General features: G+C 36.6%; 1 protein-coding gene across 3 annotated transcripts; it reads right to left on the reverse strand.

Annotated features, from left to right (window-relative positions):
* Window positions 1-7,322: 7,322 nt before the first annotated feature.
* On the reverse strand, window positions 7,323-163,461 carry GRB14 (growth factor receptor bound protein 14). Of its 3 annotated transcripts, XM_072612169.1 has the most exons (14): window positions 163,042-163,461; window positions 161,636-161,768; window positions 60,120-60,276; window positions 44,931-45,052; window positions 40,527-40,601; window positions 37,003-37,140; window positions 25,383-25,493; window positions 25,089-25,184; window positions 19,483-19,563; window positions 14,646-14,762; window positions 14,483-14,552; window positions 14,262-14,349; window positions 9,889-9,982; window positions 7,323-7,832 (listed from the first exon to the last, which is right to left on the reverse strand). In XM_072612169.1, exons 1-14 carry the CDS (start codon window positions 163,230-163,232, stop codon window positions 7,686-7,688), a joined length of 1,620 nt encoding a protein of 539 aa, XP_072468270.1. In that variant the 5' UTR covers window positions 163,233-163,461; the 3' UTR covers window positions 7,323-7,685. The 3 variants fall into 3 exon arrangements, with proteins under 3 accessions (XP_072468270.1, XP_072468272.1, XP_072468271.1); XM_072612171.1 differs by lacking the exons at window positions 161,636-161,768; window positions 163,042-163,461 and adding an exon at window positions 93,432-93,641; XM_072612170.1 differs by lacking the exons at window positions 37,003-37,140; window positions 40,527-40,601 and having other exon boundaries at window positions 163,042-163,409.
* Window positions 163,462-233,876: the final 70,415 nt, after the last annotated feature.

Raw genomic sequence — 233,876 nt, forward strand, 5'->3', positions numbered from 1 at the left:
TTTCTTCTCCAGTGGATTAAGGCAAACAGAGAGGTAAATTGCTTTGCCCAGGGTCACACAGTTAAGCATCTAAGGCCAGATTTTAACTCAATTCTTCCTGACTCCAGGCCCTGCACTCTGTCCAGTGAGTCACCTAGCTTCCTCTGCTACCATCCTAAGGAAAATTATTTCCCTCTCTGTGTCTCAGTTTCCACATCTATAAAATTGTACTATTACTCACGCTGTCTATTCCCACAGGGTTGTTGTGCCAAAAGGGACAAGGTATATAAAGTTCTTTGTAAACTTCAAGGTGCTATATAAATATGAATTACTGTCTTCTAACTCCAAACCCAGCACTCTTATCACCATGTTACACATTTTAATATACACAAAACATTTTGACTCAAAATTTCCAACAATGAAGATGGTAGCGATCCTGCTCTAATGCTATCTCACCAACGAACCTGATCCCCACAATTAAAAATAACATTTTCTTCCTCAGAACTTTATTTTAAAAAAATTATTCATATCCTTGTATTATCTCATTTAATACATTTCCCATCCTTGAAAGATGCAGACAATTCTTATTCATTTTTTTTAATCCATTAGTATCTAGTATTTAAAAATACTGGATCCTTAATAAATACTTGCCATTAAATTTATAAATAAATAAGAATTGTACCATTTTAAAATTATCAAACAAAAAAGCTCTTCTTAACATACTGCAGTAGAAATTTCTGGTAAGATCTTCAGTGACCTCCTATGAACTCCAGGATAAAATGCAAAATTTTTGGCTTGCAGTTTAGAGTCTTTCATAATCTGGCCCCTACCTACTCCTCTCCCGTTGATACATATGACTCTTCATACATTTTTCCTTCTAGTCAAATTGGCTTAGAGTTTACTCAAGACATTTCATCTTCTGTGTCTGCATCTCTGAGGAAGTGGTTCCCTTGTCTGGAAGATATTCTCTGCTCAACTGTACCTCTAAGAATTCTTAGCTTCCTTGAAAGCCCATCAGATACCACCTCCTAGAAGACGTCTTACCTGACCCTCTCTGCTATTAGTGGTCTCTCCCTCTTTAACTTATGTTGGATTACTTTCCATATATTTTGTGTTCACATAACTATGGACACATTATCTCCCCAGTCGAATGTTAAATAGCCAAGGCTATTTCATTTGTCTTTATATCCCCAAAGTGCCCTACCCTTTGTTACAGTTGTTGTTACCAAGAAAATTCCAAACAGGGACATAACTGAAATGACTGAACAACAAAATCCCCAGTGTGCCCTACACATCATAGGTACTTAATTTTGTGTTTTTTAATAACCAATTAATAACTACTTAAAAAACATTAGGTATTTTCCATTCTTATGTTATATGATACCATCCCACAGCATTGGGAACTGCCTGGTAACTGTGGTCAAAGAATAAAAATTGACCTGAAAATTTTAAGAAGCCAAAAGGGAGAGAAGCACAATCATGTTCTTGGTCAATAGTGCTAATGTGGAAAAGAAAAGTAAGAAACACATGGAATACTCCAACAGAAGCCAATTACTGACGGGTAAAAAATTCTTAAGGAAAGATTATAAACTACTCTCAGGAAAGAAAAAAACACAGGAAAATGTTCCAAATCATTCCAGAAATAACTGGGTAGATAACTACAAGACAGAATCCTATTCTAAATTTGACTTTTTAGTAGGCAAGAAGCCAAGAAAGAAATTTTAGAAAAGAAATTATATTGGATAACTTAATTGCTGTTACAACAGGTTTCATTGTGTTCTTTCTTCACTGAATAGAAAGAAGTCTCTAATTTCTCCAGCTTTATTAAGCTAGGGGCCATCCATGTTGAGCACAAATATAAATCTGAAGCTAATACTTACTGAAACAAAATCCATTAAAATCTGTTGTTATTATCATCCAGCTGTTCCTCCCAAGAAAAAGAGTTGACTTTCTGCTTCTCAATTGTGTGTACTACAAGCTCCTAGAAGACAAATTCCATCAAATACTTAGCTATATATAAACCTAAAATTGCCCCTGTTCTATTTGAATACAGAGCTGAAGATAGTTTTTTTTAATATCTACCATACCTCTTACTTCATCAGTCCTTCAGTTATGGCATGTCTCAAGAATAAAATTCTCACCAAACGGAAAAATTTTCTAACTTGTTTTCCAACTTTATGATACTCTTGTCTCTTCCATCCTGAAGAGTAATGAGGCCAACAGAAAAAGTTCTTTAAGTTTTTACAAATGACGACTACTACAAACTTCACCACATAGTAGCTTACTAGAGCTTTTAGACACAGGAAACAAGTGTACGTTAAAGCAATTGCATTCTTTCACTTATTTACTTACCATACATTTAATAAGCACCTACTACTTAGGCCAATCGAAGCTGTTGCCAAAGTGCCACTCGGATGCAACTTACACATGTTATATATTGATGAAGTCATGCTATTTAGTGACTAATATTATTGAGTTCAGCATAGAACGTTTCTCTTGCAAATCAATTTACTCCTTTTCCATCTGAGCTTCCTTCTCCAGCAACTTGTCTCTGCTTTTACACATAAGGCAATAACTTGTTAGCAAGGCCCAGCCTCTTCTACATACCCCTGCCAGTTCTTTCCCTTGTTCTATTGGTATCCCTTGCAAATATCTTTCTAAATCTCTAGGACCTCCCTTCTGTGGACTTTGTTCCCAGTTTTCACAGAGCCTGGTGCTTTTAGCCCATTCTCTCACCAAGGGGGGATTAAAGCAAATCCTCCTATCATGGGATATCCATTTCTTCTTCCAAAACCCTCCTGCCTCCAAATAGAGGTCTGATATTTCACAATCCCATCCTGGTCACCATTTATAGCGCCAATGTGATATTCACAGCACCTTATGGCAGCCATGAATATTCTGGCACAATTTTGAATTGTGAAATACAACAGACTCTCCACAAGGAAGACAGAATCAAAACATTTATTCAGATACCAGAAAGCCAAATTTCAACACCTGAAAGTCAAATCCATCACAGCAACAACAATCTATACACAATAACAATTCAGAGGACAACACCATCCCCAAGCCTTCCCTCTGTTAGGCTTCTCCCAAACCAGTTCCCTTAAACAAATTACAAGCAGGCTCTCTCACTCATGCTAGCCAGCTGCCTGGCTTGTCTGCATCCTTCCTAGCTCTGACAGCTCTCTAACTTTCTCTCAGCTTTACTCTAGCTCTACCTCTTCCTGTTCCAGCCATTCAGCAAGCTCCTCCCATCACAGGCTCCATGTGGCTCACACTTCATAAGACCCAGGCAGGCACATGGTCCTATTCATGAATGGGAAAGATCTTCCCATTTAAATTACCATTACAGGAGCCTAGGATACAGTTAATGAGAGTAAAACATGTACATCCTAAAGCATGTGACAGAGAATTGTTGACACTTTTAAGGAATTCAGAGGAGTGACGTCACAATGAGAAATGGAGTCATGACCACTGGCTCTAGGGAGAAGGAAGGAAACAAGTATTTATTAAATATCTGCTATGTTCCAGGCACTGTGCTCAGCAGTGGAGATATAAATAGGAGCAAAAAGATAGTCTTTGCCCACAAGGAGCTTTCATCATAACAGGAGAAGATAATACAATACACAAAAGGGAGCTACAAAGCTGGATAAAGGGGGAGTGTGGTAGGATGAAGATAGTATCCTCCATGGGAGCATGGTTTTGAAGTCTAGAAGCCAAGAACAAGGAGGGGAGAACGAAATCCAGTCCCTCCATACAATGGTCCAGGAGGAACTCGCCACTGGAAAGATATGAGTCTTACTGAGAGATGTTTCAGGTTAAGAAGGCCCCAGGCAGCAAAGGTTTCATGTTCCAAGTTAAGGAGGTCCCAAGCACCAAGAGAAGTTCCCAGTTTGGGACTTCATCCAGCTCCAAATTACTGGAAATTACCCCCTTTTTATACTTCTTGTGCAACAAGACCGCTATATCTGAACTGGATGTTCTTGAACAGAAGAGTGACAACACAATAGCAAGTTAAGGAAAATTAATCAAAAGAAGAAGTTTGGGATAGCCCTACAGAATAGTGTGAACACTATTCTATACTAAAGTTTAGACCTTAAAAGAATTCAAAGATTACTCAGTTCCTATGCTCTGAAAATTCATAATCTAAAAGGGGCATCGACAACTATTAATTTTTAAAATAAGAAGATAAAAGGGAATAAAAATGGGGAAATTTTGATGCATTCTTAAATACATTTTAGTTTTCTTCCCAATTCACTAGCTACTTATTTGATATAAATTAATAATTCCTTCTTCTTTACTCAGTGTTATCTTCCTGAAGAGTAAGATTACTAAAACAAAAAAACCTGATATTTAAAAAATTATTTTTAAAAATTTTCTCCTCTGAAAGGATGCAGTATCAACTATAACAAGATATATAATCAAAGAAAAGTCTAATATGAAAATCTGTTCAAATTTGGTAAATTATATAAATGGCAGAGGGAAGCAGAGAAATGGATAATAAAATATGATAAATAGTTTTAAAACATTTACATTTTTTTATCATGTTTACCCCCACCTAATCAACTCTATTTCCTAAAACTTTTCAATAGTTGCTGCCTTTGAAGGTAGGCCCAATATTCTGATCACGTGCTTCTGGGTAAATAGAACACTGTAAAGATCTAAAAAATAAAGCAGAAATGAAAAGGCTCTCTACTTTCTCTTTCTCAACTTACTCCTCAAACCTCCTTGCAAGTCACTCCATGACGAAAGTAAGCAACTATCTATAAAACTCAGTCTCCTCAATAGCAATCTCATTCCAAAGCAATGTGTAATGAAGAATAAATAAGTTATAGTCACCAAATATCAAAGACACTGACAAACTGGTCATCCAGGACCAATTTTTTAAAATTACATCTACTGATAGTGCCAATTTGTACAAGAGACAAAGTTGCTAGTTTCGTTACAGGTTGAACTGAGCCCATACAGGGCCATCTTTATAAAATGAAATACTGCCATTTTTTTTACAGGAAGTATTTGCTCATTCTCATTCTCTCTGTCTCTGTCTCTCTCTTTCTCTCCTCTCTATCTTTGTCTCTCCCCTCCCCCCTTCCTCCCTCACCATGTTTTTCCATTGTATGTTCCATATTCTGTTGAAGGGCACTCTGGGAATTTTACCACTCGGTGTTTGAAGAGAAAATGGTGGAGTTCTGGACAGAGGATTGTCTTGGGAGTCAATAAGATTTGGGTTCAAGTTCTGACTCTGATGTATAGTAGTTGTAGTTTGGACAAATCATTCCCCTCTTTCAGGTAAATCTCTAAGACAGTTCATGACAGGTGAGCTGTTGACCTGCACCTGTGTTGAGAGTTTACACAATTATGTCCAAAAGGCACCTAAGTTCATTCTTAAAGTTTGTCACTTCATGTCTATTTCAGCTGTAACTCAGCAAAGTCAAAAACTGTGCATAATTTTCTCAGAAAACCTGAAATGTAAATGTTTGCATCACTTTTAACAGGCTCAGCCTACTATTTCAGGTAGTTTGCCCCACACAAAGCTGACAAGGTCGTTCAGGAATTTTAGTCATGTTCAACTATCTGTGACCCCATTTGGGGTTTTCTTGGCAAAGATACAGGAGTGGTTTGCCATTTCCTTCTCCAACTCATTTTACAGATAAGGAAACTGAGACAAACGGAGTTAAGTGACATGCCCAGGATCACACAGCTAAGGAAGTGTCTGAGGCTAGATCTGAACTCATGAAAATTCCTCTTCCTGATTCCGAGCCCACTGCTCTATCTAGTTGCCCATGACACAAGGTAGGCATCATTAAAACTATAATGTGTGGTTGTCGTATGAGGAAACTGAGTATTGACATATAAGTGTGAATACTCTCCAGGGAGAGCAGGGAGAAAAGGGAGAGGAAGGGAGTAGAAGCAGGAGAGTGGGAGAGGAAAAGGAAGAGTGAAAGATAAGTAATGTAAGAATTTGTTCTCATATCTGTAACTAAAAGTTGTATTTTAAAAAACAAGAATGATTCTTTGCAGTACTACATAAATGTTAATAGTATTTCATTTATATCTTCAATGCTAGTTCATACAAATATTTAATCTTTTGAAAATAAAATTACATATGCTGAAAAGACAAAAGCTTTCTATTATGATTTGTCAAAAGGGTGATTTTCTTTCAGAACTTCAACATTTTGAAGATATCTCAGATGAAATGTTCATCTTGTTGGGCATGAGTCTTTGAGTGTCTCAAGGATACTTACTACCACAGTCTAAAGGACAGATAAAGTAAAGTCACCTCACCCTGCCAACAGCACCTCAGTCTATTTAGAGAGAAAATGGGTCAGGGTCTGTCAGTCAGTCAAAGAGCATTTATTACTGGGCTAAGTGCTGAAGTAGTCTCAGGTTTCTCAAGTTGTCTCATAGGCCTAACAAGGCATATGAGTTTCACAGCAGAGGAAGAGGGAAGAACAGTGGTTTACTCCTTCCTATAAATTGTTCTAGTAAGGAAGCACTTACATATGTGGCAAAAACTATAACCATGCAACTTTTATTCATAATGAGTGATTACCATAGTGAATAATGCATCCTAGGAAAATGATAAGTACAGTTTATGAGCTACTGGAAAATACGTGCATGAGAATAGATATGAGAACCACCTCAGCATCAATGCTGATTAGTTAGTTGGTTGGTTTTTTAGTAGGTTCAGTTAATCATTACAAAATCAACACCAAAATGAAATGGGCCACAGTGACTAACTTATGGGCTACCACCTCAATAACAATCAGGCCAGAGTAAGCACCAGAATACTGAATTATTGAATAGTATTTACCTGCCATAAATCAATGTACAATATAATATTCCATTTTTAAGACTTTCCTTGCAAAATATCAACAGATATGAACTACACGAAAAAGTCAAAAAAGTTAGGCTAAAATAATAATACAAAATAATTGTTGAGATTTACATATGATATGCAGTGTATCTTCAATTGATAAGTAAAGTCATACTATATGCTGATCTGAGACTAGCATCTCCCTCTCTCATGTCCAGGATGGATCCCACTACTGAATGGCATGGAAGCTCTGAACTGCTCCTTTTCTAATCTGGGCAGTCTGCCCTTCTTAAACAACTTCCCCTTCCTTCCCTTCCTACTGGGACTCACCAAACTGATGTCAGACTTAGCATGGACACTCAATTGCTTGGTCCAGTGCAGTTCAGAACCCTGGAACTCAAGAGATCTGCCAGCTTTAGCCTCCCCAGAAGCAGGGACTGAATGTGAGCATGCACCCACCATACACTGTGGGATACCCGAAAGAAAACATCACAGAAGTAAAGAACCGAGTCTACCAACAATTCACTTGGAGCTCAAGGAATTTCTTTTATTATACTCATATGTAAGAGCAGCAACATTATTAGAGTAAATAAACCCAAAAGTGTTTAAAAGATTCCTGTTTGAAGGATTACAGAACTATAACACTATACCAGAACACACAAAAATAAGTTTTTCATATTTAATTTAGACTACAATGTATTTTAAAATATCGAATCCAATGCAAATTGAAGGTGGCCTCTAATTTATGATTCACAGACTATTCTTTGTAGTCTATCGATGAACTGTCTATTCTTCTCACCAATGGCAGCTTTTCCACAACACATGGACTTTAAGAAATCATTCTGAAATTCTTTTCTCTCCTTTATTTATTGGGTAACTTCTGTTTTGGTTAAAGAGCAATCCGAGAACAGTAATGTTTTAACTTGCAAGGAAGTACACCCTTATTGAGCTGGTAGAACTCCACTAATTGTATGAGATCAGTAAATCTTGTGTGGCCATCATCCAGGGTATGAAACATTTCACCATCATCTTCTAGCTGCAAGGGGAATGATAAACTGCTTAATGGTGGCAAAAATGCAAATGACTTAGACCAACAACAGCCTACAAATATCTTCTCTTCCCCTGTGAGAGTTTAGAGACCAAAATTTATGGCCCAATAGAAACAAGGCACCTTCGGAAATAGAACTGAGGAAGAATTCACTTCCTAGCTTTAATATCATTGATATAATCAAGTTAAGTATATCTAGTGAACAATGTATCTCTATCCCCCGCCCCCTGCCACATCTGCTAATCAACCTGATAAGATATACCTAGATGTATTAATAATGGAGTAGGCCTTAACACTTTGAAAAGGAAACAAAAGTTCACAACTGACTATATCTTATAGAAAACACATCTCCAGGCTTAAGTTTTGTCTCTTAACTTCCAATCAGTGTATTCAAAATAAATATTCACACAATTTGCATCATTTAATTCATTCTGAGACAATGAAATATCAACCTAACAGAACATCTTTTTTTTTTTTTTTTTTTTGCATTAAAACTCTTCGGCATTAAATAGTTAACCTCTGCAGGAAAAATATTGATCATATAATCAAGAAAGTAGGAGAATACATTTTATAGGCTCCGGATCATTCTGAAGAGAGAAAAATCAGGAGTAATGCAAGCCTCAAGCTATAACACTTAGTGAAGGGAGAAGCATTCTTCCTGGAAGTTTTAATGCCCTTGACTGAGAGCAGAGGACATTTCTGACCCTTTCCCTGGACTTCCTCCCTACCACTCAATAGCATCCCGCCCTCAAAGATGAAGAAAAAAAGTTGTCTCCTAAGTAGTGGAAGAGGAGTAACCTGACATAGGTGATTCAAATCATACAGGAACAAGAGGTGCTTAAGTTATTATTTCATGTGCCTGTGTAATAGTTCATAGAACAGGAAATACAAAACAATGGGGCACTGACTTGTTTCTATGTGAACCATCATCACCCCAAAAAAGATGAAAATGAGATTATAACAATAATGACAAACACAAAGAAACAATAAAGACAGTGCCACATCCTTACTGTCTGTAAAAATTTAGCATCTATCAAATGTTTAGCATGACATGACCTGATATGATGGCAAGGATTATACATCATAAATGCATGATCTTCCATGAAGTCATAGAGGACAAGCCCATATTAGAAATACAAGTATCATGCAGAACGCAACCAAGAAATTGTAATGGAATTGGACCATTATTATAGACTGAACCATTTCCCACAATTCCCTGGGCAGAACACTGATTCATAAAAAGTTGGAAAAAATTATACTCATAATTCAAGTTACACAGAATGAAATGCTTTCAAAATATGGAGACTTGGCTGGGGAATTAAAGATCATGTGAGAACAGTTTGAAGTAATATGTCATTCCTAGTATTTTGTTTGCTCCTACATGGATCCTCTGAATAAGCCTACAGAGGATGAGCTTATATCTCACCTCTTTTATTCAACTATAAAAATCAGGTTATTTTTAAAATGTGTACCTGTATAAGTATAAGAACACTGATTATAAATAAATAATAAATGGCAGGATAGCAACTTGCCTTAGGACTATTTCTATCTGAACCCAATTGAAAAAAGACAAGAATGATAAAATCATCATCCCAGTAATAATACTTCATTCAAAAAAAAAATTTAATTGACCTGAGCTAAGAAAATGTGCATTAACACTTCCCCAAAGTTTCACAATATTTCCTTGCAAAGACATAAATCAGGGCATTTAGGAGAACTGAAGAGAGAGAAGCTGTAAAATGATGGTTTCACAGAGAAAGAACTAAACAAAATTCAGAAGAAGGTTTCTTTACAGGGGCTTTTAACAACAGGTGGCAGGGAATACAACATCGCTAAATCAATTTTATAGAACTGAAGGAAATTCAATTTTTCAAACATTTTCTCTACTCCTATCAATTCAGACCTAAAAGATATTTGTGCCAAGCATAGCTCCAGTCAAAACAAAATCTTCCAAATAATATTTAATAAAAGAATAAAAAATTCCCAAAATTGTATTCATGGAGATAATTCCCAATACAAGAATGTGCAATTATAAATTACTTACTGGTATAATTTGAAAATGTTTTATCTTTTGTCCATGGCTCAATGAAAGTACAAAGGTTTTGGGGTTACTTTGGCTGTCCCGTACCAAGAAAACTCTAAGGAGAAAGAAGGCAGTTCAGTATGTTTCTGAGGAATGCATGAATTTCAAAGAAACAGCCAAACACAGAAGTAAATGTGCAGTTATGTCTGAATGCAGTAAGCCCACTTTTATATATACCTTTCATGTGAATTTCAATGGTATGAAACAAACTCGGCAAGGTCAAGAAATTTTGTGTAATTTTTCTCAGAAAATCTCAGCTACAACTGTCATCTAAATTAAAGTATGTCATTTTTAACAGTCTCAGTCTTTCATTTCCTAGAGCTTTCCTCCCAAAATAAAATGCTTTGTAAGCATCAACAACTGGGAACATGTGGTTTTCATATGGGGAAATTGAGTATTGACATCTAAGTGTGAATACTATTAACTAGAAGAAATGACATCGGCATCCTATTACTTTACCTCACAAGTCACATTAAGCCCTGAAAAAGAAAAATTCCCACCTGGAAAGAAGCCTTAACTACTTTTTTTTAACTTTGGTATGTTCTCTGCAATCCCTTTTGGGTTTTTTGGGGGGTGGGGAGGGTCTGGTCTGGTTGCTAATGTTACAAACGTATTACACAATGAGAATAGTAAGAGAGGAATAGATTAAATGCCATAATCTTGAAATGATTTTCTGTTTAAATAAGAGCAGAAAATTTAACAAAATGGAAAAAGCATAAGGACCTTAAAGACAATAGAAAAGAAAATTTGTAAAACAAAACAAAACTCATTTTAACCTTGAAAGATGAGGCAAAAAAAAAAAAAAAATCTTCTGATATATCAAGCTAGAAAACAAGACGTGGCCTAATGGCCTGAGAGAAAAATGCTGCCAGACATGGATCCTTATTTACCGGCAAGACAGCATAAAACCAGTTTTGTATTAATTGCTGGCAAACAGCCTGTTTTCAACAAACCCCAATGGCAAATCCTATGCTACTTTCCCTGGTGCTTAGTTAGAAAGGCATTTAGATTTGAGCTTCAGTGCCTGTCCAGTGATAGTCCCATTTCATTTGTGTTAGTGTGAAATTCCAGACATTACATCATTGGCAGATAAGACAAAAGTGAATTTTATTGGTAAATCAAGTTGTAAATCTTTTTTCTCTCCTAAGTAGTACACTACCACCACCTAGTGGATCAATTCTTTCCAAGGTGATGTAGAAAAAAGTTAAACAAAGGTATATTCTTTGTATATTCTTATAATATCAAAATGACACAAGGCTGAAGGTAGATAAAAAATAATATAAAAGTCCTCCCCTCAGCCTTTTTAAAAATCCTTTATGCCTTCTGCTCCCATTAGATTTAAATTGAGGTAGTCTTTTAAATATAACATTAATCTCTAATAAACTGTAAAATATCTCACATTTATATAATGCAGTGAGGTTAACAAAGTAATTTCCTCATGGCAACCCTGTGAGGTTGCCTGGCACATAGCAGGTAGCCAATAAATGCATACTGATCAATTAATATTTGCAAATCTTAAATATTTCTCCATTTTCAAAAAGTGCTTGTGATAATCCCTTTCATAAAAATTTCATTTACCCTTAAATCAGTATCGAGTCCCCACAAAAATCTTCTACTGAAATTAAAATATCCTTGATGTTAAATCACCAGCATCATTTGGCTAAGATAAATGTAAAAATGTTTTCTTATTATGTATATGCAAGCTACAGTAAGTCATCATTTAAAATAACTAAAAACATGAACCAGAATTAATGAAAATTTCTAAAATACTCAATATTTTCAGAAAAATATAGTTCTCTAACCAGATTTAAGCAATTTGAGAGTAGACCAGCCATGTCAATATTTTGTATCCCCCACACTAACTAACAGCATCCAACTCTCGATCTTTTTATTCATTTGCAGAACTCTTATGAAATTCTTGTTCTTGAGACCTGGATTTCAATATTTTAAGTTTTTAAACTTTACTCTCCTGATCACTTGTTCCTAGACTTTTCCTAACAGTGAGTCTTCCACAGGGTTGTTCCCTAAGGCCTCTTCTCTTCTCCCTCTCTCTCAGTAACCTTATTAGCTTCCATGGATTTAGCTATCAATGCAGATGACTCCCAGACTTATACAACCTTCAATGCTGCATCATCAGCTGTACATTGGATATTTCAAATTGAATATTCTAGAGAAATAGTAAACTCATATCCAAAAAATAAACTTATCTTGCCCCTTAAACTTCCTCTCTTCCAATTTATCTTCTCTCAAAGGCATCACCGTCATTCCAGGCTCTCAGGCTTGTTAACTTCAGCAGCATCCTCAACTCCTCCCTCTCTCTCACATGGAATCAGTGGCCCAATCTTATTGTTTCTACTTTCACAACATTTCTTGCTTTTGATTCCTCGCCTTGGGCATAGCTGCCACTTTAGTTCAGCTCTCACCAGCCTTTGCTTAGATTATTTTAAGGGTCTCCTAATCAGTCTCTCTGCCTCAAATTTTTCCCATTCCAGTCCATCCTACATAAGGCTGACAAAATAATTTTCCTTAAGCAGAGATCTAGCCATTTGTCATCCTTATGCAACCAATTCCTTTGTTTTCCTCTTGCTTATAGAAATAAAATGTAAACTCCTAGAAATAGTTTTTAAAGAGCTACACAAACTGGACTCACCAAACCTAATTTTCCAGCCTTAAAGGACATGACTCCCCATCCTAAATACTTTGTCATCTAGCCCAACTGGACTTCTCTCTGTTCCTTATATACAACATTCAATCTCCCACTTCCATGCTTTTGCACTGGATATCCTCCATGCCTAACCTAGAATGTACTACCTCCTTATATCTGCTTCATAGTCTCTCTTATTTAAGAAACTATTCAAGTATCATCTTCTGAATGAAACCTTACCTTCTTTCCCCCATATCATACCATGACGTGCACAGCCCTCCCTCACTCAAAACAAAGTCAAGTGCAAGTCATGTCATTATTTCTCTGATGGCATGGTCTTCTTTAGCAACAAAGGATGAACATACATACACCATATTTACCTCTCTCTCTCTCTGTATATAGACACACACAAACATACCATATATATGTACATACATGTAAAAATATATGCTTTATAAATAGGCTGTATATACTTTTATATGTACTTGTCTCCCCCTATTAGAATACAAGGCAATTGCAAGTTGGAATTGTTTCATTCTTTGTGCTTGTACCTACCCTCTTGTACCACCACCACCCCGGGGGCTCCACAGCCCCAGGCCCATAATAGGTGTTAAAAATGAACGCTTGCTTTATTGATCTGAGGGTAGGAATCTTAACAATCTGCAGACAGTTTTGGTTGGCAAACCCAGTAAATTTTAAATATTCTTCAATTATGTGGCTACCTTTATTAAAATATTAAAATTAAGATAAAAGGGACGGGTAAGAAAACAATACGCACTGTGGGAATTCAGATAACACTACAATATCATCATAACAGAATAAGTTCTATGGATAAACTCCTATAAAGAAACTGCATCATACCAAGACCAACTTTGTCCACAAAGTACTTTGTGGTACTTTAGAACATAAAACTTTTTTTAAGCTTCACTAAAGAAAAAAGAAAGGTCTCGTGAGTATTACCCACATATTAAATGTTATAACTTTCTTTGCTTGCATTTATTTGGTTCATCAAAGAACCAAAGAAAATCTAGGAATATAACTCTAAACAACGGCCCCGAATCACACTTAACATTTCTCATAATCTCTACCAATTAGGAATATAAACAAGTTAGAGAGGATTAAAAGCTGACAGTGAAAATAAGCAGAAAATCTGTATCACAAATAGGAAAGAACCAGCATTTAATTAATTCAGACAAGCTCCTCCTCTTCCCTTTCCCTCTCTGGGCAGAGGCTGGAATAGTGGACAATTATTCCTCAGTCTAAAAAACTATCTTAAAAATACAATTAGTGGGAATAAATTTGAGGAAATATGTACACACTAATATAGCAAATTAGTTGTATGATTAAATCAAAACATGTTTGTTGTTGTCATTTCTTCCCCAGCCACCGCTGCCAACGTAACTGGCACCCAAAACTCAAGCTCTGTTTTTCTCCAATAATGAACATCTGTGACCAACAATAAACTTTCTCAAATTGGCACACAGTGGGAAATGTAACTGATGGCGGAGGACTCAACTGAGGAGAATCTTCCTCATTTGTTTTTGCTTTCATCTGTTTTGTGCCTTGTGACCATGAAAAGGCCAGTCATGGACTATGGGAGGAGCACAGAACAGGCACACTCCATCCAGGCATGGATGTGCTCTTGTCTCTATACCTCCTACTGAAAGCAGCTGTTAGACACTGTACTTACCCATCTACAAGTCCTTGCTGAATGATCAATCGTTGAGCCTCATCTCTGGAAATTCTGTGATGAAACCATGGCTGTGCCCTATGAATAGCTGGAGAAATTATATGAATATATTTCAAGATTTCTCTCTTAAGATTACAAGTCAAGTGAAGTTTCTACCACATCCATCCTGAAGTCAGCTACACATTTACAGGAATTCTATTTCCAGTAACAAACAAACATACCTAAGTTTGCTGAGGAACTTTGAGAAGCAGTGGGGCTACCATGTGCGTTCAGTCGTAAACATCCTTTTTTCTGAGCAGGGAAGGAAAAAAAGCACTTTTCAAATTTTCAATGGAAAAAAACAAAAATTATAAATAATCTTTTAAAAAGAAATTTTTATTATACCCTCCATGCTAATCCTTCTTCAACAGCAACTGAAAGAGCTTCAGTAGGATTTTCTATAACTCTGCTTTTATGGCCTGAGAAGTCCATTGCAACAAGGGAATTCTCTGAGATGCTTCTCTGAAAAAAAATTCACTTTTAATATTAAAATTTTTTGGTAGGTTGTCTTCCAATATTGTTCTTCATTCTAGGGCATGATGATCCACCGAGCAAGGAGGGCTGACAAACCAAACCAAAAACCTTCAGGGAAATTAAGAAGTTAAAACATCTGTGGGTTTCTTTTATTATAGAGGTCCTAAAACAGAAAAAAAAAAACATTTGTTTTGATTATTTTAAGTGGTTAGTACAATAAGATTAAGTTAACAGACTACAAAGATTAAAAACATACAGTACAGAGAGAATCCATCTGTCAAGTGAAGCAATACTATCTGCTCACATTCTCATTTAGGGTTGAAAAAATACAACTCAGAAGGGAATAATCATTTCAATGGCCTTCAATAATCTTTTTAGTTCTTGCTGGCATGAGACAATGTCTCTCTCATCCCTTTGTTCAGCATTAAGAGACCTGTCTTTAGAGCACTTATATTTATTTGTTTTATCTCACTAAGTGAAAATTGTGTTTTATAAAGTTACAGGATAATCTAGAATTTTCAGTTAAGAGAGAAATTATCTTGTAACTTTATAAAACACAATTTTCACTTTGTAAGGCAGAACAAATAAAACTGAGAGCTCTAAAAACAAATCTCTTTATGCTGAACAAAGGGATGAGAGAGACATTGTCTGATGCCAGCAAAAACTAAAAAGCCTATATGCCATCTTGATTCAATCCAACAACTTTCTCCATTTCTTTCCTCCAAAGTTGTGAACAGACACCCTGATATCTAATTATCAATTTTTGTAGTAATAGTAGTAGATGAGATTTGCTTCCCAACAACACTGAGTCAGTAGTCCTTAGACTAGCAAACTGCAAAAATAAATAAATAAATAAACCGGAGTCAGTAGAATCTCAATTCGGGCGACAATAGAGTTGAACACACCGTATTTCGTCTCTCCACCCCCACCCCCAAATAATGATAACCTTCCAAAAGGACACAGAGTCTTTAATAGTTATTTCCCATCAGATAATAAGGAAAGGGCAAAAATAAAAATGAAGATCTAATGGTAAATTAGTTTCCTACCTGCATCTGGGGGACCCCATGGCTCAGTAAGGACTTTTTAGATCTGTCTTCTTGGATCCAGCCAGTCCTTGTTTCATATAACAGATCACAGTCAAATATGTGTTTGAATAAAAACACTCCCCACAAAAAATCTTAGGACTTACTTCGTGCCACATAGCACTTCAGAGTATATTACCATATTGTGATGTTGTCTTCAAACCACACTGGAGCAGCCAACCATCTTTTTTTATGTTTCATCTCTATTTCTAGAGATCCTGCATGCAATCTTCCATTTGTTAGAGGGTCCTTTATGTTATAACTGACAGCTGCTCTTTCCAGACAGATGCTGTCTCTGTAATCTCTATTTGCTGTCACACCTTAGTTTGCCCTTTTCACCCCGTGATCTTATGGGCACGGCTGTCGACCAGCCAGATGTACTTCTGCTTTGCTGACATTAATGAAACGCCTCCACCTGCCTCAAACACATAGGTCTGCACTGAGTATCTAGCCTCCATCATAATGGTAGCTTTATCCTTAGAATATCTCTATCTTCACATGCCAAGATGGGCTATGTAATCTAAAGTTTCTGATAACATAGAAATACTGTTAGGAAAGAAAAATAAACACAATCAGGTGTTTCTTTTTTTTTCCTGGAGTACATAAGTCAGCAATGAAAAAAAAACAAGATCTTATACCCCTAATTACTTGACTGTAAGGGGGGAGAAAACCAATGCAGGAATACAGAAAGTGTCTATTTCCCCTGGCATAATGACAATTAAAAGTATGAAGAATTTATCTCTAACACAGAAATGTGAGGAATAATCTGACTTAAAGAGTTGTTTTCAGCTTGTTCATTCTACCACAGAGGAAAGCAACAGTAAAAGCATTATTAGAATCTGTGAAGTTAAGTTAAAAATCTCCTTTTTCTAGCATTTTCCTCTGAGGAATGGACAAAGTACTCCCTGTACAGAGAAGGCTCTGTGGCTTCACCAGGACCCATCAAGTTAATATCCTAAGCCATCAAGATATGATTTTTGCATTGAAATATCCCACTATCAGTAAGATTTGCATTCTCCTTATCTTTTCTGGGACTAGTAAAGGACAAAAACACTCATTATCACCTATTCCTACTTTTACTCTTATTGTGATACAGCTGGTTAGGATCAGCAGTTCAGCTGATAGCAAGAAATAGAGATTCTTGATGTACAAACAGCTGACGTTCTTACATGTGTTTATAAGCTATTGGTATGCCTCATTAGGCAGTTAGGTGGTACGATGGATAAAATGAAGGATCTAAAGTCAGAAAGAACCTAGTTCAAATCCTGCCTTAGTCACTTAGAAGTTGTGTGACTCTGGGCAAGTTAGTTAAAGTCTTTTTACTTCATTTTCCTCATCTGTAAAATGGAGATTGCAATATTATGTATGATAATTATACATATTATCACTGTACTTACCTGCCAGGATTATGAGGATAAAAATCAGACATTTGTAAAGCACCCTAAAAACTTTAAAAAGTTACATAATGCTAGTTTTCATTACTATTGAGGGTGGTATTATGAAAAAATCCCTACTTTTGAAAGGGAATGAGCAAAGCAGTCATTTAAATATGCCACTGGGATTCTGTGTGAGCAAAAGGAATCACAGACTGTACCCTTGATGTAAAAAGTTATTCTTAAGCACAATTTTAAAATAGTGGAGGATAGCAATGTTGCAACTAAAATCAGGCCTTCACAAATGTCCCTGTATGAATCAAAAACAGTTGCTCCACCGACAGCATATGCACAAATAAACGTCCTTGTCGCATTTATGATGAATCAGGGAGGCAGGACCCAATAGTTCACATACTGCTCTTACATTTCCATTCAGGTTTTGTTTTTGTTTTTTTTCTGGAAAGCAATCTGCATTTTAAAGGATCTGCATTCATTGTTTTATAAATATATTGTGGTGTTAGGTGATAAGTGAGTCATTAGTAGATGAAAGGACTCAATGCAAAAGGATTAATCCCATACCAGTCTTTTCATTCATAAATAAACTCAGAAGATGGTCAACAGTTGTACTACCTCCAAATAGGGTACATACCTGCATACTGTTACTTTCAGAACATGAGTGATGAGGACAGATGGATAGTAATATATTTTCTAAAAATTAAACAACTGCCCACCCCCCAAAAAAATTAAGTTGCTGTCTTGAACAGCAGAATTTTAGTTCTTTGAAAAAGAAAGTGCAGCTACCAAAGGAAGATGTTGGGTTTTCTGTGTGTGCGTGTTTGTGTGTGTCTGTTACACACACACACCCTTTTAGGATTAGGTCTGCAATAACTATTGCTATCCAATGCATATGGGGTCTTATTGATTTAGCATTCCTTCCCAATGATACAGATCAATTCACTAACGCCTTCCCATGCCTAAGTTTACCAAAGAAGTTTAGCCAACACAATTCTCTATATTCTCTGGATATCACAAGAATATAATAACCCTCAAACTCACAAATCTATTTTTCTTGTGCATAAGGATAAGTGATCAAATTATTTGCAAAATGCTCATTTTAAAGTGGTCACTTTTAGAAAATTCAACAAGATACGTAGCTCTTAGTTTGTGGTTTGTAGGCAGAACAATACAAAGATGGAAACTCACTCTTCTGTAACTTAAAGTAACATCACTAACTGCTTCGGAGCTCTTTTCCTGTATAGTCTATCAAGCTTTCTAATCAACATTATTTCATGCCTCATTCCTAGAACTGAGCATTTCATCTGCTACATTACACGTAGGGTAAATGTTCTTTCCTTGGGCACAGCCATGAAGAGAATATTTTAAATCCAAGAGCAAATGCAGGTTCCAAAAATACAAGTTAATCTACTTGTAACACCAGCATGGAAATCTAAATTCTAAATATATTTATCATTATGGGGTACCTCCAAGATAGCATGCTATATATTTAAAGTACAGAAATGTATTTCTTGAATTAACATACAGGAAATTAAAGTCAGATCTTGAGTAAGGGAAATAGGTATTTGTATTGTAGCACATTTTAAAGGACCCCATGCTATGATGCATGCACCAATAAATGCCCTGGTTGCGTAGATAATTAATTAGTACCATTCCATTTTTTTTCTAGAAGGTGATCTACACTTAGACAAATCTACATTCATAGTTTTATAAATACATTGTAGTGATGGGTCGTAAGCCAAGAGTTGAAAGAATATCATGCCTTAGTCTTCCCAGGTCCAAATGACTGGCTGAATTAAAAAAGCAAACCTTTCACAATCACACAAATTCACTCATGAAATTAATATGATCTACAATTTCACTATTAAGAGCTGATTCTTAAAATAACTTTTCTCAAATATTTCAAGTACAGCTCAAAAACACAGATACAATTTTCAACAAACTTGTAAGGAACAAATGACGCTTAACTGGGAAGGGGATATATCAAGAAATACCGTGAAAAAACAAAAAGCATTAATAAAACTTGAAAAATAAACTGCAAAGCATAACAAAAGTAAAATGAGACCGATAACAAAGGGACATCATCACATAAGATTTCTGTGATAAGTCTAGAGAAAAGAAAATAAAACATGCCTGTTCATTATTTCTTCCTAGTGAAGTAATATAACTTAGAACACCAAACTGAACAGTATCACATTAAAGTAAGGGACAAATTCAGTACACTGGCACAGTACTTACCATAGGCGACATGTTCTGAGAGCTGCAACCACTTCTCCCTGGACATGGATGCATATAATTCTGGTACAGCTGCATCCCATACTGCAAAAAGAAATGAATATCTTCATCACTTTCATCTCATTAATTACAGAGAAGAAATGTCTCTCTCATGCAAAAATATCATCTTCACATTTTACTTCTCACTTTAATTTATCACAATACTTTGTAATTGTACACGTTCAATTTAAAATAACTTCTGAAATATATATGTATAAAATCAGAAGCTTTGCTAAAGAAAAAATCAGAAGTGAGTTGTGGTTTAAAAAAAAAAAAACACCTTAGAACACTACCTAATGGAAGTCATCATTTCTCTCCAAAATTCAAGTTTCCAAAGATCACAGAATATCATTTCTATATTACTTATTTAAACATCAAATAGGCTGTATTTTGTGAAGCATGCTGCTTGCCAGTTGGGAAACTTAAACAAATTACTGGATAACCAAGTTAAAATTTGTTATACAATTTGGTCTTAAATCTCTTAAGATTCCATGTTTACAAAAAGCACACAGGGAGGATTCATTTTCCTAAAAATGAATGCTATGAAGTGGTTGCAGATAGTTGAATTTGCACTGAAGTTATAATTATGTAAAATATGGTAACAAGTTTCAGTCCAATGGAAATATGCAATGCTAATTCAAATAATGTGATCACTTTACAGGATTTGTTATTTGAGCTAAATGGGACCTAGCTGTACCTTTAAAAGGTTCCTTCCAATAGAGAACCATAGGATTCAGAACAGTGAATCAAGGTCTATAGATTATTTTAAAAATTCTCACATAGTTAAGACTCCTGAGGTCATGTCTTTAGGTGTCATAGGCAATGTTTTAGAAAAATCAAATACTTTGGTGATGTCAAAAGTATTGTCACTTCTTTCATTTTTTGCTCAAATTTCCAGGAATTCAAAGTAGAAGGGAACAGGGAAAAGAATTCCACATTCAAGCAGAAGAACAAATGAACACAGGTCATTTGAACACAAGCAAAAAATGCTTACTCTCAACATTAATCTTTACATTATGCATGTTGTTAGCGTTTATACAATAGACAGTCAAGCAGCAAGAAAACACCTGGAAAGCAAATCTAGAGCAGAAGTTCTTAACCTGGGGTCTGGGAACTTTATATATGCATTATATGTATACACATATGTATGCATATAAGTATATGCACATATATGTGGGCATATACCCATTTGTGTACATATGTGTATATATGTATATCCATGTGTGCATGTTTTATATATCTAAATAACTGTTTTTCAACATAATTGGTTTCCTTTTGTAACACTACACACTTTACTTTGTACATTTAAAATATTATTCTGAGAAGGGACCCACAGACTTCACCAGAACACTAAAGGGATCCATGACATACAAAAAAAAGGAGTTAAAAATTCCTGATATAATTGCTATTGCGATTTGAGATATGTGAAAAATGCAATTCCTTTCCACAAACTTGTTTTTGAGTAGTTGTCTCCTGAAACTGGGGGCTATTCCTTTAGGCTTATTCTGCTTTCTACATGAAACATCAATGCAACAGGATTTCTTTCTACTCCGTGATAAATTGTCTTCTTTGCAAAGAGCTACAATTTACTTAAAAGAGAGATTTAGGGTAAGCAGTGGAATGAAAATCTCACCCTCAGGATGTATATTGTTGGAAATACTTGAAACTATTCAGAAGAATTAGCTCCTCCTAGAGATATTTTTTAACTTCAAAAATGGGAAAAGAACTTATGTTGCATGCACCAACTTATTTTTAAGTCAAAGAAAAAGGATGATTTTTAAGGTTCTGTTTTTACCCCATACAGATAAACAGCTTTATCTATACATCTATATTAAACTCCTTTTTCAATCTTAAATTATCTGATGCTTTTCTTTAATTATTTGAAGAAAAATGATCATTGGATCTGTGGGTATTTTCTCCAAAGGTGTGGATCTTAACCTATCCATGCCTTCTCATTCATGAAGATTCTTATACATGGATGGAGAATCTACCCAGTGCCCTTGAGGGAATCCTCTAGTCAGGATCCTTAATGAAAGGATTTATTCTGTAAAAGTTGGACTCCATCTAAAAGCCACACCCAAGGATTCAGAAGGCCACATATGGCCTTGAGGCTACAGGTTCCCCACCCCTGCTATTTCTTTTACTATTTTGTGGGCTCCAATACAATACACAGGCTAATTCACTGTCCATGTTATCCCTTCCTCTCATTGCATGACTGACCCATTTACTTTTGTATTCATGAATTTCTCCTGATGATGCTTTAATTGGGGAATTAGAAGGGGCAGGGAGGGGAGAGTTAAATGGTTCCTTGTGCATAAATAAAAAAATCTTTTGCATTAGGATACAGTCTACTTATATTCATTATATATCTTTTCATTACCATTTTGGTCACTTGTAATTTGTATTCTAAGATTGTAACATTCAAGATTTGCATTCCACGTAACATTATTAGAACACTAATTTTTAAATACGTGCTTTAAGTACATTTTGAATAGGTTTTAAATATGTGTTTTCATGACATTAGAACCACTAAAACTGCAACAAAATTTCCAAAATTTATTTCAACCCACTAGCCTCTTTCTAGTCAGTTCTAGGGGTTTAGATGATTGTCCATTAGTAGTGCCTGTCTAAAATATACATACTAATGAACTAATTGGACAGGTGGACCATCAGAAAGTATGTCATGTTCTGGATAATACGTATTTGTCATTAACTTGATTTATCTTTTCCTGCATGGATTACTAGGTAATATCCTAGAAAGGTTCTCTTTATGATTATATTAAGATGGTAGAAGATTTCTTGATAGCAAACTGTTTAGTGATGCTCTGCTTATCAGTATCAAGTTAGGAATAAAACAAGGAGACATAGGTGATTTCCGGGATCACAGGATATCTGCACAAAATCTAAACGGAAGAGAAATTCCCCATAGATGATGTCTACTTGGTACAATTTAAAAATGATACCTGATTGGCCCAGAATGTCATAGGAATGTTTCAGTGAGCTTCCTAACTACTCCCACTACAATGGTTCAATTTACAGTCACCTCACCATCACGGTTGCCCTCTGCTGGACATGATACACATTGTCAATGTTCTCCCTAAATGGTGACAGCCAGTGGAGCACTGTGAAACCATCATTTATCTTTTTTAGAATAATATATTTCTATTATTATAGTCAAACATGGCCTTAGGTTTTTTGTTTGTTTGCTTTTGGTTTTTATGTCACCAGACTCATCTTGAGCTTACAGTTTATTAAGGTTCCTAGATCTTTTCCACATGAACTGTTTCTTAGCCATGCACTCTCTATCCTAAATTTCTTCCAGTTTTTTTAAACTTAAAAAGCTCTAGTGTTATCCCTATTAAATATCCTCTGAATATGAAACTCCTTTGATTGGTTGCATGTATTCAAATTTGTATTATTAGAAGTCATAATTATGTAAAATATGTAAGTTATCCCAGCCAACTGGAAATAAGCAACATGAATTCTAATAATGTGACTACTTCAGGTGGATTTACTAAATGCAATAATCAGGACTGAGATGTATAATATACACCCCCGATCAATGCAGATATGCATCTATTTTGCAATGTTTAAAATTTAGTGATGCCAGAGGCACAGAGGGGTTAAGTGACTTGTCAGGGTTATAGAGTCAAAGGTGTTAATAAGGATTGTTTTTTTAAAAATAAACTAGAAGAATGCAAAAGAAGCATAAATCCTTAACTGTCCATTCACTGGATTCTACTAAGTATTTATGTAAGTACCCCAAATAGCTTTATAAGGAAAAAATGTGTTAGATATATGTATATATGTATAGTATTTGTACCTGAAGACAATACCAAATGATCACAAAGCCCCTTCAGATTTATTAGTCCACTTTATAAATTAAATTGGTAGGCCAATTTTTATTTTAATATAAATATATTAAACAGAAATTTGTTAAACAAACACATTTATAATGTTAAGTCTTCACCAACATAGCTTGGATGAGTTCAGATTACTAGACTGGGGTTAGAACAAAGTCATATCAGCAGAAGAAGCTTAACTGCATGTATTGTGGAAATTAAGTATTTGGAAAAAACACTGAATTTTTAGAAACAAAAACTGCAACAAAATAATTCAGAGTGATAATTATGCTTTTGCTTATGTAGATGTCATATCTCAAGAGCAATAATACCGGTAGGATGGTGCCATGTTTTACTTTGTAGAAAACACGTTAAATTTTATGACAGAGAATCTGGCTTCAAGTCCTGTTCTGTCACTTACTACCTAGCTGACCTTAGGCAAGCAATTCACCCTCATTTGTGCTCAGTTTCCTCACCTGTAAAATGAAGGGGTTGGATCATATGACCTCAAAAGTCCCTTCTAGCTCTAAATAATCCATGACTCTAAGAGGGTTTTTTGTTGAACATAAATATAGTATTCCTCAGATGACCCTTTTTCAATCAATGCAAGACCATAGTTATTGAAAGAATGAGTTTTAACCCATCTATGTCATTGCCTCCAAAGTGGGGATCTTTATTAAGAAATAGCGAACAAGCTCAAAGTGGCATTAAACTGACTTGTATCCAAGTGATGGTATAACCATCATTTGAATGTTGTTTTTATTTTCTTAATTTATTTTATTTAATTTATGGAGTAAAACAAGCATTTTCACAGTATAATAAAAAAGCGTTCACACATGAAACTATAAATCTGCTATGCACAACTTGCTATTTCTTTCAAATACACAATAAAATTTCATGTAAATTTCTTTTTTTTCCTCCTCTTTGTTCTTCCTTTCTCCCTGGATGGCTACCATTAGACACAAATAGGTATAGATATATAAAATCATTCCATACATACTTCTATTTATCAGTTCTTTCCTTGGATGAAGGCAAGATGTTTCCACTCATCCCTTTTTTTCTATTCCTCTCCTCGGTGTGTACATTCAACTAAGAGAACTCTTCATAACCTCCAAAGGAGTGAATACCCAAACTAAAAAGTTTAAGAATTGTCTTCCTTGCACCAGTGATCTGTATGTATTGTAAATACAGATCTAAGAAATTATATTCAAAGCAAAATTTATAAAAGAATTAAAATTTTAGTGGTGGAAGAGAACGTGGAACCCATGCATTTAACCTAATAATTAGGAAATCTAAAATAATTGCATCATATTACTACCTGGGTACATTTTTCTAAGTAGATGACCATCAACTGTAACATGGATAACATTTTGATAAATGAAGAGGAAGCATTGTTAAAGACAGATGCTTTACAGAATTTATTTTATCTTGGAAATATTACAATGCCAAAGACTACCATTATTTGTGTTGTATTAATTTAGGGCAGAAATAAACTAAACTGTCCTTAAATGTAATAAGTCTTACTGAAAGGACAAATTTAAAGTCATCACATTGTAATTAACATGAAACTTAGAACCTCTACAATTTTTTTTTAAATGGAGAGAGAGAGAGAGAGAGAGAGAGAGAGAGAGGAAATGCTTCTAACTTTTGGTAACATTTAATGTTGCGAAATTCCTCTACTTTTCATGGTAAAAGTATTTGACAAGAATTAGCTCCACAAGAAAGTACCTTAAGCAATCTAATCGCGGTCACCCAGCACGTCCTATTCTGCTCCTCATCTGCATAGAGCAGTTTCAGGTCTCGGCTCCCTCCTGCTTTGTTAGGCTAGAAGGCCACAGCACATTGTTTAGCATTAATGCATATCTTGAAGGTAACACCTGTTGAAATAAAAGCCACTAAAATTCTCCTATTTATGAGAAAGCTGCTTCTTTTTTATCTTAAGAAAAAGTTAAAAGAAACTAAAGCTTACCTAAAAAAACTGTGGCCTGTTTTTATGCATGTAGCAAAATAGTAAGCCTGTACCTTTAAACAGAATCCATAGTTTGCTGGGGCTCCATGGGTCTTTTTGCCTGCCAATGCCATGTAAATATCACTATTGCCAAATTCACTGAAAAACTGCAAATGTCGTGGTTCCTAAAAAGAAATGAAATGGAAACATTTTAACAGCTTCAGCTTACTTGAAACTTTTTTTCCTAATATGCCTAATTTGTACTATGGAAGCAGAATTTTAAAATATCAGGAGATTAAGGATGAAATCTAACCCTAATGCCACCAAAGCAAAAAAAAAAAGCAAAACAAAAAACCAAACCCACAGACAAAACTAGGTTATTGCATTATTTATTCAAGGCTTCTTAAATAGGATACAGAGACCCTTTGCAGGGGTCTATAGGTAGATTTCAGGGGCTCCATGAATTTGAATTAGGAAAAAATGTTTTTATTTCATAGAACTGGCTTCCTCTGTAATTCTGTACATTTGTTTGATGCATTTTTTTAAAAAATTTCATCTGAGAATAGGTCCATAGGTTTTTGCCAGACTTGGCAAAGGAGTTCATGCCATAAAAAAAAGACTAAGACCTCATACATGAAATAATCCTTTCAACCTCTGCCCTATTTCAAAATCCTAAGAATACACCAGGGAAAAGATACTTTTCATCTGCAAATTGATAATCATTATTCACACTTGGAAAAAGTTTTACCATAATGCAAAATACAGCTTTGCCAATTTTGCGGTAACCATCTACCTCACACTTTCTGCAAAGAAAAAAAAGATAACCAAGTTGGAATAATTTTCTTCCTTAACCAGTTTTTCTAACATTTGAACATAAAAATGGCAACTAAGGCAAATGATGATCTCAAATAGCAGCTAAATAAACAAACAACTAAAAAATAAAACAAAAACCTTCACGACAGAAAACAGATAATGTCTCCTGCTTCTTTTAGAATTTAACACTTCTCACATTCAGCTATAAAATAACACACTGTACACAATATCAATGCAAGCTATACAACTATATATTCCTTTACATGGTGAAAGATATATTACATAGGTAAATTTAATGAAATTAGTGGATAAGGAACTATGTCTAAATTTAAAGGCAAAGCAGAATTTTGAATGATTATTTCTTCCCTAGGAAATCAGTGATATTTAGGATACGGTCATGGGAAATTACCAGGTCATTTTGCTTTTCTGATAGGTTAATAACACAGAGGAGCGCTGGAGTTTGGGCTCGAAAGTTTAATCAGGATGGTCCAAACTCACCTACTTCTCAAGAGGCTATACCCAGGGTATAAGCAAGGAAACCTGCAGAGAACAGTGGTAATAAGACTGGAATAGGAGTCAGAATATGAGTTTCAGTCTGTTTTGCCACTGAACTATGTGAGCTGTAGCATGTCATTGGTCATCTCTAGCTCCTGATTTCTTAGAAAAGTATTGTGGAATCATAAGGTTAAGAGAATGCCAAAGTCCCTCCCAGATCACTCTAAACAACCTTCTCAGTGAGTGGTTATCCAATTTTTGTTTGCCAATCCCTAAAATGAGAAGGAACCTACTCCCTTCTGAGGAAGTCCAATGTACTTTTGGACAGTTCTGATTACCAGGAAGTTTTTCTTAACGTGGAGTTTGAATTTGCCTCTGTCTCTGTAACTTCCATCCACTGCTCCGAGTTTTGCCCTTTAAGGATAAACAGAATAATACTAATCCCTATTCTTAGTTATAGTCATTTAAATCTTTGAAGGTAGTTATATTTTCTCTAAATCTTCTCTCCTCAAAATTTCTTAAACTAATTGTGGCAAGGCATGATTGCAAGGTCCTTCTCCTAGTCAGTTTTCTTCCTCCAGGCATTATCCGGCATAGAACTGAACACAGTATTCTGGCTTTGTTCTGGATGCTATACTTCTCTTGATTCAGGCTAAGATTATATTTCCTTTTTTTTTTTTTTTGACTGCCATGATATATTACTAAAATACGCTAAAGTCTACTGAAACCTACAATTCTTTTTTCAAACTAACTGCTGAGTAAGCCAGTTTCTATTTGTGCAGTTGACTTTTTTACTCCAAGAATGGGGCTTAATCTATATTCTTACTAATTTCATTTTATTAGATTTGACCCAGTCAGGTCTTTCTGGATCCTGTCAACCAACTTTACTAGCTATTCCTCTCAATTCAGAACTTTACAACTAGAAAGGATCCTAGAGGTCATTTAATTTTTCATCTATTAAAGGAATGTACTGAACTTGATTATCTTTAAGGTCTCCTCTAATTCAAACATCCTATGACTGGGAGGGCAGAAGTAAGATGGTGGATTAGAGGAATTTACGAGCTGTTCTGCCAACATTTCCCTCCAAACAACTTTAAACTAACTCCTCAAATCACATTTTGGAGCAGAAAAGACAACAAAAGTCAGAGCAAGGTCATTTTTGTAGACTGCAACAATTTCAGACATCAGCAAGAGAGGTCTGTAACACAGGGGTAGGAATCACCCCTGAGTACAGCAGCAGCAGTCATGGGTCTTGAAGGTGGCTAGGACAACAGCAGCAGCAACTTTGAGAGCTCTGAACCCAAAGAAATGGTAAGGGGATTGATGACTGGTCAACAAGAGATTATGGGAGACCCCTTGCTGGCACTGGATGCAACTGGCACTGATTAATGACTCTATTACTGACACACAGCTATTGGTTGTAGTCTAAAGGCAGAAGGGGATGCCTTTGGTCACTCACAAAGGAGGAAAGGCCCTGGTCTAAGTTCCAGGTTGAGAGCAACACTACCACTTGTGGCTACAGAAGATCAAGGACCCCAGTGACATTTCTGGGATAAGAGGAATGTTAACACTTGCAGTTGCAGGAGAACAGGGTAAAGATGAGAGTACAGACTAAGAGAGCAGACACCACACCTCTTCCCTGGATCACATCACTTTGGAAACACCAAAAATTTGAAATCTTCCAGAACTAGCTTTGAAAACAATAGAACAAAAAAGGCTGAAGTTTTGGACAATGTGTCCTCCCAGCCCCAGGGATACAGAGCCCAAATTCAACATAACATTCAAAGACAAGAAATAGACTGGAAAAATGAGCAAACAACAAAAAAAGAACTTCTCCATAAAAAGCTACTATGGTGGCATGGAAGACCAAGATATAAACTCAGAAGAAGACAATAATGTCTCACAGCTACAAGCAAAGCCTCAAAGGAAAATGCTAATTGGACACAAGCCCAATAAGATTTCCTTAGAGCATTAAATAAAGAGGTAAGAGTGGTAGAGGGAAAATTGGGAAAAGAAATGAGAGTGTCACAAGAAAATTAGGAAAAGACAATTAATGGCTTGGTAAAAGAGGCACAAAAACGCTGCAGAAAATAACACCTTAAAAAACAGAATTGGCCTAACAATAAAAGAAGCACAAAAATTCCCTAAGAAAAGAACTAATTAAAAAGCAGAATTGACCAACTGAAAGCTAATGACTCCATAAGATATCAAAAAAGAATAAAATAAAGTCAAAACAATGAAAAAATAGTAGAAAATATGAAATATCTCATTAGAAAAACAACTGATCTAGAAAACATATCAAGGAGAGATAATTTAAGAACACTGGACTACTCAAAACTGATGATTAGAAAAATAGCCTAGACATTATATTTCAAGAAATAATCAAGAAAAAAAAAGTCCCAATATTTTAGATCCAGAAAATAAAACAGAAATTGAAAGAATCTACTGATCACCTCCTGAAAGAGATCCCAAAATGAAAATTCCCAGGAATATTATAGCCAAATTTGAGAGTTCCCATATCAAGGGGAAAATACTTCAAGCAGCCAGAAAGAAATAATTCAATATCATGGAGCCATAGTCAGTATCACACAAAATTTAGCATTTTCACATTACAGGAGCAGAAGGCTTGGAATATTATATCCCAAAAGCAAAGGAACTAGGCTTATAACCAAGAATCACTCAAAAACAGAGTGCAATCTTTCAGAGGAAAAACTGGAAATTTAATGAAATAGAGGACTTTCAAGTATTCCTGATGAAAAGATCTGAGCTGAAGGGAAAATCCGACATTCGAACATAAGACTCAAGAGAAAATAAAAAAGTTAACAAGAGGGAGTAATCATAAGGGACTCAATAAGGTTAAACTGTTTACATTCCTACATAGGAAGATACATGTAACTCAATATTTTATCATTACTAGGGCAGTTGAAAAGAATTTACATAGATGGAGGTCATGGGGATGAATCGATTATGTTGGAATGATCTCCCACAAAAAAAGAAAGATTAAGAAAAAGAGATGCACTGGGAGAAAGCAGAAGTAAGAGGCACAACAGGGAAAATTTTCTCACATAAAAGAGGAGGGCAATAAAGGGGAATACAACAGAGGGGGAAATGTTGATGGGCAATGCTTCAACCTTATTCTCACTGAAACTGGTTCAAAGAGAGACAAATATACACACTCCACTGGATATACAAATATAACTTACTCAACAGGGAAATAGGAGGGGAAGGGGATAAGGAAAGTAGTGGGGATGATAAAGGGGAGACCAGATTAAGGGAGCAGGCATTAGAAGCAAAACAGACTTCTGAGGAGGAACAGGATAAAAAGAGGAAGAAAAAGAAACAGAAGATCATGGAATGGAAGGAAATACATAGTTAGTAATTGTAACTGTGAATGTGAATGGGACACACTCACCCATAAAAGAGAAGCAGATAGAATGGATTAGAAACCAGATTCCTACAATGTTGCTTACAAGAGATTTGAAATAGAAAGAAACTTACAAAGAGTTAAAATAAAGGGCTGGAGTAGAATCTAATATGCCTCAGTTGAAGTTAAAAAAGGCACGAGTAGCAATCATGATCTTAGACAAAACAAAAGCAAAAATAGCCTGAATTAAAAAGAAATAATCAGGGAAACTACGTTTTGCTAAAAGTTACCATAGACAATGAAGTATAAATACTTTATTTCACAAATATATACTATCTACATAAATGAGTCAAATTTATTAAAAATAAAAAGAGCCATTTCCCAATTAATAAATGGTCAAGGATATGATTAGGCAGTTTTCAGAAAAAGAAATCAAAGCTACCTATAATCATATAAAAAATGCTCAGAATCACTATTGTTTAGAGAAATGAAAAGCAAAGCAACTTTGAAATTCTCACACCTAACAGAAATGACAAATGATGGAGGGAACTGCTAACGGAGTAGTAGTGAAGCGGTCCAACTATTGTAGAAAAACAGTTTGGATTTATGCTCAAAGTGCTATAAAACTGCAATACTCAGCAATGTTACTCCTAGGTCTATATCCCAAAGAGATGAAAGAAAAGGTAATAGAATACATATGTACAAAAATATTTACAGCAGCTCTTTTTGTGGTGGCAAAGGACTGGAAGTCAAGGGAATGCTCATCAATTGGCAAATGATGAACAAGCTGTGGCATATGACTGTATGGAGAGCTACTGTACTAAAATGATGGCAGGAGAGGTCAGAAAAACATGGCACAACCTATACAAACTGATGCAGTGAAGTGAGAAGAACTGAGAGACCATTAAACTGTGAAAGACTTGGCTACTCTGATCAATATAATGATCCAAAACAATTCCAAACGACTCATGATGAAAAAAAGCTGTCCACTTCCAGACAGAACTGATGAATTCTAAGTGTTAACTAAAATATACCTTTCTCACTTTATTTTTCTTGCTTTTGCAATATGACTAATATGTAAATATTTTACATGATTTCACATGTATAACTGATATCATATTGCTTTGCCTTCTTAGTTGGTGAGGGAGTAAGGGATAGAATTGGGAAACCAAAATTTAAAAAGAAAAGAGCATTTAAAATAAATAAATAATTTTAAAAGGCTTTTTGTCCTCACAGATGTCCACAGTCTACAGTGACTGAGACTTGACAATGGCTAAAACTGTTTGATGTGGCCTAGCCTAGCACTTGCCAGTGAGAAAAAAATCTCTACCTGATACAAGAAGCAATAGGTCTTCTGAGAAAAACAAATAAGCATACTTACTGGGAAATAACTTGGATTTCTTTAAAGATGGAATGAAATCTTCTCTGATGATACTACAGGTCGCCATAAAACTGGATTACTAAGAGGTAAATGATAATGTCAGGCTCTTGTAGGACTTGAAAACGGAATTGCAATTCTCAGCAGTAAACTAAATTCAAATAATGGCAGTGCTTTTTGGAAGGATGGACAACAATCAGGTAACTAAAGTTGCAAACTTAAAGAAGATTCTTACAAAACTGGCAGTCACTTTAGAGAGCTGAAAAAAAAAATCTGACCACCTGACAGCCCAAGAGAAGGAAATACAATTTTCTAGACAAAAAAGACTCTGGGGACACTGGTTACACCAGAGAATTTAAATATTTTGTGCTTTTGTTTTTCAACCTATCTAGAAGAGACACGAAAAACCTCCTCATTTTTAGACTGTAGAGAATAATCCCACGATGGAGGAAAGAGGATAGAGAAGAATGAGAGGATAATCTTTGTAGTAAGGAAAGTTGTACATCACTTGGAGGAAGAGACTTAAGACGCATCTTTTGGGCACAGCATTGTCCTTCAGTATCTCAGAGAAGGAAAACTGGCAAACAGGATGTTTGTAACATCCAAATTAACTTCCCGAGGCAGAGAGGATGGGATGAATTAATAGCAATAACTCACACTGATGCAATGTTTTATAATTAACAAATTGCTTCCTCACAATAACCTTGTGATGCAACAAATTTAAGTACAATTTATAAGAAAATCAAGCTCTCCTATTCATAGTCATATGAAAAAATGCTATAAATCATTATTGATTAGAGAAATGCAAATTAAAACAACTCTGAAGAACCTGGAAAGACTTAGATAAACTGATGCCAAGTGAAGTGAGCAGAACCAGGAGAACACTGTACACAGTAAAGCAATATTCTGTGCTACGATCAGCTATGATAGATTTAACTATTATCATCGATGCAATGATCCAAGACAATTACAAAAGATCCATGATGGAAAATGTTATCCATATCCAGAGAAAAAGCAATGGAGTGTGAATGCACTTTGAAGCATGCTATTTTCACATCTTTTTTATTTTGTTTTTTCTTTTTTCTTTCTCGTTATTTTCCCCTTTTATTCTGATTCTTCTCTCACAACATGACTAATATGGAAATATGTTTAACATGCTTGTACATGTATAACCTGTATCAGATTGCTTGCTGTCTTGGGGAGGGAAGGGAGGAAAGGAGAAAAATTTGAAACTCAAAATCTTACAAAAATGTATGTTGAAAACTATCTTTACCTGTAATTGGAAAAAATAAAATATTATTAAATGTTAAAAAAAAAAAACTTTTGAGGTACCACCTGACACCTATCAGACTGGCTAATATAAAAGAAAGAAAGATAAATGTTGGGAGTGATGTAGGATAATTGGTACACTAATGCACTGTTGGGGCTGTGAACTGACCTACACCATTCTGGAGAGCAATCTGGAACTACTGATTGTTACTTCCCTATGGTAGAAAGCACATTCTCTGCATAAAAGCAAGATTACTAATACAGTTATAATTTCTATGCAGATGCAATCACTCAGTTCAATGACACTGAAAACTTCTCTCTCTGATTTTCAGACAGAAATCCAGAAAGTAAGAAATCTTAAATTCTAAGACACACAGGTCTTAAGTTTCAAATTTTCCTGGAAGCTATGTCATTTTTTCTCCCATATTGCTAATAAATGATCACAAAGAAACTGGGTGAAAACAGTCAATACATAAAGAACATTTTTAAGTTTTCAAAGTATTGTGTCCCTTGAGTCTCAAGGAAACAGCAACAACCAAAGTGTTTGCCTCTTTTGTGGAGTACGATGACAGCAGAATCCACATGAAATGGTATTTCCTAAAGATGATAAGGACATCCAGATTTTCAAGTTTGTAGATGACATAGTACTAAATAAATGAAGGCCTGAAATACTGTATAGCCCTTTGAATTTGATCCATAATCACTCAGAAGAGCATGGCCTATAACTACCTACACAAGGAAAACATGTGAAGAATACCTGTAGTTTTGACTGTGATAGCTTCATTCCTCTCCAAATGGCACTCTGGACTCCAGAAACCTTTTCATCCTGGAAGTTCACTCCAACCCCGTAAGTTATACATCAGAAGTGCCCTCCACCCTTGCAGAAGCAGCTAAGTAGTACAGTGGAGAGAGTGCTGGGCCTAAAGCCAGAAGATCTGAATTCAAATCTGGCCTCAGACAACTCCTAGCTGTGTGACCTTAGGCAAGTCATTTAATCTGTCTACCTCAGTTTACATCTGTAAATCAGTAAAATGGGGATAATAATGAAATCTGCGATGAGACCCTAATGAAATATTTGAAGCACTTAACATACTATCTGACACATAGTAAGTACTTAATAAATACTCATTTTCTCCCTTCCTTTTCTATGCCCTTTCCCTCTGGTAGGAAGGCTCCTCCAACAACATGCATCTAAGGAGGGCATCCAGCCCAGTCATGTTTTTATTCCTCTCTAAGTTGTACTCAGGACTCCACCATCCACCCCATCCACTTTCTTCCTCATTTTATGTGTTTTACTCCTCCATTTAGCATGTGACATCATTGAAGGCAGGACTATCTTTCTTTCTGCTTGTATGTGTATTCTGAACATTGTGAGTGGCACAGATCAAGCATTTAATAAATGCCTGTTGACTGACTGAGTGATACACAGTTCACCTGACCAACCATGGAGCTGATCCTTCAGTAGTACACATACATGTAAAGAGAGAGAGACATAGAGAAAGAATAAAAGTCTTATTGCATTTTAAGTGTAGAGACAGTTTTAAGCAATTAAAACTTAAAATGCACCAAGCCTCCTTTTGGCACTGTGTGTGTGTGTGTGTGTGTGTGTGTGTGTGTGTGTGTGTGAGAGAGAGAGAGAGATGGAGAGAGATAGAGAGAGAGAGAGAGACACGGAGAGAGACACGGAGAGAGATAGAGACGGAGAGAGAGAGAGAGGGAGGGAGGGAGGGAGGGAGGGAGGGAGGGAGAGAGAGAGAGAGAGAGAGAGAGAGAGAGAGAGAGAGAGAGAGAGAGAAACTGGGCCTAAAGTTGAAAACTGGAGGGTAGTAGGCAGTATTGTGTTTGGAAAATTGTGTGGCACTGTTAATGACGCCCAAGTTTCTCCCTGAAATATTCTTCTAATAATGCTTATATGTGGCTGTGGAGAGTGAAATAACTCAACCTTTAATTAATTAAAATGTCAGGTTATCCATGGATTAATTTAGTATGTGAAAAAGTTCTGTGTGCATGTGTTTATCTTTCAACATTCCTAATAAAAAGACCAAAGCTGAACAGAAACACCAAAATTCAAACACAAAAGTCAAGAAAAACATAAAGGGTAAATATATTTGAGGTATTTACCTTAGGAAAGGTAAATATCTCCTGTAATACATATATGATAATAACTAGCTAATAGTTTAATGGGGAAGCACAATCAAATATACCTTCAAAATCTCAGGGAAAAAAAAAGGGAGAAGAAATACACTAGGAAAGCAAAGAGGAGAAGAGGAAGTATTTACAATTCCTCATAACCAACTGCTTGAGAAAAGGAGTACACAGCCATGGAGAAAGGGTAGGAGTGATGACCAAATGAATCTTATACTTATCTGAACCAGGTTAAGGGTGAACACACAAGACACACTCAAAGCGTTTGATACAGAAATACATTCAACTTGGCAGAGAAACATGAGGGAACAGGGAAAGGGAGCCTTAAGAGAGAGGTTAATATCAGGGAGGGAACAGGTGCAAACAAGAAAAATTTCAACTTTTGAGAAATGATTGTGAAGAAGTATTTAAAGGGAGAAAAGAGTGGGTAAGAACCAATGATCAGGATCTGGGAGAAGAGAGAAAGAACGATCAGTGCAACAGAACAATTCACTCCAATTACAAAGCACCCATCACACTCTTTGCTCAGGTTACACCTCTACCAGGATAATACTGCCCCCCCCCCAAAAAAAAAGAATCCAAAGGAAGAAAATTATCTGTATGTACAAAAATGTTTACAGCAGTTCTCTTCTTGGGAACCCAAAATTGGAAACTATTGAGGATGGTTAAACAAATTTCAGTATATCAATGCAATAGAACATTTTTGTGCTATACGAAATAATTAAACGAACAATTTCAGGCGAAATGGTAAAGACCTTTATGCACTAACGCAGAATAAGGTTAGCAGAATCAGGAGACCAATGTGTAGAATGGTAACATTGTAGAGAAAAATAACTTTGAGACAGACTTTGGCACTCTGACCAAAGTAATGATAAACCATGACTTCAAAAGAAAAGATGAAAAACACAACTCACTTTCTGACAAAGCAATGAACTTAAAATACATAGAAATATTATGTTCAGACATGTTTAATGTGGATTTTTTAATCAGACTATATAAATATATAATGAGGCATTTGCTTAAGACAAGGGATTTTTGTGGTAAGGAGTGATAGTGGAAGTGAAGGATGAATAAAAATATATGGTATGTGAAAAAAATAAATTTTTAAAAGAAAGCTTTAAAAAAGCAATGATGAAAAGGATAGATTCAAGAAAATTTGGAAAGATGTGAATTAATAAAAAGTGAAGTGACCAAAACCAGAATATTTTGTACAACAGCTACCACACTACAAGGAAAAACAACTTTTAATACTTGAGAACTCAGTCCAATGACCAGCCACTATTTTAGGAGGTAAGGAAACAGGTGGAGAACTTGAAGGGCAGAAAGAAATGCACATTTTTGGATGTGGCCAGTAGGTGGATTTGTTTTGCTAACTATGGTTATTTCTTACAAGAGAAGATTTATATTTTTTGTAATGAGGGAGGGGAGTTTAGAAGGCGAGAATAACTATTAATAGGAACACCAAAAATAAAGAAGTAAAAGAAAAAAAAGGAAAGTAGGACAATAAATACATTTTTAAAAATCAGAGAGGACAGGAGTTTGGAAGGAAGATGCAGACAAACAGGACATCTCTGAAGCTAATATGCTGAATTAAATATATTTTAAGGTGTACATACTAAATATTTGTTGTTTCACATAAAAAATGGTTGTTTGAGTGTATGCTTCTCCATATGGACAAGAGAAAACACCAGCAAATCACCTTGCACAGATCAGACAATAAATATGAATCTAACTAATTGGGATGAATCAATCATGTCATAGAATTCTCAAAGAAATTTAAATACAAGTGATTACATGATCACTGATCCAAGCAGCAGAGAATACTGATGTGGCCTGCATACCATAGTTTGCCAATCCCACTCTAGAGCATGTAGGGTAAAAAGTAAAGTAGGGGATAACAAGTGGATAGCCAGTGCATATGATCCACTAGCGATAGCTCTGTTTTTCAAGACAGGCATTCCTCTTGTCCTTAACCTTAAAAACCATTATTTCCTTCTTACCATCAATTTCCCAAGTGCACATGGTCTAGTTTTTTTATTTCTCCTTATTGTTTACTGATGAATGAATTTCTATCTTGCCAAATTTTTCTTTCAAAACTTACAAATGGTCCTAAATTCATAAACATGAATTATTTTAAGTTCAAGTAATCAAATTAAAAGACCCAACAAAGATATACCTCACCTTACAACGAGCACATAGAGTACAAGATATCACTTCTGTTTCTACCCACCTTTGATGTCCCTTTGGTAGAATAATATAAACCTGATCTTCTTAAAAGAAAGTAAATCTTCTTCCATGATTTTTTCCCCTGCTCTTTTGCATGTAAAAAACCATGTATTTCAGGATATGTGCTAGAACTCAGAAAATTCTGGAAGAAAACATTAAAGATACTTATTCACAATGAAGGACTGGCTGAACTTCATTTTTTACAGGAAATACAAATCTGAGGTTCTGTATATAATTTCATATACTGAGCAAGATGTTGACTATCTTCATGAAGTCACAGAAATGGCAATTTAATTTAGTAAGTAAAAAATAATCTCCTCAAAAGTCTCCAAGTATATTGCCACGAAGAAGAGCTCAAGGAGAACTTTCAAATTTAAATATCTATAACCTAATCAGGATAGTTATTAGTGACAGCCATGTAACATACCTGTTGTCCCCACCGAATCCATTTGAAAAATCGGGTTTTGCTTCTGGAGGTAGATGGAAATATAATTTATTTAGATTCTGAAAAAGCCTTTGATGAGGCTGCACTGCAAAGGCTATTTTAAAAACCAGGATGGGATTAGATGAGAGACGAGAGGCAGTATGATACTGTACGAAGAAGTGAACTTGGAGCCAAAAGAATTTGGTTCAACATCTGAGTCTGCCACTGACTAGGCTAAGTGACCATGGATTAAAAAAACGACTTAACCTCTCTGATCCTCAGTCCCCTCACCAATTAAACATAGATAAGATTTATAGTGCTACAGTACAATACTGTTACAAGGAAAATAATTTCTAAATGACAAACTATTACATCAATTATATCAATTATTACATCATTATATCAATACAATATCAATAGAAATATATTGATAATACGAATATTTGCAATAAACTATGGGAAAAGGGGAGGCATGCTGCCACTTCCAAACAGTCTCCATCACTGCTACTGCATTGTAGAATTACTGATGATGGTGATACCACCAGGGTCCACAGGCCTAAGTGAGTCCTAGTTGCTACAGTGGTCCATGCCTTACCTTGTCTAGGTAGTAATGACTTCCTCTTGCCATGGTATCATAAAATATTAGATTTGAAAGGAAGCTTGGAGATGATTTGGTACAATTTCTCTCTCTCTCCCTGCATTTCCTCAACATCCTCCTCCAATCCCAAGGACTAGCAGGCATAGTTATTCTGGACAGGGTACTTTGGCTTCCTAATCTCATTTACTATTTACTTGGGTTAGGGTTAGTGTGAGTATATAGAGACAGGTGAGGGTGTGGTGGTTATCAGGTTCCCAAACCAATGAAACTTCGCTGGTTTTTCCAGGAAATGGCAAATTTCAACAACAACACTGATGGAAATCACAAATAAAAGTGTGAGAGTCCACTGCTTTTACATCTCCCCAAGGTGCTTTTAAAGCAAGGAAAATAAGAGACAGGCCAAGAATATTTGATGCCTCCCCACAGAATAAGAGGCATGTAAAAGAAGAGGTTATGACCTAGATATCTAAACCACCTGTAAAAATTTCAAATCAGTTGGAAAGTATTTCTAATTCTTCATTAAGCACTGTCATTATCTTCTGGAAGTTTCTCGGTTTGGCCAGGTATAGGGAATCAATTAAGCCAAAAGTGGCTGTGGCAGTCAATGAGCTATAAGTGTCAATCGTCTCACCCCAGATGTGATATTCTGTGCCTCTTCCTCCTCCCATGAAAAATAAGGGAGGTAAAATTTCGATATTGCTCAAAGTAGTAAGAAATTCTCCTTATATTTCTCAGTTGCCACAGATTTCCCTCAAGAGGTATCATGTGGTTTTAGTTAACCTCTTAGATTTTAGATTTGCTTGGTGATAACAGAAGTGACAACAACAAGAGTAGAAGAGGTGGTATTATCTGCCAATAATCAATAAGATCATTTAAATTGTGGCCATCAAATAAAATATTACAGCAGAATTAATTTTTAAAAATCAGTAAGAAAACAAAAATATAGCATCTAAATTTAATTATAAGGAAAGTATAATTTTGTGTTACAAACACAAACTTTAAAAAAATGAAGGCAGAAATTATGAAATATCATTCTATTGTATGGATAGCCCTACAGATAATTCAGAATAAGTAGGATGGTTTATTTTCCTATATTTATTCATTTTTTCAGAGAAAAGCACATATCTTTCTAGACTATATGCTCCTTGAGTGCAGGGTCCATGATATTTCCCTGTGTCTGCAAATGTATTTTGTCCCATACTTGCTAAATATTTGTTGATAACAAACCACATTCCTAATTTATCACAAACCAAAATACACTACTAATACCATTCCAAAAGATGGTTAAAAAATAAATGTTATACATCTGATCTTTGTTCCAGAAATAAAAAAAAAAAATCAAAAAAAGAATGCTTTCTGTTCTTAAAAGAAACTAACATTTCAAAATGAAACAAAGTAATATTACAAAGTATTTCTCAACTGTTTGTAGCTTACCCAGTGAAAACTCCAGTAGTTACAGAGAAATTGCTTGTTAGAAATAATGGCAGATCTATAGCATTTTAATTAACTAATCTATCTGAAAAAATAACTCAAATTACTTTTTATTCAAGTCAAATTTCTGGGGAATGAACATCATAAGCCACTACTACATGAAGAAGAAATGAACATTACAGATACATAAATTCATGACACATATCTCTATATTGTTCTTAGTCAAATAATCTTGTCTCTCATTCTCATTAATTATTCTCATTAATCTCCAGATTCAGTTAAGAAGAATCAACATGTAGGGAAAATATTTTACAGGATTTTCATGCTCTTTTATAATTATTTAATTTTATTTTTTAAATTTTATTAGGAAATAGGATTCATCATATTTGGACTATTTACAAAATCTACCTCTTAAGCATTTCTTTACTGAAGACTTTTCCACTTTCTTGATCTTATTTTTGATTTTCCAACAAGAAAGTGGAACAACAAACCTAGACAAATCTTCAACATATATCACATGGTAAACACTTTGCAATTTCCACTAATGGTAAAAAGTAATTGTAGTGGCAGTGGCGGTTGTTGTCAAAATCGAAGTCACAGAGATAACAGTATTACACCTTAATATCTTAGGCAACTGACAAACCAAATTACCTGGCAGCAGTAGTACTAATAGTACTACACAGAATGACCAAAGTTATCTGTTTTTTAAATGATACGTCTCTGTCTCTCATCTGTTTCTGATGCTCTGTTTCAGTCTTTCTCCCCAACCCATCTTTCTCCTCATCTTTCCTTCTCCCCATTTCTCTTAGTATCAGAATCACTTCCCAATAGGTTTACAACACCCAGGAACAAAGACTTCTTTTGTAAATAAATAAAGTCAAACAAAATAAATCAAGCCCATTAGCTTCCTATAATCTATTAATTACTGTTTTTGTTTGGATTTTTTTTTTCATTTCTTGAAAAACTGGAATTGCCTATGACAAAATTTTTAAACCTAGGTATTTTCAAGGAAAGGTCTCAAAACAACAGTTTAATCAAATTGCTGCTGATCTAGTTCAACAAAAATATGGAATACCTGTAAAATAAGAGCTTGAGAGAGTTCTCCATTGGTTTCAGTGGCAAAAGACACCATATGCTCTGGAAAAAAATTCTGTTTAAAAAAGACAAATGTCAGACTATCTTATACAGAAGTTTAAAATGATATGATATAATTAGCTTTCTATAAAAATGACCCCCAACAACCCAGAGGTAGATGGGCCCTTGAAAAGCCATCGAGTCTACATTCCAAAGAAGTTGAGTGACGAGTTGCTGATCAGAGAGAGTTGCAAACAGCAGGAAGCAATACAGTAGTAAAAAGGAAATATGATGGCGATGTTTTAGTAGAAATAACACACCAGAAATTGCAAGAAAAACCTTGCACCATACTTGATTCTAGTCTACTATTTGTTCTAAATGAGCTCTAGCTTTATAACTAATTAGAAGAAGTTGAAAAATTCCTAAGAAATCAGAGAAAAAAGGTATAAAAAGGAAGTCCCCAGAAAGGTAGGTTATGAGAAGTACGACTTTTGTTGTAAAGTCATTCAGTCATCTATGATTCTTCATGACCCCATGGATCATAGCATACCAGGCCCTTGTATGCTCCACCATCTCTTGAAGTCTAAGTTCACGTTCATTGTTTCCATGACACTATCTATCCATCTCATCCTCTGCTGTCCCCTTTTACTTCTGCCTTCAAGCTTTCTCAAAGGCTACGAACGCAAATTTAAAAAAAAAAAAATGAATTGACTTCAAGTACTTACTGAAAATACTGAGTACTTTCTACTCTTGAAAGTCATCTCTGATGTGCTGATTCCTCACCCCACATGTACAGACACATCTAATCAACCAGCTCCATCAATCCTTACTTCCATATATCTCTTACGTCCTTCCCCTCCTTTACATTCCACTTTCACCATGCAAAGTTAAGCCTTGATGGCTTCAAACTTAGACTGCTTCTTGACCTGAACTGAATCTAACTTGATGCTTTAACTTCTTCCATAAATATTATAATGCAAAATCCCTCCTACACTTGGTTAACTAACTCATAGATGGTAGGGACTATTTCTTTTCTGACTCTGTATCCACAGCATTTACAATAGCACCTTAAACGCAGCAGGTACTTCATAATGTTTACTGAACTGAATTGGCTATTCAGGATGCTCAAGCTTCTATACAAATCTGGGAGGGGGTCAATGCTAATAGTTCCAAAGAGAGACCAGGAAGAAGGCTAACCATCCAGCCCAATGGGAAATCCTATTCTAGAATAATAACCTAAATATCAACACTCTGGCATGCTATATAGAAATATGACTAAATGATATGGCTTATCTCTTCCAGTTATATAAAATCAAGTATCCCGGCTAGTTAAGGAATAAAAGACTACATTTTGCATTAAGAACATCACTGCGGCACATCTCTTTAGATGTGAGTTTTAATTTCTTGTTTTTAATAAAGATGCACACCAAGGAAATGCTTTCTACTGAAATTATGTTCCCATTTAATTTTTACTGCAACTATTATTTTCGTTATTAAGAATCATCCTATTATTTTCCAAATGCCAATTCTAGCATGCTGCTAGAATTCAAATTCCAAGGGAGTTAGGACCATATCTTAATTATCTTTATATTTTCCCCCATTGCCTAGCACAGAGTTTTACATATAGTAGGCACTTAAAATGGTTGATGGATGACTAAAATAATAAGGTAAAAGAAAATAGAATGTAAAAAAGGGTCTTTCAGGATTTGAGTAACACTCAATTATGATATATACTATGACTATTTCCTGGAGAATAATTCTAACAATGAAAAACTTACAGCAGAAATATGTACAGTTCCAGAAATAAACCAATTTAAAATACACTGAATATTCCTAATTTGCCAAATAATTTGTATGTTATATAGTATAGATTTCCTTTTCTTATAGTGAAGTTGATATCAATAAAAATAGTAAGTTTGTATCTGAGTTCCTATGTATAAGGAATGGTTTAAAAAAAAAAAAGGCAGCCTGACTGGACCATAGAGTAGCATGTATTCAAACTGTAAAGCAAGGGTCATAGGATCACTGATTTAACAGCTGTCCACTACAACGCCCTCATTTTATGGTGAAGAAAATAAGGCATAGACAGATCAAGTGACTTTGCTCAGGTCAGCTAGTGTCTGAGGCAGAATTTGAATCCAGGTCACCACAACCTGAAATCCAGTGTCCTCTCCACTATTCCAAACTATATTTAAGAGGCTGAAGCCAATTTGTAAAGAGCTTTAAATAAAAAAGAATTGATCTGTTGAGATTCCAATGGCTCCTGTTTACCTGACAAGAAAAACTCCTTCCTCTTTTTTTTTAAACAAATGTGATTCCTAGAAGTGGGATTTCTTGCTTATTTCCAATATTTCATGCATTTGTGTGTATGCACAAATGTGGCACGTTGATTTCAAATCCAGTTTCAGACACTTCTTAGTTGTGTGACCCTGGGCAAGTCACTTAATCCTGTTTCCCTCAGTTTCCTCATCTGTAAAATGAGCTGGAGAAGGAAATGGCAAACCACTCCAGTATTTTTGCCAAGAAATCCCCAAATGGGGTCACAAGGAGTCAGACATGACTGAAATGACAACAACAACAAAAAAATTTTGAGGCTGAGTCTTACTGCTGGTTCTTTTTCTAGCATTTTTTCTCCTGTGAATTTCTGAGACTCCACTGCTTTCTTCTTCATTCACTGTAGCTACTTTTTACTGTATTTAGCTAGTAGAGATATTTTTCTTCCCTTCCATTTAAAGCCCTTTTTGATTAGATTTGCAAGACTACTCAAACGTATTTTTGCTAGCCTTGTTATGTTCACTCCATCCCTATGCAGTGATGTTTTTGGCACAACTGTTCAGAAGTCCACAATCCATTTTTTGATAACATCTTATCTAGTTTTTTCCATCCCAAATCCTGATCGTGAAAGCAAGAGGGATGAAAATGTCACCAATGCTCCCTAAAAACTCAGTTTCTTGCCTAAGACTTTATGATACTTAGAAATATTTCTAGACCCTTTTTGGCAGTACTGATTGCAACTACACATTTTATCAGAAGTGAATGGCACACACACACAAAAAAAGAAATAGATGGCATTCATTTGGATTGAAAGGGTTTGGGAGGTTTTCTGTGATGTTCTGGATACATACTCGGGGAAATAATAGATTTCTATACTGTATCAGCAGGGAGACAAATAGAGACCTTAGTACTCCTCAAGAGGAAGCCACCAGCCATCGTTCCTCATTCCTTCCTCTGGCACTTACTGGATGCCCACCTGACAGCACCAACAGATTCACTTTAGAGCAGGAGCTGCTTCCTTATAGGAAGAGCTGACTATTCTCAGGATAAGACACAGCTAAACATGCTCCTTAGCTCCCAGTATTCAGTGATCTTTCTTCCCTTTCCCCTCTGTGTCACAACTCCCCATCCTCTGACCTCCTCACATAGGTCAGTAGTCCCCTAGACAAGCAACAGATAGAGAACTGGGTCTGAAATCTGAACGATATGAGTTCAAAGACAGTCTCAGAAATTTATAAGCTGTGTGACCCTGAGAAAGTCATTTAACCTCTATCTGCCTCAGTGTCCTCATCCATAAAATGTGAAAATAATAGAACTTATCTTGCAAGGTTCTTATGAGGATCAAATGAGATAACATTAGTGAAGTGCTTAGCACAGTATCTGGCACATAGTAGGCACTTAATAAATGTTTGCTGCACTTCTGACACCTTTTTATTTACTGTTTTCAAACTGAAACCATTCTTTCTATTACTTATGGAGTATCTCATTCCCCCATTAGAGATGTTCTTCAAGATCCACTGACCTTCTTTTCATGAGGGAGTTCAACATAGATAAGTCAAGTGTACTCCATGTAGGTCACTGCAAAATTCACCCCAGACTCCATACTTTCTCGAAGTGATATCCTTAGTCCTTTCTGTTCTTTTTATTTTTTCATTCTTGCTATAAACATGAGTGTTGTTTTTACCACACTGAGTTTGTATTAGCAGAATATCCAAATGGAAATGTCCAGCAAATAATTTTAAAATCAGACTATCAACACAATCCCTTTCCATTTACCAAATGAAGAAACTCAGGTTCAAAATGTTAAGTGTTTTGTCCAAAGACACAAATAATTAGTGGTAGAACTAAAGGAAAAGCACAGATTTTATGATTTTTTTTTTTTGCTCCATGCACTATTACACCAATTGCCTCTTCTCTATAATACAAGATGAATCATATACTTTTAAAACATACTAAAATCACTAGTGTGCTTTCAAAAAGCTAAGGAGTCTATAACTTAGAAATAATACAATTAATTCTGGGGACATATGTATTAAAATGTTCTCCTCCTTAAAATGACGTTAAAAGATAATTAAAATGAAGTGCTTCTTTTCCATTGCAGTATTTTGTACTACTTGTTGATATTACTTACCGCTGGGTTTTTAAAGAATTCGTATTTGGCATAATTTTTCCTAAAGTATAGCTTATTTTCTTCCTCCATTCCCCAGTTTGACTGAACTTCAATCACCAGTTCATGATCTTCTATTGCTCTCTCTGAAAAGATCAAGAATAAACATATAGCTGTACTGTAGTTTCCTTATAACAGTATTAAAATTTTAATTCAGTTCTAAAAGAGTCACATCAATCTTCATATCAATATAAAATATAACTGAGGTGGGGAGAATGAAAATTAACATGCCTTCTGTCGTCAGTTGTTTTAGCTTTATTGCGATGTCAGTTATAAAATAAACCTGATCACAAACATAACTAAATGTATAGAAAACATCAAGTAGTTCTTTTTAACTCTGTCATCTCAACTTAAATGTTGCTTATTATAAAGTAAATATGCTATACTTCTAACAATTCAAACCATGAAGAGATGATAACTTTTTACAAGGTTAATAAATGGGGGAGGGAAGAGGAAACAAGCAATTATCGGGCAGCTACTGTGAGTTATGTACTGTGCTAAATGCTTTACAAATACAAATCCATTTGATTCTCACAAAAACCCTGCAAGGTAGGTGCTATTATCATCCCCACTTTACAGCTGAAGAAATCAAGGCAACGTTTAAGTGACTTGCTTAGGGTCATACAAATAGAAAGTGTTCCAAGGTCAGATCTGAACTCAGCATTCTATCAATAGCACCAAGTCCAAGAAACATAACTTATACCGCAAGAAAAAATTAAATTAAGTACTATAAGAAACCTTCATAATTAGCATGATGCATAATTCATTAACCAATGGTTCATAAGACCCTAAGCTGTTATGGTACTCCACACTTTCACAACCAAAAAGGCTCTGAGACTCAGTGAGATGAGTCAATGAATTGTTTGAAATGAAAATTTGATCAAAATGATTTGTTGATCTGTACTCACATTGTATAGATACTTTAAATTAAGTAAAATAAACAGATTCAATCTAGTAAATATATAAAAATATATAAATATAATAACAGATATTTCTAATGTTAAAATAAATGGTAGAAGAAAAAGAAGGAAAAGGGTAAAAAAACAAACCAAAAAACAGCAATACATAAAGGGAAGCACTAGCAGGGTCAAGAAGAGGTCACTTCAGACAGATTTAAGAGGTTAAGATCCTACTTATAAAACAAACACTGGAATTGCTGGTAGAACTGCAGGAAATGGAGGGAAGAACAAATCTTGGTGCCTTAATCTACTATTGAGTTGTTCCTAAGACTTATTTGAAAAGCATCTGAGTACTAGGATTTGAGCATTCCAAAAGTAACCCCTCACCTAAAGCACTCACTTCTTTAAGACCTTATTCGTTTAAAAGGAACTTCTCAAGAGAATAAGCCATGCAGACTAATGAGTTTGGATTGAACAAATACTGAAAATAGCTTTGTTTGTTTTTTTAACTTCCAACTTCTATTCTGTCTTCATTCACTCATCTTCCTCTTCCCCCAAGTACAAATGCTTCCTCCCAAGGCTTAGTCCTTAACCCTTTGTTCTCTGTCTATAATCTCTCTTAGGCCTTTAGTCTCCTTTCTTGGCTTCAACTACAAAGCTCCCTCTAAATGGTTCGCACCTCTCCATCTACAGAAGTCATCTTTTTCTTGAGTTCTATTGCTATATCTCTAATGTCCTATTACACATGTTCAATTCCAAGTTCCAATGTCACCTCCATCTCAACATGTATAAACTCACTCTCTTTGTCTCACAAAACAGTTCCCTTTCTGGCTTGTCAATTTCTGTCAATGGCATCACCTTTTTCTCAGTAATCTAAATACTCTTGAAAGTCATCTCTGATATGCTGTTTCCTCTCCTCACATGTACAGATGCATCTAATCAACCAGCTCCATCAATCCTCACTTCCAAAACTTAAGCTCTTCCCCTCCTTTACATTGCATTTTCACCATGCTAGGTTATGCCTTGATGGCTTCAAACCTAGACTGCTATACTAGCTTTCTAGCTGATCACCCTGCCTTTGTCCACTTCACTCCCTCATCTGCTACACATCATCAGAGTAATCTTCATGAAAATCTGTTTCAGCAATCACTTATAATGTATTAGTTGCTACACTAAATACTTTGGATACCAAAAAAACCCACAAAAAAACCCTTGTCTTCAAGGAGTTTATATATTCTAGTGAGAGATAGACCACACAGCAATGAGGGGATGGAACTAGAAGCTAGGGGCAACCAAGAAAGATTCCCTGAAGGAAGCAGCACTTGAGCTGAGTCTTAAACAAGCCACAAATTTCAAGAGTTAGAGGTTGGGAGGGAGAGTGTTCAGGCAAAGCAAAGAACTGGTGTAAAGACAGAGACAACAGATGGGGTACTACGTGTAAGGAAAGGCAAATAGGTTGGACAGCAGAATGTAAGAAGGCTTGAAACAAAGGAAGGACCCCAGCTGGGATTTTATACTTGCAGTTGAAGACAAAAAGTAGTTAATGGAGTTTGTTGAGCAGGGCAAGTGACATGGTCAGACCTACACTTACGGAAAATTGCTGTGGAAGCTTAAATAGAGGATAGATTGGATAGGAAAAAATTGGAGCAGGAAGACCAGCTATTGTAATAGTCTAGGCAAGAGGTGATAAAAGACTGACCCAGTGGTGGCTGTGTGTGTGAAGAGAAAGGGACATATTGCAAGAAATATTTTTTTTTGAGGAAAAACATATAAGATTTTGCAATTTTTAGAGGAATCAAGGATAACACCAAACCTGTGAACTCAGATGACTAGAAGGATGGTAGTTTCATGGACAGTAATAGGGAAGTTTAGATGAGGAGTTGGATTTGTGGGGAAGTCAATGAGTTCTGTTTTGGGGCATGTTGAATTTGAGATGCCTAAAAAACACCTTGTTTGAAATATTTGACAGGCAGTGGGAATTGAAGAATGGAGCTCAGAAGGGAGACTTAGAGGAAAATATATAGATGTTGAAGTCATCTGTTCAGAAATGAATATTGACCACTCGGGAGCTAAGGAGATTACTATGAGAGTGCAAAAATAAAAGAAGTCAAAGGACAGAGACTTGGAATATAACCCCGGTTAGTGGATAGAACATGGCATGTGAATCAACAAAGGAGACCTAAAACAAAGTCCTACAGGTAGATAAACCAAGAGACAGAAGTCACATAAACCAGAGGAGAGAATATCCAGAAGAACACAGTCAGTCAGCTGCAAAAAAAAGGTCAACAAGGATGAGGAACACATCCAAATTCTGGCATCCAAGGTTCCCCCAAAACTAATAGAACCAACTTTTCTAGTGCAATCTCCTTCCCTTATACTTTTTGGTTCCAGCAAAGTATGCATTCATTCATTCACTCGTTTATTTTTACTCATTCGTAAAGATGCTGTATCTTTTTAACCTCTGTGCATGTGTGTGTATGGCTTTTTTTCCATCTATTACCTCAACAGAAATACAAAATTTTCCCCTTCTCTTTTCCTACCTAACCTAACCAGTCTGAAATCTAATTTCCCCCATAAAGCTATGCCTGATTATCCCAACCAGCCAAAAATGATCAATCATGTTCCTGAACTCCAATAGCACTTATATTGTTCAGTCACTTATATGCCATTACAATTACTATATTTGAATGTCTCATATCCCAGGTAAACTGTAGACTCCTTGAAAGCAAGACTATTTCATACTGACACAGAGCTTCATACTTGTTTAACAAACGTGGGGAAAACTCCACAAACTATTAGCAAGCAACTTGGCAAAGATCTGAGAGTATAGAAACAGAAAAAGGGAGGAACTTGGAATCCAACTGAAAGTAAGCAAGATGTCAAAGTATGTAAACTATAATCTTATGTAAATTTTACATAATCCATGAATTCAATCAAAGAAAAAATAAAATAAAAGTATTTTTTTTAAATGAGCTACATTTAGCAGGTGTCACCATGTCTTTCAAAGGGAGAATTGCTGTGAGCAGAAACTTTAAGGAAACACCAGAGAAACTTGCATTAATGAGTACTGGTTACTGAGCACCTAAAAAGGTTAGTGTAATGGTCCATAAAGTAGAAATCAGTGGGGGGGAAGAAAAAGAAATATTTGTAGTTTCAAAGTCATTATTGCCTGAAATGTTCAAGCAATATCACTGATAATCAGAACAACTTTCAGGTAGTTCTAAGGTTAAAAAATTACTTGCAACCAGTGTATTATGGACCAGGAAGTAAGAAAAGAAAATGGAAGAAAGACTGCTAGATCAGCAGGCATCTAACCCTTTATTGGATCGGAGATGAAAATTATACAACTAGACTTTAGGGTCTATCAAAATAATTAGTAAAGTATATGGCAATAGCAAATAAAGAGGGAACTCAGGTCAAATGGCAATGATCTGAAATTTATCCAATCTAATTCATGAACCTTTCAGAGGTCAAAAACATACAAAAGAAAACTTTATACGGACTTATAGGGAAGGTCAGAATTAATCTCTTTTTTGACAGGTGTGGTAGGGCAGGTGAAAATTTATAGGGGTCATTTTGGATCTGAAAGAAGAGAAACAGACAGATTTTTACAGTTTTATAAGCAAGAAAGATTATGCCCATCAATGCTATTGGGAAACAACTATTTAGCTGTTCATAAAGAAAAGAGTGACTTTAATGTACCACTTATAAAATCACTCATTATTTTATAGTCACAGTTTATATGTTATATTCAAGTTAATTTTAAAACTATTGACAAAAATTTCAGCCACATATTTTTAAGTTGGTTAAAAGAACATAATACCAATCTGTTGGGAAGCTTGTCTGAAAATTTCAGCTAAACAGTAAGTGGCTCCCACTATGATTCAAATAGTCTTATATGGTAGAAACAGAAGGGGTTAGATAACTGGATGGTTCCATAATAAAGCTATATATTTTCATTATATGCTAAACATGGAGGATACAAAGGTAAATGTTTAATTGTAGAGTGAACCTCAGGAAAAATAACAACCCCAGAGAGAAAGAAGGTTGAGTTTTGCAGCTTGTTTAGTTAAAAGACTTTGACATGTTAACATTCTTCACACTTACCTCTGAACCTGTAGGCCTCAAGAAAATACAACACTATGTGGGCAGAGAAAATTAATCAAGGCCATGTCTTATCATGGATAGTATGGGAAAACTAAACTGGAATATCTAAATAACAGAAGTAACAATTTATGAGAGAAAATATAGAAAAGCATCAGACATTCCAAAATGTCTTCAATCATGCTCTAAATTAATTTCTCATTTTCTAAAACCTTTTATAAAAATTACATGCTTAGTAATATTTATACTTAAAGAGCTTAAGGTAACCAGAAAAAAATGAATCCATATTTCTAGAACCATTGGCAATCAGTGGCTGGGGGGGGGGGGGACTTTTTCTCAAGAAATCCATAATAATACCTAACAAGATACATCCATAAATGACTCCTCAATTCTAGATACAGAGTCCCTGAAGTCCAAACAAGGCACTAATGCTCATACTTCACAAGCTCAACCTATATCAATGATGTCAACATCACAACATTGGATTCTGCCTAAGACACTTTCTAGCTGCAGGATTCTGGGCAAGTGACAATCTTCAATTTTGTCATCTGGAAAATGAGAATGTTAGAATCGACCTCTAAGGACCCTTTCAGGTCTAAATCTATGATCTATAATTACCCCAAAGGGCCCAAAATTCTAAGAGGCGTTCTTAGTGAACAAAAGTTAATATTTAGATTCTAAATTAAAGCTCCAAACAAATATGAATATGTATACATATATACATATTGTACTATATGTGTGTATATATATGTACATATATATATATACATATACACATACATATATGAAAGGAAATAAAAATCTCAAGAAAAAAATCTTGAATCCATAAAAATTAATGCTAGATTTGGAGTCAGAAGCCCTAACTTTAATCCCAATTCTACTACTTACTGAGTGCATGATCTCAAACAGGCTATTTCATGGGTCTCAGTTTTCCTCATCTGAAAAATGAGATGCTTCAGTTAGATGGTCTCTTTGTGGGGCAGCTAGATGGTTCAGTGGATAGAGCACCAGTGCAGGAGTCAGGAGGACCTGAACTCAAATCTCACCTCAGACACTTGACACTCACTAGCTGTGTGACTTTGGGCAAGTCACTTAACCCCAACTGCCTCATCCTGGGTCATCTCCAGTCATCCTGATGAACATCTGGTCACTGGATTCACATGGCTCTGGAGGAGAAGTGAGGCTGGTGACCTGCATAGCCCTCCCTCACTCAAAACAAAGTCAAGTGCAAGTCATGTCATCATTTTTCTGATGGCATGGGCTTCTTTGGCAACGAAGGACAAACACACACACTCTAATGTCCTTTGCCAACTCTAACTCTTAAGATCTCATGAAAGGGCTCCTAAAACAAAGCACACTGAGAATAATGATTACTCACAATTATAAAGTGCTTTGAGGTTCACAGAACATTTTCCCCACAACAACCCTATAACAGACAGCTAATATAAATATTTATATTGCCATCTTTCAGATGAGAAAAGCTTCAGCCCAGAAAGATTGGATTACTTTGTCCATAGCTTTATATGGAAGCTTTATAGGAAGCACAAAGTTAGTATTCCATCTAACTGTTCACCTTCCTAATCTAAAAAAGTGGCTAAGAGCGAGGAGCCAATGTCCATGAATTACCATGCTAGGCAACCTAATCTGGAAGCAAAAGCTTCCCAGGGTATCATTCTATCACAGCCCACATTGCTAACAACTCCCCGCGCAAAAATAAAATATTCATAATGACTGATTCACCAAGACAAATTTCTATTACATCCAGCAAACTACAAACAAAGCAGGCTGTTATAAAATACAATTTAAAAATATTTCTGTCAAACAGGGTTTGGAGACTCATGAGTAAGCTTTAGTTATCTAAAAATTTTCACTTTCTAGATTAATTTATCAATAATGCCAGATAAAAAATTGCTTTGGGTTAAAGTGAAAAACAGGATGACTTAGTCTAAACTTATTTGAAATCTTATGACACATCTTTAAACTCTGTCACTTATTAGATCTTGGGCAAACAACATAATCTTTAAAAGCCTCAGTGCCCTCATCTGGAAAACAGACCTTGAGGTCCTTATCTCCCCAGATGGTTGTAAGGATCAAATCAGACAGTGATTGTAAGGGATTCTGCAAGCCTTAAAATACTACATGAATGTCCATTAGGAGCCATTCTTGGTAATTAGCATCAATACTATATGTGACCAGGCAGCATGTCTAACAGAAAGCAAGCATTCTGCCTTCAGCATCTTTGTGTTTCATGGGAATCTGTATTTGTGAAATATACATGGGGCAGAAATGTACAGGCTGGTTTCTAGTGATGAAGGAACAACAGCAACCACAGACTGTACCGAACTTTTAACAGGCTAGGTAAACATTTCAATTTACCTTCACAATGTGCACGTGTATGTGTGTACCCATTTACTTGTATAGTCATTTACGCTTCATAGTAAATTAAATTATTATCATTATTAGTATTTATAACTGACAACTAATAGAAAACTGACTAGGGGAGGGATAGAGAGAACATGAAGACACAGGGAATCAAACAAGGTAGAAGAGTCTTGAAAAGAGAGACAGAGCAAAGTTGAGCAAAATCTATGTACTTCTCAGGTTTACCTAGCCCCAATCCTGAGGGCGGGCAAAAGAAAATAATTATGGGCTACCTAGAACACTAAATCTTTTTCCCTCTTTTTATTTTTTCTTCCTTAGTTCCCACTGAAACTTTAAGTAAATTTTAGTTAGTTAAAGAAGGTTCAAAAATACTTTTAAAATTAAAAAGTAAACAAGAAACATTTCCTATGTGGAGTCAGAAGTTTCTATTAAATTGTTTTTGTCACAAGATATATAGATCAGTCTAGAGAGCTAGGGTGTGAAACGAAGATGACATAAAGACAAAAAAATCCATAAAATATATTATTTTAGATTATGACAGTTCAAAATAAATATCTTGATCACTGAAAAGATGAACGCAAGAAAAACTCACTTAAATTTATCATTACTTTGTTATTTCTTATTAAAAAATTCTCTTACCTCAGCTTTAAATACAATACAGAAATTTAATATTTGCTACATATTGAAATGTATTCTGATAATTTCACAGATACAAAGCTACCCTAAAAATGCTAAGCACTTGAAAAAAGAAATAAAAACATCTGTAAATGTTTCTAGTATACACTGAAAACAAAACTATATTTGCTGTATATATATACATGTATTTATGTATGTATGTATAGAGAGACATTTTTGCCTTCTTTGTCATCTATAGACATCTCTAACCAATTTAACAATAGTATAAAAATTTGAAAAGTTTCTATTTCTACAACACTAACAAATTTACTTTGATGTTTCACAATCTACTGTAGTTTTGTGGCAACTATCAGATAGAAGCAACTATATATAATTCTGTTTTTTATTTAATTTCTGAACAGGGTTTTTCTCTAAAAACAAAAACCTGTTCCTTCTGAAGCTGCTGATTTAACTTCAAAGTCTTTTTTTTAAAACCTCAATCCTCCAGGAATAGAAAGTGCTCACCTGTGACCTTCTGCCTGGGTTTCTTCACTGAATCTACTGAAAGTACAGCATGAAGCTCAAATAGAAATCTGAGTCCCCACTCTTCTTCTCACTTGATAAGAGAAGAAACAAAAGTGGCTTTTTACCTCTAATTCCCCCAGAAAACAATTCTTCTTACACCTTTGTTATAGGAAACTCCAGGAGACAAATGGTCCTTGTACTCCCATATGTTAGGGGGAAACTACATAAATTTTTTTTGAGTCTTATTTTCAGATAAAAATGAACAGCCACCTACCAAACAAAACAATAACAAGGGAAGCCGTGGACAAAAGAGGGCTCTATTTCTGAAGGGATTCTTAACCCAACAGTCCTTTCTAACAGAGGCGATATCACCAGGAAAACTGCCACTGTCAAATTTAACTGAATATGTGCTTTGGTTGGGAAATCTTGATGCTGGGAACTGCTATGTATTAAAAAAATTATAGTTTATTCTTCAGCAAACTGTCTACAACCTTCTCTCAACTTAGGCATTGTAAGCAGTTTCACAACATCAGAGACTTAAAAAAGTGTTTTATATATCCTACCTCCTCCTTCAACCCTCTCTTTTGTGGCTGTTAATAGCTGACTGCTCTCTAGTCTGGACAGGCTTTACTCTTCAGCACCATCAAATACTTACTATCATTGATATAAACTTACTTATATTTGACATGACAAATATGTCCCCTCCCCTCCCTGCCATTCAAGTACTAAATTAACATTTTCTCATCTTTGGCCTGAAATTTTCTGGATTGTATGTATCTGTAATGGCATCTTTAAGAGGCTAAAAGCTAGGAGAGAGGGACCAGGTGAACATAACTGTCTTTGGATGAATAAATAGGAATTTAATTATTATTTTTGTTGTTACCAATGACCATGCAGTCAGAAACATGGGCAATATACAAGGCTATGAAACCACTGCAAGAAATACAAGATAAAATTCTACACTATTGATACATGTATGAATTTAATATAAATATATAATATAAAAATAACCCAAAAATTTCAACAGAAGAACATTTCAGGCCTCTCTTTTTATCATCTCTGTGAATTTCTTCTGTCTTAAAGAGGTGGTACACAGACAACTACGCAAACAAAAACTATTACAGGAAAAGCATCTAGTATTTCATTTTGGCTGTTAAAATCACTAAGCTAAGAAGTTCAGTGTCCCGATGTTACAATGAGTTCCTCCTGAAGTGACTCCTGAGCAGTCTGAATATATGTGCTTGATAACTCTGGCTAATTGCCTCTGTTTCACACCGTAGCTTCAATTAGGAAACAAAACTAAAGGGAGGCAAATATGGATCTCATTAAGTTCCAGATGACTTCTTCGAGATTGAAGTTCTTCCTTATGTACTGCTAAGTAAGAGCATGAATGTGCATCCAGGGAACGAGAGTGACATCCAGTGGATATGAAATAACACAGGCCTGTTTCAAACCTAGGTTATTGGAGCAGGAGTTGAATTAGACACAGTAGGAATTTGAACTTCTGAAATGTATACATATGTATACATATACACACAACATACACGGACACATACTTTAGCCTTTGAATGAAGAAACTGCATATATATTTACATACGTGTGTGTGTGTGTGTGTGTGTGTGTGTGTGTGTGTACCTTCTTCATTCTAAGGCTAAAGTACCCGACAGATTAGAACCTCATTTTCAACCTATCACAGTGAAGAATCTATCAGCTAAGTAAGAAAAGGATTATGGTAGCTCCACCTCAGGCATTGTCCAAAAGAAAAACACGCCAACCAGATCAGAGTCTCATTTACAAGATATATATGGAATTGATTCAATTTTATAATTCCAAAATTAATAAATGTTCAAAGGATATGAATAGTCAGAGCTCAAGGGAAGAAATCCAATCTATCAATAACCATATGGGAAAAAAATGCTCCAAATCTCTAATAATTAGAGATGCAAATTATCACTCCCAGCAGATTGGTGAAGTTAAGAAAAAAAGTAAAATGACAAATATTGGAGGAACTATGGGGAAACAGGCATATTAATGCTCTGCTGGTGGAGCTGGGAATTGGTCCAGCCTTTCTGGAAAGCAATTTGGAACAATGCCAGACTGGCAGAATTTTCAAATATCAGTTTATAAAAATTCTGTCTACTTTACTACCCAACCCTGCTGAAACAACTTCAATTATTTCAAGTTTCCTATACGATAAAATGAAAATTTCTCAGGTGAGCATTTAAGGTTCTCCATAATCTGGTTCCAATCCAATTTTTAAACTTTATTTCATATTGCTCTGAACTCTATATTCCAGGCTAATTGGAATACTAGCTGTTCCTCAAACTTGAGACTAATTTCTGCTTCCTTGCATTTGTACAAGTTGTCCCTCATGCCTGGAATGCAATTCTATCCTCATTTCTGCCTTTCAGAATCAGGTTCCACTGTATTTCCAGGACTTTTACATGTTGTAACCTATTGGAGCCATCTCTATCTCTTTCCCACTGGAATCTTGGACTCAGTCAATGGAACTATCCTGGGTTCAGCCAAGCCAACTTTGGCCTTATCTTGCCCAGATTCTCATGTTTTCCACACTTTTAGTCCATTTCCATACCAACCTAGCACAAACCCTATTGCCACCCCTTTCCAACTACCCCTTTATATACATATATATCATTTTCTCCCATTAGGAAGTAAGCTCCTAGAAGGTAAGGCCTGTCTTTCTTTCTTGTATTTGCATCCCTACCTGGAACACAGTAAGAGCTTAATAAATGTGTTATCTATCCATATAATGTTCATTTCAATGCTATTTCCTCCATGAAGCATTCCCTAATTCTAATTCTCTGCCATCACAACTAGCTTGCCATTTTAAGTCCTCTCTCTCCCACAATTTTTGAGTTCCATACTTGTTTGCGTACATGTTGCACCTAACATGCAAAGTGGGATCCAGTGGATATAGCAGTGGACTATCTTTGAGAGGAAACGATCCTGAGTCTTAGAAGTTTGTATTTGAATAAGCATCTTGTTGACTGAGAAATTTTAGCCAAAAATTCTTAGAACATATCGCACTTAATGAGAGTTTTGTCAAATCAGTCTTAATTTGATAGGCTGTTAGCATTATAAATTTCATTTACAGGTGAACAAATCAGGAATTCATCATCTAGTTCAAGGGCATTTTCTGATACTCATAATTACATCTATGAAAAAGGTATAATTTATCTTCATTCACTAAAAAAAGTAATAGGAAAAGAATGCCATTCAATGCTGCTATTCATCCTGGAAGATGCCTCAATTTATAAGACATGAATAAGAACTAATAGATATCAGTCTGAGATTTGGCAATAAGGTTAGTTACAAGTTAGTACAGGCTACTTGAAAGAAATACTTGTATATTTTATCACTAGTTATATTTGATTACAATAAAAAAATCTGTACTTTTATTCCCAGAGATTTTAACCTAAATCAAAAAGCATGATAAACATGGCAACACTGGCTTCCTGGATACTCCAGGAATAAGATCCTCCATCTCTTGTGTCCAGGCATTTTCTCTGGCTGTCTGTCCCCCATGCCTCAAACACTCTCACTCTATCTTCTCTCAACTGTTCTTACTGACTTCCCTGGCTTCCTTTAAGTCCCAACTAAGTATCATCTCTTATAGGAAGCTTTTCCCAACCTCTCTTAATTTTAGGGCCTTCTCTCTTTAACTGCTTCCTATTCATATTGTATGTACTGGCTTTGTATATATTTGTTCATATGCTGTCTCCCCCAGTAGAACATGAGCTCCTTCAGGGGCAGGGGCTGTCTTTTGCCCCTGTTTATAACCCTGGCACTAAGCACAGCGCCTGGCACACAGTGGATACTTGATATTTACTGATTGATCAAATGACTAAAGTAATTTACATATGGTTCCAAGGCCTGTATCAGGTGCCATTTTAGAAAAAGATTATTGGTTCATATCATTTTTAGCAGTTTCCAGAAAAGAAACAAAAATGTTTAAATATTTGTCTTCTCACTTGACGCCTACAAGAAGAATTTAATTTTCACTTTACCTCATACTAAAATCTCAAAAGCACATGAAAATGGTCTACCTAAAAGAATTATACACATATGAAACAATGTAGAATAGTGGTAGAGTGTCAACTTTTGAGTCAAGAAGACCTGGATTTAAGTCTTGTCTCTGACACATACTGCCTATGTTATCCTAGGCAAGTCCATCTCCTGATTTATTCCCCCATAACTACAAACATATCCAGGTCTCACTCCTCCTTAAAAACCCTCATCATCTCCCCAAACTATCATTCTGTATACCTGTATATCATTCTACATTCCTCTCCTTCCTTTCACAAACTCCTAAAGGAAACTGTCAACATTCACTGCTAAAACTTCTCAATCACTACTCAACCCCTTGAAATTTGACTTCCAATTCCATTACTCAACCGTGGCTGCCCTCTCCAAAGCTATCAATGACCTTTATATTATCATATTGCTTTTTCTCAATCTTCAGTCTTCTTGAGTTCTCTGTAGCCCTTGAAACTACTGACAACCTCCTATTGATGGATTCTCTCCTCTATGGGTTTTCATTACACCATTTGCTCTTGGCTCTTCTCCTACCTGTCTGACTACTTTTCAGTGTCTTGTTGGACCATAAACAACATGCCTACCTCTAAACTATGGGTATATCACAAGCTCTGTCCTTTACCGGCTTCTCTCTTTACATTCTTTTGTGAAACTCACCAACTCCCACAAGTCCAGTTTTCATCTCTATGCAGATAATTCCAAGAACAAAATATTCAACCCTAGTCTCCTGCCTTCTGAGTTTCAGGTTGCCTGCTGTCTACTGACCATTTCAAACTAAATGTTCTTTAGGCATCTCGAACACAGTAAATCCAAAACATAACTCATTTTTCCCCAAAATCAAATCCACTTCTGAACAACTCTACTACAGATGAGTATATGACTATCTTTCTAGCCATTCAAGTCTCTGAAACCTTGGTTTCATCCTTGACTTTTCACTCTCTCCCTCACCCCACAGAGCCAATCAGTTGCCAAACTTTGCCAGTTCTTACACAACAGCCCTCAATCCATCTTTCTGAGAGAGGCAACTAGTGGCACAATAGTGTACTAGATCTGGAGTCAGAAAAATATGCGTCCAAATCCGGCCTCAGATACTTACTAGCTGTAATGCTGGGCAAATCACCCAATCTCTGTTTGCTTCAGTTTTCTCATCTGTAAAATGGGGGGTAACAACCTCATAAGGTTGTTTTGAGGATCAAATGAGATAATATTTGTAAAAAAGGCTTACTTAGCAAAGTGCTTGACACATAGCAGTCATTACACAAATATCTTTTCCTTTCCCCCCACCTCTCCCACCAGCCTAGTTCAGGCCCTCATCATGTTTCCCTTGGACTACTACAAGAGTCTCCCAACTGGTCGCCCACCTCAATTTTCTCCTCTCTCCAAATGCACATTCCACACAGCTTTCAAAGTGAAAATACGAAAGCACAAATCAGATCATGTCACTCCCAACTCAACAAAGTCCAGTGGCTCTTTTAAAAAGGGCTTTTTAAACCTTTAGGATTAAATCTGTGCCCTTTTGTTTGGAATTCACAATGTGGCCCCAACCTAACTTTCCAGTATTAGTATATATTATTCTCCCCTAACCCATATCACAGATTCCATGAAACTGGTCTATCCCTCACATGTGACACAATCTCCCTGCTTCATGACTTTGCAGTCTGTTCCCTCCATACCTAGAATGGACTCCCCCAACCATCTCCATGTGTTCAAATTCCTAGTTTCTTTCCCGCTTAAGGACCACTACATAAACTGCTACTTTCCTGATCTCACTAGCCAATAGGGCTCTCCCACCAAAAAAAAAAAAAAAAAAATGCTTGTATTATCATGTCCTCCCCAATAGAATGTAGAGGGTTTCATTTCTGACTGTATCCCCAGTGACTCATACAGTATCTGGAAGATAGTATGGGCTTAATAAATACTTGTTGATTAATTGACATTCTCGACATTCTCTACTTGTAAAAGTTAAGGAAATACATATATGCTTAAGCTATTTATGCTGGAAACTAAAGTAGCAAGTGGGAAAACTGAACAAAAGTGTCTTCAAGGGCCAATTTGACTTTGGTAGCCACCTCATATATTTAAACCAGACTGGAAAGAGTACTTCAGATTTCCCAGCATCTACCACCAGAATGAACACAATAAATGCCCAAATTATGGCTTATCTCATTCAGATCTCTATATATTCTTACTAGATCACCAACCAAGGTTGTGAAATTTCTTTTCCCAGAGAACTTTAATATTAGAAACAAACATCCATTAGTCTAGAATGTCTCTGGACAAGTTCATGTTTTGGTTCAAGGAATTAATTCAAGTTGCTAAATGTTCATCTAAAAAAAAAAAAAAAAAGATGGTAAATAAATTTACAAAACATTACTCCTCTCCTGAAACCAATGCTATTTTTTAGTAAAACAAGACTATTTCTACCTGATTCAGCCTACATCTCCCACAAATTGTGTTTACCTGAAGAAGAATCTTGCCCATGTTAAAAAGGAAGAGTACTGATGAGACAGATGATCCTTGAGAAATTGTCATATTTGTTGAATTAAATGAAAATACAGCTCCATCTCCTTACCTAAACCTATATGAGGAAGGTGTTCAATAAGAGTCCAACTGTTGTCATCAATGTAATGATTCTTGAGAATTAACAACTGACAAACATCTCTAGCTGTTATATCACTTGGTACTTCCAATGCTCTGCTGGTTCCATCTTCATTGTACACCTTAATTACCTGTGCAAACAGAAAAGGGGACATGTAGCTATTTAATATATTCTGACCAAACGCTAGTCATTGGAAGACTTACATCAAGTGAGCTGCAAAGAAAGAGCTCATCTAACATCTCTTTGTATAATAAAGACTTTATTTAAAAGAGTATTCTTACATATACTTTCCAACAATCATCATTTCTCTAATCACAGAATTTCATTTATTCACAGACTTTTTTACTACAAAAGGTTAAAAGATTATATTTGCTTCCATCATCTGGAGTATTATGCTCCACATAAAAGATTTCTATGTAGAAGCAACCTACCAAAAAGCAGAATTGTTCAAAATGCCTTCAGCTGGTAAAGCAGAGAGGCAGCTTGACAAGGTTGATCTTGAAGGTGTCTTGAAGTAAGGAAAACCTGAGTCCAGGCCTGCCTCTGATAGAAATAGATAAAGCATATCTCCAGGACTATCAGTGCTTGAGACAATCTTCTAAGACTACACGTTACAGAGAAGGTGGCAATAAGCATTGGTAGAGTTCCCCTGGAAATTCCCTATGCCAATCAAATGTTTAGATTTGTCTATTCCAGACATGCAATTAAGGAAAGCTGTTTTGCCTGTTAGTTAAAGAAGGATCATAGAAGTATCAGCCAACAAACAGTGAAATAGGTTAAAAAGAAAAACAAAAAACAAAAAACAATGCCCAGAAGAACAAGGAAAAGCTACATTAATTGACTCTGTGCTTAACACTGTTCTATTTTCTACTTCCCCCTAAAAGAAAATAATAGAATTGGCTCAAAACAATTCAAATGTAAAATAACTATTTTGCTTGATTTCCACTTATTTTGCTTTCAATTCCGGGATTTATATCACAGATAGGTAGATATGGTAGTGGTCATTTTTAATAAAATTCTATTTGGTGACATAAAACAATATAAAGCAATATATTTGTAACCTATAAAATATCCAAATACATAAGAACAAATGAATAATTTAAATTTCCTAATATTTAAACAGGGCAGCTAGGTGGCAGCAGTGAACAGAGTGCAGAGCCGGGAGTCAGGAATACTTATTTTCCTTCCTGAGTTCAAAAGTGGCCTCAGACACTAGCTGTGTGACCATGGGCAAGTCACTTAACACTGTTTACCTCGTGTTCTTCATTTGTAAAATGATCTAGAAAAGGAAACTGCAAACCACTACAGTATCTTTGCCAAGAAAACCCAAAATGGGGTCACAAAGAGTCGGACATGAGTGAAAAACTGAAAACTTAAAACAATCCAGCTAGATTCCAAAGGATATCTTATCATTCTGCTTCCCTAACATTGTAATGTTAGTACTTCATGTTTCCTGGAAAAATATGTTTCCTAGTCACTTTATTATGTGAGCCATTCCACATCTGAGCTTGTTTACTTATCTATAAAATGGGGAATATCTGCACTATTTGACAATGCTGTGAGCAAAGCATCCTTTTAGCTTTGAAAATCTCATATGTATGAGCTATTATGATTACTGTACACATGTATTTAAAACTCTAACACACAAAATTATATTCAGTGTTATATTGCAAATTGACCTTGATATTTCTATTTTTTGTCAAATACTCCTTGCATAACCTTGAAGAACTCGTAGAACAAGACTTTGGTCTTTTGAACTTGAATACTCTTACTGTACAAACACAATGGTATTTAATTCTATTAAGATAATCTAAGGGGCGTAAATTTTATGGAACGCTGTGTAGTATATATTCTTTAACACAAAAGGAAGAAACATGTAACAAGGAACACCACTCTTTCTCTATTTTTTCCTGAACTGCTTAGGTTTACTCCACCTTTCTTTAGTACTAAGTACAAAAATAATAAAAAAACAAACATTTTTTTCCTAGATTGGCTTTCAATTCACTGAACAAAAAAATGTTTTCATCCTTCATAATGTCAGGGTATTATTTAGAAGTCCTACACTCCAATGACCAGAAAACATACAAAAGGTACTCTAGTATACTCTCTAATATTTATATATTATCCTTATAATATCAATATTCAGTAACAGAATATAAAATTCTACAACATATTCAATTTGTGGCCCACTGTAAGCTCTAACATAAGTTAGTCCACTGTAAGTTTTCTGCTGCTGGACTGGTGATTCTCACATCCTGTCATGGACAAAGAATTCATCACCTCTTGGACAATCCATAGGTCATGATTCTTTCCCTACTTAGCAAGGCTGGTCCTCAGACAACACCACAGTCTGCCACTGAAACTGTACTCCAAGACTTTCCATTTTGCTAGACTCAATAATCCTCTATTGATAGATCTTTAGAGAACCTAGGATTTATGGTAGAACATGACAAGAACCAGAGGGTGGAGGAGAGGGGGAAGAATATATAAAATGGCTACAATCTGCTCCACTTGAAATGATACCAACACCAATGAGGTAAAAGATTCATTGAAGTAAACTAATCCCTTTCAACTTTACATTTGGGTGGGTTTTTTCCCCAAGGGTTCCATTTCCCAGTTGGCACCTATCCAACCATGTTTTTAAAGCCTTGACTACATAGACATATTTACATCTGTGTGCATGTATACATGTATGTACGTGTGTATGTATGTATATATGTGAAGCAGAGACATGATAGGATAGGGAAGTAGAAAGAGAAAGCAATAAGAGAGAGAGAGAGAGAGAGAGAGAGAGAGAGAGAGAGAGAGAGAGAGAGGAGTAGGGAGCAAAAGACTAAAAAGACAGCATCAGAGAGACGAAAGAGTGACCAAGACAGGTCAGAGAAAATGACACACAGTGACAAAGACAGCACGACAGAGACAGTGAGTGACAGGGACAGAAAGTGACGGAAAACAAGAAACAGAACAAAAGATGTGAAGCCAAGATGAGATCTTTGTTTGGACTACAGTTAGAATATGTATGTCACCAAATCAAAACTTCTATATAAAGGAGTTGTCTTTATACCTGATTTAGTCTAAAACATAATTCTGTCTTTTACAAGTAAAATTTTATTCCAGTTAAATAATATATAAATGGTTAACTATCATCTTAAGAGTATGCTTTTGATAGAAAAACATTCACTGAAGTTTCTTGTCACTACTTCTCAGAAGACAAAGAAAGATAAAAGAAAATATGAATAAGTATCCCCTGCCCCCTTGGAGTTGTAATATAGTAGACTCACAAAGAAATCAGGAATGGCCTAAATCTTGGCAACTTTTTTTTAAAGGTTCAAACTTTCCAAAGACTATTCATAATTACAACACTGTAGTTTTGTCATACTTTTAACTCATTTTAAATCTTGTTGTTCCGTTTCCTTTATATACCAAAAAGTGAAAAGAAGCTTTAAACTTTTTACGCAGTCACATCATATAATAAAAAGTAATCATATACTTTCCAGTACGGTAACCAAGACTGGTCTATAAAATGCTACAGTAAAAGAAGAATATTATTCATTTTAATCTCTCCATTAATCATCAGAGACTGTAAACTTAACAGGAGAAAACTACCCAGCAAACATTTGGATTTCACCTAAAGGAGAATAAACTTTTCTTGTTTCAACCAGTGGAGTGAGACTAGTCTTTCGAGAGAGGCAGGGCCATGATAAGAGGCTGACTAGGATAACTTATCAGTATAAATAAAATTACTGCCAAAGGCCACCAGACTATCCACTGACTCTGTTTGGTATTTCTCATAAAGCCACAGAAATTATAAACATAATAACCTTGATCTTTGTAATACATTACTAAGTCTTTTTTAATTTCTTAAGCTGCTGGGAGGAATAGGATACCCAAGAATGAAAAATTAAAATACAAATAAAGGAAATGATAAAGGGTACTTTACAGAAGAATAGTTTGAAAAATAACTGACAAACAATAACACATAAAAAGAAAGGAAAATTAGCAATAATTGTTTAGGAAAAGTTTAAGGCTCTTAAATTCCAATTCATAATAAAAATATTTACAAACAGAATTAATGGAACTCTGCTTAAGATTTTTTTTTAATGGTAATTAGTCAAAGAAATGAAACAGTAAACACTAGGGAATTAAAGAAAAATAAACACATGAAAGTCAATTCAACATTTATTATTTCATTGCTAATGTATACAGTGTATATATTTGTCATTCTCTAAATGACTAAAGTCGGGCTGAAAATCTTCTGGGAGCAAAATATTTTAGGACACCTTTAAAGAAACAAAGAAAAACAGGGCTCAGACCAAGAAAATAATCATGTACCAAGTGCAGGCCTCCTTTTTTCATTTGTTTTCTCCAAAGGAAATGGAACAATGTGACATTCCAGGTCATTTTTCGATCTGGATTTGCAAAACAGAATTCTGATTATTCAAAAAATATTGTCTGGCCATTTCAAAAGATGGGTAATACAGTACCAGGAAATAAAAGGAGCCTCACCTGCTCCAGCCAGCAATAAGATCTTACCTTACATCATTCCTTTTTCTCCAGGGAATGAGGAAAGAGCAGAATATAGATATCTACACTAAAAAAATAAACACTAACATGGATTACTGAGCCAAAATAGGAGGGGGGAGACATGATAATGAAAAAGGGATGCACATCAATGATTAAATCAACAAATTTTCTACTTAAGTAAAGAATACTTCTTTTGTATATTACAATTTTAACATTCTCAAAAGTGTATTCTTTCAAAACTAAAGATTATTTTAGTTACCCAAAATAAGGCTGCCTAATAATGATTTTGCATCTCATCCATAAACCAGATTCTTAAAATTTCATAATTCAAGCAAAGTTAAAAAAAAAAAAAAAAAGCAGTGCTGACAACCAAGCCTTGGCAGACCTCTGACGTATGCTAATTGTGTGTCTCTGGGCAATTCAATTATAAGTTCTCAATGTTCTACATAACTCTCAAAAACTGTTAAGTTGTCCAAATGGTGCTGACCTGCATTGGTAGAAGACATTTTCTCACTAGAAAATCTCTTCATCAATGAAATCATAGGTCCAGTTCCTTTCTTTTTTCCCTATCTCAATTCCAAGGAGGCAATCTTCATTTAACCCTATTATTATGTTTCCAAATACTGATCTTCTACTTCTAACAGATACTCCATGTACCTCATGTGAGGAAGGAGTTTTACTAAAGCCCCAACAGCCCTAATAAATAAAAAATTCCCCTAACTAAATAAGGAATGTAGTACACCTAAAGATCTTAAGTTAGTTGTTAGTTGGACCATTATAAATTATGGTATTCCATCGAGTCGGTCACTCGTTCAAGTCCAAGCCCCTCGCTGACTACTCAACGCCATTTCTTTGCTCCAGTCTGGGTATTCTTGTTCTTTTGCTTGTCTAGAATGATATCCCACCTTCTCTTTTCCAATTCCAGTTCTTCAATTGTGTAAAAGATTTGTACCTTCACTATGCAAAAGATTTGTTATTGAGGAGTTGGTTTTATGTTCTACAGCTGTTTCATCTATATCTGGCATCAAGCCTTGGCAGACCTCTGACGTGTACTGATTGTACGTCTCTGGGCAAGTCAATTATAAGTTCTCACAGTGATCTCTGTAACTGTAGAGCAGTTCTATGAGGCCTGGAATCTTATTTTTATCCTTCATAGTGATTGGACAATGCTTCGAACATAAGAGATGTTCAACATGCGTTTGTTAAATGCATACTCACATATGAAATGAATGTGAGCTCACTGAAGAGGTTCCTTGAAAAAATGATTTGAAAAATAACTTAAGCTGATTAAGTTCTATTAATTCTCTCTTTGATGTCCAAGATTGTGGTTTAAATTAGTAAGTGAGTTAATTGTACCTATGATATTTATACACAAAATGAAGTCTTTCATTTCTTTAAATGGAAGTCTTGTTAATATTCAATAAATATCATAGGTTATCATTAAAACAACTACTCCCAAGACAATAGCAGCTATTAAGACCACCTTTGTCTCTAAAATATACCATTATAGCTATTAAGCTATGACACAATTAAAAGCTTATGTTTAGTGACTGAGGTTAGTAATATTAAACATATTATTTCCCATGGAATTAGAACATAAATATTAAGTTGCTTAATTCATAAGCTCTAAGAAAGTCTCTTGACTAGTATCTGGAAATACAAGAAGAAAGTAGTTGAAGACAGACTGACTTGCCTATGTGCATGGGGCAGAAGAGGCCCAGAAAGAAAGTTGTACCAAAGGAGATTCTTTCCTTGCGTTGTCTACCCATATTATCCCCAAAAGCCTTCAGACTATTCTTACACTTCCCTATGCTTCCTCCTTCTTTTCTGAGAAGTGGTATGGTGGTGACTCAATATGTCTGGGAAGGAAATTCTTTTTCAAAAGAGCAATGGATGGGAAATCTCTCCACTGATGTTAATCAATCAGTTATCAGTAAAATATGATCTTAGGGTGTTACCTGCACCTGGGAAGTTAGGTGACCTACAAACAGCTAGTATGTGTCCGTGGCAGGACCTGAACATAGGCCTTCCCCTGAACTCAAGACCAGCCTAATATCTACCATACCTCAATGCTCTTATATTGCAACTCACTAAAAAAAAAAAAAGTATGTATGTATACATATATACATATGTAAATTTTCATGTTCCAATATTACATTGATAAGGAATATTATTAACTTAATTTAAAATAAAAAACTAATGACTAAAGAACCTAATGCCAAATTACTGTGCCAAAGTCTTGCTTTTCTGCCTTAATTTGACAGACAAGACTCACATACTAAATGGACACCAGAGGGAGCCTTCACATCCCAACAGATATCAATAAACCCCTTTTTGCTCCTAACAACTGAAATTTGAATTGGACAAAAGTTGCAGAGTTCAAACTAAGTAGACACACAGGATCAAAGCCTAAACTGAGTCAAAAATTCACATGACCTCTGGATTAAAAATATTTAAAAATGTATCGTCTATCATAAAGAAACTTTTTTTTCTTCCCTTTTTCCTGGTTATTCCATTTAATCTGTGCAACTTGAAAATCATCTGGACTCAAGCTAAACATTATTTTTTCTATTTCAGGAGACAAACGTTGAGCATCCCATTCAAGTAGAGTTTTGCAACAGAAAAGTTCTCCTATAAATATTGGGAATGTTCTTCAAATAATATCATTGATAGTTCTTCACAAGAATAGGGAAGAAAACACTGAGCAAACTATTAAGAAAATTAGAAGACTTCCCTTTTAAAAATAAAGTGGAATGACTTGAAACAAAAATACTGATTTTTTGAAAAATCTATCAGTTTAGTTAAATTGGCTAAAGGAATGGGACTGTTTAGTCTATGAAAGAAAAGAATGAGGGGGAACATTATAATTCAATTATTTGATGAGCTGTCTGTCATGTAGAGGAGGCATTAAACTAGCACTGCTTGGCCTGGAAAGCAGAAACAGAGATAGGGTCAACATAAAGGAAAAATTCCTAACTGTAAGATCTATATGATGAATTGGCAATTCTCAAGGGAAGAAATACAAACTATCTATAAATGCAAATTAAAGCAAGACAGAGGCTCTACACTCATCAGATCGACAAATCTGACAAAAATAGAAAATGACAAATGTTGAAGAGGTTGGGAAAAACCAGGAATATTAACTCACTGTTGATGAACCTGTACATTGGTCCAGCCATTTCAGAAAGAAATTTGCAGCTGTATCTGCAAAGTTACTAAATTGTGTATGACCTGTGACACAGCCATAGTACTTACAAGACCTACACTACCACTACTACCCCCAAACGGATCAAATAAAGAATAAGCTATATACAAAAAACATTCAAAGAAGTTCTTTTGCAGTGACAAAGAACTGGAGAATGGCTGAATAAATTGTGTTCTATAGTAAGAGAATACCACTGTGCCTTAAGAAATAACAAAAGGAATGGTTTCAGAGAAAATGAGGGGAAATTATATGGATGGATATAAATTAGAACAATTGATACACTAAAAACAAAACTATAAAAATGAACAACTCTGACAAAATTAAGAACTTTGATCAACACAACAGCCAACAACCAGAGAACCAACAATGCAGAAATGGATTAATATGCAGAATTAGATACACACTTTTGGCCAATGTGGGGATTGGTTATATTTAATGATAAGAATTACAGCTATCCAAAAGTAAAACGAGTGGCCTCAGGAGGCAGTGGGTTCTCTTTCATTGCTGGGAGTTTAAGCAAAGTCTAAATCTTGCTTGGGTCCTGAAGCCCTGTGGAAGCCAGCAGTAAGACCCTGAGTCCAAGCACAAAAAGCTTGAGACAGACAGTGCAGGATCAAAGCCCAACTCTCACATAAAAACACCAAGTCACAAGAAATTAGCAACAAAAAAATTCTTTTTTTTAAATTGAATATAGAAAGTTAGTATGGTGATAGATATCAAGGTGAAGGATCAAGGTATAAATTTAGATGAGGACAATAGCGTCAAAATGGCTACACATGAAACCTCAAAGAAAAAGGGTAATTTGGCGTTAGGCCCAAAAAAGAATTCCTGGAAGGATTTTAAAAAGCAGATCAGAGAAGAAGGGGGAAAAAATGGGAAAAGAAATGAGAGTAATGCAAGAGAATGATGAAAAAAAAGTTAATATCAAGGGGGAAAGTATACAAAAATTTACCACAGAAAATAACTCCCTTAAAAATAGAACTGGGCAGATGGAAAATGAAGTACAAAAGCTCCCTGAAGAAAATAAATCCTTAAAAATTAGAATTGAGCAAGTGGAAGTTAATGATCCTAGGAGCCATCAAAGTACAATAAAACAAAATCAAGAGTAAAAAAAAAAAATAGAAGAAAATGTGAAATTGCTCATTGAAAAATACTTGACCTAGAAAATAAATCCAAGATTAATATAAAAATTATCGCACACCTAAAAGCCATGATTGGGGGGGGGGGGGGGGAAGAAAGCCCAGAAAATATCTTTTAAGAAATTATCAAACTACTCTGATAAATCAGAGCCAGAGGGAGAAATAGGAATTGAAAGAATCCACCAATCATCAACTGAAAGAGATTGCAAAATGAAAACTCCCAGTAGCATCATGGCCAAATTTCAGAGCTCACAGATCAAGGAGAAAGTATTGCAAGCAGTCAAAAAGAAACAATTCAAATATCAAGGAGCTACTGTCAGGATTACACAGGATTTGGCAGCTTCTATATTAAAAAAACAGAGAGTTGGGAATATAATATACCAGAAGGCAAAGGAGTTAGGATTACAACCAAGAATCATTTACCCAGAAAAAATGAATATAAGCTTCCAGGGAGAAAAAGGGATATTTAACAAAATAGAAGACTTTCAAACATTCCTAATTAAAAGATCAGAGATGAATAAAAAAAAATTGACCTCCAAGTACAAGATGCAAAGGAAATATTAAAAGGTAAAAAAAGAAACAAGAAAGAGAAAATATAAGAAATTCATTCAGATTAAACTTTAATTTTTTATATGTCTAGATAACATTTATAACTCTTAAGAACTTTATTATTATAAGAACAAGGAGTGTATACCCACAGGGGGTGTGGATGGAAGGTGACTTTGATGGGATGATACTCCCAAAAATAAATAAGTAAAGAATAAGAAAGAAAACTTCACTGGAAGAAGGAAAGGGGAGATTGAATGGGGTAAATTATCCCATATAAAAGAGGCATGAAAGAGTTATTATAATGGAGAGGAAAACAGGGAGGGCAAGGTGACAGGCGAAGCTTAAACCTTAAGTCCATCAAAATTAGCTCAAAGAGGGAATAACACACACTCATTTTGATACAGAAATCTATCTTACTCTGTAAGAAAGTGAAAAGGGATGGGGATAATAGAAGGGTGATGGGGGACTGATAAAAGGATAGATTGAGAAAGGTGGTTATGAGAAGTAAAACACTTGTAAGGAGGGAAAGGAAGGGGTAAGAGAAAGAGGGAGAAAAATAGCATGGAGGAAAATACACATAACTATAAATGTGAATGGGATGAATTCACCTTTAAACTGAAAGTAGACAGCAGAATGGATTAAAAACCAGAATCTTACAATGTGTTGTTTACAAGAAACATATCTCAAAGCAGAGAGATACACGTAGCATAAAGGTAAGGGGCTGGAGTTGAATTTATTATGCTTCAGTTGAAGCAAAGAAAGCAAGGATAGTAATCATGATCTCAGACAAAGCAAAAGCAAAAACAGATCTGATTAAAAGAGATAAGGAAGGAAATTATATCTTACTGAAAGTTACCATAGACAGGGAAGCAATATCAATTCTAAACATATAGACACCAAATGGTAAAGCATCTAAATTTTTGAAGAAGTTGAAAGAGTTACAGGGGGAAATAAATAATAAAACTATACTAGTGGACTTCACCTTTCCCCTCTCAGAACTAGATAAATCTAATCCACCTCCCAAAAAAAAGTGAGAAGTTAAGGAGGTGAATAAAATTCTGGAAAAGTTAGATATGGTAGTCTGGAGAAAACTGAATGGAAACAGAAAAGAATATATCTTTTTCTCAGCAGTACATAGTATGTACGCAAAAACTGACCATGTATTTGGACATAAAAACCTCACAATGAAATGCAGAAAGGCAGAAATAATAAATGCATCCTTTGCAGTTCATAACACAATAAAATTTATGTCCAATAATTTACAATGGAAACAGATTAAAATTTAATTGGATGTTAAATATTCTAATCCTAAAAAATAACTAGGTCAAAGAACAAGTCATAGAAGCAATCAAAAATTTCACTGAAGAAAATGACAACATAGCAAAATTTATGGGATACAGCCAAAGCAGTACTTCAGGGAAAATTTATATCTCTAACTTTTTACATCAATAAAATAGAGAAAAAGCAGATCAATGAATTGGGCATGCAATTAAAAAACTAGAAAAAGAACAAATTAAAAATTCCCAATTAAACACCAAATTGAAAATTCGGAAAAATCAAAGGAGAGATTAATCAATTTTAAAGTAAGAGAATGATTGAATTAATAAATAAAACTAGAAACTGGTTCATACCCAAAATAAAATAAAATAGATAACCACTAATTAATTTGATTTTAAAAAATAAAGAAGTAGTATCAAAAATGAAAGAGATAAATTCACCATCAATGAAGAGGAAATAAGATAACTGTTAGGAGCTATTTTGCCCAATTATATGCCAATAAATTTGACAATATAAATTAAATGCATGAATATTTGCAAAAATATAAATTAACTAAATTAACAGAAGAAATAAAATATTTAAATAACTCAATCTTAGAAAAAAAAATCAAATAAACCATTAATGAATTTCCTGAGGAAAAATCCCCAGTACCACATAGATTCACAAATGAATTATACCAAACATTTCAAGAACAATTAATCTCAACACTATATAAATTATTTGAATAGGAGGTTAAGAAGAAGTCCTACCAAACTTTTTATGATACAAATATTATGTTAATACATAAACTGGGAAGAGTAAAAATAGAGAAAGAAAATTATACACCAATTTCCCTAATGAATATTGATGCAAATATTTTAAATGAAATTTTAGTAAAGGGATAATAGTAATATTATCACAAAGATTTTACACTATTGCTTGGCAGAATTTACATCAGGAATGCAGGGTTGGTTCAATATTAGGAAAACAATTGACATAATTGACCATATCAGCAATAAAACCAGCAAAAATCGTATGATTATCTCAATAGATGTTGAGAAAGCTTTTGAGAAAATACAGTACTCATTCTTATTAAAAACATTAAAAAGCATGGGAATAAATGGAACTTACCTTAATATGATAAGCAATATTTATCTAAAAGCTTCAGTAAGCATTATCTGTAATGGGAGCAAGCCAGAAACCTTCCCAATACAATCAAGAGTGAAGCAAGGATGCTCACTATCACCTCTATTACTTAATATTGTACTAAAATATTAATTATAGCAATAAGAGGGGGGAAAGAAATTGAAGGAATTAAGATTGACAATGAGGAAACAAAACTATCATTCCTTGCAGCTGATATCATGTCATACTGAAAATCCTGAGGTGGAGCCAAGATGGCAGAGTAAAAGGAGGAATTTCTTTAAGCTCTCCGCCAAACCTCACCAAATTCCTGTAAAAAATTACTAAACAAATTCTGGAACTACAGAATCCACAAAATGAGAGAGTGAAACAAATCTTCAGCCCAAGACAACCTGGAAAGTCTACAGGAAGGGTCTTTTGCACCAGGTGGGGAGTAGAGCGCAGTCCAGAGTAGGCCATACCAGCACAGACAGGGCCTGAGCAGGCCTCAGAGGACTTAATCACTAGGGGCTGTGGCAGTTTTCAGCCTTCGCAATCCACAAAAGACAGCATAGAAGGTCAACGAGAAAACTCTGTGGGACCTGGTAAAAGGGACCTAGTCTGGCTGGGGTCCAGCTCAAGCCCCAAGGCAACAGAGGTGGCAGCAGGGGGCAGCAGCAGAAGTGGCACAGAGTTCTGGGCCCAAAGACAATATGAGAATCCAGCAGATGATACAAAACCCCTGAAGCCTGGGACGGTACACCCATCCACATCCCCTCTCCCACCCTCACTGGAAGCAGAGCCCTACCTTGACAGAGTTAGAAAGTCAAGTATTGGGCTGGGAAAATGAACAAACAGCATTAAAAAACTCAGACTATAGAATCTTACTTTGGTAAAAAATAAAATCAAAACAAACAACCAGAAGAAAAAAACAAAGTCAAAGTAAGTATATATCAAAAGCCTCCAAGAAAAATATGAATTGGTCTCAGGCCATGGAAGAGCTCAAAAAGGATTTTGAAAATCAAGTAAGAAAAATAGAGGAAAAATTGGGAAGAGAAATGAGAGTGATGCAAGAAAATCAAGAAAAATGAGTCAACAGCTTGCTAAAAAGACCCAAAAAAGTACTAAAGAAAATAATACCTTTAAAACATAGACTAACCCAAATGGCATAAGAGATCCAAAAAGTCAATGAGAAGAAGAATGCCTTAAAAATCAGAATTAGTCAAATGGAAAAGGAGATCTAAAAGCTAACTGAAACAAATAATTTCTTAAAAATTAGAATAGAGCAAATGGAAGATAATGACTTTTTTATAAATCAGGAAATTATAAAACAGAACCAAAAGAATTTTAAAAAATAGAAGACAATGTGAAATATCTCATTGGAAAAACCACTGATCTGGAAAATAGATGCAGGAGAGATAATTTAAAATTTACTGGACTACCCAAAAGCCATGATCAAAAAAAAGGGCCTAAATATCATCTTTCAAGAAATTATCAAAGAAAATTGCCATGATATTCTAATACCAGAAGGCAAAATAAAAATCAACAGAATCCACCAATTTCCTCTTGAAAGAGATCCCAAAAGTGAAACTTGTAGGAATATCGTCACCAAATTCCAGAGTTCCCAGGTCAAGGAGAAAATATTGCAAGCAGCTAGAAAGAAACAAGCTGAGTATGGTGGAAATACAATCAGGATAACACAAGATCTAGCAGCTTCTACCTTAATGGATCAAAAAGCTTGGAACATGATATTCTGGAGGTCAGAGGAGCTAGGATTAAAACCAAGAATTACCTACCCAGCAAAACTGAGTATGATACTTCAGGGGGGAAAATGGACATTCAATGAAATAGAGGACTTTCAAACACTCTTGACGAAAAGACCAGAGCTGAATAGATAAACTGACTTTCAAATACAAAAATCAAGAGAAGCATGAAAAGATAAACAGGAAACAGAAATCATAAAGGATTTATTAAAGTTGAACTGTTTACATTCCTACATGGAAAGATGATATTTGTAACTCATGAGACCTTTCTCAGTATTAGGGTATTTTGGGGAAAGATAGATAGATAAACAGACAGACAGACAGATGGTACAGGATGAGTTGAATATGAAGAGATGATATCTGAAAAATAAAATTAAGGGAAAAAATAAAATTAAGGGGTGAGAGAAGAATATATTGGGAGAAGGAAAAAGGGAGAGATAGAATGGGGCAAATTTTATCACATAAAAGAGCCAAGGAAAAAGTATTACAATGGAGGGGAACAAGGGGGAGGTGAGATGAAATGAGTGAACCTTATTCTCATCAGATTTGGCTTATGGAGGTATCTTATAAATTAGATATCCAATACACTCAATTACGTATCTCACCCTACAAGAAAGCAAGTGGTAACGGGATAAGAGGGAGGGGGACACTAGAAGACAGGGTAGATTGGGGGAGGGGGTAGTCAGAAGCAAACACTTTTGAAGAGGGACAGGGTCAAAGGAGAGAACAGAATAAGTGAGGAGGGGTGGCCGGATAGGATGGAGGGAAATAGTTTTTCCAAACATGACTATTATAGAAGTGTTTTGCATAAATACACATGTATAACCTATATTGAATTGCTTGCCTTCTCAATGAAAGTGGGTGGGAAGGGACAGAATTTGGAATTCAAAATTTCAAAAACAAGTGTTAAAAATTGTTTTTACATGCAACTGGGAAATAAGATATACAGGCAATAGGGTATGGGTAGGGCGATAAAAGGGAGAGCAGACTGTCAGAAGGGGTAATCAGAATACATTCCGTCTTGGGGTGGGAGGGAGGAAAGACATGGGGAGAAAATTTGGAACTCAAAATCTTGTGGAAATGAATGTTGAAAACTAAAAATAAATTAATAAAAAACAATATTGCCAATATAATATAAAAAAGAAAATCCTATCCCCAACTGATAAATGGTCAAAGGATATTTTCAGAGGAAGAAATTAAAGATATCTATAATCACATGAAAAAATGCTCTAAATAACTTTTGATTAGAGAGATGCAAATCAAAACAACTCTGAGATACCATATCATACCTATTAGATTGGCAAACATGACAGAACAGGAAAATCATAAATGATGAAAAGGATGTGGGAGAGTTGGAACACTAATTCATTGTTGGTGGAGCTGTGAGCTCATCCAACCATTCTGGAAAGTGTCTTGGAACTATGCCCAAAGGGCTACAAAAAGGTGCATACCCTTTGACCCAGCAATATCGCTATTAGGACTGTATCCCCAAGAGATCATAAAAATGGGAAAGGGTCCCACATGTACAAAAATATTTATAGCAGCTCTCTTTGTAGTTGCCAAAAACTGGAAATCAAGGGAATGCCCATCAATTGGGGAATGGCTGAATAAGTTGTGGTATATGAATGTAATGGAATACTATTGCGCCATAAGAAATGATGAACAAGAAAACTTCAGAGAGACCTGGAAGGACTTATATGATCTGATGCTGAGCGAAAGGAGCAGAACCAGGAGAACTTTGTGCACAGCAATGACCACAGTGTGCGAGAGTTTTTTCTGGTAGACTTGGAACTTCATAATAACACAAGAACTTAAAATAAAAAAAATTCCCAATGGTTTTCTAAGGCAAAATGCCTTCCACACTCAGAGAAAGAACTATGGAAATCATTTGCAGAATGTAGCAGATCATGTATGTGTGTATGTGTGTGTGTGTGTGTGTGTATGTTATGTTTTGATTTGTTATATGATTTCTTCCATTTATTTGAGTTCATCTACATAGCATGACTATAGTGAAAACGTATTCAATAGGAAAGTGTATGTAGATCCTATATAGAATTGTATGCTGTCTCGGGGAGGGAAGGGGGGTAAGTGTGGGGAGGTAAAAAATCTAAATTTTATGGTAGTGATTGTAGAACATTAAAAAAAAAAAGGAAGAAAATAATAAAAAAAAAAGAAAGAAAAAAGAAAATCCTAGAGAATCAACTAAAAAACTACTTGAAATTATTAACAATTTTAGCAAAGTTGAAGATACAAAATAAACCCACATAAATTCTCAGCATTTCTGTATATTAGAACAAAGTCCAGCAGCAAGAGATAGAGAAATTCCATTTAAAATAACTGCAGACAATATAAAATACTTGGGAATCTACCTGCCAAGACAAACCTAGGAACTATATGAACACAAGTATAAAACACTTTTCATACAAAATAAAGTCAGATCTAAACAAATGGAAAAATATTAATTGCTCAAGGGTAGGCTGATTCAATATAATAAAAATTACAGTTCTACCTAAATTAATCTATTCAGTGCCATAACCATCAAACTATCAAAAAATTATTTTATAGAGAGAGTAAATAACAAAATTCATGTGGAAAAATAAATAACAAAAGATATCAAGGGAATCAATAAAAAGTACAAAAGAAGGTGGTCTAGCTATACCAGATCTCAAACTACATTATAAAGTAGTAATTATTACAACATTTTGATACAGGCTAAGAAATAGAGTGTTGGATCAGTGGAATGGATTAGGTATAAATTACATTACAGTAAACAACCACAGTCAATCATTTTAGTATATGATAAATCCAAAGACCCAAGCTTTTGGAACAAAAACTCATTTGACAAAAAAATGCTAGGAAAACTGGAAAACAGCAGGGCAGAAACTATATAAATACCAACATCTCACAAAATATACCAAGATTAGGTCAAAATAGGTACATGATTTACACCGAAAGGGTGATAGCATAAGCAAATTAAGAGAGTAAGAAATGGTTTATTTGTCAGATTTATGGATAAAGGAAATTTAAGGCCAAAGAAGACATAGAGAGCATTACAAAATGCAAAACAGATAATATTGATTACATTAAATTAAAAAAGGTTTTGCACAAACAAAGCCAATGCCACCAAGATTAGAAGGAAATCAGTAAGATGGAAAACAATTTTTACAGTCAGTATCTCTGATAAAGGCTTCATTTCTCAAATATATAGAGAACTGAGTCAAATTTATAAGAATACAAGTCATTCCCCAACTGATAAGTGGTCAAAGGATAAGAACAAGCACTTTGCAGATAAAGAAATCAAAGGTAACTATAATGATGTAAAAAAACGCTCTAAATCACTATTGATTAGTGAAATGCAAATTAAAACAACTCTGAGATACCACCTCACACCAATCAGATTGGCTAAAATGACAAAACAGGAAAATTTTGGATGTTGGAGGATATGTTGGAAAACTGGAATGCTAATGCACCACTAGTAGAATTGTGAACTGATCCAGCCATTCTGGAAAGCAGTTTGGAATTATGCCCATGGGGCTATAAAACTGTGCATACCCTTTGATCCAGCAGTACCTGCTATGTCTGTAGACAACCAAAGACTGCCCAAAAAAGGGGAAAAGAATCTATTTGTACAAAAATATTTACAGCAGCTCTTTTTGTGACGGCTAAGAATTGGACATCCAAAGGATGCCCATCAATTGAGGAATGACTAGACAAGCTGTGGTATATGATTGTAATAGAATATTATTATGCTATAAGAAATAACAAGCAGGATGATTTTGGAAAAACCTGGAAAGACTTACATGAACTGGTGCACAGCAAAGTGAACGGAACTAGGAGAACATTGTATAACAACAGCAATATTGTTCAATGAAGAACCGTGAATGACTTAGCTATTCTTAGCAGCAAAAAGACAATCCCAGAAGACTAGCGATGAGGCATACTATCTGCCTCCAGAGAAAGAATTGATATTGTTTTAGTACAAACTGAAGCATGCTATTTTTCATTTTCTTTCTCTCGTTTTTTTCTTTTATTCAAGTCTTCTTGTACAAAATGACTAACATGGAAATGTTCAACATAATTTCACATGTATAACCTATATCTGATTGCTTACCATCTGAGGAAGGGGGTGGTGGTGGGAGGGACAGAATGTGGACTCAAAACTTTAAATAAAAACGTTTAAAATTTTTTTAAATGCAATGGGCCAGGCTACCATGGAAATTAGTGGATTCCCCATCACTGCAGCTCTTTAAGCCAGAAGCGCACGACTACTTGGGAAGGACTCCTTTTCAGGTAAAATGTGAACCAGATGGTTTCCAAGCTCCTTTCTAACTAAGAATACGTGGTTGTGAGACCTTAGGCACCAAAAAAGTGATGTTATTCAAACCAGTTTGTGGAGGATGGGCATTTTGTCCAACAATTCTGCCACTGCCCAAAATGTTTTAAAAATTTCTCTTTGAGAACCACCCCTCTCAAGTCTATGGCACAGTTTTTTTTAGTGTTTTCAAGAGTAGCAAAAGAGTGGAGTAAAACTAGACTTTTTGCTACCCTTCACACAACAATCTCCCATCTCCATGCTTTTGTACAAACTATGCTCCATTTCTGGAATGCACGCTCCTTCCTTCCCCTTAGAATTCTTAGCTTCTTTCAGAACTCAGCTCTGTGGTCAGTGTCTACATGAGACCTCTGCTGAGCTCCAAGTATGCCAGTGTCACCTCCCCACCAGACAAAAATTCACCCTACGTTTGTCATATGTAGCATATATATATCTACATGTTATCTCCCCTAAAGCAAGGATAACTTCTGAAGGCAAGTTTTTTCATTTCTTTCCTGAGTAAATGCTTGTTAATTGACTGACTGATTGGCCTAGATCTAATCCACTGTATACCTAAATCAGAATTCCCTCTTATTACATACCCAAGTAGTCAACCAGCCTTTGCTTACAGCCCTCCAGTGAGGAGGAAACCTGTTATTTCTCTATACAACCATCAATTTTTAAGCCAATGTCTCTGACAAAGGCCTCATTTCTCCAAAAAAAAAATATATATATATATATATATAAACATATATGTGTTTGTATGTATATATACACACACACATATATACACACATACAAACATATATATGGTAAAATTTGTAAGAATACAAGTATCACATACAGCCCATCCCACTTGTGGATAACTATAATTATTAGGAAGTTTTTCTTTATGTCAAGCTTTCCTTACATCACAGTATAGCTGATGGTGAAGTACATACCAGTGGACCTGGAATCAGGAAAACCTGAGTTCAAATCTGTCCTCAAACACTAGCTCTACAACCCTAGACAAGTCACTTAAATGGGTTTATTTATTGGTGTCCTTCAATTTTGTTCAGGTTTGCCTCAATTTCCTGACCTAGTAAATAAAGATGACAATAGCACCTACCTCCCAGGGTTGTTGAGATCAAATGAGATATTTGTAAAAAGTGCATAGCACAAGACTTGGCACATTGTAGGTGCAATATAAATGCTTATTTTCCTTTTCCTCCTCTTACTTTTCTCCTAAATCTGCCTCTTTGCAACTTCAATGCCTTGTTCCTAGTTCTATTCTGGGACCAGCAGAACAAGTCTGATCCTATTTCCAAAGACCAGTCCCTCAAGCATTTGAAGACAGTTATCATAGGACCCCCAAGTTTTCTCTAGATGAAACATGATAGTTTCTTCAATTCTCCAGTGGCATGAATTCTAAGCCCTTCATTATCCTGGTTGTCCACTTCTTGGAGCTCTCTAGCTTATCAATAGAATTCCTCAAATGTAGCACCCTGAACTAAACAAAATTCTCCAGGTATAGAAGCTGGGGTATCATGTCCTGAGTCCTGGATATTATGACTCTCCAAATTCAGATTAAAACCACATTAGCTTTCTTGGTTGCCCTATCAAGATTACCCCAGTCATTTTTGGTTTGCAGTTCACTAAAATTCTCGTTATCTCTTTAATCAAACTGAAGGCAGGCAGAACAGTAGACAGACGGAGCACTAGGTTTGGAGTCAGGAGAATTCAAATCAGACATTTATAAGATGAGCAAGTCCCTTAAGCTCTCTAAGCCTCTGTTTCCTCATCTGTAAAATAGGAATAATAATAGCACCTACCTACTTCCCAGGGTTGTTGTATCCAGTGAGATAACATATCATAGCAGCATTCTGCAAACCTTAAAGCACAACATCAACACTAGCAATTATTACTTTAGCCATGCCTAATTTTTACTTTTTAATCCAAGAGCAAGCACAACTTGATATTTATCTCTATTAAATTATATTCATATTAGACCCAGCCTAATGTTCTAACCTGGATCCTTACTCTGATATTCAAGCTTAACTTTCGAGTTTAGCATCATCTGCAAATGTGATATACGTACTACATTGTCCTATACCTTTGTCATAATCACCGATTTAAAAAAATATATATTAAAATTGCAAAGAGTCAAACATAGATTCCTTGGACATTTCGTTAGTGTCCTCTCTCAGGAGACACTGAATTATTAATGTTTATTCCTTGAGTCCAGTCAACCAATTTCCCATACATATGACTGTACTATTGTCTGTTGTAGAAATGCTTTCCTGAAACCTACCTCTACAGCCCTCTTCTGATACTAACAAAGTCATCTCATGACCGTATCAAGGAAGGAAGTACAATGAGACTGCCCCATAACCTCTTAATGTAGCCATGCTGGCTCTCAGTGATTACCACTTTCTTTTTCAAATGTTCAGTATCCTTTTTAATAATGAGTTCTAGAATGTTTCTAGGAATTAAAAATAAGCTCAGCACCTTCAGTTTGCAGGTGTCCTCTTTATTATTTATTTATGTATTTAGATATTTATTAGTTCTAGTCAGATTTGTCCTTCTCCAATTCTGTAGTACATTGGCCAGTCCCCATAATTTTTCAAAGATCGGGTACCTTTGTAATCATATCTGCTAATTCTTTCAGTATCTGAGGATATGGTTTATCTAGACCAAAAGGGTCATTGAGCTATATTATTATTATTATTATTAGAGATCATCTAAGTCAACACCTTCATTTTATAGATGAATAAAACAGAAGCCTTCAGATATTAAATGACTAGTCCCTAATAATAAAGCTAGCTATTGGCAAAGCCAGGACCAGAGCCCAAGTACTTGTGGCTGAACGAAGGAGGGGAAAAGAAATATTTTAGAAGGATTTCTCTCCTCTATATCTCAACAATTCCTGATTCCTCCTCTTCCACCATGGGCCCCAGTAGCCTTTACTTAACTCTTAAGAGTCCCCTAAACCCATTTCCCTCATAGATGTTGTATATTTTAACTATCACTATATGCGTTTCATGTCTCATTTAAGATACCATTCAATTACTGCATCCCCAAATCACATCCTCAGAATACAAACAAGTTTAGGGTTATCAGGGATCACACCAGAAGGACAGGTACAGATAATAGACTACCTATGTGTCAAATGGCCAGATCCAAACTAATCCAAAAAAATGTGACAAGATATATACTATGCCTCATCCCATAACCAGCCTGAGTTTATTTAAAAGCAGAAATCAAGGTGACCTTTTCCAGCTGTCATCTATACTAGAAAGTAGAAGAAGGAAGATGGAAAAGAACAGGCATTTATGAAGCACCTATGATGTGCCAGATAAATGTGCTAAGTACTCTATAAATAGTCTTATATGATCCTCACAACAACACTGGGATTAGGTGCTATTATTAGCCTAATGTTTCAGTAGTGGAAACTGAGGCAGAGTTAAGTGACTTGACCAGGGTCAGACAGCTAGTAAGGGCCTGAGGCTGGATTTGAACTCAGGGCTTCCTGATTCCCAGACCAGCTCTCTATCTACTACACCACCAAGCTACCTCTAGAAGAAATTTATCAAAGATTTATAAATGTTTGCTTACCTTCACTATTAAAAACATGTTTTCTTCCCTCTGGAGCAGAGGTTCTTAGCTGAGCTTTTTTTTAATGTGTATGCTATGTAACCCTTTGGTGGCCTATTAGAATCCTTAATGAAATGTTTTAAAATGCATAGATATATAACAAGGGATTACAAAGAAACCAAATATATTGCAATATAGTTATCAAAACATATTTTTTAAAGTTCAAACACCCCAGACTAAGAATCCCTACTCTGGAACTTGCTTGAGATACTAAGGTATCATTATATGTTGCCACCATGTATACATAAATCTGCCAGTCAGGCCAATAACTGTCATTATGGATAATTCATTAAAACCAAGGTTATCAGTAGGCAAATATTTTTTGACAATCTACACAGAATCCACTGCACTGGATGTCATAGGGATGATATGTTAAGACATGGTCCCTACTCAAGGAAATTTCTAATTCAGTTACAGAGATAAAAAATTGAACCAGACCACAAGGTTCTCATGTATACTTGCATAACAAGAGAGTGGGAGAGTCCATAAGGGTACCAGAGAGAGACCACTGTGGCTGGAGCAGCCACAAGATGTTTCATATAAAAGAATCTGAACTCAAGTTCAGCTTTAAAGGACTGGTAGAATTAGGATAGGTAGAAAGGAATGGAGAAAGTGTCCCAGGAAGACGGACCTGACACAAGAGGGGCAACATGTTAAAGAAGCAGTGAATAAAACACTCTGGCTAGTACAGAAGGTTCGTAATGAACCTCACAGCAGCAAGAAAAGATTTTGAAAAGGCAGGCTGACCCCTTGAACGCCCAACTTTTTAGACTATGACAATGTTAAAATCAAACAGGAAAAAATACTAAGTGTCTAATGCACATAGGCACTAGGCTCTCAATGAGCATTTGTTGGAACACAATGTCCATATGCCTTTGGCAGACAAAACCAGAAAGTATTTTCTAGGAAGAATGGACCTTTACGATAAAGAATGGTCTAGCATACTTCCCACAATGCCAGCCACTCTGAACACTATCCTGTGTTTTAAAACATGGTAGCAAAAGTATAAGGGACAGCTAGGAAGCACAAAGGATAGAGTGCTGGGCCTGCAATTAGGAAGATGGAATCTTTCTGATTTCAAATCTGGCCCAGATACCTACTAGCGGCTTGATCCTAGGCAAGTCACAACACTATTTGCCTCAGTTCTGTAAAATATGCTGGAGAAGAAATAATTAACCACTCCAGTATATTTGCCAAGAAAATCCCAAATGAGGTTGCAGAGAGTTATACATGACTGAAATAACTAAACAGCAAAAAAAAAGTATAAAACATGGTCCCATTTCTTGAACAAGATTCCATTTAAACAAGATACACATACATGAAAAGTCTAATTACCATATGATAATTTAATAACAGGACAACCCTACAATTCAAAGAGATCACAAAATTTCAGTGTTCATAGGATTATGTGGAAATAAACACACTCTTACACTCCTGATACAAATGCAAATTGGTGGATACTTTTGAAGAAGAATCTGACAGTGTACAGTAAAAGTTAATAAAATAATCAGATCCTATGATATAATTATACTCATAATTGGGAATATAATCTCTGTTAACACAAATATTCTTCCAGGGATAATGCAGGCTCCACATTATGAAATACTACAATCTCTGAAGAACTAAAACTAGAGATCACAGGGGAAAACACATACATACACACACACAATTGACAGATATGATGGGCTTATGCAGGCAAACAAGAAATTTGGCAGATGAATTAATATAAAGTATGTTGTCAAAGAAATGACAGGAAAAATATAAGTATCAATCACATACCGAGTAGCATCCACGCAACGTAAAGAAAACTGAAGGAAGGCCTCCAGTGTAAAGAGCAGACCCCTTATGGTAAACTTATAGGACAAGATGGATGGGTAGGCAGAGCTGGTTTACAAACTGTGTCACTAGAAGGAATACCCAGATTGATAAGGTCATAAATGCAATGAAGTATTAGTCTATGCTAAAAACAAACTTATGGGGGGCACAAACAAGAGTCACACAAAGCCAGCTGTTGTCACATGAAGGGGTTGTAGGCTGCATCTTTGAAGAGAATATCTATATTAATGAAATCTCCTATATACTGTAGTACACCAAAAAATTATCCCCCCAAAAGACATTTATCAAAAGATAATCGTAACAGACCAACTAGTGATCTAATGTTGACAAATTATTTGTCCTTCGCTTTTGAAGAGGACCAATGATATCATGGCACAATATCTTGATTTGTACATGAATTAGATTTAACTGAGGCAGAGTTGTACTGGTTTGGGATGCAGTGGATGACCTTAGCATCTTCAACAAGTGAGCAAACTCTAAGTGCTCCACAGGACCTGCTTTAGGCACCTCCATCATCACTGGAATAAATTGTTTTCATCCACCCATTCCACTGAGGAAAGTCTTCACATGCTTGGGGTACACACCCCCTTAACTCACTAGTTACCCACAACCTGGTTTAGCCCCTTTACTGAGATGGTTTACCAGAATGTGATTGCTATGCATGCTACAGCTTCTTGGAGCCACACACAGGTGAGAAGAGTGGGGTGACCAGCTAGACACTGAAGGTAAATAAGCAGTCCTGAAAAGAGCTTGGCAAACTCTCATACTAGATGAGCTAGTCCTCCCTTAACACAGCATACACCCCACTAGTGACCTAAAGTTAGAAAAGACCCAGAGATCAACTATTCTAACTCTGATGCTCATAAAAGTTCATTTACTTCACCCAAGTCATACAGACAGTAAACAGCAAAGTGAGGAATTAAATCCAACCCTCTTACTCCAAATCCAGCATTTTTCTCTGTTGTCCAAACCTCAAGTGACTAAATAAACGGTGACATATCATTTTAGCATAATACTAAAATATAATTAAAAACAAATATGAGGAATAAAAATAAAATATGAGAAGCAATGAACAGGCATTAACATCAATCATGATTAAATACTTACTATGTGCCACCATGGGTACTGAGGTATATTGCCAAGGCAATATTCACAGCACCAAGGGCAACTGATAAATATGACAGCATAGTTCTGAATCACAAAGTATATTGGACTCCCCATGTAGAAGGCAGAAGAAAACATTTATTCAGACACCATAAAGCCAAATCCCAACACCAGAAAGTCAAATCCATCATAGCAACAAAGAAGTCCATCATAGTAATCAAGAAGTCTACAGACATTTTCAGGCCTTCTCACAAACAAGCACTCACAATCCTAGCTGTCTGCTTCCTCTGTCCTTTCCAGCTCTAACTTGTCTAACTTCCCATTACACCCTTTCTGCTCCACACCTTCCTGTTCCACAAGTTCAGCAAGCTCCTCCCACCATATGTGACTGAGGTTTCCATGTGATTTAAGCAGGTCCCATGGGTTTATTAATGGATGGGAAAGATCTTCAAATTAAGCAAAAAAATGCATTAACAATATATGAGGATACAAAAAAAAAATAGCAATGGTACCTGCCCTCAGGGAGTTTATATTTTAATGGGGCAGACAAAATATACATAAAGCCAAAACATACAAGATAAATATATAGTAGATAGACGTTGTGTTACAGGGAAGGTACCAGCAGCTGTGGAGAAAAGCCAGGGATTTTAAGAATAAGATTAGGAGAACGAATATTTTGGGTCCAAGGGATGGCTAATGCAAGTGCATGGAGATGTGGAAAGTGTCACATGTGTAAAGAAAGACAGGACATCTGAACTATAAAGTGTTGAGGAAAGGAATACATGTTTAACAAAAGGCAAAAATTGCAAAGAGATTCTTAAGAATTTTAAATGCCAAACAGAAGAAAGTATCTTTGATGATAGAGGTAATAAAGAATGATGGGAGTTTAGTAAGAGAGTGACAGGAAGGAGATTGTCAGATCTAAATTTTACAAAAATCATTTTGGCCACTGTGTGAAGCACTGAATGGAATGGGAAAGAGACACAGAGTCCAATTAGAAGTCTACTGCAACAGTCCAAGAACGAGATGATGAAAGCCTGAACTGGGGTGATAGCTATTAGAAGGGAATGTATGTAAGAAATGTTTAGAAGATTTACAAGATTTGAGAACTGATTGAATATATGGGGCCGAAAACTTGGGTAAAAAAAGTAATATAAAATAATACGAAGTCAAAGAAGAACAAAAGGCATACACATTGGAAAATACATACACACATACATGGATATGAGTGTGCACATGTGAAGGGATAAAGACTGTGTAAATGTAACTAAAAAGTAGTGATAGATAAATTGCTAGAGATATAAAGATAAGATTGAAACCACCCTATCATATTTTAGCCATGACACCCTAGCCACATAAGAACACAGCTCAATCAACCAGTTGTAAGCTTTAGATTAAGAGGAAAAGTCTTTCCAACTAGAGTTGAAAACATAGTTTGGGTTCAAGCTGCAGAAGTGCTGAATATCCACATATACCACTTGGATTTTTCTTGCAGGTAATGGAATACAACTGGAAATTATAAGCAAGGAATGGACGTAAAGAAACCCTAGCTCTATTTCTGACTCTGGACTTCTTTTCCATCCCTTAATACCTGAGGCCTTCTTACCTTAGAACATTTAAATCCAACCCCTTTTCTCATTGGTGAGTTCTCCCAAGGGCCTCTAATTTGGGAAGGGAACCAGGCCAGCCATCCTTCATTTGCCTTTCGCCTCTGCCCATGACTCCCCACATTTCAACAGCATGGTCTTCCCTCCCCACCCCCAAAGGTAGCTTCCCTTCCTATATGACATCCTCCCTGCTTTTCAGCTTCCTTTCATGTACTGTCTTCTCCATTAGAATGTAAACTTCTTGAGGACAAGGATTGGCTTTCCTTTTTGTTCACATTTGTATCCCTAGCACTTAGTATAGTGCTTGGCACATATTGAGTGCTCAATAAATGCTTGTTGTCTTACCTCAACTATAATCTGAAACTCCTTGAATGTTCTCTGTTAAGCAGATTAGTATAATGAAGTACGGTTCATAAATAAGCAGCATTAGACCTATGGTTCCTAACTTGGGTCCATGGACTACCAAAGGCTCTGTGGACAGATTTCAAAGGTTCTATGAACTCGAAAGGGGCAAGGGAGAGGGGTACCTCATTATTTTCACTAACATATGACTGAAATTTAGCATTCCCTTCCATCTTGGTTCAGAAATATGTGTCATCAGAGGAGTATGTAATAGCAAAAAGGTTAAGAACCCCTAAACTGGAGAATAATACTAATAAGGACAAGAGCACAAATGTTCTATCAATACGGTCTAAAAGGATTTACTCAAATAAAAAAATTGCAGCATTATGTGGACAATATCAAAGATACGGTCAATGTATATTATACATGCAGTTTATTGCCAAGAGGGTGGTGTGGGTAATGTGAATGGATAAATAGTAGCCAACATTACTTCTATATAAATCACACCTCTCCAGGACTCCTTTTTTATTTGTATTACTGAAGAAATGAGATTTGTTGATCTGAAAGGTCCTTTTCAACTCTAAATATCTATGATTCTATTAGGGAGTTTCCTAAGGCTCAGTTAAGTGACTTAGCCACAGTCAAATGGTCAGTAAGAGAGTCAGAATCTAAGCACTTTATCTACTAAACAGTGCCAAATTTATTCCACACAATAAACTTTAGCATTTCATGTGGACAGGGAAATAGATCATTATAATTAACGGTGTCTATCTATTACACAGACTATCAATTTTCAAGAGACTAGAATATAAGAAAAGTATTCCTAACATCACAATCTAGTATTAAAGAAAACTTGTGAACATCATTTCCTCTTTCTCCGATAATTCCAAAGATACACAAACATCTTGAAATTTTTTCATATCCTTATCAACATCAATTATTATTGGCTCAGTGGATAAAGCACTAGAACCGAAATCAGGGTAACCAGAGTTCAGACACTAACTAGTTGTAGGACTCTGGGTAAGTCCTTTACCCTGTTTGCCTCACTTTTCTCATCTGTAAAAATGAAGGTAATAATATCTCCTACCTCCCAGGGTTGTTATGAGGATCAAATGAGGTAATGATCGTAAAGAGCTTAACTTGGCATACAACAAAAGCTATATAAATGTTAGCTGCTACCACCACCAGCACCAGCACCAGCACCAGTACCTACTTCAGGTATCATATTACTGGCTAGTTGAATATGGGCTAATAGAATTTACTGTGCAAATGGAAAGAACTGAGAGTTAAAACTAAATCTTCTTTAACAGCCTTTCTACAAAAGAAGATAAATATGCTCACATTCTGCATAAATTGTTCAAAAATTTTGATTACAGGGTTCTTTTACAATTTTATCTGAGCCTTCAAACATTTCTTTAGTCTATATAAAATAATATTTATAAAGCACATAGCACAGTGACTGGAAGCTTGTTCCCCTTCCCCCAACTCCCTTAATGAATTAATCTAGACGCCACAGGTCAACTAGAAATTCACACAACTATTTGAGAGGAAAAATAAGTTACCATGTAAAACTGATTAAGGACTACATGTTCTACCTTATAAAGCTCAGAAGAAAATATGCAGTAGATTTTGCTTACATAAGAGCCAGAAGATAATACATGGAGGCAGTTTAATTAGCATAATTTCAGTAGTCACTATGCATTTAATGGAAACAGACACAAGAGTGAGGAGGCCTAAATTCTGTTTTTTGACTTTACTCTTATTTTTGTGTGTTATCTTAAGCAAAATATTTCCCTGAACCTCAGTTTTCTCACTTAAAAAGATCAAACCAATGAGCCACTTCATAGAAAGACAGTTGAGAAATCAGGAAGGTTGGTGAGGGGGGAGGGAGAGGTAGATTATTTCAAAAGAATGGGTTATTGGAATGAAAAAAATCACTAACGGATGTTGTGGGATTATAGGATCATGAACCTAGAGCTAAACAGAAACTCAGAGGTCATGAAGTCTAACTCCTTTGTTTTAGAGACAAGGAAACTGAGGACTAGTTAAGGTAAGTAACTTGCCCAAGCAATCAGATAGATTGCATCGGAATGGGGATTTAAACTAATATCCTGTAACTTCAGAAAGTGTTCTTTCCACCTTGTCATGCTGTCTCATATCTTAAGAATTACATAACCCATTCACAATGTATAAAGTCACAGAATATGAACAAGCAGAATAAAAGAAATCCAAGCTATCTATAGCCATGTGAAAAAATGCTCAACAAGTTGGACTATGCCCAAAGGGCTGTAAAATTGTGCATACCCTTTGATCCGGCAATACCACTACCAGGTTCGTATCATAAAAAGATCATAAAAAATGAAAAAGGATCCACATGTACAAAAATATTTATAGCAGTTCTTTTTCTTGTGGCAAAGAATTAGAAATTGAGGGGATACCCATCAACTTGGGAATGGCTGGACAACCTGTGGTATATGAATGTAATGGAATATTATTGTGCTATAAGAAATGATGAGCAGGCGGACTTCAGAAAAATCTATAAAGACCTACATGAACCAATGCTGAGTGAAGTGAGTAGAACCAGAAGAACTCTGAACACAGCAATATTGTAACAACAACATTGTGTGATAATCAATTTTGATAGACTTAGCTCTTCTCAGCAATACGATGATCTAAGACAATTCCAAAAGACTCATAAAGTAAAATGCTATCCACATCCAGAGAAAGAACTAGGGAGTCTGAATGCAGATTGAAGCATATTTTCTCTTTTCTTGTTGTTTTTTCTTTCTCATGCTTGTTCCCGTTTGTTCTGAGTCTTCTTTCACAACATGACTAATATAGAAATGTGTTTAATATGATTGTACAAGTATAGCCTATATCAGATTGTTTGTTGTCTGGGGGAGAAGACAAGAGAAGGGGAGGAAGAAAAAATTTGGAACTCAAAATCTTATAAAAGTGAATGTTGAAAACTATACATGTAATTAGGAAAAAATAAAATATTATTAAGTGAGGGGAAAAAAGAATTTGAGCTCCTCAAAGCAGCGACCAGGAAAAAAGGAAAAAGTGCTCAAAATCACCAAGAAGTAGGAAAATCTAAATTAATGCAATTCTGCAGTTCCGCCTCATACTCATTAGATTGACAAAGTTGACCAAAACAAAAATGAGTGGAGGAACTGTGAGAAGATGGAAACATTTAATACATTGTTTGTAGAGCTGTGAATTGGTCCAATGATTCTGGAAAGCAATGTAGAATTAGGTGTATACCCCAAAAGAAATCAGAGCTTTGAAAATTCCTATGCATGCAGAAATATTTTTAGCAACTCTTTTAAAGGTAGTAAAAAACTGGAAAATAAGAAGGTGTTCATCAATTGGGGAATGAGTGAAGAAATTTGAATATACAGATGTACTGTGCCATAAGAAATGACGAAAGAGATGGTTTCTTAGAAACTTGACAAGACATATGAACTGATTCAGGGAACAGAACCCAGAGAAAAACATCACACAAGAATAACAAAAACACTATAAAAGGGGGAGGAGTCAAGATGGTGGAGTAAAAAGCAGGGACTTCCCCAAGCTCTCCCTCAAAGCCCTCCAAATACCTGTAAAAAATGACCCTAAGCAAATTCTAGAGCTACAAAACCCACAAAATAACAGTTAAACAAATCCCCCAGCCCAAGACAACCTGGAAAGTCAACAGGAAGGGTCTTTTGCACCAGGCGGGGAGTGGAGCGCCCTCCAGAGTAGGCCATAACAGCACAGACAGGCCAGAGCAGGCCTCAGGAGACTGAATCACTGGCAGCTGTGGCAGTTTCCAATCTTCTCACCCCACAAATGCCAATGGAAAAGCTCTGTGGAACCTGGGTAAAAGAGGAGCTCCCTGTCTGGCCAGCATAGCCCCAGTCCCAGGGCAACGAGGGAGGCGGAAGCAGCAGCAGAGGCTGCTTCCAGAGCTCTGGGCCCACAGACAGTGTGGGAATCCAGCAGCTGATACAAAACCCTTGAAGCCTGGGACAGGACACCCACCCCCACCCCTACTGAAAGCAGAGTCCTATTTTGACAAAGAGTTACAAAGTCAAGTATTTGGCTGGGAAGATGAATAAACAGCATAAAAGAACTTGGGCTATAGAATCTTACTTTGGTGAAAAACAAGATCAAAACATACAACCAGAAGAAGACAACTAAGTCAAAGCTCTTACATCCAAAGCCTCCAAGAAAAATATGAATTGGTTGCAAGTCATAGAAGAACTCAAAAAGGATTCTGAAAATCAAGTAGGAGACGTAGAAGAAAAACTGGGAAAAGAAATCAGAGTGATGCAAGAAAATCATGAAAAAAGAGTCAATAGCTTGCTAAAGGAGACCCAAAAAATACTGAAGAAAATAATAATGCTATAAAAATGAACTCTAATACACTTAAGAACGTGTTCAATGTAATAAACCACCCTGATTCTGGAGGACCAACGATGAAATCATGAAGAACATACCCAGAGCCTGAAAGGTCTCAGACTGATTCAATATACAGGATGACACATTCATTTTTGGACACAGCTAATGGAGCGATTTGTTTTGCTTACATCTTTCTTACAAAGTTTTCATTCCCCCCCCCAAAAAAATGGAATTATGGAAAGGTGGAAGGAAGAGAAAATAAAAAATTGAAAAAATAAAATTTAATTTGTAAAAGAAAATTTTAGAACTGAGGTTTTCAAAATCAAGAAAACTACATATGACTGATGAAGTTAGTGAAAAAAAGTTTCCTCCCTTTTCCCCTATCCCTATCAAATAGCAAAGCTCATCATTGAAAGAGAAACACCATAAATTCGAGTTTTTACAAGGGAACAAATTATAAAAGTTTTAATGAACCAACTGATCAACAAGCACTTATTAAACATTTACTACTTATTGCCAGGCACTGGGCAAAGCACTAGAGAAATACAATAACAAAAGTGAAGTAAAAGCTTTAAATCCTGATAGATCAGACACTAACAGTCATGGAAGTGACTTTCTACTGACACCAGATACTTCTGCAGATGTACTGAACTCACATTGTCAAGAAGCTGGATGCCTACAGCTAAACCTCCCTTATAACCAGCACTGATCTGTTTAAGGTAAATAAAGTAGCCATACACTGAGCTGTGAGATTAGCCTGTTCCTTCTTGAAAAAAATGCAACCTTGTGCATAAAGAAACACATAATGTGTAGTAATTTGGGGTATTCCTTTGTGAGGCTGGTTTCAATAAATAGTTATGTCAGTTCCTGACATGTCTGTCCACAGAATCATTTTCTCACCTAATAAGATATAATCCAATGTGTGAAAGAAACAGTAAGAAAAAAATACCTCCAATCCCTAAAGTAAATGGCATCGACCTTGGCAGAAGAGCTGAAGAGACATATAAGCCCTGTGAGGGTTATAATATCATGGAAGTTGGCCAGGAATAGTTTCACATGCAACATGCTAATGTTTATACATAATTTCATTATGTTTTGTATATTGAAAAAGAAAGCCATAGGGTTGGTCCTTATTCAGTTATTACCTATTGTGGAAAACCTTAAGGAACCATTACAAAAACTGAGAAAAATTCAAAAAGTTCTCAACTAAAACCTCAGATTTCCCTCAGCAAATACAAACATTTCCAAAGCAATTTTATTCTTCTGATTGTCTTTCAACTCTTGAATTCATTTTCTATTCAAGTTTTGCTCCTGTTTCCTGTAAACTGTTTTTTAAAAAAAGTCCTTAAAAATGATAGCACCTTTTATTAATGTTTTTCAATCATACTTTAAAACAAGGAATGAACAAAACAGATGTTATTTTAAATCTGCATGATTCTAAAAGAAAATATATTCAAATTTATATAATTTTAGAGGTGAAAGGGGTTAGAGCAACTCCCTCATTTTGCATGTAAGAAAATAGAGACACAGAAAGGTTAAGTAGAGCAAAGATCCGGAGCTTTAGCTTTCTGAATAGGAAAGAAAACCTGCATAATAATTTTCAATATGCAATTTAATTAATAACTTACAAAACAAAAAATGGCCTTAGGAATAAGCAATTTAGAATGAAACCTGTATGTTATATACCTCAATGGGAGGAGAGACACCAGGAGAATAATCAAATTAAAAAGGTAGCTAGAATATTCAAGTTTAAATGAAATACATACGCTACAATAGTGAGTACAGTGTTTAAGTGGCCATAATGAATTCAATTTTCAGTTGACCAACAAGGAACTCAGTTATGCATTATCACCACACTTAAACATTTAGAAGAATATATTCAGATTATGTATTAGTTATTATTCTAACTTACATGCTAATATATACAGTGTTAACATTAAAATATAAAATGTAATGTAAATGACACAGAAAGATAAGGCTTTATTTGACAAAGTATGTATTTTTTAATATCTGGAATTATAACATTCACATAGATTTAAAATAAAAATCAATAAAAATAGGCAGAAATGAGGATTATAAACTGGAAAATGTATATTGAACAGGAAAGCAAATACATATTTTCTCTCAGCAATAAAGAAGAAAAATGTTATGAAGTACAGGGAAACAAACTGTTCCTTCTAAACCAATCTAAAACACTACAGTAAGTGTGGATTGGCAATTAAAATGAAAGCAAAAACAACTAAGGGTAAATATGTATGGTACAAGAAAAAAGGCTTCTTACACATTGCCTAAAATGCTACCCAGTTATCTAAAATGGATACAGCTATTTCCACATGGTGGCCAACTTCTACAATACCTCCATTCTGACATAAATTATTTTTTTCAGTTCAAGTCAAGTAACACTTTCAGTGAACTCAGCAAATATTCTCTCAGAATCTATAATGAAAGTTTCCCAGACATTTACAGAAAGGGGTTAGGGGAGAGAGAGAGGAGAAGATTTGTACCCTACCCTTTTCTGCAGAACTATTGGAGTTATTGCTGGCAGGGTGACCCTTCTTGCATACAAGCTCATGTCTTTTCTTCATAGAACTACACCCTCTAGTAGACCATATGTGAAATGAAATCGGCAGTTACTCCGGGGAGTTTCTGTTCTCAGTTCGAAGAAACTACTCAAAAAGTAGTAAATGTCATCCTGCTTATGTGAATCTAACTCTACCCAAAGCCAATGAAGGATGACTATGGGACAGGACAAGGCAGCAACCAATCATATTCTTGAAAACGCCTCCTTTGTCCTTGGAAACACATTCGGACACTTTTGTTTAGGTTATTTAAAGAACCAGATTAACAGGCATTTAGCTCACTTAGGGCCGTTTTTTTTTCTCCTCAAAACAGTGTAATTCAATGCCATCTTTGTTGATTAGACAGTTGTATCCTTATTTTACCAAAGCAATTTAACATATGGCAGATAAGAGATTGTTTACGCTGGTCTATTTAAAGCATGTAAATATGGAGATGAACAAAATTTACTCAATAGTTATGCTACTCATAAAATGGGTAATTGGGTCAATTTGGGGACTTTGCAAATTAGATTAAAATGAAAGCTCTCAACGGAATTCATATGTATATGCCATTAAGAAAGTTGCATTCTGCATAAACACATCCTACCCCCTAGTAAATAGTAACTCCTACATTTAGAGTTAAAAGTCAGACTGTCCTAGGCAGTCAAATACCACGTTAGAGATCAATTCAACAAAAAATGGGATTAATACATAGGGAAGTTTTCTGAAATGCAATACAAATTAAGTTCCAAAGTTTTTATTTTTTAAAAAGCAACAGAGAAGTGCACATTATTAACATGTCTATTTCAAGTTGAAACCTTTAAAATACTAATCTAGGTCTCAAATCTCCTAAACTTTTTTTTCTTTTTTCCTAGAATTACTAAATGAAAAGAACTTTTTTTTAAGAGGAGGGGGCTGAAAATAGGACCTACTAATAAGCAGTTTTCATTGAAATCTCTGTAAGGTGATGTTAAAGTAAATGTTCTGTAATATCAAATAAGAAACCATTTTCAAATATTAAATGCAACATGAGTTTTCACAATCACAAACAAATTTGCCAACTAGCAATTCCTTAAATCTCCTTATTAACCCTAACACCTTTCCTGCTTAGCCATAAACTGAGAGCAGAGACAAGTTCAGTGTAAAAGATACCCCACGTTACTGCAAGATTATAACATTACTATTTTAGTAACACAGAAGATCCCCTGCAAAAGAGGGACGTGGTATTTCCACAACTCAAGTGCCATTAGGATTTAGTTCATTGTCTTACACTTACATGTTTTTCTAATGAGTGCCAAGTACAGACTTTATCAAAAAATACGAAAGGAAAACTCAAATTGTTTTCTATGCTGTTTCAAAACAAGTTGTCTCTGATTATGGGATGGGAGAGGAAAAAAGAGGGGGAGGGAAATGGCTCCTGAACCAAATGTAAAGTCAAATTGATCTAGTTTAGGGGCAAGAATTTGATCCTTGCAGAATTAGCTTTAATCATGAGCTTAAAAAAGAATAAAAGCACATACAATTACCCTAAAACTTATAAATGTGGGAATGGGAGGAAGAGAAGAAAAGAATTTTAAAGGTTGAAAGGAGAATCATTCTGTCTGTGGCATAAACAATTTACTCAGTTTTAACAAACTTGGATCATTTTCCTGGCAAACCAAAGCAACAAAACTCTTTCTTGAGGGCACCTATATCAACTCCAGTACCATGTGCAAAATTCACTTCAATATTTTCTGTAGCTTGTGACCCACTGGATTGTGTGCTCCTTTAGGCCTGAGGTAGTTTTATTTTTTGTCCTTGTTTCCTGAACTTGCAACATGCAATTTTGTTCATCTCCATATTTACATACTATTTGCACACAGTAGTTACATAATAAATACTGGACTGAATTCTTGAAGTTCAATATAGGTTTTGAACATTCCACAGAAAAATATGTCCTGACATAATTCAAATTTTAAAACTGGGCTCCACAGCAGCTAAGCTAGGGCATGATTCTGTGTTTTATTATCAAACTTCCATATAAATTCTTCAAAATCAAGATAGCATTTAGTTTTTCTGATTCAAATGCAATAAACCTACTTTTTGCAGCTAAATAAATACCTGACAGTTAACTTCAGAGTGAAATATGTTTTATACCCTCTACAGTTGAAAGATGAAGTTTACAGCTTTTTAATGAACTTTTGCCAAAGTTAAATGTGGCATTTATCTGACTAAATGTTACAAGAAAGATAACTATTTTTGAAACCATCTTTGAAAAACTATGTATTTTAAAAAAAAAAAAAACAATGAAAAAGTAGCATGGTTGAGATGATCAAATCAAAAGAAAGAAGAAAAAATATTTCATTGACAATCATGATACATCCAACATCACAACCACATCATGTCATTTCCTCACTAAAAAATTATCAGGACTCCCCCATGCCAACAGGATCCAATACCAACCTACTAAACCAGGCATCTGACTTCTCACACAAATGGCTTCCAACTAATCTTGTGTCTCTCTCCATCTACAAATCAATCCAAATCAGGCCAGTTGAGTCACCATCCCTTGAATACATTTTGGACATTCTCACAAGTGAATTATTGATTATTCTGCCCCCTTTCTTGTCTGTTCAACCAAATATTCCCCACTTGAAGCAGCTGGAGTCAATTCAGCCTTAGATATTTACTAGTTTCATGACCCTACGCAAGTCACTTATCCTCTTTTTGCCTCAGTTTACTCAACAGTAAAACGGGGATAATAATAACATTGACTTCACATGGTTGTTGTGAGGATCAAATGATGTGATACTTCTATCAGCACAGTGCCTAGCACATAGTAGGTGCTACATAAATGTTAGCTGTATTATTATTAATTATTATGATGATATTACACAGTAATTACAAAGTTGTTGGGGCAGGGAAGAAGGGGTATGCCTAACAACAAGAGAGATCATGAAAGTCCTCATGAAGGAGGTAACATTTAAGCTAACCCTTAAAGGGAACTTTGGATATCAATCAATCACCAAGAATTTATTAAGTGCCTACTATTAGACCAGGCACTGTGCTAGGTGTCAGGAATATGAGAACAAAAATAAAACAGTCCCCTGGTCTCAAGGAACTCACATTCCATCAAGGGAAACAACTTCTATAAGTCATTTTATATAAAGATAATTAATCTATAATATATACAATGTATAGATTAACCATACTATAAAGATACCTATGTTAAGACATCCAGACAGATGTCTATAATTTAAAGATTATATATAATACCTAGCTATAATATAAATGTATCTATATAGATATCTATATAAAGAGAGACATAGGTGTGCATACATCTAAATATATATTTATTATAGATCTAGAAAGATATAGATGTGGATAACTATGTTTTATACGGATAACTATATTTATGTTATATATAGACAGATATATTTAAGTTACAGATATATCTATGCATATCCATATTTATGTCTCTATAACTAAAAGTATATACAAGTATACTTTATATAAGCATAGACAAAATAGATTAGATTAAAGCATTTATTAAGCACTTATGCCTGGAAATACAAATACAAGCAAACAGAAAGATCGCCCCTTCTCTCAGGGCATGAACATTCTAATGAGACAAAACAACAACATTAAAGGTGATGAGGGACCCATGAAAGCAAGATGGAAAAGTCCAGAGTGAGGAGCTAAGTTGAGTTAGAAGTGAGCATGGTCTATCATGAACACTTCCTCAAATGGAGGTTCTGGAGAATAATTAGGAGAGAGGCATGACCCGTGTGAAAAAAGCAGCTGGCATGGAGGAGGCAAAAGTCCAGAAAGTCAGGAGCTGAGCCAGGTTAGAAGTGAGATACCAAGCAATTTCTTGGGGGTCAAACTAGCAGCTGCTGTGATCTGGAAAGGCTTCAGGATTTCAACTGAGCTAAGCTTTGAAGGGAACGTTTCATTCCACAAGTTGTCAGTGAAGCGAGGGCAGCCTGCAGTGTGAGAACCTAGAAGTTAGAGAGGTGAGGGAACAGCAAAGGAGATACCCCCACACATGGAACTGTCCTAGAAAGAAATGCTGATACTTGATTGTAAAGGGCTTTAAATATCACAAAGATGATTTTGTATTTTATCGGAGGGATCATAAGGAGCCCCTGAAATTTCTTGATCAGGAGATATGGTCAGGTCTTCACTTCAGGAATGTCAATTTGGCAGCAATGCAAATGATGGAGGGGAAAGGTGCAGTGCAAGGAGAATAAATTATTAGGGGACTGCAGTCATCCAGGCAAGAAGAGATCAGGACCTGAACAAGGAAGGTTGGTATAAGTGGAAACAAGGGATGATGCAAGAGATGATGAAATGCTAAAATAAGACTTGGCAACTGAGTATGGGAGGTGAATGGGATTAAAGGGTAAAGTATGACTCTCAGGTTAGGAAAAACCACAAAACCACCCCCCAAAAAAAACCAAAACAATGATGCCCATATCAGAAATGGGGGGAAGGAGGAGGAAGGAAGTAAAAAGATAAGTTCCAGTATGGACATGCTGAGAACTTGATATCCCTATTGAAAGTCCAGGTGGAGAAAGATTCAGGACTGGCACTCAGAAGAGATGAGGGTGAGATATACAAATGTGGATTCATCGACGTAGAGATGATCAATGAATCCCTTGGAGTTGTGCATATCCCTCAGTGTATACAAGAGGAGTAGAGGGTCTACTACAGAGTTCTAGGGCATATCTACACAGAGTGGGTTGGACATGGCTGATGATTCTGCAAAGAAAACTGAGAATGAGTCAGACAGGAAAGAAGAAAATCATCACAGTCATGGCACAAAAACCTAACAAAGTAAGATTATGCGGATGGAAGGGGTGACCAAAAGTACCAAATGTATCCAATGAGAAGTTGAGAAAGATAAGAACTAAAAAAAGTATATAAAATTAAGCAATAAAGAAATGATCTTAGAGGTAGAAGAATACAGAGGTCTAATTTCAAAGGGATAAAAAGCAAGTGGGAAGTGAGAAAGTTGAGGCAATTGTCCTTTTCCACAAAGCCCCTCCTGAGTACAACAGACTCCCCACAATAAACACTCTCTGCTATGAATCCTGTATTCATACCATGTATTTGGCATTTCTAGTAGCTCATCTTGTATTTTTCAAAATTTTTAAAGGCTAGAGAGTCAGCCTCAGAGCAGAAGACATGGGCTCAAGCACCATCTCTAATACCTCCCAGAGGCACAACCCTGGACAAATCACGTAGGCTCTCAGTGCTCTGGCCCAACTATTTAAGTCTCTGGATTCCAGAGAAGGAAAATAGCCAAGCCAGTCATGTTAGGGGTAAGCCAGATGCCAGCACTCTATTAGGTCAGATTCTATTTGAGATGAAATGAGGCTCCTCTCTTGACTCTCCCGACTTTCTCTACCATTCAGGCAACTCCTCCCTCCTCTTTTCTACTACCTTTTATGGGTTGTTTTCCCCAATCAAATTTAAGTACCTAGCACATCTGGATCCATCACTGCCTCCAAATCATTTCCTAGTTAGGTAATTTCCAAGATTTCTTTTATTATTCATTCTGCCAATATGTCCTCCAATGAACCAGGTGGTAGACATGAATTGACGAGTTACCCTCAAAGTCAAGAAGATCTGGGTTAAATCCTAAGTCTGACACATACTGACTGTGTGGATTTAGCACCCTCTTACTGCTCTAGCCTCCCTAAGGCAGAGAAGGGGCTAATCTGCATTATAAGGTTCCTCACCTGGAAGTTTCCTATGTAAATTAAATCACAGTTGTAATGTCTATCCCTATCTCTTCCTCTTATTCACTTCTGGGAACTACCAGTCCATGTTATATAAGGTTAGGCGGAGAGCCCAGCCCACACCCAGGTGGTAGGAATTTTCCTAACTAGAAAACTCAAGGCAAATGTAACTGAAGTCAAGTTATTTCATCTAAAATAAGATTCCTAAAGACAAACAGGAATGAACCAGATGGACCTTACAGGCCATCATACTGCTCCCTGGACTTAAAATGAGCTAACTATTCTAACAGTGCATTACAAAGACATCACATTTTAGGGAATACTTTGACTCATAAACTTAAGAACTGCCAGAAGAAGGTAGGGTGCTGAAGGGCATCAAGATCCTGACATATTTGTATTATCTGAAGGAAGCAGGTTTGGAAAGCAAATGACTTCGAAGGTGACAGCTGTCTTCAAGATTCTGAAGGGCTGGGGAAGGTTGATTAGACTTATTCTGATTGGCCCAAGAGGGCAGAATTAGGAATAATGAGCAGATGCCACAAAGAGTAAGCAGGTTTTTACCTAACAATTTATCTCTAAGTAGAGTAGGTGATAGTAGTTTTGGCCTAAAATGAAGTGTTCAAACAAAGGCTTAATGACCATTTGGGTATGGTAAAGAAGGGATTCCTATTCAGGTACAAGATGGACTTTTGAGGGGCTCAGAGATTTCTTCTGAGTTATTGTGATTCTATGAAGGTTCTGTGAGATTTTAAAGGACATAAAAATTCTGTTCTCTTAACAACTGTCAGCTATATGATTTATTCTAGGCATAAACACACTGACTTCTCCATGGGAACCTTAGGGCATTTTCTTGCTATCTGACAGAGAGTTCTGTTAATAGCCAGTAAAAGAATAGCATACAAGCTAATTGAAATCAATGCAGAGCAACAGCAAAATTTCAAAATGTTACCCATAGATTAAGAAATTGCTTAGATGTTTCAAATTATTTTCTTAATTTAAAAAAATGTTTCTTTTCTCTCCCTCCCACCTCTATCCCCATTGAGAAAAGAAAAAGGAAAGAAAAGAAAACTCTTGTTAGTCAAGCAAAACAAACTCCTGCAGTGACCATATCTAAAACCATGTGCCTCAACGTATACCTAAGTCCATTATCTCTCTGTCAGGAGGTGGGTAGCACATTTCATTATGAGTCCTGAGTCACCTGGATTTTGAGGCGAATTATTTCACTGTATGGCAATACTAATTTTCTCTACCTCATTTATAATCTTTGTTTTGCCTCTTTCCATTGTATAATATTAATCTTTAAAAGACCTTTTTAAATTTGTTGTCTGAGCTTTTCACCTTCATTGTGAGTGACTAACACCCAAGAAATGTAATCTTCTTGAGCAGACAGGATGGGATGGGATCAAGGGAGCATGTAGAGGGACTGGTCTTGATAAAGTAAAGGGTCATCTTTTCTTTTAACATGTGAATAAAGGACATAGTAGACAAAGATATTGGAGTGCTGTGAGAGCAGTAGGAGAAGGGAGGGAGGAGGGTAAAGAGAGAGAAACAGAGAGGGAGGGAAGTACAGGGGGAAGGGGGAGGGAAGTACAGGGGGAAGGGGGAGGGAGAGAGAGAGAAAGAGAGAGAGAGAGAGAGATCTTTAGGTGAGAGTCTAGGGGGAAAGGGGTACTATGGGAGACTTGAGGAAAGATGAAAAGATCTATAATAGATGTTGTGGTGAGTGATAGCAAATGATTAGAGAGGTATAAAAAGAAGGCCTTGCTTCAAGACTCAGTTGACAATGTGTAGTGGGCCAAGTCAACATGATTTCATGATTTTCTCCCTCTCCATTCACCACAGGAGGAAGGAAGGTTGAGGGTAGGGCATAATCCAAGTTTGGGGTTTTGCAAGTTATGATTGGTGGCAAGACAAGAGGAAAGGCTTTCATTACAGAAGATAATGTTGGGTTGAGCTGACTTAACTCAGGGGTTGAGATAGGGAAGGGAAGAGAGTGTAGCTAATATAGGAGTGTAGCAAGTACAGGAGTGATGGCTAAGAAAAGCACTGAGGGCTACAAGAATTGAAGGTCACAGCAAACAAAGTAATTTCAGCGTTCATGAATATATCAGTATAACACTTACGGGTGATGGCAAGATCAAGGGAACGAGCATCTCCTGTAAGTCAAGGGAAGTAAGTAGATTCTAGAACACGGCGGTTAGGGTGTTTGAGGGAACATCAATATGTATAGTGAAGGCTCCTAGTATAAGAGTAGGAGCTGGGGAAGAGAGAGATTACGATCCAGATAGTGAAATGGTTGAGGAAGATAAAAAGAAAACCTGGAGTATTGATAAATAATGTCATCAAGATCAGGACTGGTTTATGAAACTGAATAGAGTGAACCTCAAAAGTTGCCTGGAGATCATGCAAATCACCAGAAGAAGAGAGTGACTTAGATTTCACCCATTTCTGGAGATTGTGTCACTTTTCAGATATAGAAGGATGACTTCTTGCTCTCTCTGTAGCATTTGACACTGTAACACAGCTCTCTCCTGGTTCCCTTTTACCTGAGAGACTATGACTTCTCAGTCTCTTTTACTGGATCTTCATCCAGATGATGCCCAGTAACTATGAGTGTCCCACAGAGCTCTATCCTGAATTTTCTTCTCTTTTTCTTCTATCTAATTTTGCTTAGTGATCTCATCAGCTATCAGAAACTCAACTATCATCTCTATGCAGATGATTTCACGATATCTACACAAGCTCTTATCACCTCACACTTAGACTATTGCAATAATTTTCTAGTTGTTCTCCCTTCCTTGAAGCTCTCTTCGCAACCCCAGAACATTCTTGCCTTTTCAATATTAGGGACTCCCTATACTTTCAAAATCATAAGCCTCGAGTATGTAGTATAAAAAAAACAAACAAACAGCATAGTGGTAATTATCACTCAATTATCCATGTCATGGACTATATCAAAGTATTAGGAAAGACAGCTACTAAAAATACCTTAATGGTCTAAAACGGATTGTCCAAAAGTCTAGGCTCTCATCAAAAAAAACTGCTAAATTTGGAAGTAACTAAGAACTACGTATCAAAGACATTGCTGAGACTCAAGAGCATGGCACTGGGAGAGACAATTAAGAATTGCATCTAATGAACTGCTGGATACTCTCCTACTCACCAGACAGTCCACAATTGGGAATATGGATCAATGTACCCCAAATCATACTCATTCAACTTATTAAAGAAACAAGCACTTTCCTGGGAAAATAATATTAAAGGAGTAGAATAGGGCAGTTCCTTATCAAGGTGATTGGGCACAGAGAACTTCTGACTGAGTTAGGTGATAAGTATTTATTAAACACTGTGCTAAGTGATAAATGATGCAAAGAAAGGCAGAGAAGACAGTCCCCACTTTTGTGGAACTCACAGTCTAATGAAGGAGACAACATGCCAACAACCAAATACCAAAAAAAAAAAAAAAAAAAAAAAGATGTTTACAGGATAAATTGGAGACAAGAGAAAAGAAAACGCACTGAGTAAAGGGGTGGGAAACCTAGGGCCTATAGGTCCTCAAAATGTAGCCCTTTGACTAAATCCAAACTTCACAGAACAAATGCCCTTAATAAAAGGATTTGTTCTGTAAAACTTAGACTCAATCAAAAGGCTGCACTCGAGGAACTAGAAGGCCACAAGTTCTTCATCCAGACCTGAATTAAAGAACAGAGGAACTAGAAGCACTGAGCATAGACTCTCGAGGAATTGATCCATGAAGACAAGGAAAGATACTAGGAGATCTTTAAGGATAAGGAAGACACAGAAGATTGAATATTAGAGAGAAAGGGGATGAGAGGGGGTAATCTTCTGGAGAAAACAGGATAGGAAAGATAGGAGTACATACAGAAAGATTGGCCTTAGTAAAGAGAATGGTTTTATTCAAAAAATGGAACTTCAGACGACACTTAGAGGAAACCAAGAAATCTAGGAGGCAGAGATGAGGAGGGAGAGTTCCAAGAAGAACAAGGAAACCTATGTCACAAAGTACCTGGTAAGCAGATAGGTGTGGGAGGAGAATATAAGAAGACCAGAAAGGTAGGAAAGTATCAAGTTATAGAGGGGTTTAAAAATACAAGGAGAAAATTTTATGATTGATTCTAGAGGCAGTAAAGTGTCTCTGGAGTCAATGGAATAGGGGGTGATAGGAAAGGGGTGCGTATAACATAATCCACCTTGTGCTTTAAGGAAATTAGTTTGACAACTGAGTGGAGAATGGATTGGACTGGTAAGAGATTTGAGGTAGGAAGACCAACTAGCATGCTCTTGCAATAGTCCAGTCATGAGATCCTGAAGTGCCTGAAGGAGAGAAAAGAGCATTTACAAGACAGGTTAGGAAGGTAGAAAAAAACAGGATTGTTTGGATTTGGGGAGGGTGGGGAATGAAGAGACAAGTATAAGATCCAGGCTGTGAGCCCAGGAAACTGGGAAGATGGTGGCACCCTCCACAGGCAAGTTCAGAAGAGGTAGGCTTTGGGAGATCAGAGGAAAATAATGAGTTCAGTGTTGAATTTAAGAGGTCTAGGAGACATTCCTTACTAAATGTCCAAGAGGCAGTTGGAGATGTCTTCATGGTCTGTAAAAGCAAGATGATATACTGTGCGAGTCAACTCTCTAAGATTTATTCTTCCACATTTCCTCTGTACCTTCCAGGAAAGGGTAGAGAAGAAGATTTCCAGTCCTTACCTTCACTTCCCCACTCCAAACAGCAGGAACAACAACTGATTCAGAAGATCATGACATGAAACTCAGTTAAAATCTTGCTGTCTGCAAGAAATCTTTCCCAATTCCTCTTCACGCTAATACCTTCACTGTATAAATAATCTCCAATTTATCTTCTATATATCTTTTACATATAAGATAATTGTTTGCATGCTGTCTTACCTCATTAGACTCTGAGTTCCATAAGAGCAGGACTTGGCCATTAGAACATGAGCTCCTCCAGGGAAGGGACCACAGTCTGGCCTTTCTTCACATCCAGAGTGCTTAAAACAGTGCCTGGCAGACAGGAAGCACTTAAGAAATACATGTTGACTGAAGAATTCTTCCAGAAGGAATCTTAGAAGTTTTGTTTCCTTGAGTTGTTTTTTTTTGTTTGTTTTGCTTATATCCACAACACTTAACAGTGTGCCTAGCATATGGCAGGTGTTTAATAAATGTTTGTTGACTTGTTAACTTCCTCCCCCTCCATATATTCTATTATCCAAGTACACTGGTCTTATAGTTCCATACACAACACTCCATCTCCCATCTCTGTGACTTTTTGTTAATTTATGGAATAAAACAAGCATTTCCATAGCAGTATAATAAAAAAATTGATTCATGATTGCACATGAAACTGCAAATCTATTATGTACAACTTGCTATTCCTTTTAAATATAAAATAAAGTTATCCAGTAAATTTCTTTTTTATCCTTCCCTCCCCACTACCCCTAGAGATTGCTACCATTAGATACATACATATTTTATATATTATATATGTATATATATGTAAAATTATTCTGTACATAGTTCTATTTATCAATTCTTCTTCTGGATGCAGATAGCATCTTCCTTCATATGTCCTTTATAGTTAATCTGGACATTCATAATAGTCAAAATGACTTATTTGCTCAAAGTCATTCTTAAAACAATATGGAAAGACTTGCACAAAATAATGAAGAAATGAGCAGGACCAAGAGAACATTGTATACAGTAACAGCAATATTAAGACTTTGAGCGAATAAGTTATTTTTGTCTATTATAATACCCAAATTAACTATAAAGGGCATATGAAGAAAGACACTATCTGCATACAGAGAAACAAATAATAAATAGAAATATCTACAGAATAACTTTACAATATATCTACATGTGTCTAATAGTAGCCATCTCTAGGGCACGGGTGGGGAGGAAGGAAGAAAAAAAAGGAAAAAATGTCCATGTTAATTTTGTGTGTATCTGAAAGGAATACCAAGTTGTGAATAGTAGATTCTCAGGTTCATGTACAATCTCCTTTTTTTATTGTACTATGTTATGGAAATGCTTGTATTATTCCATAATTTTTTTTAATTGCTGTTACCATATATAATAATCTCTTGGTTCTTCTCATTTTACTCTTTTCATGCAAATTTTTCCATGATCTTTCTAAGATCATTGAGATCACCAATTTTTTATGGCACAGTAATATTCCATTACAATCATATACTACTTTTTCAGCCATTCCCCAAATAATGGGCATCCCTTCAATTTTCAGTTCTTTGTCACCACAGAAAACCACTGAACATTACAGGTTTTTTTCCTTTTTCCCTAGTCATCTTTGAAAACTGTTCTAGTAGTGGTACTGCTAGGTCAAAGAGTATAGTTAGTTTAATAATTGCAGAATGCTCTCCAAAATGGTTTGATCAGTTCACAATTCTACCCATAATGAATTAGTGTCCCAATTTTTCCACATCTCCTCTAACATTTGTCACTTTCCCTATCTCCTCTAACATTTGTCACTTTCCCTTTCAATCATTTTAACCAATCTGGTAGGGGTAAAATGATATCTCAAAGTTGCTTTATTGTTAATTTTTCTAATTAATAATGATTTAAAGCATTTTTATGTGACTATAAACTGTTTTGATTTCTTCATTGGAAAACTGCTTGTTCATATCCTTTGGCCATTTATCAATTGGGGAATGACTTGTATTCTTAAAGATTTGACAAAGTTCTTAATGTATTTAAGATAAGAGACCTGTCTATATATTTACTCCTCCCAATTTTCTGTTTTCCTTCTGATCTTGGTGACATTTGTTTTATTTGCACAAAACCTTTTTAATTCAAGGCAATTTAAATTATCCATTTTATACTTAACTGATTTTTACTTCTTGTTTATTCATAAATTGTTCACCTATCCATAAGTCTGATAAATAATATATTCCATGTTCTCCTAATTTTCTTATAATATCTCTCTTTATATCTAGGTCATGTATTCATTTTGATCTTATCTTGGTGAATAATATAAGATACTGGTCTATGCCCATTTTCTGCCATACTGCTTTCAAGTTTTCCCAACAATTTTTACCTGAATTTTTATCTCCAAATCTTAGGGCTTTACAGTTGTCAAATGCAAAGTCATTATATTTATTTGCTGCTGTAAACTATATGTCTACTCTGTTGCAGTGATTCTTATCCAGTACCAGATAGCTCTGATAATTGCCTTATAATATAGTTTAAGATCTGGTATTGGCAAGTCTCCTTCCTTTACTTTTTTTTCACTAGTTCCTTTAATACCCTTAACTTTTTGTCCTTCCAAATGAATTTTATTATTTTTTCTAATTCAGTAAAATATTTTGGTAACTTAATTGGGACAGCATTGAATGTACAAATTAGTTTAGGTAAAATTATCATTTTTATCATATTGACCTTGTCTATCCATAAACAATTAATATTTCTCCAATTATTTAAATCTGATTTTATTTGTATAAAAGGTTTTTTTATAATTATGTTTATATAGTTCCTGGTTTGTTTTGGCAGGCATACTCCTAGGCATTTTATATTGTCTAAAGTTATTTTAAATGGGGTATCTTTTCCTATCTCTTCTTGCAAGATTTTGCTTGTGATATATAGGAGTGCTGATGATTTATGTGAATTTACTTCATATCCCACTACTTTGCTAAAATTATTGCTTCAACTAACTGTTTAGTTGAGTCTTTGGGATTTTTCAAATACATCATCATAGCATCTGCAAAAAGATTCCCTATTCTGATCTCCTTTTATTTCTTTTTCTTCTTTTATTGCTATTGCTAGGCTTTCCAATACAATTCTGAAGAATACCTGGGACTTTTCAGTGGCTATAATCTATTCCTATAAAGCTTCTTCTTACACCTGCCTCTTGATTCCCTTGGCTTCCTTCATGACTCAGCTCAAATCTCACCTTCTGCAGGAGGTCTTTCCTGGTCCCCACTTACCCTTTTCTACTACTACAGTCTTCACCAGATGATTCTCTTCCATTTACAAATTGCATAGCTTGCATTGGAATAGATATTGGCATACTGACTTGGCCATTAGAATGTGAGCTCCTCCAGGGAAGGGGCCACAGTGTGGCCTTTCTTCACATCCATGGTGCTTAGTACAGTGCTTGTCAGATAGTAAGTACTTAGCAATATATGTTGACTGAAGAATTCTTCCAGAAGGAATCTTTGAAGGCATTGTTAGGGATTATGATGTCCTCAGTAAGAAGCTTAACAAAGTGAGTGTAGTGCTTGTAATCCCCACTACCAGGGAGGCCATGTCTGGTAGATCTTGAGTATGGAGGTGCAGTGATCTGGGCCTATTGGATACTTACACTTTCTGACATCAATAAGACACAAATAGTGGGTAAGGGGGTGGGGCACAACACATGAGGGGAAAAGCATCACAAAATAATGAGATCATGAGTAGCCACTTTATTGCCAAACTTACATGAAGGAGAAGAGACGTAAGAGGAGGAAGAGGAGGAACTTCGTAATTCAGAATCAAAGCTGTCATTTTCATTGCTGCTACTGACTGAAGAAAAAGACTTCAGAAAGTCAAGGCAGATTTGGGACATGAACAATTGGTTGATAGGATGGTACATAAAACTGAATTTGGATTTTTGGACAACTTAAGAATATGCGCCTGTAAAGGGACAGAGTAGATCTAACAAGAGTGAGCAAAAATGTATTTCCCTAGAGTCTTACAAATATGATCAAGAGAACTTTAAATTGAAAAGGGGAATGAAAAGATATATTTGGAGGAAAAAAATCATAGCTTCAATGTGTGGCTGTTAAGTTAACATCATGAATTCTGATCATATGTATGCTGAAACTACAAGGAGCATATCTGTTTAGCATACAATTAAGGACAGAAATGTTAGTACATTGTTAAAGAAAATATATTGTGATACTCTGGCTTAATTGTTCCATTCATGAACTTTAGATATAACAAAATACTGAACAGGAAGTTGAAACTCAAAATAAGAAGAAATAAAAGACCTAGTTCTACTCAAGGAGTCCAAGTTATAAGGTCCCATTCATAAATCTCTGATGACTCTAAGTGATCTCTGAAAAACCCCAGAGAATAAGAGAGATCTCCAGACTAGAAACTGGCAAGTATCCAGTTGTCAAAAAAATGGAAGAAGGACCACTAGCGACTGGGGAAATTAGGAAAGGCCTCTTGACAAAGAAGGTAGTTGTCCTAGACCTTGAAAAGGACATGGGGGTCTCAAGAGGAAGAGGTGAGCTGGGAGAACATTCTTGGCATAGGACAACAGAGGGAATGTTCTGTAACAGATACAGCAAATAGGCCACTTTGGCTGCACTGCACAGTACATGTGATCAATTAAGCAAGCATTAATTAAGCCCTTACTATGTGCCAGCCAGAGGAGTTTGCATTTTATCCTAGATGCACAGATCAAATACAGGGATTTGAAAGTGTTTGAATGACCTGGAGGAGAGCTCTCTAGAGGAGTGGCCCAGGGATCTGTCCTAAATTTTTTTGCCAATGATTTGGATAAAATTAAAAAATGGCTATGCTTACTAAATTTTGAGAATATGTAGTCAGATGACAATGTGAAAATTGTTCAAAACCAAAAGGCTAGAATATTTATTTAGCAAGCTGAAATTGATTGGAACAAATGTAAAATACTGTCTACATTTGGCTCTAAAAATCAATACAAATACAGAAGGAAAGAGTCATGGGCTAAAAATTATCTCAGTTCATGTGAAAAAAAGTGAATAGCTGTTCTTGACTAGAATGTCAAGTATGAGAATAAAATTAATGTGAAACAAGGGTGGGAAGTCAGGTTGAGGCTCGATGATTGACATTCTAGAATATTAAGCTAAAAAAATCTGGATTTTCATATGTGGGCAAAGATAGCCCAAGTGACTGTTGCTCCTATAAATGATTGAATTCACTTAAAATCACTTATTAAGCACTTACTATGTGCAAAGCATTGTGCTAGGCCTCAGATACACAAGCACAAAAAAAAAAATAGTCCTTGACTTTGGGGAAGTTATATTCCTCCACAAAATATATCATCAAGGATACCTGTCACCTGAAGAAGAATTTGACCAGTGACTTTTTGAAAGGAAAACATGAGATGTTCAAGTTTTACATGAAATATTAAAAGACTTTGAGGAGTATCTATATTGTACAGAGAATTTTCTTCTTCAAGATTCATACGAGGGCATGGTCAAGAATCCCACTGGATGAGATGGTAAAGGTATTTTCCTCAATGCCCCCAGTTGTTAGTGTTCACTCCCTTATCAAATCACTTTGTATTTCACTTATCTATTGTATCTCACATACTCACAATAGAGTACAGGATCAATGAGGAAAGGAATTTTTTTTCTCCTCTATACTCCCAGTGACTATAAAACTATCTTGCACACAATATACATTTAATAAATGCTGGTTAGATTAAATCAAATTGTACAAGTGGTGGGACAGCTAGGTGGAGTAGTAGATAGAGTACTGGATTTGAAGATTCTTCCTGTGTTCAAGTCTGGCCTCAGACACTAGCTATGTGACCCTAGGCAAGTCACTCAACCCTGTTTGCCTCAGTTTCCTCATCTGTAAAATGAGGTGGAGAAGGAAATGACAAACCATGCCAGTATCTTTGCCAAGAAAACCCCAAATGGGGTCGTGAAGACTCAGCTACAACTGAAACAACAGTAACAAGTGGTAGAAGTCAATGAGAGATCAGGGGTCCACTAAAGCAAGTTAAGTATGTTTAATGATAAAGGTTTGGTAAAGTGATTTAATTTGAGTTGGGTGGCTGGCAGTATGTGGACTGGTGATTGGAAATACTATTATAAACTATAAGGGCCTATGAATATATAATCACAAATCACAACTTCTTGAAAAGTCAGAAGAAGTTTTCTTTTTGTCAAAGATGCTAAACGTAAGCATGAGAGTTTTAAGTATGGCTACACCAACTAAAGAAACAAAATATATAGTCTCATACCAATAGGATTCTTTTCTGAATTAATTCTCAACTATTCTCAAATTGGATCCATTTCTTAGACATACAAAAAAGGTTTTCCCTGTTGCTAATCTAAACTAGCCTAAACTTTCAAAAACTCTGGTAGCTTCTTCTTCCTCTAGCCTTTGGCTTCCGTTTGATTTTTTCATATGAGGTAATTTTTCTCAATTTCAGAAGTCTGAATGAGACTTTTTGTTTAACTAAAAAATTAAAAAGAATCTTTGGGCAATAAAAATCATTCTATTCTCCTCCCTCACCCCCTCCAGATGTTTTTGTTCCATTTGAATTTAACAATACCAGGCCCTTGAGGTGCCCATATTAACAATTTAACCAAAAATAATTTTTCAAACTGCATTTTCACAGCTCCAATCCCAGGGCAGTGATGATCACTGTCTCAGCAGCTGCTACTTTCCCAGCCCCAGTGTGGCAGAACTTGCTTCTAGAGTGCTCCACTTAACAAAGTTCAGAAGTCAAGTAATTGACCAGGAAAATGAGCAAATAGGGGAAAAAAATCAAAGTACAGAATCTTACTTTCTCTGTGGATATTTTCCCATGTCCTTGGTGACAACAAAGATCAAAACATAAAACCAGAAGAAAACAACAGTCAAAGCTCCTGCATCCAGAGCCTCCAAGAAAAATAAGAATTAGTCTCAGACCATGGAAGAGCTCAAAAACAATTTTGAAAATCAAGTAAGAGAAATAGAGGAAAAATTGGGAAGAGAATTGAGAGTGATGCAAGAAAATCATGAAAAACAAAAAAATAGCTTGAGACCCCAAAAAAATGCTTAAGAAAATGACACCTTTAAAATTAGACTAACCCAAATGGCAAAAGAGGTCCAAAAAGCCAATGAGGAGAAGAATGCCTTAAAAAGCAGAATGGCCAAATGGAAAAGAAGATCCAAAAGCTCATTTAAGAAAATAATTCCTTAAAAACTAGAATGGAGCAAATAGAAGCTAATGACGTTATGAGAAACCAAGAAATTATAAAACAAAATAAAAGAATGAAAAAATAGAAGACACTGTGAAAAATCTCATTGGAAAAAACAACTGACCTGGAAAACAGATCCAGGAGAGAGAATTTAAAAATTATTGGACAACCTAAAAGTCATTATCAAAAAAAGAACCTAGACATCATCTTTCAAGAAATAATGAAGAAACTTTCAATTTTCTTCCTTCCTTCCTTCTTTCCTCGTCTTCCCTAAAACCTTAGACTCAGTGCACTCTAAAGCCCATAGATTGAACAACAATGGGTTCCTGCCTCAAGCTCTGCTCAAAGGCTGTTTTTTGGACCTTCTTGCCTTAGAGTGAATGTCTATAGTAACTGTTTTTCTTCTAAACAACAACCCTGAGGCTCCTGCCCCTCCCAGTTTGATTTATTTATTTGTTTGTTTGTTATGTCTTAGAGTTGTAACATATCTTAATTTAAATGATTTTGCTTGTTCTTGAAGTATTTTAATAAAAGATAGGAAATCAGATTAGCCATAAGAGAGACAAAATAAGATATCCAATTTAGCTGGTGTAGATTCCTTTTTTGTAGTTTAGCTTTATTTCATAATAGTAAATTTGGCTCTTCATTCTTGCCATTCTAACGTTCTTCATTCTAATAAAATTAACTTCATGTAAAAGGGAAAATGAAATAAATTCAAAGATAACTGCAGCAAGCAAGAGAACAAGGATTACTAAATATGAAAACACACTGAGTTTGAGGAGGCCAGGGTAGACTTCCCAATTACAATGTAATTATTAGGAAGCTGAAACAAAAAAATACAAACAAAAAGTCCCCCAAAACTTTAACAGTTGTGCACAATCAACCAAAGGGGACCTTCTTGCTGGTCTTGAGATTCTAAGATCTGAAATGCCTCAAGAATTTTATAGTGTTATGACTTATTTTCTCTAGACAGACTACAAGCTTGCCATCAAACAAATGAGTCTTAGATGTACAGGTGAAAGACTGGGAGCACTTTGGTTTGGGTCCAGCATCTACCAGGGACAATATGCCAGTACCAGTGTTCTTAGGGATGAAGCAAATTTCTCCATGTGAATGGATTTGCCATCATGACATATGAAGTCACCACTGCGGCATGTGAACTCAGAAATGATTCTGCTAACATAAAATCCCTCAAAAACAATCCTTTATCTCTAAAACAGAGATTGGCAAACTATGGCTCAAGGGCCAAATCTGGCCAGAAAACTATTTTTGACTTGTGGACTATACAAAAACAGAAAGAATGGATTAAGTTTGCTGATCTTTGGTCAAAAGCACAAGAGCTTCCTGATTTCTTTCAAAGCATATCTGCAAACAGATTAGAAATAACTCAGCCCAGAAATTTGCTAGAAATGGTGATGTTGAAGTATGTGATGGAGTTGGCCAGGATGAGGATGGCATTGGAGGATAATAGTAGTGGCTGATAATAGTTGTTTGATGGACAATGCCTTAGTGATGGTCTCCTGGTCATCTGCAAATCTAACTAGATCCCTGGAAAATTATGTCTTTACAACCTACTAAAAAGCAGATTTTACTTTTTAAACCTTGGATTTTATTGATCCCCAATATTTAGATTTGAACAAGATAGAAGACTAGATATTTTTCCTGATATTCATGGCCTCATAAACCTTTTTAAAATAGGGATATGTAAAAGAAATAAAGCAATTTCAGCTGTCTTCATGATTTACACAGACCTTCTTAAGCTTTCTCCCTTGCAACCACATCAGCACTTCTTATACTGTGTGTCATAACCCCATATGGGGTCACGACACAGTGTTTAAAAACTAGGACAAGGAGAAATTAAATGAGGTAAAAACCTGATGCAATAAAAGAGAAGGGAACTAATTTACAGTCCACACTCATTCAGTACACTACATTCCAGTAGCATGCCTACACAAGCCAACCCATAGCTTACAAGACAAATCAACTCTACATGACCATCTTCTCTTTCCAGTACCATGAAATCCAAATGGTAGAAGCCTACTCAGGCTGGAACAGCAGTTGGCAACACTATGACACAATAGAGCTCAGCCAGAGAATTAAAGAAAAAAGGGTAAAATGTGTATGTGACTATATAGCACTCCACTAATCCCTGGGGTAAAGAACACAGTATCCAATTAAAGTCAGTTCTGTCCTCCACTCAGAGGAGAGACCAAGAATGTTGAATTGTGAACTGCCCAAAGTAAAAGTAGATTGAGATGGCTTTGAGGTTGATCTGCTAGGGAAACCACACTCAAAGAGGAAGGAGTAAGAAAGTGAATATATATAAAAAGAAGACTGAAACTGTCAAAGATTTCAGGAGCAAGAAAAAACTATTAAAGACCTTGAGTATAATCAGATACACCAAGAAGGAAACTATTAATAATGGAAGTGAATATGGTGTCCAGATCATGTGAGCTCAGACAAAAGAAAATGAATCAACACCTAATGAGGCAAAAAATCTCATGTATTCCCAAGAAGGTATAAAATTACAGCAGGATGGTGCTAAATGGTTTAAAAGGGAAATAAGAATTGTGAAAGTAGAATTTATGGCATGCATACCAGAAATAATTGACAAAACAGAAAAATCTGAATCCACAGTGGCAAGTGTCACCAAAGAAATAGAAGAGAATAATTAATTGGGATACAAATATACAAAGTGAAAGATAATGTGGAAGAAGCAAAGAGTAATAATATTAAAAGAAAACAAGCTTACCATATTGATCTCTAAGACAATATGCAGAGAGAAAACTTGAAAGATTATAAGTCTCCCAAAAGAGACAAGTCAAAAAATATGACCATAATGTAAGAAATAAGAAAATGGCCCAAAATTTCTGGACACAAAAGACAAAGTGGCAATTGAAATAATCCATTAATGTTTCTAAAGGAAAAAAATCCCATTCTGCAAACTAAAAAAAACCATAGTAACTAAATTTAACAATCCCATTGACAAAAACAAATTCTGCAACAAGACTTGCAAATATGAAAGAAAGAAAATTCAAGTAACACAAGACTATTCTACAACCACCAAAAATTGCAAGAAAGAATGGAATTATGTGTTACAAAGAAAAAAGAGTTCAAGATGCAACCCAAGGTGATACACCCTGCAACATGAGCCTATCCAGGGGAAATGAGGGGAAAAAAGGATGGACATTCAATAAAAAGGCATGCAAGACATTTTTAAAAAAACACCGGACCTGAAGAAATTTTTTGGTGCTTAAACACCCCAAATACCAGAAATATAGGAATAATAACAAATAAAGCAAATGAGAACAACAACAAAATAATTGAAAGACCATTAATAGATTTTCTTTTAAATGTACATCAGCAGACAAGGATGAAAGCTGAAGTGAAATAAAAGGAATATCATGTACTAAGACTTACAACATCCACCTATAGGAAAATCAGCTTTTTGTGGGACTAAATAATAGAACAGTAGGGTGTATAAAACAGAGAGAGAAGAAAGAAGATAGAGGAGCCTATGTGATACATTATAATTAAGTCAAAGTCAACAATGAAGGAAAAATATCTCCTGGATTCTCTGCAGAAGAAAAGAACCTATATGAAAATGAACAAGGAGGTAAAGGAAGGGATAGAAAAAAAAAATGGGGAAATCTTGACCTAGAAGCTGGAGAGGGTGCCAGTGATGAAAGTTCCCAGGGGAGAAGAGAGGTAGTCTATAAAAGGAAATCAGGGCTTTACAACAGTTATATTCTGCAAAAATGTGATGTTTACAGAGACTAGTCATGCTGCCTTAAGAGAAGGGGAATTAGAACTCCTGGGTGAAATTAACACCTAGAAGATTGGCAGGGCATGCATCCAAGGAGGAAATTGTAAGCCAACTAGGGGAACGTGGTCACTAGAAGAGAAAAAGTCCACAATGAACTACACAATCAGGAACATAGGAAAATTCATACCCTGGAGCAATATCTATTCTTCCATCTACAGAAATAGGTACTTTAAGGAGTGAAACACGACAGAAAAAAAAAGGCCAAGGAAGGTAGGGTGACAATATCGAGAAGGGAATAATATAAAGACCTTTAGAAAGAGTTCAAAATGAGTACTGTTGAAGCTTTAAATCCAGAAGGAATACAGAAACTCAAGAAGGACTGGTGATGTTTTAAAAAGCAAGGGTTGTAATCATATTATCAAACAAAACAGAAACAAATATTCAAAACTTTAAGAGGAGTAAACAAAAATACCATATTATGCTGAACAAAATCAGTCAACAAACCAATGTCAGTATTAAAATTATGTGCTGTAAATGGAGGAAATATAAAAAATTAAGGTATAAATAAAGTAGGAACAAAAAAGCCTATGGAAATGAAAAATAAAACAAAAGGGTGGTTCTTTGAAAAGACTAATCAACTCTTAACCAATCTGATTATAAAGAGGACAGAAAAACAAATCAACGAAATAGCAAAGTGAAATCACAACAAAGCCAGAAGAAATAATAATAACCAGAACCTGTCATATATATATAGCTATATGTTAACAAAACTGAGAACACAAAAGAATGTTTTCAAAAATATAAAATACCCAAACTATCAGAAGACCAAATGGCTATCTTAACATCTAATCTTAGAAAAGGAAATAGAACTAACAGAAAAGGAATAATCAAAGGAAAAAACTTCTTAACCTGATAGATTCACAAAAGAATTCTATCAAACTTTTTTCAAAAACATTTGGTATCTACACCACACGTTATTCTCAAAAATTAAGAAAACTCCCCACTAGCTTCATTTTATGAGACTAATACAGTCCTAAAACTAAACCAAGGAATAATAAAACACAGGAAAACAGCAGATCATTATCATTAATGAATACTGACTCCAAAACTATAAAGAAAATCCTATCATTCTAGTGCAATTCATTGAAGAAATTATACATCATAACCAAGTTGGATTTATAACAGGGATGTAAGGGTGGTTCAACATTAAAAAAAATGATCAACACGATCGTATTAAAAACAAAGATATCCAAAACTCTATAATTATCTTAACATATGTGGGAAAAATCTTTGACAAAGTACTTTGACACTCATTTATGCTAAAATCAAAAACAAAACTCTACAAAGTACAGGTATAGAGGGAATTTTTAATATCAAAAATATGTATCTATCTAGATTCCAAGTATATTTATAAATTTATATTTACCTTTATTTAAATTTATATTTATTTACTTATTTTATTTAATATATAACTAAATATATTTGGAAATATACTTTCAAATATATTATATATAAATATATATTACCTTCAAATAGCAATATTTGTGCAGGAAGGGAAGGGAGCAGAGAGAATATAAAATATATAAATATATACATATATATAATTTAAATACATATATAAAGTATTTAAAAAGTTCTATAGCCTTATTACAATAAGAACTGAGATGACAGGAAATAATATTGCATGTTTAGCCTCAAGATCTGAAATTTATTCAAAAGTGTATCTGTTCATTTTTTTTAAAGTATAGGTTTATCATTTTGCTAACTGAATGAATCTGTGACCTCTTGAATTTAGGTTCTCCAACAATACAAATAAGAACCTACTGATTCCTAGTTCTTTCTCCATGACTTTTGTCCATATCTTCCTGTAAATGTTACACAGGAGAAGCAGAAGAAGAAAGATGAAGCTTTCTTGTCATTGAATGATATCAACAAACCATATGGGGTATCTACTTGGTTATTCCTAACTCTGGTCACATAACTTTTTTTTCCCCAGATATACATCTATAACACCAGTTTACAAGAGCCTCTCCCAAAGGGATTATGAACACTGCTACTATCTCTCAGAAAAGAGAATCTTCCTGTCCCTCATTATTTATTTTTAAAATTCATTTTTTTTTAAATTGGAGTTCCAAATTCTCTTCCTGCCTCCAACTCCTCACCCACCTATTGAGAAGGCAAGCAATATTATATCAATTATATGTACACAAAACTATGCAAAATATTTTCATATTAGAGATGTTTTTGGGAAAAGAACAAGAAAAATAAAGTGAAAAAAATATGCTTCAATCAAAGTTCGTCAGTTTTCTCTCTGGAAATGAAAAGCAATTTTCATCCTAAGTCCACTGGAATTGTCTTAGATCATTATACTGATCAGAATTCACAGTTGATCTTTGTACAATATTGCTGTTAATGTGTGCAATGTTCTCCTACCTCTGCTCACTTCACATTGCATTGTCATAAGATTCTTCCCAGGCATTTCTGAACCCATCCTGCTCCTCATTTCTTATAACACACTAATATGCCATCATAATATTCCATCACAGCTATTTGTTCTGATTTCGCCAATTTCTCTCAATTACCAATTCTTTGCCATTATATAAAGAGCTGCTATAAATATTTTTGTACATACAGATCCTTTCTTTCCCCTTTGATCAATATGGGATACAAACTTAGTAGTGATATTACTGAGTCAAAGGGCATATGTAGTTGTATAGCTCTTTGAACAAAGTTCCAAATTGTGCTCCTGAATGACTGGATCAGTTCACACAATTTTCTATTCTATTTACAACACATTAGTGTCTCTATTTTTCCACATTCCCTCCAGAAATTGTCATTTTTCTTTTTTATTGTGTTAGTCAATCTGACAGTTGTGAAAGGTAGCAGCTTAGAGTTGTTTTAATTTGAATTTCTCTAATCAAAAGTTATTTGTAGCATTTCTTCATGTGACGATTGATAGCTTTGATTTCTTCTTTTGAAAATTGCCTGCTCGTATCCTTTGAACATTTATCAACTGCAAAATACCTCTTCTTTTTATAAATTTGGTTCAGTTTCCTATAAATTTGACAAATGAGGCCTTTATTAGAGAAATTTGCTGCAAAATTACGCCCCACCCCCACCCCTAGTTTTCTGCTTTGCTTCTGATGTTTGCTGCACTGGTTTTGTTTGTGCAAAAACTTTTAAACTTCATGTCCTCAAAATTATACATTTTACTTCTCATGATCCTCTTTATCTCCTTGTTCATGAGTAAATGAATCTTTAGAACTTGTTAATTTAATTGTTACTCTAGACAGTTAACTGTGATAATTACTGGGTAAAGTACAGGATTTTTAAAAGGACCAAGAATTTCTTTCCTAAGATTCTTAATTTAAATTTGTCTTAAGAAGAAACATTATCTTGAGAGACTTTGGCTGCTATCCTAAGAAATCTAAATGATGGGATTGTTTTTCCAGAACTTAGAATTTGTCAACAGTAGCAGTGACAGAGATGACTTTGGTTATTATCTTTCTCATAGGTGATAACATCGTAAATAATTATCTAGGTCTCTTCTTTACTATTTGTTGTAGTAATCTGAATAGCCAGTAACCTTGATGTTTATTTCCTGTTATTAGAAGCTGATACATAGAGACAGAGATATACACACATATTAGGGAGAAATTTATGAGAAAAGGGATTTCTCTAGTTTATTTAATAAATAATAATACATAGTAAATTGAATGAGGATCAGAAGTAATACTAGAAGAAACAGGAACATCAATTGATTCAAAATAAATTTATAATTTTATTTTGAATGTAATTTCTATCCTATTATCTCTATTTTTTTTTTTTTTTTTGCCTAACAGATTTTTAAAAAATACCTTGTATCAAATGATGACATCTGGTCCACTGAAGTTGTTCTTAAATTCTAGTCCTTCTCTAATTGAGAGATTGCTATTTTACCAAAAGGAAATATCATATCTCTTTATTGCCTTAGAAGCTGGAATGATAACGAATAAGGTAATGGATCAAGCAAGTAGAGAGGAATGGCGACCTGCCCAAAGCTACATAAAAATTAATTGACTGTAAATTCTGCTCTATAACATCAAATTTAAATTAAGTTTATCATATTTAAGTTAAATATAAAATGGAAAGAATGCTAGCTTATGAAGTAAGAGGCATGGGATCTAGTGCTTACACTGTGTGACCTTGGGCAAATCACTTAACTTCTCTGTGAGTTAGTTTCTTTAACTGTAAAATGAGGGTGTTAAACTACTCTGAAGTCCCTTTTGGCTTTAAAAATACATCTATGATCATATAACTACTTTCTCTAAAGTAGCTTCTGATTCTAAAATGTAAATGTTCAACATGATACATTGAAAGAAGTTTAAAAAATTATATATGTATACAGATTGATGATAAGTATTACTGCTGCTACTAATAAAAATGCTGACAGTTATGAAGCATCACGGTGGAATGGATGTTAGTCAGCCCCATGATCAGGAATACAAAGGTTTGGGTCCTACCTGTGAAAAACACTATCTGAGTAAACATGAGTAAATCACTTGACCCCTCAGTGTCCAAGTCCCTAAGACTTGCAGTTAGTTATATATACCTTACTCATCTATAAAGATAGAGAGACTATATAAGTCACTGCAGCAAAAAACCTCTTGTTAACTGTTCAGGGACTTCTGAGTGTCTCATTATGACCCCATATTTCACCTGAACTAAAGGTTACTGACATTAAAACTGATCCTAACTATATCTGTGCTTTGATAAATGCCTGAGGTATCTAAAAGTCTCGATATCAAATGGAGAACTATTGTATCCCAACATCTTCCACTAATGGAAAACCTCTAAGTAATAACCTTGTCATTCACACCTGTAAGTTGACCCCTAGTTGTACTTTGTATCCACATATATTTTTTGCTTCACTCAATATGACCTTATTTTTTAGTTAAGATAACAAGATATTTTAGTCATTGTTGTTTAAATCATGCTTTTACAAATATATGTCCATGGCTTCCTAGAAGAGGTATTTTTTAAATTTTTTGTAAATTGTTTTAATTATTAACAAACGCCCAAGGTACCATTTGGGGTTTTTGTGATTTATTTCTTAAATGCACAGAAGCAGTGAACTATGAGAGGAACTCAGCATCTTAGAGGGTCCTTAGCCAAGAAAAAAACTTGCAATTTTAGAACTTTTGATATGGTAATATGCAGCTATTCATGACATGACATAACTTGCAGTTGACTTTGATTTGAATGAAAGAAGGCTGTGCAACGCCACCAGCCTCCCTTTCTCCTCCAGAGTCATCTGGGTCCAGTGGTCAGATATTCATCAGGATGACTGGAGATGACCCAGGATGCAATGGGAGACCCTGGCCCTAAGGTCTTTTCAGGTTCTCACTATGAGTGAGATAACACTCATTCAGCAAATAGACTTCTTTAAGCAGTTACTCAAGGGATGACCCCTTTAATAAAAAAAAAAAAATGTGACCCTGCACAGCCTTCCCTCACTCAAATCAAAGTGAACTGCAAGTCATGTCATCATCTCCCTGATATCATGGTCCTCTTCAAGGACAAAGGGCAAATACAACTTGTGAGTAAGTAGCAGCTCCACTCCTCCCCTCCCCTCCTCTCCCTTTCCCCCTTTACAGAGGTGCTCTGCCCAAGGGAAGGTATACTACGATGGCCAAAATCTGCCTTTTTTTCCTTTGGGTTTACTGGCTAGATTTCTTTCTCAAAGACCAAGCCTTAAGCCCAATTCACTCTGGAGCTCATAAGACTGGACTCATAAGTCTCTGCCCACCTAGCACAGAGTGATTGTAAATACTAATAGTAACTTTCTCTTTTGGCCAGGAACTCTGAGGGTCTTCCCCTTCCAGTTCGTTTTTTTTTTTTAATTAAAGGGGACCATCCCTTGAGAAACTACTTAAAGAGGCCTATTCACTGAATGGGCATAAGCTCACTCAAAGTAAGAACCTGAAAAGTCCTTAGCTTAAAAGGGTCAAGGTCTTCCACTGCATCCTGGGCCATCTCCAGTCATCATGATGAATATCTGGCCACTGGACCCAGATGATTCTAGAAAAGAAAGTGAGACTGGTGACTGTGCACAGCCTTCTCATTCAAATCAAAGTCAACTACAAGTCACATCATCATCTACCTGATTCCTGGTCCCCTTAAAAACAAAGGACAAACATAACTTGTGAGTAGTACAAGCTGCCTGAATGGGGACCTGGCCAGTTGAGTAACTCAGGTCATCCTCTCCTTCTCCCTCTCCAGCAGGTAAATTTTGATGGCCTGAAGCTGCCCAATTAATGTAGGGTACACTAGCTAGATTCCTTTCTTACTTCCTTTTTCCTCCCTTCCTTCCTTTATTTCTTCCCTTCCTTCCTTTATTTCTTCCTTCCTTCCTTCTTTCTCAAAGACCAAACCATTTCACTCTGGAGCTCCTAGACTGGACCACAATAGGTCCCTGCCCAAACACCATTTAATGGCTATATTTGGGCCCTTCTAGCTCAGAGTGAATGTCAAAATGTCAACAGTACCTGTTTCTCTTTTGACCAGCAACTTTGAGGGTCTTCTCTTCTCAGTCTGAGTGTTCTTGTTGTTTTTAATTAAAGGGCCTATTCACTGAATGGGCATTACCTCACTCAAAGTGAGAACCTGAAAAGTCTAAGTCCCTTTGCACCTTGGGCCTTCTCCAGTTCTGATGAATGTCTGGTCACTGGACCCAGAGGGCTCAGGAGAAGAAAGTGAGCCTGGTGACCTTGCACAGCCCTCTCTTATGCAAATCAAAGTCAACTGCAAGTCATGTTATCATTCACTGATATCATGATCCTCCTTGAAAATGAAGGACAAACACAAAAACAACCTTTTACAGTTACAGTAGTATAAAATTATTCATGTGTGTCTCATCACATGCCTTCTAATGTAGCTGTATGTTATTTTATCCCAGCTACTCAACTGTAAATTTCCTTTTGAGTAACGGCAGTCTCACATCTTTTTATTCCTCCTTTAAAATGTTATATATTGGATATACTACATATATTCCCCTCCATTCTACAGCAAAACTAAGCAACTCTCTCCCCAGATTCCATTCTCACAACTCCATATTTTTGCTCAGTTTGCTATCAAAGCTGGATAAATCTAACAGAAAGATAAATGAACAGAGATATAGAATTGAAAGAAAACTATTGAAGAATTTAGAGCTTAAAGATTTATGTCATCTCTTCTGAATGGGAAAATTAAAAATTAAATATATTTCTCTGTCCTGAGGCACCAAGAAATCAAGTAAATGAACAAAGGCAGAGATGCTTAACATATCTTTTACAGATCATTTTTTAAACAGGACCTATGATTTTATTAATGTAGATAACTTCCAGTGAAGAAACTTCTTCTCCCAGTACAATTCTATAACTACCCTACAAGTCAGACTTAAAAGGTTCCCAGGGGGAAAAGAAAGGTTAAACAACTTGCCAAGGGACATAGGGTTATCCAAAACAGACTCTTTCTATCCATTACTCTAGATAGGCTAGTTTGTCTCTCATTACTCAAACATGCATATCTATGTTTACATGTGTGAATATACACATAAATATAAATTAGAGATCCTAAAAATTGGAAATCAAGAAGTACCTTTCACAATTATTGGCAAAAAAAAAAAATCCTCAACTAAACAAGGAAGAGGAAGAATGATTTTAAGAAATGATTCTGCATGAAAATCAATTTCAACTAAAATAATCAATCAATAAACATTTATCAAGCACTTACTATGTACCAGGAAATGTGTTACACACTGGAAGAGGGAAAATTCTGTAAGATTAGATAGAGACAGAGAGACAGAGACAGAGAGAGACAGAGAGAAAGACAGGTATTGTAATATCAATAATAGTGAACCAGACTTTTTCTTGATAAGAACAGTGATAAAACAAAAATATAACCTTTCCCCACTACTTTTTGATATGGTTTTAGAAACGATAGCTATAGCAATAAAGCAAAAGGAAGAAAATAAGGATAATGATATGAGAATATTGCATGATGATTTATTTAGAATATCAGACTAATCAACATATATAACTTTCATATTTTCAAAGAACTGTATCTAGATAGATGGATATCATTTGATTCTTATAGTAATCTTCTCAAGTTATTGTCCCCATTGTACAGATAAAAAATTGAGTATAAAAAAAATTAGGTGACTTGCTCAAAGCCCCACAGCTAGCTAGAGTCTCAGTTGGAATTCAGAGGTAGGTTCTCCTGACTCCATTCCTACAATGCCTCTCAAAATTAGATAAGCAAGACCTAGAAGTAGATGAATATGTACATACATATAGCATTTGAGACTCCCAAGAATGCAAATGACTAAGGGAAAGACTATCTATTTATCTACACATAATATGTGTATATGTATATACACACATATCTGTATAAATACAGATATGTATTTATTCAACAAGAACTGCTAAGAAGACTTGAGAAAGTCGTTTAGCAGAAATTAGGTTTAGAACAACATCTTATACCATGTACTGCACTAATCTCCAAATGGATAAGTGATCTAAATATAAAAAGTCACATAGAAAATAGAGGAGATATGAAAGAGGCACTTTTCATAGCTATTGCCACAGAAAAAGAAACCCTTAGTTTAAAATAAGGAATAGAGAAGAAATCATAAAAATAAGAAATGTAATTTTGATTACTTAAAATTTAAACATATTTGCATTAAAATCATTTTTAGATAGAATAAGAAACTAGTAAATGAGAAAAAGATTTGCAGCAAATGTCTAAGGATCTGATGTTAAAACTGTATGAAAAGCAATGTGCCATGGTGAATAGGGAGCTAGCCTTGAGTCAAGTAGACCTGGGATCAAGTTACTCCATCAGGTGACATGCTTGTTGCATGAACCTGGGCAAGTCACTTAACTTTTCGGTACTCCAGGTAGCTTTCTAGGACTACAAATTGCAGGTGCAAGTTACACTGTTCCTTTAAGATAAATGCAACAGTTTAGTCTGAAAGGGACAGGGAAAAAAAGACTGTGTGTGTAAAGGAAAAGGTGTATGTTAACTGTCGAGAGATAAGATATTGCTGAAGCCATGAATGAAAAATGATACCTAAAAGAAATAGGAAAAAGATTTTGTTTCAATAAAAACTGCTAAGATATCTGTGAAAAAACAGTTTTCAAATACAACTTAGACAATTTCAGATAGAAAATGAAATATGGTGTACATAGAAAGCCTCAAATCACATTGTGAACAGTGTAGAATGATGGCATACTTATGAACAACAGTCTGACATTTTAAAGAGTCTGATGATCATCTTTTCATTTATTGAAAACTGGAGAAATATAAATATAAAGAGACAGTTTCAAGGACGCCAACAGATTAGAAAGAACATGCTGAAAACCTGAGAGCTGCGGGGCATTCTGGTACCTCATTGTTTTTGCATTTATCCATTTTAGGTAAAACTAAAAAAATGAGAAAACAAACACTTGAAGACTGGGGTGTGATTAAAAGACAACAATCAATCTGATACAGGACATTTGAGGACTTGTGACTTTTTAAACTAAAAGAGAGTCATGAGGCTCTCACTAAAGTCATTGTAAGGCTGGAAACCAGACATAGAAATCTGAGAGCTGAAGTTGCATTAGGAAGGCTGAAAAAATGCCTTGTCAGAACTGTGACAGTTTGAAGCAGCCAAGTGATGGAAGCCTTCCGCTAATTAATTCCTCATTGGAAAGAGAGAATTGGCTTCATTGGCCAAGTGCTTCACTGACAGTTTTTGCCCTTCAGTGATAGCTAGTACCTTCCACCTAGAGTTAGAGAGAGGTGATGCTTCTGATAAGAACCTTCTCTTGAGACAGCATAGAAGTCCCGCCTCTGATACACACTGGCTGTGTGGCCCTGCACAATTTACTTAACCTCTCTGCATCTCTGACCATCCTCTACAATCATATGCTGCAGAGAAGGTGCCCATCTGCATCAGTAAAGGGATCTTCCTCAACTGAGAGTTCCCATAGCTGTGAAATCATCAACCCAGTCTCTTTCTCTATCCCTATTACACTATAAGAGAAGATGAATACCAGGAATTCACAGTAATATGATAAGATTAAGATGAACTAGCACAGAATAAAGTAGGTAAAATCAGGAGAAAATGATACACAACGACTATAATAATGGAAGTAAAAATAACACTTTCTTATCATTTGTACTCTAACTGTAATAATCAAGTGGGATAGAAAGCTGGTGATAAAACATTGCCCTCTTCTCAGTAGAGTTGGGAAACTAGCTCTAAAATGCAGCATATGTGGTCAAATGCTGTTGCTGCGGGTGTGGGTGTGTGTTTTGATGTTTTTACTCATTACAAGGGAGGATAAAACAGATATATGGTGACGGTATATTCAATCTCCATCAACTGACAAGAATTTAAGTGTCTATAATGTGCTAGGCACCAAAATAGGCTCGCCAATCCTTCTAAAGCAACATTTATTATGCATTTACTAAATTTCTGGTACTGTACTAGGCCACATGTGGACCTCTAGAGACTCAAGTATAGCCCTCTGACTGAGTTCAAAGACCTAGAGGGCTGCATGTGTACTATACTAAGTACTAGGTATATAAACATAAGCAAAAAGAAAGACAGCCCCTGGCCTCAAGAGGCTTACTTTCTAATGGAGGAAAACAATACACAAAATGGAACTGAAAATGGTGGGGAAGAGAAGGTTCTGGTTCTTGGAGGCATGGTGTGACAGTCAGCAGCAGAACCAGGAGGAAAATGAAGATTGGCCAACCTGGGCCCTTTCCCAAAATGGAAGAAGCCTTTTGGGAATAGGATTCCAGTTTGGTGAGGGGCATTCCAAGGTGAAAAGGTTGCAAGGAGAGACATGTCTCTGAGGCAGGAGGCCCTAGGTGCTGAAGGAAGCTCCAGAGGGAGACAGCAGCTCCAGAGGCATGGTAGCAAAGTCCAGAAAGTCAGAAACAAAAATGGAAGGATTAGCCCGTCCCCTGTTACCTTATTATTTAAAAAACAATTTTATTTTAAACATCACTTATATTTTCCATTGTATCAAACATTTGGTTAGCTGAGATATAACTATAGCTAAGATTTTATTTTTAAAGTGTGAAGATGCAGAGAAGCGAGAACAAAACTAGTCTGAGCCAAGAAAAAGTAAAGTGACATCACCACCAGGCAGCACTAAAAAGAGGCAAGACAAGAACTCTGTTGGGTTCATGGCAACATTGAAAAATGTTTTTCAGATTGTTGGGAGACTTATGAACTAATAATGGCAGAGGCTTCAGAGACCTGCTTCTTAGACCCAAAGGCAAAGCCTGAGGAATCCCTCTCATCCCGCTCTGGCCGGAGCTCTCTTAACAAGAGTAACCGAAACATTATTCAAGACTTGATACAAATGAAATTAATAGTTGGTACCTATCCAACTCAGAATGTTCGGTTAACTAATACCCTAAAATCTCAAATACTAGCAAGTTTCTTCTCTTTTTTTAAGATACTCTAGAATTAATACAACTTTTATTCTCTGAAAACCTTGATAAAGATTTTAGCAATTTGAAAATCATTTTCATTACTCAATTGGAAGGGTTACTTTGATGGTTTTCTAATCAACAGAAGACCAATCACAGTGCCCAATGTCAAATGGAAAAAAGAAGAAATTTTGCCAGAGCACCTTACCTTTATCCACATTATCCTTTACTCTCTTTCCTTAGACTGCCCTGAACAGACTAAGGAATAATGCTATTAAATTAAATGGGAACCAAAGAATCTTTTTCATCAATCACACTAATAGACCATCTGGTCTTCCAGGCTAATTCATGCCAATGGCCACAACACAAGCTTAGAGAAAGCCCATGTGAACATAATTAAACAGTCACATATGTAGGTGGAGGATGGATGAAATCCCAGTTACTTATCAGTAAGAGTCTTCCTCTAAAGATGCATCTCTGGAAGTTGTTAAAAACAAAGTTGCTTCTTTCATATTGGCCAAGATCATTAGCTGGCTTTGGGGCCTATTCTAGACATCCTTAGTCCATGAAGAAAGGTAGGCACTTTCTTCCCATACCTCACCTATTAAAATGTCCCATGTAAGTCCTACCTAGTATTTTTCTAATTACACTTAAGAAATGAATAGGAAGCAACAGACATCTAATTGGCCTCCCTATCCCAAGTCTCTTCCCATGTCAGCCCATTGGAGGCAGCTAGATGGCACAGTGGACAGAATGCTGGCCTGTAGCCAGGAAGATCTCAGTTCAAATTTGACCTCATACACTTACTATCTGGGTGACCCTGGGAAAGTCCCTTAACCTCTACTTGCCTTAGTTTCATTAACTGCAAAATGGATATAATAACCAAACCTACTTCGTAGGGTTTTGTGAAGATCAAATGAAATAATGTTTGTGAAGTATTTAGCTCAGTGCTCGGCACATAGCTGACACTATATAAATGCTTATTTCCTTCCCCTTTCTCCCTTCATCCTCCACTTGGCTATCAAAATGATCTTTCCTCTGTTTGGTTTTTAACTTGACCCTTTCCTACCTTTCCAGTCTTCTCCCCTCCACATATCCTATGATTCACCGTCTCTGGCCTCCTTGCTGTACCTTGCACAAAGCACTCTTGAATCTATGAATTTTTTTCTGGGTATCTCCCATGTCAAAAATGCTCTTCCTCATTTCCACCTCCTGGTTTCCCTGGTTTAATCTGGCTAAAATCCTACCCTCTACAAGAAGCTTTTCCTGGTCTTCCTCAGTATTAGTGCCTATCCTCAGAGATACATATGTATGTATGTGTGTATATGTGTATATGTGTCTACACATAATTATATACACATAAATGCTTTTATGCAGGTGTATTTCTATATACATATATGCACATATGGTGACCGTGTTAATAGTCTTACTTAAATTTTTGTTAGAAGGAAGGGCTAGTTAGCAAGGAAATGACAGTACTAAAAAAAAAAAAAAAGATCAAAAAAAATAAATAGTACTATTAATAACAGATGAGAATATAATCTCTCTTAGTTTTTAAATCTCTGTGCAACCTGCACAGAATTGACCTGTCCAGCCTCGCTGAATATTATCCTCTACCCTGCATGCTGCAATCTAGTCAAACTGGCTTCCTCTGCTCTTCATTCCAGATGTTACATCTCCTATCTCCAAGTGTTTGTACTAGCTATATTCCCCATGGCTGGAATATACTCCTTCCTTGCCTCTGCCTCCGATTCCCTCCTTTCCTTTAAAGATACAACTCAGGCACCATCTTCTATGTAAAACTTTTCCTGATGCCCCCTCTGCTAATGCCCTCCCTCAAAGGAGTGGAGGGAGTATGTATGTACTAACTTTGTATTTATGCTGAACATATTTTATATGTACATGCTGTCTCCCCCATTAGAACGGGAACTCGTTGCAAGGAGGGATTATTTCATTCTTTGTATTTATATCCCCTAGCACAGAGTAGGCACTTAATAAATCTCTGAGGATTGAGGGAAGACCAGATAATAATATCTTAGAGCTATTCTCTTCAAAATGCTTTTCCCATCATCTGCCCTTCCTTCCTACCTATCCCAGAACCTCTACTTGATAATGCTCCAAGTTTCTATGAAAGGGAAAAGTCATAGGGAGAGAGGTCTGAGTGGGAAAGGAGTTTGTAGTACCATTATTCAAATTATGTGCTATTTGATCTTTATCTTTATATTTGATCTTTATATTATGTATATTACATTCCTATACTGTCTAGGAACATCCGATCCATTTGTAACCCTGTTGCTGTGGAACAAACTCTCCCCTACAGTCATGTTATAAGGGAAGTAAGGACCAATACTGGGTTAGAAATGACTAAATTTGTTTTGGGACTTCCAAGGGATCTTCAAAATTAGAGTGCATTATAAAGTTTCAGTTCCATATTAGGTTAGGAATTCTCAACATAAGTTTTTAGACAGTGTAGTGCTTGATGCATTAGCAATTACCTTTTATCAACTTTGCAAAAACAAAAAAAAAGTTTAATATAAACTAAACAAGCACACAGCATCTGGCTCTTTTTCTATTGACATATTATACAGTTCTACTTCTGAGTCCCATGACCAACAAGATGGAAGACAAGAAATTTTCTTGTCAGCACTCTCAAAAAACACTACAAAGAGCAACTGTATGCCAAAGTTATAGCTATTTCCGTAAAACAAGAAAGCAAGAAACCCAACAAGATGATCCTTATTAATAAACTGAGGATGATTCTAATCCTTAATGAGCTCACTCAGCACTGCTTCCTCACCAGCCTCCATACTCTAATAAGGCACAACAAGCAGCCCACTGCCTTATATTTTGGGGTTCAACCGGGATTTCCCTTCAGCTACTGTCTCTGCTTCCTCTAGTTACCTGCAGCTACAAGCAGCAGATCTCAAGTCTATCTAGCCCCTAAGAAGACCAGGAATGGGGTTCCCTAAGGTGGTCCTTAGTGATCCTGAAGACAGCAGTAACTCTGCACAAAGCACCCACTCTACACTTTCCCAATCCCCAAGAAAAGCAACAGATGCTGACATAGCCTAGCCAGAGAACTAAACATCAGAGGGAACTGGGAGAGCCTGCAGGGCTACACTGAGCCTGAAGGAATACTAGAATCCATCTGGGACCAGTCAAAAACCCCTAAAGTCCCCTCCCTCCAGGAACTACTTGGGGCCAAGACTGAGGACAGCAAAAAATTCCTCAAAATGAGAGGAGGCTGGGACAGCTCTGAAGTCCAGTAACCCCAGTGACTAAACCCACCAAAGACGTGAAGAGGAGGAAAGTTTAGTTAAGAAACCTAGAGCATAAGCAAACAGATCAACAAAGAAGATACTAAAATTGGAAGGGAAGATGAGTGCCAAGACTTTCAAACTTCTCAAAATAAATATTATAAGACAAAGGAAATTAAACCCACAGAAACCTGTGGGATCCCAAGAGAGCATGAAACTGGGGCAGCCTGATCTGGAACGGTACAAGAGAGAAATCAGAATCTTGAAAGAAGGAAAAAATGGCAGGATGCATAGAGGGTGCACAGCAGAACTGATTAGCAGAATACTCAGATCCATCATGGTAAATCTCTCCAAAACAATGAGACAGTCACAAACTGGGAATGCAGACTACTGAAGAACAATCTAGAAGAAAGCCAATTATGTTAAAGGAATACATGATCTCTATGCAAAAAAAAAAATATATTGATCTCAAAGACAGGATGTAAAAAAGCAACTAAAGAATCCCAGATCATGATAAGTCAAAAAATCTAAACTTTATAGTCTAAGAAATAATACAAGAAAACTGCCCAGAACTGCTGCACACAAAAGACATGCTAAAATTGTAAAGATATTTTTTCTACATAGAAATAGTAAAAGACCTTGAACCTCAATATCAACAAGAGAGAACAAATTTAATCATTTTTAAGTCAATGATCCAACATTAATGTCAGTTTGCACATAACCAAAAGTTACCCAAATTCCTGAAATTATTTTATATAAAAGGTTTTCTTTGAGATTATTTAGAGTTTCTAAAGAAATATTTATCTAGGATTCTCTCATAACTATGTTGTTCTCCCTGATGACTCCTGGAGTTATTTAAAGTACATTTGGTCTAACAAGATAAAAATAGCAAATAGTTTAGAAAAGCAAGGGAAAAAAACTGATAAATACACAAAGATAACATTTTTGTGGAATAAAATGTTCTTCACCTTGGGACTTCTTGGCATCTTATTTTTACACTTCAAATCAAGCACAAGGAAACATTAAACTTGAAAATTACCTTGAACTTCTACAGTACAATTTTTGTCTTATCCTTCAGCAAAGCAAGAGCTGTCACTCAGTGCAAATTATTCTGTTTGAGTTTTAAAAATGCAACAGATTTTTTCATCAAAAAGGCAGCTGAATAAAATAAACTTTTCACAGATTCTAGTCTTTAATCCCTGAAATAAACTACAAAAGACCTAACTGTATTTAATCAGACCAGAAGAGACTGAAACATTTAATGACAAGATTATTTCCCTTACTACTATAAATTAACCACACTCCTCTATCATGACATATCCCTGTTGTTCAACAGCATCAAGCCAGTCATGTCACATTAAGAAAAGATCGAATGGTGGGGAGAGGGAGAGAACAAAGAAGAAATCCAGAAGAACATAGACTTTTAAAATCTTACATACGCAGGCACTGAAGACAAAATAGAGAAACATGCCCCAAATACAGGCATCTCATTATTCCATAAGTGCTATCTAGTCAATTCCAGGATTATTTCCCCTTCTTTTTTAATGCAGACATGTAGATAGCCCAAGAGTATTTGTTCAGCATGTATCCCACAAAATGGAATCACTTTTACATAAGCAGAAACGATGCTGAAATGACTGGCATTGCTCTAACCTATATCGAATAATAAAATGAAGCATTTGATTAACCATATTCTGCTTCCTAAGGCCTAGGAGAAACTGCTTTATTTTCTTTAGAATCAGCCTAATGTGTCAGGAGAAATATAATAAAAATGATTTCTATTGGTTTTCTCACAGGGGAAAAAAGCAGGTAAATGCATCCCATGAGCCTGGCAATCTCATTCAATTCCCATATACATTCTCTAATATTCCAGCGTATTTATCCCACTCCAGAATGACTAATGTCAGTCTACCTTACCATAAAATACCTCCAGACAAATAGGTCTCCTGGCCCTAGCTGGCATGCAACCACAGTACTACAGCTCTCAAATGATGTCTGTCCTACTGAGAGCACATTTTCTCCAACTAAAACAGGAAAAAAAGTAATCTCATAAGAGATTTTAATACCAAAAGGTAAAGGTCTGTGATCTTTTTTTGGCCTGAATAAATCAGCCCTAGGGAGTTGTCTAAGGCACATAGAATTTAAGTAACTTGCCCAGGCTCACATAGATATGGTCATATGTAGTATTAGAACCCAAGTTTTCCCATCACCGAAGTCAACAAACACTCCATCCATGATTTTCAGCCTTATCTAGTCTAGGGGATTTTGTTAGCCATTATTAAATATTCTTATTTGTCACAGCTTCAAAACTTGATAAATGATTATAGATCATGATCTCCGAATCCAATTTTTATCACTATTTCATCATCTTAAACCTAAATTTTAAGTAATAACCCCATTCAAAATGTACATTCATAGATAAATACAGTATGCTTTCAACTAGATCTCCCTAAAATATTAATCAAATCAACAACCATTTATTAAGGACCTACTGTGTGCCAGGAAAGGTAGAATGGCATGTGCAACAGAAAAGGCCTTGGCATCAGAAAAACTAGATTCAAACTCTACCTCTGAAACATACTGGCTAGATTACCCTTGGCAAACCTCTCAGTGCCAACTCTCTTATGTCTGTAAATTTCAGAGTAGATACGGATCTACACTGGTAGATGAAGTTTATTCATTCAGGAGTTCCTTTTACCAATATAAACAAAGGTCTAGTCCACATCCCCTACTACATGCCAGGGACTGTTCTAGATGCCAGGGGAAAAAACATGTGCATATGTCTATATGTAGATACACACACATACATACATTTATCCACATTATTTATACACACATGTAATGTGTGAGTATGAATTTTGGAGGGATGTAGTATCAACAACAGGGCCTAGTAAAGACCCCATGTTCAAAGTAAATTTTGAGCTATGCCTTGATGAAATCAGGTTTCTAAGAGTCAGAGATGAGACATAAGCTAGTGGCATGACATTAAAAAGTAGCAGTATGGGATGAGACAAAGACCTGAACAAGACATTCACTTATTTTTAAATACAATTGTGTTATTTTAAGGAAGGAAGGAAGGAAGGAAGGAAGGAAGGAAGGAAGGAAGGAAGGAAGGAAGGAAGGAAGGAAGGAAGGAAGGAAGGAAGGAAGGAAGGAAGGAAGGAAGGAAGGAAGGAAGGAAGAGAGGGAGGGAGGGAGGGAGGGAGGGAGGGAAGGGAGGGAGGGAGGGAAGGGAGGGAGGGAGGGAAGCTTAAATCCAAATTCCCCTCTGACTGCAGGGCTGGAGGGTAAAGTACCAAACTCCTCCCCTTACGTTCCTTTGTAGGGAGCAGAAACTAGACTCTGCCCATTTCACTTTGCATCTCATGCTCTGCTTGGTTTCAACTTCAAGGAATAAAATATTCCCATGCTGTGCACCCCTTCTGTCTTCCCCCTAAACCCCATCATTTCCTGCTTCTTTTTGTATTTTGTCTTCCTTCCCCCCTGGCCCCCATGAGATTGTAAACTCCTTGAGGACACAGGTTGCCTTTCTTTTAATTGTATCCCCAATGCTTAGCACAGTGCATGCCACATAGCAGGTGCTTAATACATGTTTATTGGATTGGATTCTTTTGTAGATGTTCAATAACATTCCCTAAAGACTGTTAAAGCTTAAACTTGCTCTGAGACTTTTGGGACACCTTGTATAATACTTTAATTTGATCTTCAAGCCGGTGAGATATGCACAAGCATCATCCCCATTTTACAGATAAGGAACCTGAGGCTGAGATAAGTTAAGTGACTTTTCCATGTGTCTAAATTGGGGTTCCAACTTGGGTCTTTCTGATTCCAAGTCCAATGTTCTTTCTACTTACTTGTCTATAAGAATTCAATTTTAAAAGTCCTGACCATTGTGATATCAAAAATCTATGCATAATCCCATATACAGGAACTTACATGTGCTTCTTTGAAAAAAAAAAAAACAAAATTGCTTGGAAATGTAGGGTAGCCTTTTGGGGAGTGGAGGTATAGGGGAGATAATGGCAGCATTTGTGCTATCCTTACCTGATTATTTTTTTTAAATGAATAATGAAGCAAAGTGAAAAATTCTTTTTTTTTTTTGTATCATACGCATTAAACTCACTGCAAATAAAACAAAAATAAAGCAATACCGTTTTCTGGTCTCTAGGAATTCATAACCTTTATTTCTCAGACTCTTGCTTACTAATTATAGAATATTTTTAAATTTATAATTTGTCATTTCAGATACAGCAAAATTATTGTTAAGCAGTCAATGTGGCACGGTGGATAGAGAAGCAGCCTTCGACTCCAAGAGAACTAGGTTTAAATTTAGCTTCTGACACAACAAACTAGCTAAATAAATTACTTAAGTCCTTTGTGCCCCACTCACCTCTCCAAAGGCAGCTGCATCTACAGAGGGAATTTCCATACCAGGAGTTCCCTATATGCATAAAATCAAAGGTTTAGTCCAAAAAGAAAGAAAATAAAACACTTTTAAAATTTTATCACAATACAAGTCATTCACATAATAAATCCTCCAAAGGATTTCCTTTCTGGGCTCCACTCCTGACTGGATTTCTCCACTGTGCTACAACACTTGTCTCACCCAGAAAGCTGACCCCTGTGGCTCCTTCCTCACATTTATCTCCTCTTAAAATCTCCATTTTATGAAAAGTGCACAAGCTAACAGTATCTTTAATCTTCTTAAAACTTTACTCCTGACTCTCCTTTCTTCACCTAGCCCCTGAGAACAAAAAGTACTTTGTCCTTCACCTATCTCCCACTTTTCAACACCCTTCCTTGTTAGATTGGAAGCTTCCTGAGGTCAAGAACTGTCTTTCTTTTTCCTTGTATTTCCATTCCTAATACATAGTGTGTAGCACCTGGTAAGCACTTAATACAAGCTGACTCAACTACAGGGACTTTGTTTGAACATGATGCATAAAGGCAATCGGAGTATACATATTTTGGGGGGATGCTGTTCAGGTCTTTTCAGTCATGTTTTTCTTGACAAAGATACTGAAATAGTTTCTCATTTCCTTCTCCAACTCATTGTATAGATGAGGAAGTGAGTCAGTAGGGTTGAGTGACTTGGCCAGGATAACACAGCTAGGCCAGGTTTGAACTAAGAAAGATGAATATTCCTGACTTCAGACCTGGTGTTCTCTCCGCTGTATGACTTAGCTGATATATATACACATATGTGTGTGTGTGCGTGTATGTGTGTATGTATGTATATGTATGTGTATATGTATGTATGTGTGTATATGTGTGTATACACATAAATTATGTAAGTATATATAGTATATATTTATGTATGTATATATTTTATGCATGTGTATATGTATTTGTGTACATATATACACACACATATTAAAGGAAAACATGCTCATTTAATTGTGAATGTGGATTTTCATACTATATATACATACTATATATACATACATAAATACATATACATGTATTTAGCAAAAAAAAGTTACGCAGGAGATTTCTCAAACTCAAATGTTTTCAATAAGTATCTAATTCATTATTCTTACAATTTATTTTTTACCACTATGAAGCTCTCTTCCTCTAAGCCATGACAATGCCAAAAATTATCAGAAGCCAGATCCACATCAGGTCTGCTCTTTAACTCTTCTGTTTTCACTCCTCTATTAAATGAACTCCTTACCACCCCATCCTCTGTTGTCTCCTCTGAGTCTCTGGATTGTACTGTCATCAAGACCCCAGAGACCTTATGCCCTCCCCGGCTTCCAAAATGCTTGAGTGATATTGTGGTAAAGGCAGAATATTCTGATGAGGAAAATGTTCAAACTTCACCTGACCCTGTCTATAGGTGCTATGCAAATGGCAATGGGGGGAGGTGGGGGGGTGGCAAGGGAAGGGCAACCTAAAGAGGGCTGACCAGGCTATGGATCAGTGCTCCACTCATACACTCCCTCCTTTCAACACACCAGTTTTGTCTTTTTTGATTTCCTTTATGGATACATTCTTCAAAAAGGGTGTCAAAAGATATCCCAAAAAAATAAGCACCAAAAGTCATCACAAAAATAAAACTGATTGTATTTTAGCAAGCAAAAAGAAATTTGGTTATCAACATGGAAATCATTTTGGAACCAAGCTACCCCTGTGCAGTCAGATCACTGCTTAAAAGAAACATTAAAATTAACACCACGTTAGAAGAAGTGATAAAAAATGAGAAGAAAACACATGCAAATACCTCAACTCCAAACTGACCTTTTAAACAAGCTACTAAATCTAACGAATGAGTAATGGATAAAAGACTTTGGCTGATTATTACTATTTCTTAAAAAAAATGTCTTAACAGTAAAAACAATTACCACAAATCCAAAAGACCTCTTAAAATGTTAGAGCAAGAAAAAAAAAAGAACTGGTCTCTTTGCCAAGCAAAAAAAGAAAAAGTTTATCAGCAAAACATTATAAAAAAATGACAGCAAAAGTAATAAAAAAAATATCACCACAAAGAACAACTTAAAGAAATCGAGAGGGAAATGACCCATGAGGAAGCTGGATGTGAAATATAGTTGGGCCAGATCATTTCAAGCAAATTTATAGTTAAAATTAGAAAGAGGATAAGAAAAGATGGGAAACTAAACAACTCTGCCAGAGTTTGTATAGTTGTTTTTCCTCATCGTTGATAATGGTTAAACCACTATATTTGTTACAATCAGTATCTAATATGGTATATTAGGAAGGCATATGGCACTCAAGAAAATGTAGTCAGAATGACTAGACTTGACCAAATACATGTAGAGGCACCTGTATGTTGCACATAATAATTCTAAAGATATTCAGGTGTTAATTTTCAGGATATCACAACAAGGAAACTATTCCTAAATAATAAGGAAAAATGAAGACTTATGAAAATAAAAAGTAACATGATATTGAATACTGACATTCTACTGTTTGGTTTTGCTTAAATATATTCCTTTGTTAAAGGGAAGGATTCCATTAGGAGACGGAATATCAGGAAATGATGGTGGTGCAAAAATAAGACATCAACAAAATGTATTTTTAAAAGTTATTTTCATAATAGGTTTCTTTTCATGCATAAACATTATAGCATAGATTTATGATTGTTTTTAACAAAGATTTTTTATTTTTTCATAAAAATGAGAGAATAGAAGTATGCATTCATGTTCTATCACTCAGTTACCTCTTCCCTACAGACCCTAGCCATTCAGTAACAGAAAATACTATTCACCTAGTTGCAGTTGCCAGAACTGTACAGTACCTAGGAACAAATTATTACTTTTCATAGAGTTTATCTCCTATAGGGCTTGAATAACATTTCCTTCAATGAAGTAAGGATAATCATCACTAAGTCTATACCAACTCATTGCTTAGTTGGGAAGATTGTCCTACAAAAAGTTTCTTTTACTATTTCATGCAACTTAACCGAATCCCACAATATTTTGAATACTAAAGTTAAATAGTAAAATTTACATTAAATAAGGCCATTTGAAAATGTTTCTAAATAATAAAATTAATAGAAAAATTAAGTCATAGTACACATGGTACACATGGTACACAGTGCAAAATTCAATGAATGTTATACAAAAAATAAGCCGGCGTAGCAGCTCTTTTTGTGATGGTTAAGAACTGAAAATCAAAGGGATGCTCGTCAATTGGGAAATGGATAGATAAGCTGTGGTATATGATATTACCGTTGTGCTATAAGAATGGATATGTTACTGTGATGGAATATTATTGTACTATAAGAAATGATCATCAGGATAATTTCAGAAAAACCTAGGAAGACTTACATGAACTGATGCATGGTGAAGTGAACAGAACCAGGAGAACATTATACACAGTAATAACACTACTGTTCGATGAAGATCTGTGAACAACTTTGCTATTCTCAGCAGTGCAATCATTCAAGACAATCCCAAAGAACTATTGATGAAGTACACTACCCACCTCCAGATAAAAACCCAGTATCATTTGAATACAGACTGAAGTATGTTATTTTTCACTTCTTTTCTTTCATTCTTTTTCTTTTATTCAAATTTTCCTGTACGAAATGACTATAATGGAAATGTTTTACATGATTGCATATGTATATGTATGCATATTGCATATGTCCTCCCACGGCAGAGGAAGGATAGAATTTGGAACTCAAAACTTTAAAAAAAAATGTTAAGATTTTGTTTTAACATATAATTGAGAAAAAATTAAATATATTAAATTTTTAAAAATAAGCCAGTGAAGGAATACTGAATAATTCATTCAAAAAAATAAAATAAGGTATTTAATGTGTAAAAAAGGATAATCACAAGTACTATGGTAACTGTAGAGATGAATAAGGCATAGACTTCCCCTATCCTCAAGGAATTTACAACCATTCAATAGAGGAAATAACAAAGGAAACAACTATAATACAATTGACAGTGTTGTAAATGCCCAAGACAAGAGCTACGAGGGACAAATAAACCTTATCACCCTGCTTAGGAGAAATGGGTTTTAAAAAAAAAATGGCTCTTATCTGGATTTTTTAAAAAGCATAACCTTGCTGCTTATTAACGCCATGAAATAGATCCTGATGATGTTGAACTGTCCATGTTTCCTGGACGACACTGGCTTAGTAGCTAATTTATGTTCTTGGTCTGATCCCTTCTTACTATTTCACTTGCTGCATTTTATAGAACACAGGTGAAAATCCTAGCTTGGACTTGGTCACCACCCATATTCTGCTCCTCCTGTTGTACTTCCTGCATTGCTTCATTACCTTTCATTTCTGATGGGCAACCGGGCTGGAACTTTATGTGGGATCTCTCTGGTCCATGTTAAAAGAAGATCTGACAGGGGCAGGTTGGGAAACGTTCAGAAAGAAAACAGCATGTAGACTGAGAATGAGACCTAAGGTACAGCATCAGATGTGATGCTCATTAGCTAAGCACCACAGCTAAGTAATTTAGCTAAGTACATACAGGTCCTTCCTCTGTTTGTTTCTGTGCGATATTATGCCTATTAGTGTTATTAAGAGACCAAAAGGTATAGGCAGTTTAGTGATTCTTTTGGGGGATGGTAAGGGAATATAGTTCCAAATTCCTTTCCAAAATGGCTAAACTAATTCACAGCTCCACCAAATTCATGTTTGTCTTCCCACGCCTTCCAACAATTGTCATTTTCTTTCTTTTATTGTCACTTTGCCCATATGACTTGTGTGAAGTGGAATCTCAAACGGTTTTAATTTGTATAAAGAACTGTATGACAGAAAGAAGATGGCATAGTCACAGGGCAAGATTGAGGGATGATACATAGACCGGTAGTGTTCCCCTGGTACTCTTGGAATGCTAAAGAAAGTAGTCACAGAAGAAACAGAGCAGAAATAGTCAGATCACAGATCTATTTGAGTATATGAGAAATTTGGCTATGAAGATTTCAGAAAAGTACTGAAATCTTGCATGAACTGATGCATAATGACATAGCAGTATAAAAACATTATATTCACTACAATAATGGAGATGAAAGGGACAATAAAAAATCTGAAGTCTATATATCAGAATGTAATGATCAGTCATTAGCCAAGAGAAGAGGCAAGGAAATCCACCAGGCTCCTTTCCTTGGAATGGCAGAGGTCTAGGGGTATGGAATATTATACAGTTTGTTAGATCCTGTCAGTGTCAGTTATGAGTGGGTAGGGTGAAGTGGGATGAGTATATCCAGAAATTACTGTGATGTAAAAACATCAATGCATATTTTAGACCTGTATATTAAATAAATATATTGTTCTGCTTTAAAAAATAAATCTATTGTGTGATTTAGTGTGTGCAATCTGACAAAATGTAATACTGCCAAGTCTAAAAGATCACTGAAAGTATAGAACCATTCTTCCAGAGAATTTGAGTAGTCTTATTTTTAATATGTTAAGTAACAAAAGCAACTGAAAAGTATGAAAAAGCCATGGAATTATCCAAAGATAATTTTTTCCAAAATATTTTGATCCACAAATCACTGAGCGATAAAACTGTAATGACCTTGACTTCAGGATTATTCTTAGATTTCAATGAAATAACTCCATATTATCTCATTCTGTCCAGTAAGATATCTCAATCATCTGACAGTTTAAATGGCATAAAAAAACCAACCTACATTAGTGCACAGTAAAAACATGGAGTTCACAACCTATTTTAATTATGAAACACAAGCCCTCTTCTATAGGTTACTTTCAAATGCCTTTACTTTTCATGTTGCTAGACACTTTGTAAGATAATAAATAAGACACAAACACTTCCTCCTAACTGAATATTCCAGTGAATCTCTGATGAAAAGACTCCTGCTAAGGGTGTAGTTACAACCCATCCATGCCTTCTCAGGTAGAGACTCTCAGGGCATGTTCCCCCATCCCCTACGAGTACAACTAAACACACTGAGGGGCTTTCTCTTGATGTTCTGACATTGGGTAGATACCAACCAAGCATGTGAGCTCTCCTTTGGTTTGCCCTTGCTCACACAGCATGTCCAATTCACCTCCTCTTTCTGGTCATACACCAATCTGAAAACATCCTTAAAGTCAATTCTTCTGTGTTACTACACTGTTAATATACTGCAGCCCACTTAAGGTTATCACATCTTTTGACGGACAACAGAATGATTCAACACTTTAATTTTTTTAGAGTGTGATTTCTGATTTTTCAGCCATACAAAATCACAGAAAGAATATTAATGTAAAAAAGGTGAGCACTGTTTAGGGACAAGGTCTGGTAACCCTTGAAATGGAATATTTATTAATCTACAGCTACTTTCTTCTTTAAATAAGTGAAACTTTTTCCAATTCAAACAAAATTAACATTGACATGAACAAGGCAATTGTTACCACTTAAACATGGGCCTTCTTGAAAATAAAATCATAGGAAGCATAAACACAGAGCTAAATATGTACATAAATATGAAATCTTATGTCATTCTTAAGTAACACTAATTTATAGTACTCTGTCAGCTCTATTCCCCTTTCAATCCCTAGTCCACTCAGTTTACACCCTAAAACATTTTAAAGAAGCATATTTTTCTCAAATTAAACGTTCACCTTCAAAACACTATGGTAATATTAAACTGCAAATATGACAAATAGGACTTCAATACTCTGATTTTGTGCTAAGGAAAGTGGTATTTTCTTTAAAATGTACTGAAACGTTCAGCACAAGAATTTATCTAATGGCGTCTGGCCTGCTGATAAGTGACCACATTACTTTTAGAACAGATTCTTTGACAAACATCCACTTCCATAGGAGGTGATTAGCCTTGCTAGTCCAAGAAGCATTAAACTGATCATCTACTTTGGATGCTTCACTTGGTTGAATAAAGTAAGTCCTCTCCCATGCTTTCTGGGATGAATGGGAAGTGAATAAGGACCATAACTTGCATGTATATCCTTCAGTAAAGTTACTGATTTATTCAGAATGTGAGACTCTCCATCAAATCATAACCATCTGTGATTTAGTCCATCACTCCAAGGAACTTGTGTAAGACATAAAGAGGTTTATTGACTTGCCCAGAACTATATGCTTAGATATAAGATTTGAAGCCAGGTCTTCCTAAATCAAAGTCCCACACTATATCACTAGTCCCTGACCCTGCTGATGGTTCAAAACTCCAAAATAAATGTGGTTTTATCAGGCAAACTCAAGAAGATGCATGCTTTACCCTTTAATCCAGAAATACTATTAGTAAGTCCATATCCTGGAGAGATCATGGAAAAGGAAAAGGACCCACATGTGTAAAAATATTTATAGCAGTTCTTTTAGTGGTAGCAAAGAACTGGAAATTGGGAGATGCCCATTAACTGGGGAATGGTTAAACAAGTTGTGGTATATGAATGCAATAGAATACAATTGTGCTACAAGAAATGATGAACAGGCAGATTCAGAAAAACCTGGAAAGACTTACATGAACTGATGCTGAGTGAAGTAAGCTGAACCAGAACACTGTACACAGTAACAACACTATGTGATGATCAACTGTAAGAGACTTAGCTCTTCTCAGCAATACAATGATCCAAGACAATTCTAAAAGACTCATGGTGGAAAATGCTGTCCATGTCCAGAGAAAGAACTATGGAGTCTGAATGCAGATCAAAGTATACTATTTTCACCTTTTTTTCTTTCTCATGATTTTTCCCCTTTTCTGATTCTTCCTTCACAACATGACTAACATGAAAATGTTTTAAATTATGGTACATGTATAGCCTATATTAGATTGTTTGCTATTTGGGGGAGGAAGAAGAGTGAAGAGGGAGGGATAAAAAATTGGGAACTCTAAATCTTATAAAAAAGTGAATGTTGAAAACTATTTTTACATGTAATTGGAAAAATAAAAGGCTATTCGGTGGGGAAAAAAATTTTTTTTAATTTTTTAAAAGAAGAAGATTCTTGATGCTCAGCTGCTGTGTTCACCCCTTCACTCCAATCCAGGCACCCACTCCTGACTCTTTGGACTTCTTTATTTAACATGCCCTTGTAAGAACACTTCTAACAGCCTCTTCCACTTAAATCTTCCAAGCTGTTTAACTCCATTAGAAAGCAAACTCTTTCATGGCAGGAACGATGGTTTTTTTTGTTTGTTTGTTTTGTTTTTTTGCTTTTATTATTATCCCCAGAACCTTGCCTTTTGGCAACAAGCTTAAAAAATGCTTGTTGATTTGACTGGAACCTAAGTACCACTGAGCCTTTTAATCTAATTAGCATATGAAACCTCCTATTTGAGTAAGCTTCCCTATTAGAATGCAAGGCTCCTTAGAGAGCAGGGATTGTGTCTTGCTTTTCTATTTATGTCCCTAACTCTTAATGCTTAACAAATGTTGGGGTTTTTTTCATTCTTTCATTCATTTACTGCCATATTGCCTCTAAAGCTGGGGTTCTCAACCTGGGTGTGGATTTCTTTAAAAAATACTTTGATAAATGTATTTCAATATAATTAGTTTCCTTTGCAATCTTACGTATTTTATGCATTTGAAAACATTAATCTTAGAAGGGGTCCACAGAGGCTACCAAGAAAGTCAACATACACAAAAAATTAAGAACCCCTACTCTAGGTGTTCCTTAAGAATATTCAGATCCTAAGGTCTCGTGCCTAAGTTCTTCTCCGTGTTTTGGTCAAACTCAAGTAGATGGACAAACATCCATCAAGGACTTAAGCTTCAATAGGCCCATTACTTTATCATCGGATGCACTCCCCACTAGTACAAATCATAATCCATCCATGCCTTCTCATCCTGTGAGACTCTTCGTTTCTTTCATAAGCCTTCCACAGGAGGCCTACTCCAAATTTTGCTGTCTTCCTCTGTATCTTTTAATATTATGTGGATACCAATGCAGCATATGAACCATCCATCTATTCTCTCTCAATTTCACTATGTGGCCAGCCCACCTCCTTTTCAGAGCACAGATGCTCCAGGTGACATATTTATACCCCTTCTTGTACGCAAATCATCCTCAGTAATATGTTGCAATCTTCTTTGCCCAACAACTGTCTCTAAATTGCCCTTTGGGTCAGTGGACTTTATGACAAGTCATAAAACTCGCTGACCCACTCCCAAGTTAAGAAATTTCATTGTTCTGAGATTATTTCCTTAACAGAGAAAAAGGATCAAGAACAAAAGGTTTGCTTAGTGGGAAGGTAACTAGTTCTGGAATGATACGACATTCTAGAAAACAGAATTTCATAGGACCAGGACCAACCTCCCGGTGAAGGAAATAAAATTCATTATAAGGAAAGTTTTTATCAGATGCCAGAGATATGGGTCTAATGTATGAATGATATGGGACCAATGTATGAAAAATCCTTTCTCTCTTATAGACCAGAAGGGAAATGTTAAATGGGCTATGCTAGATGCTGTGATCTTCCAACCCAAAGAGAGCAAGTACACTCCATCTTGAATGCCTCAGACTGAAGGAGTAGCAATACATTTTGTCCTAAGATATTTCTCGAGACTTTTCTGCATAAGACCTGGGAGCTAAATAACCCCACAATCTTACAGCCTGACTGTAACAGAATTTTTTTGAGGGTTCAGCTTATGAGGCATATAAAAATGAGGCCCAAGTATTGTGACCAAGTATTCCAATTCACATATCTACAAGAACATACTGGCTAATCTTAACTCCCTTGGCAATGTACAGAGAGAGTACTCTAACATAAAGCACAGTGCCTCCAAAGGGAAATCTGACACTGACCAGACTTGTGTCAAAACAAAATTAATGCCAGCACTAATTTTTTTGCCTGAACAGTGTTTCACAAGCAGATGTCCATTTTCCCAAGAATGGACGCAATCTTCCATAAGCTGTAAATGCAGGCTAATTGATAGATCTTTTTCAATATTGCAGCCCCATAAAAATACAGACTTTAAAATTAACATGCATGAATTGATAAGGTTGATAATGTTCACAAGGCAACAAAAAACAAATAAAAAAATTATCAAAAATACGAGAATTCATAGTGGTTCATTAGCAGTCAAGCTTGTTTCTGATCGGTATCTCTATCAGCATCTGATAATCCAAGGTACGCTTCTGGAGACCTGAACCAATATTCATATTTTTCTTTAGTGTCCCATAATTATGTTTCTTTATTTAAGTAATGTCTGGAAGTTCCCAATCTTTCCCTCAATCTTTCCATTAAGTACCAATCTTACACTTCTTTTCCTTTGTAATACCCTACAAAGAGGGGCTTCTAGGTGGTGCAGTGGATAGAGCACCAGTGCAGGAGGCAGGAGGACCTGAGTTCAAATCTCACCTCACACACTTGACACTCACCAGCTGCATGACCTTGGGCAAGTCACTTCACCCCAACTGCCTCATCCTGGGTCATCTCCAATCATCCTGATGACTATCAGGTCACTGGATTCAGATGGCTCTGGAGGAGAAGTGAGGCTGGTGACCTGCACAGCCCTCCCTCACTCAAAACAAAGTCAAGTGCAAGTCATGTCATCATTTCTCTGATGTCATGGTCTTCTTCAGCAACAAAGGACAAACACATACAAACAAACACACACACACACACACACACACACACACACAATACCCTACAAGAACCCTTATCTGTGACTCTGCCCAGGAATGTAGCTGAGAAACTCTGGAGATTTCCATCTAGACCAATAAACACTCTTTCTTCCTTAATTCCTCCAACAAATGCTCATGTAACAGATTATCTACTACCCAACTGACAGAGTCCAGGTTGTAAATGGCTCAAAAGTGGTTAGATTTAAGCCTGTAGACCATTTTTAAAATTTTTTTGAAAGTTCATTTTAAATAGGGAAAGTAAAAAGGCAAAATTTGTGTGCTGCTCTTGAAATAAGAATATTTTAACTTTTTTTCATGTTAACAGATGGACTCCACTACATAGGTAGATGCTTCAATGCTAGCCTTTGATTAAGAAGGAATGAATATACTATTTTGCCCAATAAGGGCCCAGTTTTTGGTGATGTCACTACAGTCACCACAAAATGGGATTTTAACTATTTGATTAAGATCAGTTGCTCTAATATCATCTAAGAATGCTACTAGGGATAGCAAGGATATTATCTCTAGCCTAAGCTCTATCACATCTTTCATACAGTAATCTACCTATCAAATGTTTATTAAAGAATACCAATTATGTGCCCAACACCATGCTAGGCACTTTGATCATATGAAAGCACAGTTCTTTTTCTAAAATAATTTGTGATGGTGATTGGCTTACAAAATTCTTTATACCTCACTTGGCCCTGTGACCCAAATAACCCTGTGAAGTAGAAGCTATCTATTATTATGCTCATTTTACAAATGAGAAAACCAAGGCTGACAAAGGATAAGTGACATGCCCTAGCTTACATAGCAAATAAGTGTCTGAGAAGAAATTTGAACTCACGTCGTCACTCTTAACCATAATATAGTTGATGGGACCAGACATTTCTAGACCAATGATGCCTGAAGTGTTCTGAGCTCAATTCAATAGGTACAAATGATCCCTAAGATAGCATTTATTAAAATTTATTAAAAATGTAAAAATAATTTTATTAAAAGTATGTACAGTATAAAAGTCTTTGACACAGTCTTCTTCAATTTAATACAGCTCCTTCTTAGTCCACTTATGTCCCACACATTAAATTAACAGTGTTCATCTACTAGTGCCTGCCAAGTGTTATACACTCATACGGAGTTTTTGTTGGTTAATGATGCCCATATATATCTTTTCCACATACTGTTCCTTCATTATTCCATCCAACATATGTGCATTAATAGCAAAATCCTAATATCTGAGTATACATCTGAAAAACTAATACTTATCAACCAAGCAATAAGCATTTGTTAAGTATGATAATTATGTGCCTGGCACTGTGCTAAGCACTAGGGATACAAAAAGAGGCAAAAGACAGGTCCTCTCTTCAAGGAGCTTACAATTTGATGGGACAAACAATCCTACTCTACACTGTACAAAAGTTCCTCATTTACTGGACAATTAACCAATTCCCTCTTGACTCCTAAGGTTCCTCCCTATGGTTCACCACTGTCTTCTCCCAAAACTCAAAGTATGTGCAGTCATGATAATGAAGTCCTTGTTGATTGTTTCTCTTTTAATCTTATCTTTATCAGATCTGTTTGTGCAAAAACTTTTTAATTTCACGCAATCAAAATCATCTATTTTATCGTTTCTGATTCTACAACATTTGTTCAGTCATGAATGTTTATTCTGTCTATAGATCTGGTAGGTAATTTTTTCCATGTTTCTTTAATTTGTTCATGATGTGACCTTTTATATCTAGGGGATGTATCCATTTGGTATCTTGGTATAAGTGCTGGCTTAAATCCAATTTCTTCCATGCTGCTATCCAATTTTTCTAGCATTTTTATCAAATAGCGAGTAGTTCTCCCAGCATCTGCGGTTTTTCTATGTTTATCAAATACCATACTACTAGATATATTTTGCTTCTGTATGTTGTGTACCTAATGTTCCACTGATCAATCTTTCTATTTTTTTAACTAGTGTCAAATTGTTTTGAGAATACAATAAAAAAAATCAGCTGGGAAAGATCCTTGTAGAAAGTTTCTGTGATAAATGTCTCATTTCCAAGACATATAATAAGGAACTGTATTCAAATTTATCAGAATAAGAGCCATTCACCAATTCTATAAGGAGATGAAAAGGCAGTTCTCAAGGAAGGAAACATAGGCTATTTTATAATCATATAAAAAAATGTTCCAAATCATGATCAATTAGAGAATAAGCAAATTAAAACAATTTTGCAGTACCATGTCACACCCGTCGGACTAACAAGGAAAATGACCATGGAAAAACAAACACATTAAAGCATTGCTGGTGGATCTGCAGATGGATACAACCATTCTACAAAGCAATTTGAAATTTTAGGCAAAAAAAGTTACTAAATGGTACATGCCTTTTATCCCAGCTCTATCACTGCTACACTTCTATCAAAAGGTAAAAAAGAAAAAGAAAAAGGTCCTGTATGTACACAAATATTTATAGCAGTTCTTTTTGTGGTAGCAAAAAATTGGAAACTAAAAAGATACTCATTAATTGAGGAATTGTTGGATAATTATGGTAAATGAATGGTATATGAACCAAGGAAATAGATGATTTCAAAGAGACATGAAAGACTTGCATAAAGCGATGCAGAGAGAAGTGAGCTGTACCTGAAGAACAATATATACTATACCATCGGTCTTATAAACAATTTTGAACACTTTTATAAAATCATAAAGAATGTAATGGGCAGAACTTAGCAAAGAATTTATGGAAATGGTATTATTCTCTATGGTTTGAAAAGAAGGTTAAGTATCTGTAACACGGGGATAGGGAGGAGAGTAGAGGAAGAATATACCCCTTCACATCCTTGTGTCTTATTTTAGGATTCCCTAATATCTCTCTCTGGGATTGTTGACCATAAAAAGGATGGAACTTCCTTATGCAGAGGATTGATGTCCCTGGATTCTCCCCTTCCTCTCCACAAATTACCTGTCTATTATCATCACACACACACACACACACACACACACACACACACACACACACACACACGCCATCACTATGGATTCCAAGTACTCAGTCCACTTAGCACAAGGTTTAAAATAGCATTACGAAGTCTCACCTAGGTGAAAGCCATCCTCATCCTCTTCAATCCACTCACCATCCAACCCCATCTGGTCCCAAATCCATGTACTTTCTGTAGCTTGTGAGCTCCCCAAAGTCAGAAGCCATGTTTTACCTGAACATGTACTTCTCCCAGCACAGCAGAATATTCTGCATCTAACAGGTGCTTGATAAGCTTCTGCTCCTATTTGGCCCCCTGGATCCTGTTCAAAATGGCTCTTCCATTGTATCTCTCTCCTTCACAAGAAAATGAAGTTCTCTAGCTCTTGCCCTAAGAAATCTTGTCTTCTTATTCATCCTTCTCTCACTGGCCTACAACATACTGTCCTTTTTCTCCTCAATTAGGTAACACAGTGGATAAAGTACCTGACTTGGAATAAGGAAGATCTAAATTGAAATTTTGTCTAAGAAACTAGACCCCAGTTAAGTCACTTAACCTCCATTTGTCTCAATTTTTTCATCTGTAAAATGGGGATAATTAATAGCACCTCCCTGCTAGAGGGGTGGGAATTGAAAGAGATAATAAATGTAAAGTGTTTTGCAAACCTTAAGGTACTATATCAATATCAGCCATTTTTATTTATAATCCTTAAAAGCTATTATTTCATCTGAGTACAACCTTTAATGGTACAAAATGCAATTTTATACTTTATAAAACAATTTAATGGGTGTCTATCAAAAAAAAAATCAAGCACATCCATGCATTCCTTATTGGTGGACCTTCTCTTTGCCTGATGCTTAGTCCCTGGTCCTTAGCTAATCCTCCCTCAGAAAGATATACAGTCTCTAACTGGCCCCTATTCAGAGCTTTCACAGCTTCCAAAAATCTACTAGAGCTGATACTCTCACTGACATAGCCTTCAAAACTTCAGGGTCACTTCTATAATGTGAGCAGGCATCAAGGCAAAGCTTTAGTGGAAGCTCTTTAACTTAACACGTTACGCGGTATTCTTTTCTTCCACCTTTTTGTGAGTTATTCGAATGGGTTCTGTATCAGACCTTCATACTGCAGATCTACCATTTTGTCATCTATCTCCTCTCCTGAATGCTGCTCTGAAGCCTCTGCTGTTCCAATTTCTTTCTAAATCCCTTTTTTCCCACCCATCTCACAATACAATCTCTCCCCTTCTCCTGGCCTAGGTTCTTCTTTTACTTTACTTATCCCTTGTTTGGAGGGCAGAGCCAAGAGTGGCATGGCAGCCAAATCCCAGTTCTCTCTCTTCCCTTCTCAGGTACATTGAGATGCTTTACAACAGCATCTTCATTGCTATTCAATTTGCATTTTTCAAAGCAACTCCCACAGATTTCTGGCACACTTTTAAAATTAATTGAGGGATCCTAATTTAATTTTAAAAGTATACTAGAAATCTGTGGGAGTTGCTTTGAAAGTGCATATTGGAGCTGTGCACCGTGGGTGCGAGTAAGATAAAACATATTACAAACAAAGAACTCTGCAGAAGTAATGATACAAATGATGTAAAAAAAAAAAATGTATGATTGGAAAACATATGGGGCTGGTCACATAGCAAAAAAGAAGAAAAAGAAATAACCAATGGACAGCTTACCCACTCCTTAAAATGTCAAAAAAAAAAAAAAAAACACTTGGCAAATTTATGGGAAGACAAGGATGAGCTTTGGTAAATATACCTTCATTGATTAAATAACAGATCCCTAAGGGTATTTTAAATTATTGAAGGCTCTTATTTATACTGAAGAGAGCCAGCATGGCATAGTGGATACAGTTCTGGTCCCAGAGATAAGAAGATCTGAGTATGAACCAGTCTCTGACACTTCTTGAATGACTTTAGGCAAGTTGTTCAACCTCTCGGTGCTCTAAGGTAACTCTAAGGCTGTAAGTTACGAAGAACTTGCTGACCTGCATTGGCAGGAAAAAGGTCCACTGCCAAAAGTTCCCTACATCAACAAAATCACAGGTTCAGCCCCTTTCTCTGTCCTATTCACATTAAAACACAAACAACTCTATCTAGTCTTCCCCAACCAAGGAGTATTTCTCCAAAGATACACAATGACCTCTAGAAAAATGAAAGGCCATTCTTTTATTATGTCTCAAAGAAATAGAAAATAAAACTCATATATATGAATATATATAATGTGTGTATGTATATATTGTATATTTATGTGTGTGTGTATGTATACATATATATGTATGTATAAGGTATATGTATATATGCACATACAATATATGTATGTATATATACATATACGTATATATTTACTATTACAAATCATCATGTTCAAAAAATTTTTTTGGAAACCTCAATATTTCAGGAGGTTTTTCTTAATTTGCAAAGGTCTAAACATTGCTTTCCAAATAATGATTCACTTGAAACTAACTTAATGTTAATTTGTTATTTCCAAAGGCACAATAAGCACTGCTTATCAAATAGGAATCAAATTAACCAACCAGCTATTAAACACATAATGAAACAGTTCTAAAAGTATGGGAACATAATGCTAAAAGTATGTATATGTTACCTATGCATCACCCAGTTAAAGCACCAAGCTTGCAAACTATTCATACGTACAAAAGGTTCTTTCCAAACCTGATCCCAAAAGGAACCTTGGTGTGAAACTGTAAAGTCCAAGAACTGGGGCTCAAATGCTGACTTCAGTACTTCCCCCCTATGTTAGCTTTTATGATCATGGTGCCTCAGTTTCTTCATCTCTAAAAATGAAGGCTTTGAACTATGGAAGGGACCACAGAGGTTCCACCTCCAAATCTGTCATCAAGCCTGATGACATCCAAGCTGTCATGGAAGAATAGTGCCACCTGGTGGCAATCATGGGGAACTGATCCAACTTCTCTTTCCCATCACCTCTTTGAGAGTGCCTCATCATACCCAGTTGATTCTGAGCCATCCCCTTAAGTACAAACATAGTCTTAAATTTCTCTCTCATGTTTTTCTCTTTTTCACTCATCTCAAAACCTTCCCTCTTTTCTTTCTCTTCCATCTCCATCTCATTCCACTAGTCAGCCAAAAAATAATTTTAATCATAATTGATAATCCTGAAAATAATATGCCTACACAAGTCATAAATTATGAAGCAAATTAAATAAAAATTAGTGTCTTCCACTTGTAAACTATTGAAAATTTCTGCCAAGATGGCTGCCTGAATGGAAATAAAACTCCCAGCTTCTACATGACTACTTCTGAAAAATAAAAAACTGGCACCAGACCAAATCATGATCCAAAAAAATTATAAGAAGAAAGGGGGGGCTAAAGGAAAAATCATCATCAGCTCATGCAAGCAGCTACTCATCTCCCAGAAAAACTAGAGCTAGGCCAGAGATTTGTGTAGCCTGAAACACTGTGTCCTGAGGCAGCAAGGGCAAAGGGAACCCCAAAAAAAGCCTCAGGGAGGGGAGCACAGATGACCCAACGGCATCAGAAACCAAAAGAGCCCTAGGGAGAAGCAGCAACCAATGGTACAAGGAGGCGTGCAGACCAGGACAGCAGAGAAACCACAGACTACTAGGTCCCTAGAACTCTGTCTTAAGATAAATGAAAATCAAAATAAACCTGAAGTTTCACTCTCCCACCCAGCAAAAATGAAAAAATATAAGCATAGTCAATAACGGAGGAGATGTGGAAAGATAGAACACTAATGCATTGTTAGTGTAACTGTGAATTAGTACAACCATTTTGGAAAACAATCTGCAATTGTTCAAATAAAATTATTGCATTCATGTACTTTGAGATTTTATTTTTCAAGAAATCACTGAACTCCCTGAAAATTATGATTTTAAAAAAAGGCCTGGTCACTGCATTTCAAGAAATAACAAAATTGCCCTGAACCATTAAAATCAGAAGCAAAATATAGAAGCAAAGAATCCACTGATTACCTCCTGAAAGGTAATCCCAAATGTCCCAAGGATATCATAGCCAAAATCCTGAGTCTCCACACGAAAGAAAAAATATTCCAAGCACCCTGAATGAAGTATGAAGGAACCACATCAGATTCACACAAGACCTGGTAGCTTTTACTGTAAATGAAAGGGGATCTTAGAATACAAGATTTCAAAAATCAAAAGACAGAGGCTTACAACCAAGAAATAACTCACCTCACAAAGCTGAGTGTAATCCTACAGTTGAAAAACAGGGAGGTGGACTTTTAATGAAATAAAAGACTTTCAAGTATTTCTGATGAAAAGTCTGGAGCTGAGTAGGGACTTGGAAATACAAAGACTAAAAACCCGTAAATTAATTTGCATTTGGAAGGAGCCATGGCATATAGTGCAAACATTCTAACAAGAGGAGAAAAAAGTATCCTTTAAGAATCTTAATGTATTCAGAAGTTATTAGGAAAGTTAAAAAAGAAAAACATATGACTTGGAGGTGGGCTGATTCTGTTCTGTGGGTCTGATGAGGAAAAAAAGAAGGGAGAGTTAGCCATAGTGATAGTACCAGGGAAACTTTTTTTAATGAAGAAAAGAGAACAAAAGGACATTCAGAAAAAAGTACAGACAAGTGGAAGTCTTGAAAGTAAATTTTAAATTTATGATGTACTTTTAAAAAATCAACCAGCATGAAACAGGGAGTGATAGTTTCCAAGATAATCCTCTTTTTGTGTTCTGCTGTGTATGTGGAAATACTCATTTTGATGTTTAAGTTCAGAATAAATTTTTTATATTCTAAATTCCTGGAAGAAACTCAGAAGTTCTCTTTGAAACTTCAATAAAAGTTTGTCACTTCCTTATTCTCCAATTAAATCTGTTATTTCTCAGACATCAGCATGCACGAAAATTGAAAAATTCTTATATATTTTTTTGCTTCGGTTCATTTGCTAGTACTGCAACAGTATTATTGTCTACTATTTTTCATTAAAAATGTAAGGCACTGTTTTAAATAGGATTTTGTGTGGGATAGCATGGGAATCTAACAACTATTTATAACATTGTAAAGGAAAATATGTTCAAGGACCAAACAACGTATGTACTTTAAAAATGAACAGAACATGAACATATAAGCTGCTGAGTACTTCCTCTTCTGAAATAGCTAATATTGGCATCTTTTTTTACACAAAATATTTCATGGAAACAATTTAGAAAATGTCAGGAAATATTGCATGAACTCTATCCTCATATGAACAAGGCAGTGATCTCCAAAGTTGAGGCTCCAGTCCCCTAGTGGTCCACAGCATTATCCTAAGGAATGTATGATCAACCAGATAGGATGTCAAGGTAAGTAGCAGACCACACACATACTACTGCCAACCATAAGACCAGTCCAATATTCTCTTTCACCACCATCACCACTACCACTACCCACCAGCACCACCACTGTGCAAGTTCCCAACCTTCCCACTTCTGCAAACAAAGGGTTGACCCTCTCAGAGTATTTATAACCTTACCACCATCCAGGCACTAAATTCCAGCACCCCAGCATACTGCCCCCAACCAAGATCACCCCATGTCGCAAAAGGTACTCTGAGAGTGTACTCTGTACCTCACTCCCTGCCTTTTAGTTTTAGGTGTCACAGAGTGAGTCACACAGGTCAAGCAAACACATATAGATTGTGATCTATATCACAGATTTCATGGCAGTATCTGCTGCCCCAACATACCCCCTTCTTCCAAACTTCTCTGTTTCTGTCCAGGTACCATCATCCTTCCAGTTACCTACATTAATCTCATAGTCATCCCAAAATTTTCACTTTCTCTCACCTCACATATAGAAACAGTTGGCAAATCTTGTCATTCTATCTCTACAACGACTGGAAGCATCTATTCCCCAGTCTCCTCTCACATAGCCGCTACTCAGGCCCTCATCACTTTCCTATGTACAGCTGCAATGACTGATGACTTGTTTTCTCTGCTTCAAATCCATTCCAGTCCATCCTACATAAATCTGCTACAGTGACTTTCCTAAATCATAAATCTGATCATGTCATTCCCCAATAGAAACTCAATTAAACTTCTCAAACTCCAGTGGCCTCCTATTGCCTCTTGGATAAAACATAAACTGCATTTCACATTAAAGCCCTCTGTAGTTATTTCCCCAACCTTACTTTCTAGACTTCATTTTTCTAGACTTCCATTTTGAATTACTTCCCTCCCTGCGCTCTGTGGTCCAGCCAAACTGGCCTTCTTACTATTCCTAATGCTCACACAAAAATACAACTAAAATAACTGAACAGAAATAGGAAAGGTCTGACAGCACTCATTTAGCAGAACAACACAAAGAAAAGGGGGGTGGGATTTATACTGAAAAGCTTCTGCTCAGCTGAAAGAAGAAACTTTTGCTCACTGTTGTCAAAATTCACTTTTGCTCATTGTTTTTCCATTGTGTATAATGAATATCTACACACAGGAAAAACATAACTAAAGTTTACTATTATGAACTAATAATTGACTGTAGTATGTGTTTTTCAATAAAAAGGCATTTCCAAAAAAACAATGGAAGAGAAAAAGGAAAGAAGGAAAAGGTAAGGAAGAAAGAAAGAAGGGAGGAAGGGAGAGAGAGAAGGAGGGAGGAGGGAAGGGAAGGGAAGGGAAAGGAAGGGAAGGGAAAGGAAGGGAAGGGGGGAAGGGGGGAAGGGGGGAAGGGGGGAAGGGGGGAAGGGGGGAAGGGAGGAAGGGAGGAAGGGAGGAAGGAAGGAATTCCCCTGTTTGGCTACCTGCATTATCAAATAAGCTCAATAATTACCAACAATTCTTTATAAGTTCATCCTATCCTCAGTACATACATGGAACTTTAAAAATATAATGAATTACATTGTTCTCAAAACCAAAAGGTTTCATATTATTTATAAAATCAAACATTGTTTCTATCCTTATCTCATCCTTTTAAACTTTCTTTTGTATGTTTTATAATGTATATCAATAAAATAGCACATATGTAACATAAATAAATATACATATATTGGAGGTATGTACTCAAACTTTCCTAACTGATGGGGTATGCAATAAAAAAAAAAGGCTGGAGAACGATGAATTGGGAGATAATTCTTCACAAGGACTCGTATCAGGTCACTCAAAGTTAGGGATGGATAACTTTTTATAACTACACAAAAAGGTCACAAACTTGTAGAGGATTCTTGAGAATTACAGTTCTGACTAGGACAAGCACAGCCTGACTCCATGAGCCAGAAAAAGTCAAATCAAGGGTCAGATGTGCCTGTCAGTGCCAGGTTCCCCACCTAGCAGAATGACAGAGCATTTAATGGTGATTTTTATTTACATTTCTGTTCACTACCCTCTATGGAATAAAATTTTAGGGGTTATTGTAAAATCGTCAGAAAAAAATTAAGGCAGAGGATATATGAAATTACTGTATCAATCAGTTATATTGGTCAATTTACAAAACACAACATTTGCACACAACTTTTCACAAACTTCTACTAAATAAAGGAAGGCAATCTTCAAACAAACGTTAGAGAGGAGCACTGAATAGATTTGCCTGGGAAATATATCTCTAGTTAGCATAATAAAAAAGAAAAAGAGCCAAAAGAGTCCAGTTCCCTTCTTCTTTAAGTAAAAAAGAAAAAAGACCAGTAGCGGTATATACTTGGGTATTTTATTTGTTAAGGAAGATAAAACACATCCTATTTGTGGCTTTGATATGCTTTGCCTCTCATGCATTATGCAGGCATCTCAAACTGTGAAAAAATATTTATGGTCGGTAAAATGATTTTGACTATGGTTTTGAATGGCCAAACAAGTTTTTAACTCTGTTAAATCTTCTGTCAAATCTTTCAAAATTTGCTGTGTTGAAGAATTTGTTTATTTGAAAGTGCTAAGTACCTAGAATAATTTCTAATAATTTAACAATAACAATTCTAAATAACATGTCTTTGACGTATTAGGCCCAAAGTCAAATATTTATTAAAATGAATTAACCTTCTCAAAAAAAAAAAAGACAACCGTGATTAAATAGAAAATGAAAGGACAAGGACAAGAGAATCATACATTTGCTCTCTCATGTTTCAACAATAAATATTAAGAACTTGTTACATACTGAGTTAGTTACATCACTATTTAATTTACATCATTATTTAACAAAAGGTCAAATACCTTGACCAAAGAAATCTAAGGACAACTCTGTACATATTTTAACTGAAAAGACAATATATTTTTATTCACAAACACTTCAATATTGCAAGACTATTATTTCATACATATGGTTTACTCTCTCCACCAATATGAATCCCATTTCCTCTATCCCTTAGGAGATGAATTGTAATAGCTGAAAAAACTCATCACATAGTAGCTGACTGATCATGTCCTAAACATCCCATGCAGATCCTTAAATGACTGATACTTTTAGGGCTATACTTTGAATTCTTTTCAGCTGGGTAGTGTTCAGGAGAGACTATGTTCCAACAACATAGATTTCAAGAACCCAAGGTCAACACCGTCCTAGGTGATGGTCAACACCGTCTTAGACATCAAAATAGAGCTTTCGTAGAAGATATGAGAGAGACACATACACATACATTTCCTGTGAGAGACTGTGTAATAAAAGAACAGTAAAACTGGATATCATGAAGAACTAGGTTCAAAGCCTGCCTTGGATATTAACTAGTTGTGTAACCATGGGCCTCAGTTTCCCCACCAACAAAATCAGGCTAATAATACTTTCAGTGAATCTACTTCATAGGGTTGTTCTGAAGTTCAAACAAAATAAGGCATGAAAAAAGAACATGCTAACATTAAAGTGTTATGTACGGCACCAATTTCAAGGAAATAATCACATATAAAAAATAAAAAAACAAAAGATTTATACATGTAAGGTCAAAGGAAAAATAAGAAGGAAAAAAAAGAAAGCTTGTCTCTCCTTCAACTTTCTGGTTCCTTCCTATTTATACCCATAATACACACAAACACACACACAAACACAAAGAGGCATATATACATATGTATATATATTTGAGTATCTGTCAAAATATTAATAACAATATATGTGGCTAAAAATAAGCAAAAATATAAATCAAACATTTATTGAGCACCTATTTTATATAGAATACTACGTTATACTAGAAGGAGCAAAAGTGTTATGAAGAAACTGGTGCCTCTCTTAATGGAGTTTACAGTCTACAAGTAGCCATCTTCCAGGATCAATCCATGTTCAGGACTGGTCCATGTTAATCTAGACCAAGAGAATCCTCCCTGATCACTAACCAGTAAGGATGTCTGTGTGGAAACCCTATTACCTGATTAGATGGTCCAAAAAGAAAGGGAAGGGCACCAAAGTATAAAACTAATATCAAAGCAATAGAAAACATGCTTCCCTTTTACAAATCTGGTCCCCCTTTTAAAAAGACTTTTCACACTTCCCCAAATAAGTATGCATATGTTAGGACAAGGGCCTACACTTAAAACCCGCTCATTTCCAGCCCTATCAGCATGCCACAGGAGCTGTCTCTCAGAGCTGTAGCAAACCTTAAAGGTGATCCAGTTCAAACCCTTTCTCCTTCATTTTACAGATGAAGAAAACCAGAAAACTTAAATAATTTTCCTCAGCTGCAAAAATCAAATACCTAGGTCTCCCTAGTCTCAATCTACTTGTTCTTTTCACTGTGCTTTGGGAAACACAAATACACCAAGACATACTGTTCTCTCCCCTCAAAACAATACTTCTCACTTTAATAATCATCTTAGCCATAGATGCTCCTCAGACTAGGCATAACACTCAGACACAAAAATATGCCAGTTAGTGACTGCCCCACCATGACATCTCCATCACTTTCCCTTCAGAGACTGTCGCTTAGAAACATCCTCCACTGATGACACCTGTTTGTGGTAGATATATCCTGCCATGAGATACAGAAATTAACCTAGTCCCCTTCTCATTCCGAGATATAAACAGACCCTAAATGAACATTCTTCAGCTTAGAACACAATCTGGTCTATCATTCACTGAGTTATCCCCCATCCTTCTCAAAAAAAAAAAAAAAAACCCACACCAAAACCCAGTCATTTCCCCATGGCCACCTATCACTTTGGGATCCATTTTTCTTGATTCTGAACCATACTCCCCAGCTACAAAGCTCTTTTTGTACATTTTCTTCCCCCATACTACTATCTTCCACTTAAAGACACATAGTTTCCATTCAATATTATGCTTTCCTCTAACATTCATGAACACCAATCTAGAAAAGGCCACACTTCAAGTCCTATAGTATTCATCCTATACCTGCCACCTCCTACCTCAAAGTAGTGATTTCCATTATCTAAGACATGAACAAGGCACTTGGGTGTATCAGCAAGGACTCCAATATACAGAGGAGGGCCTGCTGTACAGGTTCGTAAATCTGCTTTTCTAAAAGGAAAGCAACTTTTTGAGGGGTCAACAATGACTTTAATCAAGCACATATATCATTCACATCAGGGGAAAATGTCAGCACCCTGAACTTCAGAGAAAATACAGAGAAATAAAGATTAACAGACAGGGCTTCCAACTGTTTGATCATTACATACATACATTAGTTGTCCTTCACTATCAAAAAGGACCAAAATGATGTCACCATGATAAAGTGAAATTTCAGTGTGTCCAACTGTGGCTGAGCAGACCATTACAAGCTCAGAATGCTCTACCATTGGGCAGAGATAATCCATGTGAATATTTGGGGTGGATACCACAAATTTGCACATCCTACGTTTACTTTGTGCTGTCTCAATTCTGCTTTGCTCACAGAGCACAGCACCCTTTCTGATGTGGGCACATTATGACGTGGGCCTGTGCCAGTGTATCCCATGTTGCACAGTCAAATCCAAAATTCTTGAGAGAGACCTAGAGAGCGTCCTTGTATCACTTCTGCCAGGAAACTGAATTGCTTCCATTTGAACTGTCTCAAGATTTTGAGGATCACCTGGCAAGACAAGGTACCAGACAGTGAAGTCCTTGCTTGAGCTGAACTGGCAAGCATTCAAACTATGATTCGGAGAGCGCAACTCTGATGGGCTGGCCATGTTGTCTGAATACAAAATATATGCTTGCCAAAAAGACTATTTTATGGACAACTGACACAGGGCAGGCGATCACATGGTGGCCAGAAGAAACAATACATACACACAGTTACCAGGGAGAGAAGCACCAACATCTGGGTTTTCAAAGCCTGGAGGCTCTTTAGTAGCTGCCCAGAGTCTCGTCTGACCAAACAAACACTTCCAATGAGTAAGCCCCAAAGTAAAACCTCACCACAGAGTTATATACTTTTCACAGCCAGACAGCATCACAACCCTTCAAAACCATTGCCTCATTAGAAATTAAGAAAAGGTGCGGGCCTCCCCAAATCAAGCTTCACCCAATGGGCAGGCCCTTCAATGGGTGAAGAAGATCTTTAACTCTCATTCGTATTACATTGGAGGATTTTAAAATGCATGAAAATCTCTCTTCCTGACATAACTCACTCCAGCCAAAGGACATTATTTCTTGGAATATTGCTACATATGCCTCCTTGTTCTCCTCTACTCCTCCTCTAAGTTACTGTGAATGGATCATAGACTATTACTTAGGCACTTTCTACCTACAAACTATAAAGGAAGCAGTGTGCCATAGTGGAGAGAGTTGGCCTTTAAGCCAAGAAGTTCAACTCCTACCTCTGACACATACTGGTTGTATGACCCTGGACAAGACTCAATATCTAAGTAACTCAGTAAGTCATAGCATCTGCCAATATATCTGTATCAATAAAAGGAGTTTCTCAATCTAGGAACTCATTTTATCAGTGAAATCACAAGTCATGTTCTACATACACACATAGTCAACTAGAAATTCCTTCCTGGGTGAAGATCTTGGGGAACAGTGGTGGAAAAGAGGATAGATGGAAGAGTGGCAGCATTGGGGAGGTGAGCGAGCACTGAACACTGTAGAATGGAAGCATCAAACTCATGACCAAGTGTAGCCTGAACCAGATTAAAATGTATTTGGGAAATATTTAAATACGTAAGTTAAATTACAGTATAACACAGATAATGTATGGTTTTCTAAGTCAACATTTGGCCCAGATATTTTAGTGGACCTGTTTCTTTTTGAGTATGACACCACTGGTGCAGAAGACAGTCCAACAATTCAACCATGGCAGCATTTGTTCTAGAAAAGGGCATAGGCTCATCTCCTAAAGAAACTCAACTGCACCTTTCATTGGTTGGGGAGGAGGCAGGTAGGGCCATGAGAGGAGAAAAGTGTCATCCTACATGTTACAGGGACATTATGACTAGGAACAAACAAGAAAGCAGGTCCTACTCCTAAGGAATATCAAGCACAATCTCATTAAAGGTCAAGGTCTTCAGACAGCCATGGAGAGAACTGCAAACCTCCCATGTTGGCATCCTAGAAGAAGTCCCAATAACTCTACCCTAGTAACTGCTCAGCATAAACATATATATGCAAATACACATAGAAACCTTAAGAAGGAAGCTTTCTCTGAGGAAAAAAAAACAAACTGCTTAGTCACCCCCACCCCTTCCAACAAAAGACTACTGTTTTTCTGTTTCCAAATAACACTGAGCTGCTGACATAGACTCTGGAAGGAAAATATAACCTGCCCATACCAGAGTAATGAAAGAGTTAAAGTAAAGAAACATGATGCTTACCAGCAGGAAGGGAAGCTGGTTAGCATTCACCCTTCTGTTGCTACCAGGACCATAAAATTTGAGAGTTGCAAAGGATTTCAGCAATGACCTAATTCAACCAATACTCAAGAGGACTTACCACCATAACATGCACAAACATTAGTCATCCAGCTTTTGCGTGAAGATCTCCAATAAAAGGAAAACCCATCACACATCAAGGCAGCCCACTGCACTTCTGAACAACGGACTGGTAGGAAGTTTTTCCTGATATAAAGCCCAAATCTGCTTACCCAACTACATCTCTCCCCTCCCCTTTCCCACTTTTTATTTCTTTCCTACCTTCCTTGGGCTAGAAGCCCAAGGGTAGAAGCCTGTTGATCCCTAGTGTTCCCCCCTCCCCAAAGACCGTGGAAAGAATCATAAGTAAAATGAGAAGTAAAGCTGATTGATCCATCTCCCCCCCCAACCCCCCCCCCCCAAAAAATACATATGTATAAGCCCAAAGTAGAACCTTTACAGTCATATGAGCAAGCATTTATTAAGCACCTACTATGTGCCAGGAAAAGGAAGAAATCTTAAATACCTAAATATCACCTTTCAATTCCTTGTCCACCATTCCCCTCTGCAGCCAGAGGCTTCCAAACTTTCACTCCAAGTAGCCTTCCTCTAGAACTCAAAATGCTGGAAGGAAAAATGGAAGAAGTTTGGAGCCCAATTAACTTTGTCACTGAATTACTAAAGGGTGACCGAGTTAATGGCATGGAGGATCTCAAGAACTAAAGAAATCTAACAAAGGGGATAGAGGATCAAGCCTTCTTTATCTAGACTGTACGCCCTACTCACCTCCACCTTGAAGAATCAGCTTCCTTCAAGGTAGGTACCACCTCCTACATAAGGATTTTGGTAACCTAATCACCCACTCTCATGAAATTCCCTCTTGAAATTATTTGTATTACTTTGCATATACTTTACAGTTGTTTACTTGTGGCAAGAACCACTGCATTTTTGGCCTTGTGTGCTTAATAAATACTTGTTGGAAAGGGAGAAAATAGAAATTATGTTACTATATTTATACACAGTATATATATATGTATATATATATATATACACACACACATATATATGATTGTGTTATTTAATATATCATACTTGTTACAATTTGTTACAACTAAACACATATTGATTTTTCACATATTTTACTGGGGAGTTTTTAGCCTTGAAGCTAACACTATGAGGAAAGCCTGACTCCTTTTCATGACTGTTGTTAAATAAACCACAGACACAAAAACCGAAATCAGAAGAGTGAATGTGTCTTTTAGGATGTTATGTGATTTTGTCAATCCTAAGAGTTATAACAATGAAACTAAAAACCATACCTGTTTTTTCCTTGAGTTTGCTTTGGGAAATAGGCTTGCTGAAAACACTGATGTAAATGGAGAACAATAAAGCTCAGGGAAAGGATTTGGAATAGATGGCATTTCTAGAACATTGAGATCTTTCTTTTTTCTCCTGCAACCAACAGAACATAGGATATAATTTACATAAAACAGAATGTAAAACATAATTACTGTCAGAATTTAAAACTGTTAAGGCCAAACGGTACTCTAACAGACCTAATATTACATAAAGTACACTAAAAGGTTTTCTGTTATACTTTCTGTGGATTAAATTTTTAAAAACTACTTTAATAAACTTAAACCTTTTGTAATATCCTTTACCCTTTTGACCTTCCACAAACCATCAGGCATGTGGGTAAACGGCAGTTTTTGGTAACTTTTCTGAAGCAAAAATACATAGACCAAAACGGTAGATGGAAACTGCTCTAAGCAAACAAACAAACAAAAAAATTCTTTAAAAGCTTCAATGAAAAGAAGGGAATCTTTACTGCATTTAGAGAAACCTGTTCTATTATACTTTACTAATCACATTTTGAAAGTTATACTTATTAATTATAGCTGTGGTTCATCTCCCTTCAAATTTCATTCAAAACGTTGCCCACACACAGTCTGTTGACTTCTCAGATGCTTAAGCTACAAAACAGCAACTAGTACTGTCTTTGAAAGCAGTTCAGTTAATGGAACTTGCTAGTATAAATGAACACTGCAGTGCACCGAAAAGTAATGTAACTTTGCTAGAGTTTAGAATGCTCCGAACCTAACAATCAATAAATAAATAAGCGGTACCTGAGCCATGGGAGTTGAAGGAGGTCAATAAGAGGTTTAATCTGTAAGCTTTCTACCTTTGCAGCCTTTTCTCTCCTAAGGAATGCCCTACTTTAGACACAGACAACTACAAATGTACTTGATGCTGAACGGTATAAGATTGGAGAATATTTTAAACGACTCCATCCTCTGCCTGCGGGAAGCACGACTGATCAAATATCCATCCAGAGCATTGCTTTTTCTGGCTAGGTACCGGTAATGTCTGTGTGGGAGGCGAGGTTTCATTTATGCTACAGTTTAAAGAAACCAAGAGTGTTTATTAAGAAAATGCAGGGCCTCGAAGGAAAAAAAAATCACCCTGGAGTCTTCGCTGCCTTCTGGTTCCACTCAGAAGAGGCGGGTGTCAGGAGGGAGAAGGAGAGGCGGCTCTCAATGAATGGGCAAGGCTGTCTAGGGGAAGACACCGGGAGATCGCAATGTCCTAGCGATCCCAGGAGCGAGCTGGGAAGGGGACTGTCTTGGGATACTTTTCCCAAACTTGGCCGGAGTTCTAGCCCAGGCTTCCCCTCCAGGACCGTCCTCCTCACCCCGGTCGGCTCCCCTCCCCGGAGGCCACCTACCTGTCCTCAGCACAAAAGTGGGCTCCCTCCAGGGCGGGCAGGAGCGTCCGACAGGGCAGCCCCGGGGGGCGCGCGGCCAGGGCGCCGGCGTCGCCCCTCTCCTGGGCAGCGCCGCACACCTGGGCCAGCCCCAAGCCCCGGGCAGCCGCTCTCCCCGGGGCGCTCTGCCCATCTTGCAGGGAAGTGGTCATGCTTGGCAGGTGGAGGGGCTAAGCTCAGGCGTCATGGGAGACCCCGCAGGGAGGAGGGGGAGCCGGGGTGCCCGCGGCTGGGCTCGGCAGGTGCGGTGGCTGCGCTCCCCGGGAAGCTGGCCGGGCCGGGCCGGGCAGGCGCTGCGGGCTCGAGGCTGGGCTGCCTGGGGAGGCGGAGGCGGACGAAGGGGCGGAGCGGCAAGGTGGGCGGCCAGGCCCCGGGAAAGGCGGGGAGTGGGCGGAGTGGGCGCAGGAGCTCCGCCCGGGTGGCTGCTGCAGAGCCTTCCTCCAGCACGTGGCCTAGGAGAGAAGCGGGAGGAGGGGGCGCCGGCCGTTCGAGCTGGGCTTCCTGGAAGACCCTCGCCCCGGGGGGCAGCAGAAGACCCCCCCGGGCGGTGGGCATACCTTATCTGTGGTCGCTAGTTCAGGCCCGGCTGCTCAAAAACTTCTCTTCCTGCCCGGGAGCCAACCCAGCTCTCCTTGAGAAGGAGCTTAGAAGGGGGCCCCTGGCTTTATCCAGCTGACAGAGTGGTCATTGGGCCGCTCACGTCCTTGGCATAAACCTTGCTGGCCTCGTTGAGACCCTGTAACTGGGAGGAGGGTGGTGTCCTTCTTTAGCTCAGCTTAAGTCAGGGCCAGTAACAGATAATGCCCAGAACCTTGCCAGCAGGACCAGCTGTGGATTAGCTGCCCTGTCCAGCTGCTAGACTTTTTTTTTTCTGTTGTGTTCTAGTCTGAAATACCAGTGCCGGGAAATGAAAAAGAAACCTCCCTCTGTTACTTTTACATATATGTCATCACCTACTGTTCTGAAGAGTTGAAAATGCCTTTTAAAATATCCATGAAATTGAGAAAGGCTTGCTACTGAAAAAGGAGGCTAGGAGAATAAATGTTTGGTTGTGTGGGGTTTTTTGGTTTGGTTTGTTTTGGGTTTTTTTGAAGTAACAATGGCTCCCCCACCCCGAAGAAAAATGAGATAAGGCTTCTCCAAATTTATGTGCTCTCTAAATTGGGCGGCTCCTAGAGTTTGATTCGTAAGGATCTTTACTATTATAAGGTCACCAGAATCTTTCTGATCCCCACAACCCAGTAGTGTACAAAACAAACACATCGTGCCTCCAGAATTAAACCCATAATCCCAGAGCTTTGTAAATAAAAATTATGCCTAATACCTAAAATTCCCTAACACCTCATCCCACCCCACCCCAGTCTGAGAAACGCTGCAACTTGAATCCTAAGACTAGAAGGGACCAGAAATGATCTAGCCCAATCCTGCTATTTTATAGATGAACCAAAAGCCCAGATAAGGAAAATTGCTTACCCAAGATCAATAAGTGACAGGGTCAAAACTGAAACTGAGGTATACTGACTAGCCAGCACTTTGGCCAAATAGGAGGAAAAGGCTGTACTCAGGATACTTGGAATGAATTCATAGAATTCATTCTGTTCTCACCTATAAGTAGGGGAATGCCTATATTGGGAAGTATACAAGTAGATCAGAGTCGGCATAATTTCTAAAAGAGGAGTTAGGATCCCACAAGGAAAAAATCAAAGGGATACATTTTACAAAGCTTATGTCCCCTTCATTCTCTCTCAACCCTAAACTCCTCAAAGGCTGATTCTCCTTCTTGGGATTTTCTGGGAACCGTCTGGCAATGGAGTTCTATGATGAGGGAAGGAGAAGCTAAATTGATAGCTGAGGGAGTTTCCCCACTATATTCTAATTTACCTTCCCTCCTCCCCTCAAGTAGCAGGAAAAAAGGATAAGGAGATAACAGAGAAGACAATCAAAGCCAGTGCAGTCCAGCTGCTTTCCATATGATGTATTTCTCCTCCCCCTCAGTTCAATTTTCAAACCTTCAGAAATATAATTTGTTGGTTGGAGTGGGCTCTAAATTCCTTCTCCCTCCACCCACATAATAACAGAACTGTCTCTTTCCTTCAAATAAAATCCTGACTGTGTTCATTTGCAAGCTTAATGTTTCTCCTTTGCTGCAGGAATAAAGAATTATGGACTTTCAAAAACAGTCCTGTGTTTGACAGCCAACGGCAACTCACAGGGGGACAAAAGGTTTCTAAGGTAACCAAAACCTAAATTACTTAGGGTCTTCGAGACTGACACTAAAATATTGAATTTGCTCCCAGAAATACCTTGATAGTCTTTACAAAGCCTGACTGGTGTTGTTATAATCCACACCGAGGAAACCCATGAGCAAACAGATTACATGACTTTACATTTCTAAGTGGTTTACAAGAGCAGATTCCACGGAAAGACCCTTGCAGTCATAAAACCTGCAGTTATTCTGATTGCCTAACAAAAAAAAAAAAGTTATTAAAATTTCACAGTAAAAGAAGGGAAAAAGGGACTTTTAGACAGTGACTTACAGGGGCACAGAAAGTAGCCAGAACTCAGATCACTATGTCACAACATAGGTATGATTCCTTGGATAATTTCCAGACTTTGGACAAAGGTCAAGTCTAGGTAAAATCTATGAAGCCATCAATTTGTTTTAAATTACCTTTCTCTTAGGGCACTTCTGACCCCTTTTCATCTCTCCTTGTCCAAAACCATTGTGTTTAATTCCTCCGTCCATGCTTTCCCTCACTCTGGATACCCAGGGTGCTCTATGGAGAAGCACTATGTCTAGAACTGTTATCCTCAACTGCCAAAAATACATACTACCATCATTCTTATCTCTTTTCCCTGTCTCAGTGAAATTTATCTTTTTTCTTATTGCCTTAGAGTCAAGCCCTCTAAATAATCATCTAATCTGGATCCTAACTCTGAAATTATTTATATAATCATAATCTTTTGTCATTCTGTCTTTATGCCTTTCAACTACTATAATTCCTTCTACGTCTTGGTACTGTCAGTCAGCTAGTCAATAAACGTTTATTAAGAGCCTACTATGTGTCAGGTACTGCCCTAAGCCCTGGGAAAACAAAGACAAACTCTGCTATGAAGGAACTGAGTACTTTGCAAGGCAATCTGTTCTTCACTAGCTATACTCTTCTTTCTCTATCTTGACCCCTTGGTAAAACAGCTCAACTCTACATTAACCTCTTCTCTTGATCACAGGCTGCCCTGTCTTATCTCCAATCATCCCTTGCCAAAACCCACCCCTATATTACTCTCATCATCTGTCTCTTTTTGCTCATGTGCTGCTGAATGAAACTACAGGAAATCACAAAACCATGCCAATTGTATCCACTACAAATTTATGTTCTCTAATCTCAAGTGGGCCTTTACTGAAGGGAAACAATCATTTTATTGCTTCTTAATTTATTCACTCATTCTTCAAAGCAGCTGTTCAAGGCTTTCTCATCTCTCCTAACATCTTCCTTGGCACCCCTAACCCTCACCCTCTCAAATGTGGACTTTGCCCCAGATTTCACCAAAAAGTCCATTTGCTATGAGCCCCCCTTCTTCTTTCCTTTTCATCTCATATCACTAAGACATCTTCTCTACTATCTCCCCCTTCCTTCATATCTCAGATGAAGAGGTAGCCTTTCTCTTTGTCAAGGTCAATCCCTTAACATGCACTCGTGATCCTATTATCCCTTCCTGTCTTCTCCTATAGATCTTCCCTATTATCATCCTGATTCTCTTTCTTATATTCCACTTATTTCAATTCCTGGTTCCTACTCTGATGCCTATAAACATGTTTGTCTTCCCCCATCCTTAAAAAAGCCTCACTTGACTTATCATCCCCACTATCATACTATATCTCTCCTCCTCTTTGTTGTTAAACTCCTTGATAAAGATGTATTCACTAGGTTCTTCCAGTTCTTCTCCTCTCATTCTTTTCTTGTCTCTCTTTTCTCCTGACTCTCAAAACTTTTCTACCTCTGTCCTGGCTGCCTTCATCCCTGCGGCCCCCGTTTCAACTGGTGAGTTCCTGCCCAGAAGCTCTATTTGAGAAAGCTCCCCAGGCCAGCCATATTCACTTCTCACCTAGTTCTGCTCCTGCCACCTTCCTCCTATACTCATTTTTCAGTTTCCTTTGGAGTGTTCTCTTCCCCTCCCCCACTAGAATGTAATCTCCTTGAGAACAGGAACTTCCTTTCTTTCTTTCTCTTTGCTTATATTTTCACTTTTCAGCACTTAACACAGTGCCTGGCACATAATGAGCACTTGATAAATGTTCCATCCATCCATCTCTCTCTTTCTATTTACTTATGTGTCATCTGTATGTTTAATCCAGTTGAATTGTCTCAAAAGTTATAAGGAAAGTCAAGGATATTTTAAAGATTTTAAGGAAAATATTATCTCTAAATTTGGACCAGATCTAGAGTTTCATTTCTGTAGGGAACACCTACTGGTTCTTCATCCATTTAATGCTCACATAGTTGTTCCCCTAAGGCTCTCCTGGGATCTCTTTCTCTTTTTACTCTATACTTGACTAGTTTACTTGGTGATTTTATCAGTTTTCAAGGGTTCAATTACATTCTCTATGCAGATGACTCCCAGATCTACATATCCGGATCTACATAACCCAGATCTATATATACATATTACATATCTCTGTCCAGAGTTAAAATCCTGGATTACCAACTACTTTTTGAACATCTTAAAATGGATGTCTCATAAGCATCTGAAACTCAACATATCAAAATCATAACTTTCCCTAAAACCTTTCCCTGAAAGCCTGCCCCTCTTTTGAATTTCCTTAATACTGTTGAGAGTACCACCATCTTCCCAGTTACCCAAGCTTACAACCTAGGTGTTACCCTCTACTCACACTTTTACTCATGGTTACAAAATCATCATTCTTACATTCACAGCATGCACTGTTTATGTTCCTTTATCTCTATCCCCACAGCCTAAGTCCTCATCTCTTACACTATTACAATAACCTTCTGGGGGAAGGGAGCTCCTTCCTGCCTCAAATCTACTCTAATCAATCATCCACTCAAGCACCAAAAAGATTTTTCCAAAGCACAGGTCCAACCATAGACCCTACACTGCTCCAGTGGTTCCCTCTTACCTCCAGAAACAAATACAAAGCCATCTGTTTGGCTTTCAAAGATCTTCCTAACATGGCCTATTCCTACTCACCAGTCTTCCTACAGTACTACTCTCCACAGACTCTATACTCTAGCATCAATGGCCAGTTTACTTCCCAAACAGGGCCCTTTCTCTCCTAACTCTTTACCTTGCTCTGACTTTCAAATTTCTGCCTCAGTTTCTCTGCCTTCCTTCCGGACCAAGCTCAGGTCCCATGCTCTGCTTGAGAATTTTCCCAGTCCATTACAACTTTTAATACTTTTCCCTCTGAGATTATCTTCCATCTATTCTCAACTATCACATACATAGTTAATTATTTCCATGTTGTTTCCTCTGCTAGAATATGAGCTCCTTGAGAGCAGAGACTGTTTTTGCTCTTCTGTCACTGGCATTTGGCACATGACCTAACACATAGTAAGCACTTAATGAATGTCTCTTGATTGACTGACTGACTGGCTAGTACAGTAAAGGAATCTGTGCAATGGAAGAGGGTCAGGGATCTTCTCTCAGACTGAGATAAGTGCATTTTAACAGCAGCTTCTTAAAGATAAGGCCTATACCTTTATTATACAAATCAGTGGAGACATGAGTGGTAGGAATTTCAGACCATAGAAGAGCTCTGTGGCAAACTGAAGGGGGGAAAAATGTATATTTTGATATAGACAATATTCAGGAACCCTTCAAATCATATTGTACAGGTGCTCATCTACTTTACCAATCTATCAGGCCAGCCCTGTTTCTGATGTGATAAGAATGAGCAAGTGTTTTTACAACCAAATGTTTAAAACAATACATTCTAAAGCGAATTTCCAATCTCCTTAAAAAGGAGATGGAATGGAAATGGAGTAAAAATTGTGTGATAGAAAGAGCCCTGGCTCTGCCATCAGAGAACTTAAGTTGAAATCCTTCCTCCCATAATTATTACATATGTGACCTTGGGCAAGTCAACTTAACTTCCCTAGGCCCCAGTTTTCTTATCTGCAAATAAGCTGGGTTGATGAGATGACCTCTAAGGTCTCTAGCATCTTTAGATCTTTGATCCTATGAATCACCATGAAAGACTAAAGCATTTCACAGTCAAATGACCTCTCCCCTCCCCATCCTGTCAAAGCCAGGGTACAGTTTGACCTAATTCTTGTTGAAGTCCTACTTGTTTGATCATTCTCTTTGGATCCCAATTAAGGTCCATTACCATTTGTAAATTTTCTACCCTCTTGCCTGTGTTGCCCTTGCCTTGTGGGTGAAAGAAATTTCAGACTCCAGGCCTATCAAACTGACACTTTTATGAGTGCTACATTCAATATAATTTCATTTCTTTAAAAGTGGAAAAGAAAAACACAACACTACCCTAGGGAGCATGCTTTATTCTCCAGCCCTAGAAGCACTACTTTCAATCTTGTGCTTCTCTCTGCACCTGTGGCATGCCTTTATTAGATCAAAAAATGTGCACTCTCTTGGACTCCTGAATTCCAGATGGCTTGCAGTGATTCCACCAACAACTTTTTAAATGAAATTTTAAAGTATGTAGCTACTTTATGGTTTGGCTTTTATTATTTCCAGTGGCTAGGGTGTAATTCTCTTCATATTGATTTTTTTTTTGAAATGTGAACAAATGAGGCATCTCTTAATTAAAGAGAATCCTGCCAATAAATCAAATGAGTAGGCTGTGTATCTTATGGCAGCACCAAGTTTAGATAGAGAATGAAAAGGTTTAAGTAAAAAAAAAGTATGGCTGCACAATAAATTGGCAGTAGTAAATGCTATAGAAAATTGTTCTACTGCATTTAAAATTTTCAGGCTATAAATCAGCAAGGGAACTTAAGGCTGTTCCATGTGCTTACAGGTCTGAGAAAATTTCTTGGTGAACCTAAATGAGACTTAATACACACTGTCTTTCCTTCCTATTCACTTTTGATTTTCTTAGGAATTTATATTTTTCCTAGGGGAGGACTAAGAATATTTTGCTGCAGTAAATGTTTGTATTTTTATTTTTAAATCCCAAGGGGTTTCTATTTAAGGGCTGTGATTCTCAGGTGTATAATTAGGATGTTAGGATAGAAACTGATCTCCAATCCCTTAGAGTTTGTCAACTCAATGCTGCCTGTTTCCCAACTATGTAAGTGTTCTTTATTCCAGCTTTGCCTAGCTGCTCCAGAATGGGCATGCTTAAAATTCCCCAATACTTATTTAAAGAAATCAGCGATCAAGAAAATGGTTTCCAGTTCACTATGCCCTGCTCCCCATGCTGCTAAGTGACACTCCAGGGTAATTTGCATGGCTCTGGCACTAGCTACAAGGGCCATGAAGAGACCTGAAAGAAATGTACTCACCCCAGCCCCCCAATTAAGCAGGACTATCTCAATTTCTGCTGAGAGGGAACTGGAATTATTCTGAAAGACAGGCTTTCACTGTGCTACCTATCCACACCTATAGGTCTAATTCAGAAAAGATAGAAAAGTGCCCTGAGGTTATGGGCTTGCTCACTGCAGAGCTAAGAACTTATCCTGCAGGGATTATACCTACATTTATATTGCACTTCAAGGTTACCAATCAAATTATTATGTATTATATGACTTGGTCCTTACAAAAACTCTGGAAGCGTTGCACAAATGATATTCCTCCCAGAATCCTCATTTTAAGGAAATGCCCAGGCCAGCCTTCCTTTATACCTATTCCAGCTCTTCTAGAAGGAAGGACAACAAAGATTCTAGCTCTGCTCCTAATTCTTAGCAAGAAGCACCTAACTTTTCTTGATTTTGCAGTACCTGGAAATTTTCCAGGCCCATGCAGCCTCACTAACTGACATCTCACTGAGCATCAATAATTACCTTCCCCCACCTATCATGACTTGGGGTGTATCTTTCCCAAGACCTAGAGGCCTCTCCTCCAGCACTCACAGATATATCCTTTCCTCTCAAGCATCCAATCATGCCTTTATATCTCAAGTGTCTATGATCCAGATATATCCTTTGCCCTGAACCTCTATTCCCTTCTCTTCCCTATGCTCCAGATATCTCAAGTTTGATCATATTCTTTCCTTGTATGAGCTAAAACATGTCAAACATGTAGCTTTTAGCATTACTGTTTGCTGTGCCTCTAAATTTCCAAAAGCAGCTGCAGTAGATTGGGATACTCCTTAGGAGCCCAAACCTACTTTGCTTCCACTAAGTATACACACACACACACACACACACACACACACACACACACACACACACACACACACTCACATACACACAAATGAGAATGTAAAATGTATTTAAGTATTGTGCTTAGGACTATGTGAAGCTTTTGAGAAGTATAGTTGCAAAATAAGTTTGTCTCTGCCTTCATGGAGCTTATAATTGAGATGGGGAGAGAAGAGACTCAAAATTATGTGTGTGTATTTATACACACATATATGTACACAAAAATACACATGTATGTATGTGTATGACTACATATAATTAAGGGCTAAAAAGTCTGCTAGAGACGAGGTACTAGAGAAGTTCAGAGGTTATAGAATTAAGAAAGGAGTGGAGTGGTCAGGGAAGTAGAGATGCTATGTGGTCTCAGCCTTAAAGTATGTACAGTTTTATTATCCTCATCAAGGATAAAAGCAAGATTTCTTTGGGCAGCTTATAGGAGTTTCAGTGAAATTAGTTATTGAGAATAGTTCATCTTCTTATTCACTTTAGATGATTTTTGTTCATCTCCTAGGATCTGGAATAAGAATATACTGTGTAAACTGTAATGTAACTCACCTAATTTTTAATAACTGTACTTTTACATACTATTTCTAGAACATGTATATCAGACCTAAAACCACAGTTATTAAATCTTAAAAGTGCAAAAGAATTTTGGGAAGACCTTGTATAACAAATACACTGAAATCTACCCAATCATATTGTCTGTAATATCCATTTTCCAGCCGCTTCAGTGTGAAAACCCACATATGACACTCCCTCTGGGGAAATCCCCAAAAAGGTATTTGGGGTTTGAAATTTGGTTCCTAGGGGGACAACTACTCTCCTATGTTCTAGTGTAGCTTGTGGGTGTGTGCAACTGTGACAAAAGTTCACAGTCCCCATCTGGTGTGCTGCCCATTCAGAGTCATCCAAAATCAAAGTAAGAGCATTTACAAGCAGAAGAAAGTGAGGTTGGTGACCTTGCACAGCCCTCCCTCACTCAAATCAAAGTCAACTGCAAGTCATGTCATCATCTTGATGTCATGGTCTTCTTCAAGAACGAAGAACAAACACAACCTATGAGTGAGTAGCAACTCCTCTTCTCTTCTCTCTTCTCCTCTCCTCTCCTCTCCCTCCATGGCCAAAAGTTGCCTTTTTTTCCTTTGGGTTTACTGGCTACAATTCTTGCTCGAAGACCAAGCCTTAAACCAACCTTGCTGTTACACAGGGGAAAACAAATATACCTTTAAACAAAGGACTTCCAAGCATTCTTAACATAAAATCCAAAGCTGAATGGAAACTTTGAAATACAAACGTAGTGTTCAAGAGAAAGATAAAAAGACAAAAATGAGTGAATACATGTTGATACATTTAAACAACTGGAAGTGTTTCATTCTAATAGGAGAAGAAACAAGTGTCCCTCCAGAACTTTTATGTCATGAAAGATCATAAAAGTAGATGAATAAAAGAGAGGTCCAGGAAATGTTTTAGGGGTTTTTTTTGTTTTTCACATTTTGATGATCTTAAGAATAGAAAGAAAAGGAAAGGAAAAAGGAATATACTTTCGTAAGGTGTGTAGAACAATAACTATGAATGTGAAATTTGACCTTCACTCTCTTTCCCCTTACCCCAACTGATATTGGTTCTTGTCCTTTCTTTCCTTTTATTCACTCTTCTTCCCTTACAAGCCACTTCATGATTCATGTTTTATTTATGGGCATACGTCAGAGATATTTCAGGTTCAGTTCTAGACCACTGAAATAAAGCAAATATCACAAGTCACATGAACTTTTGGGTTTCCCAGTGCATATAAAAGTTATGTTTATACTATACTGTAGTCTATTAAGTTCCCAATAGTATTATGTCTTTAAAATGTACCTTAATTTAAAAATACTTTGCTGCTAAAAATGATAACTATAATCTGAACCTTCAGCAAGTTGTAATTTTTTTTTTGCTAGTGGACGGTCTTGCTCGCCTTGATGTTGATAGCCGATGACTGATAAAGGTAGTGTTACAATGATTATATTTTCCAAATAAAAACTCAGGACAGATGATCACAAATTTCTGAGAACAATACATGTATGACAGGGAATGTTGCAGAATATCTAGGGAGTATGATATACCTAGTATCAATGGCAGGAACAGAAGGGCAGAAGAGATTAGAAAATAAGTCAAAAGAAAAAGTGACAAAGAATAAAAAGATTGATCTTTAGAATGGATGGGGACTTGGATAGCAATGAAAGGGCAAAATAATAGCTGCAATCCAGTCTAGCCAGCAGTTTCATTTGACTCTACTCAGCTCCTGACTTTTACTGTACTCCTTCACCTAAGAGTTGACTTTGCTAAAACAGGCACTGCATTGGACCTGAAAGAGGCAACCAGTTTCCAACCGGCAGTTGTTATGATGATGGCTAGGTAAGTATGAAAGAAATACAAAGTAATTTCTGGGGTAGGCAAGAAGAATATTAAGGAATATCAAGGAAGGAACCAATAATTATTACATGCTTACTATGTAACACAGTGACAAATAATACCTCCTTTGAGCCTCACTACAAATGGAGGGTAGGTATATTATTATCCTCATTTTATAGTTGAGTAAATTGAGGTTAAGGGACTTACCCAAGGTCACACAACTAGTAAATATTTGAGGCTGGATTTGAACTGAAGTCTTCTTGACTCTAGGTTCAACACTCTATCCACTGCACCACCTAGCTGCCTAATCAGGAAAAGCCTTGTTTAAGAAAGGGCACTTAAACTGAGACTTCAAGGAAGCTCTGGAATCAAAGAGATGGATGGGAGGTGATCCTCCATTTCCAAGCGTGGCAGAGACTCTGCAAAGAAATGGAGACAAGAGATGTTGTATACTGGGAACATAGGCCAGTTTGGCTGGAATATACCTTGAATGAAGTACAGTACTATTAAATTAGCTCAACTCAAGGTCTTTGACACCTTGAGAAGGTCTTTGAATTTTAGAGGAGCTGGTATTTTATTCTGGAGGAAAAAAGGAGTCATTTGTTCTTCTTGGGAAAACATGCTCAGATATTTGTTTTAGAAATATTAATTTTGTGATTGTATAGAAAATGTAATGGGAAAATGTAATGGGAAATACCTCCCAGAATCATAGAATTGGAGGACTGGAAGGGACCTTGGTAGTAACCACATTGTCTAACTGATACATGGAAAGAATCCTCACTACAATATACCTAACAAGTGATAATGAGAGCTCTGCTTGAAGACCTCCGAAGAGGGGGAACTCATCAGCCCATTCTCCTATTGAAAAGCTCTCATCAGAGCCAAGATGGTGGAGTAGAAGGATGGACCTGCTCTAGCTCTCCCCCCATAGCCCATAAAATACCTGTAAAAAATGACTCTAAACAAATTCTAAAGCAGCAGAAGCCACAAATTGACAGAGTGAAGCATATTTCCAGCCCAAGATAGCCTGGAAGGCCAACAGGAAAGGTCTATCGCCAGCTCAGAGCAGAGCACAACCCAACCTTGGCTGCGCAACATGGCAGGAACAGGACTAGAGCAAGCTTCAGGGTGTGGAATCACAGGTAGCACCTGAAAGTTCCCAGATTTCTCAACCTACAAATGCCAAAGACAGCTTCAAAGGTCAGGGAGAAAGTTCTTTCACCTGGGTGGGAAGGGAACATGGTCCAGCTCCAGCACTGGTCCCAGAAAGTGGCAGCTTCCACTTTTGGAGCCCTCTGCCTAAACACCCTGGGGGAATCAAGCATCTGGTCTGGATCTCAGCCCTGAGTGGCGGTCCTGGGGTGAGGAGGAGCACTGGTTGGCATGGTGGAGCTGGTGGTGGCTGTGGAGAGGGAATAATACTCTCATTTCCAGGGCAGAAAAGAGTGCTGGTGGGTTGCTTATAGGCCAGAGCACAGGCCAAGAGAGGAGTAAACTCCTCTCCCTTGATTGTGCCACCTTGGAGGAACTGAGAACTTACAGGTCCTTAGAGTATACCCTCCACTTGACAAAGGACTCAAAAGTCAAGTAACTGGTTGGGAAAAATGCCCAAAAAAGGGAAAAAATAAGACTATAGAAGGTTGGTGAAAAGGTATTTTCTTCCATCTTTTTAGATGATGAAGAACAAAGCATACCATCAGAGGAAGACATCAAAGTCAAGGCTTCTACATCCAAAACCTCCAAAAAAATATGCAATGGTCTCAGGTCATAGAAGAGTTCAAAAAGGATTTTGAAAATCAAGTAAGTGAGGTGAAGGAAAAACTGAGAAGAGAAATGTGAAAAATGCAAGAAAATCATGAAAAGTAAGTCAACAGCTTACAAAAGGAGACCCCCAAAAAAATGCTGAAGAAAATAACACCTTTAAAAATAGACTAACCCAAATGGCAAAAGAGGTCCAAAAAGCCAATGTGGAGAAAAATGCTGTAAAAATCAGAATGGGCCAAATGGAAAAGAAGGTTCAAAAACTCACTGAAGAAAATAGTTCTTTAAAAATTAGAATGGAGCAGATGGAAGCTAATGACTTTATGAGAAACCAAGAAATTACAAAACAAAACCAAAAGAATGAAAAAATAGAAGACAATGTGAAATATCTTGTTGGAAAAACAACTGACCTGGAAAATAGATCCAGGAGAGATAATTTTAAAATTATTGGTCTACCTGAAAACCACGATCAAAAAAAGAGCTTAGATATCATCTTCCAAAAAATTATCAAGGAAAACTGCCCTGATATTCTAGAACCAGAGGGTAAAATAGAAATGGAAAGAATTCACTGATCACCTCCTGAAAGAGATCTCAAAAGGAAAACTCCTGGGAATATTGTAGCCAAATTCCAGAGTTCCCAGGTCAAGAAGAAAATATTTCAAGCAGCCAGAAAGAAACAATTCAAGTATTATGGAAATACAATCAGGATAGCACAGGATTTAGCACCTTCTACACTAAGGGATCACAGGGCTTGGAATATGATATTCCAGAGGTCAAAGGAGATAGCATTAAAACCAAGAATCATCTACCCAGTAAAACTGAGTATAATACTTCAGGGGAAAAAATGGAATTTCAATGAAATAGAGGACTTCTAATACCTAAAGAAAATAAAATTTACTGTTGAATGGAATGTACTAGGAGTAAGAGAAAGGAGGAGATAAAATGTAGCAAATCATCTCACATAAAAGAGGGAAGAAAGAGTTTTTACAATGGAGGGGGAGATGAAAGGAAATAATTGAACCTTACTCTCATGGGATTTGGCCTAAGGAGGGAATAACTCACACTTAATTGGATATGGAAATCTATTTTACCCTAAAGAAGGCAAGGGGGAAGGGAATAGGAGAGGAAACATAATATAAGGGACAGCAATTGGGGAAAGGGATAATCAGAAGCAAACACTATTGTGAGAGGACAGGTCAAGGGAGAGAATGGAATAAATGAAGGGCAGGATAGGACAGACGGAAATGTGGTTAGTCTTTTATAACATAACTATTATCAAAATGCTTTGGATTGTTACACATATATGATCTATATTGAATTGCTTGTTTTCTCAATGAGGGTGGGTGGGGAGGGAGTGAGAGAATATGGAACTCAAAGCTTTAAGAATGAATGTTAAAAATTGTTTTAGCATGCAACTGGAAATTAAGATATACAGGCAATGGAGTACAGAAATCTATTTTGCCCTAGAGCAAAATAGAGGGGAAGGGGGATGGAAGAAGGGTATATAATAGAAGGGAGGACAGACTGGAGGAAGGGGTGGATGGGGTGTATGATATCCTGGAGTGAGGGGTGGGGAGAGATGGGAGGACAATTTTCAATTCAAATTTTTGTGGAAGTGAATGTTAAGAACCGAAAATAAATTATATATTAAAAAAGAAAAAAAGAAAAGCTCTCATCTTTAGGAAGTTTCCTGCCATCAAGCCTAAAGTACCTCTTTGGACCTCTCACTCATTGCTCTTGAGTCCTCTGGGGTCAAACAAAACAAGTCTTCCTGCTTTTCCACGTAACAACCCTTTAAGAACTTAAATGTCCCTACCATGTTATATCCATCTGTATTGTTAATATGTTATTTTTTGTTTAATTTAAAGATCTGTTCCATCCATTAGTAGGCCCATGTGACCTGCTTAAATCACATGAAAGCCTAAGTCACATGTGGTAGGACAAGCTTGCTGAACACATGGAACAGGAATGGGGGAGGAGCTGGAGCAGAGCTGAGAGGAAGTTGGTCAGACTAGTCAGAGCTGGGAAGGACAGAGAAAGCAGGCTGCTGGGGTAGCAACTACCATGAGTGGGAGAGATTGTTTATGATTTGTTTAAGGGAGCTGATTTGTGGGAAGCCTAACCGAGGGAAGGCTTAGGGATGGTAGTGCCCCCTGCATTGTTATGTATAGATTTCTTGGTTACTATGATGGATTTCTTTGTTGCTATGATGGATTTGGTTTTCTGGTGTTGGGATTTGACTTTCTGGTGTCTGAATAAATAATTTGGTTCTGTCTTCCATGTGGAGAGACTGTTGTATTTTGTGATTCAGAACTGTGGTAGCATATTTATAATCGTCGTAGGTGCTGTGAATATCACATTGGCACTACACCATCTGGATTCTTATCTCCTCCAGACCAAACATGCTACGTCCTTAAACCAATCTTCATATGGCATTGATTCAAGGTCTTTCCACATCCTGGCTGACCTCCTCTGGATACTCTTCAGCTTATCAATGTCTTTCTTAAACTGTGATGCCCAGGACTGAACACAGTGCTCTAGACCAGGGCTTCTTAAAGTTTTTCCACTTATCATCCCTTTTCATGTTTAGGCAGGGTTTATCTGTGATGCATGGCCTGAGGATATGCACAGTGCTTTATGTTCAGAACCAAGGCTGCAGTGAAGTTGCTGATGCATCATGGGCAAGTGCTGCCAGAAACACCTTGGATTCATTACATATTTGATTTTTAATTAATTTTTAGTCATTGTGCACTCAGAAACCTTTTATTGTCACCAAATTTTTTACAACCTCATATGGGGTCCAGACCCACAGTTTAAGAAGAACTGAGTCAGAAGGGGAAAAAATTTAAGAAACTCTGCTCTAGACAAAGTCTGACAAGAAAAGAGTACCATCACTTCTTTCTTTACTCCTACAAGCTAGGCCTCTCTAAGTGCAGCTCAAGTTTATATTAACTTTTTGATTGCTACACTGCTGATTCATATTGAGCTTGCTGCTCATTAAAACCCTGAGATCTTTTTCAGAACTACTCTCTAACTATGACATCTTCATTTTATACTTGGACAAGGAGACTTATTAAGAGACCATTGTAATTCTTTTAGTTTGAAAGGGGTTGTAGTAGTAGTAGTAGTAGTAGTAGTAGTAGTAGTAGTAGTAGTAGTAGTAGTAGTAGTAGTGATGATGATGATGATAAACATGATAAAAAGATGCATTTACCAAATGCTTTAAGATTTGCAAAACACTTTATACATGGTATCTCATTTTATCCTCATAGCAACCCTGTGAAGTAGGTTCTATTATTATCTCCATTTTATAGATGAAGAAACTGAGGATGAAGTGACGTGATTTGTCCAGGGTCTCACAGCTAGTAGTATCTGAGGCAGGATTTGAACTTGGGTCTTCCTGACTCTACATCCAGTATACTGTCCATTGTACACCTTGCTCCCCATTATTAAGACAGTAGTTCTATAAGTGGAGAAAAAGGGGATTAGTGTGAGAGACGTGGAAATAGAATGAACAAGCCTTGGCAAATGATTGGATATGATAGGATGGAGAGAGAGACAGAGAGAGAGAGAGAGAGAGAGAAGAAATAAGGTTGGCTTTCAGGGTTTGAACTTTGATGCCTGTGGAAGAATGCTTGTGACCTTGATAGAAATGGGAAGTGAGAAATTGTGTTGAGTTTATTTAGGGGAAAGATAATGAGTTCTATTTTGGACTAGCTGAATTTGAGATATCTACAAGACAGCTATTCAAAAAGTCTATTCAGCAGTTAGTGATGTGGAGCTCAGGAGAAACAGTTGGAGATATAGATTTGGGAGTCATCTACATAGAGAGGATAGTTGAACCCATGGAAGCCAATGAGATTACAGAGACAGAATATAGTAAAAGAAGAGTTCATGAAACATCCTTGAAGGTAAACCCACATATCTGAGTAAAGACATTAATGGTGATAGAACAAAGAAGACTGAGAAGAATTGTCCAAGCCAAGACAGGGAAAACCACGAGAGAGTAGTCCACGAGAGAGTAGTACCACAAAAACTCCCCAGAGAGCACCTACTCTCCAGCAATAAGGGGTAGTCAACAGGATTATGCCAGAGAACAAATCAAAAAGGATATGCACTGAGCCTCAGCAAGGGACTGAAGGGAAGGTGTATTTGAGCCAAAGGGGTCCATGAGACAGAGTCTGAGAAATGCCAGTATAGATGCTGAGAATTCAGAAGGGAGTGTGAGATATGGGTGGCAGTCATTCGCATCTTCTGGAATAGAGAGAGGCACCAGACATTGAGCTATAAATAGCACTGAATTAAGAGTCAGTAAATTTGGGCTCTAACCTGGCTCCTTGACCTGATACTTACATGACTTTTAACTATTCACTAGACCTCTCTGATCCTTATTTTCTTGATCTTTAAAACAGGAATAACAGTTCCCTCCCAGCCTATTTCACAAGGTTATTAGGAAGATTAAATTAGATATGAGAGTCAAAAGAGTAAGTTAAAGTTCGTTAGAAGCTATGAAGCACTATGCAAATATAAGCTGTTACTGTCATTATTCTAGACCCCAAGTGGAGGCCTTGCTACCCAAAAGCTTGTCTTTCCTACAATGCATATACTGAATAAAACTGGGCCCTCAGACGCTCTTTGAAAGCAAGGAAAATCTTTTGAGAACAAATTTCTCCCATCCATTATTCATTTCCCTAAAGCACCTAAGTGCATTTTGTTTTCTAAAAACTATTTTTCCTTAGCTTATCTATTGTGCGTTGGCCAATATATCTTACAATTCTAGTCAATAGCTTTTTGAAATCATGCCCTTTTCCCCTTCCTCAAAGTGATTACTTAGTCATTAGCCATAAGATGAATCACTTATAGAAGAAACCATCATTAGGGAGGAATAAAAACGTCTCATTACTAAAGGTAACTTGTTTGATATTTCTTTACAACTCTCAACATGATTGTTAGCTACCAAAAGAAGTCTATAATATGATAGAGCTTTCCAGAACAAGTTACAGTAGAAGCATAATCAGAAATGGTCCCTGGAAAATGAAAGATCTGCGGCAGAGTAGGTACTAAAGTCCTGGATAATCATTTTTCAGCAAAAAAAAAAAAAAAATGAGATCGGTTTGGGTAAAAATTAAGAAGACAAATCTCCTGCTCTGTATAACCCATATAACCCACCCATGGGCAAGAGGGAGGTTGTTTTAAAAGGCAGCATTTCCAAGAGGATTAAAAGTTGCATTAGTCAACTTTCAAAAAATACACAAGGAAACTTAATAAGTGAAAAAAGAAATTCCCTTAGGAAACAGGAAATGAGGGCAACATGCTGTTGTTCATTTTTTCTATAGTTTTCTGAATTGCTCATTAAATAAAAAGCTTTAATAATGGCCCTGTGGAAAAAAAGGTGATAATCATAAAATCTTTGTGCTTTAGTGGATCTCTAGACATCATCTATCACAACTCTCTCACAGACAGATAGGAAACTGAGACCAAGGGCCTCTATGACTTATCCAAGATCAGTTGATTGGTAGTCTCTTCAGACTCTTTCTTTTCTGACCATAATTCAATTCAATTCAACAAATATTTATAAAGTATCTACTATGCACAAGAATCTCTTCTAGACCCTGGGGATACAAAGTCAAAAGAGAAACAGTTCTTGCTCTCAAGAAATGTAAGCTCTATTGCTTCTACAGACAGCAATAAGTAAATGAAAAGAAGATAATGGATCTGTCTGAATTTGTTGATTTCATGATCTTGTCAATGTGTATTTCCTCTTCCCTTGCAAATCACTGTCCCTTCATCCCTCCCCATCCAGAGGCACTCTTCTCTATATCCTACCATAAGTTCACCAAAAAGGGACCTACCCAACATGCTAGAGGACTTCTTCAGATTTTTGTTGACTTTGCGAGAACATTAGTAGACACATGAGCTATCTATTATCCTATGCTCTCTCCATCTTCTTCTCAATCATACATTTCTTTCTTTAATGACATCTTTTGCACTGTTTTTCCTACATACCTTCTTGTATGTGGTGTGTTGTGACCTGCTCTTGTCCACTATCTGCTTCTCCATGACACTTTAATTCATTAGAAATTGTGGTGTTTCATAACTCGTAGTCGTACAACTAGAACAACATTGTTGTTCTAGTTGTAAGCCAAACTCTTTTGAGTAACGATGGACCTCACTTTGGAGATTCTACAATGCTCCTGGGCTTGACTTAATTAGCTCAATATTGTCTGCATATGGAGGCATATAGAGCACCTGACTGTCTATTAGGAATCTCTCCTTGACCCTTGTAAATACAAAGTATATAAATAGTAATTTTAAAAAGGAGAGGGTACCAAGTTGGAGGGATCAGGAAAGACATTGTGTAGGAGGTAGCAACCGAGTTGTGCTTTGATGGAAGCTAAGATTTTCTATAAATGAATAGATATCTTTGAATAACGATAGAACAAGCTACAAAAAGATGTTCTCTGCCAGGGCAAGATCCTATGGTAGAAATCTAAAAATAGCTAATTAGCTTTTATATCATGTTTTAAGGTTTAAAAAGTGCTTTTCATGTATTAAGTCACACCAATCTCATGTTAACCCCTCAAAACAACTCTGCAGGTAGGTGCTGTTGTTCTTTCCATTTTACAGGTGAGGAAAATCAAATGAACAGAGGTTTGAGTGACATGCCCAGAGTCACATAACTAATAAGTCTCTGGGGTAGGATTTGAACGTAGATTTTACTGACTCCAAATCCCAAATCCTATTCACTAAGCCACTTAGTTGCCTTTCACATAATAATCTAGAAATACTTACTGAAAATTAAAAACCTGCACATAGATGTTATTCTGGGAATAGACAAGATTGGGTAAGTAGAAATATATATGTTCCTCCAGGAAATGTAATAGAAGTAGTTCTCCCCAATATGACCAAAAGGACACTAATCTCAACACACTAGAAATGCAAAGAGCAGAACTGCCAAAACTCCCTTCATGTTCTGCACTCATACTACACTTAAGATACATGGCTTCTAGGAAGAGAACTATTTAATAATTTCAGAAATTTAATTAATCTTTACCATGAACCAGTAATATGCTTTTGAAAACCACCTGCAATTTAAAAATGCAGATTCTTTTTATAAATCTGTAAAAGCTTTTTCCTCTAAGAGAAAATAATTGTATCATCTAATCATATCATTTTATTACACATTAAATCTTTATTGACATTACAGTAGGGCAAATCCTCCTCTACCACTAATTAATGAATCCTTCCACATCTATGAAATAGATTTAAATATCCCCGGATTTAGATGGTCTGTAATTTAATTGTTCAATTTAAGGATATTATATCCTATAGTAAGTGTTAGAGGAAGGATTTGAAGTTAGACTTTCTTAACTCCAAAACAAGTACTCTGCTCATCATGCCAAAGGTTGAACGAAAGAGCCTGGGAAGTCTCTGCCTGCTTTAACCCTCTGACATTTATTTTCTAGAAAGCTTTCTTATCTAGTACTTTTTTCCCCTACTATACTACACTATTTCCCAAATGTCTTTCCTTTGGGTATCTAATTTACATCCTACTCAGATACACTGCTGTTATTATTCAACTGAATTAACATTTCTTAAGTGCCTATTATTAATACTTTATATCTGAATGTCACTTTTATAGTTTCCCAAGCATTTTCTTAGCCATTGTCTCACCCAATCCCCACAAAACCCCATATTTACAACTACCCCTTCTATTTATCTGATTATATTTCTTTAGCACTAAAAGAGCTCACACATATATAACACTTTGCATTATACAAAGTGTATCCCTTACAACAACCCTGTGAGATAGGGTGAAACCCATTCTACGTATGAGAAAATGAGGAAAGGTCCATGGCAAGGTCATATGGCCAATAAGTAGCAAAGATAGAACTCAAACCTTGAAATTTTAACCTTTTTGTCTGCATAAAGCAAAAGTTCTTTGAAGAATCTAATCTACGAGACAATAATCCCAATCCCAAAAGATCTCAATGTGTTAGAACACTGAGGTGAACCTAACGACAATATGGAAGAGTGATAAATATAATGTCTTATAGCTAGGCTCAATGAATCAGCTTTGCAAGTACAAGAAAAGAGGGTCATGATTAGAGGGTAGCTTGTCTAAAAAAAAGAAAAAACTAGAATCTCAGTGAACTTCCAAGATCAATATAGGTAAACAGTGAAATGGAACATCCAAAAATGCTAACTGAACTTAAGTTGCCCTGAGGAAGACAGAGTGTCCAGAACAAGAAAGGTTCCAGTTCCTCCATCTGCTGCACTGATCAGGCCACATGCAGGATGCTGTATTCAATTTTGGGTTCCACATTTTAGAAAAGGAGTTGATAAACTAGAGAATGTTCAGAGGATGGTTATCTAGATTAGCTATCAAGAGTGAAGATAGGTTGAAGGAAAGCAGGATGTTTAGACTAGAGTAGAGACATAGGTTGGACATGATAGCTAGCTTTAAATATATAGTATGGGAGAAAAATCTCCTCTCTGAGTTCACGTGGGAGGTAACTGCTGCCAAAATATATTGATTACAACATAGAAATTATATGGGCAACTAGATGATACAGTGGATAAAATGCAAGGCCTGGAATCAGGAAGACTCATTTTTCTGAGTTCAAATCTGGCCTCAGACACTTACTAGTTGTGTGAGCCTAGGCACTAAACCCTGTTTGTTTCAGTTTTCTCATCTGTAAAATGATCTAGAGAAGGAAATGGCAAATCTCTCCAGTGTCTTTACCAGTAAAACCCCAAATGGGGTCACAGAGTTGGGCACAGATGAAATGACTGAACAACAACAAGGACAAGAAGTTATAGAGGTTAAAAACCTAGGTTTTATTATTATACTCAGGCATAGGCTTAGGCCTCAGAGAAAACAATAAACTTGAAAAACCATTAAGATTCTAAAATGTTCTCTGATAGGCAAAATTACATCTAAGTGACAGAGAAAGAATTCTTTTACATATTTCAATCTTGTAATTCCTCTTAGGCCATAAAAATAAAGAAAAGACATTTATAATACCATACTTCCTTCATTGCTGAAAGTTGAACAAACTTAAACAATCATAATCTCATAATCTGTTAAGGAAACAAACCTTGTCAAGCAAACTGTAGGGAAGTTAAATCATGTTACAAATTCAACTACATTTAGAGGGTTTGCAAATAGGCTGAGGAGGATGAATTACTTCTTGCAAAAGAGTTAGGGACAATTGAAATTCCTCTAGGCTTAGTCAAGTGAGGTTAATATTAACAGAAGACAGGCTTTCAGTTAGCCAAAAGTTGCAGAGGGAAAAAATAAAATCAAAAGTCAAAATTCTCATTATATATCTAAAGGTTGGCATAAATAATTGGAATTACTTTTGTTTGGCCCCATGAGACAGAACTAGGAGCAATGGATAGATGTATTCAATAGATTTAGGAATAATATAAAGAAACACTTCATGACAGTTTTCTAAAAGTGAAATGTGCTATCTTGAGAAGCTTCTGTGTACTGCCCTTATGGCAGGTAAGCTATTTTTCCCTTAAAAGACATTGAGACGATCTTTAAGTATTGGTTGACTCATCAGACTATTTCTAAATAATTCAGGAGACTGACATTACTTTCTGGTTGCCTAAGTACAAAACAAGCAAAATAAGTTCCAGAGTACTCTGAATGTCTCTGAATTATTTACCAATATGTCTGTCATATAATGATGGGAGACTCAAGCAAGGGAGTCAACTTGAAGTGTCCCTAGTACCTATCCTTGTTGAATAGCCTTCTTCTGCTGTGGCTTTGGTTAATAACCTTTGAGTGTTCATTTAGTTCTAATATTTAACCTAAAGTAACAGGGCACTGATCTGATTCAGGGTCAGACCCAGTCTGAGGGTAATTTCAATGTCACTAGAGGTTTTCAGGCAAAGGCAGCTCTTTTTGTGGTAGCAAAGAATTGAAAACTGAGGATATGACCATCAACTAGGGAATGAGTGAACAAGTTATAGTATATGAATGTAATAGAATACTTTTGTGCTTTAAGAAATGATGAAGGAGATGGTTACAGAAAAACCTGGGAAGAACTCTGACCTAATGACCTAATACAAAATGAAGTAAGCAGAATCAATAGGAAAATCAATACAATAACAGCAATATTTTAAAGATCTCTTTGAAAGACAGTACCTCTGATCACCACAATGATCCACAGCAATTCCAAAGAACTCATGTTGAAACATGTTATCCATATCCTGGCTAATGCAGAAATTTGTTTTGCATAGCTATACATACTAATGAGTTTTGATCTTCTTGTCTTTTCAATGGTTGGGGGAGGGAGGAGGAGAGAGAGAAATTTGGAAATGAAAAAAAAGAATAAAGAAATCTCTGTGCTTTAAAATAAATTGCTAAATTTTTTTACTTTTTAAAAAAAGACATGGGGGGCGGAGCCAAGATGGCGGAGTAGAAAGACGCACATACACATAGCTCCAAACCCACAACCCACAGAACGGCTAGAGGGGACCAACTCACGGTGAATTCTGCACCCAGAGGCCACGGAATATTGGAGCGAGGGAGATTTCTGTTCCGGAGAGACCTGCAAACCTCTCGCGGGGGGTCCTTCACACTGTGGGCTAGGCGCCGGGACTAGGAGCTGAGTGCAGCCCTGCAGCAGCCGCAACACCGTGAGGAAAAGAACTGAGCGGGCTATGGAGACGGGATATCCTGTGGCCACGCGGGTCCCTCCACCCACAGAGGGACCTGCAAACCTCTCGCAAAAGGTCTGTCGCACTGCAGACGCGGAGCCCAGCCCAGACCTGCGGCGGCCGCGGCTCCGAGAGGTACAGATCCAAGCAGGCTTCAGAGACGGGATCTCCAGCGGCGGCACAAGCCCCCCCCCCCACAGGTGACGAGGGTCGGTGAGAGAGTCTCTTTGGCGGGTCGAGAGGGGAGTGGGGTGCCCCCATGGCTCGGGCCCCCCCGGGAGATAGAAGCTGAGAGGCGGCTACAGACAGGGGCTCCCCAAGCAGGCGGGAGCCTGGATCCATTGTGGAAGGGCTGTGCATAAACCCCCTGAGGGAACTGTGCCTGAGAGGCGGCCCTGCCCCGACCTGACCATCTGAACTTAATTCTCACACTGAATAGCAGCCCTGCCCCCGCCAAAAGCCCTAAGGCGGGAAGCAGCATTTGAATCTCAGTCCCCAAACGCTGGCTGGGAGGATCAGGAGGTGAGGTGGGTGTGAGGAGAATATTCAGAGGTCAAGCCACTGGCTGGGGAGAATGCCCAGAAAAGGGAAAAGAAATAAAACTATTGAAGGGTACTTTCTCGGAGAAAAGACACTTCCTCCCTTCCTTTCTGATGAGGAAGACAATGCTTACCATCAGGCAAAGACACAGAAATCAAGGATTCTGTGCCCCAGCCCATCCAATGGGCTCAGGCCATGGAAGAGCTCAAAAAGAATTTTGAAAATCAAATTAGAGAGGTGGAGGAAAAACTGGGAAGAGAAATAAGAGGGATGAAAGAGAAGCATGAAAAGCAGATCAGCTCCCTGCTAAAGGAGAACCAAAAAAATGTTGAAGAAATTAACACCTTGAAAACTAGCCTAACTCAATTGGCAAAAGAGGTTCAAAAGGCCAATGAGGAGAAGAATGCTTTCAAAAGCAGAATTAGCCAAATGGAAAAGGAGATTCAAAAGCTCACTGAAGAAAATAGATCTTTCAAAACTGGAATGGCACAGATGGACGCTAAGGACTTTATGAGAAAGGCAGATATCACAGAACATAGCGAGAAGATTTGAAAAATGGAAGATAATGTGAAATATCTTATTGGAAAAACAACTGACCTGGAAAATAGAATCAGGAGAGACAATGTAAAAATTCTGGGACTACCTGAAAACCATGATCAAAAGAAGAGCCTAGACATCATCTTCCATGAAATTATCAAGGAAAACTGCCCTGAGATTCTAGAACCAGAGGGCAAAATAAATATTCAAGGAATCCGCAGAACACCGCATGAAAGAGATCCAAAAAGAGAAACTCCTAGGAACATTGTGGCCAAATTCCAGAATTCCCAGGTAAAAGAGAAAATATTGCAAGCAGCTAGAAAGAAACAATTCAAGTATTGTGGAAATACAATCAGGATAACACAAGATCTAGCACCCTCTACATTAAGGGATCGAAGGGAATGGAATAGGATATTCCAGAAGTCAAAGGAACTAGGACTAAAACCAAGAATCACCTACCCAGCAAAACTGAGTATAATACTTCAGGAGAAAAAATGGTCTTTCAATGAAATAGAGGATTTTCAAATTTTCTTGATGAAAAGACCAGAGCTGAAAAGAAAATTTGACTTTCTAACACAAGAATGAAGAGAACCATGAAAAGGTGAACAGCAAAGAGAAGTCATAAGGGACTTACTAAAGTTGAACTGTTTACATTCCTACATGGAAAGACAATATTTGTAACTCTTGAAACATTTCAGTATCTGGGTACTGGGTGGGAATACATACACACACATGCACACACGCACACATACATAGAGACAGAGTGCACAGAGTGAATTGAAGAGGATGGGATCATATCTTAAAAAAAAAAATGAAATCAAGCAGTGAGAGAGAAATATTGGGAGGAGAAAAGGAGAAGTTGAATGGGGCAAATTATCTCTCATAAAAGAGGCAAGCAAAAGACTTATTAGTGGAGGGATAAAGAGGGGAGGCAAGAGAAAAACATGAGGTCTCATCACATTCCACGAAAGGAAAGAATAAAATGCACACTCATTTTGATAGGAAAACCTATCTCATAATACAGGAGAGTGGGGGACAGGGGCACAAGCAGGGTGGGGGGGAGGATGGAGGGGAGGGCATGGGGAGGAGAATGCAATACAAGGTCGACACTCATGGGGAGGGAAAGGATCATAAGAGAATAGAAGTAATGGGGGACAGGATAGGATGGAGGGAAATATAGTTAGTCCTATACAACACAACTAGTATGGAAATCATTTGCAAAACTACACAGATTTGGCCTATATTGAATTGCTTGTCTTCCAAGGGGAAGGGGTGGAGAGGGAGGGAGCTAAAGAAGTTGGAACTCAAAGTGTTAGGATCAAATGTAATGTTCTTACCACTGGGAAATAAGAAATACAGGTTAAGGGGTTAAGAAAGCTATCTGGCCCTACAGGACAAAAGAGAAGACGGAGACAAGGGCAGGGAGGGAGGATAGAGGAGAGAGCAGATTGGTCACAGGGGCAACTAGAATGCTTGGGTTTCGGGGTGGGGGGGAGGGGATAAAAGGGGAGAAAATTTGTAACCCAAAATTTTGTGAAAATAAATGTTAAAAGTTAAATAAAAAAAAAAAAAGGCTACCCTGCTACACATATCTTATTTTACTTACAATAAGCCTTAAATAAATCCTGGTTGTTAAAAATGAAAAAAAAAAAAAAGACAGAGGCAAGTTATTCTTGGACTTATCTCTGTCTTTTTTTTTTTTTTAAGAATAACTTACCCAGCAAAGCTGAGTATAATCCTGAATGAAAAAAAAATTGACATTTGATGAACTGAAAACTTTTAGGTATTTGTAACAAAAAGACCAGAACTCAATGGAAAATTTGATATAAAAGATCCAGAAGAAATATAAGGAAAACATTAAAGAATAATTATAATGCACTCACCAAGGTAAAACTGTTTGCGAAGCAAGCAGAACCAAAAGAACATTGTATATTGTTTTAAGGATGATTTTGAGCAATTAAGTTATTTTGACTATTATAAATACACCAATTAAAAATAAAGGACACGTGAAGAAAGAATAATTTTACATATATGTATTTATATCTAATGGTAGCCATCTCTGGAGTGGGGGATGGGGATGGAAGACAAGAAGGGAAAAAAAGAAATTTACATGATAACTTTGTTGAATATTTAGAGAGAATATCAAGTTGTACATGGTGGAGTTGCAGTTTTATATGCAATTATCCTTTTTCTTGTACTGTGTTATGAAAATACTTGTTTTGATCTGTGAATTGAAAATGAAATAAATTTGCAATAAAAAAATACAATAAAGAAAACAGAGAATTTTCAATTTGATGCTAGGGATAATGGGAAGCTGCTACAGTTTATTGGGTAGGGAAGTGCCATGGTCATACGTGTGCTTTAGGAAGAATGCTTCGGCAACTGAACAGAGGATAAACGTTAGAGGGGAGAAACTTAAGAAGAGGCAACCAACCTGAAAACTGTTACAATATTCTGAATATGAGATGATGAGAGGCTGCACCAGGCTGATGACGGTGTTAGAAGAGAGAAAGGGGCATGTACAAAAGATGCTATAAAGGCAGAATCTACAGGCCTTGACAACAGACTGATTTGAGGGCTGAGTGTGAGGAGTCAGCAATAACACTTAGGTTCTAATCTTGGGTAACTGGGAGGATAGTGGTATTTTCAACAGTAATAGGAAAGTATGGAACATAAGAGGGTTTGAGAGGAAAGATAACAAGTTCAATTTTGGACATGATGAGTTTGAGATACCTCTATGAGACATCCAGTTAGGATTGTCTAAAAGATAGTTGGTGATGCAACATTGTTACGCAGGAGAGAAGTTGGGGCTGGCTGAATAGATTTAAGAATCATCTGCATAGAGACATTTGAATCCAAAGGATCTGATGAGATCACCAACAGAGATAATGTAAAGGAAGAATGGTAGAGGGTCCAGAAGAGAGCCTTGGAAGACACTCATAGTTGGAGGGCATGACCTAGATAAAGATCCAGCAGAGGAGACAAAGAACTAGAACATAAAAATAATGTCAGGAAACCCTAAAAACTGACATTGATCAATAGTGACAAAGGCAGAGAAGTCAAGAAGGATAAAGATTGAGAAAAAGTCTTTAGACCTGGCAATTAAGAGATCCTTGGCAAGTCAGAAGTATATTTCAATTTAATAAAATTTTTATATCACATAAAGAAGTTGGACTCATCTTTTTTTAAACAGCCCTAAGAAGGATGTTGTAAGTGATACAATTCAATAACCACTTATTAGTCTCCTATTTTGTTCCAGGCTTTGTGCTAGGCAGTGAAAATATAAATTTAAAAAATGAAAATAATTTTTATCCTTGAGGAGCTTATAGTCCAAGCATGATTAACAAATCAGGTAATTATATTGAACCATTCAGTACATAGCATTTGGGGGTACTGTCACAGTACATTTTAAAATTCCTATATCTTAAGTTCTTAGTGAATGATCATTTTTTAGTAGCATACTATAGGCATGGTCAAATGTCCATATTTATTCATGTATTTTTCCCCTTGTATGTTTTGAGAAAAAAAATGACATTTTCCTCAAAAATTTCTTGCTCATTTTTCCCTCATGGCTTTTGAGGAAGAGGGACTGCTGTAAGCCTCCATTCATGAGGAGGGGCAGCAGCTTTGGTTACTTGCCTCCCACCATGTTTTCTTGAACTCATGGCACCTTTGTTTCTGGTGTGTTTTTTCTTCCTTATATCTCAGGTGAGTGAGTATCCTGAAATGGGAGTGCCCAGATGTTCAGTGATACAAAGAGATTCATCAAGGTCTCTGAGTTCCTGTTGGCAACTGAAATCCTGGAGCTAATGGTAACAGTAGCTGAGTCTGGTTTAGGAAAACTTGGAGCAGCTTTGAGGAGTAACTTTACCCAGCCCAGACAGGAGACAGGCCAGCAGGGCAAGGGAATAGCCAGTGTCTAGCTCATCCAAGTCAAAACATCACCCTTGTGATGTCATTGGTCCTCTTTGAGAACATGAAGAAGTACACTGAGAAGGATTCTACAAACAAAATAAGAACTCCCAAGGTCAGAAAGTGTGTATCTCCTCTCCCCCTGCCAACAGCCCACCTCCCCTACCTCCAGCTCATTGTAGGAGTGGGAATATTTTGTAGAACCATTTCAAATTAGAGTCTACTTTCTCAGGGATTGAGTGTATGTGAGGAGCAAAGAGCTCTTTCTGCTTAGAAATGGGGGAGGATGCTGTTGTCCTTCAATTCTTACTATACCTTCTCATGCATATTGATTTGTAAAAGCCAAAAAAAAAAATGTCCCATAAAGAATAAGCATAAATAGAGAACATGTATGGTTATGGCACATATGTGAAGGGACAACACCACACAATGGAGACCCAGTGGAACCTCTGACATCTTCTGGTTATAGCAAAACACTCCTCCACCTGCTTACCTTCTGGTCTTAATCAGATGCATAGTCTCCACTAGATGCTGCCATTGGACACGTAATCTCCTTTGGCCCCTGCCAGACAAAACCCCACTGGATATGTGGTCATGTAACTTCTCTTTCCTTCTAGCTTCTGGTTTCAGCTTAGATCCTTGCTTTGCAATGCTCTTATTGTACCAAGTCAGAACCTTTTCTTTTATTTTAGGCTTTTTTAGAAAAATGGCTGCCCCATTTATCAACTAGCAAAAGATTTCCCTAGGGAGAATAACCTTCATCTTTTCCTTTACCAAGTGACTAATTTTGCTCCCTTCAGCCTTGCCTATAGGGGCTCTTACAGCCAGCAAGAGATTATCTACCCCAGGTGTCAAGTTCTTTAGAGCCGAGATACTCCTAGATAAGTCCCTACTGCCCATAGACTTATCTGGCTTTCTGAACTGAATTATCTTGGTTACAAGGTTTGGGTTTGTATGATTGACCTTAGTCTGTTTTATGATGATGTACCTCCCAAAAATGATCATGATGCATGTTGGACTATTCACCCAATGCTGCCAAGGCCCAAGGATATTCTGGATTCCTTCAGTTTTTCTATTCCTCAAACTTCTTCTACAATCCCCAGGCAAATGAGTTGAGAGGAAGGCAGAGGAGACATAGAGATAAAACTAAAGCCAGGGATCAAAGTTGTTGACTTTTCTCTCCTTCCTGTATATCCCCTTTCTTGTTCTTTCATATGCATATTTGAAATATGTGAGTTGAAAATTCATATTTGAAATGAAAATGCATATTTGAAAACTTGTGAGTTACTTACAATAGGTTATATGTGCCAGCATGGGTCTGACTAGATGTGGCTTGGGAAGGATGAATTATCTTTAGAGTCTGCTCCACCCACCCTTCTCCAAGGATGACTTCTTCCTTCCAGGAGGAGATGAAGGAGACTGGGGCTTCAAATCTGGTCACTCTGCTTTCTGGACTTGAATCATGTCTATCCACTCCTCCCCTAAATATTGGTATTCTAGGGGAAATAATTTTAGGTTCAAGCTATTCCTCTGATCACTATCCTTTTAACAGGGAAGAAGTGACCCAAGTTATATATCCAAATTCTTGACTCCCTTCCCACTAAATGCTAGTTACACAGACCACAAATAGCAAACAGACTCATTTATCCAAGTCTATAGCAAACAGGGAAGCTTGGTGGCAGCAGTGACTGGAGTGCTGGGTCAAGAAGTCTGAAGAACTCAAAAAGGCTCATCTTCATGGGTTCAATTTTGTCTCAGACACTTACTAGCTATGTGACCCTGGGCAAGTCACTTAATCCTGTTTACCTCAGTTTCCTCATCTATGAAATGAACTGGAGAAGGAAATGGCACACCACTCCAGTGACTCTTTGCCAAGAAAATATCAAATGGGGCCACAGAGTGTTGGACATGATTGAAAAATGACTTAACAATAACAACAAATAGCAAACAAAAATCAGAGAAGTTATGCAGATGAGAATTTGCCAGGTAATACACAGGGAGAATGACCACTGTGAGTGAGATAGCTGAACCAAGAGAGAAAGTCTCAGATCTCACCCAGAGTCTCTAGTGTAGTAAGTTGGGATTAGGGACATGATTCAGCTACCAGTTCTTCTATATGTCAACTCCTCTCCCTTCACAGACCTCTCCCTGAAGAGAATCTGGAACCACATGTATTCTCAATTGAAGCTGGAAGTCAGAAGACCAGGAACTCTCTTCTCCCCAGCTTTTACCAATTCTGCCCCTGGAAAATTTAGCATGCAAATACCCAGCATCAAGTAATCAATTTCCACCAATGAGCAATCTGATGCAATGCGCTTTGAGGTTGTAGTTATACATATATGAAAACCTAAACCCTTTTCTGCTTAACTTCATAGAATCTAATTAATTTAGGATGGAAAAATTTTTTTTCCCATTGAGAGGAGCATGCTTTGTTCCTTTCCAGGGAAGCTAAAAGATTAAATTAAAGGAGTATAAACAATCAAGTATTGGCCACTGTCTAGGGTAGAATAAGGGTAGGGAAAGTGAATTAATATTAATTCCTTTGCCCTTGCCTAGCTACCTCATTCCCAATTCTTTTTTATCCTACAATCTCCCTCTTAAGTCCCCTGGGGGAAGGCTGTACATCACATGAGGCTCCCAGTTGGGTGCTACAGCGGGCACTTTACTAGCCAACATTGAGGTTGCCTAGCGATGTATAGTGACTTCCATGGAACAGACTTATCTGAAGAACAAAGTTAATAACAGTCCTTTTGGGCTTGGATTTGAGGATATAATTCCCTTCAATCCTACTGTAGCAAGGGGCTTCGTAAACTTATTTGTGTCATAGACCCCTTTGACAAGCTAGAAAAGTCTTTGGACTCCTTCTCAAAATAATATTTTAAAATGAATACTATAAAATACATAGCATTGCCAAGGAAATCAACTATAGTGAAATAAAGATGAAATTATTTTTCCCATCCAAGTTCACAGGTTCCCTGGAATTATCCATTGACCCACGTTAAGAACTCCTGCTCTAAACTAATGACCCGGAGCTGCAACAACTTTCAGACTCTCTTTTGGGCCAAAGCACCAAATCTGGAATTTGAAAACTACTACTAAATATAAACCTTTCAAACATTTTCACAAATGCTTTCTCACTCTCTTCCCCACCCCCACCCCCAACCATCTTTCGGTTCTTTCACAGACACACTGGCATAAATGTTCTGACACCTTCCCACAGGATTTGCCATTACAATTTCTCAGTTAAATCATTTTCCTAAGCAACACTTTTTAGGAAGTGGGGATTGCTCTACTTTATGGAAGCTTCAATAAGTATTTCAACAATTCAAAAACCATTCATGGGAATCAGATTCAAGATGCCAGAATGAGAGAATCCAAAGGAACCAGGTTCCTCACACACCCCTACCAAATAAGCTAACATCAAACAGAAGAGAAATAGCTAAAAAAAAAAAAACCCAAAAGAAAATGAAAACCAATCAAAATAAAAGATGAGCAAAGAAGAATGCTAATACAATTTAAAATACTGTAGAGCAAATGAATCAGCTGAAGCAATGAGGGTGAGGAAAAGACCACACAAGATGCCCCAAGAGACATCCCCAAATGAATAAACAACTTACTAAAATAATTTAAGCAAGAATTGGCAATGATTTACAAAAAAAGAAAAACAAGACAAATAAAAGAATTTAAAGAAATTTAAGAATCACATTGGGAAATTAAATAAGACTCACATATTTGGTGACAGAGTTGAAAAATATCTTGACAAAGGTAGACCATTGGGATAAACCCAATAAAATGAAATTTGATAGAAATAAATTGAAATCTTTTACTTGGGTTCAAAAACAACTTTAGAAATACAGGAGAAAGGCATTGTTAAGATTATAGTTTGTTTGAAAAAAATTCTGGATTTTTAGTGGAATATACTCAACATGAGTCAATACTATGATATTGGAGCCAACAGTGCTAATACAATATTAGGAAGCATTAAGAGCATCACAGTGTCCAGAACAAAGCAAGTTGTGGTACTGGGATAATCTGTCAGAACATATCTGAAGCATTATGTCCATTCTGGGGCTCCGTATTTTAGGAGGAACATAGCTAAACTGGGGGGCACAAAGAAAAGGGAAGCCAGGTTGGGGAACGATCTTGACATTTTATCATAGAGGGATCAAGAACTAATTCACTCACAGGAGGGGCATTATACAGTTTGTTGGGAAGAACCTAAGCGCAACTTTCCCCTTCTCCCAGGCCAGAGGATATTAAAAAAGCAGACAGTGAGAAAGAGTACATCAATGAAGATAGAATAAAAATAACAGAGTTGGAAATAAAGAGGTCATGGATAAACTTGGAAATAGTCTTTTCAGTTGCATTCAGTGGCATGGACATTTTCTTGGGCTGCACTCCATGCCTGGAATGCACTCTTTCCTCATCTCTACCTATTCCTTTCCATGGTTTCCTTTAAGTTCCAACAAAAATGCCAACCTCTCTTAATTCTAGTGCCTTTCCTCTCTTACTTCCTATCTAGCTTTATTGTATATATTTATTTGTTTGTTTTTTCTCCCATTAGACTGTGAACTCCTTGAGGGCGAGAACTGTTCTTTGCCTCTTTTTTGTATCCCCAGGGATTAGCATAATACGTAAAACATATTTGGTACTTAATAGATATTTACTGATTGATTGGTCGAGGAAAGAATGATCAGTAGTTTCAAAGGCTGCAGAGAGATTGAGAAAAATGAAGACTGAGACAAGGCCATTGGATTTGGCAATTGAGAAGATTATTAACTTTAGAGAGACAAGTTTCCATGAAATGATGAAGTCAAAATCAGATTGTAGAGCATTTAGAGGCAGCCATTGTACACTGCTTTTTAAAAAAGATTTTATCTACAAATTGCAGAAGAGATATAAGATGATAGTAGGATGGAAGGATGCAAGGGTTTAAAGAATGTGAGATGGAACCAAGATGGTGGAGGAAAGGCAGGCACTCACCTCATCTCTCCCCCAAATCCTTTTAAATAATGTCTCAAAATGAATTCTAGAGTGTCAGAACCCACAAAAGGACAGAGTGAAAAAATTTTCCAACCCAAGATAACTTAGAAGATTGGCAGAAAAGGTCTGCTGCACTCGGGTGAGAGTGGAGTGCAGATTGTGCCAATGCAGACTAGGCCCAAGCAAACCAGAAGCAGGCCTTGGGCACCACAGAATCAGTGGGAGCCATGGTAATTTCTGGACCTCTCAGTCCACAGATGGTAAGGGCGTTGGACAACTGGTCAGAAGGAGATTACAGGGATCCCTTTACTAGCACCAGGAATAGTACTCTTTATTGCCCATACTCAGATCTGGGTCATAGTCCTGGGTTACAGTCCTGGGGTTAGGAGGAACACTAGCACGTCAGAGCTTGTGACCACAGGGGAGTTGGGATCCTGGCCAAAGGTCCAGGGTAGAAAAGTGTGCTTATTGTCACTCACAGCACAGTGCACAGTACAGGAGAGGAGTAAACACACCTCTCTCTAGATCATACCACCATAGAAGACCCAAAAATTTACAGATCTCCAGAAGTACCTCTGAAAAGAACTACACAAAAATTCTGAAGTGTAGGATGGTACCACCTCCACTCAGAGCCCCACTTTAGCATAAAGTTAAAAGTTAAAAAAAAAAAATAGGCTGGAAAATGAGCAAACAGCAGAAAAAGATCCTGACTACAGAAAGTTACTATGGTGACAAGGAAGATCAAAACAAAAACTCAGAAGAAAACAATAAAGTCAAAACTCCTACATCCAAAGCCTCAAAGTAAAATATGGATTGGCCCCCGGCCATAGAAAAGCTTAAAAACGATTTTAAAAATCAAGTAAGAGAGGTAGAGGAAAAATTGGGAAGACAAATGAGAGTGATGCAAGAAAATCAAGAAAAAAGAGTCAACAGCTTGGTAAAGGAGGCACCAAAAAATACTGAAGAAAACAACACCTTAAAAAACAGAACAGGCCAAATGGAAAAAGATATACCAAAAAGAGGTACAAAAGCTCACTGAAAGAAAATAATTCCTTAAAAATTAAAATTGGGCAAGTGGAACCTTATGATTTTATGAGACTCAAGAAACAATAAAACAAAATCAAAAGAATGAAAAAATAGAAGAAAATGTGAACTATCTCATTGGAAAAACAATGGAAAATAGATCCAGGAGAAAGAATTTAAGAATTGTTGAACTGCTTGAAAGTCATGATCAAAAAAAAGGATTTAGACACCATTTTTCAAGAAATTATCAAGGAAAACTGCCCTGATATATAGAACCAGAGTGCAAAATAGAAATCTAAAGAATCCACTGATCATCTCCTGAAAAAAATCCCAAATGAAAACTTCCAGGAATATTATAGCCAAATTTCAGACCTTTGTCAAGGTGGAAATATTGTAAGAATCCAAAAAGAAACAATTCAAATATCTTGGAGCCCCAGTCAGGATAACACAAGACTTAGCAGCTTCTATATTAAAGGATCAGAGGACTTGGCATATGATATTCTAGAGGGCAAAAGAGCTAGGATTACAACCAAGAACCACCTATCCATCAAAACTGAGTAATAATCTTTCAGGGGAAAAAATGGATATTCAATGAAAGAGAAGTTTCAAGCATTCCTGATGAAAAGACCAGAGTTAAATAGAAAATCTGACTTTCAAACACAAGGCTCAAAAGAGGCATAAAAAGGCAAACAGGAAAGAGAAATCATAAGGATGTAAGTAAGGTTAAGCTGTTTACATTCATATGTGGGAAAATATTTATAATTCCTAAAAACTTTCTCATTATTAGAGCAGTCAGAAGGAGTATACTTAGATAGAAAGCATGGCTATGAAATGAATGTGATGGGATGTTTATCTAAAAAAATAAAATTAAGGAGTAAAAAGGAAAAGAAGGGGAGACGGAAAGGTAGAAGAGGGTAAATTATCTGACACAAAAGTGTCACAAAGGAGCTTTTACAGTGAAGGGAAAGATGAGGGAGATGTGAGAGGTGCATGTGAACCTTATTCTTATTGAAATTGGCTCAAAGAGGGAATAACATACACACTCAGCTGGGTGTAGAAATCTATCTTACCATAGAGGAAAGCAGGAGAAGAAGGGGATAAGAGAAGGAAGGAGGGGGGCTGAATAGAAGGGAGGGCAGACTGGGAGAGGTGAAAGTCAGAAGAAAAACACTTTTGAGAACAGAAGGGGTGAAAGGAGAGAGGAAGTAAGCTAAACAGGGGGAAATAAGATGTAGAGAAATACACAGTAATCATTACTGTGAAAAAAATTTATATTAAGTTTATCTGATAAAGACCTCACTTCTCAAATATATAGAAAATCTAGTGAAATTCATAGAAATAAGAGACAATCCTCAATTAATAAATGATCAAAGGACATAAACAGGGTAGTTTCAAAGTAATCAAAACTATCCATAGTCATTTGGAAAAATTATCTAAATCACTACTGATTAGAGAAATGCAAATTAAAATAACCGAGCTATAACCATATTAGCTATAACCATATTAGCTAATACGATGGAAAAGAGAAATAGAAAATGTTGGTGGGAATGTGGGAAAATTAAAACATTAATGCACTGATGGTGAAGTTGTAAACTGATTCAACTATTCTGGAGAGAAATTTGGAACTATACCCAAAGGGCTATAAAATCACACATACCTTTTGGTCAAGCAATACCACTACTGTCTATATTCCAAAGAGGTAATTTTAAAAAAGAAAAAGGATCTATATGTACAAAAATATTTTTAAAGGCTCTCTTAGTGGTGGCAAAGTATTAGAAATTGAAGGGATGTCCAGAAATTGGAGAATGGTTGAACAAGTTACTGTATATGATTGTGATGAAATACTATTATGCCATAAGAAATGATAAGCAGGATGCTCTCAGAAAAACCTGGAAAGATTTATATGAACTGATACAAAGTAGAATGAGCAGAAGAAAACATCATACACAGTAAATGCAATATTATATGATGATTTACTGTGAATAACATAGCTATTCTCAACATTCCAAGGATCCAAGACAATTCTGAAGGACTTATGATGAAAGGTACTGTCCATCTCCAGATAAAGAACTGGTGGAGCCTGAATGCAGATCAAAGAAACTTTTTATTTATTTTTTTTGGGAGGGAGGGTTTGTCTGTGTTTTCTTTTACAGCACGACTTATGTGGAAATGTGTTTTACCTGACTACACGTGTATAAACTATGTCAAATTGCTTGCTTTCCCAATGGGAGGGTAGAGGGAAAGGAGGAAGGGAAGAATTTAGAACTCAAAATTTGGAGACAAAAAGAATGGTAAAATTGTTTTTACATATAATTGGGGAAAAATAAAATATTATATTTTTAAAAAGAGTTTAAAGAATGAATAAGTGGTCAATAGGTGCTCTCTTCATTTTTTGGTACCGTCCTTATTTGTATCCATAAGATCATAGGATCAGAGCTGAAAAGGACCTTAGAACCATCTAATTCAACCTTTTCATTTTACAGTTGGAAACATTAAGACTGAAAGTAGTTAGAAAACTTGCAAAGGGTTGCACAGCTAGTAAATATAAGAATTAGAACCCAGTTCTTCCAATTCTAAGTCCCATCACACCATCCACTCTATCGAGTGGACATATCATATCCCCTTGAGAATAGGGACTGTTAATTTTTTAATCCCTAGCACCTAGCTTGGTGTCTTCAGATAGTAAAAACTTAATAAATATTTTACTGAATTGAATTGAATTAGCTAAGTAGTTGAGATCTGAAGGAAGTTGGGATCCTAGGAGGTAGAGGTAAGGAGGGATCCCATTCCAGACACTGGGGACAGCCTGTACAAAAGTACAGAAAATGAGATAGGATGTCCTGTACTGGGAACAGGAAGCAGGCCAGTTTGGCTCAAACACAGAGTACATGAAGTGGACTAATATGTAATAAGTCTAGAAAAGTAAACAGGAGTCAGATTGTGAGAGATTTTAAATGCAAAAAAAGTGGAGTGTCCTTTATCCTAGCAGCAAAAGGGAGCCACTCCAGCTTTTTGAGCAAGGGGTCACACCTGTGATTTAGGGATGTCACTTTGGCAGCTTTGAAGAGAATAGATTGTACAGGGCAGAGTCAGTAAGCAAGAAGACTACTTAGGAGGATGTCACAACAGTCCTGACTTTATAGATGAGGAAACTGAGACCCAAGGAAGTTAAGTGACTTGTCCAAGATCCCATCGATAGACCTTAAAGGTCCAAGGAAGAATCAGTCTCTAGAGCTAACATATACAACTCCCTTTTATAGTGAAAATTGATGGGGAAGCATGGGAAATTATATTAAGAAAAGACGGTAAAAGTTTTGCAAGAAGAGGAACAGGTGTCCTAAGTGGCTCATCTTCCTGATGTTAATCAAGACAATTTCCAGTGGTTGGAGTAGATTTGAGATGATAGGGTTTGAATGATGGTAAAGGCAGGTTTGAGTTTTAGGAAAGTATTATAAAGGACCGAAAGTACTCTGAGAGAAAAGGGTAAGTATCAGACCTTTCAGCAAGTATAATACTATGGGTGAATTTTTATAGGTAGAATACATGAGACTGACTGCTATATTAATTTCTTCCTCACCAAAATCTTGCTTTTGTAACTTTTCATGTTCTTCCTTCTCTGGTTTTATTCTCAAAGCTAAAGAAAAATGGATATAGATCTCACTTCACCTAAATTTGCTTTACAAAAAAAAATCCGATTACCAAATCTAGTTGTATACCTGTAGAATGTTCAGGTAGAAAATGAGACTAGAATAACATGAAGGCAAATAGGCCTTCCCCAAATTTCCTGGGTGGCACTGGCCCAGTTACTAAACTCTTAAGATTCAACATTGTATTGGGCAGGTTATACCCAAGAAAGAAATCCTGACAGTGGCCAGAAAGCTAGTTTTTCAAACCCTCCATTGCTTGCATCTCAACTTTGCTTCCCTGGATGGTCTTTTTTCAAATAGCATGAGAGAGCTGGCTCAGATTTGTAAGCTGAAATCGAATCCACATGGTCACTCATTGGTCCAAAAAAGGAGCAGCAAGTAGTGACAGATGGAGGAAGGAGGTAGAGTGAAATCATTGTCACTCTCTCAGCAGCTAAGAATCTCCCTTCAGCAGTAAGTATGACCCCTAAAAATGACACCAGCTTTTGGAGGAAAGGTCACCTTTCTAAGGTTGCACTGGCATGAAGCAACTCCTGAGACAGACCTTCCAAGCAGGAAATGGTTTTTCTCTTTATTTAAATAGCTCATCAGTGCATTCCATAAACTCATCATTAATTTTCAAAATATACACTTTCATTCGTATGTGGCTAAAACTGAGGAATTCAGAAACCCATACAGTACATATTATTGATGCACTTCTAGGAAAAGGCAAGCTTAGAGTTGGGCTGCCAATGACATTTCATTTACCTCTGGAATCATTTGTAATGTTATTCCTAATTTACAAAAACATTTATTGTTGTTCAGTCATGTCTAACTCCTCATGACCCCATTTTGGCATTTTCTTAATATGGAATGGTTTATCAAAGCAAATAGTTTTAAGTGACTTGCCCAGGGTCACACAGCTAGTAAGAGAGTACAAAGCTGGATTTGAACTCATGAAGATAAGTCTTCTTGATTTCAAAACTGTGCCACCTATCTGCCCAGCATAATATTTCCTACTGAAGGCATAATAGCTATGGCATGTTAGGTAGTCTGAAAGAAGTGTGCAGTTTTCATTTTTTTAGTCATTTAGGTTAAATATTCAAAATGTAGTATGTTTAGTACATATAAAATTATCTTCAGACCTCTGGTATACATAACCAACTCATTCATTTTCCCTTTTGCTGACTCAACAAATTGCTTATTCTTGGCAGTTTCTTCAAATGAGAGTTTGATTACAGAAAATGAATGAGCTTAGGAGAGCTTGATTTCACAACAACCAACTGTCAATGTGTTGATTAACATCAGAACCAGGAAAGGGAAAAAACGTAATTGCCCCACCCCTGCTTGGAGTGTCTTTCTGGAACTTGGAGTCTGTCTGGATTTTTTAAGCTATTGGTACTTTACTCATGTCCTGCCCATCCTTTCCCCAATGGACTGATCTTAAAATAACTATTCACGGCCTTCCTTTCATGTGCAGACACTTGGCATTTATCTCACCCTCTAGGTCCTTCCTGGACTCCTGGTCCTGTTTTTCCCTAGTGCTTTTTGAACTCTGATATGACTTCACAATGCACCAAAAATCTCACTGAGAATAGTGTCATCTATGAGAATGAGGTCAATTTGACAAACATCAAATTCCTCCATTAAGTCTGCAAGTCATCAGTAGTTCTTAGCCATGTCTCTAGTGGCTGCTGCAAAATTTCCCCCTTTTCTTAGTGGTAAATGGCCAAAAAGAAGATTCTGCATGTAAAAGTTCCAACCCTCATCGTGGTCGCTGGTTTGTATAAAATATCAGTCCTACAGCAGGACTGGAGTATGCACCATGACTCAAATCTTTAGTATTTGTGCCCAGCACCCAGCACAGGATTCTATCTCATGGGACCAGATACTTTTGGGGGCCTGTTTTTGGTCTAAACCCCAGGAGAATTAGTTTTGTTGCTATTCAAGAAATGGAGGAAAACTTGGCAAATAAGTGATGATAATAAAGTATCTGCAGACACAGCCCATGTTTGTCTTTGGTACGTTACCTCATCATCACCAGAACATGACAAATTTAATGATAGCTATATAATATAGAGGCTATATGGTTTAATTAAGGAAAATATGAATATGGAAAATGGGGATCATAATATCCATAGTCTCTACCTGACAGGGTTGCTATAATATCCAATGTGATTATTGCTGTTGTTAAGTCATTTTCAGTCATGTCTAACTCTTTGTGACCCCATTTAGGATTTTCTTGGCAAAGATACTAGAGTGGTTTGCTGTTTCCTTCTCCAGCTCATTTTATAGATGAGGAAACTGAGACAAGCAGGATTAAGTGACGTGTCCAGGGTCACACAGCTGGTAAGTGTCTGAGGTCAGATTTAAAGTCAGCACTCTATCCACTATGCCACCAAACTGTGGAGCATGTGACATGTGTGTATATGTCTATATAATGTATGTGTATGTACATGTGTACATGTACACATATATGTCATTTGTAAAATTGAAAGTATTATATGTCAGATATGATTTAATGTCTTAGGAATATTGAAACTGCTCATTCCTGGTTCTATGTATATGGTCCTTCTGTGTAGATTAGCCAAAATAAACAGAGAGACAGAATGTTATACTGGTTAAAGTACTAGACTTGGAAGTCAAGAAGAACTGAATCTCCATCATAACATACCTGACAAATAGTCTTATATCCTCTTTCTGAAGACCTCTAAGGAAGGGAAATCACGACCTCTCTTAGTTAACTCATTCCACTTTTGGACAGGTATAACTGTCAGTTCTGATTTTCCTGACACCAAGCCCCAAAATGATTTCTTTGCAACTTCTATTCATGGCTCTGCTCTCTGGGGCCAAAGAGAATAAGTCTAATTTTCCTCTATGTGACAACCCAGTGCTCATCCTCTTTGAATTCTTTTTGACACTGTTGAGCACCTTTTCCTTGGTACCTTCTCCTCCCTCGGCTTCCCTGATGTTTAATTAGGCTAGTTCTCCTCCTGTCTCGTTGGTTATTTCTTCTCTGTATCTACTGGCTTCTTTCCAACCCTTCCCCTAAGGGTAGGTATTCCCTAAGGTTTAGTCTTCCTTCTCCTTTTCTTCTTTCTGCCTGTCTTGACAGCCTTGCCTAAAGGCTTCAGTTATCATCCCTATGCAAATGACTCCCCAAAATCTTTTATCCAAAGCTACAAGAGACTTGGGTTCTTCAAACTTGCTTTCTGGCTGAACCTTCAAAGGCTCCCTTTCACTTCTCTCATTGCCTGGTATTTATGGACTTCCCTTGGTTTCAACCCACATTTCCAGCCTTTTCCCATTCTTGGCTCCTTGGTATCCTACACTTTCCCCAAGTCAGAATGCTTGCAGTTTCATTAATCCATCCTATGAATTCCTAGCTCTCCTGTCTTTGCTTTTACCATTCCCTCTATCTGTAATGTCTTTCTGCTTTCATCTCTATTTGCCCTTCATGGTTCAGCTAAAATGCTCCCTCCTTGTGATGGTTTACCAGAGATTTCAAATATTAAAACATTTCTTCATAAAGGCCTTAGCTGGAATTGATCATTCCTACCTCTGATCTCTCACAGAACCTTTTTTGTACCTTTCTTATGGATGCATAATTCATATTATAATTGTGTATATCCTCCCTCCCCTAATAAAATGTAAATTCTTTTTACATTCTTACCCTTTTACATTTTCTGCCTGTTCTGATGGCACAAACTATGCCTACCTAATATAGTCTCAATAACCAAAATAATACTGGCATTTAAAGTTTGCCATGCACTTCACATAGAATATATTATTTGAGCCTTAAAATGAATAGGCAGGAGAATGGGGTCAAGTATTTATTTAGAACCTACTAGGTGCCAGGTACTTTGCTAAGTGTTTTAGAAATACCTCAGGTTTGTGGTTTTTTTTTCCCTCACAAAAACCTCATGAATATTATTGCTATCAGCATACTAGGTGTATGGCCATAAACAATGCACTCAACCTCACAGAACCTGTTTCTTCATCTGTAAAATGGGATAATAATACAGTATAGTTTGTCACAGAAAAAAAGATTCAATTAAAACCCCAGGATGATTTCCAAAAGACATTTTAAACATAATATCCAAGCATTTATACATGAATTAAACACAATGCACTTGTGTGTGACAGAAAACAACTCATCACTGCTGATTCATGTGGCAATCACAAAAGTTTCACTAATTCTTAACAATTTATTTTGTACTGGTGTACATGTCATAGGCATTTTCATCAAGACCATCCTTCATCTAGGCACTAATTAATGGTAGTGCCACTGAAAAGACAAACTCTTATCCTAAAGTCTGTGCATTTCATTTAGATCAATGAATGTGATTTTTAAATGTTGTTTATAAAATCATTATTAGAAATAATTTAAAATCAAGTACGTATTTGAACAAGTCAGTGACATTCTTACAAATGTCAATATTTTCCCTTTGTTCTTCATTCTTATTCTGATCAACGATCGTAAGAAGTGTTATCACTACTCCCTCTCCTCTTTGGATCTAATCTGGATGAGGAACTTTCAATTAAACTCCTCATCTAATTTTTTTTTCTCTCCTGGTGATCTGAAATACATTGGAATGCACTTCCAGTGACACAAGGAGACAAATTTAAATCAATGGAAAGAAAAACTTCCTTACAACTGGAATTATTCAGAAATGCAATGGGCTACATCTGGAGATAGCTGGTTGATTTTATATTTCATAAATTTTATATTTCATAAGAACTTATTGGAGGTCTGTTTTTATAAGTTTGAATTTTTATATTATGAGTTTCTCAAAATAGGAACCACATGTATAACCTCATGATTTTTTGCCACTTGCTTCAAGGGAAGTCTACTAGCATTACTTGGTTATGCAAAATTGAATTTATCTTTGCCCCTAACAGTTGTTTTCTTCCTGACTTCCCTGTTTCTTTGTCATGACGTTAAGATGAAACCTCAGAATTGTGACTTCTTTCTTCCACCTTTCACATCTGATCTACTGCCAATTATCATTGTTTTCAGTCCCAGCTCTTGGATTTGCCACTTGTTTTCCATTCCCATCACAATAATCCCTTCTTACATCTTGCCTAGACTATCAAGACAGTCTCCTTACTTACACTCTCAATTGCAACTCATACTATGCATAAAGCTAAATTAATCTTGCTAAAGTACAATTATGATCATTTCATTTCCCTGCTGAAAATCTGTCAAAGGTTGAAATTGATTCAAGCCTCACATTCAAGACCCTTCAGAATCCAGCTCGAGTCAACTTTTCTTTTTCTTTTTCTTAATTTGATCACTTATTTGTTAATTAGTTTGGTTCTCCCTTGTTAAAGGCTAAAGGATTGGAGAATGATTTTGTCCCTATTTTTCAGCATTAAGTCATATCAGTGTTCTTCATATACTTGATGCTCTAGCCACACCTACAAGTCTCTGTTTTCCTGACGTTCTAGAATTTCTTGCTTCTGTTTCTTTGCTCAGGCCAATTCCTACAACTAAATTGCCATTCTACTCTCTTTTCATGTCATTTCCACAGACATTTGGGCCCACTATCTGAAGAGCTGTGGCTTTCACACCTTTGTCAGTTAAACCTCTACGTATGTCTCCAGGTTCAGTTGAACCAGCTCCAATTTCAGGTAGCCTCCAGTGACATTGTTTTTCCTTTTGATACTTGCTGCCTATGTGGTGTTGGACAAGTCATTCTCTCTCTCTCTTTCTGAGTTTCCCAATCTAAAAATAGTAGAGGCTTGACTAAGTGGTTTCTGTTTTTTTAAATAAGGTTTTATTGATATTTTCTGTTTTTTACATATATTTTTAGAGAGGAAAGAAAATCAGCACAACTGATCAGTACATTGAAAAAGCTGAAAACATTTGCATTGTGTAACAATTGTAGACTTCACCTGTCCTCTCATATCTCTTCATTCAATTCCTGCTTGATCTTTATAATTTTGTTACATTGACTTTTGATTTTTGATTGTAGTTGCTCGTTCCATTTTCATTGTGGTAGTTACTGTGAATATTGTTTTCTTGGCTCTGCTTTACTCTGTATCAGTTCATATAGATTTTTCATGTTTTTTTGGTATTTATCACACAGATGAATATAATTTACTTTTATAGAAGGGTAAATATTTCATTATATTCATGTATTATACTTTGTTTAGCCATTCCCTGATTGATGATTAGGGGCAGCTAGGTGGTGCAGTGGATAAAGCTCCAGTGCAGGAGTCAGGAGGACCTGAACTCAAATCTCACTTCAGACACTCACTAGCTATGTGTCCTTGGGCAAGTCACTTAACCCCAATTGCCTCATCCTGGGTCATCTCCAGTTATCCTGATGAATATCTGGTCACTGGATTCAGATGGCTCAGGAGGAGAAGTGAGGCTGGTGACCTGCACAGCCCTCCCTCACTCAAAACAGAGTCAAATGCAAGTCATGTCATTATTTCTCTGATGGCATGGTCTTCTTTAGCAACGAAGGATGAACACACGCAACCCTGACTGATGGGCATCTACTTGGTTTCCAATTCTGAGTTATCACAAAAAGTACTGTTTTAACATTTTGGGGTATATATGGACTTTTTTCTTCTTGTTGGCTGGTAACAGAGTCTCTAGTTCAAAGGATATGGATGTTTTAGTTACTTTATTTGCATAATTTCAGGTGGCCTTCCAAAATGGCAATGCTATTTCACAGCTTCACTAACAATGTATTAGTGTGCTTATCCTTCCACAACCCATCCAGTGCTGAATGCTACAATTTTTTTTGTCATCTTTGCCATTTTGCAACATGTGAGGTCATGGCTGTTTCAATGTGCATTTTTCTTATTATTAGTAATTTGGAGCATTTTTCATGTGGTTGTGAATATTTCGCATTCTTTTGAGAACTGTTTGTTCATATCCTTTTACCATTTATCTATTAGGGAATGATTGCTGTTATTTATATATTTTAGATAAATCCTTATCAGAAAAATTTGACATGAAGATTTTTTTTCTCATTTAACCACTCTCCTTCAAATACCCGATGATTTTTGTTTGTTTGTGCAGAAGCTTTTCAGTTTCAAGTAGTCAAAGCTATCTGCTTTACCTTTCAAAATTGTTTCTTTCTCTTAATCAGTTAAGGATACATCTCCTATCCATACTTTGTGTGAGAGATTTATGATCTAATTCTCTCCTAATACTTTTATAATATGATCTTTAATATTAAGGACATGTGTCCATTGAGAATGTTTTGTTGAATATGGTGCAGTATGTTGGTCTAAACCTAATTTCTACCAGACTACTTTCTAGTTTTCCTAGCAGTTTTCATTAAAAAGGGTGTTTTTACCTAGATTATTTATGTTTTCTACTTTATCCACCAAACAATGGGCTCTTGAGTTCTATTGTTTCTGATTCTTCTTTGTTGAGTCTCTTCCAATGATCTATCTATTATTTAATCAACACTAGATGGTTGTGATGACTGCTGCTTCATAATATAGTTATCTCTTTGTCCCTACTTCTTTTTATCTTTCATTTTGATTATTATTTATTATTTATTTTGGGGTTTTATTTTTATCTTTACCTTGATATTCTAGATCTTTTTTCCCAAATGGATTGTTTTATTTAATCAAATTCTGTAAAATATCCCCTTGGCATTTTGATTGGTATAGCACTAAAAGTGTAATTTTTAATTATACTAGCAAAGCCTAGACATGAGCACAAAGTATTACTTCAAGTATTTAAGTTATTTTTATTTCTTTAAGGAACATTTTGTAATTGAAACTATGTATCTTTTGTGTGCTTTGGGAGGTTGATTGCCAGACATTTTATGTAATTTGTAGTTATCTGGAATGGAAACATCCATTTTTATTGTTGCTTTTTGTATTTTGTTATCATCAGGGGCAGCTAGGTGGTGCAGTGGATAGAGCAGGAATCAGGAGGACCTGAGTTCAAATCTCACCTCAGACACTTGACAATCACTAGCTGTGTGACCCTGGGCAAGTCACTTAACCCCAATTGCCTCACCCTGGGTCATCTCCAGTCATCCTGATAACTGGATTCAGATGGCTCTGGAGGAGAAGTGAGGCTGGTGACCTGCACAGCCCTCCCTCACTCAAAACAAAGTCAAGTGCAAGTCATGTCATTATTTCTCTGATGGCATGGTCTTCTTCGGCAATGAAAGACGAACACACACACACACCTTTGTTATCATCATATAGATAAGCTGTTGATTTTTAAGGATTTAATTTGTAACCTGCAAATTTGCTGACGCTATTCATCATGTCAGTTGATATCTTTGCTCATTTTCTAGGGGTTTTTCAAATAAACCATTACATCACAAGCAAACACAAATAGTTTTATCTCCTCTCTATATATGTTCATTGCTTTTATTTCTCATCTTACCTCTTTTTGCTAGAATTTCTAAAACCAAATAATATTGCTTTCCTCTCATATTTATTGAAAAGGTTCTAATATCCCCATTGTATATGATGCTTGCTTTTGGTTTTAGATCCATGATTTTTATGATTTTTAAGTGACCTTCTATATCAATACTTCGTAGAGTTTTTAGCATAAAAAAGTGTTGTACCTTGTTAAAGGCTTTTTCTGCATCTACTGAGACTACCATGTGATTTTGGATGTTTTGGTTTTTAATATGACTAATTATGCTGAGTATTTTCCTAACGTAAAACCATTCTTGCATCTCTGGTATAAATCCCATTTGATTATAATGAATGATTTATTGGATAAATAGCTATAGTCTATTTTATATGATTTTGTTTTAAATTTTTGAGTCAATGTTCCATTATGAAATTGGCCTATGTTCCCCCCCATCATGCTTTATCTTCCCCCAGTTTAGGTATTAGTACTTTATTTTTCTCATAAAAGGATTCTGATATGGTCCTTTCCTACTCAATTTTTGAGAATGATTTCTGAAGTATGGATACTAACTTTAAAAGCTTAATAGAATATTCCTGTGGATCAATCCAACAGGATGGGTTTTTTTTTTTCCTTTAGTAGTTCCTTTACAGCTAGATCTATTTCATTTTCTGAGATTGGGTGATTTAAGACCTCTATCTTGTCTTCTGATAATTTGAGTATATTATATTTTTGAAAGTATGCCCAGATTTATTTTGTGTTCTCAGTTATTTTAGCATATAGCTGTGCATAAAATTTTCTGATTATTCTTTTTATTTCTTCTGGGTTTGCTGTGATTTTGCCCTGCTCATTTGTAATTTTGTCTTCTTTTTAATCAGATTATCAAGAGTTTATCAATTTTACTAGTCTTTTCAAAGAACCATCTTTTAGTTTGCTTTATTATTTCTATGTTGTTTTTTGAATTCAATTCATCTATTTCCCCATTAATTTTAAAAATCTCTTTTGTGCTATTTTTAGGTTAGTGTATTTGTTGGCTTTCTAATTTATTTAAATGCAGTCAGTTCATTAATCCTTTCTTTTCTATTTTGTTAATATATGTTAGTAAGGATATGATTTTCACTTGAGGACTGCTTTAGCTACTTCCCAGACATTTTGTTATGTTGTTTCATCATCATTTTCATTTACATAGTTATCATTTCTATGATTTGTTCTCTCACTTATATTTAGGATTTTATTGTTTATTCTCTGTGTCTATATCTTTTCTTTGTGGTTCCTGAAACAATGTCATTTTTTAAATTATTTCTTTGGAGAGGGGGAAAGCAAGGCAATTGCGGGTAAGTGACTTGCCCAAGGTCACACTGCTAGGAAGTGTCAAGTGTCCGAGGCAGGATTTGAACTTAGGTCCTCCTGACTCCAGGGTGGGTGTTCCTATTCACTGCACCACTTAGCTGTCCTTCAATGTCTTTTTATTACTTTATGGTCTTCAAAGAATGTAATTAACAATTTGTCTTTTTACACTTTTTTGCCACATCTCTATGTCCTAGTATATGGTCAGTTTTTGCAAAAGTTTCACGTGGTACTAAGAAATATGAATATTATTTTGCTGTCCTGTTTACAAGATATAATAACTCATTTCTTTAGTAATTTTTCTCCAGTAAATTTTCAGTAATTTGTTCAGTTCCATATTTTCCCTTTTGTTTATCTTCATGTTAGATATATCCAAAACTGTGGTTAGGTGATGTGCAAGGTCCTTTTCATTTCTTGATCCTATGACTCTACTTTGTTTTTTAAAAACATTCTGTTAGAATGGAAAGGACATTAGGCTTGGGCCATAGAATCTGAATTTGAGTCCTCGATTTTTTATGAATTGGAAATGGTGCTGAACTTGGAGTCAGATTTGTCTCTGAACTATCTGTGTGACCTTGGGAAAGACACCACACCTCTGGGTCTCAGTTTCCTTATTTATAACATAAGCAGATTAGACTCAGTGGTCTCTAAAGTCTCTTTCAGCTCTAATCTATTTACCCTGAACATCTGGCACAATGCTATATACCTAAGAAAAGCTTAACAAATATTTGTTAAATTGTGAAAAGAACTAAATATCATCAATGTTGTACAATGCTTTGTTTCTCATGGAAACGTTTTATTCTCTACAAATTCCTTTTATTCCTGTTCTTTTAAAAAAATTATGACACCCTTATACCAATTTCTGAGAACACAGAACAACCTGAAAATTTACTTTTTTTTTTTTACTGTGTTCAGAAATTTAATAATACATATGTGTATATTTATATGTGTACATATAAACAGGGACAAAATGGAACAATGGATAGAGAGCCTTCCTTAGATGCAGGGAGTCCTGCTTCTGATACCTGCTGGCTATTAGACTTGGTAAATCACTTCACCATTCAGAGCCGTAGGCAACTTTCTAAGATTATAAAATTGCAGAGAAGGCACTGACTGGAATGGGTGGAAGAATTCCCTATACTAGTGACATTACAGGTTCTCTCTCTAACGTGCTCTCTCTCGTGGTCTTATTCCCACCCCCACTCTGTATGTGTGCGCATATATATATATATATATATATATATATATATATATATATATGTGTGTGTGTGTGTGTGTGTGTATATGTATATGTATACACACACACACATATATATACATATATACCATATGTATACACAAAGACACTCAACATTCTGATTACATTTATAGAAATCACATGTCCTGGATTTTTTTTTTTAGGACTGCCCTGATTTTAAAAAGGCAAAGCATTCATTAGTGCTTTGCAAAGGGGATGCCTTTCTTAGAATTTGTCATGCTTCTGCATACAAAGAATATAGTCATATTTCACTGTGCTAAATTCCAGAAGTTGAAATGTAAACTATTATAAAATCTTCAAAATTGATGAATATAAAATTTGAGCCTATATAAAAACACTAAAATTATTATTTTTACCTAAAAAGCAGGTGCTTATAAAAACTCAACATTTTCCTATTGCCTCTAAAATAAAAATCATTATATAATATTAGAATTGGGAAGGATCTTAAGGATGATCTCTTTAAATACACTTGTTCTTTTGGATGAGGATTCTGAGACCCAGAGAGTTTGCATGGTCACATGGTACCATACGTAAAGCATGTTTTGGATCTTTCCATTTACATGTATAAGAACATACAAGTTAATTATATTACTCAAAAAGTCACTGAAGATTATTTCCAAAACCTTAATTTAACATCGTTTCTCAGTATCTATTTTAGTGTTGGATTGGAAGGGGAAAGGGTGGGAGGAAAGAAGGAGGGGCAATGAAAGAATCATGTACTAAGCTGAGGTCTTATTTCTAAAAGTATAATGAATGTCATTACAATGCTTTAATGGTATGCTATAAAACTCGGAAAGATAGATGAAATTTGAAGAACAGATTCATAAAAAGAAAACAATACAGTATAGGGAACAATAATGCAACGCCCAATTTACACTTTTGTTTATTAAAGACTCAGAACCATCATACACTTAAGAAAGAAAGAAAAAAGTTTCCACATAAACACTCACAAAAAGAGATGCCTGAATAGCAAACCTCAGGGTACATCAGGGTCACTGAAGCCAAATGAATTTAGGAGAAAAGAGAACCATTTTTTTTTCTGATGCAACTGAAAATTTTTATTCTTAAATTTACATACATTTTTATAGTATGTCAAGGAACAATTCTAGTCATCCACTTTGCCATGAACAGCATGTATCCCCTCAAATAATCTGAAGAAATCTACAGGACTTAACTCAATTTGAAATGAAAATTTGATTAAGGGATAATGGAATTCATTCATTCAATAAATATTTATTAAGCCTCTGCTTTGCTCATTCAGAGAGCCCACAGAAAGAGCTAGAATGAGGGGCTTAGTCCTACCTTGGTGAAAAGACATTCTTTAATATGGTCCTTTCACTTTTCCTTCTAAAACATGACCAATGGATTAAATGGGGTTTTTTGGAAACCACATTTATAGGCCAAGGTCACTCTAGCCATTGGTGTGCTGGAAAGCTGTCTGCGCCAGTGGGTTCTGTTTCCCCTTACTACCCCATGGTTTCTTTCCATTTTTTTTTTTTTGTAATAAAGAAAAGAAGTTCTATCTTATAAAGCAGAGTTCACTCCACTCATAATAATAAGAGCAACTCTCATCTAGAAAGTGTTTTATGGCTTTTCAAATCATTTTTCTTACAACAACTCCATGAGTTGGGTAGTGAAAATATCAACCTCATTTTACATACAAATGATCTGCTCCAGGTCCACAACATCACACAGCTAGTCCGTGGTCTAGTCAGGCTTTGGAGTCTTCTGTTTCCAAGTCCATTTCTCTATGCACTGTATCACATCACTTTCCTAGGGCTTATACCTGTAGCCTGGCCTACAGTCTTATCCCAGTCATTTCCCAGGGAGCAATTCAGCCTTATGATAGCCTTACTATTTTTTTCCTAAAGCAGTTCTATTCAAACTTTCTATCCATAGCTTGTTGTTATCCAATTGTTTCAGTTGTATCTAACTCCTCAGGATCCCATTTGGGGTTTTCTTGGCAAAGATACTAGAGTGGTTTGTCATTTCCTTCTAAAGCTCATTTGACAGATGAGGAAACTGAGGCAAATAGGGTTAAGTGACTTGCCCAGGGTCACACAGCTAGAAGTATCTGAGGTCAGATTTGAATGCAGGAAAATGATCAGCATTCTTTCCACTGTGTCATCTAGCTGCCCCCAAAAGAAGATGACGGTCGTTGTTGTTCAGTTATATCACAGCCTTTGTGACCCTATGGACCATACACATCCCTGAGGTTTTCTTGACAAAGATGATGAAGTGGTTTGTCCTTTTCTTCTGCGATGGATTAAAGCAAACAGAGGGTAAGTGACTTGCCCAGGGTTACACTTCCAGTAAGTGTCTGAAATGGATTTGAACTCAGGTCTTTCTGATTCCAGGTCCAGCACTCTTCGCACCGAGTCGCCTAGATCAGTTACTTGTTTCTAAATTTGAGCTGTGGAGGTTCTCTCTCTGCTGGCCTGTTAATAATTACCTAGAAATAAATGTTTTATGGACTGAAGCAAAATTACTAAATACATAGAAAAATCAATAAGGAAAGAAACATATCAATAGAACTTCACATCAAAAGATGCTGATGAGGTGCTGGGACCTGGACCCCTCAAGGAAAAAGACCTTGTCTCTGGAAGCAACCCAGATCACCTAATTAGCCTACTTGACATTCCTTTCACTGTTGCACCTAGCCCACCCCACACCACTTACCTTAATCCCATTCATATCCTTTCACTATCCCTTTGTATATATGCAACAGCATCATCCTGTTTAGTTTACAAGTTCCCTAGGAACTCCAACCACTTTCTTGGTGTTACAACAAACTTTGCCACTTGACTAGAGGACCCTTTGAGTGTGTAAATTCATTCCAGGCGACACCACTCTGTGCCCTGACATTTTGGGGTTCCCGGACAGCACCCCTAAATCACACCAGTGCCCTCTTTGTTCCTTGTGTCCCTGGATCTGCCAGGAGTTTGTCTCAGGCATAGGTGAGCACATCAGGGCTTCCTACTCATGAATCTCATAATTTCTGATCTAAAAGGGTCTCATGGGGGTGGAATCTAAACTAGTATAGACCACTCGGGACTGAAGCTTCTGATTCCATCCCCATCCCCCACCACTTAGGAGATTTGACCTTTGAGTTCAAGGGATATGTCAATTAACCTAATTTATACTCCACGGTTCACCTTGGAGTAGGTCCATCTAAAGCCTCTTAGAGGAGCTAGGTAGCACAAAAGCTGGAGAATTGAGCATGGAAGGAAGACCAAAGTTCAGATCTAGCCTCCAATACCTACTAGCTACAGGGCCCTGGATAAAGCATGTAACATCTATTTGCCTCACTCTAAAACAGACATGATGATGATAATAGCACTTACCTCCTAGGGTCAGCATCAAATCAGATAATATTTGTAAAGTGATTTAGTTTTTTTCCCCTCTCTCCTTTCCTCCCTTTAAGATCATTCTTTTAAATGTTGTGTTCTGGGTTGAGAACCACAAAAAAGAATCTGGGGTCTAAGTTGTAAAGATCCCTGTGATTGGAGGGCTGGAGGGAGGAGCCTTAAATTCTCCCCCCCCCCACCCCCACCCCCCGCAGAGGGCTCCCAACCCTTCAGGTCACTCCATTTTCTATCGCAGTTCAGCTGGGTTTTGACTCCACCCAGGGACGCCCTGGTGGCCACACCCCACCCCCTTCAACTTTCTTTGTGTGTAGTCTTTCTCATCAGATTGTAAACTCCTTGAAGTCAGGAACTGTCTCACTATGTCTGATCAATATTTGGTGCTTAATAAATGTTAATTGAATTGAATGTTTCATTGTCCTATGTAGTCTGCTTAACTGTTTTCCTTTGTTACCTGGGAATGCTCATTGAGAAAGCCAGTGGGGTGGGAGATGCTGGATGGAGTGTGGAGTGAAGGGATTTATCTATTAATGATTATTCATATATTAGCAAAATATATTGATAATACTTTTAGGTGAAGATGCCAGATACTGCTTTCTGTAAGACATTTGATGGAGATAAAAGAAATATAGCTTGATATACAACTTTCCAATTTCTGAATGAGATTAAAAAGAGTTATTTGTTCAGAGGAAAACAATGGCTTCCAGGCCTGAATCATGCTTTTAGTGGCTGAAAAGAAAAAAAGTATAGGACGCCCAAAGTATAATAACAACAAGCTTCACAGAGAGCCTATTATTATGTGCCAGACACTGTAGCAAGTGCTTTACAAATATTATCTTATTTCTTCGCAAAAATTATTCATAAAAGGTGGTGGGATCCTCATGTAGAGCATCATGTGCCCTTCTGTGGCTGTTCAGTCCTGTCTGACTCTGTGTGACCCCATTTGGGGTTTTCTTGGCAAAGATACTGGAGCTGCTTGCCATTTCCTTCTCCAGATCATTTTACAGATAAAGAAACTGAGGCAAACAGGGCTAAGTGACTTGCTCAGGGTCACACAACTACTAAGGGTCTGAGGCCTGACGTGAACTCAGGAAGATGAGTTTTCCTAACTCGAGGCCTGATGCTCTATCCACTGTACCAACGAGCTGCAAGCCTCTCGTCCATTAAGACAAATGGGAACAGACACCACTGCATGTTCTCTCTTCCATCGATAGGTCCTAAGTAACTCCACAGGCAGAATCAAAGAATGTTGGAGCCAAAGTGGATCTTACAATCTAATCCTATGCTAATGCTGACAGAAGAGGAAACTGAATCCCCAGAAAGGGTAATTAACTTTGACACACAACGAATTAGTAGGAGAATAAAGACTAGGGCAGCTAGGTGGTGCAGTTTAATGACACACCAGCCCTGGAGTCAGGAGGACCTGAGTTTAAATTTGACCTCACTAGTTGTGTGACCCTGGACAAGTCATTAAACTGTTTTTTGACTCAGTTTCCTCATCTGCAAAATGAGTGAGAAGGAAATGGCAAACCATTCCAGTATCTTAGCTAAGAAAACCCCAAATGGGGTCACAAAGAGTCAGACAAAACTAAAACCACTGAGCAACAAAGGACTAGAACCCAGGTCTTAGATACTCTCAATCCAGTGTTCTTTTCACTATACCACCGTACTTAACTTGGAGAACTTCCCTATGTATGGGACAACTGTAGGAAAGTGCTGTATTGAAAATTTGTACAGTCAATCCCAGTTACCCCCAGTTTTCAATCTTGCTTGTCTTCCAGAGTATGTTTTAGCCAGGCTATAGGAAAAGGTGGCATGGACTTTGACTCCATTCCCTTGTCCTTTGTAGGACTTTCCAGTTTGCACATGGCTGCATGTGCTTTCATTCCATCTTCTTATTTTGTCTCATTTCCCTAAGACACCCCAATAAGGGAGAAGCTGTGTGACACTTGTTCGTTCCCTTTTAGAAATGTGTATCTATCAAGATTGTTTTTCTCTTATTAGGAATAAAACAGCACCAGGTTTGAATTCCATTTCCTGTTCATGTTCAAAACATTTTTGCCTTGGGTGCTACAATGAATTCCTTTAATGAAGGAAACAAACTGGAGAGGAGAGCTTACTCTACCGACTTTGCTTTGTTATTGAGGGCAAAGACCTGAATAAAGAATTTCTTTTTTACCAGGTATTATAAATGTGATTGCCAAGATGGTGAAATAGTTGTTTTTAGTATAATTCCTCTAAATTAACGATTTAATCATTGATAATAATTAAGGTTGAATTAATAAATAAGACAGGAAGACAGAAAGCTCAAGGCAAAAGTCTTATGAAAATCTAAAATACTTTTTTCTGTGGTTGAATGGGTAGTCCCTACCTATTACTTTCTGGCAGATATTCAGCCTTAACTCTCCCTGTCCTTACACAAACAAAAGGTGAGATGCACTGGAATTGCCCACATATGCAAAGGAAAGGGTTTGGGAGGTATAACGGATTCAGCAGCACTGAACCAGCTAGAGGGAGAGTGATTGCTATGTCCAAAGGGAAGGGGCCTAAAAATCTAGTCATAATCAATCCTTTTCTCTACAGAGTTTGGCCTGGGAAGGCTTGCAGGTGGGTCTTCACAACCTCCAACCTGAGGAAGGTGAGGCCCCCAAGGCTAGAGTAGCTATATAATTGAAAAGGTATGACCATAACAGTGAAAGGTAGAGGAGCCAAAAAATGAAAAAGCAAAACACAGACAAGTATCAGAAATACAAGAAAAAATCTAAAAGACACATATTCCATGAAAAGAAGGGAGAATATAAGCTTAACTCTAATAAAGCATATAAAAGAAAACTGAGACTTAAAAAGTCAGAAAGAAAAAATGAATTAACAAATTTACAACACAAGAAATGTTATACTTTGATTATAATTTCTTATAATTTGAGGAAGAGTGAATTAAAAGCCCATAATGAAAAAAAAAATTCTGGAGATTCCTTGGAGATTATAGAACAATATGCATCATGCATGGAGTGAGAAACTCCCAGAATGATTTAAAAGAGAAGTAAAAAGAATGTGTTGAGATGGAAATTAGGTCAGAAGCAAAACTTCTCAAAGCAGAAATAACTAAGAAAAACAAACAACGAAGTAGATAACTTAGAACACATTACAAAGAATCTTGCCAAAGTAGTAGAAGCCCTGAGAAAAAGAATCACAGATTTGGAATTTAAAAACACAGAAGTGGAGGAAAATCAGACAGAAAGAAGCAAGCAACAACTTGCCAAAGCAACTGAACAACTGAGCAACTGTTGCCAAAGCAACAGTCTTTAAGACTGAATGCTTAAAAATAACTAAAGGGTTATGTCTCCCTACAAATATAAATTAACATAATAAATTAAAAATCTGAATATTGTACTGTGAAAGATATACATGAAAACTACCTAGAACTTTTGAATACAGATAACAACTTGATATAATCCAAAGATCACCATGACAGAAAAATCCATACTTGAAATTCCAGAACATGTAATAGTTAAAGTTCAGAATATCAATGTCCAAAACTAAAGCAGCTAAGACAAAGGTCTTCAGCTATGAAAGTCTCTTCATTGGGGGAAAAAGGATTAATCCATATTAATAAGAAATAAGAGAAGAAAGTAAAATAACATAATTTTTCTTAAAAAAAAAAGATTCCCACATTGGCCACGTCCAAAATAAATGTTTAGATTTGCACTCTGAGCCCATCAATTCTCTACCTGGATATAGGCAGCATATTTTGTCAAGTCTCTTTATTTTTTTTTCCTCTTAAGATCCTCTTCAAGATCCACCCTCCTTGTTTTGCTTAGGACTGCCCTTTCTACCCTCTCCCCCCTCCCTTCTCCCTTTTCCTTCCCATTTCCCTGTTGAATGAAATATATTTCTATACCTGTGTGTATTCTTTCCTCTTTTGATCAGTTAAGACGAAAATGAGGTTCAAATGCTGTCTGTTCTCCCCCATTTTTTCTCCTTGTTTACATATACACGCCAATTATGTGAGATCAGTTTCCCCAGCTTTTTCTCTCCCTTTCCTCTTAGTGTGTTCCTTTTACCCTCCTTTTCTATTACTCTTTTATATATTTTATCAAAACATACCAGAACCACTCTGAGACATTCTATCTTCCTATACTAAAATATAAATTGTTTGATCATGTTTAGCTCCTATAATTGCCTATGATTGTTCACTCCTATTCAACTTTTTATATTTCTCTTGACTCCTGTGTTTGTATTTCAAAATTTCTATGCAGTTCCAGTCTTTTCAATAGGAAAGTTATGGAGTTTTCTATTTCATGAAAGATTCATTTTTCCCCCTTACAGTATTATACTCAGTTTTGCTGAGCAAGTTATTGTTGCTATTCTATGCCTGTATCTTTTGCCCTCTGCAATACTGTATTTCAAACTTTTTGCTCTTTTATAATGGTGGCTGCTAAATCTTATGATCCTGATGGTAATTCCTAAGTACTTGAATTCTTTTGGACTGCTTGCAATATTTTTCCTTTGACCTGGGGGCTCTGATTTTGACTATAATGTTCTTGTGAGTTTTCATTCTGAAGTTTCTTTAAGGAGGTGAGTGGTGATTATTGGGGGTTTTTTCTTCTTCTTTGTCCTATGTTTCTTAACAGGTCCAAGAAGTTTTCTTTTATCATTTCATGAAATATGATGACTAGGCTCTTTTTGTCATGATTTTTAGGCATTCCAATCTCTCCCTGACGTTTCCCAGATCAATTGTTTTTGCTATAAATTACTTTACATATTCTTCTATTTTTTTCACCCTTTTGACTGTTTTAATATCTTTGTCTCGTAGAGTCATCTGGTCCATTCAGATTTTCAGGGAAAGTATTGCTTCTGTAGGGTTTTGTACCTTTTGCCAAGCTGCTACTCCTACTTCTAATTCTTTTGTTCTAAAACTCCCCTAACCAAAAAAAAACAAAACAAAACAAAAAAAAGGCTTTAAAAAAACCTACTTAGTTCATTTCTCCTATGAACTCATGCTTTCTTTCTTATTTTGGTTGTAGATATTTTCGAGTTATTCCCTTCCTCTGGATTTGACTTGAGTCGCCCTGTGACCAAAACAGGTCTTTAAGCTGGAATCCTTTGTGTTTATTTTCTCATTCTTTGAGCCTGCTTATTGATTTTGGATTTTATGTTAGGACTAGATTCTGCACAGATCTGGAAGTAACCTCTGGGCGGGTCCTGCTACAGTCTTCTTGAGAGTATTGAATGTTGTGCTATTCTGGGCTCTCAGGGACAGCTCAATTTAGATACCTGCAAGATTTCAGTGTTTCCAAAGTGGTTTGTTCCAGGCAAAATTTGGTCACTGCCCCACCCTCGTCCGAGTACTGGGAATTTCTGACCTTAGTTTGGTTCTGGACATGATGCCTTGGTATTCTGGGTAGAATGCTACTAGATTCTGTCAACCCCAGCCAACTGGAAAGTTCTTCTGGTTCAGAGCTACAGAATAACAGGCTCCCATTTGGTCTTGGATGACTTCTATTATTATTCCACAGGAGGCTTCAGACTGGGCTAGAGGCTGCAACTGAGACCCCTTTCTACCTCTGAGGTCAGAGCTACGCAGTTACTGTTTATGCAGCCTAGAGACTGTGATGGCTCTTTACCCTGGAAAGCCTTCCCAAGCACAAGTTCCCTCCTTAATTGCCCTGGATCTGTTACTTGGAACTGAATACTGAATGACAGAGCCACCACTTGGCACCTGTTCCTTTACCTTACACAAGGTCAGGCCCCTCTTTTCTGGATCTGGGACCTCTTCTTATCCTGGTATATAGCCTCTCCCTGAGCTGGAATGCTCTTGCATGGTGATTCTTAACTAGACCTCATCCCCCAGTGCCTGCAGAACTTTCTGTAGGTCTCCCTATGGTGCCCAAGGATAGAAAAAAAAACAATGAGGCACTATTTTTGTTTCTTGGATTTCCTCATCAAAACTTGGTTTAGTACATTTTCCAGATACCTGTAGAGGAGTTTTGTTTGTGTATGTGTGAATATGTGAGTGAGCACACGTGCACATTTTGGGAGGGAGGTACTCAGTTGTACTTCCCCCCTTCCCCCACTAGCTGCCATCTTGATTCTGCCTCTTATAATAAGATACCCCCAAAAAACAAAGAAATTTGAGATTTATCCCCCCCAAAATGCATCCTAAAAACCCCAGACTAATCATCAATATAAAAAGATAAGCCTTCATCAAAAAAGACCTATTTAAGCAACTTCTGCCTAAGAGATCAGAGGTGAGCTGACTGTTCGACTTGGGAGCACTTTGAACATGAGAAACACAAGAAAGCAGCGTGGCACAGTGAACAGAGTTAAACTTAGAATCAAGGAAACCCACCTCTGATACTTACTAGCTGTGTGACCTGGGACAAATTATTAATCTCTCTAAACCTTAGTTTCCTCCTGTGTAAAATGAGGGGGGTGGGCTTGATGACCTCCAAGGTCTTTTCCAGCTCTAAATCCATAAACCCATGAAAATATAATTATTTAAAAAAAGGAATAAGTAATAAAATAAATTGTCTCATGTTTCTAGGATACTGTTAAAAAGAAATTAGATCAAAGGGTAAATGTAAGAACAAAGAGAGATTATCAAAGGACAAAAATGATCTAAGAAACTGAAGATTTAAGAGGATCTTAAAAAGTCAGGAAAAGGAGAAAGGACTGATTTAATATTCATGAACTACATTTCAAACTGCCTGATAGATGAATCAATATCTTTGGGTGGGTGTGGGCAGTGAGGAGGATAATACAAAGGGAAGTCTCTCACATGGGTAAAGGGGAAGGAACAGAAAGAAAGCTGCTGCTGGAAGGGCACTCCTCTCCAGGGTGGATGTGAGCAGAAAAGAAAAAAATTTTTTTCAGCATTTCAGGAAAAACATTAGAGGGGACCTTTAGGAAAGGAAGATATGAACAATTAATGGGAGAGGAACTGGCATAAGGAAAGCAACAGAACACAGATCAAGATTTAGAAGGAAAAATTAAAGAACCATATGAAAGAGCATTCTCCCAAGGAATGGGGGAGAGATGGGAGTCTTTCAGGGGCTCCATCTGATGGAACATTAGAAGATGACTTTTCTGAGCAACAGTTGGGCTTTTCAGGACTGCATACCACCCAAGAAAAGAAGATGTATGTGTATAAAACCAGTGCTCACAATGGTCTGGAAAGGCATCTAGAGCCAGAAAAAAACTGGTCTTAGGAGTGGTACATGATCATGCTAAGAGCACGTGGATTAGGCCTCGAGAAGTGTGATACCAAGTGATCAGAATCCCAATCTAATCCAATGACTCTTCATTAACTGGTGTCTTTAGGAGTTAAGCACAGCAAAAGATCCCATCCAACAAACAAGCAAAAGGAAAGGAGGATGAATGAGATCTATGCATGTACTAACCTTTTTTTTGCCTTCAATTTTTTATTTTGGATTATCATTTTCTAGAGCACTGCATACTTACACAAAGTTAGATTTCTAACACATACAAGCATCTTTTTTCACAACTATTACATTTCCTGGTAGTATTAATGATGAGCAACCAAATGAGCCTATTCAAAAGTAAAATCGACAGACCTGGAAGATAAATGTTATTAATTCAAAATTACCTGATATGATGCATTCGAATTAAGAAAATATAATCATGGGGACGTCTAGGGGTGGATTCAAGATGGCATAGTAGAGAAAGCACTCAGTTGAGCTCTTCCAACATTCTCCTCCAAACAAATTTAAAATAATACCTCAAAGAGAATTCTAGAGTGGCAGAGTAACAAAAGACAACATAGGAGGTCGGAGAGAAAGAACATGAGACATGGAGTAGGAGGAGGCTGGCCCTGAGTCCATGTGGATGAAACACTAGTGGAGGGACTAGGTGGTGGTGGCCAAAGAAGCAGCAATTTCAGAAATTCTCAAGATAGTAAGTGGACCTGGCAACTTGTCAGAAAGAAATTACAGGGGACTCCCTGTGCTAGCACTGGATGTAGGACCAAATACTTTGCCAGCAACAGAGCCCAATATTAACACAAAGTTCCCAATCAAGAAATAGGGTGAAAAAAATTGAACAAATAACAAAAACAGAACCTGACCATTAAAAATTACTATGGTGACAGGAATGATTAAGACACAAACTCAGAAGAATATAATGAACTCAAAACAACTACAATCAAAGCCTCACAGAAAAAAATGTTAATCGAACACAAGCCCAACATGAATTCCTAGAAGAACTAAAAATTAAAAGTAACAGAAAGAAAATTCAAGGAAGGAAATTATGAAAAGATAATTAACAGCTTGGCAAAATAGGCACAAAAATACTGAAGAAAATAATATCTTACAGAAAAGAATTGACCAAATTGGAAAAAAATGCAGAAATTCACTGATGAAAATAACTCCTTAAAAAGAAGAGTTGGCTAAATGGGAAAAAAGATATTAAAAACTCACTGAGGAAAATAATTCCTTAAAAATTAGAATTGGGTAAGTGGAAGTTAACAATTCCATGAGACCTCAAGAAAAAATAAAACAAAATCAAAAGAAGAAAATGTGAAATATTTCACTGGAAAACCAACTAACATGGAAAATAGATTTATGCATTATTGAATTACCTGAAAACCATGAGCAAAGAAAGAGTCTGGACATCATATTTCAAGAAATTATCGTGGAAAACTATAGGAATTAGAGGTTAAAATAGGAGTTGAAAAAAATCCACAGATCAACACCTGAAAGGGATCCCAAAATGAAACTCCCAGGAATATCATGCCAAATTCAAGTGCTCCAGCATCAAAGAGAAAATACTTCAAGTAGCCAGAAAGAAACAATTAAAATGACATAGGGCCAGAGTCAGGATCACATAAGATTTAGCAGCTACCACATTAAAGGAGCAAATAGCTTGGAATATGATATTTCAGAAGGCAAAAGAGCTGAGATCACAAAAAAAAAAAAAATAATAATCTACCCAGCAAAACTGAGTATAATCCTTCTGGGAGAAAATAGATATGCAATGAAATAGAGGACTTTCAAACACTCAGAAGCCCAAAAAGGTAAAAAGGAAAGAGAAATCACAAGAGAATCAATAAGAATAAACTGTTTACCTTTCCACATGGAAAGAATTTACATATATAGTGTACAAGTAGATGTGTGTGTGTGTATACATATATATATGTAACACAAATATATTTAAACATATATTCTAAGAATTTTATTATTAGGGAAGTTAGATTCTACATAGAAAGAGGATGAGTGAGTCAATTTTAGTGAATAATGTTTTAAAAAAATGGATAAGTGAGAAAGAGGGATGCACTGTAAAAAGGAGGAAAAGAATGGAAGAATGGGGGAAATTATCTCACATAAAAGAGATGAGCAAGGAAGAACTTTTATGTTGGATGGGGAATTGCTGGGGATTGGGGTGGGATGGCCAACTTCACTCACACCTAAATTGGTTCAAAGAGGGGAAATTTTACACACACACACACACACACACACACACACACACACTCAATTGGTACTCAAAATCTATTTTACGCAGCAGGGAAGTAGGAGGGGAATGGGATAAAAGAAAAGGGAAGGGATTATCAAAGGTGGGCAGATAAAAGAAGGAAGTGGTCAGAAGCAAAACATACTTTAGAGGAGTGGCAGGATAAAAAAGAAAGAGAAGGATAAGCAGAAGAAAACAGGATGCACAGGAATACACAATTAGTAATCATAACTGTGAATGTGAATGGGATGAATTCACCCATAAAACAGAATCCAGCAACATGTTGTTTACAAGAAACGTACTTGAAACAGAGAGACTCGTAGAGTTAAAATAAAGGACTGGAGCAGAATCCATTATGGAAAAAGAACAAATTAAAAAGCCCCAATTAAAAACCAAAATGGAAATTCTGAAATCAAAGGAGAGATCAGTAAAATTGAAAGTAAAAAACCAAAACAATGAATTAATAAACAAAACCAGGAGCTGGTTTTATGGGGGGGGGGGGGGGGAACATTTACAATATAATAGATAAACCATTGGTTAATTTGATTTAAAAAAGAAAGAAGATAACCAAATTATCAGTGTCAAAAATGAAAAGATGAATGTATTCACCCAATTATTTGCCCAATTATATGCAAGTTAAAACTGACAATCTAAGTAAAAAGGATGATTACTTACAAAAGTATAAACTGCCCAGATTAACATAAGAGGAAATAGAATACTTAAATAATACTTAAATAATCTTATCTTATCCCCAGGACTAGATAGATTTACAAATGAATTCCAGCAAACATTTAAGAAACAATCCCAATAGTATATAAACTATTTGGAACAAATAGGTAAAGAAGGAGTCCTACCAAAATCCTTTTGTGACATAAATATGATTTTGATACATAAACCAGGGAGAGCAAAAACAGAGAAATAGGCCAATTACCTTAATGAATATTGATGCAAAAAATTTAAGTAAAATAGTAGCAAAGAGATTACAGCAATATATCACAAAGATTATATACACTATGATCAGGTGGGATTCATACCAGGTATGCAGAGCTGGTTCAACACTAGGAAAACTATCATAATAACTGGCTATATAAATAATAAAAATAATAAAAATCATATCAGTCCATGCAGAAGAAATCTTTGACAAAATACAACACCCATTCCTATTAAAAACACTAGAAAGAACAGGCACCAATAGACTCTTTCTTAAAATGATAAGTAGTATCTATCTAAAACCAAGAGTTCATAATCTGTAATAACAATAAACTTGAAATTTTCCCAATAAAATCAGGAATAAAGTAAGGTAGTCCATTATAACCATTATTATTCAACATTGTACTAGAAATGCTAGCTATGGCAATAAGGCAAAATAAAAAGGAATTGAGGAATAAAAATAAGCTATATAAAAACATAACTATCATTCTCTGCGGATAATGTGATGGTATAATTACAGAACCCTAAAGAATTAACTAAACACCTCGTTGGAACAATGAATGACTTCAGCAAAGTTGTAGGATATAAAATAAATCCACATAAAAATTCTACATATTAACAACAAAACCCAATAGGAAGAGATAGAAAGAGAAAATCCATTTATAATAATTGCAGACAATACAAAATATTTGGGAGCCTACCTGCCAACACAAAACCAGGGATTATATGAACACTATTACAAATACTTTTCACAGGAATAAAGACAGATGTAAACAACTGGCAAATTATTAATTGCTCACTTTCAGGCTGAGCCAATATAATAAGAGAATTCTACCTAAGTTAAAGTATTTATTCAGTGTCATGCCAATCATACCACCAAATTAAAACAACTTTGAGATATTATCTCATACCTATTAGATTTATGAACATGACAGAAAAGGAAAATGACAAATGCTAGAGGGAATGTAGAAAAATTAAGACAGCAATGCATTGTTGTTGGAGTTGCAATGTGTGATCATCCTGGAGAACAATTTGGAACTAGACCCAAAGGGCTATAAAACTGGGCATACCCTTTGACCCAGCAATGCCACTACTAGTCTGTATCCCAAAGAGATCAAAGAAAAGGGAAAGTGATTTATTTGTACAAAAATATTTATAGGGATCTTTTCATGGTGGCAAAGAATTAGAAATAAAGCGGCTACCCATCAATTGGAGAATGACTGCACTACTATTGTGCCATAAGAAATGATGACCAGTATGGTTTCGGAAAAACCTGGGAAGACTTATATGAACTCATGCAAAGTGAAATGAGCAGAAGCAGGAGAATATTGTATACAGTAACAGCAATATTTTAAGGATGACCAACTGTGAATGACTTACTACTCTGATTAAGGCAATGACCCAAGACAATTCCAAAGGACCCATGATTAAAAATGCTAGCCATGGGGGAGGAGCCAAGATGGCAGAGTAGAAAGACACACATATGCTAGCTCCAAATCCACAGCCCATAAAATATCTGTAAAGAAGAACGCCCAACAAAATCTGGAGCAGCAGAAGCCACAGAACAACAGAGCGGACAAGATTTCTGTTCCAGAGAGACCTGAGGACCTGATGTGGAGGGTCCGTCTTGCCCCGGATTGGAGCAGAGCCCAGCCCTGCCTTGGCTGCGCGGCACCAAGAGGAACAGATCCCAGCAGGCTTCAGGGACAGAATCTCTGGTGGCTGAGCGGGTCCCTCCACCCACAGGTGACAAGGGTCAGTGAGAGAGTCTTTTTGGGTGACCGACAGGGGAGTGGGGTGTCCCTGTGGCTCGGGCCCCCTTGGGAAGCAGCAGCAGGGGCGGCAGTGCACAAGGGCTCCCACAGTAGGCAGGGGCTCGGATCCATTGTTGAAGGTCTCTGCATAAACCCCCTGAGGGAACTAAGCCCCGAGTGGTGGCCCTGCCCCCACCTGAACATCTGACCTTAATGTCACATTGAATAGCAGCCCTGCCCTCGCCCAAAGCCCTGAGGCTGGGGAGCAGCATTTGAATCTCAGACCCCAAGCACTGGCTGGGTGGATCTGGAGGCATGGTGGGTGTGGAAAGGACACTCAGAAGTCAAGTCACTGGCTGGGAAAATGCCCAGAAAAGGGAAAAAAAGATAAGACTATAGAAGGTTACTTTCTTCGTGAACAGATATCTCCTCCCATCCTTTCTGATGAGGAAGAACAATGTTTACCATCAGGGAAAGACACAGAAGTCAAGGCTTCTGTATCCTACACATCCAAAATAAATATACCATGGGCTCAGGCCATGGAAGAGCTCAAAAAGGATTTTGAAAATCAAGTTAGAGAGGTGGAAGAAAAACTGGGAAGAGACATGAGAGAGATGAAAGAAAATCATGAAAAGCAGGTCAACACCTTGCTAAAGGAGACCCAAAAAAATGCTGAAGAAAATAACACCTTGAAATATAGGCTAACTCAATTGGCAAAAGAGGTTCAAGAAGCCAATGAGGAGAAGAATGCTTTCAAAAGCAGAATTAGCCAAATGGAAAAGGAGGTTCAAAAGCTCACTGAAGAAAATAGTTCTTTCAAAATTAGAATGGAACAGATGGAGGTTAATGACTTTATGAGAAACCAAGAAATCACAAAACAAAACCAAAAGAATGAAAAAATGGAAGATAATGTGAAATATCTCAATGGAAAAACAACTGACCTGGAAAATAGATCCAGGAGAGACAATTTAAAAATTATGGGACTACCTGAAAGCCAGGATCAAAAAAAAGAGCCTAGACATCATCTTTCATGAAATTATCAAGGAAAATTGCCCTGAGATTCTAGAACCAGAGGGCAAAAAAAGTATTCAAGGAATCCACATATCACCACCTGAAAGAGATCCAAAAAGAGAAACTCCTAGGAACATTGTGGCCAAATTCCAGAGTTGCAAGCAGCTGGAAAGAAACAATTCAAGTAATGTGGAAATACAATCAGGATAACACAAGATCTAGCAGCTTCTACATTAAAGGATCAAAGGGTGTGGAATATGATATTCCAGAAGTCAAAGGAACTAGGACTAAAACCAAGAATCACCTACCCAGCAAAATTGAGCATAATACTTCAGGGGAAAAAATGGTCTTTCAATGAAATCAAGGACTTTCAAGCATTCTTGATGAAAAGACCAGAGCTGAAAAGAAAATTTGACTTTCAAACACAAGAATGAAGAGAAGCATGAAAAGGTGAACAGCAAAGAGAAGTCATAAGGGACTTACTAAAGTTGAACTGTTTACATTCCTACATGGAAAGAAAATATTTGTAACTCGTGAAACTTTTCAGTATCTAGGTAGTGGGTGGGATTACACAGACACACACACACACACAGCACAGAGTGAATTGAATAGGATGGGATCATATCTTAAAAAAATGAAATTAAGCAGTGAGAGAGAAATATATTGGGAGGAGAAAGGGAGAAATGGAATGGTGCAAATTATCTCTCATAAAAGAGGCAAGCAAAAGACTTTTTAGTGGAGGGAAAAAGAAGGGAGGTGACAGAAAAACATGAAGTTTACTCTCATCACATTGCACTAAAGGAAGGAATAAAATGCACACTCATTTTGGTATGAAAACCTATCTTATAATACAGGAAAGTGGGGGAGAAGGGGATAAGCAGGGTAGGGGGGATGATGGAAGGGAAGGCAATGGGAGGAGGGAGCTATTTGAAGTCAACACTCTTGGGGAGGGACAGGATCCAAAGAGAGAATAGAAGCAATGGGGGGCAGGATAGGATGGAGGGAAATATAGTTAGTCTTACACAACACAACTATTATGGAAGTCATTTGCAAAACTACACAGATATGGCCTATATTGAATTGCTTGCCTTCCAAAGGGAATGGGTGGGGAGGGAGGGATGAGGGGAAGTTGGAACTCAGATTATTAGGAGTCGAGTACTGTTCTTGCTACTAGGAAATAAGAAATATAGGTAAAGGGGTATAGAAAGTTATCTGGCCCTAGAGGACAAAAGAGAAGATGGGGACAAGGGAAGGGAGGGATGATAGAAGAGAGGGCAGATTGGTGATAGGGGCAATTAGAATGCTCCGTGTTTTGGGGTAGGGGAGGGGACAAATGGAGAGAAAATTTGGAACCCAAAATTTTGTGAAAATGAATGTTAAAAGTTAAATAAATTAATAAAAAAATGTTAAAAAAAAAATTTAAAAAAATGCTAGCCACCTCCAAAGACAGAACTGATAAACTCTGAAAGCAGAGTGAAGCATACTTTTTAAAATAACTTGGTTTTTGTTTTATTTTGTGTTTTCTTTTGCAATATGGAAATGTTTTGCATGACCTCACACATATAATGTATATCAAATTGCTTGCCTTCTTAAGGAAAGGAGAAGGAAGAGAAAGGAGAGAACGTAGAACTGAAAATTTTAAAAAGATTGCTGAATTTCACATGTAATTGGGAAACATTTAACAAAATAAATTAATTTAAAATTTAAAAAAAAGTATTTCAAAATGATTGAAATGAAATTTCTTAGGAGTAGTTTTATCTGGAGGAGCTTAGGTTAGATAACATTCCTATATATGTTAGCCACTCAATAAGTATTTGTTGAATGAATTAACTTATTTTCTGAGAAATTTATAGTTTTCTGGTCTCTATGATGACCCACGTGAGTTTTTTAGTTTCTAAAATATATACAACAGCTTAACCACCACCCAGATCAACTCATTCTTTTTTTTCTTGTTAGGATTTGAAAGAATTCTATTACAGCATAATGAGTTGGAAAACTGACACACACTGAATATTTTCATGTCATTTAAAAATAATATGTAGAAAATTAGAAATATTTATTTTTCCTGCAAAGAGGGGGGGAGAGGTGGGTTGGAAAGGTAGGAAACACATTAGAAATGTTTATTTTCCCAACAAATGGGAACAAAGAGAAATCTAAATCACCTTCCTTTTTTATAGTTTTCTAAAATATTTTCCTATTCAATAAACATCATTGCTTCAGGATCAAATATATAATCTGTTGTGTGGCATTTAAAGTCCTTCATAACATAGCTCCTTCCTGCCTTTCCATTCTTCTTTCACCTGCATACCCTCCATATTCTCAGTGATCCAGTGGCACTGGCCTGCTTGACATTCCTGTAACAGAACACTCCATCTCTCCAGACCAAAGCCTTTCCTAGTCTCTCTTAATCTTAGTGCCTTCCCTCTGATTTTACCCCTAATTTGTCCTGAATTTGTTTTGTTTGCACATAATTGTTTGCATGCTGTCTGCACTGTGAACTTCTATATAGCAGGGATTTTTTTTTTTTGCCTTTATATTCTCAGTGCTTAACACAGTGCCTGTCACATAGTAGGCATTTACTAAATGCTACCTTTCAGATTAATGTTCTGTGCCAGGGAGCCTTGTCTCTGACTATATGGTGCTTTTGAGGCAAATTATATTCTTTAGAATAGAGAATTTCTTGCAATTAAGAATTTTTGTGTTCAAGGAAGACAAAAAAGATATGAGAAATGCAGCAGAAGGCCAAGTCTCTGTTGTTTGTGGGGCAGATATTCAGAATGAGGTGGGGTGGGGGATTTACAGGCCAGAAGTTACTGCTGGGGAAGCAGAGGGAGAGAAAGGGGAACAGCTCACCTCAGTCTACTATCTAGTAGCTTTCTATTTTAACTAATTAATCTTGCTAAGTAGGTGCTAAGCTCTGCTTTCTCTTCAGCTGGAGGGCTGCGAATGCTGACAGTACCCTTTAAATGTGGTGCCTTGGTTCAGAGCTCTGATTACTCCACCTTAGTTACTGCCCAGCTTTTAGCTGAATATAGGGTAAAGGTTCACATTCAGAAACTTTTAAAGAGCCACCCCAAAATTTTTTTTTCACTTTACATTCACCTACTATCCTCCTCCTCCTCCTCTTCCTCACATTTAAAGATTCAAGAAAGTGAATCCAGTTTCATTTTTCTCTCCTTCTTAAGACATATATCTTTGAGGGATTTCAGAGACCTTTCTTCAGTTAAAGACAAATACTTTAGAGAAGGAAATTAAAAGACCAACTGCCAGTGTTTGTTGAAGGGAAGCTCAGTTGTTATTCACATTGTGCAACAGATGGCATTAACAGCCTGAGGGTTTGAAAGGAAAAAAAGTACATTCCCCATTTAACCAACCAGAGTTCTTATCTGAATCCAAGACTACGATCTCAAGCAGGATTACTTATTCATTTGCTTCCCCTTTAATTTTCCACTCCAAATAGGATGATACATTCTGGTCCAAGGTCAATCAACAAGCATTTAGTAGGCACCTATAATATGCCAGGTGCTGTACATATGGTGGGGATGCAGAGTCCCTGCCCTCAAGGACCTGATTTTATTGAGGGACAGAACATGTACATATAAAAATATGTATTAAATGACTAAATAATTTGAGGGGTGTGGGGGAGGAAAGGAAGCACTTGTGACTGGAGTAGAGAGTCAGATATAAGAAAGTGGTCCTTATATGAGTTTTTGAAGGATCTCTAAAATCTCTAATGTTTTGGCAGTAATGGGATCTTAGGAAGGGCAAGTAAAAGTCTCCCCAAACATAAAGACTTAAAAATCATTTCTAAGTAAATAATTTTCAATCTATACATCACCCATCCAGTGCCAGCTGGTGGTATAGTCGATAGAGCACTGGAGTTAGAGCCTGAAAGACCTGAGTTTGAATCCTGCCTCAAATGCTTATTAGCTGTGATCCTTAGTAAGTGATTTGAACCTCTCAGCCTCAATTTCCAAATTTATAAAATAGGAATAATAAAAGCACCTAACTCACAGGGCTGTGAGGATCAAATGAGATAATACATACAAAATACTTCGTAAACCCTAAAGTGCTATAGACATGTTTTTATTATTTTTATTATCATTACATAACCACAATTCCTACCTCAGGACTGTTTTGATGAGCAAATAAAATGATATATGTAAAAACATCGTACCTTAAAGTGATATGGAAATATTATTATTGCATAACAATAATTCCTACCTCAGGATTGCTATGATAATCAAATAAGATGGTGATACAGGTAAAACACTTTGTAAACCTTAAAGCATTATAAACGTTCATTATTAGCACTAACAAATACTGATGGCCAATTTTCTGGCTCACTTTTTAAAGCTGTCTCATTAGGAGTCCAATAACCTTTGGCATCTGTCACTTCAAATAAGATGGGCATCTAGCTGTATTCCTTTAGTATATGGAGACTATTTTCTGCCTATCTTTGGAATTTTTTCCTTTGGGCAGAAATGAACACGGACCTATTGTAGGTGAATGGGAACTTCTGACATGTGTTGTGTAGCAGTGATAACAGGAAATGTAATCACTGGCTGCCTGCTCCAACAGAAATTCTAGTCTGGGACTTCCATGACCAGACAGAGAAGTGTTTTAGCATTTCCAAGATGTGGTACTTCAGTGTACTAAAAATAGGCAACCCTGAACTATAATGCAGTTGAAGGACAAGATAAAAATAGGTAATCAACTTGAAAAATATTTGTATAAATAGCGTACAGAGATGAACAACTTAACCCATCGGATAGAAGGTGCTAATAGGGATTAATATTTTTTTGGATACAGAAAATAAGAGCTTTTTAAATATTCATAAGAAATGTACATATAGCATAGGTTCTGTATTTAAGTATATTTGATATTCATACTTTAACAAATTGACACTTTGAAATAGAATAGCAGTTCCTTAGCCTTTCACATGCTAATTTTCGCTCAGGTCCTCATCTTCCATCCTTTACCAATCCCTCCCAGCCCACCCCACCCTAGTGTAACCCATTATTTATTTCTTTATCAAAGAGTTGTTTGGAGCTTCCCAGCTCTGGCCCCTACTCAACAGTACAGCCAACAGCAAAGCCTGTAAACTCCCTGAAGGCAGGCAGTGAGTCTAACCTAGACTTTTTATCTCCTAGCATCTAGCACAAAGGTTTGCTGTTGCTACTGCAGCAGCAGCGGTGGTTTTTGCACACAAGAGCAGGCTAGTACAGCAGTAGGAGAGCTGGATTTTGACTCAGAGGACCTAGGCTCTGGCACTGACTGTCCTACATGGAGCAAGGAAGTCATTCAGACCTCTTGGCCTCAAGTGTCCTCAAGCTGTAAAATGATATGGATTAGGTGACCTAGTCATTCCTGTCTTGAGCACATTTTTCATCAGATTTAGAGCTGGAGAGGACAGAGAGAACCATGTGGTTTAAATGAATTGTTGAAAGACTAAATGAAGGTAGTGTACACCCTCCGTCTCCTAAACTCTAACACTTCAGTTCAGTTTAATTCAACTAAGGTG

Source organism: Notamacropus eugenii, chromosome 5 (assembly GCF_028372415.1).
Source record: "Notamacropus eugenii isolate mMacEug1 chromosome 5, mMacEug1.pri_v2, whole genome shotgun sequence".
NCBI classification, from domain to species: Eukaryota; Metazoa; Chordata; class Mammalia; order Diprotodontia; family Macropodidae; genus Notamacropus; species Notamacropus eugenii.

Excerpts from the sequence above, each read along its gene's own strand:
- GRB14 (XM_072612169.1), bottom strand. The coding sequence starts at position 163,232 with ATGACCACTTCCCTGCAAGATGGGCAGAGCGCCCCGGGGAGAGCGGCT. Across the intron at positions 25,494-37,002 it reads CTACCAAAGGGACATCAAAG|GAACCACGACATTTGCAGTT; the intron begins GTGGGTAGAAAC and ends ATTTCTTTTTAG. Across the intron at positions 19,564-25,088 it reads CCGCGATTAGATTGCTTAAG|TATGGGATGCAGCTGTACCA; the intron begins GTACTTTCTTGT and ends TTCTTTTTGCAG.